At 45.7% G+C, this 282,826-nt stretch overlaps 12 protein-coding genes across 24 annotated transcripts in view; 8 read left to right on the forward strand and 4 right to left on the reverse strand.

Annotated features, from left to right (window-relative positions):
• Positions 1 to 225: 225 nt before the first annotated feature.
• Positions 226 to 34,013, forward strand: TRPV3 (transient receptor potential cation channel subfamily V member 3). 3 transcript variants are annotated; one of them, XM_082328253.1, is made up of 21 exons: positions 226 to 354; positions 4,144 to 4,229; positions 5,683 to 5,832; positions 11,379 to 11,487; positions 15,666 to 15,788; positions 19,069 to 19,173; positions 20,809 to 20,895; positions 21,896 to 22,053; positions 22,747 to 22,923; positions 23,130 to 23,270; positions 23,722 to 24,002; positions 24,745 to 24,921; positions 25,713 to 25,871; positions 26,332 to 26,433; positions 26,990 to 27,063; positions 28,034 to 28,199; positions 28,721 to 28,787; positions 29,166 to 29,437; positions 30,267 to 30,379; positions 31,021 to 31,091; positions 32,001 to 34,013. In XM_082328253.1, exons 5-21 carry the CDS (start codon positions 15,670 to 15,672, stop codon positions 32,093 to 32,095), a joined length of 2,364 nt encoding a protein of 787 aa, XP_082184379.1. In that variant the 5' UTR covers positions 226 to 354; positions 4,144 to 4,229; positions 5,683 to 5,832; positions 11,379 to 11,487; positions 15,666 to 15,669; the 3' UTR covers positions 32,096 to 34,013. The 3 variants fall into 3 exon arrangements, with proteins under 3 accessions (XP_082184379.1, XP_082184380.1, XP_082184381.1); XM_082328254.1 differs by lacking the exon at positions 11,379 to 11,487; XM_082328255.1 differs by lacking the exons at positions 11,379 to 11,487; positions 15,666 to 15,788.
• A 1,518-nt stretch (positions 34,014 to 35,531) lies between these two features.
• Positions 35,532 to 44,196, reverse strand: ASPA (aspartoacylase; the record flags this gene model as incomplete). Its single annotated transcript, XM_082328677.1, has 7 exons — positions 35,532 to 35,744; positions 36,307 to 36,416; positions 37,361 to 37,468; positions 38,242 to 38,335; positions 39,528 to 39,723; positions 42,173 to 42,435; positions 44,134 to 44,196. 7 exons carry the CDS (start codon positions 44,194 to 44,196, stop codon positions 35,532 to 35,534), a joined length of 1,047 nt encoding a protein of 348 aa, XP_082184803.1.
• Positions 44,197 to 46,519: 2,323 nt separating this feature from the next.
• On the forward strand, positions 46,520 to 51,542 carry SPATA22 (spermatogenesis associated 22; the record flags this gene model as incomplete). Its single annotated transcript, XM_082328051.1, has 8 exons — positions 46,520 to 46,562; positions 46,984 to 47,112; positions 47,841 to 47,899; positions 48,046 to 48,125; positions 49,176 to 49,530; positions 49,863 to 49,992; positions 50,869 to 50,966; positions 51,351 to 51,542. 8 exons carry the CDS (start codon positions 46,520 to 46,522, stop codon positions 51,540 to 51,542), a joined length of 1,086 nt encoding a protein of 361 aa, XP_082184177.1.
• Positions 51,543 to 55,692: 4,150 nt separating this feature from the next.
• On the reverse strand, positions 55,693 to 119,875 carry LHFPL7 (LHFPL tetraspan subfamily member 7; the record flags this gene model as incomplete). Its single annotated transcript, XM_082328601.1, has 3 exons — positions 55,693 to 55,919; positions 106,815 to 106,953; positions 119,588 to 119,875. 3 exons carry the CDS (start codon positions 119,873 to 119,875, stop codon positions 55,693 to 55,695), a joined length of 654 nt encoding a protein of 217 aa, XP_082184727.1.
• Positions 119,876 to 126,445: 6,570 nt separating this feature from the next.
• On the forward strand, positions 126,446 to 146,995 carry AKAP10 (A-kinase anchoring protein 10). Of its 8 annotated transcripts, none has more exons than XM_082328244.1 (15): positions 126,446 to 126,655; positions 130,815 to 130,862; positions 133,137 to 133,319; positions 133,640 to 134,194; positions 135,657 to 135,755; positions 136,206 to 136,290; positions 136,656 to 136,779; positions 137,644 to 137,780; positions 138,877 to 139,021; positions 139,758 to 139,931; positions 142,083 to 142,192; positions 143,070 to 143,152; positions 143,650 to 143,702; positions 144,344 to 144,439; positions 145,545 to 146,995. In XM_082328244.1, the coding sequence occupies exons 1-15, from the start codon at positions 126,634 to 126,636 to the stop codon at positions 145,548 to 145,550; spliced, it is 1,920 nt and encodes a 639-aa protein (XP_082184370.1). In that variant the 5' UTR covers positions 126,446 to 126,633; the 3' UTR covers positions 145,551 to 146,995. The 8 variants fall into 8 exon arrangements, 4 of the variants coding, with proteins under 4 accessions (XP_082184370.1, XP_082184368.1, XP_082184367.1 ...); XM_082328241.1 differs by having other exon boundaries at positions 126,525 to 126,811; XM_082328242.1 differs by lacking the exon at positions 130,815 to 130,862 and having other exon boundaries at positions 126,523 to 126,811.
• A 1,364-nt stretch (positions 146,996 to 148,359) lies between these two features.
• Positions 148,360 to 156,104, forward strand: NLE1 (notchless homolog 1). 3 transcript variants are annotated; one of them, XM_082327938.1, is made up of 13 exons: positions 148,360 to 148,382; positions 148,702 to 148,845; positions 148,920 to 149,137; positions 149,227 to 149,306; positions 149,607 to 149,683; positions 151,070 to 151,167; positions 152,650 to 152,842; positions 153,317 to 153,452; positions 153,820 to 153,866; positions 154,020 to 154,222; positions 155,139 to 155,298; positions 155,394 to 155,464; positions 155,960 to 156,104. In XM_082327938.1, exons 1-13 carry the CDS (start codon positions 148,374 to 148,376, stop codon positions 155,970 to 155,972), a joined length of 1,449 nt encoding a protein of 482 aa, XP_082184064.1. In that variant the 5' UTR covers positions 148,360 to 148,373; the 3' UTR covers positions 155,973 to 156,104. The 3 variants fall into 3 exon arrangements, 2 of the variants coding, with proteins under 2 accessions (XP_082184064.1, XP_082184065.1); XR_014229886.1 differs by lacking the exon at positions 155,960 to 156,104 and having other exon boundaries at positions 155,114 to 155,298; XM_082327939.1 differs by lacking the exons at positions 155,139 to 155,298; positions 155,394 to 155,464; positions 155,960 to 156,104 and adding an exon at positions 155,044 to 155,107.
• A 6,789-nt stretch (positions 156,105 to 162,893) lies between these two features.
• ULK2 (unc-51 like autophagy activating kinase 2) lies at positions 162,894 to 203,975 on the forward strand. Its single transcript, XM_082328193.1, has 28 exons — positions 162,894 to 163,606; positions 164,915 to 165,007; positions 166,276 to 166,317; positions 175,679 to 175,711; positions 176,068 to 176,104; positions 177,652 to 177,825; positions 178,954 to 179,027; positions 180,072 to 180,173; positions 180,522 to 180,580; positions 180,892 to 180,974; positions 184,482 to 184,532; positions 184,907 to 184,995; positions 185,687 to 185,858; positions 186,802 to 186,862; positions 187,112 to 187,204; positions 190,359 to 190,496; positions 191,543 to 191,688; positions 191,924 to 192,004; positions 194,854 to 195,140; positions 195,273 to 195,466; positions 195,983 to 196,092; positions 196,927 to 197,079; positions 197,820 to 198,028; positions 199,328 to 199,506; positions 200,424 to 200,542; positions 200,903 to 201,060; positions 201,938 to 202,073; positions 202,179 to 203,975. The coding sequence occupies exons 1-28, from the start codon at positions 163,514 to 163,516 to the stop codon at positions 202,244 to 202,246; spliced, it is 3,234 nt and encodes a 1,077-aa protein (XP_082184319.1). The 5' UTR covers positions 162,894 to 163,513; the 3' UTR covers positions 202,247 to 203,975.
• Positions 203,976 to 209,289: 5,314 nt separating this feature from the next.
• ALDH3A2 (aldehyde dehydrogenase 3 family member A2) lies at positions 209,290 to 219,780 on the forward strand. Of its 2 annotated transcripts, XM_082328219.1 has the most exons (11): positions 209,290 to 209,354; positions 209,840 to 210,013; positions 210,224 to 210,455; positions 210,554 to 210,639; positions 212,917 to 213,125; positions 213,258 to 213,375; positions 213,494 to 213,635; positions 213,824 to 213,990; positions 214,511 to 214,610; positions 215,488 to 215,723; positions 217,186 to 219,780. In XM_082328219.1, the coding sequence occupies exons 2-11, from the start codon at positions 209,852 to 209,854 to the stop codon at positions 217,198 to 217,200; spliced, it is 1,467 nt and encodes a 488-aa protein (XP_082184345.1). In that variant the 5' UTR covers positions 209,290 to 209,354; positions 209,840 to 209,851; the 3' UTR covers positions 217,201 to 219,780. The 2 variants fall into 2 exon arrangements, with proteins under 2 accessions (XP_082184345.1, XP_082184344.1); XM_082328218.1 differs by lacking the exon at positions 209,290 to 209,354 and having other exon boundaries at positions 209,420 to 210,013.
• Positions 219,781 to 221,041: 1,261 nt separating this feature from the next.
• Positions 221,042 to 222,343, forward strand: LOC309598087 (aldehyde dehydrogenase family 3 member A2-like). The gene is made up of 3 exons (XM_082328220.1): positions 221,042 to 221,098; positions 221,627 to 221,868; positions 222,016 to 222,343. The coding sequence occupies exons 2-3, from the start codon at positions 221,638 to 221,640 to the stop codon at positions 222,040 to 222,042; spliced, it is 258 nt and encodes an 85-aa protein (XP_082184346.1). The 5' UTR covers positions 221,042 to 221,098; positions 221,627 to 221,637; the 3' UTR covers positions 222,043 to 222,343.
• A 1,073-nt stretch (positions 222,344 to 223,416) lies between these two features.
• LOC309598033 (multidrug and toxin extrusion protein 1-like) lies at positions 223,417 to 229,624 on the reverse strand (the record flags this gene model as incomplete). The annotated part of the gene is made up of 17 exons (XM_082328120.1): positions 223,417 to 223,637; positions 224,047 to 224,194; positions 224,671 to 224,765; positions 225,117 to 225,249; positions 225,585 to 225,654; positions 225,733 to 225,808; positions 225,988 to 226,096; positions 226,359 to 226,426; positions 226,541 to 226,654; positions 227,184 to 227,281; positions 227,478 to 227,575; positions 227,963 to 228,007; positions 228,138 to 228,180; positions 228,306 to 228,454; positions 228,726 to 228,794; positions 228,986 to 229,087; positions 229,454 to 229,624. 17 exons carry the CDS (start codon positions 229,622 to 229,624, stop codon positions 223,417 to 223,419), a joined length of 1,809 nt encoding a protein of 602 aa, XP_082184246.1.
• A 1,722-nt stretch (positions 229,625 to 231,346) lies between these two features.
• Positions 231,347 to 240,777, reverse strand: LOC309598229 (multidrug and toxin extrusion protein 2-like; the record flags this gene model as incomplete). Its single annotated transcript, XM_082328593.1, has 17 exons — positions 231,347 to 231,865; positions 232,276 to 232,357; positions 232,602 to 232,696; positions 233,111 to 233,243; positions 233,901 to 233,970; positions 234,304 to 234,379; positions 234,466 to 234,574; positions 234,848 to 234,915; positions 235,155 to 235,268; positions 235,597 to 235,694; positions 235,936 to 236,033; positions 236,442 to 236,486; positions 237,214 to 237,256; positions 237,416 to 237,564; positions 237,920 to 237,988; positions 238,538 to 238,639; positions 240,667 to 240,777. 17 exons carry the CDS (start codon positions 240,775 to 240,777, stop codon positions 231,630 to 231,632), a joined length of 1,698 nt encoding a protein of 565 aa, XP_082184719.1. The 3' UTR covers positions 231,347 to 231,629.
• A 7,920-nt stretch (positions 240,778 to 248,697) lies between these two features.
• Positions 248,698 to 282,826, forward strand: part of NXN (nucleoredoxin) — a gene marked incomplete at its 5' end in the record, with an annotated part of 55,279 nt that continues 21,150 nt past the window's right edge. Inside the window, one exon of the mRNA XM_082328710.1 lies at positions 248,698 to 249,015. Coding sequence (XP_082184836.1) covers positions 248,698 to 249,015 — 318 coding nt within the window. The remainder of the gene's footprint in view (positions 249,016 to 282,826) is intronic.

Below are 282,826 nucleotides of genomic sequence, written 5' to 3' on the forward strand. Positions count from 1 at the left end.
TAGAGAATATATGTTTCAAAGGTCAGATGTATAATAATGTATAACAATAATAATCTTGAAATCAGAAAGTTTTTGTTCTTGACTTTGACAGCAACAAGAAGAGGAAAGAAATCTGGTGCTGCAAATCCATCTGGCTGGATTTACAAAGAGAATCAGGAAAAATATCTAAGAGAGAAAATAGGCAGATGTTCCTAAACTACAGATAGGAGCCCTGGAAAGAGAGGAAAGAATAGGAGGAACTTTGGCAATCTCTTGAAAAGTGGCTGGACAGAAAAGAACTAAGGATAAGAAAATTTGTCTTATAGACAGCTGGCCCAAGTGCTGGACCTGTGCAGCTCTGTTGGGCAAGAAAAGGTAAATTGTTTTACCTTCTTTCCTTGTTATGTATCACTAAAGCACTTGGACTTAACAGCCTTTAATGCACAAGTACAGCATGCATATACAAGTATCCTTAAGCTAACAAGGTTTTTAACCATGGGTCTCAGTTTGAGCATGTGCACTGTTTCTGTGGTTGCATTTGAAGTACAGTTGTGCTAAAGTGCTTCTGTGAAATTGGGCCAGAGTGCGCAGCCTTAGCCAGGGAAAGCCTGTCATGCTTGGCCTGTGACGCATCCAAAAGCTGCGGTCAGAGAACATTCATATGAGTCACTGAAGTTGAAAAGTGGTACGCTGGAGGGGTCAGTTGCAAATTATTAGGAAAATTGGAAATCAAAGACGTAGAAAATTGAGCCAGCCTTTGAAAGATAATTTTCATCACTACCTATAATTTTTCTGCATTTAGTAAGATACTGAAACATTCACTATTGTTAAAGAGAAGCAATTAATTTATTTACATACAGACTGCCCTTCACTGCTAACACTGTTAGATGAAGTTTGGGGTTGTTTGACGTCAGTTCTTTTACTGGGGTCAGGATTTCTCACAGTGCTCCTTTCTCATAGAGTACTACAGCAATATATTTCAACAAAATTTTCAAGCATCCAGCTGCTTTATTTGAAATAGTAGCACCATCTAGAGGACTAGTAATTCTTGTTTCTTTTGTTAACATCATTCAGGAAAGACGTGATTTTATTTTCATAGAGTTTGTAGGGTATAACCAGAGAAACTTGCCAAAGGATTTGAAAGAAGTGCTTGAAAAAAATTGGAATTTAAACCCAACAAGCTTTGTCTCTGGTGGACAGAGAAACCACAAAAGATGTTTAAAGTAGGCACGCTCAATTTCATACCATTACAAAGGTGTATCTCTAAACACTTGGTAGCAGTCTCTATAGGTTCCACTCAAGACTTCATTATGCTCCAGGCTGAACATGGCAAGAGACAGTCCACATGTAAAACAAGTACAGCTAAGTAGACAAGACAGGCTGAGACAGTGAAATAATTTATTATTAAAACTATTAAGAATAAATGTACAAAGGGGCTGACCAGAAAAACATAGTTGATTGTCTCCATGCCTTTGTGTGCCAGGGCAAATTTATGCTTGAAAGCATACCAAGAACATGATGTAGCTGGAAAGCATTCATGAAATTTCTGTATTCCCTGTGAGGGATCCATTTCTCATAATTATCATCCTGGGTAGAGACCTAATCCATTGCTTAAATTCCACCTTCATTTACATCAAGTGCCTATCTAGAAGGATTGATCAGCTGCCCTGGGTAACCTGAACAGAATAGAGACCTCTGCCTTCCTGTCTCTTTCTGCTCCAACAGATTACAAAGACTGCGAGGGACTTCTTAACAAAAACCTGAAATGCTAGAATTCAGAGTGAAAATATACATCAGTATAATGCTGTGGTTAAAAATGTAAATGCCATATATTTGTGGGATAGGGTGGTGCTGGTGGGTTTTTTGGTTGCATTTTTTAAATCCTTTCGACTTCTCTGGGAAGCAAACAAAATTACCCCACTTTTCTAGAGTTATGACTAACCTCTCAGAATTCCCAGATATATCGTCACTCAGTTACTGCAATGGTCAGAAATTTGCTTCCCATAGATGGGGAGGTACAGCTTGGCAGTGACTCCAACCCAGTGTCACACACATTTATTCAGACTCAGCTGGCCAGGGCTCTGTTTGCCACAGTTTACTTCCTTCATCTTCATTCCACCTAAGCGCCTAGAATTGCTTTTGGAAATCAAGGTGCGTCTCTGTTCAGGCAGACTGGGTGGGATGCCTACAGGGGACATTGTTCCGAAGGGACAGAGAGCACAGAGACTCACTCTCACAGTGGAGGGCTGCAACTAACCCCCAGGGAAGAGAGGTGGCTTGTCGGGAAGTACGTGAGCTTTAAGTATAGCTTTTCTAGGACCAGCACCTTTCTATGCCTACTGCCAGACACCTCCACTGGCTGAGGAGGAGCACAGCTTTGCAATAAATTGTCTTGTCTTGGGTTGTTTTGTGGAGGTTCTGCTCACCTTGGCAGACATATTTTTGCATGGTCTTGCAGAATCCATGTCTTGAGCACTTGGGGAGTTTTTTCGTTTGAAGTTTGCATAATTATTTCACACCGAACATGGTTAGAAACAGCTCATGGTTCCCATGCTATTTCTTGAGGCTTGCAGGTGGTAAAAATCTGTCCTCTCACAGTTATTAGTCACATGAATTTGTGTTCACACTAAGTGGTTAATATGAGATGATCAGGTTCGACAACTGTGTATACCCATCAGCTCCCAGTAACCACACAGGCACAAAAGTAAAAGAAATGAAGGGTGTCGATGTGCTCACCTCCTGTCTGTGGGTGACGACTGTAATTATCAATGACTGCAAATGTGCGTGGGATGGGAGATAACAAGAAGAGGTGAGCTGGATGAAGGTGAGTTGGGCTACGCTTCACTGGGAGTTGAAAATGGGCTGATGAACATGTGGAAAAGCAAAAACGCGATCTTAGTATTTTACAGCATTGCTATACTTGAGATGCAACTTGTTTAGTCAGCCACGTAAACTGAACTGTTGTGTCTTTCAAACTCCAATGATTTCTGAATTTGTTGAGAAAAATATACATCCTACCTGAAAAACTTGGAGCCACACAGCCTGTTGTTTGTGTGCGCTCATTGTGCCCTCTGCAACAGCTGGCGTCAGAGTCTGAATAGCCCTTGTCCTAACGAAACATTAATGTTAATCCCTTCTCAGGCTGCACATTGGTGGTTTTCAGTGGGTTCCACGGAAGACACCAGGGCCCACAAGAGGGCCCCCAAGCCATGTGTGGGGATGCTGCCTAGTCCCTCTGGGGTACCCCACAACTGCTTGCCCCAGGAGAGCCCCTCTCCCTCTGACGCCACTGTCTTGCTTTGCTGCCTCTGATCAAATTCATTATGCAGAATCATATTTATCTTTGCCAAATGCCAGCTAATCCTGTCACTCTTCCGTGGCATCTGTATCACACTAGCACATCGCTCAGTCATGCATCTTTGCTGGAGTCCTCAGTACTCAAAAATCCACAAGGTGTGTGCCCAGCAAGTGCTATAAAACATGGGGGATCCTGCCAACCCCATAGTCTTAAGGGATAAAGCCAGTGGACTCAGGTTCTGATGCCTGAAGTTTTCAGAACCCCATCAATAGGAATTTTATACAGTGTTTTTGAACAAATTGTTGTGGTAAATCTTCCAAACTCAAAAAAATCCACGTACATTAAGAATCCCAGATACGCTGATGTTCAGAGCAACCCACTGTCAGCCAGCATCTTGGATATTTTAACACCAGCTTGCATGTTTTGGTGCTTTAGAGAGAATCCTCTTGCAGTGAAGGATACTTCTTACAAGTCTTTCTCGCTCCATTAGGCAACAGGCATGGATTTACTAGGGCCTGGGAGGAAGAGGTCTTAATTGACACTGCCAGATGCAGCATAGACATCCTGGGTCGTCTTGATGTGGTTATAAGGCTCTGAAGTGCTTTCCATCACCCACACCATGAAGACTGGGATTACTTCTGACTCTGGAATAGTTTCCATAGAGAAAATCTGGACCCAATTTCCCCTATATCAGATGTTAAACTGTACAAAGCACTTCAAAATACATGGTGGAGAGTACCCCATTTCTCTGGGAAGGAGGGGAAATCAACCAAATGACCTCACTGGACTTCCCTCTTTCTGGTGTGTTTGTGATGCTGTGGCAGAGCTACATCACTATTAGTAACGCTTCCTGTTTCAATACGCAGGCAATGAGTGGACACGAGGAGACGTGAACATTTACAGAATCACCGAGGTTCTCAGACTTCATCATCATCCAGAACAGTACTTCTTGGTCAGTGTTATAATCAGCCTTTAAAATCAACATTTTAGTCACCCAAATGTTGTTATGAAAACTGATGTCACCTGGAATTGCCGTGTCAGCTGGCTGCTCCACAGCCAGCGACAGCAACTCCCAATTACAGGAACTGGAAGGAAGCGTCCGACTCACTCGGCCAGTAAGAGCAGTTTTAAGCCATGTCGCTAAGTCAAAGTCATTTGTTTCCAAGCTGACATAGTAGGCTTAGCCCAGACAGTTCCTCTTATTCCAAAGGAGAATGCGGATAATGAACCGCCTAGAGAAAAGGGATCGTGTCCTCAGTTCCTGTTAGTCAGAGGGGGAAAGCCAAGAGTGTTTAATTGGCATAGAGGAAGACACGAGGAAGACAATGTCCCTCATTACCAGAAAGATACAGAAAAGTGGAGTTTAGGGCTGGAAATAGGTAGAGGGTTCTCAAGAGACTGATTTGCAAGGACAAATCGAAACAGTTATATCTTAGCTAAAACAGAAAATTGAAGTATTGACAAAGAGAGGAGATGATTTGCATAATAAAAGGGGTTTTAATCAGAATAATGGGTTGAAATTGAGACAGGGAAAAGGTATCCTGAAAAGATGGTCTTTCTGTGAGGCACATATGATGTGCCCAAAGAACTGCCTTTGGAAACACTGGAAGATTCATTTATCTCACATAAGTAGATATATCCAGTGCCATCCTGACTGCAGCAACATGGAACCTGCAGGTTTTAGCTCTCTAATTTTGGGGAACCCAAGTATCTGAAGGTTTATTTCAACTGGTAGATGTTCAATTCTGCTTCACTTATTTTTCAGAAAGAGCTTGACCAAAAGTGAATTTTTATTCCCCTCATATTTTTTACAGATCTAACCAGATCTTTGGAGGAGGAAGGGGAAAGAACTATTCCCTGGATTTAATGGATGAGACAGATTAAAATCTTTTCCTTTTAAAAAGGGAGGTTTGATGTTCTTAAAATCAAATGACAACTATCAGTTCAACCTGAAATTATTATAACATTAAGGTTCCTCACCAGTTTTGGTGATCGCCCTCCAAAGACTACTTGCGTCAAACAGTGACAGTACAGACTTGAGCAAAAAAATGTAGCATATAGGTGGGGCATGCTTTCTTCACGGTGTATTCCTTGAGGCATTTTCATATTGCTTAATTCCCCTGAGCTGCTAAGCATTACCAGAAACTATGCACCACAACTGAAGATTTACCGAGGGTACAAACTCATGCTGAAATAGTTGGAGAACAACCCTGACCTAGTAGGGACTGTGAGGCTCAGAACAGCCAAGCCAAGTCTGTGCTTTGAGAGATCTCAATGACGTGTTACATGTTGTTTCATGCAGGAAAAATGGCACCCTCCTGGGTGACTGTGAAGTGAGAACCAATGAAAGTAAAAAGTGGCTGTCTCATGGTCTTAAAACTGGTTTTATTTTTTTCCTCAAATAGAAGCCTCAGAAGGTTGCATACCCATGTAAGCCTTCCCCACTGACCATGTGTAGCCTGTGACCTACAGCACCAGCAGACGGCACATGCACGCAGGACAGGGACAAGAAGTGCCCGACACCGCACACATCGATGGAGTGATGACTGGCAAAGGTCTCTGTAGGTTTGCACTGTTACTTTTTGCCTTGAGAGTGGCAGGGGACACTAACAGCACAGATACAGGAAAAGAGTGACAGAGTCCTTCTTCCCACCTCTTATTATTAAAGATAATAAGCTTATGTAGTCGCCTGTAACTTTGCCAAGAGAAGAGATAACGGTGACCTGAAGTCAGATACTGATGCCACTTACATTAAGTTGATTTTTACTGCACTGATTTCAACTCTTCATGACTGAGCCCACCCCTGCATAGGGAAGGGGCCACAGGTGCAGGAATTAGAGAGATTCAGGTGGAAGTGAGCATGCTATCAGGTGGTGAAAGAGTATAATAAGGGAGGAAGAGAGGTTGCTTTGTTTCTTTGGCAAGGGGGCAGTAGGGTAGAATCTAAGACATAGGATCAGGCTCATCTTGGTTCTTTTGTTCTCTTAGAGTAGCCTCTGTGAGCTCTAGCCATGGTTCAGCAGGGCACTGCTATGCTAGGCGCTACTCAAATGCGGAATATAAACGTTTGTGTTCCCAAGCTTAGCTATAGAAAGAGAGACAACAGCAGAGACAGACTGAGGAGTGTCATGAGCAGTGTTGCTCACTGTGATAGGCAGGAGTCTCAGGGCATTGGCGCTGCAGCTGGAGAAAGCTGCTTGAATTGGGTCCATAAAATGTATTTTGGGGGAACAGGAAATAATTACAGTGCCTGGCTGTTGGGTAATTTTGACAGTCCCAACAATAATGCTGTTCCTTCAGTGCACCAGGCTCATCTCTCTTCATTTTCTTTTGCCTGAGCGAAAGAATAAGCTGCATAGTGACATAGTTGCAGGGAATATGCTTGTGATGGAAGCTCCAGTAACTCATCTCTATCCTTTTGTGAATGGGGCAGGAATCTCTGGGGAATAAAATCTCCAGGCATGTATGTTATGCAAGCGTGCATAACAATATAGCTAAAGAGGCTGGCTTGTCCCTGCAGTCTGGCCTGTACCAGCTGGTAAGTGATATCCCAGTATTTTCCTGGAATGATTTTCTACAAGGCTGTGTCCTGCTAGGCAATAGTAAAACACTTACAGGCTAATTAATTTCTCTGTTCCTCAGCTGCACAAAACAATCTCTTATCTCACAGTTTATGAGCATAATATTTAAATATTTGCAAGTGCTATTTAGTTGTCTGGAGTGGTGTGAAAAGCTCTTCATACATGTGTGTAGCAGCACACAGATATGATCCTAGAACAAGTTTAACTTTGAGTGGAGGAACGAGGAGAGCATTGTATCAGAGATAATGTTGCTGAAGCTATGTACCTAAAGAGCAGTCAAGAGTATGCTATTTTAATTTTGCAAGCTGCAGTCTCTGAATCTATAAATGGATGTTACTTGGGATATAGCACAGTGTGCATGACAAAAAGTGTTAGCATGATAAAAACAAACTCAATAAAGACTTTTGCTGATCTTCAAAGTCCCTTATTTTTCACCTTTCAGAGTAAGAATAGCTAAATTAGTAGTGAGAAATAGAAAATGTTGTTCCAACATAATCTATAAAACAAGGAATGATTTGGTGAGAAGTATAATTATTAAAAAAGCCTAAATTATTTACAGAACTGACTAAATATACTAATATCTCTAAAATGGGGAAGTTCTGACATGCGTATTAAAAGAAGATTTTTCATCTGGGATGATACTTGTATTGAAGTATTGTGAAAGCAGAAAAGCAACCTTTAAAAAGCAACGTGCATCTCTGAATTCAGATAGAATTCTATGTGATTACAGACTTCCATTCTTTTGTAGGGGAGAATGAGAGACAGTGACTCTGATCTATTAAGCAATAGTTGTTGCATTATTTTTCCCTTATAAAGTTTGTAAAATGCCCTGTGAAGGCAAGTGCCTTCACAAGAAGATCAAGGACAATCTGTCAGTTTAAGATGGGATGACATATATCTTTTTTTCTGATACAGTATTTTCTGGGGACATAAAAAGATCTGTTGCAAGGGAGACAATTGACTGCTTATCATAACTGACTGAAGAGAAATCAATAACACAAAACCTCTCAATGCTGGGGACTGCATGTGTACCAAGAAAATCTGACCCCTAAAATCAAGAGTTCAGTATTAGCAAGCAAGCCAGTAAGATCAGGAGAGCTTTGCCTTGCTACAGCATCACCCCCTGTGGAACGGCTGCAGCACTTACACTCTCTCAAAGCACAAGATTGGCAGCAAAGCACCCTTTCTGGGCTCTAGTTGGGGTAGCACTGCAACTATATTGTTGTGACTTCTCTATTCTCTCCTACTTCCTTTCTTCTCTCTGTCTGGCTAAAAGTTAGCTGGAAAAACTATGGGAAAATGATAGTATCTTATCCATCTTATCTTACATTACAGAAGTACATCTTCATGTGGTTTTTCAACATAAACTATACTAGCATTAAATGCATACATATTCTTTTAAAACCCTAGTCTCTATGGGATATCTTGTGGATTCTTCCCACAACGGATCAACAACTCTGAATCCTTTTCCACAGAAACAAAGAACTTAAATGCACTTTTTTTCCACAGTGAAAAATCATGAAAGACACTTATGAATCAATTAAACACTATGCTCGGGGGAATTGTGCTGCTACTGGTAGTTGGCACGCACTGTGTTTTAATACTTAAGCTGTGGATTCTTTGTGAGGAGCTTGGGGAATGGAGCGCTGACAATAAGTAATTTATAATTATCCTCGCTCTTACCTGTTAATGTTAAAAATGCTTTTTAGACAATGGCTTTTCCCCTTAGTGACTCCCTGTTGGGGTACTGAAAATCATAGAATTAAATATAAAATCTGAATAACTTTCAATGCAAGTTTGACTGGGATCATGTCATGTATCAGCAGAACAGAAAATGCAGCTCTGACTCGCTGATGTCAGATGGTAGATCTCCAAATGCTCAATCCCTCCCATCTGGGGTTTCCTTTATCTTGTTCATTTTCATTTCTAGTGAGTCTAGCACTTGCTAGAAAAAACAAAATAATGAATGCCTAATAGGGCTTCTGCTCCTTATTCATACTGTGCAGACTACGCAAAGCTAATGTTTTAAAGTAATTTTTCATAGGAGATGCATGCCTGGTTATTAATGTTCTTGACCTTTATGGCATCTCTGTTAGTAACTGAAGCAGCTGGTAACTGTCGTAAAACTCTATAAAATGGTCTGCACAGCCATGATACAGCCTATTGCAAAACCCTTCGTGGCTTCTGAAAAATGCTAGCCTTGTCAGAAATCTTAGGGTGGAGCAGGTCTGGGAACATAAAGGTTAAGCAGGTTAATGATTAAAACTATAAGAAAATGTTTGCACAGATGTGACTTACTGTAGTTCTGCCTCTCATTTCCTGACTCTTAAGTCTGCCCTTAAAAATAGCTCAGTTCAGGCTCACAACACCTATGTGTAGCACATGATGTTCTTATCTGTTTTCAGGAAGATTAGCTAGAAACAGCCTGGGCTCATGTTTCCTAAATCTGACAGTTGCACAGAGAAGGCCACACTTGGGTTTAGCGAGCCAAGGCTGTCCTCATAATGGAACGAGAAGCTGTTAACACAGAACAGGCAAGATGAAGTGTAATTCTCGTGCATGTGAACTGTTACAGCTTGTACAATCTTCTACACCTTTTCATAGGCAGGTCTGAAACAGGGCTCTGACTCTCTTGCTGTAGCTTGTCCCAGTTTTTCTTTTTGGATAACTGCCACTACATTATAAATAGACCACACTGCTAGGTCCTATATTCTGCTAAACCACACAGGTCTGGGTGCTTTCAGATATAGCTGCTTTCCGAGTTCAGAGTACTGCTTGCTGCCAAACTCATTTTCGTTCCTTAGCAAAAGACTTTCTTAAGCAGTCTTTTACTGTGGTTTATATGAGAGTTAAAGCAAGAGTCCTCAAATGCACCTTCACCCAGATTTAATCTAACTTTGCATATTTTCACATTTCCATCCTCAGAGTGACTTCAATTAAACAGTCTGTCATAGTTTGTGTTGAGAACTAAGCTGATGTTCTCCCAGGCAAGATTAAATGCCAGTACTCAGTCCTTATTCCAGGTAATTAGACCAGCAGCTAAGAGACCATCAAAGCAGCTGACTCTAGATTGTAGCATATTAGCTTAGGCGCAGTCATTTGACAAGGTGTGAACAACCTTTCCTGGTACAGAGTTTGGAATATATCATTATAAATTTGTGTCGGGCAGAGCTGAATGTGTGCTCAGCACATCCAACCAAAGGTCTCCTAATGCCAAATCAAACTGGCCTAGGCATGGCCTGTCTCACCACGCTGCTCATGGGAAGCCGTGATTCATTATCAAAACCAGTGTAGCGCTCCTGGTATTTCACACAGTAGATCTGAGGCAAATGTAATACGCAGCAGTCCTGTTTTTAGATATCTACTTGATGAACAGGAGGAGTTTACCTGCAGTTTGTAGATATATTTTAAAGCCATATTCTTCAGATTAAAATGTCTGGTTCTAGATCTTAGTATCCTAAGCTATTTTATGTTTTTATTTCCTAATTTTTTATCTACTTCCTACAAAAAAAACCCCAAACTTGACTCTTTCTTCCCTTGTCTACAGCTGGAGAAAGATTCCCGTTTTGCTGGCCTGCATAGTTCCCCTTAAACTCCCATCTATTAATCAAGTATAGGAAAGACCAGCAGCTCTACGTATGTCTCTTAGGCCTCACTGCAAAGACATACATATTTTAAACATACTATTTCTGGTGATAATAGAAAGACTCTATAAAGAGAGCAGAAGAACTTATGGTCACTCTTCTGGCATGTCCCAGAACAGAAGTCTGCATTAACCATTGCTCAACAGCTCAAAACTAGCAAAGCTGAAAAATGCCGTTCCCTGTAGTTGGCACAGCAAGAAGTAGCACCAGTCCTGTTCATGCAAAACACGCCTGTTTGTATTCTCAGAGACCCTAAGGGTATGCATTCATCAAAACTATTATAGATAGGGAAAGATCTAAACACGCCCACCATGTTTTCACTGACATTATCACTGTGAAGGTATAAGATTTTCTGAAGCCATTTCTACTTTTTCAAAGTAATAGCAAAAATTTTTGCTTTCTGGAGCACTTAGCATGATTGTTTTCTCATTTTCCTTTGTGCTTTCTGAATAGTTCCATAATATATAATAAACTAAGCATGACATAAAAGGATGTAATTTACAACCCAAATGCATGTGCATAACCATTTTCTTTTGAAAACAGTATGTAAACTGCAGAGCAGCGATTGTTTTAGATATTCTACTGCTGCCATTAAGTCATCCGTGAGCGACTCGGCTTTAGTAATATTTCAGTATATAATTATTGCGTGTGTGTGTGTCATCCCACTTTGGTAGCTATGAAGTAAGGAGGTTGTTGTCTAGCAAGTTTCTCTCTGCTCCCTAATTTCAGATGCAGCAAACCCTGTAAGGCTGCAGTACTCTGGCACTGTACTTACCTGTGCTGTACAACAGCTGGGCAAACCGGATGACTGAAGAAGGGTGGTTTTGCGTTTTCAGGATAGTTTTGAGCTTGAATATAGTTTTACTCATTTGGCAGATTAGCTGCTTTGGATGTTGTCGCAGCATCGGCGGGCCCCTACTTTGAATTTCATTCGTACAATTCTGAGGTGCCTTGTCTATGCCGGAATGCGAGTTTCATAAGCAGGGTAAGTTCTCTGGGAGCTTCTGTGGGTGTTTGGTGTAGGTGTGATGCTTTTGTGGAGAGTGAAATCTTCAAGAGACAAAGACTAAACCTATTTTTTAACTGGAGAATGCTTTTCTGTTGTGCTTGTTTCTGTTTTTCTAATTTATAAATCTTTCTTCTGAGTCATGGCACGCTGACTCCTTGGGCATTCAGAAGTGAAGAAAGATAGACCTAATTTCATTCATATTTGTCAGCCTGATGCATTGTTACACTTCCTAATTTCTGTGCTAAGGGGATCCAAAATATACTATCATACAAGCTAAATTTAAATAATATTTTCATCTTCCACTGAAAGTTTCAGTTACTGTAGTGACTGCAAAAGTAAAATACCTAGCCTAGTAGAATAGTTTTTATTTCAACTCAGTAAAATTTCTTTTTATTTAATTCGGAGATAGGCAGGTAAATAATTTTAAAGTATTTTCCTCAGGGAAAAACACTGCATTTCAGAGTCTTTTAAAATTTCTGTTAGGAAAAACCTTCATAGGAAAGAACAAATTTCTCACTAAGAAGAAAATGACTTTTTGATAGCACCTGATGTCTACAGATGTCCCTCAAAGGTTTGAAAATCTTACAGAAAGATTAAACTATACCAAGTATAACTTTCGGCTGATAGGATTCATACACCATAAATAATGCACAAAAGGCAAAAATGAAGTTTTATCATCTTTCCCATCGGGGAGGGGATTTCTTTTTTATGAGCTAGTAAGAATTAGGTTGTAGGTGCTGGAAAGCACTGTGGCTGCGCTGTGGATGTTTGAAGGAACCTATGAATGAAACAGCTATTGGTAGTCACTTCCACTCCTCTGCCCCTAAGGAAGAAAAGACTTTTGACCCGTGATATCACAGCTGAGTGTTTCTTTTTATTTGTAGGATTCTCTCTTTAGCAACTTTGTTTATACTGTTATTGAGCTATAGAGATATAGATATTTCTGATTTTTCTTTTGCTCAGGTAGAGGTAAGTCTGAGATAGTGTGAAGTGCCACTTACTGTAGGATTTGCAGAGTCCCAATCACCATTACAGATAAATGCCCTTTTCTTATCCCCAGCACACTGGAGGTGAGATACTAAGAACTCAGTGTCCTCAAAATTCCCTTCAAAGTAATTCTTAATACTATAAATCAATGCAGTCTTTTTGTCTCACTGCCCACTTCAAATAAGCCACTTCTCTGGTGGCCTCTAAGTAACAATTAACTAGATAATGGGAGTAGAAAATAGTTACAACAAAAGAAGGCGCTCCATATCAGGTTACGTAAGCTACGCTACTTAGGATTTGACGTTCTTCAGGCTGTTGCACTATTTTTCTCTATATGTCATAGGTTACAAAAAATGATAGTGCACAGGTAGATGATGATGAAAGCAGCTGGTCATTAAACTAACAAGACAGTGTAAGGAAAGAAGCTGATAAGCATAAAAAGGCTCCATAACTCCCATGGGATTTCCATGGATATAGTTAAAACAAGAAGTGAGCTCTGTAGGCCATACTGTCAAAAGCCCTACCTTAGTTTTCATCCAAGCATGCAATTAATCGTGATTAAAAATGAGGAACAGACGCTACCTCAGCACTGTAGCAAGGTCTTTATACCATTGTGCCTGCAGTTATTTACTTGTGCGGACTGAGATCTCATTTAAAATAGTCTTTGTAGCTGAGACTACACATTCAAATCTTCTACGTGCTTTTTAAAGCTGTAGTCCATGTATACAAAAGTAAATCTTTCCTCTTTTTCCTTCCCAAATTGTTTCCTTAAATCACTGATGGATCAATAGTCCTTCTGCATCCAATACAACTTCAGTGCTATCTTTGACTATTTTCACCTCTCCTAAACGATGTAGCTGGCTCTCAGGTCACTGCTGAAATCTCTGCAGTGAAAACTGGCTGCAGATGGGGCTTTGACTTGCTCCTGCTACAGATGGCCCATGTAGAAATGTGGTGCCGTATCTGAGCAGCTCCAGCATTGCTTAGAAATGAAAGGCTCTTCCCTGTGTCCGGTGCGTGCTTTAGAGATTTTAACCTTGGTCTTTATTTTCACTTGCTCTTCCTACCACTCTCTCTGACCCCTCCAACTTCGCACGCCTACCAGCTGTGCCCCTCTCAACTTGGCAACTCCTTTTGCGGACACACTTTTTGATCTATTAGTCTGTTTCCAACCATTCTCTTCCTTTAAAGTAATTTCTTTTGTGAAGCTATTTAATGCCCATCTCCATCTTAATCTAGTCCCCTTATATTTATGTCAAGTATCACATTTGCCTCTTCCTCGGGATGGGAAATGTCTGCTCATAAACTGCTGTGTATTCTTAAAGTACTTGGTAAGAAGTAAATAGAATTATTTATGAATGAAGCAAGACAACAGTCATTTGTTTTAGCTGTGTTAAGATTAAATGTTTATCAGTGTATTCACTGATACAAAATGTGTCTGAAGACTACATGAATTGCATTTTCAAAGGCATAGACCAAACCCTTTTTCCTAGCTCGAATATGTAATATTCAAGTTCAGTTCTTTTGTGCACTTACTGCAGTGAAAGCTACGGTGTACTTGTATGCAAGTGGACTAAGTAAATCATATTTGCCTTTTATAAATTATTTCTATGAAAGTTGTGGTATGAATCCCTAGGAAATGCATCCAAACTATGCATATTTCTGAGTTGCACCAGTGTAAACATGTCTACCAATGCTAGAAAACACAATAAAAATTTATTTTCATGCCTGTTTTTTATGCCAAACTTTTCAAGGTAAGGAGTACTTTCCACTATTTCAGATTTCTTCTCTATTTCATTTAGCGACAAGAAATTAGTGTCTCTGCACTTACATGTGTTTGGGCCTTGTAAATTCTCAGTTGTCTGTACTTGGGATTGAAAATTTCCCATACTTAAACATTTGCCATTTCTGCATTAACAGATTTTCATTCAAATATCAATGTATTTGATATGCCTGTCTCCTCTCTCATACCAGGTGTCATGTCTTTTCAAACACGCTTCACAATCTGCTTTCTATATCTTGATATTCCTATAATGAAGAAATTCTAGTGCTCAGGCACATTGACAACACTGTGACAGGAGTAGCGAGTTTGTGTGTACATTTGTCACATTAAGGAGAAAGTGGAGGTAGAAGAGGAAAAATGTGTAGTTCATTTTGTTCAGACTTGCAGGCAAGTGATTTTTTATCATTTATCCTTGGGTGTGGAGGTGTGCACTCCCCTCATTTCCTTGGGAATGGTCCATGACCTCGTAAAACTTACTATTTTTACATTCAGTGAATTTTAAAGTGTCCTAAATTCACCTTCTCGCTTTCAAATTATCCTTGGTGATTTAAAATGATGCCCTTGAGTATTATATTGAGAAACAGGAAGATAGTTATTCATTATTACTTACAGAATCCATGTTGTGGGTGTTTATAAGCAGATGACATGCATTAAGATCCTTTTGTGTCATGTGGCGGTGATCATTCCCATCCAGTAGAGGCATGATTTTTTTCTTTTTCCCTGAAGAAATCTTGAGAAGTGTCACAAGGACACAAAAGTCCTTGATGTTATCCATGTGACTGATTGTTTAGCTGAGCTCAGCCTGGGCGTAGTAGTCAAGAGTCCGTCTGTTGCTTCTGCTGTTCTAATGCAGTGAAATGTTTCAGGGCTTTTCCTGTGTTCACTGCCCTTCACGTCTGAAACCTTCCTTCACACATTGTCTCTGTTGCACAGATCTTCCTGGAATTTACTGTTTTTCTGAAGTTATCTTGGATAAGAGCAGACTACTTAGATTAACTGTAAATATGCACAAACTTTAGGGCTACTTAGAAAAGTCATTGGGCTGCTCTTGTTTCTCTAAATAACATATACTGTCATTGTGATTGACAGTCTCCCTTCAGTTTAATTTAGGCACATGCTTGAATTTATGGTTCTCCTGGATTTATGGTATCGCCTTTAATGGCACTTTTCTTAGAATGTAATTTAATCATGAATATAAACCTCCAGCCTTGACACATAAAATGGCATGTATGTGCTTAATAACTGAAAAATTAAAAACTGGGGGGGGGAGGAAAAAATCAAGATTTGTATGCTTACATGTGAAGGGACTGTAAATAGGCAATTTGGTCACTATACTTTCTTCAAATGAACAGGAGTTAAGTAACTGTCAATCTATCTACTGCAGAAACATGATTAAAGATAACAACGAAATTATTCCACTAATGGGCAAGAAAACAAATCCGTCTGGTATTCCCCCTTCAAACCAGCAAGAGAAAAAGCCGACTGAAAGCACTCCCACAAAGAAAAGGTAGGACTCTAGCTCAGTCTAAAACACTAAAACTCCCTGTTTTATCTCCTTTAGTAGATATTTACACTGAAATATCACTAACATCTTTATTCACACTGCATATATGAATGAGAGAGACCTGATGAACACAAGGTGCCTTCAAAAAAACATATGCTGTTTAGAAGTGGAAGAGTATCCTAGTTAGGTAGACATATGACGTGTTTACCCTAATGGGACAAATATTTAACCTCTATCCTAGAGACATCAGACTCAAGCACCAGTCTTTTGTGTCTCATATCAGCTGGACTTTCTGCATCCACTGTATATACCTGTATAAGCTTACAAGCGTGTGGTCTAATGATGGTCAGTGTTTCAACAGGAGAAGGTAGAGTGATCTTTTTAGAGATCACGTGGCAGGATACACCAGGTTTTGTGCAAGAGATGCTGGCCTGAGAAAAGGGCGCATTTCAAGTTTAGCCTCACATGGGAATGTGACAGAGGAGGCAAGAGGTGAATTAAAAAATGAAGGCTGGGAGAGCAGGAGGTTTGAAAAATCCCATCACAAACAGAAACATGAATTCATTCTATTTTTCATTATTCTGATTAACAAGACTTCTTCACTATTTTATAAAATAAAATATTCACTTTCATTCATAATTTATGCCAGAGAATTAATACAAGGATTAAGGGTTTGTATTTAATATGATGGGGGAAATATAAGCAGTAATTAATCCCTGATACTATGCTATTGAAGTCAACTAAGTTACTGTAGGGTAAGAATGAATTTTCATTCATAAAGTTTTCACTCTGTGGCTAATTACTAGCTATTATGGCAATTTTTGAAACTCTGAAGGCCTAGGCAATTGCAGCTGTTCTGACATTTATAATTCTTAATAATCAGAGGAATCACTTTCCACTGAAATGGTGTTATTAGTTATTTGAGACCCACTGCCTGGGTGGCCTGATTTGTCCTTCTGTCATTAAACTCAAAAAGAGGAGCTCTTTGGTTGCATAAGGGGGAGATGAGATGTCTGAACAGCTCACAATACACCTAGTGCTTCAAAAAGGGGCAATTCCATGGAAGATTGAGTAGTTATAATAAATGCTGGCAAACACTACCCCTCAATTACTTAAGCTCAGATCTCACATTCAGTTTTGTGGCATCAGTAACAGTAGCCTTGGGGTTTTTCCCACCTCTCAACCAAGAGCTCGGGGTGTGGCTGACAACATTCCTGTAATATAAGGAAGGAAGATCATGTGACTTTTAATGCAGAGGTTTAATGTGTTCTATTAATTACATGTGTCTATGCTGCTGTACTCCTGTTGCTTCAAAATGCTTCCTTCTCCTGTGCCACTAAGCAGCTAGTGCACCTCATTGGGTGGCATTTCTCACTTGACAAAATGTATTGGCAATACGCACTTTCTGAAAAGACAATGACTTCCCCTTCTTGAAGGTCCTGGTATTTGGGTGGACTAACAGTATATAATTAAGTACAGGAAAACCGACAGGCAGGCTGGGAGGAGTGCTGCCAGCGTTGTCAGAGTCTGATTATGCTTGTCGGCAGTGTTCCTGAGAGTGTGCACCATGGCCACGTAAGCACTTGGGTATTTGTAGGCAATTGTGCACCTGCCTTGCATGGTGGCTTTTAGTTGGTTTGGTTTGTTTTGGTGGTTTGTTTGTTTTTGGTTTTTTTGTTTTTTTTTTTAACCCACATGCCAGGATAGGTTAGGTATGTCCAAAAGAGGGCTGGACATCTCTTGGGTGCCAAAATCTTCAGCATGAACACACTTGCTGAGCCAAGGGCAGGTGATTCGGTCCAGCAAAACCTAGAGTGTGGCACTTCTGGCTTTCTGGAGGTTCACTGTGACCTCCCAACAGCTGTATGCCTGTTGGGACAGCTCCTGCACATCATGCTGCAAAAAAGCAGCATGAACCCATGTTTTTCGCACTCCTTAGTCTCTCTGCCAAGTCCAGACCCCAGTGAAACAACAGTGATTTACAGCAGCTGTGAATCTGGCAAGTGTGGCAGAAATGATGGCAATGGTCCTCTTTCTGTCTAGGTTTTTCCTGTACTCTGAAAAGCACCCCTTGCCTAAGTAATTTCAGGGACACTGTCCTGCTAACCAGGAGTGGCATTTTACTTGCCTGCTTAGAATACGTTCACAGGCACATCTCAAATGTTAAAAGGTCATATATGTTTAAACAACCACATACAGGGAAATAACACTTGGATCACCAAGCCTTTGGAAAATGAGTTGAACTAGGGCCATTAGATCATGCTATTTTTAGCAGATATCAACAGGTTGTTCAGTAGTGTCCTAATAATATACTGCATTTTTAGCATCAGTATGTGTACTTTAATTCAACAGGATTCTTTGGGGAGATGCTGTCAAAAGAAAGAATAAATATCCTATGGACTAAATGATAAATATTAGGTGAATTGGAATCATTTTCCAGGCGACTACTGGATCATTTTAGAAGTATAAGACAGTTTCTGAACAATAGGCCATGTGGGAGTCGCTACATCCACCACTGAAACTCCTCTGTCTTTGGTGAAATGTAGCAATGTTTTAATGAGATTAGTAATACCAAGCCATTGATTTTGCCTCTCAACTCTGCAGGATTTTAAAGGGCGAAATGTTCCTATTCTTCTCATGTTCTCTTTTCTGTGTTGTTTCAAATTTCATTTCTTTTCCCTATAAACAGGGAAAAGAAATAGTTAAATGCCATGCACTGACTGGCAAGATTACACATTCAGTCCTGGGTGGTGGAAATGCCTGATGTCATTTAACATGTGGCCTTCCAAACTTTCTGACTTACTGATTATCACTGCTGATGGGTTTGAAATGATCCATCCTGATGGCTCCTGGATGGACAAATAGGGACTAGAATGCAGTAGATTAAAAAGTATATGCGTGTATGTGCGTGTGCATACATGTATGGCTGTTCAATAAACGTCTGGTGTTGCATTTAGCTATTTGCACAGAAGCTGGATGCAAGACTGTTTTTAGGCTGCTGGCGTAGCTGCTTAGACATGTCAGGATCTGATGCCATGTGTCCTAAAAATATCTCAGGATCTTTTGCCCATCCGCCAGCATGAAAGTGCTGGGCACAGTGTTGGAGGTTGGGATCACCCCAGGGGAAAGTAGATAAGATTCTGTTCCAGCGTCCTATTAGGTATAATGCCAGAAAATATAAATTGTCAAACTTGTCCTAGGCATGTACGTGTAGTGCTTTCCTTATTTTATGGTTAAGCTTGCTTTTTTTACTAATATTTTTTAAATGCACTGTGTTCAACAGTTCACACTTTTTTCTGGAGATTGATGGTTTTGAAAGCAACGCAACTCCAAATAATACGTCTCCCCCTGTGTTTTCAAAACCAATGGATTCAAATATTCGTCCATGGTAAGTTATAGATGCATATGCAATAGTTATACTGCAAATATATCTCTTTTCTTTTCAGCAGCTACTCCTTATTTCTCCTTAGACTTCACAGCTAAAATCTCACATGGCTTTTCTTAGCTTTTGGTCACTTCAAAGACAGAACTCCATTGGAGGTCAGTTGTCGCTAGAGGACTTATCTTTGAGTTTATCTATTGCTGTCATTTACACTGAATAAATCAGGCCTTAGATTTGAATAAATTTAAAATCAGTACTGTCTTTGGTTTTTTATCTTAGTTTCTTATTTATGATACATTAGGACAAACTCCATGCACCCATTTGAGTATTTTCTACTGCATGAAGACCACAGCTTAATTTAGCAAACCCTATTCCCAGCTGTGTGCTGACATACTCCCTCTATTGCTCATTAACAATCAAACAACATGAAGATGCTGAATCTGAAATATTTAAAGGCAGCCGTTTATGCTGAATGAATAGAGAAAATTTATAACTGAGAAGAATGCACTTAATTTTTAAAAATGTGTGGGATACTAACAGCCAATATTTATGAATAAGGGAAATATGCATCAAATCTAGCATAAGCCCGGAATGGCCAAATGTTTTTGTGTCTGATGGATGTCTGGTCAGCTTTTTGGAATTAGCTGACAGTCTTATTTTGGTTTCAGAGGAGAGGTATCCAAATTTCTCCCTCTTGTTCAGGGACAGACCTGCACAAGACACACATACACTTTGTCACCAGATTCCTCACGGTTTTCTGCAGAGAAGTGATGGACTGAATAAGAATGGACTCTGAGCTACCAGCTTTATTTCAAAGGGAAGGGAATATCTGCAGAGCAATGCTGAATCCTTGCATTACTGTCCATACATCCATTTTGTCAGTAACTAATAGTTAAGTTATTAACCTCAGGTAGTTCATCAAATTTGAACCTTATAGAAAACAAAAATACAAGTAAGAAAAATTATTAAAAAATTAATTTTTAAGTCAGATCTGCTTTTAGGAATGTCTGGAAATGATGTACAGCAATTACAAAATACCAATGCCATTAAATCCTTTAAATTGATTACCTAAATACGTATTTAGGGCCCAGTCCTCAATTTCTTTTAGCTGAAGCTTCCATTCAAGTCAGCCGCAAAATGCTCTTGAGTTGCCTACAGCGTACCATGTAGTAAATCTTTAGGTAAATCACTTTCATTGTGTGCTTGCAACCCATGTACAGTTACTGATTTAGCATTTGTTTTGTGGCAGATGACAAATCAAGCATGTGCAAAGGAAGGATGTAAGTTTCGAGCATTCAGGATGATGCATAAAAAGCAGTGAACATTAAAAAAAAGGAAAAAAAAACTTCCCACAGTTTCAGGATCTGTACTGAAATAACATAGTAAAACACAAACCAGGTTGCTTTACTAATGATTTTTTAAATATAATAAAATCCTGTGGGTCTCTTCATTTTTACCACTCACTTTAAAATTCACGGGGGAGATGAAATGACAGAATTAAAAAGCACAATGTCAAATTAGACTAACTTCAGCTCTACTGCAGATACTGCTTCCTAGTATTGACTGATTCTTCATGCAATCTGCTAAAATGTGTTCCAGTATCTTCCTGACTTAGCACTTTTGCTTTTCTGTTTTCTATAGTGCATCTGGAAATGGGGAAGATATGGATTCCCCACAGTCTCTTCAGGATGATGCGACTGAATATAGCCCTAACATAGACAGTTGTTGGTGAGTGGAGACATGAAGTATCTCTTAGACTTAAACCATTGGAAACGTACTAGGGTAGATATTACCTATTTTGCCTGCCATGTTTTAGAAATAAGGTCATGTGTGTGCATGCATTTCTGGTTCTTCAATAATTAAATTTTGAAATAAACAACTCTAACCTTTGCTTTTCTCAAATCTCACTTTTAATGTGAGGAGTCTTCATATATAATGTCTGTTTCCTAGATGACAACAAAGGACCTAAACACCATGCACAACTAGACATGAGCAAATTCTTAAAAATCAATATTGTTTAGCAACAGTACAATGCATTCTTCCTTCAAAAGCAAACTCTTGTAAGCTAGAAAATATTTGTTTTAGAGGTGAAGTATTTCCCTCTATTTCAATCAGTATTAAGAAATATCTGTTAGCTTGATGGAATCAACAAAACATACTTGCTTAACATTTCTGAGGACCAGTAATCCTGGTAGCTGATTTTGCTGGGAAGAGAGACAGCTAATGTATGAAGGAGAGGCTTCCAAAGGAAATCAGCTAGGAGTATTTCTGACTAGGGCGGAAATATTAAACCATTATTATTCCAGAATAACATGTGATCAGGAAAGTTGAGTAAGAAGATAATTTTTAACGTCTTTAATTTTTATCTTCTGCTGTGAGTGGGATGAATGCAGCATTAGGGAACTTCAGGCATTGTGGACAGATCAGAGAAGGAGAAAAGTATTTCTTAGCCTTTGTTTCTGAAGAATGGATAAACTGGAAAAAAATGCAATACAAAATACTTGAAAAATGTACATTTTTATTATAAAAACTCTCTCAATAGCCACTTATCTGCAAATAAGCAACCTGCAGAAACATTTAGAGAGATCCATGCCAAGATATATATGGAAGCAGGGCAAGTGTATGTAGTCTGGGGCAAGTAATTCTATTTCTTTTTCCTCTTACGTAGAAAATAAAATAAAACACATAAATTGAATCAGCAATTTCATTATTATTTCTTATAATTCAGTGCTAATATTTCACAAGGACCTGAGCAGACCAGTGCCCGGAAGAAGTTGAAAAGATACATATTTCGGGCAGTATCTGAGGGGAATATAGAAGAATTGCAATGTCTGCTTGCAGAGCTGAAGGAACGATCAAATGCATGTACAAACATGACTGTGCCAGGTAAGCTGTGGAGTTACCTGAAGGAAGATTGTTAGCTCTTTTGGCAGCATATGTGTAGTCTAAAACTGGGAAATATCTCTGTGCAACAGCTACTTGCCTGTGAATTTGCAGTCACCTGTTTGCAATGTAACATACGTCACATTTCCTATTTCTAAATGAAAGCTCAAGGTATTCAATCACCCACCTCCTTGCTGCCTCCGAGACAACACCGGAGAGTATTTGTCTCCTACTTATGACACACGGAGGGTCTATCTGCACTGTGTTCCCGTAGCCGTACCTAAGCTAGCCTTTTGCAGCACGAGACTCCAAGCTGATGTCTCTCTTCAAACTGCAGTCAAACTGCAGTCAAATTGCAGTATAGACAGGGTTTGTGATGTGTGCAGCGTGGTAGAACAGGCAGAGAAGTTAGGAAAGGGTTCTGGGTCTGTCTGGAGTTACCATGGCAGTAGGATATCTGAAAGAGAAAGCAAGTGTATTGGCTACCGTATTAATTAGTACGACGTGTCTGAATACATTGTCTCACCAGGTATACATAGCTCAAATACAAAATGAATAGGATGGAGTAATTGTTTAGCAAATAATTTATGTTCATATATTCCCTCAGGTTCCACCCCTAATAAACAAAAGATTAGAATTCTTTTCCATCCACTTTAATAAATAATGATGATCTAATCTCAAAATTCACTCTTGTAGATTATCTGATGAAAAAATTCACAGCTTCAGATACTGGCAAAACTTGTCTGATGAAAGCTCTGCTGAACATCAACCAAAACACAAATGAGATAGTGAATACACTACTATCCTTTGCAGAAGAAAATGGTATTTTGGAGAGGTTTATCAATGCAGCATACACAGAAGAGGCGTATAAAGGTATTGCCATCTGGTACCAATTTCAGGTATATGGTTAAATATACCATCCATAAAAGTAATGTTTTCTTCAAACATTCTAATGATGGTTTAAATTCCTGAAACAACTTTTATTCATTATCATTGGTGCTATCCATTGTGAGACATCATTAATGTTTCATAATGTGCTTAAGAGATTCAATGCTAAATACCTGTGTCTGTTGTTTCAGGCCAGACAGCTCTAAATATTGCCATTGAAAGAAGACAATATGAAATAACTCAGAGCCTTATAGAAAAAGGAGCTGATGTCAATGCTCAGGCCAAGGGTATTTTCTTTAATCCCAAACATAAGCATGAAGGCTTTTATTTTGGTAAGTGGAAATGCGATCTCTCTGGAAAAGTTAGGAAGGAATACCCAAACAATTAAGACAGTGTGGAAGACAGGCAAGTGAGAATCATTACTGTAGCTAAACCTAGATTAGGAAACTTGCATCACAAGATATAAAAATGGCATAGTACCTTTTGTAAAAGTAACTTGCCAGAGTGCAATGTATTATAAACACTCAGAAATAATTGTAAAACATCTAAAAAAAAATTATAAATTATGAATGGCAAATAAAATGTAACAAATTTGATTTTGAAGATTTTCTCCAAATGTTTTCATGCAAATTAAGCTTTTCTAAAACAAGAGCTAAATTCAATACAATCAATATGTAAATGTGCTTTCATATATTAAGATGCTTAACACAGTTACTCTTTTATAATATGACTTGAATGCTTGTAATAAAACATGAACACATGTTACATTTTATAATTTTGTAGGTGAAACTGCACTGGCATTAGCCGCATGTACCAATCAACCAGACATAATTCAACTGTTAATGGACAATACCAGAACTAATATTACTTCTCAGGATTCCAGAGGAAACAACATCCTCCATGCATTAGTTACTGTGGCAGAGGACTTTAAAACCCAGAATGACTTTGTAATCAGAATGTATGATATGATTTTGTTGAAAAGTAAAGACAGAAATTTGGAAACAACAAAGAATAAAGAGGGTTTGACACCACTACAATTAGCTGCAAAAACTGGGAAATTAGAGGTGGGTATTATTTCAGTAGCATCTAAGAGAAATTAAGTATGGAGAAAGTCAAGGCCAACTATGTACTCAGACGTTGGTGCTCTGACACGTAGTTTTCTATGCTGGTTATGTTGTACTATGTATCAGTATTTGGTGAGCTAATTTTGTTCAAAATGCAAGCAAATATTTCTATTGCAATGTTGCTTCTATCCTTCAAGGCTTCCCTCTAACGATGCCTCTCTGTACAAAATACACATGCTGTTTAAAAACAGCCTTGCAAACCCTTCTGTTGTACAGAAACTCAGAAATTCTGCATTTATTACAATACTACACTTACTTACACAATATACATTTTTTTAATAATTTCAGAAAAATCACTAGAACTGCATGTTATGCTGCTTTAGAATTTGGCTCTCATAAATCAACTGTATTGTGGTAAAGAATTGACAATGGGATAATTTAGAAAGTAATTGATTAAGTTAAAGGATGATATAAATGTGAACGCATGGAAAATTGTGCTCTCATCCTTTAGAAACATGTCTCTGACAGAAAATCTGGAGGCATTAAAAATACTGTATTATTTCCTAGAGGTCTGTCATCTCTAGCACTGCTTACTGAATAACAGAATTGCAAATACATTGAATTGCACTACTGTAGAAAATGTGATAGTTAAAAGGTAGGGGTTTTGGCAAGTACGTAAATGTGCTTTCTCCTTTCCCATGAAGAACACATCTGCTTACAAATGATTCTCTTAATGTTTTAGATTCTGAAATATATCCTGAGCAGAGAGATAAGAGATAAGCCTAACAGGAGCCTGTCAAGAAAATTCACAGACTGGGCTTATGGTCCTGTTCAATCTTCTCTTTACGATCTGACAGAACTAGATACCACCGCAGACAATTCAGTATTGGAAATTATTGTCTATAATACAAATATTGGTGTAAGTTACTTATTTCTAAATTATATATATATTTTCTAGCAGTACACTAATTTCAGATGTGTTAGCCTATACATTTGACTGAATTACTTGCAAAACAGTAATTTTTGGTTCTCAGTTTTGTATCAGGAGCAAGATGAATTTTATACCTCGGTAGATTGTCAACTGTCAGTGAATATATGTTCAGCTCCTGAAACACTGGCTAGGCATTTTGGGACTGTTTTTTCTACATTTTAAGTGTTAATTTGCTTTGCATAGGAACATAAATATGGCCCAGCTGGTCAGACCAAAGCTCGTTAGTGTCTTGTCTCCATGGAGTGGCCATTAGCAGCTGCCTAAGATAGTGCATGAGAATAAGGCAAGCAAACAGAAATACTTTATGAGAATACTCTGCCTAAAGTTATAAACTTTACTTAGCAGGTATGTATTTTGGGCATTTAGGAAGGACCTTATCACAGAATGTTAGCTTTTCAAAGCCAGAATTTTACATTTACTAACTTCAAATACTGCCATAAAATTTCTGTAGGAAGCAAGACCAGAAGTTCACATTACAGTTTTAGCTCAATCATAATCTACCGGAGTATGGCAGGTTATCCCAGCACGAGTCAGAGTTGTCCCCTTGTATCTTGTCAGGCTAGGGTCTGACACATACGATGTGTTGGAGTCTGAGCATAGATGTGTTTCTAGATCAGCAAGGACAGATACTGAATGAAATACAGAAAATGCACGCCTGAAATGATCTCAGTTTCCTTACAGGTGGCAAGTTCAAATCGTAATTGTTTTTTTTCCTGCAGAATCGTCATGAAATGCTGACTTTGGAGCCTCTGAATTCACTCCTGCGAATGAAATGGAAGAAGTTTGCAAGACACATGTTTTTTATGTCATGTTGTTTTTATTTCCTATACAATATAACACTAACGTTAGTTTCCTACCACAGGCCTAATGAAAATGAAGTGAGTACAGCAACTTAATCTCAGCAAATTTTACTGCTTTAAAATGCAATAGTATTTCCTGAATTGTCTTTAAAATGCTAAACCAAAAGCAGATAGAGTATCTGGCTGTAGTGAGACCAGGTTCTCCCACATCAGGTCTTTGTATCTGGAAAGAAGAGAGTAGCAGTAACAGAGGAGATTTGCATTTTGTGAAAGTGTCTGAAAATACAAATACGTAATACAAAGACAGGTAGTTAAATTTCTAGAAGTGTGGGGAGGGTTTTTCTTTTAAGAACGAACCTTCTGGCATTTCAAATATACATGTTAGGGGGTCAATTCTGTAAATCCACCGTGAAGAAAACTCTCAGTGAAAGGGAAGAAACTGGGTACCCAGAGAGCTACATACTTGAGGCTTGCTGTTACTTTCCCTTTTACCCTTCAGGTATGGAACTCAGTCTTTCATTTTGGACCTGTCTTACAGGCTCCACCTTATCCACTAGCTCTAACGCGTGGTGTGGGATGGCTGCAGTTATCGGGACAGGTGATGGTTATGTTAGGAGCAATATTTTTAGCCATAAAAGAGGTAAGACCTTTTAATAACAAATACATAACAAAATAGGTAAAGAACTTCTCTAGCTTTATGAATATACTGATGATGATCTTGGAAATATGTTTGGAATATCTTTATATGTGTAATGCCTAAAGGTCCTTGGCACAATACATCACTTATTCAGAATTACCAGGAATATGTATTTGAATATAACTGTATTGCTCTGGGAAGCAAATATGAGGGTTTTTTCCTTTTAAATTCTCAAGACAGAGATTTTAGATTTGTGTAACATCAATGTTGTCAAATTACTGGCTTTAAGGACACTTTTGAATTAGAACTTGTAACGGGGAAAAAAAACGGGGGATAATTTTTACCATATACTATAAGTAATTAAAACCAGTAACTAACTGTTACATTATGCCAGAGATGACAGAAATTTAAACTTTAAAGTCTTTGAAGTTTTTTAATTCTAGAAGTTTTATCAGTAGACTGTTTTTTAGAAGATCAACTTCAATTGTTTTGAAAAATCAGTTTTGAGGCCTGCTTTCTCTTACTACCATTTCTGTATTTTATATATCTGTCTACATAGAGTGTAGCCATCTTTCTGCTCAGGCCCTCAGACCTGCAATCAATTCTCTCTGATGCGTGGTTCCACTTTGCATTGTAAGTCTGTTGTGCATATATTTTATACTATATATAAAATGCTTATCTATCTCATGGTTGCAGAGAACGTATTCCTGTAGGAGATGCTCACTTTTTCTCTAGATTTTCAGTTTTTAGAGTGATGGACGTAGTCTTACATGCGGCTTTTCTGTAACACACACTAATGGTTGCACAGGTCGGTAACAATACTGGGAGTTGATGTGTATGGACTGGATTTTTTCCAAAGTACAGTACTGTCTTTAGATTCTTGTGATGTTGTATCTCTTTACAGCTGTATATAGAGAAATGTGTTTAAGAAACCTGGTTAATAAACCAGATATAGTTTCACACTCCTCTCTATTCCTTCAGGAAGGAAAAATAGCATAAAGCTGGTTCAGCTGGCTGATGGGAGTATCCCATCAGCTGGCCTAGGTAAAGCACAGATGATTCCCTCTCATTTCTAGCATATGATTGTAGGATCAATAAAAAGAGAGGTGCCTTAACTCTACCTTTCTTCCTCCTGCTGCAGCCACACTGATATCAGTCTTGTGCTGCTGAGAATCTGGTCTACATCTTATCACAGCACATCACACCTTCTACTAGTGTCTTCCTTGTTGATGGAAAATCTGTAATGATTCTAACAATTCATTAAGCTAAAGCTTGAATTAAATGGCTTCAAAGATACTATTAAGAATTTTTATTGTCTTTGTCAGCAAAATCTGCATTGACCAGCTACTTTGGGGAGAATAGTTCACTTAAAGTAAGCTTTAATAAATATAATCCCAATATGTTAATATACTTATACTACCTGTACTCATCTATTTTATTGTTAAACTATAATGGTAATATTCATAGGAGAGAATAGAATGCAGTATGGAATTAGATTTGAAGCATGAGAAGCAAAGAAGTCTTGTTTTCATATTTTTCCATTATGTTGTTAGTTTTGTGCTAGTAATTTCCCTTTTACATACATGTGTTTGTTTTTTAACAGTTTTATACAAGCTTTGCTTGTGATCTTCTCTGTCTTTTTGTACTTGTTTTCCTACAAAGAACACCTCGTGTGTCTTGTTTTGGCAATGGCCCTAGGATGGGCTAATATGCTCTATTTCACCAGAGGTTTCCAGTCCATGGGCATTTACAGTGTTATGATTCAAAAGGCAAGTTTGTTTTGTTTCATTTTACCTGCCTTGTTATGATGCTTGCTTATTATGATACAATCCTAATCAAGCATATTCAGCAATTTAGATGTATTTTATAGTTCATATTGAAATTTCTTATTTTCAGTTTATACGTACTATTTCAGCAGAATAAACTATATAACTTCAATGGCAGAAGCTAGTTTATATCTTAAAATTAACATTTTATTATATTAAATATGTAAGTTACTTGTGTTTTTTCAGCTAATGTAGTTCTGCTATTTAATTGCATCATATGCTATAATGCCTATATTGTACAGAGTTAGTCACCCTTGGAAGTACACAAAACACTAGGCTCTCAGTCATGAGATAAAATATCAGACCTAAATCTTCTCTGGGTTTCTCACTGAGACTACAACCAGTTTGTGTAATGAAAGCGATCTGACACTTAGTGTGTACCATACCTGTATCCCTGCAGAATTCATAAGCATAAAATTAGTTCTCAATTTTCATTTCTGATAAATATTTAATTTGATTTTTAGGTCATCCTGCAAGATGTGATAAAATTTTTAGTTGTCTATATCGTGTTTTTGCTGGGATTTGGCGTAGGTAAATATTACTGGAGAAAAGCACTGATGCTCTGTGTGAGTAAAAATTTTAGTGTTCCTATGAATAAGAACCCTATTGTCATGATGAGAGTTCATGTTGGGGTTTCTCCTGGGTATTAAAAAGCCAAGTTTAGAGATTTAAACTGTCTGGAGACTATCTGAACCGATACGTAATTTGGCTCTTGTTCAATTGCCTGCAACTTCATTTGGAGGTGGGCTCTTTCTGCTTCGTGGTAATCTGTCATCTAGCTGCTGCTTTGTAAGTTGCTGGGCAGCTCCAGCTCTTCATGAAGCAGGGCATTTTGGATTCTTTAGGATAAAATGCCACGTACACATAAAGCATTATTGTGATTAAAATTTTCTCGTGCTTTCTTCTTAGCTCTTGCTGCACTGATTGAAACTTGCCAAGAAGGCAGTGAATGCCATTCCAACAGCAGTCTGGGCCCTGTTCTGATGGATCTTTTTAAGCTCACCCTAGGACTGGGTGATCTGGAGATCCAGCAAAACTCAAAGTATCCTGTGCTGTTTCTTCTGCTCCTCATAACTTTTGTTGTGTTGACTTTTGTTCTTCTCTTGAACATGCTGATTGCATTAATGGGAGAAACAGTGGAAGATATTTCTAAAGAGAGTGAGCACATCTGGAAACTCCAGGTTCGTTTGTGAGTTAGTTTGCTTAGTGAAATGTAGATGCATTGGCTAAAATCTTTTGAGCTGTACCTATGGTAACTTATCATGCTGACAGGAGGGGTTAGGTATGAACAATGATAATCCCCATTTCTATGTGTGTACAAATAATGGAAATAAGTGATTTTAGTATTAGATAACTTCAGAATTAACAACTGTCCTAAAGGTAATCTTATGGCTCAGATTTTCAACCTCATGTGCTTTAATACCTTTGACTTTCATTTCCCTTGATATGTCAGGAGGAAGGTGTGTTTCATTATTTGCCCAGAAATCTGTAACACAGCGTGCTCTGCTATTCCATCCCTTGATTTTGAGCAATGCATGAGTTCATTCCAATTTCTCATACCTTATCTGAGCCTGGTCTTTTACCAAGGCTAGACAGCTCTGAGTCCCAGGCTGTCATCGAGAACACAGCCATAATTAGGACGGGAGTTGCTTTCTGTGGTGGGCAGCACCCCACTACAGGTTAGATATATCCCTGTGGCAGGGTGTTGCATGAAGGTGTGTTAGCATTAAACCCTAAGCGCTGAGTCTAGAATGAGATTTCTAGATTCTTCTCAGAGTATGCCTTCTGTGGCGGGGCTAACTAGCGAAAGCTGTGGACTCCCTATTTGCACATGCCAAATAAGTGGCGTGCCGTATTAGTTACTGTTCTTGGAATCAGTGTTGGTTATGGATGCTGGATGGAGGCATGACATGTTTTAATGAAACATGGAGCCTGCAAACTGTATATGCATGAAATCAGACAATTTTGAATGTGGTTAACCATACTCGTGTTACTATTTATTGTTAATAGAGAGCCAGAACTATTTTGGAGTTTGAAAAATTCTTACCAAAATGTTTAAGGAAAAAATTCCAACTGGGAGAACGGTGTAAAGTGGCCGAAAATGACACCAGGGTGTGTTTAAGGTAAAGCAAAACTAGAATACTGTGCTATCAATTCTGCTCTGTATGTTTCTTCAAGGTTATTTCTCCTCAAAAGCCTCTTTAAAATATTTCTACATCTGTACAAATTATGTAAGGTGTACAAAAATCCAATTTGGTTTTTTTAATTGTAACCATTTGTTTAAAAAACAGGAAAATATATAGGGTTTTTTATTTAGACAATTTTTTGGTAAGAAAACAGATTTTCAACTTCATGTGTTTTTAATGTACAAGTATCAAGTTTGCTTGCAGTGAATGTACTTTGTCATAATCTCCTTTGAATGTTAGCTTAAAAGTAATTATATTTAAATTGATTGCCCTTTCATGATTACCATATTAAAGAAAATATTACTCTGCTGTTTTATGAAAAATACATAAATATTTAAGGTGAGTTTCAAGACTGTACTCATCATGTGTGAAATTATAAAGTAGTCTTAGCATTATTCTCATCTTCATATAGTACATACCACTGCAAAAGACATTCAGCCTCTTAGTACTAGTAAAGCAGGTGTTGATGGTAAAGTATGACAATCGCAAGAAGGAATAAAGAAATAAAAGGGGAAGTGCAGCTACGTAGCTGGGAGATAATGCATGCTAATAATATAACTTGTATACAACACGAACAGGATTAATGAAGTGAAATGGACCGAGTGGAAAACACATGTTTCATTTATTAATGAAGATCCAGGGCCAACAGGTACTACAAAATTTTACACCACCATATTTATGAAATTGTTTTTTTCTTAGAAATGCTTTGATATATAGTTTTATACCTTTAAAAATATAATCTCTCATAATCTAGATATTCAACCACATTTTACTGCTAGGGAAACTCATGGCTAATATGGTGGGGGTGCTAAATTACTTTTAAAGATTTGGGGAGAGAGTTGGTTACAAACTCTCATTATTTACATCTTGGCACCAAAACATGGTGGGTTTACCTTTTCTTTATTTTTCTCTAAGCAGTTATGCTTGATCTAAGTTTTACATTCTCTTATGGCATTTGAATGGTATAAGGCCAGAGAACTTTTTAATAGACAGAAAACATTATTTTGAAAAAGTTGTCATAAAGTACATTTAGTCCTTAAATAGTTACATATAGGATTGCAAAATCTGGCAAGAAATCGGACTGATTCTACCTGACAGTACTATAGTCTGTTGGTTTTAACCCTAGAACATTCATGTTTGTTTTGCAATATATATTCGGATGACAAACTGCCCCTCGTGAATGTTGACCAGGAAATTCAAGACACTCATCTGCTGAGAGTGCTGGAAGTGTAATAGAGAAATGACCTAACTTTGCGGTGTCAGATGTCCTTCTGGCAGCAGGCGTCAGAGTTTACGATAGGGGCATATGAGGATCCGGGAGGCTTGTTCTGAAGTTTGTTCTTGAGTCAATTAGCATTTATATTGCTTAGTAGAATGATCTCAGTAATAACGAAAACAGGCTGACAGAAAAATTTCTCTATAAGATATGGTAGAAAACTGACAACTTGCTGTTTAAATAAATGCATGTTTTTTTAACAAAAATAGATGTGCAAAAATTTGATCTTGCATGTACAGTTTCTACCATATCCTGTTTTGTTTATAATGCATTTTTTTGCAGATCCAAGCAAAGTTCAAGATAATTCAAGAACTAATAGCAAAACCACCCTGAATACATTTGAAGAAATGGATGATTTGCCTGAAACTTCTGTTTAGTTGTGCTGTATTTGATATGTGGTCATTCTGAAGGTTAAAAGCATCAGCAGTGGATGCTGAAAGCTTTGTTGATATTTTGGACAGCTGGAACACAAACTTTCAGTGACACGGTCTGATGACTTTAACCCATTTAATCAGGGCAGCTAAGCTAAAATAAAATGGACTATTTCACTGGTTCAATTTTGAGCCTCTTGAACACTCTGACTGTCCAAGTTTGCATGACGCTACTCAAACTTGACTCTAGACTTTTTACTGGATAAAAGAGGTCAAATGTGAGATATTTCTTCCTTTTGTGGAAAATTAAGATCATTGGGGTCACAATCTGCTGTCTTTTGGAATCTCTAACTCATGAGAACCATTTTGTACACTGCAAAAAGTTAAGTTCATGTTGCAGAGAAAAGAAAGGCATTTCAGTTCTGAAGACTACTAAATGAAGTATGTTATTTTGAAATAACAATGTTCTGGATACATTTGAAGCTTTTGTATTGACTGTCAGTGTTATTGCAGGCTTGATCCTGCAAGTTGGAGAAAGCCTCTTCAGGTCTCATTAGCTTTGCTTGATCTGTTTTCCTGTATGTAATCCCTAGGGTATGATGTGGTGTTTACTGCTTTTTATTTATTACTATGTATATATGCCTTCCCATAAAATAATAGGGCAGAAACATAATTCATGATGGAGAATATTTCCGAGTTTGTTCCAGCCACAAGGTCTTCACTCTTCCTACTCAGCTTTCCCATGCTGTTACATCTTGCTGCATAAACAAGTTATCACATCAGAAGTTCATTGAGTTTAAAAGTAAATTAATTTTTATATTCAGCCACTTCAGGAAAATAAGAAGTCAGTATTTCTGCCCAAAATTAACAAAATAAGTTAAATGCAATGCAATTGCAGACTTCTAAAGCTTCTTTTTTTTTATTCAGAGGATTACATAATGCATTTCTGTAGCACTTTTTATTTCACTACCTGAGATGACCCAGTACTATGAATTATATTTTTAGTTTTCTATTTTATGTATGCATGTATAAGAAGAAATACTTGTTCTATGTACTTTTAAATTTCAATTAATACACTATGTGTCTCCAGTGTCATGGGTTTTCATCCTATATATTCATTTGGTGCCTGTTTTAAAGGTGCTGTTTAGGAAAGACTCAGGTGAATTCTGTTCTGTGTTTGGATGATAATATGAATTGCATTGGCTTCTTACAGCTAAGCCTGCTGTGGGCAAAATGATCCAAAAGACTTTCTTAACGCAGAAGAGAGCATGAGTGAACTCTCCAGCGGAAAGGATAGTGCAAAGCTATTTGCAGGGATGGTGAACACGGTTCTTGCTACCCAACCGGTCTTCTATAGATGCCGTATCCTGTGTTTCCTACCGTGTATGGCCTGGATGGATGGGATCAAATTGAAATCTTCAATTCAGTTATGTTTTTACAGGGCATAGGAATTTGAGGGGAGGGACATTGATGTGTAGCAATAGACCAGTGTAATTATCTGAGCATTGTTTGGCCTTCTTAGGATATGTGAGTATGAGAAAAAAAAAAAATCCTATGGTCTTGGAATCTTTCATCTTTGCTAGTTAATTTTGCATTGAAACTGCCAACAAAGAATATTGCCCTGGGACTATGCAGTTCTGTTTGGATTCTTTTGAGTGCCAGTTTTTGTACAAAAAAAATACCTCTTCACATGTACTCAGGAACCAGAATAAACTAGTCTGCGCTGTACTCCATGTTGCTATGGGTAGACTTGTCACTGAAAACAAGTTCAGAAGTCTCTGCGCTGTACTGAGGTGACTCTGTAAGTGTAGCCCTAAAACAGGGGAGGCACAGAAAAACCTTAAGGAATGTGCCGTGCCAATGTCCAGGTACAAAGCTGTGTGATAAAACCGAGGAAAAAGGGTTGTTTCTGAAAGTTCTTGGTTGAGAAAATACCCTCCTTTTGTGGCCACAGAGCCCTGCCAGATCACACATACTGTCTCCTATCTCAAGGCTCTTATTGAGAACACTATGAATAATGACTACAGCAGATAATTCTGTACTTTTTATACAATGTTTATTTAAATAAAACTTGTAATTCAATAAACGTTCTGTCCTGTGTTTTTTATTTTATTGCCATAGGAGTTACACAAAGCAAGAAAAAAAGTATTTTGGCTTAGTAGTAAATAAGGAAGACATCACTTTTCAAAAGATATAATTTGGGGGTTATATAGATAATTAAGCTTTTAGTAAATAGCTAATTACTATATCCTTATGCAAAGTTCTTAATGTTTTCTCTATCCCCAATTTTTGTCAAACATATTAAAACCAACTTTAGAAAATTAATTACATCCCCATTTTCTTCTCTTTTTCAGCTACTATGACAGGCTTTCTCTCTACAAATACAGAACAAGTCAGTCTCAAAATTCTGAGAAGTCTCCCCATATGGAATTCTTCTTAATTTCCATTCTGAAATACTCAGGTACGGTTTGTGCATTGCTCTTCATCAAAACCTGAGTAATTACCTAATAATGCCTTCTTCATTGAAAACTTTTGGGGTATAACAGTTGATTAAAATTTTATTTGGAAAATGTTACAAGCAGTAGGTAGATACACCTAGAAAGTTATAAAGCTATCAACTACTCATCTCACATATAGCACATTTTTCCTGAATTTGAATATTGCTCCAGAATGTTTCTGATGACTACTGTCTAAATTCAAACTTTGTCTTTAAATTAATGTTAAATCAGAAACAGCTTGAATTAATCTTGTAATACTTTAAATATAAAAGCTTTACATTTCATTTTAGTGTATTTTTCTCAGAAATCATATGGGTTTAGCTTATTTTATATCTTCATAAGTATAAAAATAAAAATAAAACAAACCCTAAGGCTTCCACTTCAGCGCAGTAGGGGTTAGTCACAAATGCAGATAACACAAAAGAATTTTAATATACATACCCTCACTCTGTTTCTCTCTCCCTAGCTTTTCCTTCGTCTCATATTTTGTATGTTTATCCGAGGAATTCGTTTCAACGATTACCTCATTTTAAAAAGTGTTGGTTATTGGAGGTTTGGGGTTGTAAAGTAGAAATGCTGTAATTTTGTTTGTATAATGTAGTTTTGTGGATGAGCATCTTTCTATATGATGCTGGATATAAGTTTTATAGCCACTACCCCATATGTGGTACATTGTTTGACCATTTTATACAGTGTGAACTAACAAACTTCATAAAAATAGTATTTATTCTTTGCATCTATGGTAATGTATTAGAACAAGTAAACAATCATACCTAGAATTATGATAGTATGTTTCATCTTAAAAGTGCTCAGCAATGTTAATTAAATTACAATTTAAAATTAGATTTGGCATTTATTTATTTATTCCATGAATTACTACTGAATGACACTGGATTTCACAGAGAAGAAATCCACTTTTTGTACTGAAAATCTGTAATAAGCTTTTAAGAAGTGTTCTGGTCTAAGACTGCGGATCTGATGTGTTTCGCAGTGAGTTTCATTTTTACTGTTTTTACAAAAGCTTGTTTCTTTTCATAATATGCAGCTTCGTTAATAAATGTTGGATAGACTGTAGAGTCCCCTTTATATGCAATTACTTCTCCATCAAGAGTCAAAAATAGAGGATCACCATTGTTCAGTGGCTGCCAGTCTTGATCCTTAGAGAAAGAAAATAAATAGAACGTATTTACTTTCAAGGTTTTGTATATTTCACGTCGTTTCTAAGCTTATGGTCAATAGTTATATTCTCTGCAGTTTATGGCTCAAGCTTTTAAAAGAATTCCTTTTAATCTTCAGTATGCAATTTCAGGTTTCTGGCCCTTGTTTTCAGGCTTGTGAAGGTAAACTGGTAAAGTTGAACTGGTCAAGGTGGACTAAAAGGAAACTGCATATGCTCACAACTGACTGACAACTGACAGACCCTCATTTTAGAATTCAAAGCTAGATTTATATTTTAGAATATAAGCTATCCTATTGCCTCTTTCTTTTCAGTTTTAGTTTCAAAAGTGATATTAGATTCAGTGATTCCCAAGGCAGTTACTTGAAATACCGTAAGACTTTAGTGACAGAACTTACTATAGGGAAGGTCTAAAGTATTTAATAGACCCATTGGCAATATTGTCATTTTAAATATTTACTAGTAAGATATACTACAATGTAGCAGAAGCAACACAGGAATACTTATAAAATGTCACAAATGGAAACTATTTTAGAATTTACCTGCAGTTTAGGGTGAATAATAGCAATAACTTCATCATTCTTATTCCTGGGATAATCTACTTTCTCCATTATTTTAAAAACCTCAATTGTACATGGTGGAAATTCCTTTCCTAGAAAGAATAAATGTAATTTAATGTCAGAATGAACAACTGCCTGTTAAAAAGAACAATGCATTATTTATTCTCTTTAGAATGGCTTAAATCATTAGGTTGTACCTCATCAAAGTTTACACACTAGAGATTAGCTCATATATCATAAAAACATCTATGTCCAGATTTTTTTGTCCTCTCGAAGCCAAGTTGCAGAAAGATTGTCCAGTCATGTACTGTAGCATATGAAGGCTGGATCTAAATTTGGTGCCGAAATGTGACTTTTTCACTGTGTACTTAAAAAGATATATTTTGTAGATGCAATCAATGAAAGGCCTGTGTGTGATATTGCTGCACAACACAGACCAGTATCAGTGCTATTTAATCTTTACGACTCCAGCACAATAATGGAGACTGACATGCACAACTATATTCTTTTCCTTCTACTTCAAAAAAAAAAAAAAAAAAGCCCACTGACAAAATGTACTCTAAAAGAATTTGAAACACCTATTTTTGTCAGTATGTATTTTAGATAGTACACAGGTGTAACAAAATCTTACAAAATTTATTGACTTTAATTTTAGATAATAGGGCACAGAAGGCATGTAAATTAAACGCTTCTTTCTTAGTATTACTTCTTGTATGTTCTCCATGTACATACTACTATACAAATATTGTTAACTAGTATTTCGATTCTCAAAGCAACTGTAAGATTAAGATCACTTATACTTATTGAATCTTCAGAAAGAGGAAATATCCTAAAAGCTACCCAAAGGAGCTATACAGGAATTCTGACTTTCTGATGCCTCTCGTAGGTGGCCTAGAGAACAATCCTCCCCCCGCCTCCTTTTACCTGTTTAACTGTAAAATGTTGTAGCCCAACCTATTTTTTTAAAAGATATTCTCCTGAAATAGTCCACTGATATGACTCAGGAGGCTATATATTCTCACATTACTTACTCTACCTTCATTGAAAAGCTGCACAAAATCAAGGCCATGTTTGACAATCTTCCTCATTTTGTCCAAAGTATCAGCTCTCACAACACCGTGGGGCTGGGGACCCACCTCCACACCTGTTTGCAGACGAGGGAGATTATTAATATAGCCATAATATATCGCATGCTTAGATTACACAGCAAAAATAGATAACTGATTGGGTCTGCGTTTTATGTTTAAGAGGAATTATAAAGTACAGAGTTATGTGATTTTTAAGGCAAGCAGAAAATTTAGCTCACCAGTCAGGATCAGTTTAAAGAACCATATGTACATTTTTGACTGTGCTACTAGGGTAAGAGAAAGGGTCACTGTATATATTCGTTTCCCTTATTCTTTCCTCATCCTGTCTTTCCTTGCTGCATTTTAGAGAACTCATTGTTTAACATTAAAAGCAAACTAATGTTTTTTTCCTATGGTTATGGTTTTGATTCCATAAATGAAAAAGTTAACCACTTCCATGCAGAACATCCTTTCCCCCTTCATCACATCCTCCCTTTTCCTCTTCTTGGCTAACCACCAGTGTTTCAGCCAAGGCTTATTTAGAGGACATAAACATTTCTTTTCCAAAGCCGTTACTTCTTCCTTATCCTCATAGATTATAAACATTTTCTGCAAACAGTGGGTTAACTGAGTTTAAGAATTTCCATCTGGCTTCTGTATTTTGTAAGCCAAGTATAAATCAGAAGAAGAGATAATCACATACATTTGATTTGGTAAATATATTGTCAAACAAATAGCTACTGGTGATCAGAGCACTCTGTATAAAGTAAGGAAATGAACAGATCTGGAAACAGGCACATATTTAAATAATTTATGGTGGGTTAAAATAGTCTTTATTTTTCATATTTACCAACAGGATGTTTTGCTACAGATCGAGTTGTTGCATATTTCAAGCTAGGATGTTCAATCAGCAGAACAGGACAGCGTTCTGGAGCCAAAGCGTTCTGTGGAGATTGTTTAAAAATGTCTTTGTTATGCAAATATTTTATAATGTTGTGCCACAAAAGATTACTGATGCAGAAGTGATTTACACAATGTCTTCAATATGTTGCCTTTATTTCATGGCCCTCAAAGAAGTAGGACATCTTTAGAAAACGTACAAAGCTGTATTTGTTGGTCTCCTTTCCATTAACTCATGCCAGGCATGCTCCACTGAACTTTGCTGTCTCCTAATATAACTGAACACAGTTCTAGTCTTAAATTGCTAACAGGAAGAAAAATCTACCCATCAGTGTTCCAAAACTTAGAATCAAAATACCGTAAAGCAGATTTCAAGTATTTTTTGTGTTAGACTTAAGAGTCTCTTATGGGCACATAGATTGTGAATTAAGCCTTACTTTAACCTTTTTTTGACATAGAAACCTATTTCAGGCCTCTTTCCTGATGACTGCCTACCATTGCTCTTCATATCATTTTAGTCATAAGCTTTCTATATCTTCAAATATTTTATAAATATTTAAATGGGATGCATGTAATAAGAAAAAAAAATCAAATGTTAAAATATACCTTGTTTCTAAGGAAAAAAAAAAATTTAAATTCCATACTGTTGGCCTAAGCTCGATTTCATCAGTCATTGTCTGGGTCACTAGTACTTCAACCAGATTACGCTTAAGCCAGCACTTTTGCAAACCTCACTCTACCAGTACTTATCTTCAGGAACAGCAGAATCAAACAGCTTCCAAAGACATATCACTATTCCTATAAATACTGATGAAGGGAACATTTGTCATTACCTAGTTCCATTATTTTTTCCATGTCTTTATTTCATAAAATTAATGTTTAACTATTTAGCATGTGTGACCCAAATTTATCCAAGTTCCTGACAGGTCAGAGTGAAGGATTAAATTACATTCATTTTCATAGATGTTATTCTAAGTATTCCTCTTTGCCCATCAGTCTTACTAATGCTCATTTTAATACATGAAGATTATGATGAGTTCAAATCTGAATTACCTGATATTATAATCAAATTATTAATTATCTCTGATTAAAAACCCCATCCTATGAGTGATTAAATATTTTAAACAGTTTTGCATAATAAAAAATAGTATATTTAAAGAAACTACAAAATAATATATAGTAATACAACATTACAACTAATAATCTATTTTAATAGTTCATTTAAATTAGTTTTACCTTGATATAATGAAACATTTGAATTGTAAAGTCATCCCTGGAGTTTTCAAGAATAAGGGTACCACCCATGTTAGAAGTGGTGTTGTGAAGGTCAAAAATAAGGTCATACGCATCATCACTACCTTTTGGACCAAATATATGATTGATTTCCTGAGCCCTTCTCACTTCATATGGAATATCTTCCACCACTGTCCTGCTGTTAATATCAGTACAAAGAAATTAGTAAACTCATTCCATGGCTTTACAGTCAACAAAATACGTATACCCTTTTCTTTTTACTTTAATTCCATAACTGACTGGAGTTGAAACCACCTATTTAATTACCAACCTGTTGAAACTTGATTAATTTGTGCTTGAAAAAAGCAAGTATGATTGTTAAATAGGTCTTACTATTATGTATCTTGTGCAGAAGGGTAGTAAGAATTTTTCGATCTGATTTTAGCTGGAGACTATTTATTTCGCTCTTATTTCTTTACATCCCAAAATTTTCCCCTGTGCAGAAAACTAACTCAAAATTTATCAACAGTTTCAACCACTTCCAAGACTGGATCCACCTCCTGCTGAAGACGGTATTCAGGTATCGGTCCATGCCCTTTTACCTTGGGCATCAGTCACAAGGTCTTTTGTAACTTGCTTTATTTCTTGTCTTCTCATATTCCGATCAGACCTTTACAGTCTATTGTTCTGAGCCCTCCTGACCCTCAAAGCTCATAGAAGATTTTGCTACCTCAAATCTATTCCTCCAGAGTTTTAATACTTGTAATCTCAGGTGACTATGTCTGTTCTACACTTTAAAAAAATGGTCTTAGCCTAAGGAAAGGTCTGAGATCTGCTTCCTTTCCGTATCAGGGCTCTACAGGAAACTGATGTAAGAAGACACAAAGACATCTATCTTACACGTTCACAGTGTACAAAGCTGCTGTAGGTTCCGACTTGTGCTGCACAGACAGCAAATGTGGTTTTGATGACAGGCTTGGGATCCTACCCAAGTACAATATAGACACCCCTGATCTTTTGTGATAAATTCAGTTTCCTTTCCCAATACAGCTCAAGCTTTGTAATATTTTAGTTTTGTAAGAAATACTGGTATTAAGCTGCATAAACAAAGTTTTGTTAAATACTAACAAAGCACCTTACTAACTGCATGGATATTTTAGCATCAGAAGAGGTTGCTGAGGAAACCTATGGGATCACCACTGCTGGAGTATTAGAAATAGCAAGACATAATCTATTAGGAATGTCTACATGCAGTTGATCTACTGGTGGGACGTGAGGTGGATGAGAATTTTTGCGTGAGCCCCTCAAGCTCCTTTTTCTATTTTTATGATTCTGTATATCACATAATCTACCTTTGTATTCTTTAGTTCTGCCTTTGAAATTCAAGGTTTCTTCACATAAGGCTGTTAAAGTAATACTGCTTATCGAAGCCAATGGGACTTCCACCATTACTTTCAGTAGTATCAGAATTTCACTCTCTTTTTTCTTATTTAGTAAAATCATTTATAATCTTGAAGGGTCTACACTTAAAGGGATCAGGGGAAGGTATTCCAAACAGTCAGTAGTGTTGAGCTGGGCAACTTAATAGGATTTAATGAGGAATATTAGTTAAAAAATGAAGACAACCTGCAGGTGTCTTAATCTGCTATTTTTTCAAGTGTTCTATGTTCAAAGCAGCTGAAAACAAACAAAACCATTTTTTTTTTCATATGTTTGTCCTAATTAAGCAATTAAAAGAATGCCCTCAACACTTATGTGTTAAAAAGTCTGATTATCTTATATATAATAATCAACAACAAAATTCTAAGATGAAAAGCCAGATGAAAAGAAGTGCAGGGTAAGAACAACCATGCTTACAAAATATATGTGATACATATTTCTTTTAGTGATATTCACCTTTACCATTAAGACCTTTCTGAAACATAGTTACCTGTTTAGCATGCAACTATACCAAGCATAAGAATGTTTATGCAGCAAAGTACACCTCTGGAATAGATGTCTCAAAAGCAGAAAAACATAAAATCCCCTTAAAAAATGTAAAATTAATTACTATTTTACAGTAATTATAGATTGTATTTCTTCTAAAATAATGAGTCAGTTAAATTATTGAGACTTTTTGGCTACCGTTTTGCCATAGAATACATTATTTCTAACTTCGCTAATTTCAAGTTTTCATCTTTTGCGGTATATAGCTGAACCTAAATACACTTCCCTGATTTGTATGCCATTCTTTCAGATACTCAGACGTCTACCTTTAAATTGCTTTTATCTGCTATCTTCCTGCAAATATAATTGTATTCAGAAGAGCTCCAAAGTTGAATGCACAAGAAGGCATGTGAGAAATAATGGCTTTGCAACTCAGAACAACAATACTTAAGTTTACACAAATACAGCTAATCTAATTTAAAATGCTGTGTTTAAGATTATGTGTTGGTTTGAGACTCATTCTACTAGCAATAGTTTTAAAATGAATCTGTTAACACTCATGCACTTTGTTCTTTTTGGGTTAAAGGTCAGTAATTTCAGTTATGTGACTGCACAGTTAAAATAGTAGTGGAACTTGTGTTAACATTTTAATCTGGAAAGGAAATTCCTTACAATTTATAAAAACAGAAAAGTAAAACAACAGAAAGTACAACTATTCTTACCCAAGATTATCAGCGTCAAAAACACGGTTCAGATCACAGTCAATGTATCTAGTACACTTCTTCACAGCTCTTGGGTTGGTAAGAAATGGTTTCACTTCCATTCCTGTTCTTTGAATCTCAGCTCCATTCTCTTGCCAGTGCTTGACCAAAAATACCCCTGATAACTCATTGCCATGAGTTCCCCCGAAGATAGCAACCCGTCTTACCGGAGGTTTATCAACAACAGAAGCGGAAGTCATGCTTTTCAGCAGCTCTAAGAATTGCTGAAAGCAAAACAGAAAATAATGATAAAGTAAAACTTTTGCCTAAAAAAAAAGTTCTTTTTACTCTTTTAAATAGTAGGTTCTTTAAGCCAGTTTAGGTCGGATGTGAATGAAAGTGAATTAACATTTCTCTAACAGTTTTAGACTCCCGTTGCGAGGCGGGGAGTTGCTAACCTGACACTCCTCCCTCCCGAGGAGCCCTCCCCTTCATTTCCCATATTTAGCAATATCTCCAAGTCTGCTAATGTACTGTTACACAGTTCAAAAGTTAACTTCTCCAGGCACTCTCTATTAATAGATAATACAGAGGTAAGTCTTGTACTAATGACAGTATGAAAAGACTTTTTTAATGTAAACTTTAATAATGCACTTAAATATCCCTGACGTTTTTGCATTGCAAACTAGGTGTAACAAGTATACTCATGTATGTTTGAAGTTACATAAACGTTACAGTATACAAGGGCAGAATGATTTAAAGTGAGCAAAACCAGTAAGATATGAATCATATCTTGGCTCAAGATCAACACATAATGCTGAAACATCAAGTACTTTCATCTAAAAAAACAAGAACAGCTGAGTTCCTCAAACGTTGTTGCTTGTATGACCTTTTTTGTTTTATAATATCTGAAGAACAGTGATTAGAAGGAACACTAACTGAAATTAAAGTGCAATTTATCCACGGCTTGCTTACCTAGTATTCCTGGCTCTAGCTTTGTCTGAGGATCTGCTAACACAGACCTCTAACACATTGCAATAACTTTGCCAGGGACGACCCTTCCAACTTCTGCAATCTCTTATTAAAGAGGAAACGGATATAGACCACAATGGGACAACAGTTGTGTTCTCCCCCCCAAAAAACCTTAGTCAACAACTTGACTTCTTCCATTTCCAAAAGCATTCAGATAGGCTTCTGAAACTTAAGCCAAAGAGCAGCCCTAACTTCCATCATGAGGATCAAAACATTTAGAATAAAAGGTCTTAATAACAGAAAGTAAGTTTTACTGCTGTAAATGACAGAAGTATTTGCAATTAGTATCTGACACACAATATAAATATAAAAAATGTTACATTGCAAGGGAATAAAGAATGTTTACTGAACAATTCCTTTTTATTAAGATTATACTCCAGTGACAGAGAGTATTTGGTGCCTGGGAGAGGCTTTATAACCCAGGCTGATAGACTGTAGGTTGACAAAAAGAAAGCTCAACGTAGGACTTATCTAGACAAGTTCTGCCAGGAATATATTTCCTACAAAAGTCGCTCTCTATGTTTCAGCTTATGCATACAGATTTGCTGAGTCTTATGGAGAGTTAATACAGAGAGACTGTTTACTGAAACACTCAACTGTATTACTCCTGTACTTAGAAGCTGTCGGATATTTAATCATAGTAAGTAATTTATTAAACAAAGCAGTAAAGTTGTATTTTACAGCACTGGACAGTCTGTACTGTCCTTTGACCCCAGTCTCGTTAGCGGCGGTGCCAAAACAGCTATTTACACGCTGCCTGAAAAAATGACTCACGCTCTGAATCTTGGTTTGCTGAATTTAAACACCACAGCAGTTCGAAGAGTAAACAGCAAAAATGCAAACACGCAGTGCTAGTACATATAGTTTATCTTTTATTGCTGGCGGTACTGTAATAGTTATAATTCCTTGCAAAACGCTGAATGAAATACAGCGGTCGTTTGTGCACTTACCTCATTGAACATGCAAGAAGTTTGTCTCCTAAGAGGAGCTTTCTTAGGACAGATACAGTGCATTTCCAAACATGAGTTTAGGAACTAAAGCCATGGAGGCTTCTTTTATACCCTTAGAGCACGTTAACTTCCAAACAGCTTTTAACTCCTGGTCTCCCAGGACATTACCAGCACCCGCAAATTTGTGGCATAAATGCAGACACTTGAAAAGCCTTCACTATTCTGAATTAAACACGAGGACCGATCCCTTATTCCTGTGCTTTTCCAATACTTACACTTTGAAAAATTATGTAGCGCCATGTGTAGTTTATTAAGAGTTCAGATTGTTTTTATGTACAACATACAAATATCTAGTAGTGCATTTGAAAGCTTAGAATGTGTGCCATGAGCTGAAAAACATATGCAATAATACACCGTAAATGAAATGAAGTCTAGCTATCAAAGCCGTGAAGGTGTGCATATATATAAGAAGCGTAATGTGCTCATAAAGCCTTCCAAGGCACTGGCTGATGCAAAAATGGGGATTACAAAAAAAGGACAGGCTCCAACCCTGCCGAGTGCTAAGATTTTACACAGGAACCAGCCAGAAGTTACGCGGTTGAAAACAGCCGTGTGTAAAACCCTGACTAGCGGTTGAAGAGAAAAACAGCGTGAAGAATGCAGATAGTTTTATTTATATCCACGATTTGTGTTCACACATTTGTGGGTATTCAGCTCCTGCCCCGGGTTCTTTAAGTGCTGAACGTGACACCAGGTGGGCCGGTTCCCCGGGTACGGAGATAATTAATTAAATCCTACAGAAGACCGATTTAATCGCTCCTCCTCTCCGCAGCTTGGGACGGGCAGCTCCCAACCGGGCCGGGGCCGCCCAGCGCCCCCTCACTGGCGGCCGCCCGCGGCCAAGGGCGCCTGCGCCGGCCCGAGCGGGCGCTGCGCTGCCGCCTTTGAACGGCGAGGGCGGTCAGCGCCTTCCCGCCCTTTTCTCGGGCGCGAGAGCGTGGCCGTTTGGTCCGTTATTTTTGGCGGGCTTCGCCTCAGCCCTCTCCCTCAGACTCCTTTAGCCTGCGATTGGTGCTGCTGCTGCGTGAAGTACTGCGGAGGCTTACCCTGGTATCTCCTCTTCTCCATCCTTAGCTTGCTTTTTCCTACAGCTTTAGCTCTGGGTTTTGGTTGCTCATCTTCAAGAGAGGACAAAAAGCAAAACAATACAGTTTAAAATTCTATGCAACACCTAAATTGGCTTCATAAACTGAAATGTCAAGTTTATGGGGTTTTATTTTACAAGTATGTCACTTACTGATGGCCATTAGGCTTCATAGTACTAGCAATACAGTTTAAATTGCTTAACAGAAATTAACTAGAATGCTCTAGTGTTGTCACACATGTAACTAACCGATGTATCTCACAGACATAAGGAGTGAATTGATCTATTTGTCTAGCTGTGGTAGATACTCATGCTTCATTCTTACCAACATCTTTAATAGCTGCATATGGTTAACTGCCAGATCAAAATAAATGTAGAGCTAATGTCTTACATTATTTATACACGCAAGTATGTGGTATTATTCATATGCCACTAAAGGCGATATGCACCAGTAGCTAACTTTGATAGAATAGCAACTAATGCTACACAACAGTCTGTGTAGTATCCTTGATGTACACAGTAATACATAGGCATTTGCTGTAGATTAATCAGAAAACGAGTATGGCAAACTACCTGTACCTAATATGCTAATACATACTTTTTCTGTTTATAATATTTGGCTGATAATAATGGGGTTTTTTGACCTCAGAAGTATTTTATATCTGAGGAAATTGGCTAAAGGTTTTAGGTCTGTAACATAAAGTATAGAAAAGAAGTTTATTTTTTGAAGTGTGACACTATTTTTTCACAGAATAGTTAAATCAGTTTTTTTATTCAAAGCCATGTACCTTGCCATCACACTCTGCAGCAATGTATAAGTATTCATTTTATATTAGTATTCTATTTTCAGGAATTAAAAAATATTCCTTGTATTTGAATGTATATGTACTTTTAAATTCAGAAGTGAATTCCGTATTTTTACAGCACTTTAAAAAAGTAGAGAATACACCTTTTACTTCAGAAATGTAATCATTTGGGCCTTTAACCTGCAAAGAGCAATTGCATGTGACTTGTGTATCCGTGGACCTTCTAAATTCAGTGCAACAGCTTGCACGTTTTAGGCTTGTGTCTGAAGTGATGCGTGACACTGGGTATACAGAGTTAAGAGAAACTGCCATAAAATCACATAAAATTTGGATGTGTTTACAACATGAATTAGTTTACTTTGTCTGCTTATCTATCTTCCATACAGCAAATTTGGAGTAATCAATACATTGTTGCTTATTCAGATACAGCAAAGAAATGAAAAGGAGCCTAGCTGACACTTCAACTCGCAGACCAGCAGGTAGCACCCATTCTTTTGTGCTTTACCATTCATACCTCATTATGCTTATACATATGAATATATATACACAAATACACGCATGCAGTATTCATACAGGATATACAGTATTCAGTCCTGGACCCCCATTTCCTGAGTGGGCTTGCATGGGTTATCTGTTTTATTGCAGCACAGGGTAAGATTTTGAATGGAGTCAGGGGACTGGTCACTGGGGGAAATGTTTCATTTATGGGATTATGTGCAGGGCAGAGGGCTGGGAATATAAATTCTGTGATGCAATGGCTTTTCTGGTATGTGTTTATGAAATGTAATTCCTATGAGTGATGTAAAATAATTGTTAAGTAATTTTATTTACATATTTTAAGTGTAGATTGTGTATCCTTTTGCTATTGGTATAGTATTAGTATTTGAATTTTAATTTTAGGTTGTCTGCCTGTACCTCTGTTCAATCAGAAAAAAAGAAATAGACAGCCCCTCACTTCAAATCCACTCAAAAATGAGCCAGGTACCAGTTCTGGGACTCGTACTTATGACTTTTCTCCCACATCATTCGGTAAATAAGATATATTTTATTTTTTTAATGGCTCTAAATCCAAATAAACCTTAACTTTATGATCATATTTTATTAAATTGGACATCGCCTTTATCAAGAACTATATGCACCCTTTATGTTTATTTCTGAAAAGTTCATTATGTAAAAAATGTCCTCCAGGAAATTTCTTTCTCCTCTATACAATTGAGCTTTTTATACTTTGTGCCTAGAGGGAGTTTGACTCTTTGTGTGTTAGAGAATGAAGTAGCACTGGCATTTAAATAGAGTCTCTTGAAACTCTGACCTTTTGTTTTCAGTTGATTTCAATCAACATTCAAGTCCTGTGTTACAAGAAGAAACATTTATAAGATGTCTTTCTTGTAATTCAGAAGAGAACTTCTGTTCTTCAAATTCTGCTTGGAAAGAATGATGCAGAATTCTGCCTTTAGTACTCTCTTTATGTTTTACTTATAATAAAGTGAAAAAGTTTACTTATAATAAAGTAAAAGTCTCTGTGCTAATAAGTCTAATGTCTGTAACTTAACCATTGTCTAGAGAAGCAGCCTACTTGTTAGAAGTTGCCTTATAATTACAGATATCAAAGGATCCCATTCCCTTTTCTTTTTTTCCCTTCTCCTTCCTGTGTGAGACTATTTGTGGAACATTAAGCAGATAAAGAGTAGGAGCCCTAAGTAGACCTATTACCTTTCAATCTTTTCAGTTTGTATCCTTTGTCTTTTGAGAATTAGGCTGGGGAACTGCAAACCCAGAAGTGGCTGAACTACAGAAAGCAGCGAACAATGGGTATGTAAAAGCAGGTTATTTGTTGCTTATTGTTTTTTATTTGGGTACTAATTGTTTCACAAACTATGATCCATGTGTCGTCTTACAATAAAGCTGCTAGTGTGTCACCGATACTTTAAACTTATCTTTGAAAGCCCAACAGAACATCAGATGGCTCCTTCCCTTATGAAACCACCAAATGCATCCATGTCTAATTTAGCAAATGCTGGAAGAAACTTGTATGCCTGCAGGTTGGTGAAGTCTTTAATTTTTATTATCCTTCCTTAACCAAAATTGTTCTCATGTGAAAATATATCTTAAATTTTCCATATTCTTGTAGCATTCAGAGAGACCCTTTTAATTCTCAGATCATCACTGATCATAATTCCATTGTGCTTATGAGCCAAAACCCACTGAAATGAAGTATCTTTCCAGTGCACCTAGTGAGGCCTATTAATTAGACCTAATATCTAGGCATGTTATCAGGCGTAAAATTCAGTCTTACCGTAAATGTTGGTTGAGTTTTGCTGGTCTTAGATGTAATTTTTTGAGATTCCCCTTTACTTGAAGTTTTGCCCACTTTCAACCCAAATTTATCAATAGACTCCAATAAGTTTCTATCAGTGTACATTAGGGCAATTGTATATCAAAGCGTTTAATCAAAACTGAATATAATTGCGAACTCTGTGCTTTTATAAACCAAGGAAAAGCTTACAGATGCAGATGCCTAGAGCTGGCAGGAAAACTTCCAGCAATGTTGTCCTTTTTGGCTCTTCCCTTCCTCCTATTCCTTTCGACTGGCAAAAAGAGAGTGAATGTTTCAGACAAGTGCCTTCAAAGGCAAAACGGAGTGGAGGCGGAAGGAATTTCTGAGCTGCCTTTATAAAATGCAGAGTGTTAGAAATAATAAGGTCAGAACTAGAGTTTGTTGCAAAATTATTTCTTCGGTGATGGTGGTAGAAGAATTCAGAAATACCACTCAGAAGAAACTGCATGTTTTATTTTAGAATTATGGAAAAGGTGTGACTCTTAGGAAGGATCCCTTAAACAGGGCAGGACAATAATTAAGCAAGCTTCTAAGGCCTAATGAATTCAACTGGATTTAAGCACAGGTGTGATCACTGCCCTGTGTACATGGATAAATTTAAGTGTATACTCAAGTGCTTTGAGTCTGAATATTTAACAGATGCTTTTAAAGCTAAACCAACAACACATAGATTGCTTTTATATACTTTAATTACATATCTGAGTATGCAGAATAGATATTGCGATACTGAACTATGTCTAACGTTGTACTGCAGGGCAGAAGAGAAGGCTCCAAGTACTAAAGTCTGGAACAGAAATGAGTATACTCATTTAAGTAACACAACAGATTCAAGATCTGATAGTGGAATTATTCGAAAGTTTGAGAGCCTTTCAAATAGCTTGAAAACTGTTCAGCAACAAAAAATCCCTGATAACCGTAATTCATCGCAGCATATCAAAACAACAGAAACCAGCCAAACATATACATCTAAAGGACAATGGCCAGTGAAACCTAACACTCTTTCAAGAAGTCTGCAGGATCATGGTCTGGCATACAAGTTTAACCACAATATTCAGCAAAATAACATGAATGAAAAACAATTTGATTGTGTTCCAGAAGGCAAAAGTCAGGTAAACTTATGGAGAGAGTTAATAGAAAGATCCAATGAAGAAAACAGTAAAGAAAAAATAAAATTGTGGAGAGATGAGGCTTTCATCAGTCCTAGCTGCCTTAGTGTAAACCCTTAAGTTTCTGAAAATTTAGAACTGTGATTTTCATACTATAATAACATACAATCCTCAGCATGATCATATAAATCGGCAGGGAGTTGTTTGTATAGTCTGAACAAATACTCTAATTTTAACGTAAATATTGGGTATTTAACATAATATATAAAGTCTATGTGCCTTTTAAAATTGTATGAGTGTTATCTCTAACTTGAGTTTTCATCTTCCTCTGAAAGGAAGTTTCATCATCTCAATTAAAAATTAAAGAAAAAAAGAATACTTTGCGAATCATATCTGCAGTCATTGAAAGTATGAGGCACTGGAGTCAATATGCTTATAAAACTCCACTATTATTTGAAGTTTTAGGTAAGCATGATATATTGTGATGCAGCGGATAATAATGGTAGGACAACAGCCAAGAGAAAATGTTATTTACTGTAGGAACAATAGCTGAAATACTTAAAAACACAAAATAGCGGCATGAGCACCATCTAATTTTCTTGCTGGGAGATCCATGCAGCTATCAAAGGTGACTAAAATAGGTACAAAATTAATAATACAGTAATGCTCCAACATTTCAGCTCTTTCTATCCCATTTCTTTTCTTTCCTTGTTTTTAGAATGTGTTACAATGCATTTTTCCTGTTAAAAAGGAACCTTCTGTAGGGAGGTTCAGTTTTACAGTAATTTTTAATGCAATTAATCTGGGAATAAATTCAAGTCTGGAGTATTTCTAAACATAGATGACCTTTAGTGTGTTTCACTTTGCGTTTTAATTGACATTATCTGAGAAATGAACATGACAAAAGACTGAAATGACTAAACTTTAAATCAAGGTGAATAAGAATATACAATGTAATGGCATCTCAGAAAGCTATTATTTCGGCAAGGTTGCAAATATTTAAAGTTGACTTGCATATGAAGATCAATAAAACTTTGGGCATTGTGTTGCGCTCTGCTTAACAAGGAAACAACCTGTTTACAGTGATGGTTATGAAAACCACATTTGGTCACTCGGTTTAGAGAGACATCATATCCAAGTTTCCTATTCAAAGACTATGCAAAGCCCGTACTTTGTATTGGAACATCCAGTGCTGTCAGCGCAAGTTCTGCCAGAAAGCTGATGCTGACTTGATATATCTTAGTGCTTTTGTGTAGTAAATGTTGTCATGGTATCTTTGTGTATCACACTTAGTGCTGCTCTGATGTTTACATTGTGATTTATTTTTGCTAAATGGTATAGGCACGCTTGATTCTGCGGTCACACCTGGAGCATATGGGGCAAAGAATTTTCTTTTGAGAGATGGAAAGGAGAGTCTGCCTTGTGTATTTTACGAAATTGTAAGTATTCTGTGTCCATACATAACAGAGACACCACTAGCTATAATCCCTTTTATGAAGATAATAATACATTGTTCTGATAAAACAGAAAATTACTGTGTAAAAGGAAAGCTGGGTGCTTACACCATGTTGTTCCCAAACTGGTCTAGAGCAATAATCCAGTCACTATTTAGCCATCCTCAGACTTCCTGTTTCAGCAAAAGAGGTGGGACTTTCAGTTCGGCTTCTAAGTAGCTGATAACAGCAAAAAAGCTGATGTAAATTCCTTCTGCGTTTGAGGTGGTCTTCAGAAATCTACTAATATCTAACAAACAGACATTTTGAAATCTTCTGTGTTAGAAAGGTGTATAATTTTTTTATTTGTTTATTATGCTTTTGATGAAGGACCGGGAGCTTCCAAGACTAATTAGAGGTCGAGTGCACAGGTGCATGGGAAACTATGACGCAAAAAGGAACATTTTCAAGTGCGTCTCTGTAAGACCAGCAACTATTCAAGAACAAAACACTTTCCAAGAATTTGTTAAAATTGCAGATGCTGAGATGACAGCATATGTAAAAACAATGAATGAAATTTAAAAGTCAAAATGGTTGTCCAAAACCGTTTTTCACTAATCATTGCCCATAAAGGCTGGACATCCTAAAGCATTTACCAAAACTAATACTGAAAATCTGATTAAATAATTGAAAATATCACTATGCTATGTTATCCAACACATGTTCGTAACAATGTTTTGTTCCCATTATTACTTTTCATAGCTTATCTTTCCCAGTTAAATATGCAATAACAGGGTTTTGTTACATAGTAGATGAGATTTTACTGGAGAAGTTCTGAATTAAAATGTTTAAGTTTTGCAGTAGTGCAAGTATCCTAGAAAAAGATCATCAATACGAATTCATATTGCCATTGCTTTTCATGATCTTCAATTTTTAGCAATTCCTTCAATACCTAGTTCAATATGTTGACTATATACTTCTTTTGAGGAGTATTTGTGACATTTGTTAGCTATTAAACTTCAACCAAAGTTCTCTTTGGCTCTGCATATTGCATTAAAACTGCTCTTTGGTAGAAAGTAAGGAGTTATTCTTTATTCCACTTCAACTCCAACTAACAGGTTCCCTTTCCTTCACTGGGTTACAAGAACATGTGTAAAAGCTCTTCTAGAAATGAATATAATAGATACTACAGAAAGATTTCACAGGATGCAGCTGTGTATATTAGGTATTCATATGGCTCCCATTGATATGTTATCTGATTCATGTTTTTTAAAACAATAAATAATCAGTATAACACCTGTATAAAATAGCAACAGACCCTGAAGCTGTAGGAGGATTGCTCAACGACACAGAGGAAGTTGGAGAGAAATAATTATTTGAACACAGAACTTCCTTGCCTTTGCCATAGAAACATCTTTCATAAGGGATGGACTGTGTACGTGTTTATGCGTCTTTGCCTTCAAACATTAACTTTCATAGATTATTCCTGCTGTTTCTATTTCCTTTTCCCCTTCGCTGGTTCCCCTACTTCAAAAGCTTTGTGCCAGATCTGGTGGGAACTGTAAAACAGAAGAGTTGTCAAGAAAATAGTGAACAGTGTGATTTTTTTTTTTTTTTTTTTTTTATTATACAGTGTTGGCAATTGGAAACTTCACATTTAAAATAATTGAAATATTGTATCCAACAAGTCAAATACAGAAAACAGTTAATATTCTAAAAAGGAGCCAGCTAGTCAATGCAGAAACACATTAATGGAAAATACAGCTTTTAGTTACACTTAAAAAATTATATATTTAGAATAAAACTTGAACCTGGTCCAGTAAATCATTTGACTTGTAACAGGAAAACGCTTTTACACAGTTTAACGCGGAGACAGTTTTTATTTAAAAAAGTGATCTGTCAGTGTTAGCACATGTATTGTTAGCAACACCCCCCTTAATGTTCCAGTTGAGGATCTAAGGTATATGCTTTACCAACTGTTATAAGAATCACTTGCATGATCATCTCTACCTTCTGTGCTAAGCTGGTTCTGAGCGTGGATGTTTCGAGGAGAGTTTCGTCTACCCGGTTGTAGAGGTCACACACATATATTTGATTTCCTTTATATATTATAAAATATTAAAGAAAGTTCCAAATGGAAGCCTTAGCTTAACTCATAAAAGGTGCAGAATATTACAGGACATAGAGCTTGGCAATGTTCACAACAGAAGAAGTTGAGTTTTAAGAAGTAAAGGATCTGGGACAGCGGTGTTGTAGATTGTAAGACTCCTTTGTAACAGTAAGTTAAAACTACAAAGGAAGCTTGAACTATGGGACCAGACCTGCAAGCATCTGTGCGTGGCATCAACATCACACAAATGTTGTAGTCCTACTGATTTCAGCTGAATGATTGACGGTTCCAGTTCTGCAAATGTGAAAGTTACGTTAATAAGTAATGACAGGAATAGGTCATTTGTGTCTACTAGGTATGTTATGGCTGTTAATAAAAATCTAAAATAATTTTGCTTTCAGTCAGTGTTTAGATCTTTGCAAAAAAACTTCTCTACTTTACACTAACAAATCACTTTTTGTACTGAAACATTAAGTGAACAGTCGTAAACGTTACACAAAACAGAAAAAAACCCTACGTAATACAGTTTATACACATTACTCAACATTTTTCAGTTGTTGCTTGGTTTGTTGGTTTTTTTTAACCACATCGATCCTGTCTTGTGTAATGGTTCTAGTGTAAAGGCACAGGTTGGTTAGGAAAGAAAAGCCTGCATCTCTGTCTCTCTACTTCGTGGTGATGATTTTCTTTTTACATGTTGTTTGTTATTCCTCACTTTTCTGACTCTTATATGAAAATTATCAATTTCAGCCATTCATTTAAAAAAACGTAAGACATTACTGAAAAGTACATTACTATACAGAAGTGACTGAAATTTATTCTTCTTACTTTAGAGGCGTTCCTTTGACCTATTTTGTTAAATATTTGGAAGATTTAATTCCTTAGTCACTGTGAGCAAAAACGCATAGCACGGGCTCTCTCTCTCTCTCTTTCTCAGTGTACGTAATTCTACATCGAAATCTGTATTTTCAAAGATTAGTAATGGAACTTGCTAAGTTTATGTGCAGAATTTGCTTTTAGAATCCATGAAAATGTAACAACAGACAATTATTTTGGAAAACAATGCAATGTTCCATTGAAGTTTAGAAGGGTGAGGAATGTAAACAAGGCTGCAGAAGTCTTTGACATTAAAATAACACAGTGATTGTTCTATCTGTTTGCATTTTCTTATACATCCTCAACATTTCTCTGTCTGTCCCTTCATGAGCACTTTCCATTAAAAAAAAAAAAAAAAGAAATTCAGGAATCAGTTGGACTCAGCTAAGTGAAGAATAATAAATTTGATCACTTGGTTTGTGCCAAAATACAAAACTAAGACATACAGCTCTGAATTAAATATAATTATGTGATTATTTCTTTTTAAATAAATAATAGAAAATAAAAGATCAGAATAGAATTAGAATTCAATTTTTATTTTAAATGAAAAACGTAACAGCGGGGTGAGATTACAACCCAATGTTTCTTTTGCTTAAGGCAATCAAGTGCACTTATTTCAATGCTTGATAGTAATGAATTCAGTGCTATTTTGGAAATCAGGCTTCACAAATTTCACACACAAACCCATGAAATATGGCCATTTGCTAGTTCTGACACGGCATCAGATTATTCTTATTCGTCATGTCCAGTAGCATTTCACTTCACTTTTTTTTTCTTTTTTTTTTTTTTGTTTTTTTTACAATAATGGGCTCTTAATAGGAATGGAAATACTAGAATCTAGTTCATTCTGGCTTGGATTATCACTACATACAAGGACCATCGGGCACATACCTTTTTGTAAACAGAGATTTTTCTTTTCGGCCTTAAAAAACAAACAACAAAATCCAAAATCTAAAGTTGTAATAGTTCAAATAATTTTGTAAAAGTCCACCTAAAATTATAATTTAAGAAATACCAAAACCAAATTCTTAGCTTTTTTTTTTTCCTGTTGTTAAACTATTGAATCATCATGAAGCCTTTGGAAGTAGTTGGATCTCTCTCTCTCTGAAAAAAAGTAATCTAAATTTTATGCAAGTCTTCATGAAGATGACTGTAAATCTTGAAGATTAGATCCGTATTAAAAAGTGTGCCTAGAACTTACAATATGCAGGTACTACAAATACATCTAGATTAAAAAGAAACTTCTTTCTTGTATACAATTCTTTTTAGATATCGAGCTTAATTTTAGGCCGTGGCTACTAGTAGGCGCTTTTTCACTACTCAAAATAATTGTAACAAAATATCATTATTGATTTTTAAATTATTGGGTTCATAAAAGTTTTGACATCTAATAATATATAAAAAGTGAATTGAAGCTTTTAAAAGACTTAGATTTTGAGACTCAAAAGAAACTGGGAGGTAGACAGATGTTTTGAGGATAAACAGATTTTTTTTGTCTAAGGCATTATGCCACTATATGTTTAGAGCAGTATAAAGGCTGCTGATTAATCTTATTTCAATTCCAGAGTGTTCGCTGCTCATACTTACGGAAGACTATCAATGCACTTTTGGTCTTTGTGAGTCTGACCTTCTCTTCCCCATCTCCTTTTTTCTCTCTTTAGCAATGCAGCTAAACGGAAGTGCTATAATAATTTCTGCCCGTTGCCCGTAGACAGGAATGTTCTGTTCTTAAACAGTAATAAAATACTATAAAATAGTAGGTATTGGAGTTGGAGATATGTGCTCTTTTGGTGCATATTTTGCAAAGAATGGTAAAAAGACAGACAACATGACCCCGACAATTGCCAGCATATACCCCCATCCAATCTGGCAGTCTCCTGCATAGTAGATGTCTGAATTCTCACAGAATCTCTTCACAGTAGCAGAGTTGAAACCAAAAGGGTAAACCAAAAGCCCAGAAGCCATTATGAACACTAGAGAGGAGAAAAAAAACACACCAATTATTATCAAACACTTAATTCCTTTGGAAAAAAATCCTTTTTTTAGAAAGGCAAATATATTAAAATCAATGGGAAAACCCTTGTGATTGGCAGATTATCTTCCTTTTCATAATTACCTCTTATGGACAGCAGTGTCACAACATAGTAGCAAGTTGGCATTGGGATTTTTTTCATGAGAACTCTTGCCCATTACATAACTTCAGAAACGTTGTAATCCAAATTATGTAGCCATTTAAAAAGTACGATGATTCAGATATAATGGAATCCAGAGGAGAAGAATTCCTAAGTTTGCAGATTCCAAACCAGCTTGATTTCCTTCTCAATAGCATTTTTGTAGTTGAGACAAACAATTACTTTGTTCTGGCAAATAAAAACTTCCAATGAAAGAGTTTAGATGTAGTTTTGCAGATTCTGCTGATTAGGTTCTGATAATGTAAACACCTTTTCATTATTCTCATTATTACAAACTCAAGTTGTTTAAAAAATTCCTGCATTTGACCCCAAGATTGTGAGATGAAAACCAATACAATCTGTCTCCTTTTTACTTAGCTTTTAGCATTGGAGTCTTTCAGAGTATTTTTTGAATTTTCTCTGTAAACTTAAGGATTAGAAAAAGTTTCGACCTAAGGTTGAGACCTAAAGTATTAAGACCTAAAGTTCCTATATTACCTAATTTTGACAGCTTGGGCTCTAAAAACACACAATAAATATAACAGGACATTCTGTAGCAATCTAAAGGTTCAGTACATAAAGGCACAGAGTTAAAGTAGCAGGAAATCTCTCCCAGTGAGTCGTCTTTTACTCCTTCTAGTCAAATATACCAGCAGATTAATCCAGTGCATAATGAAGAACTACCTCTAAAATACAAACACAGCTTAAGCCACCTCTTGACGTTGGAAAGCCAGAATTGCCTCCTGCAATTACACCGTCTGTATTATCTGTTAGCTTTTAATAGAACTTCACACATTTCACAGTATTTAATGAATACACATTATATTTAAATATCATGGCTCATGCAATTAAGCTAATGAACAGCAGAACTACTTTTCCAATTTTGAAAATAAGACTGCCCAAAGTATAAATCATGACTGTGATAAAGATGCATTAAAGTACTGCAGGTGCAGTTCTCAGAGCCTGTTTCTGCCCGCCTTGGAAGTCAAGAGGGGCTGAGCGAGGCTGATGCGAGGGGTTATGCCATCCCAGCCATTGTGTGTACCCCTTGTTTGAGAGAACACTGAGAAACCATTTTTTCTTTTCTAGCCTTTCTGCTAATGAATAACCACAGCATTTAAAATCTATAGTCTACTTTAAAAGGCTTTATTTTGTGTACCAAAAAGGTACCACAAAGCAGTCCCTTTTCTTACCTTCCCATTCTTCCAGGATAGTGTTTTGTTGAAATTCAGGGTAGATTGTTAGTGATTCAAGAATAGCGGTAATCAGAATTAACTGTTACGTTTGAGCTGATAGATAATTCATAACCAGCAAACATCTAATGAAACATTAAGATTATAAAACAAACAGTACATGCTATTCTCTGTGTTTGTAATTGCCTTTCAGGTAGGGCATGTGCATATTACTCCAATTATAATATTGGAGAGGCTTAATCTTAAAAGTATCCACTAACAAAGGGCAATCACGCATTAATCTTTTTTAATTACAAAAAAAACTTTAATAAGCTTGAGGGCTAGACTAACACACTCAGCCTGTTAAGTCCCTGAATAATTTGAATTAAACCTTTCCTTCTAGTCTAAATAGAACTGCTGAGTTAATGCCTTGTAAAAAACAATAAGACCAAGAAAATGGAAATTAAAAGGAGAGAAACTGGAACAAAGGCAAACTTGCAAGTCTGTTTCCCCCTAGGGTAACTCATGTATGGGTACAAAGAGAAACTGCCTGCCAGTAAGCGGAGCTCTCTGAGAGCAAGGTGCTTTTACCTGCCCTTGCTCCCACAACCACTCTCTTTTCCTGTAAGCCTTTACGAACGATAACTTTTCAGGGGTTCCCAAGGAAGGGACACTGTGGCCTTCCCCTCCTTGCAGGCTCAAGGTGCGTGAAGGTGATGCTGCAGGAGCCGGTTAAGGGAAAGGTCCTCCCCAGCGCAGGCAAGGTCTTGAGCACATCTCACGCTCCCTGATACTCAACCAGCTGCACCTGCTGTGGGTGCCCAGGGCAGGAGGGAGCTCACAAAGCTCAGCGCCGAATTCTTAGCAGCTGCGCTTGTGCATTAAGACTCTACCATTAAACAAGCATACAGAAGCTGAAGCAAATTACAAAGTAAGTTGTGTTACACAGATCTCCCTTAACTACACACATATGACACCACTAAAAACAATACAAAATGAAAATACAGTAAAAATGAAGCTAAACTAGACACACACACACAAACAACTCATCTAGCAAAGGTCACTGAGCTTTCCCAAAAGAAGAAAAAGAGCTAAGGGCCAGCACACTTCTTTTCTTCAGTAGCACAGCCTGAAAGTTGTGCGACACTCTTGCATGCCCAAGAAAATTCCCCGAGTGCCACCTCTGTAGGCAGAAACATAGGAAGCAACCTTGGAGAACAACCAGAAAAAAGGGAGACTTTTCCTACTGCTATTGTAAAGTTTGAGAGTGTTAAACCGGTAAGCTGAGCAACAAACTAAACCATGTTAATCCATAGGCCTATGTAGGTTGTAGCATTCGCTCATGGGCTAATACAGCTAGGAAGCAGAAGAGAATGTGATGTGAAGTGGATACACAGCATAGGCCCACTCAAAACCCGGGCTGCTTGACTGCATGAAGAATCTTGAAATAGCCCCACGGTGCAAAACCTTCCGTAAAATGTTGGGCCCATTTGCAAAGGAAAGAGAGCCAGTTTTAAGAGAAGCAGCAACTGCTCTAAGCAAGAAGCAGGTCTAAAATTAAAATTTCATTTCTTTCATCTTTTCAAAGCCAAAATAGTCCGTGCATCTCATTCGGCAAAAGAAAACATTATGCAGAATTGGAAGCAATCTTTTTATCATAAAATCCTTTTAAACTTTGCTAACCTTTAAAATTTGCTGGTTTTCTGACACTATCTCAACCCCTTGCTCTACTTCACGTATCTGTCCATATATATGTTTTCTTTTTGATTGGGTTACACACAGAATTATTTTGAAGGTTGTGCTTTACAGTGACACCAGTGTTTTGATTACCACTTGGTGCTGATGTTGTATGGTGTGATTTAATGGAAGAAGCTTTTTTTTTTGAAGGCTAGAAATCTGTCACAGTCGAATGTAATGTGTTCACATATCAAACGGGCTAAAAAGTTACCCATGGTTTCATATCCTCAGGCATGTCATAGAATGACCTCATTATTCTCATTTAGGTGCCCTCTTCCTTATGAAGGCTGAAATTATTGAATAGCCTGTTATTATCAGCAGAAGCCAAGCTTTCAGGCATGGTGCTAATGACTGCTTAATAGTGCTGTCTGTCAGCAGTGCAGTTAGCTGGGAGAGCACACAAAGAAACAGTGGGGCTCCATTTAGGCTCCTCGTATAACACTTATGCCTCTGCACGGTTTTCCAACAACAAACATCACTTTAAAAGGTGTCAGAGTACAGTAGCGAGTGCATCTTACCATTATGTGTAGTGTAATCCTGCTGTCAGACAAGATGATGAGAAGGCTAGACAACATATTTGGGTCTGTTCTATAGCATATGGAGTGTAGAGGGGACTTGCTGGTAAAATGGGTAGTTGGAGTTCTTTTTTTAACATGGCTTGACTGATCATTTGGTTCATTTCCCATCAGCTATTGGGTCTTGTTAAAAACATGCATTTTTTTGTTTTAATATCTGACAGGTGGTGTTTGTTATTGCTAGGTCCTTATCACCTGAGTTCTCACCAGTAAGTCACAGCCACTACTGACTGCAAGGCGGTTTAAAGTCAAGTCCACGTGCATTGGTCCAACTGTAAGTCACTTTTTATTTCTACTTTCTAATCTTCTGCCCTCCCAAACAGTTACAGTCTCACCCTCATCCTCTCACATCCCGTTTACTTCACTGGTGTCCTACAGCCAGACAGTAATGGCAGTTTCTCCTCTGAAGGGTTTGTTAGCCAAGGCAGGACCTCTGCACTCTGCTCTTGCTCCCTGTGCAGACCCAAAGCTTAAAAAATATGGTTTACCTTTTTTTTTTTTAATTACATTCCTGAATTTGTCGATTTCTAAATAAAATAAGTTTAATTAACAGGTATAAGATATTATTAGAAAGGAGGACACTTCTTTTTAGGGAAAACAGGGCCCTTTTTGTAGAAAAAGTTGTAAATTGTTGGTGGTAACACAGAATCGATGACACTTCTACTCAGGGAAAATAGCATTTTCTGCTATTTTAAAATCTGGTAAATGATAACTCTCTGTCATTGCAATGGTTCGTTCATTTCATTAAGCTCCTGAAATAATGTTTAATTATTTAAATCTGTCATGTACCATTTTCAAGTTTATTTGAAACCAGACAAACCAAAGTAATGCAGTTCTGTAGAGTGTGTGTAGAGGGCACCAATGTACAACTCTCTCAAATACCATGCACAAAAAACGGCTATTTCCATTTCCACTTCTTTTGGCAAGACTGATGGAGTTTTCAACGTATGAAACACAATAATTGAATAGTTTTCTGTATTGTGAAGCAGGAATGTGAAAACTTGGCTAAGCTTATGTGTATCCTTCCATACTAATGTTGAAATGGATGGAAATCCAGAGATGGACCGCAACTATTATGGAGATCAGAAAAAGCTATTTTATTTTATTGTATTTTTACTATGTTTAGATGATGTGTAGTAGCAGTACTGATCACCGCTAGTAAAATATGCTGTGTGCATGAATTATCTTCCTGAAATTACCTGCCGTAAGAAGATTAGTTTGTCTTAGAAATATAATTTGCTTATTTTAGGAGTATATTATATTCCTGATACTTGTGACAATGACAGATTAATTGCAAGATTGTGGGACATATCAGACAATCATTAGAATTAGGGCTGAGTCGCAGGCCAGCAAGAGTATTATTCCAACCCTATTACAGATTATCACAGTCTTATCTCTTCTTGGAACATTTTTATTGACAGAGCTTAATCTACCAAAGCAGTTTTCACTCATCTCATCAAGAAGTTTCCTCTCGCATAAAATCCATTACCTCCCTTCTTAAATCTGGCCGTTCTTATGCACAATCAGTTGACTTTGAATAACATGTTTCCTCTCAGGTTTATACATTTTATTAATCTAATAATTTTATTAGTTCCTCTTAAGCTTTTCTTTATGTTTATGTGATTTTACTTACCTCCTTTTAAATGAGAAAGCAGGTGCTGATGCAAAGCCACAGACACCCTAACACAAAGCCAGAAATACAGCTAATATCTGAGCAGCAATGAGAAAACCTTTCAACCAGTAACACAGCCAGACATCTTCAAAAACATCACCTCGTGTCCTACTGCATTGGCTAGCCTACACTCAATACTTCCAGCACTCTGCCCACGCAAATATTTTCATAGCACGCCTAAAGGGTCACCACACTTAGGATATTTTGGACGTAGGTGGTGCAAGTTCCCTTGTACAAAAAGGAGATACCTGTATGTTGCTTCCAACAATTGGAAACCTAAAGATAATACTAAATAAGATCCAAGGTCACACTTGTTGTTCTCCATGGTAATATCTGCGCATGAGTGTACAAACAGAAACAAGATGGAATTTTGGGCTATCCACAAATTAGGAATTTCCTTTTGGCTACTTCATAAAAGGAGGAATTACCTAGAGTAATTTTGGTGAGGGCTGAAATACATCTAAAATCAGCAGGCATCATTTTAAATGCCAATTAAGTGTAAATAAAATGAACAGGAAACTGACCTGTCAAAGACAAAACAAACCAGACAAAATCCTACCATTACAGGAGCAAAACTGAGAGGCGAGGCAAAAGGGACCACTGTTCAATGCCATTCTACTCTGCTCAACTCCTGGCAGGTGCATGTCAGGTACCTATAGTCCAAACTCCTGAAAGCAGCCCTAGCAATTATTCCCTCCAAGGAAAGCAAAATGGAGAGCAGGGAAAAGGGATAATAACACCCATATACTTGGTATCAAAATGTAGCTATCTTCCTTTGTAACTGAACAAAGAGCTGGAACTCGTAATAACGACACAGCCACTTCTAACATATTACAGTTTAGCTCTTCTCCTTTGTAAAGAATTATTCCATTGGCTTCATTTCAGTCAAACATGTTGTGATTTGAAGAGCATGTATCAGTGCTGGACTGTTGCCAAATAAGGAGATTATACCAGTTCCTTTTATAAATGGTGCAACTCACAAGTTAGCACTTAGCAGCTGTAATATAAATGTGGTTATAACGAAAGCTGTGTAGCTTGTCAAACACCCATTTGTTAGCTAACAAAGGAAATGTATTAGTTTGTACAGTATCTCCAAACTCTATGTTTAAATAAATGCTAAGTACGTGACTACAGCTCACAAGCTAAGGAACTGCATCAGATATAGTAACTTGTATTTTTATATATGTATATATACGCAAAACTACTGGGAAATATATGTATATAAAAAGCTGGACAATGTTTTCCATTTCAGTTTATTTGGATTTAGCTGAGGTGGAATAGGAACAGGTTATTTTAAATAAAGCTAGCACTGAAATAAGAGTGCCCATGCACCTTTTTTGCACGCATCTTTCTAGTACCACTTAAATACCCCATTCAAGTTCTGTTGGCACAACTTCCTCATTCAGATGGGCCCTTATTGCACAAACAGCCTGTTTCAGAAATGTCTGACAATTATACGAATAGCTGAATCTACCTCACTTTTTAACTGAAGGGAGTGGAATCTAACTATCCAGACTTTGGAAAAGAAATTCTCTGAAGCCAACAGAGAGGTAATTGGGCTTGGTAATTGCTGCATTAGCTGCAAGTTTATTAAGGGCCACAAAAGGCAATGCCATCCCAGTGACCTTTGAGGTTGCTTTTCACAGCATGTTTTCTACATGAGAACAAATGATGAAACTTCACTATTTCTGCCAAGTGAGTGGTAGCTATGGTGAAGACTTATAGATGTAATCTGGTAATCTATGGGCCTAATCATGCAGTTATAGAGTTGCGTGTCATTTACTCAAAAAGGCTGAAATGATCTAGCACTGTGTGGACTATGGCGAAGAAGTGCATTTTGTCATCTGCAAGGTTAGAAGATATACAGCCTGTTTAGCAGACTGTAAAAGGGAGAGACAAGAGCTAATGTTTCTCAAAATAGCAGACCGTTACACAAAATTTTACAAGACTCAGAGAGCTAAGAAATGGGGACTGTCAGATGCACTCTAATTTGGAAGCCATTATGATTTTCCTTTTCCATATTGCTTCAATAATTACATAGATTTTCTATTTAATTTTTTTGAAATTATGTAAGTCATGCTCACTTCATCTCTTTCAGAACCACAAACACAGAAGCAGACTAATAATATAATATTGACATATTTAAGTGTTGGATTCTTTAGATGAGAGCAGCACGTTCAGAATGTATTGTGCCTGTAACGTGCCTGTATTCCCTTATCTCTGTGTTACATTTTATTCAACGGTTAAGAAGTGCTAATAAAAAGTGCATATTTCAGTTGTTCTATTTTAGGTAAACATAAGATGGCACACATTTTCTAAGCAATGCACATTGGTTAACTGCTCAACTCCATTTCTGCAAATAGAAATAAAGGTGGCAAACACTTTCATTCTCTTCCTAGTTAACTTATCCATGCCAGAACCAGTGTGTTCTCCAGCACAGGCAGGGAATGAAATTGATGACTGAAAATTTAAATTAATGCTGCTTCTTGTGATCTTTTAGCTAAGAACAAGTGCAGCTTCAGCTCACCATCTGATGCATTCCCTAGCAAGGAACAGCATCAGCCTGTGGGTCCACATGCAGCTGGACATAGTGAGGGAGTGGACACGTTTCCTTGCAGCATATTGTCTCTCCTTTGGAGCCAGCTCGCCTGGGAAGGGGAGATGCTGCCCAGCCTACAGCAGGTCTTGGCTCCTGCTCTGGCTGTCAATTCCAAGTTCTTAAATAGCTATTTAGAGCAGGGGCTGAGGTCCAAAAGATGAGCAGTGATGTGTAGATCACCTGAAATGTCATGATTCGACATGACACGTTTGCTCCTTTCTCTTCCCCACCTGCTCACCTCACAGGTCTGTTTTAAATCAATCTTTTCACCTCTCCCAAGGCTCACAATTTAAGCAGAGCAGACGCTCATGAAAACAGATTTACAATGAAGCTGGTGGCCATTAAATACTAGCCTTACATCAGAGGTGACCTCATTGTAACGCGTTGTACGGTGAATTTATTTTCACTTTGCACATTCTGTGCCTTGTCTCCCACATCGCGGAGACGCACGATGTGGCAGCCGAGTCAGTGGCGGCGGGAGGCCTGATGCCTGAGAATAATGCCCACGTCTCACTTCGTTACAGTTGCACTTCACATCCCAGCAGTCTTCAAGCCTCAGGGATATCGCATTCATTACCTCTTTCAGAGACATGTATTTTACATAAATGGCTGAAAGGTGATTAGAATCCCTGACAGAACAGCATTTTATCTGGAATGCAACCATGAAAAATATGTGCCTAAAACAAAAAAGGCAGCCTACATCCTTCTCCTAATTGATTTAAGCTACAAAGACCAGCTTTGGTTTTCTCAGGGCACAGGAACTACCAGGAAGACACAAATTGCATGTTTTCATATCTCCTAATAAAAACTCCTTGACAGGGGGTTGAAACCAGAGTTTTCTATTTCTCAGATGTCCTAGTCCTGTGAATGTCATCATTCAGCAGAAGCACACATACTGCCACCTGATCATAAAAAACAGTTCTGTAACAACCCTCATTTCACGGTGCTGATTCCAGCCTACCATAAATCAGCAACACCACAAGTAATGTTGGAAATAATTGTCTGTTCCTGAGCTCCCCTCTTTTTACGGCCCAGGTGCCACACAGCTGTAGCCATATGGTAGAGTACGTCCTACTGAAGTGGGTTATAGCAGCACCTCCAACAGCAAATACTACCTGAGTACGTGGAAGCTTTTTAATGCTGCGAACTGGAAAAGTGCAGCTTGTACTCATGCAGTGGTTTTCCTAACCTTTAAAAACTTGGTAAAAGGAATCAGCTCGGGCTTAAACCAGATGCTCTGCAGATAGGAAATGGGATAGCAACTGCTAATTCTCTGAAAGCTGCATGGTAATGCTGCAGGTGATCCCAGGGCTGTTCCTCAGACAAGTCCGCTGGCGTGCTGCACCCTGACCCATCCTCCCTCAGTCAGTGCACTCTCTTTCTACCATCCACCTATTTTTTTTCCTGAGCAGAGGTTGCTCATACTGATTCCTGGCTGTGCAGATGAATTAGTGCAGCACAGCTAACATTTTGATTTCAGCCATGTTTGACCCCTGTGTTCCTTAGCGAAGTCTTACCCAGCAACTTTCAGGAACGTGTCCTGTTAAAGCACATGGTGAAAACAGTACCAAGCTGGGTCGTGCTGGTCAACCCACACACTCAATTAGCAACAGACAGGTCTACTTTTAGGAGCCACCAGCCACGTCTCACACAAGAGGCTGATTTAGTCCAAGGCTGCTGGAAGAAAAGAGCCAAAACTCACCTGGCATCTTATTACTGAGCACACCATCAGCCTGCCAGCAGGAAGGACCAGGTGTGCTCCTCACCTCCCACTGCGGACACCATTTCTAGGTACCTGAGCAAGTCATTGCTTGCAACGGCCCCTGTCAACTGCAAGTTTGCCATTCTAGTGCACTTCAAAAGGCAGGCTTTGGCTCATGTCCCTTCTCTGCTGCATGGGGCAAGAAACTCATCATTGACTGATGTGTGCTTCAGCTCCCAACTTGTAAACATACAAATGTAACTTCAGGCTATCGTAAAACAAAAGAAGTAATTGAGTTCTGAGGCAGAGCTACTTAGGTTAGAAAAATAATGTAGAAATACAGAGTAGTGATAGAAATGCCCAAAATTACTAGCTAAATAAAAGTGATTTGGGATATCTGATCATTTTTATCAGGTTGGCCCAGCTGCACAATTTCCCATCTCCAATTATATCAAAAGGCCCCCACTTCCTCCTTCATTAATGCATTTGAAGGATTTAATGAGTTACTTCATCAGGTTAATAAATCCCTTCAATAACTTTATTACACTTTGATACAATTATTCAAGTGGTGCAGCTAACAAATGATCATCATTTATATTTCTTGACAGAATAACTTAGTTAATATATTTGGACCGTGAAATACAAAATCCATAAATAAACTATTGGGGACAATTGAATGTCTTTGTGGGGGAGGGTTTTTTTCTATCTCAAGTTAAGGTAGCATGGAAATCCTCTGTCTCTTGTGCAGGTAACTTCAGGCAAGTGCTAAGGAGAACTGCAGGAGGTTGGTGCCTCCTAGCAATGTTCTGCTTCCCACCGAGCGCTTAGGAAGGAGGCGAGCTGCTGCAGGACGTACCACTGCCCATAGGGAGATGTCTTAAAATGCATCAGAAGGGACATAACCCATATTTATTTGTTCCAGCACTTTATCAGGTTTAAAATCCAGCTTCATAAAGGCTGTTCCATTTCTTCAGGTTGAGATCTTTGGCTAATTTTGACAAGGTGCAGTGACACCATCAGAAAATAACATTATATTCTAAAGTTATTTTAAAACTAAATTAAATTGGTTGCCATGCCATTTGTTTTTCCTGTGGCATCATAGTAAATGACATCATCAACAGAGTAACCTTAGGGGCAAGGGTGTTTTCAGAATCTTAACCTTCGAATGGCCAGCAGTATTACAGCTTCCTATTACCAGAGTAATAATATTTATGGTAGGTAGACTGCAAGAATGGAACCGTACCATTTATTTACTTATACTTGATAGCCACCTCTGGCAAGAACAAATTTCCCATTAATCACCATCTTATCTCTGTAAGAAACAGTTACTCTCAAGGACATCTGTATTATTCCCTTTGTTTTATTAATACAGAGAATAGCACTGCTATGGATCTTTTGACACTGAACTTCATTTATTTTCTAGATTATTTTTTTAAGGGGAGCTGAAATGCTTAAATAAAATGAACATTGATCTTTCTTAATAAACAAACTACTTAAGACCCCAACCATAGCGAGGGACATGTGCATTGGAAATCTCTCTGAATATATTTTTATGTAAAGAAACTGCAAATCAGTCTCTCTTTCTTCTCTTTTTTATCTGCTGAAACTCCAGTTGTGAATTCTGAGTTTCTCCTGGGAGCGCAGATGACCTTGTTAACATGTGAGAGTGCCAGAAAAGCAGTGCCCTCCAGCCCAGGGGGTCAGGGAAGTAAAGCCAGTTTCTAAGCTCAGACCTTATAATAAAAAATGCATATTTCTCTTCCCTTTCACATAGTCTTTAGCTAGCATTTTAAAGATTACAAATTATATTGAGCTCCAGGCTGATTTGTTTTTCTAATTTTTCAAGAGCACTGCATCATATATTTTCATCTTTTAAAAATAAATCAATATAGGCCCAGCAGGGGACAATATCAGACAACCAAATTCTCTTTCATGTGAGAAAAGCATTAGTGGAAAGACTTCTACAAGCTGAAATTTGTGGAAGTTTCTCCCAGTCAGTGGGTTTGGTTCTGTTCAGTTTCCTAAACCAAAAGACAGTCACAGCTACGCACAGGTCTCAGGTCAGCTCGGAAGGACCAGGGCTCTTCCCGCTAGCAGCAGACTAACTTCTGTGCAATCTGCTTTGAAATAATGGAGCCGCAGTTGCCCATTTCCTTTCATTTTGGCTCCAATCGCCATGCAGAGCTCAGGGCGGCACGGCCACCCGAGCCCTGTGACTGCAGAGGAGATGCAAGCAGCTTTAATGGCTGCTTTCCCATCTCAGCTCTGTCTCCGTGAGCGATATCTGTTGGCAGCAGGATCTGGTGATGCTCATGTGTTTTAGACAGAGCAAAGCAAAAGGTTCTGCCACCAGCCAGCCCTGTGCCCCCTCTCTCTCCATCTGTCTCAGCCCAGGACGCAGAAGACAGCCTCCACATTGCCTGTCCTGATCAGCGCCTGCTGAAATGCTCCTGTCCACCCTGCAGGCCTGAGTGTCCTTTCCATGGAATCCACAGCCTGAAGATGGAGGAAAGGAAAGAAAGAAGAGAACCAGTCCACACCCTCTATGGCACGATGGCCCCTCTTCAGCAGTGGCCAAGTGCTTGGCAGGAAGGAGATAGGCCCTGTTGCCCGAAAGCAAATAATTTGTCTTGCAATAGCACAAGCCTTGTGCAGTAACAGAATTAGGTGGTTATGCTAGTGGAAGGGGGACCTATTCATTGTCGTTTGCTGTTTAATTAGGTGTCCAATACCACACAATGGTGAGACGCTTGCTTGGATGGGAAGAGGCACCTAATTGTCAGGTGAACATGCAGTCACGCCTGCCTCTTAAACTCAAGCGCTGCTCACACAGCAATTACTCTGGAGTCTGTCAAATGTGATTTAACCAGTAATTTGCTTACAAAGTGAAAGCTGCGCTTTCAAATACAGTAAAGGACTCTATCCTCTGCCCTGCCCCTGTGCCACTGCTGGGTCCAAGCTATGCTAGTCCTGCCAAGGACGCTGCCCAGCACAACCCTCCTGTGTGAGATGTCAGATGTGGGTAGGGTTGGCTGAGCCAAGAGAGCAGAGGGAGCCCGGCAAACCCTCCAGTGAATCTGCTGGTTTGGCAGGTTACGGTGACCCAGTGGATCAGTGTGTGTCAGTGGGGGTGTAAGGATGCTGTTGGGAGGAACGCCAGCCACGCAGCTGGGTTTCTCTGACTCCAGCGGGTGAGCAGAGCCCAGCCTCAGGCACTCCTGCTCAGCTGTGCCTGCCCAGCTCCCCGCCACCCTGCTGAGAGCTGGGACCCCCCCTTTGCCGGCAGGCACCGGCATGGAGACTGCCCACCCCACAACACAGCAGCGAGAAACGCCCCAGGCAGGCGCTGTGTTAGGGCTGGCTAGTCCATGACAGGGGCTTCCTTCAGGGATGACAAAAATAACCCCACAGCATTTCCATCTTCCTGCATTTAAATGTTTGAGTTAATAACATTTATGGGGCAGCACAGAAAAATGAACTTAAATACATCGTGTCACCTCAGGATACTGAATTACACCGTTACTGAAAGAGATATAGAGAAATGTGTCTAATAAACATAGTATATTTTGCACACTTTACTTTTCATTTTCCATATCCTGCAACAAGCACAGGATGGCAAGGCTTCTTAATGATCATAATATATGTGCAGAAAGAGCAGTTCCCTGAGGATGACTGATTAATCAGGGAAATACTCATTTGTTCTGGCAGAAGTGATGTGCATCTAGGCAGGGCAAATGATGAACCCTAAGTGCATACAGCAGCCATCAGGGGCCAAAAGTTTCCATTCATTTAACTAATTTTCCTTCTAAGAAAAGAACACGTTTCAGCACAGCACCAGGACATAACAGCACTTGTTGTCTGTCCTAATTCCTTTAGGGTTTTGTCTGACAAAGGCATAAAGAGGCTCATTTTAGAGACTATAAATGCATAAGAGTCAGCTTCCAAACTAAGACATCCCTGCTGCTTGCTTAGCTACACTGTTCAGGGGAGGACAGAAGGTCTCAGCTGCAGTATCTGATTACTGTGCAAGGGACTTGGGAACAAGTCAGAAGATTTAAAGGATTTTTTTATCAGCTGATCCAAATCCCTGCCTGTGTTTTTAGTACCTGAGAAACACTGCATGCCCACTGACTGCAGTCCTTCCTACACTCTGTCATAGTCATATTAATTTTGTGGTTTGGCACAGTTATTGCCACCTAGAAGTTTGCAACCTGGTGTTTGCTACTAACAATGTGCAACCCCTGTGCTGTACACGTATTTCTGTAGTGTTCATTTTCAAATTAGCCACAGAAAGGACAAACTAAAAGCAGATGTGTCATATTTTCTCTGTATATTTGGAACCTCAGTCATGGAAATATCTGTGTCAGATAAATGAATTCCAGGTCACTGGGATAAATAGATGCAATAAAATACTTCTATGTAGAAGAAACCCATACAAAAATGTGATCCAACAACTCTTCAAGGAAATTGCCGTGTAAGGAGATCCAACTTTGAGGCTTACCTCAGGCTTTTGCATAACATGATAGTTAGTACTTTAAATCGGAGAAAATGTGATGGGATCCTTCAATTTTTTTCCACTTGCTTTTTCAATTTCATGGGATCAGCAGAAAGTGAAGGCAACCAAAGATGAATTAATGCTGCGCTTTTGACACCACCACTGCCTGAACACATCACAGGGATCATTTGGTAGAGAAAGGACGTGTCACCCCTCTTATGGGCATCCCAAAATTGCCAGAAAATGTGGACTTTTGAGCTGTTTTCAACATAGCATGAGAAAGAGGAAAAACAGAAATAAATGGGAAGGCTGAAACATAATCGGAAAACAGTAGTTATTTAGTTTGGCTACAGATTTATTAATGCATTATAGTTATGCACTCAGGAATAAACCCTCACTTAAAAATGTTCTTCAGCTCTAGCAGGGATTATTTACAGGAAATAAAAACAGTTAAAGAATTAGAACGAAATCCTGCCCATACTGAGTCAACAGAAATATTGCCACTGACCTCATTAGGCCAGGTTTTGCCCCAACATATCTACAAAGAACCACAATTCTCTTCCAGTATGACTAGCAGATTAATATTTGACAACACCAGTTTATCTTTCCCTACAGCATCCTTCATTTTTATGCAACTGGCCTAAAAACTTCACAAGTTTGTGTTTCAGTGCAAGACAGACACTGCCCCATGCTCCGTTTTAGCCTGTTTGCCCAACATGGCCACGCCTGCTTGGCTTAAGCACCTTCTGAAATTATTATTTTGCCTCCGTGTTCCTTATAAGAATTTTTTTCCTCTGAGGTATCTTCTTTCTCAAGAGCAACTTTAAGGTATTTCAGGCTACTGAAGAACTATAAAATTAACACTGTGCTCATATATATCATAAAGAACATGGTCCTTTAACCCTGTCCCTCAAAAACCCATAAGCATTTGCTGTACTTCAGAAGTTTGCCATATGCTTTTGCGAAGGAACATTTTGCACCTGCCACCACAATACAGGAAAAATGCCAGCTTTGCAGGAGAAAACATTAACTAATTTACACAAAGCCTTAGGTGGTCTATTAGCCCCGCATAAAAACAAGAACATGTAATTACTGGATCCACAGACAGAATTAAATTTGATTGACTACAAAGAAGTAATGAGTGGAGCAATTAACAACAAAGCCCAAGTAAACTCTTCTGATCAGGAACCAATGGCCCGGCTGAATGATGCTGACAGCACAGTATCTACTGTCCGGAGAGATGTGTCCACACCAAAACTTTAACTCAACGCAAACAGTTAACCTTCTGTCAACAACACTGTTCAGCTATCTATCTGCTGAACTACTGCGGATTGTGTAAGATACAAACCAATAACCATATACCCAATTTAGCACAGTACTACTCTGTTAGCATCATCGATTTTGTCAAATCATTCGTTCTCCTGTGTTTCTGGACATGGATAGCAGCCACCCGAGGTGGTTGCTCCTCTGTGGCAGATGCCATTTTGGGAGGATACAGCGTCACTCGCTGGAACATCGCATGGCCAACGGGGCAGCGCAGCAGATGCTGTCCTGCAAGCATGATGCACTTTTAAGTCACTCCATAGGCTTAAGTTCATTAAGATAATTGCGACTGGTCAGAGACACAAGCCCACAGTTAAACTTGGGATGGCAAAACCCATCCAAAAGAAAAGCATCTCCACTTTCCAGCTCCCCAGCCACACGGGTTAATTGCAAGTATTTTGCCAGTGCCTGCGGTAAGGCAGGAAGCTGGGGTGTTTCTGTCGCAGCTTCCGTCCATGATTTGATTTAATGCCCTCTATGAGCAATTGCATCTCAGTGCCTGTAATAAGAAAATGTCATAAAGGTACCTGCTGCCTGGTCCAACATCTTTTGGCTTTGACAGTTCAAATTTACAGCTTTAATTCAGGAGTCTGGAAGCCTGGTATTCTGTACACACTTAGTGAAGGGCTGAAGGAACAATATTTTATAAAATGTTCACCTGTGTTCAGTGACCCATGGAGGATATAACCCCTCAGACCTTGTGGAATGACTTGCAGACAAATTCATAGTCCAGATTGTCCAGTGGCAAATTACAAAACTCTAGTTAAACCCCTGCGTGCCTGGATGTACTGACTTGAACGTTTTGCCTCCATACAATAAAGAGTTGAACTTTCAGCAGCTTAATTGAACAAGTGCTCAACTGGGTTCTCTCAGCCTTTTGTAAGATCAAGCTTGATTTCTCGATCATGTATACAACAAGCTGCATTTCAAAATTGCCTCCTGTTCTTACATTTCTACAACTTTTTTCCTAGCAGAATTATTTTACTGAGGAATGGAGTAGCTGAAATACACGAACAATTATCAATGAATTCACCATCAGCACCTGAGCTGCTCTTGCTGCTTTTGGACAACTTGAGAGCAGGATGATGGAGCACACAAACCACTGAGGCTCTTCCATGGCCACAAGATGTGGGTGGTGCAGAGGGCAGCTGCATCTGTGCCATGTGCTTGGATGCCATGGGCTGAGGGTCTGCCACAGCCCCAGGCGTGTGTGGCATCCTCATTAAAGCCTCAACCTGCCACTGACTCAGAAAAATTAGCTTCCTCTCTCCAGGCTAAAATCAGTAGGATTTAGGGGATTTAGGGGTTTAAATTCTGACCTCTGTTGCCTGTCCCTTGCAACGTTTCCCTTATCAGCATTGCCACAAGCCCTTTTTCCAGGGGGTTCTGCCTATTTCAGTGAGCCAGAATATGGGCAGCTCTGGGGCCAGGGTCAGGACAGCGTGCATGCTGAGAGCAGGTCAGATTTGGTATGCAAGAAAGACAGTTTCTGTAGCAATGGTGATTTGATTTTCCAGGTATTTGTTTGTGTTCTCCAAAATAGTTTATAAAATACTGTGGAGGTGTTACTGCACTGAGCACTAATAGATGTATAAGGCTTGTACAGTAAGCCTAAAACAGCCCTGGATTTCTAAAGACTGAAAGAGACTGTCAAGGAGAAATGTATATATAATAATTTCACCAATTTCAGAAAATATCAGATCCCTTCTCTCAATTCTACAAAGTCTCAGGACATAACATTTAGAGAGTAGCATCAATCAAGACATGATGTGCCCCAAATTTGTTGGCACAAGACTGGCTCAGAGCATGGAGCAAGCCAGAGAGGTCACAGCCCAGCCCACACACCTCGACCAGTGAGAAAGATGGTGGGACATGCCCTGAGCATCCACTGCAGGAGGAGGAAAGTGCCCTTCAGAGCATGTGTGATCCTTCTAGTCCTGATAACCTGGTGAACCAGGCAGTTCATTACACGGACACAGTGAAAGCAGACACAGAGTGCATCTTTGCAGGCAGGGACTGTGGCTTGCTTTCTGCAGGAGTCACAATATATTTCACAAAAACAGCACAACTGAAACACAGAGCTAAGTGTGCCCGCATGAGAGGCACTGACACACACACACCACTTGGGAGACTCTGGACAAAACAGCTACGGGATTTCCTTTAGGAAAAGACAAGCTGTGCACGTGGCTGTCGTGCACAGGACAATGTCACCCTGCTGAGCACAGCGGGTCAGCAGGAACTGAGTAACGAAGCATTGAGCAGAGGTGAAGGGAGACAGCACCCCAGCCATTGCCCAGTCTGCTCCCCCATCACAGGAGGAGGCTGACTTTGACACTCCTGCTCCTTTTGCAATCCAATTTAAGTCCCACGTCTCCATTACCACTATGTTCCCAGGGGTCACGTTTGGGGCTGTTATAAAATGCAGGCACGCTAGCATAGCAAACGTCCCCAATCTGTGCCGTATATGCAGCTGTTTAATGAGGCCTGCTGTCATTACAGCAAAATGACTCAAGGACTTTCTTAAAAAAGCCTCTTATTTATAGTATCATAGATTACCTTAATGTCTTTTTACTGGGAGGTGCTTTGAAATACTGCGCAAACATTACAAGATGGTCCTGAAATAATGTGAATTTAAACAGAATCTAACAAGGAAAACATAAATACCGGATGGAAGAGGAAGCATTTGTTGAAATTTGCTGAAATCTTCAGCAAAGGAGTATTTTTGTGAAAAGTATGCGCTTCTGAGCTGGAGTTTTACAGTGTATCTTGCACATGGGAGTCAGTGCAAGTGTGTAATCTGGCACAAATTCCTGATGGAGAGATCTATGTGTGAAGTGTAAAGATGAGTAATAATTTTCTCCTACCAGAAAAACTACCTGAAAAACAGCATCACAAAGCAATGTTATTATTCACCCATAATATTCAGAAAGCAAGAGTTACTTTTCCAGGCAGCGTCTCAGTTTTCGAAGATAATGTAAAAAACATGTATTGATATCTAGTCCTCTTCAAAGCTTTACATAACCCTGTCTATAATTTAATCATTTACCTATGCCATCTCACGCTGAAGTTTTCCTTCTCACTGAGTTTCTTGTGTTTTCTCTCTGCTCTCAGTTTTATACCTGCTGCTATCCCACAACTTACCCAGAATTATCTCTGATTTCTACTGGCACATCAAACTCCTTCCATCCTTTCCATCACATTTCAATGACATCCTTGCCTTTTTGTAAAATATAGACTAAACTTTTGTATTGTGTCTGTTTTTTATTTTATGGCATTAGTTTTAGTTTGTGCTTTAATCTGTAGGGGAGAGATGGAAAATTTTATTTGTACCAACCTCTATGTGCATCAGTGCAGGCTTTCTCTTGCCAGATAAACATAGCCTAGATGAACCCTTCATGAACTATAGCTATGCATCCCTGTTTGAACAAGAAAAATATTTGAAGTACCTATCTGGTAAATAAAGGAGACATCCGGTGCATGCTGATTTAAACCTGGCCAGGTCCTCATGTTCCTACAGTGGATAATTACAGGTGGAATCTTAAACGGAAATGTATTAATCAGAGTAGGATCTGCTGCCAGTGCCCTTCCTGTCAAAACTCAAACAGCAGCAAGGAAATGAAGCGGTAATGACAGGGCTTCCATTTAGCCTCTACATCTTTTTTTCTTAGGTATCCATATTTTAATGAAATTTATATGCTTTTTAATGTAGGAGACATTCTGATGATATTAAATGCAGCCTCTAATTAAACATTCTGTAATTAAACTTCTCCGTTTGTCTATGTAAAATGCTGAGGAATTAGAGCAAGCCTTATTCCTGCAGGTTAAGCCCTACTTGAACCCAAAGACATGCAAGGAAGACAGTGCCTAACACCAGGTTTTATAAAGCAGTCATGGGAGCAGAAGGATGTCCCTATACCAGAGAGCCCCTGTGGAGCAGAGCAAAGGAAAGCCCGCGCCATTTGTGCCGTGTCGAGGCTGATGGGCTGGATCTGCTCCCAGCCCAGCAGCCCATGCGCCTCTTGGCCTGGCTCGGTTGGGAACTCTTGCCTCTCTTGAATATTTACTCATTTACTTTTTCCCCAACCTTTGATGAGATTCCCATATGGGATGTGGCATTTGTGAGCCATAAATTACTTTAATCCGAAAAGAACGTTTTGGAAAACATGCAGAAGACACAAGTATACTGGGTTTTGAATGTCTTAATTCTCACATGCCAATGTATAACATTGCATCCCAGAAAAATACATTTTAAATAATAATTTTAATTAATTTGTGGAGGGTCTGGCTCCTATCTTACAGACAGATCTATGCCACACTCGCCTTTGTTTGCTATATCTGTGAAACATCCATTATTTTTCTATGGTGTAAATGATCTCATTTCTGTTGCTTTCCCTGCAACACAGTGCCATGTTCATTCCTCCTTTGAAAATTTCAGAAAGAGAAGCAATTTGTAAGAATGACAAGAAAATGGCTTCTCATTTGTGTACACCACAGCAATCTGACACAGAAAGAGGCTCTGGTGAGATTCACAAATCCTAATTCTCACTGAGTTTCAAGCAGTCCAGATTAAAAAAAAAAATCACATCATTGACCAATTCGATCATAAAGATTTTAATTCAGCACAGGTTAATTGAGAAGTCAGATTTCCTGCTATCACTTCTGGAGAGGAGGGAGATAAGCGAACACAATGACTCTTTATCAACAATGTGGGGACTTCATTTAAAGAGAGAGCATTAGGTTACAGGCTAGAAGATTAGTAGCAATCAGACCGCTCTCAGAAAAGAAAATGCACTGGGTAATAAAGATAGAAGGCATGAAGCTGGATGCATAGAAATGAGGTTTGATGCCAAATATTACAGGTCAAATCTGAGCTATCTGTCAAGTTGGCACTGATCATTGCCGATGCACAATTATTATTATTCACCTGTGATCAGGTCATTTACCACTATCAAGTCAATGACTCCTCCCACCCATTCCATTTGTTAATGGCATTTTAATTAAAAAAAAAAAAGTCCATCTATTACCTCTTTGAGATCACTAACCATTGTATTATAGTACATAGTATATGAAATACATTTACTTTTTTCTGATCACCCATAAAAAGATATCAGCTGTTATTCTGTTCCTTAGCCACAACCCCATAAATCTGAGTGCAGTTCTGCATTTAAAGGTGGCAGGCTTATTTTTCCTTTTTTGTTTGTGTGCCATGTGTTTTCCATACCAAGAAGTGCCTGTTTTGTCACAAGTGACAGAAGGAGAATTTAAAGGGATGCTAGAGGATCATAAAGACTCCCCTCTACCCAATCCAAAGCATGCATTCGCCTTATTGTTCTGCTGACTAAAGAATTAGAAACTATTAATATTGTCTCTGCTGGCAGGTCAGAAAAATACTTATTCTGTAGTCGAGTAGATTAATCCGAAGGGGGAAATAACCCTGCAAAGCCCTGCAAAAGCTGGCTGTCTAACCAATCCATTTTCTAAACCCAGATGTTTTCAATCTGTTAAGTGTTAATCTCACAATACTTCTTTTTATGCCTAGTGAAATTATTTCAGCATGTATTGAGCTATTAGAGAATTCATATAATTAGTGCAGTTATTATTCTTTATGAAGGAGCCTTTTGAACGAAACCCTATCTATGAGTTTGTCAGTCATACGCTCACATATTAATTATCGAGGCATGCTAGGACCTCTTGCCATTAGCTTTTTTGATGGGCTCTGGATACCACCCACTTTGGCTACTCTTTTCAAAGAAATATATAGTGAAATCAGAGGCAGTATAATACTAGGTAAGTAAGTTATAAATTCAATGCTGGCATTCTTCTGTGATGAGAATAAACTGAGATTTAGGCTTCAAAGAAGATGACTGAAGGGTTTGGCCTAGGGAACACACGGAGCACTTGTCCCCTCTGCACAAGGGCAGGGAATTCCTGATGCTCCGCACCCTCCCTTGAGAGGTGATCTGAGTGAAATGGTTAAACTACAAAGCAGTTATCACAACATTACACCCGATGACTAATTGAGGTTCCTGGGCAGACCAGGAGTGGGCAGAGGTTGAGGTCAGAGGTACCGTTTCGCAGAGCCTGTGATGAGTATGTAGAATAGGTTTGCAAATGAAGGCACTGAATCTCGTCTTTTAGATTTACTCCAGCAAAAACTGGGTAACTCTGTGAAATGTAGCTATAGTTAGCTGTTTTTCCTGAAAACTGGAGAGGTTTTTTCCTTCTTACACACACCCCTCTTATGTCTTTTCTTGGCATGACTTTGGTCTCCTCTGATAAAGAGCTGGTTTGAAATATGACAGCTAGACTGTGAGTTTTAGGCCGAGACCTCTTCTGTGACAGGTGCTGATGGGCTCTGCTATCTGGGCGCACTGTGTGAAGAATAATGGCTTGTGAAAGGAAGGTTACAAATAAGGTCATGAAGCAGCTCAGGAAGCCTTGTGTTTCATGTCAAGGATCTTAAAGGTTATAGGAGGGCTGCAAAAACTTTCCTCTGGGGCTGCTGACTGACAGATCAGTGTCATGATTATAACCTGATTTTGATAAATCATGTTGATCTACCACTTGCAAAAGGCTTTAACAGTGCTGTTGGTGAGTCATGCGTTCCAGGGAAATACTAGATCAAATCCTTACCAAAAAAAACCAGCTTATGCCTTCCTATATGTCCTGCTGGCATACATACTGCATGGTAGCTGGCCTGTGCCATCAGAGAGCAGGACCTGCCCCTGGGGAGCTGCCCAACCTTGAAGTGCAGCACTCAGGGGAGCCTCTTCCAGTTTTGTGAATCTCCATAGACATCCTAGATGCCCTAAGGCCATTTAGCCCCTGAATCCTTAAGCTAAGTCCCTTCAAGTAACAAGCAGTCATTAGATTTTGTCTGTGGGAACTGGCTGGCAGAGAATACGTGCAGTTGCAGACGGCTGTGCTTACCCACACAGAGCAAGGGGTTTATCGTGGGGCTTAAGGATGCTTCTTTTATAAGTTTGATATGAGATGAGGGAGAGGAATCAGTTTAAAATTAAAATGAGGATTTTTCAGCTCGTCCTTAATATTTATAAGGCTCTTTTTGCCTTACAGACAAATCCTCAAAGAGAAGATGGAAAGCTGCTCATCCTTATTTCTTGTGCCTTTAGTTCAGCTTCTCATTGTTTATACTACTCTAAGCAAAATAGCTGTTCTGGAAATGCAGTCATTTACAAAATCCAGCCCACTAAGCCTTAAACAGCAGAGACATGTCCTGCTATGTTTGTTCCTTTGTTGTTGCTATGGCATTACCACACATTTTTCCATGTAGGAAAGGAAATCCCATGGAGACCAGATAATAAAGGCTTGAATTTCCAGGGCACAATGTCCGTCTCGCCTCTTGACCTGTTTGACACCCTCTTTCACCAAACCTGCATTCACTGAATCCAAATAAACAGCCAGCCATCAAAGGAAATATTTTGAAAGGATTGCTCGTGGTTAGCCTTGATGAAATATACATTGGAAAACCTCCATTTTAATCACGTTTGGAGTTCTGCATTTCTAAAATGGTTTTGTTTAACTACATCAGACCTGTCATTCAGGGAAGTTTCCTTCCGTAGGATGCCTGCATTTAAAAGTCAAGTTAACCAAACCCAAACAAATTTCCCAGGAGGCTGTAACAAACCAGACAAGCGTCTCACACGCTCCATGTCTGACCTCTGCGCTGCACCAGGTGTATCTGCCTGCTATCTGCAAGAGTCCGAGATGCTGCATGTTTATACGACATCACCAATTCACAACAGGGTGTCATGAGGTTTCATCAAAATATCATCACTCCACATTGCTTGTTGGGACAACCTTGGCTTAGACTCTCCACTTGGCTTGACACTAATTTACAAAGATTAATGCTGTGTCCCAGCCAGTCTGCTCTGCCTACAGCCCCTGATCATTCTGGGTTGCACAGAATCATTGTGCCTTGTTTTATCTTAGAAATAGCTATTTCATAGTGTTACCTGAAATTATCCTTTGCATATATGTTAAAATTGATGTGTTAATACAAGTTTGTAAAATGCTCTGGGACGTTAATCCTATGTGATTTTTCATTCAGGCCAATATACAAGGTAGTTGTCATACTCAGTACCATTGATCTTCAACTTCCACTTATTTTAATTTATACCTAGTTATAATTTAAGTAAGTGTCACCTGTTGATGTAGTTATTAGGGAAGAATATACAGTTCACACTGACTAAACAGCAAATGTCTCAGACTCAGAATTGTTCTGATGCAAAATGGCATTGTGTATTTTAGGCCAAACTTCTTGGGCTTCATTTGTTGTCTGTCTTCCGCTGCTGTCATTTTTGTGTAACATAATTCAAAGGCACTGGCCTAGCCATCCAGGCATATTAAAAGTGCCTTGTACCCTCTCATCTTTCAAAACCACATATCCTTATTGCATATAGGATATTGCAGCCAGAAGACATAGCCAGCCAGCACAGGATAATCTGCCACAGGCAACATACAGCTTGTGGCCTTCCAAATTCTTCAGACAACACAGGAAAACAAACAACAGCCTTGCAGACTTAATGGATTTTTAATGGATTTGATGGATTCTGCATCAGCAGTTTCTAATGGAACATCTAAAAAGGAAAAATTTCCTTCCCATAGAGATTCCTAGGAGAACATGAACTGACAGCGCAAAGGCTCCTATTTGCAATGCTTTGATGCTGTGCAAGAGAACTCAATGGCAAGACTCAAAGTCTTCATCTCTTCTGAAAAGTCATTGAGTTTTCAGGGGCTAGTAACTAACTGAGCTGTGTCCGTGCCATAGGCTTGTCACGCACCACAGCAGTTAATAGTGGCAAAAGGCACCGTGAAGTCTGTGACCTCCTGGATTGGGGCCATTTAATTCAACTCCCCAGAGCTGGTGAAGAGGAGGTGCAGAAACTGGGGCTAGAAGTCTGCTCCCATGCCCAGAAGGAGGCTGTGGTTTTAGATGGGGAGTTGTTCTGCAGTTATCAAAAAGAAGACAAAGCCTAAAATTCCTTTGTTGAATCCAGATAGGCAGCAGTGGTAATACATCCCTCCTAGTCACATATCCTTGACTTTGTTATTTTTGCATAATCTTTTAACTTCAACTATTGATAAATAAATTGGTTTACAAACCAGAGAGTAAATCACCATTCACTGCTGAGCTACTATTGTGCCTCTCATTTGTAAGGCAGCTTTCAAGCTTGTTTTTTAATCAGTTTGGCTTGACATTTTGTTTTTCTACCATTATTTATGAGCTGTATCTTATGAATGGATTATGTAAAATAGTTTAATTCCAGTTGTTGCAATTTCTCAGATGCCATCACACAAAAGCTTGCTTCGAGTAGAACACTCAGGTCCAGATTTTGTTCTCAGTTGTGCTGATACAAATTAGACCATCATCCACTGAGATCAAAAGGGCTTTCCTCAGATTTACAATCATTATGAGCATTTAGGAAAAAATCTGAGCAATGCTCTTCTCAGAGTAAGCAAAGGCACATCACTACCTCCTAGCAGCACATTTTGCAGATGGGGTTAACCCACTTATCCAGTGTCTTCAGTAACTGAGCCTGGTGATCCTTGTTGTAAGGAATTATCAGCTCTTTCAGCTGCCACTTGACTGCTTTTGTTAGACTATGTCAGAAACATCGATAGGTAGATTTTAGAACATTTGCTTTCTAAGATTTTTGGATGCACGCAGTCACATTCAAGCAACTGTGGTGGATATACTAAAACCTTGGTGGCTAATTAAACCAATCACATTAGTCCCCTTTTGATGGCAGGTGTTAGCTCTTTTCTGTGGGAGAGCAGGCTACTACTGAAACAAACCAGCAGCTCTTAAGCTTTTGCTTGCAAAAACTATCTTCAGATGCCAAAAATCTTGCCAATTATTACCTTCCATTTCACAGGTTTCTCTGATCTCTCAGCATCTGACTTCACACCTGAGTGTGGAACAGAGAACATGTGAAAACAAGAGCTTTGTTGCTAAGGAGCATTTGGTATGTATTTTTGCTATGTATTTCCTTACACTACATGATAGTTCATTTCTCAGGATGAAGCATGCGATGTGGCCTGCAGCAGTTGTAGATAAGGTGCAGTATCAGGCAAAAGAGAGAGAAAGAACAGTAACTCAAATTTCTGCTTCACATTGGCTTGCTCAGGTTATTGCTCCGTGGTTGCCTGGACTCAGGTCACTCGGTCAAGTGCCCAGTTTCTGCACTTGCCCAGTGTTTTGTCAGAGCCCAGCCTGCTGTCAGAGCGGCAGCTGGCCTGTGGGAAGCCTCACAAGGTGGCAGCCTGTGCTCTGCCACTTACAAGCCAAACTGGTTGCATTTTTCATCTCAACACATGGAAATAGGTATGGTTAATTTGTATGACATCGTTGTGACAACACAGAGCTGTGAAGATGATGGATGTCACAAAAGCCATTACAGGGCAGTTTTTCAAAGATGACTACAAACACAGTGCAAGGGAAAAGGCACACAGTTTTGTACGTGTAAATGAGGCAATTACAACCAGAGGCATGCAGACTCCACGTTTGCAAAAGCACAGCTCCCTTGTTTGACGAAGTGCTGCTCAGCTGAGTTCACATGGCTTTCCAGGCTTGCCTGGCTTTGCATTTGGGCAAGGAGAGCAGGTGGGACTTGCATGGCCCAAACTGATGCCCGAGGCCTTGCGCTGCATGGCCAACAAGTTTTGCTGGTGCTATGCTGGGCCCAGCACAACTCCTCCCTGTTTGAACTACAAAGGTCCCCGAAGACCAGCCTTTCCTGGGAGCGGGGAGTAATCCTGCACAAGGCCTTCAAGAGTAATTTATCCTTATTTAGAAAGGCATGTTATTCTAATGGCATACCACTGCTAGGCATGATACAGTTTACATGTTCTTCACTGGTTACAAATGTGACCTTCATTAACTCCTCTTTGTGCGCCTAGATCTACAGGAACAGCTCATTGCATTTTCAATTTAATTTAATTTGCATGATAATTTAAAAGTTGTTTGATGCAAATGCGACCATCTGCATCCTTGCAGCTGACACAGTTTTTCAAGATGAGTTTGTCGGCAGGGGTGGGGGGAGCTTGATGGAGAATAAGAGCCAGGGGCTTTGCAAGGTGGTTTCCTGTAGGGTGTGGAGCACCCTAGAAGCAACCTGTGAGTGCTTGGGGGCTAAGTGGGGAAGAGGAGAGGAGCCAAGCCAAGCAACTGCTTGTTATCAAAGAAGTTGTATACGACTGTTTAAGTATGGTGAGGTGATCACAAGTCATCAAGCCATCCCAGCTCACCATGCTGCTTGTCGTCTGAGCCACGGTAACTGCCCTATGCATGTACTAGCCAGACCTGCTGTGACACAAAATGTGTGGGAACTTAAACTGCCAGGAGGGGCTGAGCTAGGTTCTCTGCTGCCTCACGTATGGCATGCCAGTGCCTAGCAAAGACACTGGCTGTGGCTCTTGTTACGGTGTTAATTACTGTCAGTAATGACACCATCCTCAAACTAAGCTCATGGTGACTTTGATGGGGGGTGGGGGTGGAGATGCAGAAAAACTCTCTTGTTTTGCTATGACTAAATTTAAGCTGTAGCTTTCTGGGAGCAAGTACCTGCCTATTCCTCCTCTCTGCTGTGCACCACACAGTCCTAGACACTCAAAGGCAGTAAATAATAACAGTGCTAATGGCTGTTCATAGTCACTACTTGGCTGCCAAACTTGGAATAATTTGATAAAATTGGAACCCTGAAATGTTGCATTGACTTTTCTAGAACTTGGTCTGGATTGACTGCTGGCTTCCTCCTAAAGTAATATGATAAAATGGACTCTGTGTCCAATTCAAGCTCTTGAAAAGGAGCCAGAGGAACCATTTTGCCCCTAACGCTTCCCTGCTGGCAGCCTTGGTCAGGTAGGATGGAAGGGGAGCTCCTTGCCGAGCCCTCACACTGCAGCAACAGTGCTTCTACCCCACACCCCAGGGAGTCATGCTTGGAGACTAGCATCCCATGTGGCTCTGACAAAACCTATGTGAGCTCTACTGGAAGGGCTAGCAAAGGGAAGGGAGCTGGGGAACGAATTAAAGCAAATCACTTTCTGTCCTGTACCCTGAAAATCTTCTGTATTTCAAATAATGCTTTTTTTGGCACCTCTGTGCAGCAGCCATTGCACTGGTGCTCATGGGAATGGGGTTGAAAGCTTTTAGCTAAATTTGCAAGCATCATCTCCCTTGCCATTGCGAATCTGGATGAGGCAAATGAGAAAAATGACCCTTTCTAATAAGGAGGATTGGTTGGGATAGCATTGTCTGTGGCTCAGGAGACCTGGTTTTAATTCTTAGTACAACCCTATGTTCCTGAGAGGCTGCATTCTCTCTTCTGATTTCTAGTGAAACTCAAGCATTGCCACTCCCACAAGAGCAGACCAAACCCATCTCTGCTCTATTTTGGGGGTAGCACTGTGTGCTGCTGTCTTCTCAACAGCAAAAAATAAGCATGTGCTACTTCAGCACAGTGGAGTTTTAAGTGTGGTCTATGCCAAAGCACTACTGAGGAAGACAGATCCCTTATTAAAATGAGCATGCACGTTATGAACTGTAGGGTTTATTGTCTTAAACCTAGGAACTGGATGAAATATTGTTGGAAAAACACCACAGCAGCTTACTGTTGCAGATACTTAACTACTGATGCGTTTATCTAACTTTTTTCTTGCCCTTCATTTAAAACCATGTTTTCTGCTATTTCTTTTGTGCTTCCTAAATTGGGACATGAGAGATCACAACATCTCTGACAGCAAGAGCAATTGCCTAGAACTCCCCATACGGCTCAGTTGTCTTATTGCGTTGTGTTTCAGGTGCCTCTGAGAGCTGCGTTAGCGGTCACTCAGGAATACCAAAGCTTGGAGACACTTGTATGGCTGCATTTTAGGTAGAAAGATGTACAAATGACTCTGTTAATACTTGGTAACGTTTGAAGTTCACCTTACAAACAGTCTGTCAGCATCCCTGGCTCTCTATCTGACAGTAGAAAACTAAATGTAGCAACCTGATTTCTAATGGATGGCTCTTACTCTGCAAATTATATTTTAACTCTATTTATGGGCATTAAAAAATGTTATTTAAGTCAGCTTTTGGAAACAAGCAAGAGACGTCCTTGGTTTTCTTATGAGAGATCAGACTGAGTCAATAAGGTGAACAGAGAAGCTGAGAAGGTGCTTGGGAACAGAAGCTTTAAACTGCAACTGTAAGGCTGATTTCTGGTCCTTCTGCTATGTGTCAGTACTGCTTCTCACCAAACCCATTAGAGAAACACTTAACAGAAAAAGGCAACCCCCCCCCCCCGGGAGAGCCTTCCACCTCGTGTAGAGATTTGGAAGAAAGCTCACATCTACCCATTAGAAAAAAGTACTTTTAGCTTTTTAAGTTCAAATTATGGATCCAAACAACATATGCTGGAACTGAACACAGTCTTGCTAGGAGGGGATTTGCCAAATCTAAGGCTGCTCTAGCAATAAATAATAAACCGAATTAGCCTCTTCCCTCTGGAGCACCCAATTTTGTGACAGTGATACAACAGGGCATCAGAGCCTCTCTTCTTAATAGATATTCAGAACAGCGTTGAAGTGTTAAAAAAAAAAACAAAACAAAACCAACACTTTTCTTGAGAACAGTCAGTTATAGACAGTCACATTATTTGTGGTTGTATTCTCCTACCACTGTACATCAGCTGCTTCTGACAAAAATAAAGAAAGAATCAAAAAATTAAACAGCAGCTCGTCTGACTACTGTGCATTGCTATGCAAGACAGGGAAAGCAGCTATTTTATAGGAATACTGATTGCAATGTGAGAAAACTATGGACGCTCTTTATTTTTCTCGCAATACTTGGTTTCCTGGTATCAAACATCTCTTTGATAGAAACCTTACAGTTTGGCTTTCAAGAGGCAAAATCACTTCAACTGGTGTGTTAGAAGGACTGCAGATTTCATCTGTCACTGAAAATCCTTCTGTGCTTCCTCTACAAACACACAAACATCAAATGATGGAGCTCTTCCAAGGCTGTCAGCTCAAATACCCTTTTCTGGCCTGGAAGATGCTTAAAATGGGAAGTTTTAGAAACAGAGATGAGAGGACTCATGTTTCACCTTCTTCATGCTTGCTGCAAAAACTCCCACTATGTGCGTTGCCCCTTGCTGGTAGTTCAGCTACAAGGCTGGGAACTGATCTACTTTTTCCCTCTGTATCTCTAAGCTTTGGCTCTTCCCTCTGTATAAACCTTGAAACCAGTCAGAGGAAATGAACGGTGCTTTTCCACCCACAGTTCTGCCAAGCCCAGTTGGCTGACATGCCATTTAGTCCCGTGAACAGCCAGCAATACTGGTGCAAGGGGGGCTGTTAGTGCCTTTGTTGTAGGAGGATAATTTTTGCACTGCTGGGGTAGGAACCCCCCAACAGCTTGGTAGCTGAGCCCTTTCCCCCTTGTGTCCTCATAAATTAAACATAACGGCTGCCGCCCGCTCCTGCAGACAGCCGTATTCTAATAAATCATGTAAATAGAGTCTTGGAGATTCACTGCCCTTTATTTCACTTGAGTCCCGTAACTCAGCTGTTAATTGGATCCGAGATAAAAATCTATTTTACCGCATGTTCACTAAGCAGGATTTTGGAAAGTCCTCTCCAGAATAATAGCCTATAGCATTGCCCTCTTTCTTTTGCTCCTCTCCTACACTATAGAGGAGTGCGGTAAGGCAGCACAGCCAAGCTCAAGAGAAATTTCCTTCCTCGTGGCTCTCCCAGGCTGCTCCTGTTTGGCCGCCGGTGGCCTGCGGAAGATTCACGCTGTTTTTTGCAATGGCAGCACAGCTGCCAACTCAGGGCTGCTTCTGCCTCCGGTCCCAAAGCAGTGGTTTCCAAGGGGCCTGGCAAAGTGTAACCCCTTTGGAGCAATTATACGAGGCTGTTCTAACCAGCAAATATTTTATCCTAACAGTAAGCTTGTTTTTCAGAAAGATCTTAGAAAGTTCTGGTGGTTTAATTGGTGTAATGCACCTTTTCAGCTGGGAATTTCATTGATGAAACAGACATGGGATGTATGGCCAAAAAGGTGTTTGGCGTTTTGGGGTGTGTTTTCCTTGGGGAAGGGGAACCCCAAATCTTCTGTTTGCTTCTTGAGTTCTACTGACTGCAACACAGAAGAAATTTCAGGCCTTTTCAGGATTTAAAGGGGTTAATAAAACTTGCACCTATGGAACTCAGGAAAGGCAAGGTTTTTTCAGTATTTTCTCTCAAAAATGAAATCCTAAAAATTTTAGCAAGATTTGCTGTGAGGTCTCTTGTCTTGAAATTGTCACCTCCCTGGTCCTGTCCTGTCCTGTGCTGAGTGGGCGGCACAGGCCCGGGATGTAGCCCCTGCTCTCTGCAAAGCACCTGGCCTGTGCCTTGTGTACAGAAAGCATCGAGAGCGGGAAGATGCCTTCAGCCGGCACCGTACAGAGCCGCAGCCTTGCACAGGTCACATCAGCTCAGCAACAGCAGTTTGGCTACTGTTTTTATTGTTTATAGACCTAACCTGAACCAGTATCTAGGAGCAACAGCAACATAATTAGCTTTGGCAATTAACACTGCTTAACTGAAGCTGCTGCAGGACCAAAGGCACTTTTTTAGACTGCAGAAGCAGCAATTAGCGTTTCATTAAAGTAACAAGCCTAGCTAGACTTCTGAGCCTGCCCGAGTCTGCTGATCTAATTTTGGGATCCATCAATAAACCCTAGGGGCATTAAAGTGAGATGCATTGAGTCTTTCACCACCACGTTTGAAAAGCCTGACTGGAAAGTGACAGGAAGATTTTGTCTTTTCTTGGTTAGTTAATGGTCATCTCAGTGGACGTGCGAGGTATCACTGGGCAGCACCAACTGCAAAAAAAGCAGATGGGTGCAATTGGGTCTGTACACCCCAAAGATCGAAACTGGGGCCTCACGGGACCCTGGGAGGCAGAGGTGGTTCAGGGAGGCTCTTCCACCTCCATCTTTCAGGTTCTACCTCCAGTCTAGTAGTAAAGAAAGTAGAAATAATTTCTTGTCTTATCTGTACCCTCAAGCGAACATCCTTTTTGTTAGTTTTCTGAAGGAGAATGTATTTCTGTGCCAGTTTTACATTCAGTTCTTTGGCTGGTTTCTGTTTGAAAAATATCGGATGTGTTGGGAAACATACTGGTTTTTGTTTATTTTTTTAAGTCTCGCCTGCAGCTGTGGCTTGGTGGATCGTTCACCTTAAATCTGAGGTCAGTTGTGCCTTGAGGGGAAGGGGCTGACACCATGCAGCCAGGTGCTAGCACTCAGGGTCAGAGGGACCAGGTTTAGTCACTGCTGTACCACTGCTGGGCATCAGGGAGTTAGGATGGTAGAGATGCATTACATGCACAAACAGCTTTCAAGCGCCAGGTTTCAAAAACCATTCGCTAGAACACAGTGCACATCCCTCCCTGCCATCATTCGTGCATATTAAACTCCAGCTAACATACCAAACAGTATTTAGTGGTTTTGCTAGGAAATACCACTATAGAATCAGCAGAACATACCTTTTTTTTGACTGTTCTTTGGCATAACACAGGGGAAAAAAAATCCTGTTATGAAGCTTTCTGATATCCTAAAGGTTATTAGCCAATGCAGCAGCTGTTAATATAGCCTCTTTTCCTTACAACCTGCTTTGCTGTTTTCTGTGCTTTACTATAAGCAGTAATTTCCAGTAACCTGGAAGCTTGCTCAAAAAGTAGGCACAGAGCTGTACTTCTGCGAAAGAGACAGATATGATAAAGTTAGGAACTTTCTAAATAGCATTTTTATTGGAAAGCATTTCTGTTGCAGCCAGCAACAAGGAGGGCTTTGGTGTCTCTCTTCTGAATCAATGCTGTTGGGGTTTGAAGAAACACTCCTCTGGGATATGCACTTTTGCGTTTCCTTAAGGACTTTCTCAAAAGAGCCTATTTCTGGATATGCCAGAAAAATAGGAATGCTTTCCTGTTTCCTGAAGGCGAAAACTTATTAAGGAGGAGAAAGTGTGTTCCCCCATTCACTGTTCACTTTGATTACATGAGAAGTTTTTAGTTATGGCTGTTTTATTGTTTATAGACCTAACCTGAACCAGTATCTAGCTTGGGATTTTTGAAGGGGAAGAATAAGACAAAAGTCTCTAATCTGGTTTCCATGAAGTTTCTGCCACTGAGCTGCGTGGAGGGGAAGGAGCTTGGCAATGGGACACCCATTCACAAGCTGGGGACAGGCTCCCTCCCCGTGCCGTTGGTGTTCAACGCCCACTAAAACTCTTTGACCCCAGCGCTGGTCACCATCGGCAGCATTTGTCACAGCTCATTACACAGCAGGAATGTGGAAGCCCAGTGACCTTTCCCAGAGGGACAGGCAGAAAAGCAACCACACAAAAGAGGGAAGAAAACGTTGTACACTTCAGAAGAGAAATAATTGAATGTTATTGTGATGGAAAACACTGGGCTGACAAGAGGCAGGGACAAAGATTTTCCTTTTAGGGTGTTGGTTGTGGGACATGTGGGATTTGGGCATCTATTCGTTCAGCTGGGTTCAGCTTCCCTTCCTGCCCCCCTTGGCTATCAGGGAATTTTGGCAGGCTGGGGAACGGCTCTCAAGTTCCAGTGACACTGGGGCATGGGGGACCTTGGCACTTCAGTGATGCACTGGAGCAAGGATCAGAGGTGGGAGAGCTGGGGCTGCCTTGTGCGGCCTCCTTCAGCCAGGCAAGGGAAGCAAGAGGCCTAAACGTGACATTTCTAAACCTATTAAAGAAGTCCAGGCAAACTTTCAGCCTTTCTCCCCAAAGCTCCCCAGCTTCTGTAGTGGGGGACCAGAGCCCCAGGAACTCCTCCCAGCTGTGACTCCAGAGTTTCTCCTTCAAATAGGTCCAGGTTTCCAACCACCTTGTTCCCCCCTTCGTTTCACTTCCAGTTTTTATTTAATCTGACTTCTCTAGTCTCCTGTGACAAACTGATTAATTATTTTCCCCTTCGTAGTCCCCTGAGTCCCTTGTTCAATCTTTCCCGCCTCAGTGAGATCTTAATAAATGCTGCCTGTGGCTGGAAGTGGGACTGGGTCTCAGAACTGTAATTAATTCTTTACTTCCTCCATTGCTTCAATATGCTATTTACAGCCGTCAGCCCATGCAGAAGCAGAGGTTTGCAGACTGCCTCTAACTTTTGCCTCAGATTAATGTATTGTATCCACCTTTCTTTCTCCTTGCTTTCTTGCATTTCTTGGTTTGCCTTGTATCCAGTTTACTGTTGACATATGAAAACACTGATGGACTTCCAGTTAAAATTGTAATCCCAGAGACAACAATTGCCAGGCTTTTCTCTTTGCTCCTGCTCTGTTATTTGAAAGCCTCTTAGTCTGGGCTGGCTGCTCGTGACAGGACATCCAGACCCATTGCAGCAGCATGACCATGGTCTCTCTGTCTAACTACCTTCTGTAGTCTCCTTTCCAGTAGCAGCTTGCGGGATTTTAACTCCAGCACACTGACTGTCAGCCCAGGGAGGCACTGCACAGGAGGAGGAGGAGGATGTAAGCAACTTGGAGGGAGGTGGGTGAGACATAGCAGAAACGACTAGGAGAATCAGAAGGTCTGAATGAGAAAAAGCTATTTAAAGAGTTTGCGGTTGTTGGCAGGTCAGTAGAGGGGAGGACAGTGAATGCTTGAAGCCTGCAAACCCTACAGAATTATGTAGGGTGATACCATGGAATATAAATAGGAGTGGATTAAAATTCATCTAGGGATAATTGGGCTGAGTGGGGGAGCTGCTCCTTGCTGGCCATGGGAGCCTCCTCCGGCAGGGATGGCTTCCCCCAGCGCTGGCCCGGTTTTATGCTGAGGGAAGTGCCTCAGCCTTCTGCCTGGGACCCACTTGGGGTTTCAGCAGTGAACTGGAAAGCTGCATTCAATATGCCAGCGAGGGAGCGAATGCAAATTTCCTCCTTCTCTCTCTTTTGGGTGAGATTTATGCCACCTCCACATGCACAGCCTCCTGGCAGGAATAAATCACGAAGGGGGAGGGAATGCTGCAAGGAAACAGTTACCCTGCAGTTTCTGTGTGAGGGGCAGGGAGATGGGAGGTGTGGGGATCAGCCAGCCGCTCCCATGCACGTAGCCCGAGCATCGCGAACCTGATCCAGCACACACTCCCACTTCTTCCCACCGTTACACCAGAGACCGCCCCCCAGGGCCTGGGGAAACAGAGACAGGATTTGCTTTTTAGTCATCCACCTTCCCTTCCCTCCCGTGCAAGTGCTGCGTGTGTGCCCAGGTACTGGAGGCTGGGATGGAGCCGTCAACCTCATCTCGGCAGACATGTTTATTATAGAGATCAGCACTTTGCCTGCTCTGTGCCAAAGTCCTCCCCAGCGTGTGGTGAGCTGGGCGTCCCCCAGCCCCCCAGGCTGCATCGCAGACCTACAGCTAGCACATCAGCAGTTGCCTCACCCAGTGGGACCCCTTGAAAATACATGTGGGATGGGTGGCCTGGTTCAGCCTGAATCATGGCAGAGCATAGCTCTGCCAGCAACTGGTACGGGTGGGAAGCACTCCGCTTTGCCCCCTGGCAATCAGCATTAGCTCTGCTCACCCTGCAGGTCCGGCACAGCCTCCCTGACCCCTCTGTCATCTGACAGCAGTGTCTGGGTTCAGCCCAGGGAAAGCAGAAGAGCCACAAGGAGCAGCAGGGGCATGAAGCAAAATAAGCAAATGTGCCCCAAGAGTCTCTCTCATTTGGGGACTGGAGAAGCTCCAGGAGACCCCTCTCCTTGGGCACTGTCAGTATTGCTGTCAGGTGTCTTCACCTCTGCACTGCAAAGCAGAAATGGAGGCAGGGCAAGGCCACGGGCAGGCACTGCAGGAAAGCTCTCGGTACCCGTACCAACCCCGTGAGGCACCAGCTCAGTGCTCAGCTCCATTTCACGACTCGCTGGCAAAAATGCCCAGCTGATCTCTCATAAAACCTTTTTGTCTTTGCCTGGTAGCCTCGACCACCTCCTAGCCTTACCTTGCAGCCCCCCTGCTCCTGGGACTCTGGCTGGGCAGCTGTCAGGACTGGAGACACAAGAGATGCTGAGTCCCTTTCACGCTGGCCACACGCACCAAGCACAAGAAGATACAACAGGGACAAGTTCCCTCCAGTGTGTCATGCCAAGCCCGACACACTCTGCTCCCCACCACCCCTGCAGCTTGGCAGGGCTCGGCCGGCGGAATGAGCCCTGCTCCAGGGGATCTGGGTTCAACCTCTGGGAAAGGCACTTGGCTGCTGCCAGTGAGCACCTGACTGCAGTTTAATCCATTTTCAGTGCAGAGTCCTGACAAGCCCTCAGCAGAACTAGGAGAGCTAAAAATACTCAGTGCACAAGAAAGTAGTATTTTGGGTAGGACTGAACTGAAGTGATTTATCTCAAATCAAAAGGTTCAAGAGGTGCAAAACATGGTCTCATCAGGTCAAGCATCAGAAAAGGAGCAAAGATGTGAACCAGTCACAGGGCTTAAGAAAAGCAGCAAAATCCAAAGATTCACAGCAAGAGCAGCAGAGCCTGTACCAGCAACGCAGGGAGGTGCCTACTGATTTCCCCACCATATGCTGACTTTACCTTTACTGTCAGTCTAAATTCTGCCAATTATTAAATTATCCAACTTGCAGCAGGAACGCAGTTAGATGTGATCCAAATGGTGTCACTACAATTATGGTAATTATCTGAAAACAAGCCAATTACTTCCCTCCTCTTCATGCCAGTTGGTACCAAGATAGCAGCTGTTCGAGGCAAATTTGTTATCACGTTACTGTACATTTGTTAAAGGTTGAGGTTATAGATTCTAGCCTTTTAAATATTAAAAATGCTATAAAGTCATGGAGTGTATAACTTATTAGGATTTTTTTTAAATGTCAGGAAGGGAGAAATTTCTTTTATATGCCAAGAGAACCGGTGGGAAAGTGATTTACTAATGATTGCTGGCTGGAAATGTGTACTTTGCAATCAGCATACAACTAAGCTATAAATTAACCTGTGTCAGCTTGTTACCTTTACCCATGTAAAATAAACTGAGAGCAGAAGTTTTCTGGGGATTTTTTACATTTCTCCTTCTTCACTTTTGGCATTCAGGATGCTTAACACATCAGGAGGCATCTTGCAGGATTGGCCCCTCCACTGGATTGACTTTCAGCAGCTCGTTCAGTTTGTCAAGTGCTTTGGCTCATTTAATCGTGTGAGAAGCAGCAACACTCGCTTATGGAGAGTGAATGCAAAGGATGGCTCAGTTTTGCCTGCAACCCCGTGAGCGCTGCCCCAGGCAAAGCAAGTTGGGCCAACACTGGGCAGAGCCATGGGAACCTTCGCCCACATGAAGAGGGTCCTGAAAAGTCACGTTATCAAGGCATCTTTTACTTTTAAACCTGTTCATATTAAGGACAGCCTTGCTTAAATTGCTTAAGGTGTCACAACATAACAAAGCTCAACTCTTGCAGCTAGTGTCAGAGGTGCAAATGAAGTGCCCTTGGACCACAGGTCAGTGTGACTTCTTGATTTGCACAGACCTTCCTTGTAGAAACTAGAGTCTTTCATCTCATGTTTGCTACCATATCCTCCTTTGGACTGACCTTACATTTTTTTCATGTGATGTTTTGAAATCTTTGGCTTTGATGTGCGTAAAACACTTCTTTCAATAAATGTCAAGAGCAGATTAAAGAAAATTAAACAGTGGAAAGAAGAGATACTACCTTTTGGCTTGAACAGCATTTTCATGACAACTGAATGAATCAGCTATGAAAAATGTGTGTTTCCTTCTCTGTGCTCAAGGTACATGCCAGTAGGATCTGTTTATATCTGTGGGCTTAACACACACCCCCGTGCATCCGTAATTCCCTGCAGCTTGTGTGCAGCTACACAGCCGAGGCACAGGGCAGAGCTCAGTTCCCGGGAGCAGGTTAGTGGCATTAGCCTGCTGTTTTGCTTGAAATAATTAGCCTTGCCCACAGATGACCTTCACAGCAAGCCCTAAAGGCTGACAGATTTGGGTTATATTGGAGCAACAGAGAGAAGCACATTTCAGAGTGCTCCTCCTGGAGAAATCCCTGCTGCTCACTCCACCGTCAGCCCCCAGGAACTGGAGCTGGTCATTGTGGTGCCCACGCACCCGCAGCAAGGGGGTTTCTCACTCCCGCAGACCATGGGGGGTGGATGCAGCCACTGGGCTCCACCACCTCCCTGGACATCCCTGGTACCTTCCTGCTATTCTTAACTGATACCATCTGCTTTCCATTTTCCTTTCCCAGAAAGTCCCCATTGCTGTGACAGCGACATGCCAGGCCTCTCTCCTTTCTGCATTTGGGGTTGCATCCAGTTCCTACTTGCTTGGCAATATGTGAAATACCACCTCGCACAGGAAAGTGTAGGTACACTATTCATTACTGATCGCTGCTCAGTTCTTCCTTATTATCATTTAAGATTTACTTATTAACTTTATCCTTTTGCTTCACATTAAGTTATTTTCACATTTGTTACCCATTAAAACTGCCCAGTTCAGATTTCTCTCTGTTAAGCAGCAATAAGACGTTCAGCCACAAGGATTACATTCGATAGCAGGGGAAAAAAAAAAAAAAATCCAGGCAGTCCCCTGCCCAATTGTAGCATTAGATATGAGTGAGTGTGTAAACAGGTTTCTGCTTATCAGTCCTGCTGCTATCTGCTGCACACAAACTGCTCAGCCCTGCTAAATCCAATTTCCAAGAGGTTAGAGGAGGGAACTGTTTGCAGAAACACAGCAATACAAATCTCCAAAGCCACAGCCCTCATTATGCTGGCGTTGAAGAGAGAAATGCTGCTTGACTCCTTCTGGCACCCAAAGGTGACATTTACTTTTGTGACTTTGATTAGAATCAGCCCAGCTTTGCCATGGGATTGTTTCCTCCTATTTTCCCCTGCTTGAGTGGTGGGTCAGCAAAAGTGGCTGAGCCCCCGCTGCAGCCAGTGTGCCTCGAGCAGGTGCTGGGCATGGGGGTCTGGAGTGCACCATGGCCCTACAGCACAACCATCACCTTCTGTTTTCCCCAAAACAGCTTGGAAACTCGTCTTGGAAACACCAGTCACACACTGGCAGGAGAGAGAGGAATATACAGCCTGCTGCCTCCCGTGGAGTGCCCTGCACTAGGCATGGAGCAAGAGGGCAAGGTCCTGTGTTCAAGGCTACGCTGTTTTGAGCTTTTGCCCAAGGCCTGTGTGTGGACAGATGCTGCAGCTCCATCCTGGAGGAGCTGAGCCCTCCAAGTGCCCTCTAGCACTGGGGAAGAAGGAACACAGCACCCGGGATGCCATGGGCTAGACCCTCTGACCCGGCTGCTGTAGGTGACAGCAGGAAGGATACAGCAGCATCCAGTGGCAGCAGGGCTGTGAGGTGCAAAAGGCAAATGTGCCTCAGCCCCTGACACAGGCACGAGCTCTTTGTTTATTCCCAGATAGAGCGATCAGGCAGCAGGCAGCCCACCTCTGCTCCCGATACCTCCTGTAATGCGCTGCTGCCCAGAAGTTCACTGCATCGGTAAAAATGCAAACTGTAAGCTGATTAGATATGCATAGATACTCTCTCTTGATTAGCTCACCATTAATATTTCAATGTCAGAACTGGATGCACACTGCCTCCCTGCTCTCTTCCTTCCTGCTTAATTAATTTTGACCATCACGAACAAGTCTCCGACAGATAGCAGAAATTAAAGTGGGCTGTTCCGTGACTTTGCTTGCTGTAAACAGCTATTTGCAATTCCTTTTCATACATCAACCACCCGCAACAAAGAGATCATGGTAGCAGAAAATGAGTCTGCCTCGTAAGGACTTCAGCACTCCAAAAGAACATTTGCTTATTTGATAGAAATAATCAAAAAAGACAATGCAGTAGGCACAACTCAGCAACAAGATTTGTGTCTCACCTAGTAGTCAGCTGGCTGTTATGCCATTAAAAAAAAAGAAAGGGAGACACTTGTTAATTTATCTTTAAAAAGAAAGGGCCTTTGATTTAGGGCAGCTCATAAAAGCCATAGTATCACCCAGCTGTGAGGGGATGTGATAATCGCTGCAACCCCAGCAGTTGTATGAGCAGCTCACTTCATAAAATGCAGGCTGCATGGCTGCCTAATGCACAGCACACACATCCACGGCTGATAACATGACATGCTGCTAATAGTCTGTTTGATTTTATTGACATGCTCAAGATATATGGGGGCAGGAGGAGCAGTGAGGCAGAAATTACATGGCGGCGTTCATTCCACCGCAGCCCAGGGGACTATCTGCCTTTGTCCGTCCTCCTCCTGGGCCCAGAGGGATGGGGAGTTCTCCTGCGTGACAGGAGGGCAGTTTGCCACCTCCCAGGTCCACGGGGTCCTGACCCAACACACACTGGGCTTGCTATCACAATGTGCCTACCTGGGACCAAAGCGGCACCAGGTTTGCAGAAATGAAATTTTTGCTTTTCTTTGCTGCCACCTGAGCTGCATGCTGCTGCTGCAAAACAAGCTCTCTGCTACTGGACACGCTTTGCATCTCCATCCATTGCTGCAAACCATCCTGCCCCATCCTCCAGCCTCTGCTTTCCCAGGGAATACACCATGATGGTGGTCCAAGGCAAGCAGAAAGGCAGGAGCGGCACGTTGCAGCCTCGCTCGGCTCCATCCCGGCCACGCAGTAACTCAGGCTGTTAAACGCCTGGCCAGAGCTCACCATCTGCTTCCAGTCTTCTAGGAATACCGCTGTGTAATTCAATCAAAAAGGAGAAGATCCTTGTTTCACTGAATCGTAAGTCACTCTTCAAGTAATTATATTTTTATACCCCTATCAGGAGCAACAGGGGCTGTTCATTTTATGGGCTTTAGCAGCCAGAGCCGTGCTTCTGCCAAGGTTACAGCTGGGAGGGGAACACAATTTAACATTTCCTCAGCCACCCAAGGCTTATCCATGTTTTTAGCTTTTTGGTTAGGCAAGTGAATAAAGCCCTGCAGGACCAGGGCCTTTGTCCAGGAGTGCTTTTATTGTGGAGCATAGAAAATGGTCTGTCTTGGACCAGAAGAGCTGACCAAACCATCAGCATGAAGCTGACTCCCAGTGGCGTGAACATGCCAGATCTGCCCTTCCAGGGCAATGCACAGAACAGCTTCTGCAGCACAGCGATTGCTGCCTAACCAGGGAGCAAAATCCTGCTTATCCCAGCAGCTGGAGGAGACACAGGGCTGGATCCCTCGCGTGCTGCCTTAGAAAGGTCAGATGAGATTAGTTCAGGGGAAAAGCATACCAACTTGCTCCATCTGAAGTGCTTGGGATGCAAATCACAGGACCCAAAAAATAAAGGAGTCTTTAAAAGATCCAAAAAGGTAACCTTGCTGGAGCCTTCTGCTGCTCTTTGGGGTAATTTCCCCACTTTAGACACTTTGACTATCCTACTCCTTAGCACCACTGTCCTTCCGTGGGTTAGTTCTCCACCTGCTCTTTCACTGCCCCAGATGTTCAGTCTTTTAAACAGATTTATTCCCTTGACTTTGAAAAGGGCTTCACCATGTTTCCATCTGTGTTTACACTCAGTGCGGGGTAAATTTCTCCTCCTAGCAGATCTGTTCCTTACCAGCAAAGAAATACAACTCAGCATAGATTCAGACAGGAAGGCAGAGCAAAACATTTCCGAACCAGCACTCACTTGGGAGCTGTGCTACGTGCCCACACAAGGATGGAGACCTCCGCCAGACTACCTGCATTATCAGACTGTGCAAAAAGGAAGCGGGATCTGGCCCAGAGCCACTGCTCACATGTCCGCTCTCAGGGCTGGCTCCACAGCTCACCCAGCAGCCCAGATCACACAGCACCGCCTGCCAGTTATTCAGGATGCTGACACCAAACGCTCATCTAGAGCAAGCAAAGCAGGACTGAAACGCCCTGCATCCCACCAAAGGGTCTGACCCAGGCAGCCGGCACCCTACTGGTCAGCCGGGGCTGTAGGTGTTGGAAAGACCCATTCTGTCAGACCTTCATAGCTCCTTTCTCAGGGAAACCCTATCTCCGTGCATGCCTTCTCTTAAAGCAGGACCGGCTGATGCATGAACACAGCCGTTTGTAACTGCCTGGGCAATTTGCGACACAAAGGACAGTGAGCAGCTGCAGCCCAGATTTATCACCTTGCTTACCAAGGCTAGGCCAACACATCTTCACTGTAGAACAGCAGCAAGGCCCTGTAATGACTTCCCAGGCAGATCTACAGATAGCGTGAGCTTCATCTAATCTCACGAAAACAGATTTTGAGGCATTTGGGGGCTCACTGCTTCACCCAAAACTGACATCAACCTTCAGGTTTCAGGGCAGCGTGTTGCTGCTGGCAGATGTGTGTACGTGCTGCTCTCATCAGCATGTACTGTCCCGCTCTGTGTCCTGAAAAATCCTCGTCCCCATGTTCAGATGCCTGTTAAATTACAGCCAGGATCCAACCAGCCCAGCAAACATTTATGTCTGACACCAAGGCCAGAGACTGTCTTCTGTGGGGCTAATATTGCTTTAGCACATCATAACAGGCCAAAAACTTCCGACATTGACAGAAAGAGAGGGCTGGACACTGGGGGTTGACCAAAGCTCCCTGAAGTGCATGGATCCTCCTCTTGAGCAGACCAAACTGCAAACTGCCCATGACAGTCCCGAGCTCCCTGTTACTGTTCCAGAGGATGGGGAAGTTTTTTTCCTCTCTGTGTTACACACTACACACTCAGTCCAGATGGATGAGTCAGTAAAGATGATGTGACCTCTACACAATTCAGGATGCATGAAATTCAGCTAGGAGCTCTGTTCCCTACAGCAAGGGAGGATATTCAGGTGGCCCTGGAGGGGGTTTGCAGGGTCTGCCTCCATCTTCCCAGCAACAGCAGATACAAACATGAGCCAAGCCAGGGTGAAAAAAGGGAGAAGTCAGATTTTTTATGAAGAGAAACATCAGCTGACGCACATAATCACATAGCAAGGACATAAGGAGACATGCTTCTTCCCAGCATTGTGAGCACGCAACAAGCAGGCTGGGCAGCCACTAATGACAGCTATTAAATGATAGATGCTCTGAAGCTTTGCGAGATCAAGTATATGATGTCCTGGCTGTGCTACCAGCAACCTGAACTTGCAAGGGAAGAAGGACCCTCACATGCAGTGGTTCTCTCCTGCGACAACCAACAAGCATGGTTAAGCTCCATGAAAGGTGAACCATAATCAAAGCCATCCCTCCCCAAAATCTCATGTGAGGGAGCCTGCTTGGAATGGTATGGCTTGAAGAGCCCTCCGATAACACCCCTGCGCTCCACGCTGGTACCTTGAAAATGTCAGAATGACAGTAAACATCCTGTGTCATAGAAGAAGGAACAACTGCCTGCAAACTGAACGGAGAGTCACAGGCAAAGGAAAACAAATTCCCTCTGAAACTGAAGTACGGGTTTTCCCATCTGAAACACATGGCTCTGGCACGGTGTTGGGGTCCTTGGGGCTGGCTGGTATTTCCTCAGAGGCAGCAGCTTTGGAGCCCCAGTGGCACGTGTTAGTTGTTGTTCCCATTTATTACAAAGCACTGTTATTATTTACAAAATATACTTTTTATGGACTGTTACTGCATCCAAGTGCAATAACTGGCCTAAACTCAAATCCCTAGGAGAACTGTTGAAAGAGAAGCAATTCAGCCACATATTAATACGACAAGGATTTCCCCAGGTTTAAGGGAACAGAAAATATGTTTTGTACAAGTGAACTAGTTCTTTCTTGCAGCATAAAACTGCTCTTTTCCAATGACAGCAATGAAAGGATATTGCTTCTGTCACCGATGCAACTGGAAATGTATTGCCCCTCTCCAAGAAACCAATGAAAGGACATGGCTGGTTTATTCTCTAAATGAGGCTACTGAGAAATATGCTGCTCCCAGCATTAGCCCAGGCACGCTGCTACTGCCGTGTCCCCGGTCTGAAGGGAGGGCAAAGGCACCAAGTCAGCAGGTTTGGGCCAAATGGCAAAACTGTACCTGAAGAAAATCAAACCATAGTTTGAGAACTAAGCAGAAGAAAGAAAACTGTCCAAATGTGAGACGGAAATGAATCCCTAGCTTCCCTTGCCGAGGCTAAAGCGTGGCTCAGCTGCTGTACAGCGCAGCCAGGATCTGGCCCCTTTTCCTTCAGCAGCTCTGCACCTTGTATGAAATGAGCTTAAACCCTGCAGAAGGCTAATTTACATTTAACCTGTGGCAGGGAGCCTGCCCGTAAGGAAAGCCGCTAGCCCCCTCCCTTTTACTGTGAAGTTTAATGGTCTGGCTCTCTGCTGAAGATTTTAGGTTTTGAAAGTAAAATCACTAAATGCCTCTCAAACCAAGATGATCTGTCACCCAAATGCATGCACCGAAGTGAGCACAGAGAAATTACTGTTTCAGCAGAAGTAAAAATTTCATCTGGTGAAAAGCTGAAGTTGAGTCGATGTTTGTGGTTCCAGTTTCATGCCCATCGCTCAGCGGATCGGGCAAGTTCATTTTGCTCCCCTGCAACATCCTCCCAGGTGACACCTCCCAGTTGGAAGGTAGACAGAAAAAAACTCAGTTGTTGGTTTTAATATGGGAGTTCATCAAATTCTTAAACATGCAGAGACTGGTGGAATATCATCATCTGGGCTTTGCCGCTGGTGCCCAGCATCTCCGCAGGGTTCAGAGCAGTCCCTGCTCCAGGACACATCGGCCCAAGGCCCAGGATGGTGACAGCTTTTACTGAGCTGAACTCTGGAGCAAATTGGCAAAAAATGCAGCAAAAGAGGATTTGCATCAGCGCGAGTGAAAAAAATGAGAGCACATGTAAATCAGGCGTAAGCAATATTGGCACTGGAGCGAAGCACCTCTTGGGCTGGGCTGTGACAGAGCCCCCTCTCCAGTGCCTCGGCAGCAGGCTCCTACCTTTGGATATTTATTAGTTGTGTCAGGAATTACTGAGAGTTCACTGACTGGATAATAATGTGCCAAAGGCAGTTTTTCTACTTTGCTAATGTAATTAAAGAAAGCAGGGGGAAAAGCCTTGCACCGGGGAAGGAACCAGGGTTTCCAACATTGTTGGTTGCTGTCTCTATTGCAAGGATGAGATGTGAAATGTGGAGGGGAGTGAGTTAAGATGACAATGAGGACCTGAGCAGTGATGAGGACCATGCAATTACTCCCAGCTCCGATGGGAGCGTTGCTCTTTCCAAAGAAAGACAAGGGGAAAACAGAAGAGCTGCCCTTGCAACTCCGGAGCTGGACTCATCTCCGGGATCAGGTTTTATGCTGCTGTTTTTTACTTTCATGCCCAAGCACCTTGCATCAAGGCTGGACTTTGCTTTATTTTTGGCACTTCACCTCTTGCTTAGCCAAATCTTGCAGTTTTGGGGGACCTTTTGTTAGTGGCTGGAAAGAGCTTTACGGCAACATTTTTTTAATGCTGCTCTGGTGATCAAACACAGCCAGCAATGTCACTGCATCAGGCCTGAGCACATTTTTCAAGCCCCACAAGAAGAGGGACCACATGGGCTCTGTGATAAAAGCCAAGATGTTATTTTTAAAACAGGGATAGGAGAAGCTTTGGGTGATTTTAAATCAAATCAATGCCTGGACAACAGGGCACTGCTCCTCCCCTCCCTCCACTACCAAGTTCCTCTTCCAAATCCCAGGGCTGTCTTCTGACGAACAACCCTCAGCGTCAACAGGATGGGGCTCCCAGGCTCCGCAGCCATGAGAACGCCCATCAGGAAACCGGCTGCAGGTCGGCCCCCAGCCCGGGCTGTGTGGGAGGGGGTGGGAGAGGCTGCACGCTCTGGGACTGGCTCAGACCCTTGTCTCCTCGGCTGGCCCTGAACACTCTTAGTGTCAGTCACAGTGTTGGCCACCCAACCCCAAACTGTCCCCTGCCTTGGGCAGATGTCTGCTGCATTTATGTCTCCTCAAAGAGGTGCTGCGGGGGCCGTGCTGTGACGCTGCCTGCACACTGGGAGCAGTGGGTATGTCCCCACTGTCTGGTGGCCCCTGCAACATCCTCAGACATTGCTCTCCAGCATCCCCAACAGCTGCTGGTGCCACAAGTCCTTTAGAGCATTGGAAGGTGATATTTGGCAGAGTGCCTTCCCCAGGCCATTATTTCAATCGTGATTTCTTGGTGAGGGGCAGGACAGGACAGATCCGAGATCTTGCAGGCAACTGCTGCGGGTGCAGATTGACCATGAACACTGACATATGTGAAGCTCTGTCAGCTCACACCATCTTTTGGCCCTAGAAATGCAGCATCCGAGCTACAGAGCAAAACACAGGGACAAAACAGGAGCTGCTTTTTCCTGAGTCATGGCAACAGCTCCACTGGCACCCGGTCATCAGAGACCCCGTCAGGCAGCACTCCAAAACAGCCTCGCATGGTAGCGATGGCAGCAGGGAAGGGTGGACTTTCACAGTGTTTTCAATAGCAGGTCAGCAATTACCAGGCAGCCACGACCCTTTTATTTGCTGCCACCATGGAGATGCTAGCAAAGGTCAGAGTACCCAGGCAGCTTGGTTGTACACCCTCTTGGTGCTATTTTCATCCAAGTTACTAATTACACATTACCTATATGTCACCAGGCTGATCGATACTAGTCCGAGGAATCAATACGGACACAGATGATGGTGCTGTTTGCCATTCAGAGCCTGCACAAGCTGGGAAAAACAGGGCGCCGTCGATCCCAAAGGTAGGCTAAGATGCAGGGCGGGATGGGAGGCACAATGCAGGCAGTGACCACACGCTGCCTTCCTAAATAACACTGTGACACAGTCACTGGGACAGCCTCCTGGCCAGGGACCTGCCATCTCCATGCTGCCCCCAGCATCTGCCTGCAACCCAAGGCTGGGGCAAACCTCCCACCTGTCCCGCAGCACGCTCAGGGGAACGACACAGCCCATTTTAACCTAGGTTGCTTTTCAGTCCTTGGGACGTGGTGCCTCTAAAAGATTCACACTGATCTGAAAATGAACGATTCTCCCTCTTTATGTGTTCTTACCTGATGATCAGTGTCTTAAGTAATCACAGGCTACTTCAAAAAGCACAAGGTCTCCTGTATTTTGCTTTGCCGCTTAACTAAGCAAAAGCTGAGGCCATCTCTGCAATGCCACCATGCTTCTGGCAGCAAGAGGGATCTTGGCTGCAGAATGTAATAAAATTTTGCAGGAAGAAGGTCTTGGGACTACCATGAAACTTGGGATTAAAGTGTGACTAAGTAAGGGAATTGCGTAACTGAGGGTTTCTGCCTGTCTTGCTGGAGTCTTATGACTGTTCTGATTCTGTCATAGCGATGCTGGGAAATTGCTCTTTGAAACCAAAAGAGCCTTAGAAAGGCACAGGCAGGTCAGGATCATTTGCCCTCAGCACTGGATTTGTCTTCAGCAGTGAGTTGATGGTGGGAGGATTAGACAGGGAGCAGCGTAGGGTGAAAGCAAACCTCTCCCTGAAGGCTCCCCTCACACTCGACTGTGCCTGTGCCCTCGCCAACGTGCAAAGCTCTGCAGCCTCCTCCTGCCAGGCCGTTTCGCAGGCACGTCTCAGAGACCAGGGAAAGGATCAGCAGCCGTGGGGCGGCTGGGGCTGCATCCAGTTACTAACCACTGATGGATTGCCCACACTCGCCTGCAAAGCAAGAGCCCTTTGCCTCAAAAGCACATGGTGAAAAGCTTCCAAAAAGCAACACAGTCCTTGGTTTTTATTGAGGTTTTTAGGGTACCAAAGGGAGCTGTGGAGGGAGGCTGCTAGTCCCTGCTGCCCGCCTATGAAGACTTGCTCTTCCTAAGCAGCAGATGCAATCCACTTTGGTGCCAGAGCATGGTCACCAGCAACTTAATCCACAGCAGACCCACAATCCTTCCCTTAGTCCCACAAGCCCCAAAAGCAGAAAGCTGCCTGGATTTGCTGTTTGATGGGGTTTACTCGGGCTCTACTCAAAGCTCGGTTTCCACCGGTAGCCAGTCTCACTCCCCTGGAAAGGCCATTCCCATGGGAGCGCAGATGTTCCTGCGCCAGGGAGCAGACACGGTCCATGCTGGAAACCTGGCAGAGGGTACTTTGGTTCTCGGCACCCCCAGCTTTCAGGACACTCCCCTAATGTGGTGGCACTGCTGGGGACTGTGTGGGCTCCAACAGCTTGGAGCAGGACCTCAGAGCTCCCTGGGGCATCACCAATGGGTGCCCGTGGGTGAAGTCGATGCCTGAGTCAGCGTGATGGTCCTGTGCTCTTTCCAGCAGCTTCGCCACTGGCAGTTGCTTGAAAACTGGTCTGAGAGCTTTGCAGAGATAAACTGTAATGTCCAGCTATAAACCCCAGCCCCCTGGCACAGCACCTGGAAGCCACTGGAGAAGTTGTACAGGCACAGCCAGCCCAGCAGAACACCCCTGCCCTTCCCTTGCAGCCCCATATGGCAGGCGACATTTCTCCCTGGCATTAACTCCTATTTTTAAAATGCCAGCAAAGAGACTTTTGCTGAAAAATGACTGTGGCAGGATTTCAGCTGTGCCCCCATTTGCATTCCCTGTCCCTAGAGTTAGCCCCAGGGCCTCTCTCCATCAGCAGTGATGGGCTACAGCTGGGGGTTGGGGCCCGCCCTGCTGACCCACACATAAATGGGGCCAGCTTGGCTACCACAACCTTTTTGGTGGTGCTGCTATGCAGGCTTGGGAGGAGGTATCATAGCAGAAATTGTATTTTAGTGAGCTGGCACCATGCTTAGGGAGTGAGCCTCATCTCTAATCTCTCTGGGGCAGCTTTGACTTTGCTTGTAGGGTGTGAGAGCTGAGCAAATGTCCTGTCTTTTATCCTTCTGCCTTTCCCTGTTGCTCTGCTGCTCATTTACTCTTTCATTAGGGATCATCCTCTTGTCATTTGTGTGGATATGTTGGTTTTTTTGTGTTTTTGTTTTTTTTTCTAAGGGGTGGATGCCAGGCATCAGGAATCATGTGTTCAACGTATGGTGGCAATTAGCCCAGCTCTGAACCCTGATGGCATGTCTGTGTCTGCAATTAATGCTCTGCTCTATCTGCATGAGGTTTCTGTCTTCCTTCTTTCTGGGGCTAGAAAAGACACAGCTTGGATCTCTAAAAGTTAGCAGCAAAGTGTTAAAGACGCAGCTTGAGCCTGACTGCCCTTTGCTGTGGGGCTGCTCTCAGGATTGGGTCTTGTTTGGTTCAGCTTGGCCTCTGCACCTGGATTTAGGTGAGTGTGACTCGGGGCATCTGTCTGATACAGCACAGAGCCTGTGGGGACTGATTCTCGCTCTGCCGGTGCCTCTGCTCCTGCACTTTATGGCATGTTTCATGCTCCTGGCTGAATGCACCTGGCCCTTTATTGGGAAATTAGATTGCCTGAATCAATGTTTTATAGTATTAAGCTTATTTACTTGTGCCTTTGGTGCTCTGCAAAATATCTCAAGTTGTTTTTGTGGGATGGGAAAATGCCAGGACAGGCAGAGGGAAGGTGCTTGTGGGACCTGCTGCACTTCAGGGAAACCTGTGGTTTGGGAGAAACATGGCCCCCTCTTCCTCCCCACTGCTCTGCCAGCATCTTGTGGTGGCTTTATAGGGGTCCTCCCAGTAGAGCCGACACCACAGCGGGGACAGAGCTGGCCCCCCATCACAAAGCTGCTCTACCAAACCTCATGGGCTTGCTCTCCTTTCCTTCTCTGCCACATAAATTCATGTCCCCTAAAACCCCTGCTTTTCTCTGAGATAATGTGATTTTTGGGGAGGAGTTTTGCTGTCACCCAGCTGCTTGCTGGGCTGCAGCTGATTTCTAATGAAGAGCTTCCTCCTTGGGGCGGGAACAGGGAGAAAAATTATGGGGGGCAGCATTTCTGAATACAAATACATTAAGCCATTTAATTCTGTTGACTCAGGGCTGCCTTGCTCTGAATGGGAATTAATCCTCAGTGAACCAAAATTAAAAAGCGCAATACAAAATGCTTAGCAAGGCATGGCCAGGGTTTAAAGCAACCCATTAGCTTGCTCGAACATATCCAGTAAATTTTCATTTGTCAATAACGCTTAGAGCCTACAGTTTATTTACAGCCTGTTCAATATTACCAAAAACGGCTCGGAGCACCTCATTTGTATTTATCTGCCACAGCCCGTTTCCTTTCCAGGGACTCTTCCTAATCCCTTGCTTTGCACCTGCAGAGCCAGACGTGGTGGGGATGTGCCACCCCCTTGAGCAAAGGTAACGCAGGGTTACCCCTTTCCATCCCACTTCTCTCCTGCCTGGGAGGCCACCCTGAGCCGCCTCCAGGCTGGGGCTCTTCCAGCCGCTGTTCTGCACCCTGGGGACCCGTTGGCCACAGCCACCATCCAACACAGTGGGGTGATGGGAATGTCCGAATCATGGCCTCCGAGGGATGCACTGGTCACTAGCGATGGGACACAAGCAGCTGCCTGTGCCCACCCACATCCCAGCTGAGCTGGAGCAGCTGTGGCTAATGGACCAGGCCCCTCCATCTGTTCCCAAATCGGCTCCTGTGGGATGAGCCCTGGTGAGGAAAGCATGTAACAGGATTTCCCCCAAAAGCTGCTTGAACGCTGCTGGGCAGATAACGAAGCCTGGCTGGCCCTAAGGATTTCTCCAAGGAAAGGAGTTTATTCTCGGGCACAGACATGAACAGGCGGTTTAATCTCCTGTTGTGGCTCTTGTCCAGTTGGGGTTGTTTAGTCCAACACTTCAGCTCCTGGAGATGTGGCTCCCCACAGTGGAGATTGGTCTTGGGTGGGGTTTGTCCCTCCACAGGGAGCACAGGACGGGGACAGACCTTCCCCAGCTGCCTGCCTCCTCCCCTCTGCATTAGCGCTTCTCAAAGGCAGAAGTATAAGCAATTGCAATGGAAATATAAGCAAATACAGCATCAAGCAGGGTGCCCAGGGAGGCTGGGGGGAGATGTGGAATGGGGTGGGCAACAGCCTGTCTCAGGTGTAAAGCTCAGCAAGGAAATCCCTCCAGAGGCTTAACTGCAAAGATGGCCCAAATGGGACCGCAAATTTCACAGGAGGCATCTACTAGACCCCAGGAGGTGCAGCAGCCCCCTGCCAGCAGGCAGCCTGGTCTCCACTGCTTGCCACGGCCCCCTGCCCTACACGAGCCTGAGCAGGCAGCAGCGAGCGGGACCTGCAGCCCAGGCTCTCTGCCACAGACCTGCGTATTTGGGCAGAGGGGATTTTTAATAGATTTTTATACACATGGATACAGGAGGCAATTGCTAAAGCAAAGGTCTGCTCTCTTTTCTCCCAGCATTGTTTGCAAGCACCTCTTGTTGCTGAGATCCAGGATGCCGCGAATGGCCAGGCAGCACCCTGGGGAAACCCCATCTTTCCACCCCAAAGAGCAAAGTCCCCGTCACTTGCCTGCTGCTGTCTGCATGTAGCCAGCCAGGGTGCAGACTCTCCTCTCACAGGCTCCACCGGGCAGCAGGACAGCGACGATGGCCAGCAGCGAGCTGAGGGCCAGCAGGGCACAGCCGCCTGCACACAGCACAGCACTCGTCTGAAAGGACACACAGGGCTGTCAGCAAGGTAGTCCCCCATCACTGTCCCTATGATACCTCCCCACAAATTCCCTCTCTTGAAGTGAGAAGTGGGGCCCTGTCATGGGTGGCTTCTCCCACCCTTTCCCTTCTACCTTCTGCTGCTTAAATTCACTGTTGTCTTGAGCCCATGGTTCACCCGTCACCTGGTCCCAGGGGTTATTCGTATTCAGGCTATGGTGATAATAGCAAATGTATTACATGCATGAAGGGCTACATCACTAATACAAGTGCCATTAGATGCCTGCAGTGCATGTCAGTGCCTCCACTGAGAGCTGAAATGTATCTCGTGATGGTGCCCGCCCCTGCAAGCCTGGCAATTAGAAGGTATTCTGCCAATGATGCTCCACAGCGGGTAACCTGCTGCTGCAAAGGTTGCATTGCAGCCAGCTTCTGCTGGCAGGGCAGGCTGCTCCAACCCGCTAGCCCAGCTCGCCTCCAGCAGCCCCACTGGCTTTTCCCTGCAGCAGCCACGTCTTTGGTTTAGCCTCTTTTGCAACAAAACTGGGTCATTTGGGGCTGTTACTCAAACCCAGCTCACGCTGTGGGATGATGTTTTAGGGTGCCAGAGGCTATAGGAGTCCCTGGTGAGCAGCATTTTCCCCAGGGGCTGGCACAGTGTGGAGGGGCAGTGAAAGGGGAGGCCAGCACAGCAGTCTGTCCCCTTGCCATCACCTGGCCAGGGTGGAAGCGGTTTTGCTATTTAATATTCTGGCCATAAGATGCAAGCTGCATCAGCATCTAAAACTGGGAAAAGCGCTAATTTATGGCAAAACAGCTTGTCCTTGGGTGTGGGCACCCAATTCTTAGAATCACAGAATTGTGTAGGTTGGAAAAGACCTTTAAGAGCATCGAGTCCAACTGTTAGCCTAGCACTACCAAGTCCACCACTAAACCATGTCCCTAAGCACCACATCTACCCATCTTTTAAATACCTCCAGGGATGGGGACTCCACCACTTCCCTGGGCAGCCTGCTCCAGTGCTAACCCTTTCAGTAAAGAAATTTTTCCTAATATCCAATCTAAACCTCCCCTGGTGCAACCTGAGGCTGTTCCCTCTTGTCCTATCGCTTGTTATTTGGCAGAAGAGACTGATCCCCACCTTGCTACAACCTCCTGTCAGGTAGTTGTAGAGAGCAATAAGGTCTCCCCTCAGCCTCCTTTTCTCCAGGCTAAACAGCCTCAGCTCCCTCAGATGCTCCTCACCAGCCTTGTGCTCCAGACCCTTCACCAGCTTGGTTGCCCTTCTCTGGACACGCTCCAGCACCTTGATGTCCTTCCGAAAACTGAACATGGTATTTGAGGTGCCGCCTCACGAGTGCTGAGTACAGGGGGACAATCACTTCCCTAGTCCTGCTGGCCACACTATTTCTGATACAAGCCAGGTTACCATTGGCCTTCTTGGCCACCTGAGCACACTGCTGGCTCATATTCAGCCGGCTGTCGACCAACACCCCCAGGTCCTTTTCTGCCGGGCAGCTCTCCAGCCACTCTTCCCCAAGCCTGCAGCATTGCATGGGGTTGTTGTGACCCAAGTGCAGGACCCGGCACTGAGCCTTGTTGACCCTCACCCACTGGCCTGGGCCCATCGATCCAGCCTGTCCAGGTCCCTCTGCAGGGCCTTCCTGCCCTCCAGCAGATCAACACTCCCACCCAACTTGGTGTCATCTGCAAACTTACTGAGGGTGTACTCCATCCTCTCATCCAGATCATTGATAAAGATACTAAACAGAACTGGCCCCAGTACTGAGCCCTGGGGAACACCACTTGTGACCGGCCGCCAACTGGATTTAACTCCATTCACCACAACTCTTTGGGCCCAGCCAGCCAGACAGTTTTTTACCCAGAGAAGAGGACACCCGTCCAAGCCATGAGCATCCAGTTTCTCCAGGAGAATGTGGTGGCGGACAGTGTCAAAGGCTTTACTAAAGTCCAGGTAGACAACATCCACAGCCTTTCCCTCATCTACTAAGCGGGTCACCTTGTCATAGAAGGAGATCGGGTTAGTCAAGTAGGATCTGCCTTTCATAAACCCATGCTGACTGGGCCTGATCCCCTGGAAACTGCTGCACTGTTGCTGTTTCTGTCCTCATTGCAGGTGGCATTTCCAGCTCTGCCAGTGGGATGGCACTGGCAGCGAGGTGGTCCCTGTACCGGCAGGGACATGTACCAGCCCAGCCAGGGGCACGGTGTGGCCAGGGGCGGTGAGGGGACCCATGACGGGTGCCTCCTCCTCCAGCACCCAGCTCGTGGCAGCCTTCAAACAGCACGAGGGCACCTCAGTCCTGGCATTGCAGCAGCCACGTCAAGTCCTGTCATTTCACAACATTTCATGGCAAATTCTGCAAAATGCTCCTGGCTTTGGTGAGTCACCCTGCAGTAACATCAGCGTCTTGGCTCCCTAAAGCAGTACAGCTGTAAGACAGGTCTCAGCCCCATTTTCCTAATAACCTGTGCGGGAGCTGCCATAAGGAGTGCAGGTCCCACCTCCACCCGCCCTTGTCCAGCCCTCTCGCCCTGCTGAGATGTTCTGGTTAGGAATGCACAATTCTTCTTTTTTACTTTTTCCCCTACATTTGAGCTTCTGGGCAACCAAGGTTACTATAGGAACAAACCAAATACATGTTTCCGTTTGCTCCCCCTCACCAAAGAGGTTACAAATCAGGAGTAAATAATCTGCTAAATGCAAGTTATGCTGCAGGAACCACAGGCAGGCTGAGCGGGGGAAGAGGAATTGGGTTTACCCTGTGATGGCTACGGGGGAGTCCAAGCAGCTAAAAAAACCCTCCCGACCCTCCAGTGCTAGCGGTGCTGCCCCGTGGTGTGGCACTGACTTACATCTACCTGCGTTATTTACTGCTGAGCTGTTTTTTAGCAGCTGGACTGGCTGGTGCCTGCAGGGTCCTGCCGGGGAGCTGCTGCCACTCCAAAAAGGGACACGCTGGTGCTGGCAAGGGACGGGCCAGGGGAGCACGGGCACTGCCCCGACACCCTGGTGTGAGCGCTTCCCCCAGTGCTGTGCAGTGATTAGAAATCAGCATCTTATTTATAGCCTATTTATATACTGCACAAGCAATGCAAACACTGTCCCAGCAATAAATTAATTTCTGACATGCAATGTAAAAGGCATGGCCATGCAAACAGCTACCAAGAGAAATGGAGAGGCTGTTTCAGCAGGGACTGTGGCAGCAGGGGTATCTGCTCCTGTCTGGTGCCTTCCAAGCCACCGAGACCCAAAGAGCCAAGTGCTGCTTCCGGGCAAAAGAGACGAGGTTGGGACACCCCCAGCAGGGACCAGCCCCTGGCCCCATTCACACCCTGGGAGGGACCCACAGGGTTTGGGGTGGGATGGGTGACCCCATCGCGCAGACACCCTCCCAGCGCAGGGCCCCGCAGGGAGAGCAGCTGCAGCCCTTGCTCTGCACCGCTCCCAGGGCAGCAGTGCAGTGAGGAAATACGGACTCACAAAAAAAAAAGAAGGATTACTCTGCCCAGCATCTGAATTTCACCTTCCACCCGGCAACATGGAAAACCATCCTCCTTTGCGAGGACCATTAATTATTTAGAGCAATGAATTTTTCAGCAGAAAGGGGTCTTGTGAAGCAGGCTTGTTCCTCTCTCATGTGAAGCATATTATTTTTAACGATCTAGGTTCTTAATTATGGTAGCTCAAATCCCCTAAAAACTCGCAGCTCCTGCTGGAAACAACCTATGAGCCGCTCAGATTGCTAATCCCCACAGAAAGGTGCAAAGATGTTTTTCAAGACATAGCACCAAGAAAAAAGGCACAAACAGGATGGGTGCAGGTGAGTGTTACACTGAAAGAAGAGCTGGGTCTGGTTTGGGTCCTGCCATCAGGGTCCATACAGGCAGCAGCAAGACTGCAGGGTCCTGGGGCCAGCAGCACCCTGATGTGCACAGTGGCGGCCAACAAACGACCAAATCCAACCAGGCCTTGGCAAAGGGAACTAAGGTCGCATTTTGAATAAATGTGTTCAAATTCATGTGGGCAAAAGGCGTAGGTAAATGGTGATGTTTGTTTTCTGCCATGTGGGCCAGGGATGCTGAGCCACCGAACAGCCGCTGGGCAGCTCTGGGGGCAGAAGGGATAATGCAGCTGAGCAGTTTTGCTGGGGGGCACAAGGGATGGCAGTGGCGCAGCTGCCCCAAAATAGGTGGCAATAGGAAAAGGCATGAGGCATTTCAGGGCAGATTGCAAGAGACCCTGCTGCAAGCCGGTGGTCTTAGTCTGGCTCCTACTGTATCCTGGTATGCAATGGCCAGAGCTGCTTAAACACAAGGTGCAAACTTTTTTCCCTAACATGTTGTCATTACCGGCCAAAACACTGGATAAGCTCTTGTAAAACAAATTTTGCTTTTGTCATAACCTTTCCAGGGCCTTGGCTGGGAATTATCCCAAGTGCTTCTGCCCTATATTAGAATTGCACCTGCAGATCAAACAGCCACTTCTGAAGAAAAATAATAAGGCTTAAGTTTGAAGAAGTCCATGGAGCAAAGGTACCAAACAGTAGCAGCTAAAACCCCTCTCTGTCCAACTGTGTGGCACCTCCGTCTCTCCTCCCTGTTTGTGCCTGTTGCATCTTGAGCGGAAAGGAGAGGATGCAGGAAACAGGATGCAAAGGCTGAAACCCAAAAATAGATGGGGGTGGGAAATAAACGGGATGCATCGAGGCCGTCTGTGAGAGCCCAGCTCAGGCACGGGCAGGAAAAAGCTCATTCATCACAGCAGAGAGCACAGCTCCCAGTGCAAAACCGGCCAGGGAGAAGCAGGACCTCGCTGCCCAGTGGGCTGCCTCTCCCCAGGCGTCGCAGACCCACGTCCGCACCAGGGGAGACCCCCTCCGGGGAGCCTGGCAGCCCGGGGCTGTGAGCTATCCTGCCTCTGCCGTGCTGGGAAAAGACATAAAACCATATCAGATTTTCTGCTCCCACTCTCAGGGAGATTAATTGTTTATCCCCAAACAAATTAATAGTCCCCTGGTGGGACTGTAAATATGCCTTTATGTAGCGTAATAAATTCTGATTAACAACAATCCCCTACCCATTATTTTAATGTTTTACAGGTCTGACACGTGCCATGGCTATGCCATTCACTAAGCAATAAATCTGCTGAAGATGCTGTTTCATTCACCAAAAAAAATCAAAATTAAAATATCACACAAGGACCATCCTGGGAAGAATAACTTAATATCCCTAATGAAAGTTTTTAAAAAGTTATCCCATCTTTTGAAGCCAGCATCCATGATCTTTACAGTTTAAAGTGAAAATGGCAAAGAGAGAAAAAACTGTCCGCTCCAATGAGTTAGTGCTGAGAAAGAGTACCTGGTGTTTGGCTTGGTGGAGATAAACCAAGCTGGCAAAGCTCCTGCCATCACGTCCTGTGCGCTGGGTCACACCCCAATGCACATTAGTTTATTAATGCAATTTATTAACTGGAACTTGACAACCCCTGAGAGCTGCCATCCCGAATGGGCCCTGTGGTACCCGGAGCAGTAGGCTGAAGGCAAGGTTAGAGACTGCTTGGGTATTTCAGCCCTGCTCAAGTGCTTAAGCATCTTTGCAAATTGGGGCAGAAAATAAATACCCTAAACAACTAGGAAATAAAGCCACGGGCTGAGAGTGAAGGTCACAGAGTGTCTGGCTTTCTGGGGGTGTCTGTTGAGGTAGAAAAGGTCTCCGAAACCTCAAACGAGCTGGGGAAAAACTGGCTGTAAAAGCAACTGCAAGAGAAGAGGGGGCAAAATTAATCAAACCATTTTCTCTTTTTACATGCGGTCCCCTCCCATCAGAGCTCTGTGTGATTAAATATTCATTCAGGGAAGATGTTTTGGGGTTAAACTGGATAGTGTTATACCTGGAGAGGCAGAAACTGAATGGACACCAGGGTTTTTAACCTTGTTAAAGAAATAAATCAGTGCTGGACGGAGGTGCTGAGTGGGGACCTGAGATCTGGGATTTGCAGCAGTGCTGGCAAGGACTCGGGAGGCCACACCAGGGGCTGATGCTGGGAAGTGGATGCAGATGTTGGCAGCTGGGTCTGGCTCTGCTGCGTGGCTTGAGATGCCCCTGGCCAAGCTCCTGATAGAGAAGGAGTGGTCGCCACCACCTGTTGGAGGGCAAATAAAGAGGGCTGGAAAGGATCAGTACAAATACTCAGACTGGTATCTATCTGCAGGGCAACAGCGGCGCTGGAGCAGCAATGCTGCCTCCTCTCCATCCCGGTGCCCAATGGGGTCTCTGCATGTCCCTGCACCCCACGAGTCGCTGCCACTGGCACCACGTGGCCACCAGGTCCTTCACTCCTCCCAAACTTTCTGGTGAGTTTTGCACTGGACCCTAAAACCCCTGCTTTCATCCACACCACACTGGCGAGACTGCCCTGCACCCAAAACAGCAGTGCCATCTCCTTGGGCAAAGTCGCAAGAGGAGATCTTGGTAAAAACCAGGAATATCCACCTGGGCACAACAGAGAGGCGCCTGCCTCTGCAGGAGACGCTGCGTGCGCAGGGGTGGGTGGATCGAGCCTCGCAGCTTGTTCATATTTCCCCCACACAAGTCACAGAAACAAACATCCGCCATCTGGTCGGCATTAAAGCGACGGCCAGGAAGAGGATCCCACACGTCCTCATCTTCTCCTCCCTGGCAATTACCTTCCTTTCGGCGCCATCTGAGAGCTTTCTCCTTCCTATTTGATCTTCCCTCTCCATCCTGTTCCCATGCAGATGCTATCCCCTGCCCAGCAGCGCTAGGAAGTGCCCGATGTCATCTGATGGGAACAGTGGGAGCAGGTCCAACCTCCCCAAACCAGCCCGGCAGTAACGCAGAGCCCCAGGCATGATGCTGCCAGGGAGGTGGCTGATGTCTAAGGGTCCCCTGAGACAGAGTGGGCTGGGGCACAGGGATGCAGAGGAGGCAACAAGGCTCCAGTCCCCATTTCTTCTCCTTCAAATGAAGGATTTGGATGATGGGGACCTGCCTGTGCTGCAGCACACATGGCGGGTATTTCTCCCCAGCCCAGATTTAGCTGCTCACACACAAAATTCAGCAAACCCCTCCCCCAGACGCAGCTCGGCCAGTCCTGGCCTTCCAGGTAACTTTCCCACTTTCAAGTTAATCAAGGGCATTCAACACAAACACCAGAGGGGTTAATGCCCAAACTGATTCAAGAAAAAAAAATGCATTTTTTTAATTAGGGAGAAAATAAGAGACAGATAATATGTCTGATGAATTACAGCTGTCTTTCTTCCAGTGTCATTGCATCTGGGGATGCTGGAAAGCAGTTCTTAATGGCACTGCTTTATCTAAAAGGATGATGGATAGTGGTGAAAGACAAAAAAAAGGGAAAAAGTAAGACATTAGCACATCAATGGTGTGCCTGTGACCTCCATCAAGGGATGCGAACCAACTTAATGAAATTTTAATTAGGCAGCAAGCAGTGCACTGTCGCTGGGTACCAGATCAGACCTTCTTACCCGCACTCTCTTATTATCCTTCCTTGGGATAAGCCCTTTCCCGGTGCTGGCAGCAAAGCTGGGCTCATCATCTTGGGCCAGGGAACAGCCTGCAGGTCACAAAGCTCTCCCATCTGGCTTTTCCTTACACAGCCAATGGAGAGGAGCCTGAAGGAAGTGGGACTTGCAGCCTCGAGCGGATGGAGGGAATGTCCTGCCATCAAAATGTCCCTGCTGTGTCCCCACCCCCCTGAGCCAGGCTCTGCTCCGGGCCCTACAAAGGGGAAATGCAACGTTCAGCCCAAAATGTCTCTGATGCGCCCAGGCACAGGGTTCAGGACGCCCTGTTTGTCCAGCAGGTTTGTGGGCAGGCGACCCAGCGTGAACAAGTCATCACTGCCATGAGCGGCCACATCTCAGCTAAGCCCAAGCAGTGATGCTGCAGCTAATACCCACCTCCCCACGCCTCTGTTTAAGCAAAGCAGCTTCCGTCTCCCGTTGAGAGCGGAGTTCATAGAATTAATCCCGAGAGCAGCCTGTCCGTATTTTCAATCAACTTGACCTTCCACAGCCCACCCATAAGCTGGCCCTGTCTCAGCACCCCTTTCAGCCCAGCTTAGTGATGAGCGTTCACTGGTCAGTGAGTCCTGGTTATGGTTTGCTCCTCGGGCACTGAAGCATGGGGCCAGAGCCCAGGAATTACAGGTTTCCCCAACACCGGGTATTTTCTCTTCTATTAATGTAGGTCAAAAAACTCTGGGTGGTTAATGAAAGGAGATAAAGTCTACTGCAAAGTAATATGCATAAACGGTGACTTCAAGAATTGCTGAGCACTTACACCTCTTGCCAAGGTTGTGTAAGTGCAATTAAAAATCAAACTGACTGGTAGACAGAGTAAGCCTGGAAGGATCTGCTCTCTTGGGAAGTTCTTAGGATGAGGAGCTAAAAGCTGATTTGCCAATAATCCCAAATTAACACACTGGCCTGATACACGGCCCCTGGAGGCAGAGCAGACTCTGCCCAAGAGCCAGTCTCGCATGTGGCTCCCTGCTTGGGTCATGTCGCAAGCTGAGAGCTCCCAAAACACCGAGCTTTCCCTTGTGCCAGAGCCTGTGCTAGAAGAGGAGCAATGGATTTTCCAAATATCTTCCCATCTCCACGAGCACCCCACGTGCATTTTCACTGGGAATGGGGCTGTGTAGCTCTGCAAATCTGATCCCAGTGGGCAAGCCTCAGATTACATCAGGAGCCCAGTGCTGAACTGACAGGCTGAGAAACTGGCAATGAAGGTTTATGAAACCTTTCAGTGTTTTCTGATAAAAGGGTAAGCAGGTTTACTGTGCATTTTCACTACGCTGAATCATTTCAAGTCCTGTTATGGGCAACAACCCAGGACAGACCCACTCAGGGAACTCCTGGGGCCGTGTAAAGCCTTCCCTCCTATCCTGAGTGGGTTATTGTGTGCTCCAGCAGGGCATCACTGGCTTCATAGGCGAATGGTCCATGTGGTTTTAACCTGAATACCATGGGCTGATCAGCTTCTTTGTTATTTTAGATTACATGCTTGGCAAAGCCTGAAAATAACTGGAGACTATCTGGAAAAATAAAAATAGAAATTTGAAATGAAGCAGCACTGGCTTCCGAAGTGCAGCATTGAGACAGGAACCCATGAGCCAAATGCTCCCACTGAAAGAGAAAATAAATTAGCTCAGGATAAAGCACTATTTTGCACGCACACAGGGATCTGGCACAAAAAAAAGAAAAGTAGTGAGATGCAATGAAGCAGCTCAGAGCTCAAAAGCTCACCTGTTTTTCCCAGCTCTACCAGTTGGCCTCCCAAGAGCAATCCCCTCTCCCCATGGCACCTACACCCCTTGGGATGCCCCTCTCCAGCCCTCACAGCTCCAAGTCCTCCCACAACAGATCCTCCTTGGATGGTCAGTGTAAGGGCCCCACTCATAAATTGGCTGTGGCCATCCCCATCATCCTCCTCTCTCCTCACCTGGCTCCAGCCAGACCCTCTCCAGTTTCCATCAGCTCCTGCAAGGTTTCCGCCTGCACAAGACAGCCTGGCCACAACATCTCCAGGTGTCACGGATATTTTATTGTATTCCACCCCATCAAATCACCATCATGATGCTGAGCACGGTGCAAAGCCCCAGCAGCCTGAGCTCTGACAGGGTTAAATTAAAGGTACCCATGATATTAGAGAGCTGCAAAGTAATTATGAAAGGAAGCAGAAAAAAGCCAGCAACTCTAAGCAGACATGAAGGCCCTCTTAAGAGAAGAAAGGCATGTTAATTAACCTCTAGACATGATTCAAGGCATCATTTGTAGCATGATTAACATAATCCCCCAAGTACAAACACACAACTGGCATTAACGATCATTTGCAGGGCTGAACGCTCCCCCACCCCTTCATCAAATCGGCACATTTGAACAGGGAAACCTTCAAACCGTGGTAAGTGTGCACGTTTCAGGAAACAAAAAGAACAACATTCCTCGGGGATGGACATCCCGGCTGTGGGCTGCTCCCACCCCCTGTGCGCTGCAGGTGGGCATCCTCCCCAGGTGTGCTGTCAGCATCCCCCCCAGATGTGCTCTCAGCATCCCCCCAGGTGTGCCATCAGCATCCCCCCCAGATGTGCTCTCAGCATCCCCCCAGGTGTGCCATCAGCATCCCCCCCAGATGTGCTCTCAGCATCCCCCCAGGTGTGCCGTCAGCATCCTCCCCAGATGTGCTCTCAGCATCCCCCCCAGATGTGCCACCAGCTTCACGCTAGAAGAGCTCCTGATCCCCACATCGGCTTTTGCTTCCTTTGCTCCCCATAGCCACCGCTTCACACCCTTCTCGCCAGCCTCCACCACTTCAGCAAAAAGCTGGTGGCTGTTTTCAAAAGCTCCTAGATTCCCATCCACGTTAAGCTTTTGGCTTTCATTTAAAGAAGGAGCTTCCCACAAGATTGCTTGAAAGATTGGAAATGAATGTCACAAGTTCTGAAAGCAAAGAAAAAAGAGTCACGATTTCCCCTTCACTCCAAAAAGGAAAACCTCCTGCTTGAACTTGCAGATGGAGTTCACAGAACTCAGCTCCCCCTGTCCTGAGCACTGAGGCGTGCAGGTTCGGAGGGCTGCTCATGCAGGAAAGTCAAAGCTGTTGCCTGCCTTAGCAAAGCTGTCAGGGATATTTTGTCCTATTCCATCCCATCAAATAACCATCACAACAGGTATTCTCATCCTCATCATGGCAGAAAGCTGGTAGGGGAGCACTTTCCCCTGAAAAAGACTGCACTCCTTGTTGTTCATGAATTATTTGGATGGCATTAATAAAGGTGACAAGGATGTGTCAACAAAATCCCCTGTAAACTCCACTCAGTACCCTGATATTATTCATCCCTACCACAGCCCAAGCGCAGGAGCTCAGAGGCTTTGTGTTATGTTATATTCTGGATCTAAAGGCTTTTCAGAGGCTATGGGATGGCTGAGGCTGTGTGTAGCCAAAGCTTGTTCAAATGAGTCACTGCTGAGCTTCATTCTTATCTTCAAAGTTTGTTATTACTCGGAAGTGTTTATCTGAATTATGTTTGCAAAAACATCTGAACAAAGGCCAACTAATGGAAATTACAGCATTTTTGCACGTTTTTATATAAATAGGAAGGATTGTATGCAGCCTGTTCTTTTCTTTGCAATTCACAATATTTGTCTTTAATGACAATTCTAAGGACCATGACGGGATTTAAGCAACCGCAGCGCAGACCTGGCATCCTGGGAGAGATAACAGCACAGCTTCACAGCAGGCTGAGAAATTCAACTACTGACACCCATTGTGCTGGGCACAGCCACGACCTCTCGGGATTCAGCCCTCGTATTGGGATTTCTGCAATAGAGCGACCCGGAGCAAATCAAAGCTCATGTGTTTTGAGCGGCAGTAGTGAAATCACACTCACGACCTCAGGGTAAGAAGCTCAGAATAAAAGGGAAGGGAAGGGAAGGAAAGGGAAGGAAAGGAAAGGAGAGGAGGAAGAAAGGGCAGGGGCAAGCGGGCGGCGGGATGCTGGGACCAGGCTTTGTGTGGTCCCCGCGCACACCCAGCGGGGACAGGCAGCTGTTTGTCACAGCAGGACACCACAGCAACCCCAGGCCCCACGGGGCAAGCGGGGAAGCCTTGGCCTCCTTCCTCCCAAAACCTGGCAAGGGCATCACCCTGGGCTGGACAGGCAGGGGAACGGCCGCAGTCCCCCACGTCCAGGCTTGATTTCTGGATCCTCGTGTCCCAGGGGCAGCAGTTTTAGCCACCCCTCTGCTCCTCTCCCGCTTAGCAAACTCAGCCGGCAAGCGATGCTCAATGCCCTGCTGGGGAGCACCAACCCTCTCCTGCTTCTCTCCCGACTCCCTCCCGCACGCCCACGCAGGAGCTTGCCCGGGCGGGTCGGAGGGATTTGAGGCCCTGGCAGTGAGGCACGGCCAGGAGCCCCGGCGGGTCAGGGTGCCCAGGTCAGACCTGCGGCACTGCCGGGGCCACGGCACTGCCGGGGCCATGGCCAGGACGTGCACTGCGGCCACGCTCAGGCTGCACTGACCACCACACCAGCACGAAGACGCCCGGGAGGTTTCTGTGCAGCATCCCAAGTGCAGCCAAGCATCCCAAAAAGGGATGCGGCCCCACGGGGACCATGGGGCACCCAGGGGGTGCTGAGGGGCAGGACACGGGGGATGCAGGGGATGAAAGGGGTGCTTGAGAGCAGCACGGGGGGATGCAGAGGATGCTCGGGAGCTGCATGGGGGATGGAGGGGATGCCTGGGATGCTCAGGGCAGGACAGGGATGCTGGGGCAGGTCTGGGGGACAGGACAAGGGGATGCTGGGGAGCCTGGGTCAGAATGGGGGATGCTGGGGTGATGACAGGGGGACCTCGGGGAGGCGAGGAGGACAGAGAGATGCTGGAGAGCCTGGGGCAGGTCTGGGGGGATGCCGGGAGGTGACGGGGGGACGGCGGGGAGCCCGAGGCAGGCAGGGGGGTGCCGGGGAGGCGATGGGGGACGCCGGGGAGCTCGGGGCATGTCGAGGGGACGCCGGGGAGCCCGGGGGAGGCGCGGGGGGCGCGGCGGGGGGGAGGCGCTCACCTGCCAGGAACCGGAGGGGATGTCTCCGAAGCCGCCGGGGCCGGCGGAGCCGTGGCAGCCGCGGGGCGGCCCGGCGCAGCGCCAAAGCAAACCGAAGCCGGCGGCGGCTCGGCCGGGCGGCAGCAGCCAGGCCGGGGAGAGGAAAGCGGCGGCGCAGGCGGTCAGGAGACCGGCGGAGAGCAGCGCCCAGAAGCAGCCGACGCCGCTGCACATGGTGGGCCGGCGGGGCAGGGAGCCCGCGCCCCGCACCGCCCCCGCGCCCGCCACCGGCACCGGCACCGACAGCATCGGCGGCGCCGCAGCGCGGCCGCGCAGCCGCCGCGGCGCGGAGCGGCCGGCGGGGCCGGGCGCGGGGCCGGCAGCGCTGCCCGCGCCCCCTGCGCGCTGCCTGCGCGCTGCCTGCGCGCCGCCCCCCCCACGCCCCCCCCCCCGCGGGGCGCGGCTGAGGCCGGGCGCGGTTGCGACACCCGCGGCGGGCGGGGGAGTCCTCGCCCCCCCCCCCCCCCCGCGCACACGTTTTGGGGTGTTTTACGCCGTTTTCCCTGCCCCGCTGCAGGCTGCGGAGCCCCTAAAGAGTCGTTTTATTCCTGGCGTTATCCCTGATGTCGTTACCCCCCCCAGCGCCCGCAGACGGGGATGCTGCGGCTGCAGCCTTCCCGGACAGGGACACGCGTGGGGGCCGCGGCTTGGCGGGGAATTTCTCGCAGCGCGGGTGTCACCGTGGGGGGCTTTAAAACGCACGCACAGCCCAGGGATCCACCGCCCCTCCCTGGGAGATTTCTCACTCGGGGTCTGCTCGCTCGAGGAATACTAACATTAATTTTATCCTTTAATCTCGTAGCTTTCTCCAAAGAGTCTTAGAGGCAGAACGGCTGCCCGGAATTCGGGCTTACTTTAGGTATAAAAGCTGCGCCTCCCAGCGCAGATGAATTTTTTTTTTTTTTTTGTAACAGGCTTCTGAAACTTCATGGATCAGCCAAGGTTTATTCCTCTTAAACCTCCCGGTCGCTTTGCAGCATGAATTGATATCTTGTGCTCCTGCCTCGCAGATCTCACGGGGTTTTCTCGATCTCCAGAAGCCCAGCTGTCCCCCCGAGCGGTACCCACGTCCGCCAGCCGCAAGCCAAAGAGGCTGACCCTTTTTTAAATATAGCAAAAAGAAAAAAAAAAAAAGATTTATCCTGCCCTAATGTCCTCAGGCGGCTTTCAGGCACTTACTGCCGATACTGCTGCGACAGAGCTAAAGGTATTGGGCAGCTTTTGGTCAAAAAAAAAAAGAGCTTTCCCTTCCGATCGGGGCTGGGTTGGCTGGCGCTTTAACCGCAGCCCTTGCGGGGGGTGGCCCCGCGGCTGCCGGAGCGGGGCTTCGCCGCTGAAACCCCTGCAGAGGCCGGAGCGCCGAAGCCGGGGGCTTGGCACCCTCTCCTGGTGTGCGCCCAGACTGCGGGGTCCCCGCCGCGGCCCCAGCAGCGGGAAAGCGATGGGCAGAGGATTTGCACTTTACAGCTGAATTCACGGGGTTTACAGCTGAATTCCCTGCGGTTGTGGCTGGGGGCAGTTTGAGCTCCGGCCGGGGGGGAGTGTCTTTTTCGTGCATGTAAAAATGTGCGTGCTTGTTAGCCTGTGACTTCCAGGAAAGTTTTGAAGGGACAAAATCACACTCAGCCTTGTCTTTTCCCGATATCCCTGGTTTGCAGAAATACCCGACTGCTGTCATGTGCTGCATCACTTCTCGTACTCTTGGAGGCATTTAGAAAAACAAAAGGGAGAAAAAGCGTAAATGGAGAAACACAGAAAATGGTTTTAAACTAGATTTTTTTTTTTTTTTACACTTGGTTTTATTCAAGTATTTATGACACCATAAATGACCAAGAATTTGGGAAAAACACTGTGAATTGGAGAAAGGTCATCTGAGGTGAGTCCCTCACAACGCTGGCAATGCCACCTGGACAGACCGGAGGTAGGAACGATCCGGTTTGTTTTCAGTAAATCAGAATAATTCCAGGGTGGCACGGAAGCCCTGCAGGAAGGGCTGTGAGGAGCAGCCTGCAGCAGGGCCAGGGCTGGCGAAAAGCTGCAGAAACTGCTGCGAGGGCTCTTCTGTTTGCCATGGCCGTGCTCCTGCTCAGTGCTCCTTCCCCAGAGCTCAGATGCCCAGGGATCGTCAGCTGCAGGTCACCGACGCAGCTCTTTCTGCCGCGATTGAGGCTTTTTCCCCCCCCATTTTGTTCTGTATTACACTTCGAGGTTCAGGTTTTTACACACCCACTCACCCACTGAGAGTCAGAGAGAAACCCCTCGCCCCTTACCCGTGCCCATCCACCAGGCACAGAGGGACAAACCTTCCTCCTTGGGCATGTGCTCAGTGGAAGGAGACAAGGAGGGGTTGCAATGTTTTAATAAAATCAGTTAATTTTTTTTGCCAGGCTGGGACGTGGGATAATTCCCTTCTTTGAAACGCTCAGCACAGTTGAGAAGCCAGTGCCAACCCTCCCGTTCCCATTAAGGCTAATGGACTGAGGTCAGCCACAACCAAATTTGCAATGAATTTTACGTGTGCATGCAGCCACTTGTTTTCCCATTAAAAAAAGAGAAAAATACAAGTCTGGAACTGAAGCTGCTGCGATTGCAGTTTTGGAGCACCCCTACTGTAATGGTATCAGTTACGTCTTCTCAATTTTACAGCTCCCCAGCACCCCGTTGTGCACCGTTGTAGGTATGGCTGCATCTTTCCCACTCTCCCCCACCGTTAATTCTTGGATTCTTAGTGATTAGTATTTGTGTTGCTTATTTTGCAAATTCCTCTAAGATGTCTAATTATTTGTTTGCAATATTATTCTATATTTTTTTAACAGTGCTAATGGAAATGTTTAGAAGATATGATTTTTTAAGCTTGTAGTGTGTTTCTGTACAACGGCATCTTTGACTCCTTACGTATTTTGGACATTATTATTGATTCCAGAGTAAGACCTAGGCTGTTAAAGCCTACAGTCATATAGTTTTTATTATTTGTATTCCCAAAGTAGGGAGAAGTCTACACATGAGATAGAATCCCAACATCATGTAAATACACGTAAATAAATGGACTGTCCCAAAGATGTGAGAAATGGCAATAGCCTGTAACACGGTTTGTTACATTTGTATTTTTCTGAATGCTGTAACTGAGCAGAGCAGCTCCCTGTGATTAATTATCTGAGTCAAAGATGCCAAGCTATCAACAAAGTCTTGTTCTGCTTTATTAATTCTGTCTAAACAAGAGCATCCCATTTAGGTCTGTTCAAATGTTAAAGTTTGTTTATTTTTCTATCTATGGAGAGGGAAAAATCACCAGGCAGTGAGGCATTTTTTTTTTTCTTTGAATATTTTAATTTAGGGAGGTGTTCCCCAGCTTCTCTGATGTTGGCTAACCTATGTCCTGAAGTCATATTTCAACTGATTGCTCAGTTAATTAAACTGTCACGTTCTGTTAAAAACTCCAGAACCTGATGTCATTCGTGCTTCCAGTTCAGCTCTCCAGGGTCCACGGCTGAGTGACTAACCGTGGATTGGAGCTTCAGCCCTTCTGCACGTTCTCAAAAGGGGGAGAAAATTTCAGTCCAGGAAAGGTAATTCATGCCAAACATACTTGTAGCTTGAGGTTTCAGCAATTATCTAGAATCTGATGCAAAGATAATTGAATTATCCCAAAGACTTTGACAGGTTCAATGAGGTTTTTGGTAAAGGAGCTGCTCTTTGAAAACTAATTGCAACATAGAAGGTCTTCCTCATCGAGCGTGATGGGGGATGCCTACAATTTACCCACCCCAAAATCAGGTTGCCAGCCGGCCAGGTTTCTGACAGCCTCACCTTACTGATGGTACAAATTGTCACTTTGCAGCTGGTAGTGCAGTCTCGGGAGACTGCGTGTCCCAGCATGAAAGCGTCCACTCTGCTTAAAGCAGATATGCGTGGCTAAATAAACCTGCTAGAAAGCATGCCTGCTTCAACCATGGCTCAGCCAGAGGAGCAACTTCAGTCGGGATCTATGGGCTTGGCAGTAGAAAAAAGATCAGTGTGTAAGGCCAGAAAGAGGGTCCAGAATACAGACTCCCTTGGGAACTTTACCACAAATTGAACTGAGACAGCCTGGCAGACCAGGACCCTGTAATACATTGCATCCTGCTTCAACCCCAACATATAAATTGAAACCTAAAGCTTGATCTGCGGAACAGACCCTTCAGCCACACACTGTTACACGGAAATACAGAGAAATCTGTGTGCAGTGTACTGGAGAATCAGTATACTGGTTGATCAGGATACTGGAGGATCAATATACTGGTTGCATTAGCGCTCTCTTTATACTGACAGTTTTTATGCATGTTTGTAAAGGACTGGGTGCAAACTTTTTTGACAGAGGGTGTTAATTTAGTGCTCCCTAAATGATTCATCCCATTCTTCCACATTTGCTCACCTTCTGAATATTTTAGTCTATTAGCAGCCTCTTAGGTTATGTGCCAATTAAATAATTCAGTTCATTATGCAAAAACCATATAATAATTCCGTTCATTATCCTCCAGCCAGCCTGTGGGCACATGTACAAAAATGTATCAAAGAGCATCAGTTAACAAAAATAGTATCAAAAAAGAAAATGCAGTTGCTATAGGGTGTCGATGAGCTGCAACATCCCGCCCAAGAGACGGCTTCATCTGAGCCCCGAAGAGATCCCCATATACCTTTTATGCAATTTACAATTTATGAGTCTTAATTAGTGTTTGTAAAGACCTTTGGAACACTTGGATGAAAGATGCTGCAGAAATCTACGTAATGATTATTAATTACATAATTTTCTCATGGCTCAAGCACCGCCGGCAGGACAGTTACATCACAGAGGGATGACACCGCATCGATCCGTCATGACGTGGGGGTGTAAGAGGAAGAACTGCAGCTGCCTCCTGCGGGGTTTGTTTCAGGACCCTCGTGGTATCTTGCTCACTGAGCCCCACGGGACAAGCTCCTTGGGATCAAACCCAGAAATGTCGTGGCATAAACGAGCTTGAAGAGGAATTGGGCGGAGAGTTACGCATTTGGAAAGCTAATTCCTGTCCACTGGGATGGAGTGCCAAAGCCCACAGGAAAGTGGACATGGTTTGTGTTTCTTCCATGCTGTGCTGGTTTGGGCTGGGGTAGAGTTAATTCTCTCATAGCGGGGCTATGGTTTGGATTGGTGCTGGAAACAGTGCTGATAACACAGGGATGTTTTCGTTACTGCTGAGCAGGGCTTGCACAGGGTCAGGGCCTTTTCTGCCTCTCACCCACCCCACCAGCGAGGAGGCTGGGGGTGCACAAGGAGCGGGGAGGGGACACGGCTGGGACAGCTGACCCCAACTGACCAAAGGGATATCCCACACCGTATGATGTCATGCTCAGCATATAAAGCTGGGGAAGAAGAAGGAAGCGGGGGACATTCGGAGTGATGGCGTTTGTCTTCCCAAGTAACCATGACGCGTGATGGAGCCCTGCTGTCCTGGAGATGGCTGAGCGCCTGCCTGCCGATGGGAAGTAGAGAATTAATTCCTTGGTTTGCTTTGCTTGCGTTAGCGGCTCTTGCTTTACCTGTTAGGCTGTCCTTATTTCAACCCATGAGTTTTCTCACTTTTCCCCTTCCGATTCTCTCCCCCATCCCACCGGGGGTGTGAGCGAGCGGCTGGGTGGGGCTTGGTTGCCAGCTGGGGTTAAACCACGGCAGATGCTTGCCCTCGCTGGACTTCATTGCTCTCAGCTGGTTCTCCAGCATTCAGGGCAATTTCAAAGGCATAAGGTTGTATGGTTTGCTGCACGTATCAGGTGTAGCTGTGTGATTTGGGGAGAGCTGCTTTCTGGTGCTGTGCCTCACTTTTCCTCATGCATAAACTAGAATTTATAATAATAGTCTTTATAAAGTGTTTGTAAAGCATTCGTATCATATCCTTCAGAGATCAATGTATGTGTTATAACTACAAACGTCCTTTATAGCTGAGAAAAGAGAAGATTTGCCTCGGGCGGATAATTAAGAGGATTTTTGTGGCAGGATTCGGGATGCAGACGGAACTGACTTATCAGACGCTCTGCTTTCCAGCACCCGTGCAGCGTCCCCACATCCTGACCGGCGTTATGCCGCCTGGCAGGCTTTTCTGGTAACGCTGCACCGATAACCAGCTCGTTCGTGACGGAATGACAGAGCTGCGGGAAGCCCTGCCACATTTCTGGCACCACACGAACGCGCCGACCGGTGCCACCGCGCACCTCGCACGGCAGGGATGGCCTTTCGCCTTTAGGGACCTGGGCCTTGCTCGGACAGGGACCCGCGGCTTGTGGCTGCCTCCATTGGAACTGCGAAGTCCCCACGCCAGTGCTCAGCCCGAGGCGGGGTCTGCCGGGCCGCCACTCCTCTGCCCCAGCCCCGGGGCCAAAGGGGCCATCTTGGGGCCCGGTCTTAGAGGTCTCCAGGGCGCTTCGTACGGCACCTCGGCTCTCGCCAGCCCTGCCATGCCGCTCCCTCCTGTCCCTTGCTCGCTGTCGCCCGCGCTCAGGGCAGGCTGTCACCCTTCGCCCACGGCACCTGCCCAAATTGCCGGAGCGTCCCCAAAACGCCTCCTCAGGGCCATCCTGCCCTCATCCAAGATGGCCGACCGCGCCTCACTCCGCCCGGCGCCCCCGGCCCTGATCAAAGATGGCCGCCCTCCGTGGACACCCACCCCCGTGATCTTCTTGCCCTTATCCAAGATGGCCGCCCCGGCTGGCGGATTGGCTGGTCTGCCCGACGCCGGGGCGGCCATGTTGAGTGAGGCGGGGGCCGCGGCCGCATCCCGTCATGCTCGGCGGGCCGCCGGCTGCCCGGAAGAGGGAGCGGGGCGGTTGTTGACAACATGGCGGCCGCTGGCGCCTCCGCGGGAGGAAGAGGCGGAGGGAGAGGAGGCGGCGGGCGGAGGAAGGAGTCTCATTCATAGGGAGCCCGGCTCGCTGCCCTCGCCCCCTCCCTCCCCTTCTTCCCCCCTCCCCAGCGGCCGCCTCGCCCCCTCCCCGGCACCATGTCCTTCTTCAGGCGGAAAGGTAGGGGGGCGGCGGGCGGGAGGCCCGGGGCTGAGGGGCGGCTGCCGGCTTCGTCCCCCGCACGGCTCCTGGGCCCCGGCCCTGCCCCTCCGGGGACGGCGACCGGGCCCCGAGAGGAAGCTCGGCCTCTGAGGAGCGGGCTCCCCGCAAACGACGGTCAGTCCCGGCCCCTCCCGGCCGCGGGGCCCTTTTCCTCCCTCAGGGTTCGGGGAGGCGGGCGGGGGGGCCGGGGCTGCGCGGCGGTGTCGGCTGCGGCCTGCCTGCCTGCCGGGGCTCTCGCAGTGACCTCGGGCAGCCACGGCTGAGCGCCGGGCTGCAGCCTCCCTCCTGCCCGGGGCGGCCCCGGGAGCCGCTCCGGCTGCAGCGCTCGCACGGCTTGCCCCCGTCTGCAGGGGGGATGCAGCCTAGCGATTCGGGAGCGGGTCACTTGGGCAGTTAGGTGGGCTGGTGTGCAGTGTCTCGTACCTCGTGCAATTTTTGAGCCTCTTTAACTCTTTACAGAGGTTTTGTTTGTTTTGTTTGTTTTTTTTTTAAGTCCCCATCCCTGGAGGTTAAATACCAATAAAGCCAGGTAGACGTGGTGCTTAGGGACATGGTTTAGTGGTGGACTTGGCAGTGCTGGGTTAACAGTTAGACTTTATGATCTTAAAGGTCTTTTCCAGCCTAAACGATTCTATGATAGACATGATTTCCTAAAAATGTAATAGGCTAAGTATGTTAGCGGTAGCAAAAAACCCGAATTGAAAAAGGGACCTCATCGCACAGAGTTCTTCATAAAAGCCAAAGAAGTCACTGACAATTTATTTTGTAATATGTTTGTTGGTGTTACGGAGCACAAGCTAAGATTTGAAATTTAGCACTCCTGAAATATTTATAATAATTCTGTAGCACAAATGGATACAGTTTAAATGTTCTTTGAGAGTGAAATGTTTTGAAGGCGCTTGTGCTACAGCTTGTGATGAAATGTGGTGTGGTGCGCTCTCAATCTGCACGATATGTGGTTTGAGTGGTTTTTGTTGAAAGCAGCACCTTTTAGGAAGGGCCTCTTGGGAAAGTAGTTCTGTTATCTCATAATGTTGTAGTTCAAGCAATACGACCAGTGCTTTTCCAGCAGCGGCTGATACAACGCTCTCCTAAAGCATTTCTCAGTTACTAAAGCCCAAAATGTACATCTCGGGAGGCAAGACTGCGAGTTAGGAGGAAAGAACATATTATCTGAGACGATGTTTTTGCTCGACTGGCGCGTCCTTTTGTAAGCTTGCTCAGCCAAAGTAGCAGCATCAAAAATGTCATTCTTTGTGGAGGTTAGTGCAGTAATCCTGGAAGAAATTAGTTTAAAATTCTCTTCATATTAATAGTTCTGAAGATTCCTGAAGTCCACTGCAGGTTTTGCAAGTGCCATAATCCTTTTTGGGGTGTTTACATACTAGTGTTGAGCTGCAGAGTAAAACTTCCATACTGCTTATAAAGTGCTCAAAAATAGCTTCTGCTGCTTCGTTGATGAAGAGAATTGTGGAGCTGATGTTCTGTCCTGATGCGTGATCGTAGGAACAATGCAAGCTTTGGCGAAAACTTTCTCAGGGAGAAAGTAATGAAATGGCTGGTTGAGTATCTGTTTGTGTTACTTTGATTAAAGGATCTTTGGTCAGAGGAGCCCAGTCAGAACTAAATGCCCAAGAGGGGTGCTGTTAAGGAGAAGCGAGAAGTAACCTTTCATCTGGGTTGTACATAAAACAATATTGTTTTGTGTTTCTCCATTTTAGATACTGGCTTTTAGAGATGATCTTAAACTGCAGCTGGGAGAAAAGCAACAAATTAAGGCTTATGGTAAAACGCTGTAGAGTAGACGCATGCAGTCCAAAACCATATAAAAGCATCAGTGTCTTTGAAGTGTTGTTGTGGAGTAAAAATAAAAAACTTTTTTTTAGGTGAAAACGTGTAGAAAAGGCTCAAAAATAGTGAAATAGTTTTTATATGTGCCTTAACATAAAGGTCTAGAAAACTGAGGGTGGATAATAGGTTGAGAAATTAAACTATATCAGTTGGACCAGCAGCTGGGGGGCTTGAGGACGGATCATGAAATTGTTATTGGTGAAAACAGCCGGACTACATGCCGATTCACTGGGGGTATCTTGGAAATAACGTACGCGGTCCGACCAGCTGGCTGACCTCTGAAGTTATATATTGCTTTTTGTATATGTACACGTGTGAACAGTTTAGGTTTGTTCGTTCTTCTGTATTTCAAGATGTGAAATAAAATTCTCAAATCTCACGCGGTTGGCTTGCGTCGGTTTGATGCGTTACTGCTTTGTGAATGAGGTTTGCTACTGGAAATTCTCACAAACTTGTAGTCCTCGGTCATTGTATGCTGCAGTTACCTCTCTGGCTTCACACAGACACCAAGTGACATCTGTGTTTTGAAGAAAGTGAAAGTAAATTCCTTTAGTGAAACTTCACTCTCTAAAATTTGTTCTTGTCACATATAGGAGTTTTCTTTTGTCCTTTGCTGTTACTTCTTCATTTTATTGAAGCTGATGGGGACAAAAGAAGCCTGTGTATAAAGAGGTTGGGAACATGAACCAGGAGTTTGTATTACCAGTAATAAGGAGGTAATTAGACAGAGAGGAACTGCGTGCTTGGTAAGAAGGAACAGATGTGTTTAAACTGAAAATAGCTTATGGAGGACTCTTCTGTTGAAACTTGGGCACCATTGCTGACAGTTAGGAATCGGTTTGATGCCTCAACTATTAGAATAATTTTGGAAAAATAAAGGCTTGTAATACTGTTTAGAGGTTGCTTCGTCCCCGTTGTACCTCAGTGTTACTTCAGACACGCAGATTTTTTTTCAGTGATTTTTCTCCTGCATGTCAGCACGCCCCCAGTTATGTAAAAGCTGGTTATTCTCACTGTTCACAGCTGCATCTGGCTGCTAGAGCTCAGTTTTAAAAGAATCCAGCTCTTTTAACGGGTGCTTAAACCTCTCTGTCAGAGAGAGAATGTGCTAGCTGCTAGCTTAAGTCTTAAATGCTGAGTTGCCAATTCGCAGACCTGCAATGTTTTTACTTCTCGCAGCGAAGGCTGGCAGCACGGCACTGCTGCAGCCACCACCGTGCAGGACAATTATGTAACCAGAGATTGAATATTGTTAAAATATTTAAAATACTTAGATCAGAATAGAAAGGTGTTTGTTTTTTTTTAATCTGCTTGTGTTTTGTGATGTAAATGTTTGATTGTGCTGGGTTAAGATTTGTGGTTACGTTTGGAAGGACTCCACAATCGGTGTTCAAAGATGACCTATTTGTAGTAATAATCCCAGCCTGGAGCAGCCGGAGAAGGTTTCAGTAGTAGATCATGTTCTTCAATATCACCACTTAATTTGTTTCTCCTGCCATCCTGTTTATGTACTCCTTCGGTGTCTTTATTTTTGTTTTAAATGCATCTCCTCGTTCACTTCCTTTAGGAGCTTCCTTTAAAAAAATAATTTAAAAGAAATTGCTTTTCCATCACAACTTTTCGTTAACTATTGTCTTCCCGTCAGTTGCTTGCCATAGGCTGGATGGTAGTTAAGCAGAATTATTTGTGAGAGAATTAACTATTTGCAGTGTACTTCCGGAACATTTCTGTGGTACGCATCATGGCTGAGGAGTCGTGGGCTGGCCCTGGCTTCGTGGGGCTGGTTCCGTGTACATCTCTCTGGCTGTGTGTGTTGTACTGCTTGTCTTGTAAGACGAGGGAGATGTTGGGTTTAGCTATATGATTTCTAGTTCATGGAGAGCATCTGCCAGTGCCCTGCTCTTAAAACACATCTATCCCATTCTTTCCAGTTAATACTATTTATTAAAGTAACCTTGAATGTGGCCTTGCTTTAATCACATAGACAGCAAGCATCTTTCTCCATGTTCGTTTTAACATACTGTATGTCATTAAACTTAATTCACAGATCATAAGGTTTTTGCTTTTGAAAATAAACCAGCACAAAAGCTTTGAAAGCCTCTGTCAGTTACTAGATGTGCAGATTTAAATACGAAAGAATAGTTTTAACAAAATGATAGCTTACATCTGCCTTTGATACTTGCTGAAGGTGGGAATTATGTCCATTCCCTGGTAAATGCCATTAGTCACCCAAAATAGCATTAATGTTTTCCTTTGTATTTTACAGTGAAAGGCAAAGAACAAGAAAAGACCACAGATGTGAAAGCAATTAAAAGTAAGATCAATATTTATTTTGTCTATAGATTCAGATATCTAATATTATTTGCCATTTTTATTTTAACCAGTGGAATAATTTCCTTATGACTGAGCACAGATGTGACCTATGCATTAAAAACAAAACAAACTCAAAACTTAATTCTGTTTTTGAGTATTTATAGTAACTAATCTTTCCTAGTCATCTTGCTGAATCTGTAAGTACAGAAGGTTATTAAATTATGTCAGACATGAGCTTTAATTCAAAGTGATCATGCAATTCAGTCACCTTGCAAATAGTGGTTATTCCTTATCTACAACAAATTGCTTCTGAAGTTTCTTGCTTACATGTAGCATACTTTGCAGTTTTGAAAATGCAGCTTAACTTTGTCCAATTTGCAAAAGAGGCTGCCAGTGTCTGGTTTAACTTTGACTGATGCGGCTTGTGAGACTGAAGATCTGAATCTTGGTCAGAATGAGTAGCTGTTCTAATGCTGCTCCACGTGATACAGAAATCTTGCTGCTGAATCTGTTGGGAGAGAAAGAAATTCTTAATGGGAAGGAAGTTTATAAACTGTGGGAAAACAAAGATTATTTATCCTGTCAGTTTTTATCGCAATACTAAAAGGAGATGAGGTAATTTGTGTGACTCTGATCTGTTACTTTTATATCCTCAGACAAAATCCTGTTTCTGTACTTGTTAATGTGTTATCTGGATATCAAGAGAAAATTAAAGGCTTTTTTCACCTTGGTGGTCTGTCTTTCAAATCAAATATAGGAAACAGTACGTTGCATCCATTTAATAGCACACCCCATGATTTCAGTGCAACTACAACCTCCGATGACTAGCTGAAAGAGGTTACATTACCTGTAAATAAAAACAAGTTTGAAAATTTATTGTATTACACATCGTGAGCTGCTGCAAACAGAGCATCTTTCCAGTTTGGCAAGCAGCTACTCTGCAATCTGTATGATTTAGGTTAGCGATGTAGTGCTATCTGGAGGTTTTGGAACAGGTGTTTGATCTTTAGATTAAGTAGAACCATTTTTCCTCAAATGTTCATAATATAAAATTAAATTTGAATCTAATTCACAAAAGCCTAAACCGTTATGAGGAATGTGGCTCTGGTTCTACACGAGTAGCCTCCAGCAAGTTTTCCCCAGTTACTGTCATCAGCCAAGCAACTGGCTGCCATCCATTGGCCTGGGAAAAAATGCGTTTTCTCCATTATCGCTGATATTAAATACCAAAGGCTTTGTAAGAGGCAGCAAGTGGTGTCTTGGTACCAAACACTGCAACTGGAGAAACACTTTGCCATAGCTTAAACATTTTAACTCTCCTATACCGTTGCTCCTAAGGTATCCGTTACCATGACGTGCAAGTGTGAAATTGTCAGCTTCTGTCACCATGTGTCATGAAATTGTGCATAAAAATAAAGTTATGCGCCATGAAAGTCATCAAAATCAAGTTGCTTGACACCTTGATGAAACACGTTGTTAGGAAGTAGTGTGCTGAGATAGTGTCATCTGACTGCTTTAGGAGTCAGAGGTGTAAGATGTCCCTGCATGACATCGTAATCAAATGCAATTTCCTGAGAGCTTTTGTAACCGCTGTGAGCGTGTTTTGTTTTTTCAGCTTTGTCATCAATTAACAATTAGTTGATGCTTTTTCACTGTTAGAGTCTTGTGTGAGGAAGTTCTTCTTTGTTCTCTTTGGGCTCAAATAGCCAGCTGTGTTCTAAAACAGCTAGAGGAGGTTAAGGCTTATAACCTGGGTTTCATCAGAGATATTTCCTTATTGCTTTTTTCTCTTAAAACCTCAAATCTCAAATAGAGGCAAAGAAGATACTTTTGAAAAACATTCTTGTTAAAACTCACAGGTAGCTTTGTAGTTCAGGATTTTGTAACACATTTTAGCCTTCAAAAAGGTATGGAAATGGATTGGCAAGAACATCGCAACTGAACTAAATTGTTGACAAAGTATTAAGCTGTTATGACAGTGGTTATCAAGGAAGCAGGAAGACTCGGGGATAATATTTCATGTGTAAACTTAGACTTGGCATCTTCTGATTAGGTACTGAATAAGGCAGATACAGGTGGGTGGGCACCACTGATCTATCGGAAGTGAGTTTATTCTTGATATAATAAAACTTGCTTATTTCTGTGGTACAATGAGGTTTTTAATAAGATTGACTCTTGCAAACTCTCTGGCATATCTTGGGATGCTTAGCATTGGATCCTGCTTAGAAGAGGTCCTGGGATCCTTGTCTTTTAATTGTTCCTCTCTTGATTCCAGCTCCAATACCAGTACATTCCCCTCAAAGAAGCACTAGAAATCATGCCTTGCTGGAGGCTGCAGGACCAAGCCATGTGGCAATTAATGCCATCTCTGCCAACATGGACTCTGTTTCTAGTAGTCGGACAGCTGCCCTTAAGAAGCAGCCAAGTCACATGGAAGCTGCTCATTTTGGAGACTTAGGTAAGGCTTCATCAGCTCTATAATAATGTCAACGTTTCTTTTTATTCTATGTATATTACTGGTATGCTCACCATCCTTTGGTTTTGAGGCAAGTAGATTAGGTAATTAAAAAAATTGTCTGCTGTTACAATAGCATCTGTGTTACCCTAGGAGGGTTTTGAATGGGGACAGTCCATTTGCTTGTTAAGAGGTTCCTTTACTTTGCGTACCACCATTATGTTGGAATCGTCTCCTCACCAGTTGCATTGCGGGACATTTTTGTATCAAATACCCATGTCTGTAGTACAATATGGAGTCATTCCCTTGATATTTTTCTTTAGGCAGATCGTGTCTGAATTATCAGGCTCAAGAGACCAAATCAAGCCTTTCAAAGACCCTGGAACAAGTTCTGCAGGACAATGTAGCCCTCCCTTATTTTATCCAGTTTATGGAACTACGCAGAATGGAACACTTGGTTAAGTTTTGGTTAGAGGCTGAAAGCTTCCACTCCACAACATGGTCCCGTATAAGAGCACATAGCCTGAACACAGTTAAGCAGAGTTCGTTGGCAGAGCCAGTGTCACCCTCGAAACAGCAGGAAATTGCATCATCTTCTCCAACTGGATTGCTTGAGGAGAGACTGGAGGATTCTAGCACAGTCTGTCTGCTCAGGACCAAGCCAGTGGCTTCGGACAAGAACGACAGAACTAGCAACAGCCAGAACCACGTGCTCTCGGGTCAGGAGAGTGACAATACCAGTGTTCTTTGTCTAAGAAAATCTGAGACAGGGACCCATTCTGTTCCAGCTGATCAGCAAGAATCTTCCAAGCTTACAGTATCAAATAGAAACAGCCCCTCCTCTGCACTAAAAGACTTGTCAGGAAAACTAATGAAAAGTAAGTGCCATGTGTTCCCTTTCTTTAAAAAAGTGGGGAGATGGGGAATCTCCTAGCTGCTGCTTGCGTTGTGAGCTGCCTCAGTTCACACGTCTGCTTAGCAAGCATGATATGATGTTGCAAGGAGGAAAATAATTTTGTATATCAGTAATGTTAATTGCTGTATAAGCTAATGGTCAATTTGAGCTATGTATTGTTTGACTGTCTGATGTTTAGAAATAAATGTGCTGCTGAAGAGACTTCAAAACCATTACGTACCCTAATAAGCTTAGGTTACTTCTGTTCATCTTCATTTCTTAATATTACACATGTAGGAACATTGCAATGTCCCGTTCTTCCCTCACCCATCCCACCCCCAACTTAAAAGAATTGCAGAAAATATGGATGATAGGGCTGAGAATTGATAATTAACTTTCCACAGAAGGTAAATATCCTGTATCGCATAAAGTGACATAAGTAATGGTTACAAGAGACTTGTAGAGATTTTTGCGTGGAACGTACTGTTTTTGTTCTTGGATTTATTTGATAGAGTTCCTCCCCTTGTAACTGATTTGCTCTCATTTGGAATCCACCTCTTCAGAGGCTGCTGGAAGTAAGGATGAAATTCAAATATTTACTTTTGGTAGTAAGCTACATGCGCAGTAACCTGTTTCTCTACTTTGCATCTGCTCAGTTCTCCCTCATTTGTGCAAGTCTACAGACAAAAAGGAAACGCTCCTTTCTTCATATTGGTTCCTTTTGTTTACCCAACTGTTTCCTTATGTTGCATCCCTTTCTCTTGCTGTTTGTCTTTCTCATATAGTTACTTACCACGTACCTCCACAATACGTAACCTCAGCCACAAAGTATCTTAAACAAAAGGTACTTTAGTCATGAAAAGCACCTCTGCTTTCTGACTTCTAAAAAGAATTTGAAAGGACGAGGTCCTTCTTGAGAAATGTGAAAAGTCTGGAGTATAATTTTTTTTTCTCTCTTCCAGAGCAATGTCCCAGCTCTCCCTTGATGACATGTAAAGCATATGTCTTGTTCTGAGGCATCCCATTTTAAGATTTTCTTTTCCTTTTAATTCCTTTATAATGCAAGTGTTTTATATTCTCTATAATGAGAGCTAGAAATTGGGAACTTGACTGCAGTTCTTGCCGCAAAGGCATTACTTCTGGGACTAAGGTGTGCAGCTGAGTAGGAGGGTGCTAGCTTGTCTGGTGGTAGGGAATTCAGAGCTGCCTTGCTTTATTCCCTCTCACTGGTCAGTCCGTGCTGGGCTTATTGTGACCTGCCTGGAGATAAGCCTGTAGCTTGTCAGTAGCACGGTATCGAGTACTGGACTGAAAGCTTCATGGGAAGGAAATTTGTCGCTGACAATTAGATACTTGCTTTTCTGAAGAGCAGACAATTTATTCACTCCTTGTTTTAGACCTATGGCAAGGAATTCAAAGTTTGATTCTGTATTTCTTCCTTGTAGGTATAGAACGGGATGCAGTTAGTACTTTTACCAAATATATTTCTCCAGATGCTGCTAAACCAATACCTATTACAGAAGCAATGAGAAATGACATAGTTGGTAAGAATGTATACTGCCTACTCATTTCAGAGCTTCCTCGTTCCCCATAAAAATGTATCTTTAATACCACACACTCGTATTTCTTTTTATTTTTATGAATTTTAAAGTCAGTTGTAAAAAGATAGTAAATCACATTATAAGTATCAGTGGATCTGACCTTTCAGTAGTGCTGTGCAATATCCCCAGAAGAATTTTCAGAGACTTTGCTTAAATTAGTAAAAGAATTCCTGGTGGTTATGGAGGAAATCCAGATTTGATTCTCAAGCAAATATTTTAGCCATAATATTATCATTCAGCTATCTGCAGTACTTTAAAAGCTCTTTTTGCACAGTCAGAACCAGCTGATTCTATGGGATTGGAACTGCAATTTTTCATTAACTAGTCATCACTCATGTCTTTGAGGTTGGTCAGCCAAATGCATGTTAAAATTAACCCGGTCTTTCTTTACAGCAAAGATTTGTGGGGAAGATGGACAAGTGGATCCTAACTGTTTTGTTACGGCACAGTCGATAGTGTTTAATGCAATGGAACAAGAGTAAGTTGCTTGAATGGTTTGGCTTCTTGTGTCTGTTGTCCTTTTACAAAAGGTGGTTCTGTTAAAAATGTTTATGGAGGTACAGCCATCTAATCACTTTTTTTTGTGCAGTCTTCTGTACTAGAAACTGCTCAGGTCTCTTCCTCCAAATCCATTCTTGTAATCACTCACTGAAATTATACGTGCATGCTGTTATTACATGCTTTATACCTTTCTTGTCATTTGTAAACCTGCACTGTTTCTTGCTTGTTTTGCTTTTATCCAACTAAAAGTGTAAGACTTCTGGGGCAAGAACTGATTGATTCATAAGGTGCCTTGAATGCTGTTGACTCTTAATAACTAATTGTTATTCTGTCTGTGTGCAGGCACTTTAGTGAATTTTTGCGAAGTCATCATTTCTGTAAATATCAGATTGAGGTGCTGACTAGCGGGACTGTTTATCTGGCTGACATACTTTTCTGTGAATCAGCCCTGTTCTATTTCTCTGAGGTGAGTGTTAGGTTTTGGGTTTGCTTTTTTTATTCCTTTCTATGAAATGGAAAAAAAAATATTCATCCCCAATGGCTCTAATAAAGACACCTCAAATATAATAAAAAAAGATGTGTGTCTTTTTCTGGGAGAAAATACATTAAACGGTTTCCTGCCCATGTGTAGAACTATTTCAGATGTTCAAACCTGTACGCTGTATTGTAGAATGAGTGTTCGTGCATATCTTCTCCAGTTAGTGAGAGCTTCTAAGTGTCTCTTTGCTTTGTAGAAGCTTTGACATAGTCATCTTAATCTTGCCAAATGCAGTAGTGACTCTGAAAGCCTTAAGCATTCTCACAGTAACAAATAATTCACTAGCTTTACATAGAGAGGATACCGGGTTGGAATGTGGTGGGTTAGATGTATGATTTTGCAGTAGTGGGGTCCTATACCTTTAGGGAATCATCTGTTAGTAGTAAAATACTTGTCCTGATACTCTGACAAGCCAATGTTGTTTGAAACAGCAAGCTGGGAAGCTGAGACAATATGCTGAGTTCAATGGAAACTAAGCGTAGCATGAAAATAGTGTTTCCTCTCTTTAGTATGATACAAATAAATAGTTGCTTGGAAACTAAATGTGGAAATCGGTACAGAACAGAAATGTCACAAGTTGTTTTTTTTTTTTTAAAAACAAACTAAATCTGTCTGCAACACTGTATCTGAAAATTCAGAATATTTATATGCCCTGGTGACAATTTTGCATCATTAATATATGGACTATGTTTCTTGTTTTTAAATGGGAAGGAGCAGGTTTGTCTATGCTTATTAAAACTTTCTTGCTAAAACTTCTTTAATTTCTCCTCTTTTTCTTAATTTGCCTTCTAGTACATGGAGAAGGAAGATGCAGTTAACGTATTGCAGTTCTGGTTGGCAGCAGATAACTTCCAGTCTCAACTTGCTGCCAAAAAAGGCCAGTACGATGGGCAAGAAGCACAGAATGATGCCATGATTTTATATGACAAGTGAGGGAGTTCAACAATTATTTGTTTCTGAAGCTCTAATCTCGTGCTTGTAGTTTTGTGTTGCGCTGTGCAAAAGAAATTTTTCATTTCCAAACCATAAGTGTGCAGCCTTGCGCTGTTATGCTGAAACGCCTTTTATGAAGGTGGCCTTCGATGTCTATGCACACAAGAACTTTTAAAAGTTGTCTTTATACATGAGGAAAAAATCCTTATGACTCCATTCTTAAACACAATTCAGAATTTTCAGGACTTGATTGCTTGAGTTAATGTTTGGTCGTGAAATATCAAAGCCAATTGTTGCCATTTGAAAACATAAAGGATTTAAACCTAATAGCAGATGCATCGCTGTAGAGAAACGTTAAGGTTCAGATACTGTTATCCACTTAAAGCAGGCTGTAGGAGCTGTTATCACACATAGTAAAAGCCAAACAGTGCGTGTTCTTAGTATTTCAAAATACTTTCCTTTTTTAAGGAAGCAACCAGATACCTTTTAATATCAGACTTTCCTCTCACTCTCAGAAGTGCACCTTCTTTCCTTTATTTTGTGTTTCACCTTAGCAGTAATGCAACTGGAAGACAGACATCAAAACTGCTTCCAGAAGAAGTTTGTTCTTAAGCTTAAGTGTGAGACTCACTGCCCACAAGCTTGTTGATTTACTGCCCTTGTAGGAAATACGAATTGGAGAGGAAGCAAACAATTCACTCTGACTTTTGTCAGTTATCCCCCCACTTCATCCACAAGCTCAGTTTTCAGTGATGCAATTAGTAGAGCAAATGCTGCTTCAGAGTTCTGGGTGATTCCTGCTTCCCTCCTACAAAGCTGTGTGTGTAAGATCCTGCTCGCCAGTCGTCACATAGTGCTCGGTTTCTTTTATCTGTGTCTTTAGGGCAAGGCTTTATCAGAAATACTTCTGTGAATTGGGGATTTTTTTTTTTTCCCCTGTACTTAGTGAGGATGAGTTTTATGGACGTTTTTGAAGCCAGCACCATCTAGTGGCTGCGGATTAATGGTCTTAGTGGAAAGGGTGGGTACTACCCACCTGCAAAGTTTTGCAAATCTTCTTGTGTTGTCTTCTTCCCCTGTCCGGTGCTGCAGGTACTTCTCCCTTCAAGCCACGCATCCTCTTGGGTTTGATGACTCGGTGAGGTTAGAGATTGAATCCAACATCTGCAGGGAAGGTGGTCCTCTCCCTAACTGTTTCACTACTCCCTTACGGCAGGCGTGGACTACCATGGAGACGGTGAGATACCTTCTTCAGAACGGTTTTGACAGTTCGTAAAGATGATGTGGAAATTCTGCAGTGTCAAGTGCCTCCTTCAGTATCTCTGATTTGTGTTGTTTTTCTGACTTCCTGTTTACCTGGGTAATAGAACAGCTTTAGTAAAATTCGCTAGACTCTTTTCCCCAGCCTGATTTGAAAAGATACCACCCACTGGCTTCTGTTAATTCTCTGGGAAATGTTTGTCTTGGGTGATTATTTCATTTTAATGGAAGTAACAGAATTTCCTCCCATGTGAATTGCTATCAACAGTTTATTATATATCTTTAGAAAATTTTCCTTCCTGCTGGTAGCAGTTGTTTGCAAGTCTAATACCAGTGGTGTGGCTAGTAGAGATACCTGCATACTAGAGATCAGTGATTTGATTCTGGAGCTGCAGGTGATTTTTGAACAGCATAGCAGAATAACTGTAAGCCTGTTGGGTTGTCAGGCTTTTCTAGAGAGGGGGAAAAAAAATCTGAACTTCAGTTCCAGTTACTGGAGGGTTTGGTTAATACGCAGTTCATTTTGCAGTAGGATTCAAACTTAAAGCAATGCAATCGCTGATCCGGAATAATTCCATGTTGTGGACACTTCTGCTTGTGTACCATCTACCCAAGGACCGAGATGTTTGTGTGTCCCTTCTGTTCTCCAAATGATCTACAGTTATTGTGCAGACCAGCCTTGATTAAAGAGGACTCTTCCTTCTGTCTCTCAGGTTTTTTTACCTGGTTTCTTGTCCAGCAACCTTTACTACAAATACTTGAATGATCTCATCCATTCAGTACGAGGAGATGAATTTCCAGGAGGGAATATTGCACTGAGTATTCATGGCCCCGGTAGCTCTCCCGATAGCGATTCTATAGGGGGCCCGGATGGCTCTGCCTCCCAGGTATGAGGTTCTTGGTTTGACTCTGTTACAGGAAATGCTGCAATCACTTTCCTCTCTCAATATCAAAGTTCCTGTAAGGAAACATCTTGTCATTTGAAGCTTCCCATTCCACTTTAATATTAAAGCCTGTGTTATATTAAGATGTGTGTAGTCTACCTGCTGCTAAGTTCAAGCAAACAGTATTGGCATGGAAGGTCAGCTGTAGTATTTGTTGTACTCAGTCTTGTACTGCTTTTAGCTCTTTGCGTCAAAGTTACTTTTTTATTAAGCTGTTAATGTTCACTGCAGATTGTTTCATGGTGCTGTAACAGTTAAGAATGCTTTTTACTAGAAATAACATTAAACTTTAGGAAAATACTGACACTTGTGAATATGCTATAGAATAATGCAAGTTTTGTGTGCTCAGTTCTGTTAAAGTGCCAGATCTTCTGTCCTGAAGAGTCCGCTGAGTTCTAGGGTTTAAGGCATCTATCCACTCACGCACAGAGCAATGACAGCTCACATCTGACCAGGTGGTGGTCGCTAGTTTGTCTCAGCAGACTTTTCCCTGCTATCGTCCTCAAGCTAGCTAGTGCTGCTGGTCTTGATAGAAAATGGCCAGGCTCCCAACCTTTCCAAAACAGAGCTCTGACACTGTGTTACCACCGAGATGCTCTGAGCTGGGGGTGATACCTGCATTTTGTTTGCATGTATGTAGTTTGATGTAAAGCTGTGCATAAAAAAAGTCCATTTCTAGGTAAGGCGTTCTAATTGTTTGTTAAGCATGATTAGAGCTATGTGGCTGCTTCTTCGCTGCACTGTGTAGAAACGAGAATGTGACTGGGCTCCTTCGGCTCTGTTACCCTTCCAGAGTCACTGAGAAATGTCCACTGTGTGTTTGCTTTGCACGGTGCCCTGGTTGCGGGCCAGCATCTTTCTTTTTTATTGCCTTTTGTGGTGCCGCTTGGAGAGCTGTGTTCCTGTGTGGGCCTAGCCTCAGAAATGAGCGTGGAGCTCGTTACGCTCTGAAACCATCCCAATAACATCAGAGATGTGTTTTTAACCAAGAGTTGTCTATTCCAAAAATTCTAGCTTTGCTTAATTCAGATGTGAAAGAAGAGAGGATAAGCAGATTCTAGCTTATCTGTAACCAGGTCAGCTTGCAAACTGCAAGCCCAGCTGAGAACAAAAACTAAGCTGGAACTGCTTTTGCTGAATTGCTTTTATTGAATGCTGCAGTGCTACCATGGGTTTTAAATCCAGTATCTAGACCAGCATCGTTGATGTACTGTGTTTCAAGCAACTTGGAAGCTGCACTACCTGCTTGTAATATTTTTAAACCTCCTAGTTTGCAAGGAGGGAGTATTCCTGCCTGGTTGCAAAGTGGGGAATAAAATCTGTGTTCTGACCGTTTTGAAATATCCTGCTGCCTGATAGCCTGAGCAGGAGAAACTGCTGGTAATTGGCTTGCTTGGACAATTTGGGAATGAAGTGCTGCATTTTGTGGTGTGCATTCCTACTTATCTGAAGAGGAGAATCTCTGGGTCTCTGCATATTTTTGCATAAAGAACAGCCTTTACGCAGAGCAGCAGGAAAGGAGTTTGCAAGGCAGCTGCCATAAACGTTTGTTCTGTGTTAAGGTGCTAATAGATTGCTGTGCATTTGTGCTCTCCCTGCCATTGCTCTAATGTTTCCTTGGCTTTTTTCATAATCTTATATAAATACTCCAGGCCAAAAAGATAAACATTTGTTCTGTGTGTATGGGGGAAGCACAGTGTGTTTGGGAATTGCTTACAAAGTGCATGAGAGGGATGAGTGAAGCTGCTGCAGCTTTTGAGATAGTTCAGTGTTATGTACTCACAAACAATAATTTGCATGTGCACACAGATCTGTTCAGTTGATAATGCTTAGGCAGCAGTCCTTACACATACGTATGCTGACCTGTACATTGTGTCTTTGGCTCTCTTCATGTAACTTTATCATCCTCTGTTTAAAAATGATGTCATACCGAGTTAGGAGTTTATCACTGTGTAGGTGCTCTCTAATTCTTTTATGCTTGCTTAGAGACTTTATGGAGGTTTATCTAAGTGTAAAAGCACCAAAACTGCAGTTTTGTTAAGAAGCTATTAGTTGTCTGCATTGGGCACTAATACTTAGAATTTTTATTTGTAGTCCAATGTCAAAAAGGCTAATGTTAAAATCCTGAAAAATTTTGATGAAGCAATAATTGTAGATGCTGCAAGTCTGGATCCAGAATCTTTGTATCAACGAGCGTATGCAGGGTAAGGTTCATTCAGTGTATCTCATTCTTTCTAGTTATGTGTTCCACCTCTGTTTCACTTTTGCTGTGTCCTCCTGCATGGAGAGTATGCATAAATGCAAGATGTTGCGATCTTAGTACATGTCTTAATGCTTGGAAGTAAATTTATTTCAATAGTGTGATTTAACACCAATGTCGTTGTGAATGTTTCTGTGACCAGAATGGCAGCCAGAAAAATATTTCCAATTGGTTTTTCTCTTTCTCCTAGTTATTATTCCACTTTGACTCCAAAAGACAAGTATTTGGGGTTGGAACGGAAGAGAATAAGCTCAGGCGCCTTTGATATTGTAATGTGCAACTTCAGTTTCTCCCTCCCGCCATGGGAGAGAAGGGCTTATACTTCATTTCTTCAGCAGATTGCACAGCTATTCTTCTGTTTCTTAAGTTGCTCTTTGTTATAAAGCTCTTCTGCTCTGTGGATCTCATACAGAAATTCTTTGTTTCTATAGCTACCTTGCTTTTCTATTGCATACCAGTCTTCTGTCCTTTTAGGTACTGTAAACTGTTTTCTCCCTAATGACATGTTTTTATGATAGCGTAGAGCACTTGCTAGCGCTGCCTGTTGCTATTACATGATTGAGTCATTGAAGCATTTGCCTGCTTCTAGTTTCTAGAAGAATTTTTAAGATACACTTTGAATTCAGGTGCATGAGAAGAGCAAGAGATTTTTTCCCAATGTACCAGTTTTAGGTGGAAGAGGTGGTAGTGGGTAAAATGCCAGTCTTCCAACACTAGAGTCTTTATTGTGGTGGCTTTTTTGTTTTCCTGACTGGTAGCTTTCTATAATGCCGAAGTTCTCTTGGTAACCTGTGTGGTTCTTTTGCTCCTTCTTTCTTCAGGAGGATGACGTTTGGGCGAGTCAGTGACCTGGGACAGTTTATCAGAGAATCTGAACCAGAGCCTGATGTCAAAAAATCAAAAGGTTTGCTTTCCTCTTTCTCTCCATTTCTGTAAACATCTGCAGAACTGCTCTTTTCCTTACTGCAGTCAAGATAAGCAAGATTCTTGACGCTTTCCAGATCTGTTTTAAGCCGAATAGAGACGCTTAGGGGAGCGTGAGCAGCCTGTGGGAGTTGGAGCTGTCGATGGAACCTGGCAGGGATGAAAGCCTCTAGCAGCTGAGCTGATGATCAAACCTCAAAGATTTGGTCTCGAGATGAAAAAGAACTTCAGCTCTCCACATGCTTCCCACCCAGTTTAGGATCTGCTGTTTTTCAGCTCTGGTAAAGAGGAATGGTTTGGGCTCAGTGTCCAGTGAACCCCGCCTCCACGTAATCCCGTGTCGTTCATGCCACTCATCTGTGTTCTCTAATGCCAGCAGTGCAAACCCTTCAGAAGGATGGAAGGAATTGAGCTTTGAGAGAGGTGTGCCACAGAGTTTGCTAATGTACCTTGCTTGCTGTTTTTTATCTCAACTAGGGTCCATGTTTTCACAAGCAATGAAGAAATGGGTTCAAGGAAACACAGATGAGGTGTGTCCTCTTTTATGTTGCTCTTGTGACATACTTTACGGTGTAGATTAGGGAAATGAAGTATTTTAGTTCTTAATCCTGGCTATTTCTCCGAGTATCTTTCTGAGGCACCAACAAGAACCGTCAGACTCTGTGTGCTGCATATAATTTGATTGTGTGCGTGTGTGAAACTAGTTTGATTTTTGCCACTGCTTGCTGGTTTAACTAATATAATGGTTAATTCTGTGCTTGCAGTTGAGGTTTTTCTTATTATGGTGTTAGAAGATATATCCACTATTAGGAGTGGAGATGCTGCTGTTCTTTGTTTTTTTTACTGTGAAGTGACCACTGTACATGGATTATAGGCTGCGTTTTTCCCCCTCGGAGGGGCTTGGACAAGTTCCCAACAGATAGGTCTAAAAACTTGACTAACTCTCTTGGAAATGGCATGAAGCCATAAATATTCCTGATAATTGAAATTAATGCTGTACTTGGAAACCAGGTGCATTTCCATCAAGGGAGGATACGTTTACTACAAGTCGCTGAGTTCTGAAGGTTAACTGTGTCTCCAAGGTTGAGCATGTGAATTGTGCTGAGAGGACTGTACTTTTATTTTAAGAACTTGAAGCTATCTGTATTTTGGGATGTTTTTTCTACGGCAGGCTCAAGAAGAGATGGCTTGGAGGATAGCAAAGATGATAGTCAATGATGTCATGCAGCAGGCGCAGTGTGAACAGCCTTTGGAGAAGGTTACGAAGGTAAGGGGGTGGGAAGGCTGCCTGTCTTTATCGGACTTACGCCAGCCTACGGGAGGAGCAGAGCTCTTGCTTGCCTTCCTAGTGCATCTGAAACCCGCGCTGGTAAATGTTCAAACTGGCATAGCACGATGTGAAGAAACAAAGGTTGGAAGTGTTTCCGCCTATGTATGATGATGTAGGAATTTCTTAACAGACACCTGTAGTGGTTCCCTGTGCAAGTGTTCAAATTGTCTTTGTTCATTTTGAGTCTTTACAAACTGCCTTATTAGTTAAAAGGGTGATCTGTGTTGCAGGATCAATACTGTAATTCCTTATTTGAGTTCACACTTGCTGTTTCACGTTAATGAATACTGGTATATTTGCCTAAAGTGCCAGTAAAACTCAACAGCTGGAAAGTTGTCGTTGGGTGGCTGATTCACACAGCGCCGTGCCTACGCAAAAAAGACACACAGCCCTGTCCGTAGGCTGGTGGTTTAGTGTTGTATATTGTTGTTTAGCGACTTTGTTGTTGTACAAGTCCACATGTTCTCTGCTAAAAACAAAACAAACCACCACCAAAAAAACAGTTCTGATGCAACAGTTAGATTTTTGTGAAATAATGATGACAGCAGTTTACCAAGTTACTATCTGGTACTTCTGGCTTTCAGGCGTCTGGCTGTTTTAAAATTAACTTGCACTTTTTTTAATTATTGGAGGTAAACATTTGCCAAAGCCCAGTTACTAGACGCAAATGGATGGATCCATAGTTTCGCTATGTGACTGTTTTCTTTTTAATAGAGCAGTTATAGTTAAATTACTCGTATAATGATTTCACTTAATAGCATGACTGCAAATGATATAATTCCAGTCTGGCTAGACGAAAAGGTCTCTCAGCACAGTATTTAGAAATATCAAGTGGCTGCAGATGTTCTTGACTCAATTAAGCAAATATGGTTACAGTAATCGGAAGGTTGAGTGTGTTGTCGGATTAGTTTGGGTTTTTTTCTCCCAAACTCATAAGCGTACCTGGCTTCCACATTTTTAAACACAAAATGTCTTTCCATTGAGCAATTGCCTTGTATGTTTTAGGGTAAAATGAACTCTAACCCTGTTCTTCCTCTTCCAGCTATGATTTTAGAAACGCCGGAATGGGAAATCTGGTTTTCTGCTTCGGGAATGAGTGAACTTTCCCTTTTGGTGGATTCTTTAACACAGCCAATAAAAACAAAGCACTGTTACTCCAACCGCCGAAATCTCCCTCATTTATAAGGAAGAATTAAAAAGAAGCAATCCTGTACCTCCACTGTAGAGCGTGAAGAAACACTTTTTCCTGTTGTATGTGGCATTCACAATAATGATGGTTTTTAAAGAGATGAAGACGCAGTTTACGAATGTGTCACTGAGAAACTATGATCAACTTCACAACTACTTGACCCTGTCTCAAAAAGACTTTTAAGCAAAATATCTGGAATGGGACACAAGCCACAACAAAGAGGGGAAGGTTTTGCTGTAGTTTCTAGTTCTACTACTTGTAATTTTTAAACGCATAATTGGAAAGGCCATGGGTGCGTCCCCGACATTGGCCATTGGAGAAGCGAACCTGAAATGGTGAATTCATTGGCAGTGAATGACCTAAAAAGTTCTAAGTTTCATTTTTCCTTACTTGAAATAGATGCGTATTCAACTGTAAGATAAATGTATTTTACTTCATAACTACGTTAACTTTGAAGGCAGCATAGAATGATCAGGAGCAAAGCCTGGACAGTGTAACTCTTCCTTGTCGAGCTCTGACACCTGCATACACAAACAATCCCCTGCTTCCAACCCAGAGCAGACTTGAAAGCCAGTCTTGCACTTGTGCAACCCTCTGCTCCCGAGCCACGGCTCCGAATGCAGCCCACGTTTTGAGGAGATTGTACCCTGTAGACTGCTCCGTTTTCTTTCCTCTCCGCCCCACGAGCAAGGAAAAAAGTAATTGCTGCCATTCTCCATAGCTTGTTGTCCTCCAGCCACCACAGTATCTAATTCCAGATGTTCAGTTTACAAAGAAAAACAATTTTTAATGACCTCTGGCCTTCTCCCTGATGTTGTCAACACTTGCAAATTGCAAAACCTTTAGTTTAAGTAAAAAGGCCACCATGTTGCACAGCACCTCTTTTTTTTTTTTTTTCCAGGGAATTGATTTTGCAGGGTATCGAAAGTACTCAGTGTCTCACCGTTATGTTATTGCTGCATTTTTAGTATAAAACACTTCTATTTTGGGTTTTTTGTTTTACTCTTATGATTGCTTTTTTCCTCAAACTTGTGCAAAAAAAATCACTTTGTGAAGAACTCAAATCATCTCCAATGTTCAGAATATCTTGATTGACTAGCAAGTGTTATTCTGTTGCAATATTCGATTGTATAGAGACACACTGTATTGTCTTTAAAAAAGCAAAAAAGGCTGTGTATAGGTTTTTGGTACTATGTACCACCTCTTATTTCTCTCATGCCCAAGTATTCATGTACTTAAAACATACTATATTTAATTGTGTTTTGATTTAAAATATATAAATATTAAAATTTGTGTCAATTTTCTGTTTTGATGGGATTTGACTTTACATGTTTGGGTGTTTTTTTTTTTTTTAAATGGGAGTCTTAGGGGTTTATAAAAGGAACAAACCCCTGAACAGTTTGTCCTTGGTACATTTACACATGCTTATTAATATTTAATGGATGATGTTAATGGTAGTGTGGTGAAATAAGTATAATTTCTATTTAAATACTGAATAAGAAGGTGTTTTAATCGCAGGACACATCAGAGGTTGGGCTAGGAAACAGGGAGAAGGGGCAGGGCTTGGTCCTGCAGCGCGGTATCGAACTACGCACGCACGCTTGAGTCCTCTTGCGTGTGGGAAAGCTTAAACCCTCGCCCCTTCTGCCTGCACCACTTACTCATTTTTCCACCTTGGCAGGATCCAAACTAACCAGCCAAGCGGGTTTGGGGCTCACAGGCCCCAGGTTCGGGTATAAATACTGCTCAGGGCTGCGTTTCCTTCAGCTGCCGCGCTGCCGGGGGTGGCTGTGGCCAGACCCAGTCCGAGAGGCTCCGCTTACCTTGAGTTGGCTCAGCAGCAAACGCGCGTAGTGCTGCGGCTCCTGGAAAATATCCAGAAAAAAAAAAAAAAAAGTTAGAAATCGCTGCCAGGGCTCTAACATCGTTCGTGGGCCCTTTCCCGGTGCTTTGGGGGGAGGCGGGGTGCGGGGGCCGCTGTGGGCCCGCCAGGCACCCGCTCGGGGCAATCCTCAAAGCTGCTTCGCTTCATCGCTGGCCAGCAGGTAAAGCAAGGCTTGGCTGGTGATTCGGACCCGCCTGCCGGTTTTTCCTCTTCTCTCCATGAGCGGTGCTTAGATTTGATGGAGCGTTGATCTCCAGGGTTATGGATGTCTGATGTTCGCCGTGGTCGTTACTGGTTTGTGCTGTTGAATTTCTTGCCGTGTTACAGGTTTGCGTGGCAGATTTGAGTCTCTCAGTGCAGGATCTCCCTCCCTCCTGTCCAGCCCGACGAGCCAGTGTTTATACGGTGAACAAACCACGCCTGATGGCAGCCCCAGCCCTTCTCGCCTTTACCCCGAAGGGTTTACGCACGCTGCAGGCTGCGGCGTGGGCTTTGGCTTTTATTGGAATGGGATATTTGGGATGATTTTTCCTGGTTTTGCTGCTTTTTATTTTAGAAACGCAATAAAAAGCACCTGTGTGGTCACCACGGAAAACGCTCGGGAGCGGCCCCGACCTCCTCGCCCCCCGGGGCCGGCGGCCGCTGCTCCCCCGGGGCGGAACTCGCCCACTGCGGCCTCGAACCCGCGGCCCCCGAGGCGCGGCGCTGCCCTCACCGCCGGCCGCCAGGGGGCAGCAGCGCCCAGCGCCTCCCGCCGCGGAGTTGCTGCTTCCGGCCCACGTGGGCCGCGCAGGCACATGGCCGCGGTGAGCGGGGCCGGGGCGGGCGGACGGAGGGGGAGCGGGGCCGGGGCCGGACGTAGACGCTGGAGGGGTTGGGGGTGTTGGGGCGCTCCGGGGCCTCCTGCCCCCCCCGGGGCTCCGCTATGGGGCTCCTCCCGCACCCCCCCGCGCGGGGTCCCGCTCCCCGTAGGGTGTTTCTCCCCCCCGCCCACGGGGTCCACGCCGGGCTCCCCCGTAGCGGCTCCTGCTCCCCCGGGCGGGTGTCGCTGCCCGGGCTGGGGTGCCGCGGGGCTGTCCCCCCTCACCCGGGGGGACCCCCGCCCCTGAGCCCGCTCTCCCGCAGAGCATGTCGCCGGACGAGGACGCGCAGCGGCTCCTGATCCAGTTCCGGGACGAGGCGGGGGAGTCCCTGGGCTCCCCCTTCGACGTCCCGGTCACCATCACCCCGGAGAAGCTGCAGCTGGTCTGCAATGCCCTCCTGCAGAAGGTGAGACCCCCCCAGGCTCCCCCAGCACCCCCCGAGCCCGCCCCTCGCTACCCCTCCTGCCTTTTCTCCCCCAGGACGAGCCGGTGCCTCTGGCCTTCTTCGTCCACGATGCCGAGATCGTGGCGTCGCTGGAGAAGACCCTGGCGGGGCAGACGGTGGAGACGGAGAAGGTCCTGGACATCATCTACCAGCCGCAGGCGGTGTTCAGGGTGCGGGCGGTGACCCGCTGCACCAGCTCCCTGGAGGGGCACACCGAGGCCGTCATCTCCGTGGCCTTCAGCCCCACGGGAAAGTACGAGGGTCTGGCTGCGGGTGGGGGGCTCGGCTGCTGTCCCCCCTCCGAGGGCATCGCGCTGAGCCCGGCTCTTCCTCCTCTCCCAGGTACCTGGCGAGCGGCTCTGGAGACACCACCGTCCGCTTCTGGGACCTCAGCACAGAGACGCCGCAGTTCACGGCCAAAGGTGGGTGCGGGGGTGTCCCGGGAGGGCAGCTCCTGAGCCCCCTCCCTCAGGGACCCCCTGCCTGCTCAAGGGGACAAACAGAGCAGAGCTCAGGCTCTGCCGGAGCCGCACAGGACGGGGCCGTGGCTCAGGGAGGGAGTAGCTCTCTTTCACCAAAGAAGCGGAGGAAGAGGGTCTGGGCGGGAGGAACATGGAGGGTTCTCCCACCTCCAGCCCTGCCTCGGAGCGGCTGCGTCCCAGGACGCTGGGGACAGACAGTCACAGCTCTCCACTCACGCCTGCTCGTGCTCTCTCTGCCAGGTCACCGGCACTGGGTGCTCAGCATCGCCTGGTCGCCTGACGGCAAGAAGTTGGCCTCGGGCTGCAAGAACAGCCAGGTACGCGTTGGCTCCCTGCTCCCTTGGCGCAGGGCCGGGAGCCCCAACAGCCGCGCCGGTGGGTCTGTGGGAGCGCGGAGGCCCTCTGCGGCCCTGTTCTGAACTGAAATGAAACCTGGTCAAGGGGCTGTGGGGGATTAGGAACAAAGACTTGCTTTTTCTGGGGCGTGGAGGGTGTATCCGGTTGTTCTGAGCAGGGTTCCCGTTCCCTAGAGGCGCTTTGCATGTGCATGCATCACGGCAGTTGTGAGTAGCGTCTCTGAACTGTGCCGGGCAGCGCTCTGGCTTTGTTGCCTTTGTAGACCTCTTGCCGCTGAGCCCTGCTGTCTTGTGGCAGACGCTTTTCCCTCAGCGCAGGAAAGAGTCCAGGCTTTGGACGTGGTCCTTGGCAGACGGCTCCATCACAAGGGAGGCGTCTGGAGTGAGAAGGGGTATCGCCTGGCTAAGCCAGGGCTGCTCTTTGCGTGACCCAGACGTGCAGCGGCAGCCTGTTTTGCAGTGCTCCCACTCAGACACAGCCAAATTCCCTCTTACAGGAATGTGAAAGGGGCCCTGCCCCGGCTCTGGGGCAAAATGTGTGCACTTAAGGTGCATGCAGAAATGCCTGGGGAAGCGGGAGCACTTGTGGGCAATTAAAAGTGAGTGAGCAGCTTGCTGAGCTGCAGAGGGGCAGCGGCTCGCTCTGACCTTCGAACGGTCTGGGAGCAGCAAGAGCGGCCACGGAGCTGCCGAGTGCTGCCGTCCCGCGCTCGATTTCTGAGCGGCCACTCCGCCAGGCCACTGTGATACCAGCCCCAAGGAAACGGGCCAGGCTGGGGTGGCTCTGCCCTGGTTTGGTGCTGTTCTGGCTTTAATCTAACCCAGGGAGCCGCTTGTCCTCCGTTTCCCTGTTTCTCCCAGGTTCTTAAGTAGGGGATGACTAATGCCTTGGCTCTTTGGATGAACATTTATGTAGAGAGAAAAAACAGGAGAAAACCAGCATGTGTTCCACCCACAGAATCCGATAATAAGTAGCATTTAGCGCGCTCTGGCTTTCATCGCGCTCTGCAAACATTCACTAACTCGCTGGCACAGAATGTCAAAGGCTTGGGCTGGCTTTTTGGTGACCTGGATCAGTTTTGAGTTGAGGCAGATATTTTTGTAGCAGCAGCGTTTTAGGCGGAGAGGAGGGCGATCGGGTCTCATTCTCTGAGGTGTCAGCTGATTGCTGCAGTGATCTGGAAAGGCATCCAGCCCTCCTGCCCCCCTCCCTTTCTGCTCCTTGCCTCTGCCAATGTAAATGCAACCCCAAGGACACCTATCCTTTCTAAATGGAGCCCAAACGTCCCTGGGATTCACATGATGTGTGTGGCCTGACGCGACCTTCTTGCTTCCTCTCTTGGACAGATATTTCTCTGGGACCCAGCCACTGGCAATCAGATCGGCCGGGTGCTCACCGGCCACTCCAAATGGATCACGTGTCTGTGCTGGGAACCGCTCCACATGTAAGTGAAGGGCCAGCCCAGCCCTTCCCCTTTACTCATAGGGAAAAGAGCAGCCTGACCTGAAGAGCACCGCTGCCGTTCGCTGTTCTCCCGTTACGGTGCGCGGAGGGGGTGCGTGCAGGAGAACGGCCCCCCGGGGTAGGCTGGGAAAAATGCATCTAGCTCAGAGCCAGGAGTCCCAGCCGCTGCCCACAGTCCCTGTAAGGGTGCTGGGGAAGTCACTGCCAGGCTGTGCCTCTGTTTTCCCCTGTATAAAAGAGATACTTGCCTATGAAAAATGCTTAATGTTTTCACGGTGCTGGACAAACATTTGATATGCTCCTCCCCAGCGTGCTGAGCTGGGAGAAGGAAAGCCTGCCCACGTGGTGCCTGAGCTCAGGCTCTGCAGAGCACTCCCTTTCTGCTCTCCTGCATCCCAGTTGCCTCTGTCATCCGATTTATTTATCATGAGGGCTGATTAACTGTGCAGTCCCCTTATCCCTCCGATCAGCTAAAGCTCTGTCTGGGAAAGATGGGTAGAGAGGGGCAGTTGTGGCCAATAATCCAAGACGTGATAGAAATAAATAACAAGAAACAGGGCCCCTTCAGAGCAGAGCCCTGCAAATTGAATTTGCCAGTAGGAAACCCCAGCTATTTGCAAACAATTATAACTGGATTAGCAAAAACTGATTATAAAGGAGAATGAGGAAATGGAGAGGAGGGAGGCGATCCTGCCAGGCTCCACTTCTCTGTCTTCAGCCAGCTGCGCTCCCTGCTCTGTTCCTGTGCAACAGGAGAGGCCGTGCTCTTCCTCACTGCTGCTGGTGCCAGGGACCACTGTCTTTGATGTTAAAACCGTGTTGAGTGATGTTGTGCAAAGGACAGAGGGCTGTGGCTCCCCTGTCCTTGCTGGGTTGTGGCCAGCTGCTTCCAGATGTGTAAATTTGCCCCCTTGAGCCGCTTGGATGGATGTTGCTGCTTTCAGCCCTGCCAGCACAGTGGCACTCTGTGTCCGCAGGCCGGCACGTTTCCTGCCAGGGGCGAAGCATGGCACAGGCAGGGGAGCGTTCACCGCATGCTGCCGGTCTGCTGCTGGTAAGGCAGGCTGATCCCCCTGCCCAGGGCTCTCCCCAGCCAGTGCCCGGGGAAGGTGCCAGTTTGTGGTCCCCTCGTTAGCCAGCGGGTTAAAGCTGCCTCCTGTGAAAACAAGGTCATTGCCACGGGCTCAGGTGCCAGGTTTACCCTGGATTGATGCCTCCAGCGTGCAGCCCAGGAGTTGGTTTGGAGGGAAGCATCTGTCTGCCTCTCCCCCGACTTGTGGGATCTTGTTCTCTGTAGGTCAGCGCTCTGCTTCTGCACGGCCTCTCTCTGATCTTAGGCCAAAAGAGAAAGTTGTCTTTTATTGACTTCTGGACCCTTGAATCCTCTGGGGCTGATAGGGGGAGAGCTTGGTGGAGGAGCTGTGTGCGGTGTGCAAATGGATTTGATCTTCTTTTTGCCCAGAAACCCAGAATGCCGCTACCTGGCAAGTGCCTCCAAGGATGGCAGCATCCGCATCTGGGACACGCTGATGGGCAGGTGTGACAAAATCCTGACGAGCCACACGCAGTCGGTGACGTGTGTGAAGTGGGGGGGCGATGGTTTGCTCTACTCCTCCTCCCAGGACAGGACCATCAAAGTCTGGAGGAGCCAGGACGTAAGTGAGGCAGGCAGCCCTGGGGCTGCTGGCGAAGGGGGCTGGACATGCTGTGTTGTAGCTTTGTCTGCTCTTCCTGGCACAGCTTGTGCCCTGGAAAAAAAAAGGGGAGGTGCAGAGTGGGTCGTGTGTCCTCTTGACCTGTCAGAGCCTGTTGCTTGACACCATTTGGAAGGAGTAGCTGTTGTGCAATGTTTTCATCCCTAAAAGTGCAAAATGTGGCTAAAAGCTGGAAACAGTCCTGGAGTGACCTGTGCTGGTGGGTTCCTTGCAAGGCCCTGCGGGAAACTGGTTCCTGAAGCTCAACGGTGTTGTTTCTTCCCTGCTAAGCCTGGCTACAGTCCTGCCTGCAGCTTGGTCAAGAGGGTTTGGAAAGTTTAGGGTTGGTCCTCGCAGCCCAATGGGTCTGGTAGGTCCTGCGCAGTCTGGCTCTGTCCTGCCCGTCCCTCTCTAAGCAGGTGGGTTTGTTTCCAGGGGGTCCTCTGCCGCACCTTGCAGGGCCATGCTCACTGGGTGAACACCATGGCCCTTAGCACCGACTACGTTCTCCGCACCGGTGCCTTCGAACCTGCTGAAGCCACCATCAACCCACAGGATGTAAGCGGCTCCTGTAAGTGCAGCACCCGTGTTGTAGGCTGGGGGAGGTGGTGGGGAGGGGATAGCGAGGAGACCTGATGTCTCCTCTTCATGCTGCCATGAGCCAAAGCAATCTTGAGAGCACTGGTCCTGTGCCGGTGTCAGTCGTGCTGGCAGCCATGATCTTCCTTGCCCATGCACAGGGTCGAGCAGTTTGGGGGATGGGAAAGGCCACTCTGTTTTCAAGGGCTTTTGCTCCCGGTATTGCCCTCGGCAAAGAGAGAGGGGGTGAGCAGTCACAAATGCGTCTGCTTGGCCCATGGATTGGAATTGACATCGCAGGGTTATAAAGTTTCCTTTCACCTAAGGATTGCAAATCTCTCTCTCTTGCCCCCGTTCAGTGGCAGAACTGAAGGACAAGGCACAGCAGAGGTATGACCAAGTCAGGGTAAGTCCCTTATGTCCCTACTGTCATTTCTAACACTGTTACTGGTGGAAGCAGTGAACGTGCACAGTTGGCTGTTGAGCCCAACACCGGCGTGCTTCCGAGCTCTGCATGCCTGGCTTCTACAAGACCTGGGCTCTTTCATCCCTTTCTCAGGGCCAGGAACCAGAAAGGCTCGTCTCGGGGTCAGATGATTTCACACTGTTTCTTTGGAGACCAGCAGAAGACAAGAAGCCACTGGAGAGAATGACGGGCCACCAGGCGTTGATTAACCAAGTCCTCTTCTCACCAGATACCCGGATAATAGCCAGTGCTTCCTTTGACAAGTCCATAAAGCTCTGGGATGGTAGGACAGGAAAGTGAGTTGGTTTGTTCTGTTGCAGAGGTGGTGCTCGTGTGGAGTGTGTGTGTAATGCACAGGTTACGCAGAGATGGGCCCCAGCGTCATTGGCAGCAACTCCCTGGTCTGTTCAGCATCTCTGTAGCCTGAACTCATGCAAAGTGATTCTGCTGCCTCTGTCTGTCTCTGCCCTTGGGAAGTCCCTTGTCCAGCTCTTCTTGTGTTACGGGGTCTGTGCTTGGCCGGGTGTGTGCAACCCCGCTGTCACCCAGCCACAGCAGTGCTTGGCACCCGTGTGGCACATGCTGCCTGCTGCAGGGTCGGTTCTCTGGGCAGGCGCAGCTGCTGTGGGATGGGATGTTCCACTCGGCTGATCTCCTGAAGACATGGGCGTTGCACGCTGTAGACTGACCCAGTTTAAACGGTTTGTGTGCCAGAGAACAGCTTGTTCTGGACGATGCAGATTGTTGTAGTTGCAAGTGGTGCTGTTGGTGTTTGGATGCTCTTGTAGTCCAGCTTTTAACCTTCTGCAGGAGTATTGGTGAGCTCTTGGGGGCAGCAGTCCTTCCTTTGTTCTGCCTTTATACTGATGAGCTTGGGTTTCATGTCAGCAATTTTAACAGTCCTCCTAAATCCAGGCTGCTCAGCCAGAGAGGAAGGGCACATCTGTACAGTAAGGCTATAGTGGTACCTGCTCGTTAAGGGTTTCTTGGCAGGGGAGCTGAGATGAGGAGCCGTCCTCTAGAAGGTTCTGAGCCCATCTGGGTTTTTAGACAGACTGAACCACCTATGGACTCTGTATAGTAATTGACTGCCTTGTGTGTGCTGGCTTGCTCACAGGTAGAGAAGAAACATGAAGACTGGGCAAGGGCAGGTTTGGAACAAACTCAGCTGCCTGCTCCTCTAACAGCTGCTTCATGCCTCCTCCGCGCCAGGTACCTGACATCGCTGAGGGGGCACGTCTCGGCTGTGTATCAGATCGCCTGGTCAGCCGACAGCCGCTTGCTGGTGAGCGGGAGCAGTGACAGCACACTGAAGGTCTGGGATGCCAAGATGAAGAAACTGGCTATCGATCTTCCTGGCCATGCGGACGAGGTGAGGTGTTTGGTCAAGCTGAGGTGTTTGAGAGAGGCAGGAATGACTCCTCCTCCCATGACAGCAGAAATAACGGGGTCTTTCCCTAATACTAGGTGTATGCAACGGATTGGAGCCCAGACGGACAGAGGGTAGCAAGCGGAGGGAAGGATAAGTGTTTGCGGATGTAAGTGACCTGTTGTGTGTCCACAGAGGTTGTCATAGCCATTCCATGTGTTCTTCAGAGCTGCAGTCTCCTTGCAGAGACCTGCACGGTTAGGGCATCATCTCTGCTTGCAGAGAGCATGGCGCTGGGCCACATTCCAGCCCAGAGACCTGACCTTCCTCGGGGCAGGAACCGTTGCTGTCCCCTGGGAGATGACTAGAAAGCAGAGTCCCTCCAACTGAGCAGTCAGTGCTGAAATTTGACTCGGATGTTTTGGCTCCTGGAGAGGGGAAAGAACAGTTGCACCAGTCAGTCAGACCCTTCCTTTCTCACCTTTCTCCATCTCCCAGTTATGCAGACAGAGAAATTCCTGTGAGCTGGTTGCCATTTGACCACGGCTGATGAAGGAACTTGGTCCTGAGGCCTCCACTATGCTGCTCTTGTATGGTACCTGCTGGGCCATGTGGCAGCGCTGCTGCTGGACCACAGGGACGCAGCAGCTCTTTCCGTTTGCAGATGGCGTCGATAGGAGCAGCAACACGAAGCCGCCGATCCCGTCCTAAGCTGGCCTGCCCTCGGCGTAATCTGCCTGGGAGAGCTGCGAGGTTGTGGACAATGGAGGCTGACCTGAGCATGACTCCCCGTTCCTGTTGGCTGCTCTCCCTCATGAACTGTTTCCTTATATTTATTTAAGGAAATTTTAATTCCAGTTCTTATTAAGAGCTGTACTTTGCAGGATGATTTCCTCTGAACATTACAGGAGGGATACCTCATCTGCCTCCATCTCAACTGGCTTTTTTTTTTTTTTTTTTTGAAATTTCAGCCTTATAGTAGCCTGCCCCCTTGAAGGGGACAAGCGAAGGGTGGGGACAGCTCATGCCCTTTCTTGCCGTGTGAAGTATCCTGCAGGGAAGAAGCTTTTAGTGGGAACAGAAAGAGTTGTCCTTGTGTGACCTTCAGAGAGGAAGGGGAAAATTCAGCACATCATTACATTGCAGAATTGTGCTCGGCTGCATGCCTGGGACAAAGATCTGCTGAGAATAAGGTCTCGCGGCTTGTCGTTATTCTAGTAAGGTTTTGCGTTTCCACTCAGCCCATTTCCCTGTGGGCTGTGCTGAGCATTATCTGGTAGCGATCCTCCGCATCCACAGCAGATAACTCCTTCACTCATCCATTCAGGGTGCAACAGGCATGGACTTCAAACGACTGCTAGAGCTGTGCTGAGTTTTCAGGCCTCGATGGCTCTTGGAAATGGGGAAATGAGGCCTCTGAACAGGGGAGAGAGCACCCGTTTCCCACCCACTGCCGGCTTCGGGGGGAGGAAGGAAGGGGAAGAATGGAGCCGGCGTTTTGGGTGGTGTTTGTCCCTTGCCCTGGATACCTGCTGACAGCAGGGCTGGGACTGTCACAGTAAATGGCAAAACTTCCATTGCACAGAGTTGGCTCCTTCTGGAATTTCTCAAGTGCATTTACTTGCCCAGTGGGTGAGAGGGATTCACACTGAGTCAGATATTTGTAAACTTGCTTATGAGCCTTTTTATAAGTCAGTTCAGGCTTCCAACAATCATGAGGCAAATAGACCTGGATTTAGTGTTTATTTCTAGGATGGTTACACAACAGTGAAAATCAAGGTGTGATTAATAAGGAATAGAGATTATATTGTCAGATTTAGTTGCAGCAAGCCAGTGTGAAGGCCAAAACATTTTCCATAGCCCTCATACTGCAGTTGCTACACAATGATTACTACAACTCAGAACAGGAGTTTGGGTCTCAGATGCTTCCCAGCTGCAGAAGATGCATTTTAGGACTTCATTCCTGCTGGCAGGATTGCTTTGGAGAATTAAGAGGGGATGGTGCAGTAATGGCCATTTGCTTGTCTGCAAGTGTTGAGGGGAGCAAAAGACTGGAACAAAGGGTTAAATCTTTAATATGACTGAGAACAAGTTGCGGTTCCTGTTGTGAGTATCTCTTTCTGCCAGCCAAGTCGGCAGGCTCTATCTTCATAGGATCTTTTGGGAAGAACTCAATATCCTGTACCTGCTCTTTCATTAACGTGCTTCCTCCAGCTGGTTCTTGCTGCCGGTGAAGGCCATGTTGTGTCCATCTGCATAAACAAAACCTTTTGTAATTCACTAAGGTAAATGTGGGCCAGGGTGATTTAAAAGTGTAGCTGATAATTCTGCCTCTCCAGACTGCCATGCCCTTGGGAAGGAGAGGAGTACATGTGCAGCTGACGGATCTCTGGTAACAGCCAAGAAGCCTGCCCATTTTGCAGGTTTTTTGGGCTGCCTGTGCTAAAGGAAACAGTCCACCCTCGGGAGTTCAGCTCTGTCCGTGTCCCCGGGTTCGACTCGCCGAAAGCGGCAGCTTCTGCAGCTCCTGGTATTACGTGGCTCTTTCTGAGGGAAGAAGCATCATTCTCTGCTTCCTCTCCCAAAGTGCTGCACAGGGTCTCTGTGCCCCGTTAATCCACGGTGCGTTTTGTGTTAGAAGTGGGGATGTATCAGAGCCGGGGGGAGCAATCCTGCCTGCGGGGACCGACTTGGCCATGCGTGTGTGTACGTGTACCTAAAGGCCACTTCCTTGTCCACTGATTTCCCAACCAAAGCAATCGCCGTGCTTTCTGGCCGTGCTCCTAACCTAGGCTAGCTCCTGCCACCCCTTCAGACTCTGCTTCTGCACCGAACAGAGCCTGATTAAAACCCACCTTCCTAATGCTGGAGCAGAAAGCTTTTCCAAAGCAAGGAGAGACCTCCTGAAGAAAGAGAGGGCCTTGCGACTAAGTTTACACCAAAAGAAGCTATCTCAGCCTTAATCTTTCTGTGACCTGATAGAGGATAGATTTTGAACCACACTATGTGATGGGTTTGCACGGATACCAAATCATATTTTCCTATCTAAGCAGCTGCTACTATTTTTATCATTCATACAGTACCAGCCTTCATGCATACTAAGTGCTGGCCCCATTCCAGCTGTATTCCTAAGCAATCCCGTAACACTCCCAGCTTTATTTGAATGCGGCATTTCCCAGGCCTCGCTCTGCAGTCTCCTGCTCTCATGCGCTGGGGAAGAGCTGCTGCCCTTCGCTTCGGGGCTGGCTCCTTTTTGGCAGGAGGCAAAGCAAGCGTGCGACCTCCTTCGCTCTCCTGGTGATGGTGATGTGAGCTTTAATTAGCTAATCTTTAGAATTGCAGTTGCAGATTTGGGTCGATGGTGTTATTAATGGGGAAGACATTACTTTTTGCTAAAGGACAAATCTAGAAGGTAGGCTGGAGCTTGCTGATTAGTTTTCCAGGAACCGCATCGCTAACCTTACAAGAAATCTACTGAAACACGTGAACTTTTCCAAAGCTGTGTGATGGGAATCTCAGTATCTGCTGTATCAATCAGTATCAATCCAGTTTCACCCGAGTTGCTCGTTAAGCATACCACACAGGTATGCCTACCACAAGGGCATTATTTTTCACGGGTAATATAAGAATAATTTTAAGCATATCTGGAAACTATTTGTCCCATGGAGCCCTCTGACACTTTCTCCTTTAAAAGCTGTGATAGTTCAGCTGATGCCACCATTAATTTTGTTACAAATCCCCAATGGGAGGACAGTGATTATAAGGACTGGGAAGCGTGGCAGTCCTCCGAGAAAGGTTTACCTGTCTCATAAATTCCTGGGCATGCTGGAGGGAGGGAAGGAAGGAGAGAAGAAACCGATGAGCGCACCTAGGGTGAAGTGGGCTGTCTGGGATAGTGCTGGGATGAGCCGGACAGTGCCAGACTTCTGCCTTGGGGGGCTGATTTAGTTAAGTGAGGCCTTAGCATCCTTATCAAACCTGTTCTCAGGGCTGTGCGTTCTGCTTATCCACGCAGGAGGGCTGGGCAAGTAGCATATGTGCTGTGCTCCCCAGGTCCTTGGTCCTTAGAGCCACACATTCATGTTCTGCTTGACTCAGCTGATCTCTTGATTATTTTCCCAGATCAGTAATTTAACTTCTATGTGCATGTTTATAGCCTGGGGGGAGATACAAGAAAAATCTTTTAATGAACAGGAAGAAAATCAGCATCTTCATTTATCGTTCTGCATGAACATTAGGAAAAGCAGTCTTCGCTCTGCTTTTTTTTGGGTCAACCCCGACACCATTCAGGTGATGTTTCTACCTTAGAAAGGGCTGCATTTTGGTGGTATGGCAGAAAAAGGCTTACTGTGAAGACCATTAGCACTTTTGAGGATGAAAGGTGTTACGGAAACTCGGAACAGTGATGCCTGTATTCTGAGGAGCTGCTGCCAGATGAAAGTGTACTTCTCTTGTGTACTCGGACAAGCATCCTGAAAGGTGCTAATTCCTTCCCAGATCTGTTGCTCTTGTGATCCTGAGTCCTGGCTCACATTTGAGGGATTAATTTGGCTGAACCAATGTAGTGCAGCTGGGAGAGAGCCACAAATCCATCTCCAGTGCTGTTATTCTGTGTTTTCTTGACTCTGACCCTGTAAATCAGTGGTCCTTGCTGAGCTGCAAGTCGCTGGTGGTCTCTGTCAGAGGGCTGCAGCTCTTGCACAGTACGATGTTAAAAATAAACTCAGCAGACAGCACTCTGTGCTTTTGAAGGATCACTGTGGTTGGTTAGATGTGGTATTGGTGCCCGCTGCCCGGACGTGCTTTTTGAGCGCACTTTTATTGTCCTGCCGCGTGGCCTGGCAGAGCAGAGCAGTGCATCCCTCCCAGGGCTGCAGGGCTGCCGCCGCCTGCCAGCGCTAAATGACGAATATCTGTGTGTGCTCCTTGGGCGCGAGGAGCAGCACGAGCCCCGCAGGGCTATCGTGCATCGCTCTCCCAGTCTCTCTAGTAACGAGGCTCCCTTTGGGAAAGGCGGACAAATACAGTCCGCTTCGTCTCCGACCTCTCTCAGCAGCGGAAGCAAGTGAAGGTGCTGTTTGTAAATAGGTTTATTGTAGTCCACTGGTGCTGGAAATATTGACACCTAGAAACTCTCCCAGAGGCTAAACAAGAACCCAGCTCAAATGAGTGACTTGCATACAAATCCCGCAGCCCTTCGTCGAGCGGTTTTTCAGACCTCGGCCCTTCAGATCCTGTTCAAATCCCAGTGCGACGGCAGCATGTTTAGTTATTCTGGTCAAACCTCCCCTCTGCTCCTGGATGTTTTGTCCTTGCTGTGCTGAAACAAACCTGCTCGAGGGCTCCAGCCCCATTACGGGGACAAAAGGACATCAGATGTGCTGCTACCAAAGGGAAATGCATCTGGTTTTTTGAAGTGTAATGCCGAACGGGTGGCTTAGAAATTCCTGAAGTGGCTTTCTCCTTCAAAAGGGGTCTTTCTGGATTTTTTTTTTTTTTTTTTAGCTTCCCTAAAATGTAGCTTGTGACATTGACTTTGGGGTGAGGAGACACACTGATGCTGAGAGGATTAATACTGAATGTGAGAATCGGTGGATGGCAATAAACAGTGAATTCTCAGGGAAATTATTTTCTGAATCAGAATATTTAACACATTGAGACTTGTGGGCTTTTTCCTGGTTTTAAAGGGGCACTGTGAATGCGTACTAGAAAGCGTCTGTGTTACTACCAACACTTTAATTTATGATTAACTTGGAATATTTTTACATCTCATTTATTCCTTCCATGGGGGTGTTCTGAGCTGCTGAAATGACTTGGTCAGCTTTGCTTTCTCTGTTTTGTTTGTTAGATTAGTGCCACGAACAGATTTTAGACGGGAGCTGAGAAGTTCAGAAAATAAAGGGAGTTTGGTCTTGAGGGGTTTTAAAGCCCTTTGGTTCTCTTTGGCACAGAACAGATGTCTTAGGATTCCTCTGATGTCTCATATGATGTCTAGAGCTTAAAATGTCTGTCATAAAGCTGTCAATATTCCCTTAAGAATCTCTTGCAGATTTTTTTTTTTAATCTAAGTATGTTGTCTTTGGAGAAGACTAGCAGTGGAGGTTTTGACATGGCACACAGCTCCAGTAGTGCTTGGGTTTGAGTGCCAGAAAGCAAAGGGAGATAAGTGAAGAATAAGGAGAGGACCAACAGCGTAACTCTCTGCTCCGTCTCTATTTTGATCTAGTGGCGCTGAAAGCAGACCCTGTATCCCATCTGAGAGAAGGTGCAGCACAGCTTTGTGGGGTCAGAGCTCTGCCCTGCGTGATCCCGACACGCACCTTGTGTCGACTGTAACTTCAATGGAGGGTTAATCCCTGCTGCTGTGGTGTCAGAGCGCCAAGGGGGCCTGGGGCAGATGGGGATATCGGGGAGGCCTGAAACAGCTCTGGGATGCGGAGGTGGCGTGATGGAGAATGCGGACAGAGAGGAAGGGCAAGAGAACGGTGAGGAATGGAAAGCAAAGGAAAGGAGCGTAATTACGTAGATATGGAGGTGAAGGTCAAAGTCTCCATGTGACTGCTGTGTGGTGGCTGGTGTTTTCTTTTTCTTAATGTTTGTATGTGTTGTTGTAAACAGCCCCAGGCTGATCTGAAAGTGCTGAGGGGCAGAGGCTGTAAATGAAAGAGGTTGTTCCCCTGATAAAGAGAGCGAGCAACTTGAAGTGTCTTTGGCTTACGGCATTTTGCATGCTTGTTCCTCCATTGCTTCTCCATTGAGTTAAGTTCCTTGTATTAGGTCTGATGTAGAGTCTTGCTTACTAACGGAGCAGGGACAGCACTGAGAGTGCCGAGCCCTGGAGGCACTGGGTATCGCCGCCATCGAATACCTGCCTTCCCGCCGCTGGCTGCTGTGCGACCGTCCCGGCCGTCACCCTGCCTCGCTCCGTGCTGAGGGCAGCTGGTTCGCGGGGCACCTCCGGCTCCCCGCTCCTCATGGCCCCTCAGCCAGGGTGAAAATAGTGAAATACCAGCAAGTGTTAAAAGTGATAGCCAGGCGTGGGGCGCTTAACTCGAGTTTGGCTGGGGGGGTGATGGGGTGGCCCTGGGGGCCCCCAGGGCCCGGGTTACCGTTCTCCCTGAGGGGGCCGACCCCCAGAGCCAGGGCAGGGCGGGGCCCGGGCTCAGCGGCGGGCCCCGGGGCAGGGCCGTGCGGGGCCGGGGTCCCGGGGCTCAGCGGCGGGCCCCGGGGCAGGGCCGTGCGGGGCCGGGGTCCCGGGGCTCAGCGGCGGGCCCCGGGGCAGGGCCGTGCGGGGCCGGGGTCCCGGGGCTCAGCGGCGGGCCCCGGGGCAGGGCCGTGCGGGGCCGGGGTCCCGGGGCTCAGCGGCGGGCCCCGGGGCAGGGCCGTGCGGGGCCGGGGTCCCGGGGCTCAGCGGCGGGCCCCGGGCCAGGCCGCGCCCCTGAGGAGATGGCGGCGGAGTGACCCCGCCTCGCGCTCCCGCCGGGTTAAACGGGGTGAGGCACTCTTTGGCCGCCGGCGGAAGCAGCCGAGCGCTGGGGCCTGCGCGATGCGGCCTATAAAATAGGTGGGGTGGCGCGGAGGCCCAGGCAGTCGGAGCCGAGGCGAGCGGTGTGTGGGTCGTACGGGAGGCCCTAGTGGAGCGGCGGGAGCCCCAGGAGGCGGTGGCGGCCTGAGAGACCCCCGTCTGCACCCTTGCTCCTTCCCCCTCTCTCGTGGGGGGGAACAGCGACAGCCACCCCCGGAGCCGCGGGCCGCGCCTCCGCCCGCCCTGCTGGATGCTCTGGAGCTCGGTCCCTGAGGGGGGCCGCGGCGCCGGCAGCCCCCGCTGTGACGGGGCCATGGGGGCGGGCAGCGGCAGGGCGCGGAGCCCCCTCCCACGCTGAGAAGGCCCCTAGTCTCGGCGCCGATGCCGCGCTGTCCCCTCACACCCGGCCCCTGAGATCCTCCTTCCCCCTTCCCCGCCTTGCCCTCCTCATGCCAGACGGAGCCCCTCGCCTCGGAGACGCCCTGCAGCAGCCCCGCCGGCCCGGGGGTCTGCGGCTGCCCCCGCGGTATGAGAGGAGCTGCCCCCGCCGCCGGGGGCAGCCAGGAGAGGGGCAGGCTCCCACCCCGCCGCCGGCTGCCGTGAGGCGGCTGTAACTGCCTCGGCTGGAGGAAGAGCCCCTTTGTTTTCCCTCCCTCCTTCCTTCCTTCCCGGGGCTTCATGCCCCCCTGAGGGATGATGGAGGTGGTGGGGGACTTTGAGTACAGCAAGAAGGACCTGATAGGACACGGAGCCTTTGCTGTGGTCTTCAAAGGTCGCCACCGCAAGGTAAACAGCGACGGGCTTCGCCCGCAGCCGGAGCGGGGCTGGTTACACAAGCCCCGGCCGGGGCAAGGGGCCGGGGTCGCTCGGCGGGGCTGCAGCCCTCAGGAGCCGCTCCTGGTGGGTGACAGCTGGGGCGGGGGCCGCTGGGGAGTTTTGTCGTGATTTGGGTGTTTGGGGAGAAAAAAAGAAAGAAAGAAAAGGTGCGGGGTGGGCTGAGGTACCGGGGCGGGGGCGGCGGGGCGCGGGGCTGGGCCTGCGCTCGGGGCAGCCCCGGCGGCCGGCCTGCAGCTTCGGCGGCCCCGGAGCCCGGCAGCCGGCTCCCGGCCTCCATACCCCCACCCCGGTTTTTTTTTTTCTTTATTTTCTTCCCCCTTCCCTACAAAAACAGCAACCTGGCTGGTTCCCACCTCTCCTCTCTGCTGTTTGGTAGCTCCCTAACATAACGGCGAGTGGAGAGTTGCAGCTGTATGGGAGGCTGAGCCCTTTGTTTGTCAGGAGGGTCATGTTTATCTCGCTGGATAACGAGGGACCTAATGGAAAATTGTCTCCATTGGGATTGGCTGAAGATTTCTTAAATTCAGAGGTGTCTGGTTTCCTGGAGTGGCTTGCTAATCACCACGGATATTCATAGTTACGTTATGGTTTCTTGATGCTGTGAGAGTTTATTCTGGTGTTGGTGCCTGAAGTGCTCTGCTTTCCAGAAAACAACTCTTCAGATTTATCCTTTTGGATCATTAGGGTAGTACTCACAACTTGGGAGAGGCCCAGTGCAGTGATTTTTGGGTTTAAAAAAGAAGGGGGAAAGGAAAACAGAGACTTTAAAGGCCAATGGAGGTGCTTCCACCTTACAAATAAATAGGCAGTTTATTTTTAGCTAATATATAAATAGACAATATAGAAGTTTACTTAAAAAAAATCAGATGTTTTCTTCTGCAATTTTCAGCTGCAGAGCATAAGAAGGCTGAAAATGGGAAGTCGTTAAAGTAACTTGATCATTGAGAGAGGACTGAGAAGCAGATGCATAGCACCGCTACCAAGAAATAAATGGGATATGATTACTTACTTTTTCTTTTAAAATGCTTTTGAATCCGTGAAAATGCAGTGTAGCTGCAGCTGGATTTTAATAGCTGTCTGAGCTATTGTGGAATGAAATAGTTCTTGATGGTGTCATGTGATGTAGTAATCACTGGTGGGTAGAGTAGGGGTGATCTCGCAACTTTTTCTCCAGTGCTTCACTAGCTAGTTGTTAGTGGATAAAGTTAAAAACAAAACAAAACAAAAACCTCACAATACTTTTTTGTTTGTTTCCAGAAAACTGATTGGGAAGTAGCCATAAAGAGTATTAACAAAAAGAACTTGTCAAAGTCACAAATCCTACTTGGAAAAGAAATAAAAATCTTAAAGGTATGTTAATTTGTGGTGATTTTTAAAGCTGCTTTACTTGAAAAGGAAAAGAGACTTTTGACCTAGTTCATTCTGGGTCATGGGTAGTATCACAGTAATTGCTATTCTGCCTTTTGTTTCTTTGTTAGTTCCAGGAGAAATCCAGAACTAAAAAGACCAAGAAAAGAAAAAAGGAAAAGATACTTTTTTAGTTCTGGAAATGGTCTCAGAACAGGTTATGGGGATGCTTTTGTAGTTAAAAGTGGAAAATGGTTGTAGAACCAGTCTCCATGCTTTGCTTATTGCACATGTAGAAAACTTTGTCCTTCAGGATGGCGAGTGCGGCACCTTTCCCAAGCAGTGCATACAACAAAAGTCGTAGCTGAGGGTAAAACATCAGTCTTTGATCTTTTTTCATCTTCTTTGCTCAAAGATGCCTTGAAAGCTAAAATTGGCAGGCTGAATTGGATTCCTGAAACAGTCTTCCTACTTCTAAGTTGTGTTAATTGGCTTAAAATGTGTAATGTGGCTCTAATGAAGGAAATAAAACAGAGCATCATTTAGTTTTTCAGTGCTGTTTTGCGGAAATGTCACCTTGGATGGTCTCTTAGCATTCTCCGCTCTCTGAACTTTACTGCACCTCATTTTACATAGCTTTGCAGTAATAATTAGTGATGCTTTCTTTCCATGTTTCCGAGCTTCTTGAGATACATCACTATTTTATATACTAATATATACGTATTATAATCTAGTATAGTTATTATATACCAGAAATTGTAGTGTTGGGTATGTTAATGTGCTGCAAGTACTTAGCAAAGACAGATGCTTTTTTTGAGCAGTTAAAAATGATTGCATGAGCTGTCCTGTGAGTTTTATTTGGTGTTACTTTGTTTGATTTCCATTTTATTGTAAAATGGTAAGGTTGACTTGAAAATAGTGTAGTTGGTTACTCCACCGAGCAAGAAATTGTGTGAGACTATAAAACTAAATTTAGTCAGTTTTCAGTACTCATTAAGGGATCTTGTGCTGTAGTACTTTCTGTAACAAGACATAAAAAATGAATTCTGGAACCAAATGTTTTTATGACCTCTGAAGATATTGCCTAATTTCCTATTCCTGTAAATATTGTCTAAATAGCTGGGATTTCCTCCAAATTCCATCAGATGGTCTAAAAAAGATACTACCTTTCTTTGTAAAATTTTATTCTCTTTGATTACCACCTGGCATGTTAAATTTAAAATAACAACAACATCAGGCTATTTCCGTAATACAAATATTTTGTTTTACAGGAACTTCAGCATGAGAACATTGTCGCTCTCTATGATGTCCAGGTAAAATATATTTTGATGCCTTTTTTTTTTCATTAAAATTTATTTATTAAAATATAATGCATATATATGTATACTTAGTAGAAAATTTTGAATGGCCATATATTTTGTTGCTATAATCAGTTTGGTGTTTAGAAAAAGAGATCCAGTTCCCTAGCGGTGGCGGGGGAGGTCTCTCATCGTCAACACACTATGCACTTATTTTGTATTGCCTCTTATTAATAAACAGGATGCACAGTTGGGATAGAAAGCTGTGAGGAATATGGTTTACTTCCAGGCAGTAGGGGAAAGTGGCAGCCTGAGAACCTCTGCAGAGGCTGTTTGTGTAGTCTGGTCCTGTCTCCAGAGAAAAAGCATCAGCTGGCTGGGCTGGGAGCTCTGGCAGTGGCAGTAACTATTCTCCTGAATTAGCCTTGTTTCCTGGCCCTATAATTTAATTGGAAAGTGGGTGTTTGTGGATAACGGCTGAATACACCTGACGGAAAATGTACTAGTAGGAGTTGATCTGAATGGATGGAGCAAGTGACATTCAGAAGTCAACGTAACTTAAAATACTCTGTTGCAGAAAAGGAGCAGCATCTTTGAGATCTCTGTAACAAAGAAATGTATTGTATAGCCCTGTGTCACGGTGAGGAAGAACTGAAGGAGGTAGAAGATCATGATCACACATGTATATATTGCTGTTGCCTGTGTTCAAAAGGATAGAATAAAGTATAAAAGCCAAGCAGACATTTGGGTCTTTTCAAGTTGCAGAAATAAGTATTAAATTGCTTCAAATTATCTTCCTCTTTTTGTTCCCAGGATTCTGCCTGATAAGGCAAAGGAGTTAGTTAGTTTTCTAGCCTATCTAGAGTAATGTATTCTACTTGGTAGGAAGTACATTTTTTGTATCCGAAGGCCTGCAAGTGTTGAGTAAAGCTAAATATAATGTGATGTAGGTTATGCAGCCATTTGTTCTGCTTGAATAAGAACTATACATTTATCTCCTGGGCTCAATTCTCATCTTAAATACAGAGTTACATTTATGAAAAATTATTAAGAACCACCCTTGGGGCATTGCATAGTTAAAACAATGCAAAATAGACATTTTGACATTCTTCAACATATTCTGTCTTTACACGTTTGTATCCTAAAAGGTTTTTAGCTTACATGTAGATGTGTATCTGTGTAGCTATGGAAATCCATGTTCATAGGATATACATTAGGCAGGCTCGGGTTTTATTGTGTGTAGTGCTATAGGACATGTACTAACTTCTCTTGACTTCTGGTACAAAGCGATAGCGTTCATGTAGTAACAGATGATGCATCACAACTTCCCATTTGGATGTATAGCCTCTTTTCACTTCTGGGTCTTGGCTTCAGAACTCTGCATTTTGAATGATACTAGCTGCTCTGAGAGGGAAAGTATAGTCTCTTGTGCTTCTTGAAGAGACCAGGCTTTCCTGAGTATTACTAAGTGGAAATAATCTCTCAGCATCCTAAATTTAGTATATCCAGACATCTTAAAAGAAACTGGAATTGTTGACTGAGGGCGTTGGTGTGTGAGTAAGCAGCTGAATTTCAGATTTATCATTTACAGTTGTTTATATGTGAAGATTACTTACTAAGCATTGCAGCTCAACCTGAGGGTAGTTGACTAGATAGGTATTTTGATGATTTAACATTGTGTATCTTCTAAGCCTTGGAGAGGCTCTTGCTTCTTTTGATTTATGCGCAGAACATCCACAAGGGAAGAGAGGACAGAGCCGTACACTTGTCTATGGTTTCTTTACCTAAAGGTTATTTAAAAACGTAATTTTTCTGCTTTTCTGTTCTGCCACAGGAAGGGGTGCCCTTAGAGTGACAGGACTTCTTGAATGATCAGTCCCGTCTTCTCCATTTGAGAAGGGGGTGTTACTGCTTGTCTCTGACTATTGCATTTAGATACTATGATCTGTTAAAGCAAAGAGAAGGGAAAACCTGCGTCTCATACCTTGGATATATTTCAAATACATTCATGGCAACCATAAAGCTTGGCAGTATGATGTTACTTGTATAGAAGAAATTGCTTTACAAAATATGGTCTAAAGAATGTAACACTTGCACAAATAAGCTTTTCCCTTTCTGCACAGAGCTATGTTTGTGAAATATTATACATCTTTAACTTGTATGATTACATTAATTTATAACCCAGCAAGAATGAACACTATGCAAGGCATTCACATGTCTAGTAGGCTGTTACACCTACTAATTTTCTTTAGCATTTCATGTTCTAGCATGTACTGGCCTTTTTGTTTGCTATAGTATTGTGAACATAGTGATACGGTACAGCAGATAAGACATTAGGATTTCAAGCAATTTTTAAGTTACAGAAGCTATTTTTTTTTTCCTCAGTGCTGGAGCCAGTGGAGTCTGTCACAGTAGGAAGTTCTCAGTGTGACTGGGAGTCTGTTTTATTTTTATAGTTCTGTTGGTCTGAAGTTTTTCTTAACCTTAGACAGTTTGAAATAAGAAAATGCTCATGTTTCAGATGCAGTGTTTGGCAGACCATTTAGCTGAATAATCCAAGAACTGATTGTTGTGCCGAGTTTTCAGATAGAAAAGATGGTGTGCAATGTAAGTGGCAAAACTAAGTGAAAAAAGTGTAAATTAATTGCAATGAAGAATAAATATTTTTACATCTCATAATATTAAATGAAATTATTTGTACTTAATGGCAGTACTTTGAGATTAAAACTGTATCCCTGCATAGCAATTTGGAATATATCATTTAAGTTTGAGAATGAAAGGGTGGTTATTATTTTACATATTGCAAAAGGCTTCCTTGGGAATTGTTTTCACAGGAGGGAGGTAGAGTCTCTCTTTCATCTCTGTTCATTTATGGTTGTGTTCCTGTTGCATGATCTGTGACCAGTCCCACAAGTCAGTGTAATAAAGATACATACACCATTAAGGTTTTAATTAGATCCAAGGAGAACTTGTGACCCATTCTGCTCATTTTAAAACCTTCCACGCTGCTGTTGCTTCAGGTCCTATGAACACCATTTTGATACGTTACTTAGTATGTGTAGAGTCCACTGAGTTAAATTACTAGAAATGCCCATTCATCTGGAGACATACCCGAATGAATTGGTGTGCCGTTAATGTTGTATGTGCATTGGTCGGCATAAAAATCTTTTGTTCTGGTGCCAGCACGATAATTGCCCTTGATTTCCGTAAGGTGGTTACATGCAACACTGGCAGGTTTGATCTGCAGTTAAGCATTTTATGTAAGCAGAGCATACCGTTGTTGTTTGTGCCATCTCAGAGGGCCAGGGGTTCTGCACACAGCAGGGTGTGGAGACCAGCGGATCTAAGACCAAAGGCATTTGTGGAGATACTTAAATATGAACTCTCCATCTGTGAGAGGCAAATGTTTTGCAGTAGCAGGGCTCTGAAAAATAAGCGTATGCAGCTCACATCTAAATGTGAAATTAATTTTTCATGAGGTGAAATGCTTAATAAAACCCTGAGAAGATAATAGATGTATAGCAAGACATAACCTGCTGAGACATTTTTTACTTATGTTCTTGGGCAAGAGTTTGGTATTCTTTCTTTCAAGAATAAAAAAAACCCTCTTGAATCTCTAAAATGGTATAAGAATGCAACTCTTTTCTCATGGTGTTGCTATGGGATGTCATTCATCCTGCAAAAGATCAGTCTTGGATCATGTTAATTGGGGAAATGGAGCCCACTGTTTCTCAAAAGCAAAAAGAGTCTAAAATAACCTCTAACTCACCAGCATGAAGTACATTGAGGTCCTTGGATAAAGTATTATACTAAAGTATGAAGGTATCAGTAAGTTATTTGGAATGTGCTATATTTAGGACATGAATTTACAGTTTTGTGCAGTTCATGATCCCAAGTGTGTGCTGAGTAGAACTAATCTCTTACAGAGTGCCAGACAGTGCCTGTTTTAGCAAATAATTTAATTCAAAACCTCTTTAGAATGTCAGCCGTCAGAATGAAAACCTGTAATGTATCTTTGAGATAGCGTTTTAGAAGAATGAATTAATGTCTTCGCTGTATGGAGTCTGAAGTTTGCTATTTGAACAGTAGTTTAGGGAGAACTAATTTCTAGCGTGTTATTGGAGAAACAGTATCTGAACAGAAATTGTTTCTTGTCTTAGCTTGTTGGTACATAGCAGACAAAATAACTGCAGCTGCTTCTGCTGTCCTTGAAAGCAGTGAAAGCTAGTGGGAACAAAGCCAGTGGTCCTTCTGGCACCTACACCTCAGCCTTTACTTATACGCAAGTGCCCATGAGGTCTTACTAGGGAGGCTTATGGAAGGAACCATGTTTATCTGTACCTGTTGTTTTACCAGTGGGAATTAAATATTGCTGTTTGGTTTACCCAAGGACTCCAGTTGGTCTGGTAGCATTGCATATGTTTCTTGAGGTGGTTGCTTCAAGCATTCTGGTGTGTGCTCTTAATCTTCGTGTTTCACAGCTTTGATTGCCTCCATGCTCTCATCATAGCTGTTTCTGACCTGTTGTCAGTTGAATGAGGATGTCTCAATATTTTTATTTTTTTCCCCTCAGCTCCTTGATTAAGGCCTCTGTGTTTGTCAGTTTCCATCCTCACTGTGTGTGGAAATAGTCATATGAAAACATGCTGTCCAGAGAAGTTTTCAGATAAAAAGAAAAATCCTGCCCTGTAGAAATTGTAAAGGTTTTGAAATACTACCTGGCAGCTGATGCTAACTGGAAGGTCGGTTACGACAATATTGGACTGCAAGGAATGACGCCAGTGTAGGCGTTGAAGGCTAAGGACAACCAGTTAGAATTTGTTTTGGCCCACAGAACCAAACAGTTGGAATTACTACATAGTCCTTAGCTTACCTGCTGTGCCTAGATGCTATAATTTGTATTTCAAAACTGTTTCAGAAGATCCTCAAGTATGCGAGCGTGTCAGATGTTTGGTGTGCTGTGAATAGTTTTGCCTTTCCTTTGTGTTGTGCAGCAGGCCGGTCTCTTTCACTACCTCCCATATATATTAGTTAAGTACAGCATTTCACATAACAGAAAATGAGTGATACGCCTATTGTGGTACATTTCTTCATGGCTGATTGCTCTTTTATGTGAATAATTGGCAGCATGCACGCTATTTGAATCCTACAGGCACATGTCAACTGACATTTAGGCTGAGACTTAACATTTAGTCAGAACTAACAAAATGTTCAGTCCTTTAGACATGATAGGAACTGAACATGTTAGAAACTGCTGCTGTGGTGTGCTGGCAAAACAAAACAAGAGTATCTGTAATACAGTAAGAAACAACCTTAAAAAGATCTGGACCAGTCCTTTTACATTAAATCATTAGAACTTTTGCCAAATGTATTTAATGCTCAGAAAAAATGAGGAGTATATTCCTGGCCAAAAAATTAAAGCAAATATAGCACAAATTAACATATCAGAAAATCAATCAGATAATAGCAGTGCACAAGCCATCAGGTTAAACCTAATGCTCTTGGCAGTCCAATCATAAACTGCAGCTAAACAGAATCTATAAACTTGGAGCAAAAACGTAGTAACTGTTTCTTTGCCACAATTTCTGCTTTGGCAGCTCATTAAGAGCTCCTTGCAGACTTTCAGCTTGTTCTAAAGGAGGACTTCCTAACCAAAAAGAAAGCTAGGGTATGTTTCTGCCAATACGTTAGAGTTCTAGCAACAGCTGTCAGAAGTAACCATGGATGTTTTGACTTCTTTTTCAATTAATGTCTTTTAAATGGAACTACTGCGCTGAGCCTGTGATTTGGGTTGGAGCTTCACCTCCCCTGGGACAACCGTTGGAAGTCTGGGATTAAAACACAGCAAGTTTTGGCAAATATGTTGCCTCTTAATCTCTCTCTAGTAGGTTTATCTGTTAGCTTTCAGAATTGTGAAATGGTTTCCTATTAACCTTTGCTATCTTTTGCTTCAACTTGCAAGTAAAACCTAGATTCAGAATAAGAAGGAGCAAAAGTAGTTTTTTGTCAAGGAAACTTTAAGCAACAAAGCAAGGCATGCTGGGCAAAACTGTTCCATAATTGTTGCAACACAACATACATTTGTTTTGCTTGATTATTTTTCTAGGTAGATGTGTAGGCCAGAACAACTCCAGCTGCAGTAATTTTATGATCTGTATGTCAATGTAAATTTTTCAAAGCTTTGTTCTCTGTTTCGAGAAGCAGTTTAAAATAGCTTGCTAGGTCAGCTTTATTCTTGAATGTTAGATCTGAAACATGCTGGTTTACTAATGTTTTCCTTTTTGAGCACTTTGCTCTGCTTAGCAAGTCAACAGAAATCACAAGTCTAGAGAGTGATCGTAGAGATGGCTTTATTTTTCATCAAAATAATTTAAAAGGGAAAAAGGCGTCTACAGAATTGACTTGTGTTTTCTGAATGTATTCCCAAAATGGAGATCACATTCCCAGTCAGGCTGGCCAAGAACTGTAATGCCAAATGTGAGCACCTGTGAAGGGATGAACAACTTCAGCTGTTCTGAACTAAAGCTTGCATTGGTGGGATATTGAAAAGGGTTTGCTTGTGAGTTAAAGTCGGGATGAGATGCAGCTGGGGAGACTGGTACCAGTACTGGGCAAAATACTACTTCTGCAATATGAATTAGGTATGACTTCTGACCAGTCTGGGAAAACTCTTTGTGAAACCTCTAATCTACTGCGCTGATTTAATTAAAAAAGGATTATCCAGGCTACAATAAGGAAACACACTCTACTTCTTACTATGACTAACCCAGTGACTTTTTTGATTATTATTAATCAAGAATATCAGTGAAAAAAAGATGAGTAATGCTATTTGAGGGAAATCTAGTGTAGTCCATAGGAATGACTTTCTTTAAACAGGTGAGGGCTAGTACAACAGGACAAATCATCAGCTCGGTGTTTCTGAAGGGAGCAGTTTCATTGGAAAGGACTTTGTTTCCAAGGGAATCCAGAAAACACATTCTCTTAGTTCTGCGGTGAATAAATGTCTGTCATGAGCTGAGCATTACATACTGCCATAAGCTGCTGTTTTTGTGCAGTGTGTTGTGTAGTGGAGGCACTGACGCTGCGGAACATCTATTTCTGATTCATGGGATTGCTATGTTCGGGTGGAAATCCAGTAGCTGAGCTTCTTTCTTGTCACTGGAGAACGGACGGTTTCCATGCTTCTTAGCTGTGTTATTCTTTTACACATCACAGTTGTCCTTTAAGTGAAGTGATCCTCAGTTGGCAGAATTTTCAGTTTGATAAATTGGGATCTCAGAGTTGCTGTTTGGCATCCTTGGGGTTCCTGAAAGAAAGTGCGTTTCTGTCTTGGAAGATGTTGTTGCAAAGGAACAACGTAGAAAAACAACATTTATCACTATGTATTTTCAGTAATTTACAGAACAAGTAATTACTTATCTTTTTTTGCTTTAATGTATGCACTTAGGTTTTGAGGCATTTATAGGATTGCAAATTACGGTTCATGTTGGCCACAGCTGTTACAGAAACATTGAACAATTGTGAGTTCCTGAAATGTGATCTACTGCTGCTTTAATATTCTATATTGGTTGGAGTTTGCCTTTCATTCCCAACAGATTTGACTAATGTTCCTAGAAACTTGCTTTCTTTGAAGCTAATTTCCAAATGTAAACAAATCTGTAATGTGCCTGATGTTCTGAGCTGGAAAGAACCTCAAATGCATTTCTGTAACACAGACGAGGGTGGCTAAACTAAATGCTTCCAGAAAGCGAAGCAGCCTAATACAGTCTTGAATTAACCTTAAAACATCCAGTTCATCTTGAACTGTACTTACTACAGTTATCTGTAGTGGATATCTGTACCTGTGGTGGATTGGTAGAAATGGGCTTTAATGGGTTGCGCCATCCTGGTGCTCTGTGCTGTGTTTGATATTCAGGGTAGCCGGTTTCCCTAGCCTGGGCCCATGGGCCCATTTTTACTTTATTATTCTTTTTAAAGCTTCCTAGCCTGACCTGTTAGCGAGCCCTTGAAAATGGCACCCTTGTGGTAGTTCTTGCCGGTGTGGTCAAACTGAACACGCGCTGAAGTTTTAATACGAGCACTGAGAAAGGTGGCTAAGTTGACAGCTTTTGTTTTGCCATGCAATGTCCCTTTTAAAGTGAAAGGGCGGTACCATGCTATGTAACTAAAAACATCATCCTGTTTATTGTATACTTGCCTTATGTTTCCTTCTAGTTCTCTTTGTGTTCTGTCATTCTTAGTCAGTCAGCTCAGAGGCTTTTACTTTATAAAAGATCTCTGAGTGCCTTCAACTTTGTAGGCAAAACAAAACTATTTTATGCAGGAGACTTTGTGGAAAACAATGTTGATTATTGGCACAGACAGGTAGGCTCTTTCTTTCCTCACAACAAAATAAATATTTGTAAAAAAGATGAATGTTCTTGTTACAGTTGGGTTTAAGCACAGACATTTTTGCTGCATTTTTGTGGAGTGTGTAGATAATTTACAGTAGAAGTTAGCTAATCTGTCTTTCAGTAACTCTTGCCCAGTTACAAGAGAGGGAATTCAGGTTGCAAATAGGTCAAAGGAGGTCAGTGCTTTGGAAAACCTCAGTACTGCCATACCAAAAAATCTCAAGGACTGCCATACCGAATCACACCTTTGCTCTAAGGCATTTAGGTCCGTGGCAGAGACATACTTCTGCCAGTGACTCACTGAGGGAGATACTTCACAGAAGTATGCATGATTTCTGAATTAATTATCCTACAAAATCGTGTTTGGGAATCAGTTTATTCCAGACAGTTAACTGCTCTGTGATTTCTGACGGACCTCCGGCTTGTCAGATGGCAGAACCAAAGCTTGTTTTACCCAGAAGCGGGAAACATAACTTTGGAATTCCTCCTTAGAAAACTCGTTGTCATAGCCAGATTGTCTTGCTTACAGTTTGTAATTCTGTCTAGTATATTTGTGACTAAATATTACTGTCCCATTAGTGACTGATTTCAGTGACGGCTGATAGCAAACATTTATTTATTTGTAAGGGCTCTTAATATAGAGGTGGTGTCGATAGAGCAGTCCAAGGCAGTCGAAAGCTAAGGGAGCAACATACAGTGGAAACTGATGTTACTTACGGTATGATGCTCTTTCAAATTATAGCTTTAGTCTTCAGGATATTGCCTGGTGATATTTTTTTTTTTTTTTTTACATATACTAATGCTTTTGAAAATGTGAAGTATTTAATTATGGGGAATGTACATATTTGCTACCCTCTAAAACAGTGACTGTAATGTAAGGTGTCTGTTGATTGAAAAATCTCATGTTACACTTGGTTAATGCAGGTACCAAAGGCTTTGTCTTGTCGCATTCTTAAATGGGATTTGTTCTCCTTCTCTTTTAGGAAATGCCCAATTCTGTCTTTTTGGTAATGGAGGTATGTGTTAACATACATGTTTCTTTCTGGCTTTAGACAAACTCATTTGCATAGCTGCAAAATAACCATGACTTGTTAAAGCAGGCAATTCTGAAAACTAGATTATTAATTTCCTATGCACTACTAAATTTATCAACAGTGTTTGTTCCATAAATTATTCAGTTTCATTTTATGATACCGCAAGTATTGATGAAGTGTTACACCTCAAATTATTAATTACAAATAATTGATAAAACAATTTTAACGTGAACAGCTGGAAAGTATCTTCTCATTTTCGTGAAAAGATTACAAAGTAAAAATTACATAGCGAGTGTTTCAGTGCTTGTGTTTTGAATAAAAACCTTTCTTTTTAACAGTACTGCAATGGTGGGGATTTGGCAGATTACTTACAAGGTAATTGATTACTATATTTCCTTATCAAGAAGCTATTGCATTACATGTTTATATTCTGTATTCCTGTAATCCATTGGTGTTTCTCTGAGATTTTTTTGCTTGTGGTGTAAATATTTTTCTATTCATGGAGCGTCTGTAATTCCACAATGCATGTTCGCCCTGGTGTGATTTTAGAGTACCCTCTTTATAAGAGTAATTGAATTCACCAGGAATCTGTTTAGTGTTGTATTCTGTCTCCAGTCAGGGTCAGCAGCAGAGTGCTGTTTGTTGTGTGTTTGTACACCACCCTGGAACCTTGAAAACTAAATTTTGAAGCTGCAGGAAGACATAAGGTTTTGCATTTGTTTAAAAACATTTCCCAGGGTTTTTAAATGCCACTCATAATAGAAGATAAAATAAAACAAAGTAGCAATGAAGGTGAATAAAATAATGCACAGACAGAAAATGCTTTTGCCACTGCTTTCAAAACAGTTGAATGTAACATTCCCTTATTTGTAAATGAGGGAGAAGATGTAGGTAACCATAAGTAGCATGCTGAAAAATGTGTGGTTTTCTGTTTCTAAAGTCGCATTTTGGGGGCTGCTCCCAGTGTTTTGATTCCACCTGCTTTCTTTTCCAAGATGTGAACTTAAAAATACTGAATAACTTGTATAATAATGCTTTCTACAAAGCGGCAGTTCTAGCTTAGGAGAGATTTTACCCTTCAGCATGGCTCTGCCCAAAGTGAAGACAGAAGTTACAGAATCATGACAAGTGGATTGTTATTACAAACAAAATTTTGAGCAGACATGTTCATGTTTTTCTTGCTGCAAATATTCTTCTACTTGCCTTTGTGTTTCAGCATGTTGAAGGAATCTTTTTGTGAACAGCTATTGTTATGGTAACTGTGTATATTAAAAGCCTAATTCACTTCCCATTAAAATCCTTGGAAGGACTCATACAGTATAATCTAGCCCCGGTGTTCAGTACTTTTTCAGACTGCGGAATGAGATAATACCTTCCGAAGAGACTTTCAAAAGTAAATCTTATTTTTTCCCTTCAAAATAAATTTCATCGTGGATGAAATTTTTGAGCAGAGCGGTTATCTGCATCCCCATAATAATTTGTTATGAACAATTAACATCCCCAAATAATTTGTTATGAACCTGTTAAGAACAGGTTTTACGGCTTCAGGTTGTAATATGACTGTAGATACATTTAATGTTCTAAACTGTGAAGTTTTTATTTTCTTGGCTCCTTTGCCTTTTTAGCGAGTTTAGGATTTAATGATGATTGAGAAGTTTTACAATTATTATGCTACCAAGTTAAATAAACTACTGTAAAAGCAGATAATTCAGAGTACTCTAGCTAATGTAAAACTGTGAGATGTGTATGTTGTTGAGTATATACATTTGTAGAAAAATACTGGAGATTGGATTGTTCTGAATGTAATTCACTATGATTTGATGGTCTTCATTGTTTTCACAGTTGATCACTGTGAAGTTTATTGCTTTTTTGCCCAAAATGATACTTATTTTCTCATCTGCTAACGTGTATGTTGTTTCCAGCTAAAGGAACTCTTAGTGAAGACACCATCCGAGTGTTCCTCCAGCAGATTGCAGCAGCTATGCGTATTCTGCACAGTAAAGGAATCATTCATAGGGATCTTAAACCACAGAATATTTTGTTGTCTTATGCCAGTCGTAGGAAGTCAAGTGTCAGTGGCATACGCATCAAAATAGGTAAATATGCTTTTCTCTGATCTAAAGGTGAATCATCACTGTTGGATAGTTTCCCTACTCAAAAGTGTCTTAGTAGTTAAAGCACAAAGGGTGCACTGGATATGGTGTGTATTAAATTGATGCAAATCAGACAGTAAGTTTAGAATAATGGGTTTTATGCTGTAATGCAGATTCTCAGTATAAAAAAGCTTGAGTCATAAAGACCTTTTTGATTAAATCTGCAGGAAAAAGAAACCTATTTAGCTGATGTTTCTAGTATTAAACTATTTTAATTAGACATAAATCTGTAACCTTTGAAACTTTGAGTAGCCATTAGCCTGTTTCAAAACTGTGAGCATGCGAGACTCCAGTCACAGTTCCAGCTGGGTTCTTTTGTGGTAGACCCTCCTAAGGGTTATTTGAGAAGTTTAGAAATGTAGGTTATGACCTATTTTTGGCAGAAAGAGGTTTGGCATTGTAACTGGGGAGAGATGTCAACTGTTCGGGATACTACCAAACTCCTCTTCAGAGGACACTTCAGGTGTTTTAATCTCTCGTTGTTGTCTGTTAAGTGTCCATTTAAAAATACCTTGTTTTTAAGAAGATCCTTTTCCATGCTTTTGCTCAACTAAAATCTGAGATCTGTTCCAACTCACTACATCCTCTGAACAACACAGAGGAGACAAAACTTCTTCTTTTGCTGTCCTTACTTGATAGTTTCAGATGCTTTTGCTTACGTGGAAAATTTGGGCATCTGAAACTTGATTTCTCAAACTTCTACCTGATGTGATTTCACTGAAGCAGATTGTATATTCATCACTCTTAATGAACCATTTATATTTAGCCACTGACTTTAATCCTTTCCTGCTGACGCCAGACAGCATGCTCTGCAGCTGGGGAGATGGCTGAGCAGCAGTTTGTGCAAATGACGCCGCTGCTGTTTCTTGGCTTGCTATTTGGAAGATAATACATTATTCTTTCAGTGTAACATAGATTTTACTATTCCGTGTAGTTGGCTATATATTATACCTGTCTTTTTCTCTCTAACTGGTAATTGTAGCAGATTTCAATAAGAGACAGATCATTTCTAGACTTTAAAAACTTGAAAATTATCTTTCATTTCATTGACAAATGTGTTTCTTTACATAGCTGACTTTGGTTTTGCTCGTTATCTGCATAGCAACATGATGGCTGCAACTCTGTGTGGTTCCCCTATGTACATGGTAAGTGACAGTATATTTCAGATTATGCTGCTTATCTCAAACATTGTCCTACCAGAACAAAATCATTCACTGCTTGCAGATTGGCAAATGCCTAATGTTGCTTCAGAAGTATTAGGGGCAGCATGCAGATCACCTTTCCATAGTTCTACTAGCTCCTTTTTTTTTCTTGTCATTTGGAGATCATGACTGTTAAATTCAGAGAGACACTGAAAATTTTTTAGTGCTGCAGGGAGGAAAAATCTTAGAGAATTAAAAAGCAATACATCTTAGCATTAATTTTTTGGGAAAAGTAGTTTCATTCCCACTTACATACTTCCCCCCACCCCACCCCTCCCCCCGAAATAAGGCATTATCTCCTTCCCAGTTTCTAAGAAAATAAAAAGTGATCAAATACAGGCTAGAAGAGCTTTACACTAGTAGTTAAAAAAACCTACTTGATGTTTTCATTCTAGTTATTTAATGTATTCTCTCACATGTGGGGTTTGCTTTATTTGTTTGGGTTTTTTTTTTTTGTTTTGTTTTTTGTTTTTTTGTTGTTGTTGTTTTTTTAATAAAAAACAATTTGGAGTTAATAGCTGTTAAGTTTTACTAAGTAGTGTGGTAGTCAATTGAGCATCGAACTGTCTGACTTTGGCACTACCACTACCATGCTGTATGGTCATGGAAAATAATTTTGCTTTCCCTTGTATTGTTTTTGTATATATAAAATGGTGATAATGGTATTCCTTATGAAATGCTTGGTTATTTATCCAAAACGAGGACTGCCTAAACCAAGTAAATAATGCTTACCTCTTATTCCCATACATGCTGATTGCTAGCTGCTTTCTTTACAACATCAACATTTCTAGTTTTCTGTGTTTTTGAAATGTAGCTTTCTTTCAAGTCATGTGATGCAGATTAAAATGTTAATTTTGTCTTAAAATATTTACTCTTTACAATAAAGTGGTCTCTGTTAGTACTGCTCTGACAGAAGAACTGTAGAATTTGTATTGCTGTGGCTTTGCTTTTTTGTTTTCCCTTCTGAGATTTTCCTGTTCTTTCCAGGCCCCTGAAGTGATTATGTCTCAACACTATGATGCTAAAGCAGACCTGTGGAGCATAGGAACTGTGATTTATCAGTGTCTTGTTGGAAAACCACCTTTTCAGGTAATGCTTTATTTCCTTTTCCCTCTTTTTAGTCTCATGGAAATTCCTAGGGCTTTTACTTCCAGTCATGAAAACAGAAGTAAGTAGTGATGTCCGAGTGTAGTGTCGGTGCTTCAAAGGCCAGATCGCTTGAGGATACCAAGGGAGAAGTTGCTCGTACTTAGATCAGTGTGTTCAATCCAGAGGAAATATATAAGGATACTCCATACTGAAGTCACTGCTGTGCCTGGGGTTTTCTCCTTTAATGCCCATATGCAAAGGCGTCTCTCTTGTGTATGTGTGCATAGGTATGAAAGCTATTTTCTCTATTAAACTGAGCTTTAATTAATGTACGTTTTTATTTGACAGGCCAATAGTCCTCAAGATTTGAGAATGTTTTATGAAAAGAACAGGAATTTGATTCCTAGGTATGTCACCATGGCTTTTCCTGTCACTTTTATTTGTTCATTGAACACTTTTTCATCTTTGGGAGTGCCTGGGATTCATAAAAAATATTTGATGTTGCTATCTTGACAAGGACATAGTACGATACCAGTGGCTCATGCTGTATCTTGCCTTCATTGTACCGTGCTGAGCTGAAAGCGTCCTGTACTAAGGCCGTAGAGCATGTATAGTGAAGACTTATGGCAGAATGCTGACTTCCTGAAATTTAATGTGTTATGCATTGTTTAATGCATGCATGAAATTTAATGCATGTTTTACTTCCTCTTGTGTGCAGTATTCCTAGGGAAACGTCAGCTTATCTGGCTGACCTGCTGCTGGGCTTGCTTCAGAGAAACCAAAAAGATAGAATGGACTTTGGTATGTAACTTTTCCTTTTGCTCTCTTGACTTTCCTTGTTGGTCGTATTCATGTGACCAGAGTAATAGTCTTGACCTTTTGTCTACAGCCAATTACATGAATGTGAAGTATTTTTTTCTTCTCGGTTATCATAAAGGAGGCAGAGTAGCCAAAAGAAATAATTAGGTACCTACTGTCAGTCAGTATTAAATGATGCACATAAATTATGACTTTGTTGTTGAGTAGTGAAATATAAATTAGTTCAGTTCTTTCAATTGTGACCTTTTTTTCCCCTCCACAGTGGTAACTGATATACCTTAAATTTCATGTCACAATCTTATTTCTTTTACTTTAACTGGTGTTTTGGCTTCAGCCTCGGGGCTGACATCTCTGATCTCCATGTGGTGTTGGTTGCAGAAACGTAGCAAAGTACTGGAAGAACCCACTTTGGCAGCAAAGTTGCTTTAAATGGTTTCCTCCCTGTTGATTTCTCTTGCAGACTGCAAATATCATAACAGTATTAATGGGGGTACAAACTGTGCACATTTGATTTGACCTTGAGGTCAATAGCTGAGGGCAATGAGAGATGTGATGTTACATCAAAATTGTTTATATTTGCAAAGATGAGTTCCTAGTATTGCACTTAGATATTGCTAGCTGTAGAGACTTCTTTATTTTAGTGAAATATTTTCACTGGTTTATTTTAAGCCCAGAAGTAGTAGAAACAACAGTTGTATCTTGTATTTTGTTAAGTCCTAAAATCTTAAAATTTTTAAATTGTTCATTCACTGAAGTTGGCATACTGTTAGATTACTGCAACGTCTGTTCAGGACTGCATTTTGGATTAGTTGGGAAGTTAAACCTAGTACAAACTAGATGGATACCCCCTTAACAAAAGTGAACTTGTTTGGCTCCAGTTTACTGCTGTGTTTGGCTTTTTCCTCTTTAGCTGGAGATCTTTGGTTGCAGAACATTGTTCTAACTTCTTAGGATTTCAAGGCCTCAGATCAGTGCTATTGAATCATTCCGAATGGCTACAACTGTTGCCTCTTCAAAACTAGTCAGGAGTAGAGTTTAGATTTGTGTGTGCTTTGTACTGGCTGGATTGTCTGATACTCACTTCAGTCTCAAAAAGCTTTTCTATTGCTGGCTTTTTGGTTACCTGTTACTGCCAAAGCAGTAATGCTTTTTTTTCTTTTTTTTTAAAAATGCAAACTCAGGCAGCATTTTTAAAAGACGACCACTGAAAAGTTAAATCTTGATTAGTTCTTCTTAGCTGCATCTTGTATGTTGCGTTATTCATGCTGGTTGTTTAAATTTTATAGCACTATTTGTTATTGCAGTTTTATCATAGCTCCCAGGAAATGTTACTCTTAAACTTTTAGTTACTTAAAGCTAACTTAGCTAAATACAATTACCTTTTTCATTATTATTATTTTATATCCATAGCAGTGTGCTTTATACTGGGATTTGATTTAGCAACAAGATAGGTGACCCATGAAGTTTAATCTATGGAATGGTGGGAAAGAGCCTAAACCTTATAGTCTCTTCAGGCTCTTTGTAGATAAGACCCGTAAGCTTTCCTTACCATAAGCTATTAGCTCTTGTGATGCTGAGATCCTAGGGTGAATTGCAACCAAAAGTCAGATGTGCTCAGGTTTTTTTTCTGTTTACGAAACTCCACCCTTGCTTTTTAGTTATGCATGCAACCTTGGTTTTGATGCAGTACTGAAATACACAAATTGACTCATTCATCACATGTGGTCCTTGTGTATTTGTGATAAGAAGACTATATCTGTTAGGCTGTGGAGAGAGGAGGATTCAAAAGGCGTTTTAGTTCCTTACTTGACGCTCGAGACTCTCCTAGCTACTTTTTTTTCCTTTTCAGTTCCTGCTATGTTTTGCTCCAAGAAATATCAAACTTTCTTTTTTTTAATAATTTGGAATTGAAAACATCCATCAGTACTGGCATAATTAAGGTGTTGCTCTTCTGAGAACTAGGCATCGATTTTTGTGTGTAGACGTGACTGAAATAACTTGATTTGCTTGTTGTACGTAAAAGCTTAAGTAGAAGTCAGATACAGAAAAAAATCATGATAATTGCGTAAGATGTCCCAGATGATAGCGACAGTATTCAAAGGTTACTTATAAATCTGTATGTGTAGAAGAATTAATACATCACAAACATGGACTTGGAGTAATTGATTCCACTTTGCACTTTTTGGGTGTGCTGATCCCTACAGTTTCTTCAAACACGGGAAATTCACTGTGTCATTTGTGGTAGTGGGAGAACGCATTTGTGCTTAGAAAGAAAAATAGAAAGCAGAATGGTAGTGATGAAAGTCATGTTTTCCTTGGCTGAGCCACTTAAAGGGCCTCAAAGGGGCTGCTCTGGAATGTGCTTAGCAAAGGGAGTGAAAGGGAGAGTGTATAACTGAGACCAGTTGCCTGTTGTTAAAGTAAAAATAGCATTGGAAATCTTGTTGATCTTCCAGAAATATAAAGTAGAACAGCAGGTGTTGTACAAAAGCTCAAGAACACCTGATCCTCGTGTTAAAGTTAATCATTACACTGTTCTTGCGTTATAGCTAGCCTTCCTTCCTTATCGGGCCGTGGAAGAAAGCGTTGTTGAAGGAAGAGGAGATACTGCAGGCCTCAGATTCTTTCTTTTATTTTTTTTTTCCTTGTTATTTGCTTAGGTCTGAGGAACAGCATTGTTTTTCCTCAACTGTTAGAACATTAAAGTTCACAAAGCTCAGCAGCTAGCTTCTACTGACCCTCAATTTCCCCTAACTAGCTGAAGGTCACTTCTTGTAGAATAAAACTTTCCCTGTAAACTGCTAGCCAACTGGTTATGCTCAGTCAATTAAATGCATCTCAGCATATCCATTTACAACAAAAGCAAAATGTTTCTATTGTACCAGTAACAAGTTAACTGAGGAAATTGTTAAAGAAATTGTGTTTAACTCTGCTTTAAACTGTGAACTGGCTGAACAGGTCATGTTCCGCTGTTGGGAAGCGGGAAGGAGAATGGTGGCTGCTCTGTTGTGATTTTTGGCCACTTAAGGAGTTGCATTAGTGGGTTCAAAAATAAGCATCAGTCCTTGGGAAAGGCAGAAGTGAAAATACTTGCAGTGTTTGATGTGAGAGAGATGCTTATCATTTTGAAGAGCAAATTAAAACTGAATTAGTACCATATTGAACATAGAGAACATAATTTCATGAGGGTATAGGAAGGCTTCTTGTGTACACGATCCTTAAGTACAGTCATAAAATGTTCTCCAGTAATTCAGTCTGATTGGGCTTGCTGGCTGTTGTTTGAAGTTTTTCAATTGATTTCTGTTTCCTTTCCAAATGCTGTAGCAACATATAACATAGAGGGCTTTAATCTTTTATAAGCTCTTCACCCTCTGGCTCTGAAATACTGATTCTGGGAAGGCAACCATTTATCACCGTCTGCAATATAGTCTGTAAATTCTATGTCATTTGTACATTTACTCACCATAGTTCTTGTTTCTTATTCTATAGAAGCATTTTTCAACCACCCTTTCCTGGATCAGATTTCAACAGTCAAAAAGTGTAAGTAGTTTTGTTTTTCCACTTATTTGTGTAAATGATGAATGTTGGGGGCTGAAACGGAGAAGGATCTGCCAAATATCACGCTAAGTGTTTATGAGGCATTTTCCTGAGTCTGACTTGTTGTTGTGCTCTATTGTGAGGCTAAGTGTTGAATCCTTTTTTGTGTTACGCTAGACTGAAATGTGATAGTTATTTACTAGTTCCTTTGACATTTCAACTGAACTGAAATACCCTTGTGTGTTTAGGGATGTGCTGTGCTTATAAGTTGTATAAGAGTTTATGAATGAAAAGCAGTGAGGAAATGAGTTTGTTTGAAATTCAGCCTTTCAAAATTTTAGTCCCATTTTTTTTTTCCCTGGGTTTTCCTCTTCTAGCTTGTCCTGTACCAGTGCCCACATATGCAGGCTCAGTCTCTGGCAGTTCCTGTGGTAGCTCTCCTTCATGCCGTTTTGCTTCTCCTCCAGTAAGTTTTCTGTTTTACAGAACAAACTCCAGAAAATATTTTCTGTAATGTTTAGCCAAGAGTTACTGAATTTTAGATCTTTCCATTCTTGAACAGTGTAAACTGTCGCGTTAAGAGCACAGAGGAAGGAATACTCCTGTCTTTTGCTAGAAGAATGGCATTAACATTTTGGTTCTCTCTTGCTCCTTGTGTTGTACTTTGTGGGTTTTTTGTTAAAGAAAAAAATACATATACACATCAAATGCTAGAATAGCAAATCTTTAGATATGCTAATATGGTTTGCAATGTAATGGATGTTACAGGTAATTTTTGAATTGGCCTTTTTGGCTAAGGCCCCTTATACTGATACGAACTAGTGACTTGAATTTTATGTGGTATTTGGAAGAGGTGCATCTGTATCATCAGGAATGATTGAATGAATTGTGATTGTCTAAATTCACAGCCTATTTAATATAGAACTGTCTAAATTGACACTACAGGGTTATCCAGTATTCAAAATTTCCAAATTCAAATACATTTTATATTTCTAAATACTTAAGAAACAAAAAAAGGCCCAAGATTTATCTCTCTCTTGTCAAAGCTAGTGATGATTCTTATTTTAGAAGCTCCCTAGTTAAAAGACCAATTGTATGTTCTGAATCACTGGATTTACAGTGGTTTTTTTACTTTATTTTTTCTACCCCGCTTCCAGTCTCTGCCAGACATGCAGCATATTCAAGAAGAAAATTTGTCTTCCCCTCCATTGGGTCCTCCTAACTATCTTCAAGTCTCTAAAGACTCTGCCAGTACCAGTAGCAAGAACTCCTCTTGTGACACAGATGACTTTGTTCTTGTCCCACACAACATCTCTTCAGACCACTCATGTAAGAACCTTCCTTATTTTTACATTTTAAAACAATTGCCACTTGTAACATACCTTTATGTCCTGTTATTCTTTGGCTCTCTTTTCTCTAAATGTGTCTCAGTTCACACTGGAACTCATTTCTTTAGTTTGAAGGGACACTGTTTGGTATACCTGCGTGTCCATCTGGGACATTTTCACTTTCAGTTGAGTAGCCAGATATGCTAAAGGTACCAAGGTGATTTAAAGTCATGGAAAATATTGGGGTTTGGCAGTAGAAGAGGAGAGTCAGTTGTAAACAACTGCTGATAAGAAGCCCAAGGATTCTTTCGGCAGTCAGGCATGTTGTTACCTCTAGACTAACTGAACATTTATAGTCCATGCTGTAGAGCTTTAGACAATAAACAAGTGCAGGTAAAAACATAAAAAAATACTTAACATGAAAAGTAAGGCAACAGACTGAGCTTATAGAGTAGAAAGACTTGGATGTAGCATGTTGCCGTTTAACGACCTCTTCCAAACCTGAATTGCCACTGGGAAGCTAGTCAGCTGGTTTCTATACAATGCCACCAACTCGTGTTAAATATTTGACTAAATTAGTGCCTTGATCTCTGAAGGGTTTCTGTCACTCAGTATTATAAATCTCCCAATGCTGATACCTTGTACTCTTAAACAATTTTATTTCAAAATTATTATAATTAGTATAGGAAAAAAAAACAACAACAAAACAAAACAGAAAAACAAACAACAAAAAAACTTGTTAAAGAACTGCCTTCCCCAGTTACATTTTTGTTATAGGTCACATTTAAGGTATTTTCATACACAAAGCAGTTTGTGGAAGACTTTTATATGTTCACAGAAGTTTGTCAGAAGTGGTTATTTCTACAACAGTAATATTGAAGATTTTTTTTTTAAGATTCTGCTTCATGACGTGGGTTTTCAATGTGTTCTTCTGCTTACTGTAGATGATATGCCATTGGGAGCAGCTGGCAGGCGGGCTTCAAGCGAGTTCTTGATGTGTGGAGGGTAGGTGTGCTGAGCTTTATCCAAAAGAAGTCTCATGTTCTAAAATTGACACTGCAGCTGTAGAAGGGGTTGCTGGGTTCTTGGCAGTGATGGGTTTGCATAGCTGTGTGTGGACTTTCTTAAAGATTAATATACCAAGTTGAATTTAATATGAATATGTAAACAGCCTGAATTCAGAGTTTTGCTGCAGAGTAGATAGTTTCTCTGATATGGAGACCTGTCTCTTGACAGTGGTTTTTGTTTTCACAGACAGTCACCATTAACTATTTCTGGAAGCTCAGGAACTGTACAGAAACCGTCTTCAGCGTCTTCTCGAAGTACTGCTTCTGGTACAGCTAACAGGTGTGTGATGTAGGCTTAGTATTTCCTCTCTTTTAAAATGGTTCTCTGCTACTATATGGTGTGGGTTTTTTTAATTGTGTATGGCTACTGGAAACTGAATTGAAATAGAAGCTAGGCCTGTTTTTTCCAGGCTCTTAATGCATTCTAATGGCTGATGGTTGCATAGCTGACTTCTGGCTCTGATGCATCGCCAAAAGATTTCCATAAGGAAAGATAGCATTCTTTTGCATGTTTATATTTTGAACGGGTTGAAAGCAGAAACTTCAGAGACATAACTGACTTATCCTTTTTGGTGTTATGAAGCACAGTACAGTCTTCATTTAGTGAGTCAAGATGTTGAATGCAGCATACATTTTAAGAAGTAGTCGTGAGAGAAGAGGAACTTACAAAACCCAGATTGCTATGGATTTGTGTCTCGTGGCTGGATTGTCTTGTGTCTGGTAACTGGGTGTGACTTCTGTGGAAGCAATTACTGTGAATTTCACATTTGTGTCTCACAAGATACCAAAGAAGCCACATGAAAGAGCTGAACATGTATCGTAGCTTTTCCAGTAGCAGGCCTGTTAGTAAGTCCTCTTTCTTCCACATGGTTGTAGACAAAGTTTCTGCTAGTTTGAAATAGAACTGATATTCACCAGTGGTGCCTGAAATCTTTCCTGTATTATACTGGAAAATGTAAAGCTTAATCATGCTGTTCAACTACTCATGTAATATCTAAACAGAAGATACTGTCATTTGACCAAGTAATGAATTTCATAATGTTTTCAGTACAAATAGAAAGAGGATGAGTGGCTAAATGGGGAATAAAGCTATTATGTTGGGTGTATTTTTGGCTTATGCTAGTGCTACAGGGCTGCAAGTCAGCATTATTTGTTTAAAAATGCTTGTCACAAGAAAAGTTTGCTACTTTGTGCTGATCTTTGTGCAGTTTGTGAAATCTGCTGATGTGGGCTATCAATACAGCTTTAGTCTTACCTTTTATGTTTAAGGGCAGATAATGGAGATGGTTTGTCTGTAAAGATCCATTTGCTCTGGATTGGCCATGTACAATGTATTTATAATATATTTATATGTACACATATATATGTGTATATATATAATATATATACATATAATTTCCTATTTTAAATTGTGTCATGTGTCAGTTTTTAGAGTTAAAGGTTTTATGAAAATATGCCAGTTATCTGTGCAGTACTAAGTTAAGAGCTAAACAGTCATGTGACCAGAAACAGGTGCCTACTGTTCACACTTTCAGTGTTTGTACTCTAACAGTTTGATTTAATTATTGGTTGAGTAAACTCAGTAACTAACTGGCTGCTTGGGGCGTGGTCTGAAGGAAGCAAAGTGTGTGTCTGATACTCTGCAAGATGCTGCTTTTGGTCTTTGGGTTTGGTTTTTTTATTTCCTGAGAAATGTTCTTTCATAGTGTGTGGTTTTTTTTAAACAAAAGGTTATGCCCTATGAAACAGTGAATTTTTATGATTAGCTGATCAAACTGAATGAATTGTACCCGTAGTTATGCTGCTTTATGTCAAGTAGAAGAAGCTGTAACACTTTTCAGGCATCAGCCAGAATGGGCAGAATAGGTAGAGGCAGTTCACTCTCCTGTGGTTAGTTGCTGATTTTATTCTCTGGATCTCACGGAAACAAGATTTGCATGCAACTCTGCATACATCTGTATTGCATTTTCTGTAACCTGTGACAAACCACATCTGACTCGAGGATGCCTAACCAGAGCTTAGCTTTGGTCCTGAGCTGGGGAGCCTGATGGAAGGCCAAGTACTGTACCATGCCTCTCCGCCACGCTAACACAGCATTGCTGCCTCTAGTTAGCTCACGGCTCGCAGAGCTTGCTTGAATCTACCTGCAAGGCTGTGTGAGAGCAGGGGAAGGCATTTTCCATGCTGAGTGCTTTAAAAGTTGAAGTGCCTTCATGGCCTCCTCGGTGTCACTGCCACGGTTTAAATAACATAACATCTGCTTCCCTTCTCCCAGAGGTCGGGCCTAGGGAGCCTCCCCGTGCTACCTCAGCGTGTTGCGTTAGTCGTAGCAGGCTGCCCGCTGCCTTTGTGTGGTTTCCACTTGTGAGACCTTCTGCTTGCGTGGAAGCTTTCAGGCCTTCCACCAACTGCGTGCTCACAGCTGATGCTCAAATTGCTCGCTAGTATCTAGAAACTAGGTGGCAATAAAAAGACAAGCTGCTTTTCTTTTGCCAAGGAAGCTCTATGCATATTAGGAAGTAGTATTTCATTCTCAGAGGTAGCAAAGAGAACAGGACAAATGCAGTCAGAAACCCAGATTTCTGTTCAGCTGTAGCTGTGCAGTGAGTCCTGTAACTGCTTGTTTTCTAGAGCTCATGGTAGAACATTTTTCACATTTCCTCTAAGAATTTCTAACCTTTCTCTGAAGAGGTGGTCAATAAAGGACCAGATAATAAACTGATTACCTTCCAAAAAGCCCATTCATTTGAAATTCTTTCCATTGAATTCTGTCTTCCTTTAAAAATGTTGGTAACTGATTACGTTGCAGCGGTTTGATTCCCTTATCAGATAGTACACTGAGGTAAGCCAGGTCACTGACACTTCGGTTCAACTTGGGTAATGCTAATCTGCAGTTTTGAGTCTGTGGATTAATGTTCAGGTGTGTGGTTTTGGTCATTTTGTCAGCGGCTGGTTACATAACATGTTTTCCTTTTGCAAGTTCACCGTGTCTCTTGGGATATCTCTGACTGTGCTTCAGTGGCTTTTGTACACATTCCAGCCCTGCTGCTGAACTTCCTGTTCTTAGCGCAGTGGGTTTTCCTAGAACGCTATTTTGAAGCGTGGTAAACAGAGCGGGCCGATTGGCAGGAAGTCGGAGGGATCTGTAGATCGCTGTGATGCGTGACGAAGTGCTTCAGCTAGGACTGCGCTCTCGGCTCGATCTGATACTAGCCAGTATAAGAAAGGTAGCTGGTAATGAACAGTTCTTTATCTTCCTCTGTGACGTGTTAGAGCTAGATTAGGACAAGCTAAGATCATACTGCATGCAGGGAGTGCAGAAGCAGCTTATTTGCTGGTTTCCTAGATTTTCTTGACATTTCAACAATGGTACAATTCAGAGAGAGACCTGTCTGCCTATATTCATCTCCTGTCTCCACACCTTCCAACTTCAGGCATTGTCAGCCTTCGGTATCTCCCCGCAGCGAAACGGCACCTATCCCAGTTCCCACTCAGCTACGGAATTACCAGCGCATAGAACAGAACCTCTCCTCTACTGCCAGCCCTGTGTCAAACCCCCATGGATCACCAAGGTGAGGTTTTTTTAACTCCTTTTTCTTGGTTCTAGTTTGTGTTTGTACCATGACAGATATCCGTGCTTTCTTGCTGATGTAATCTTCTTCTGCACAAGAACATGCTAAAGAGACATTTTAATGATAACAAATAATAGTCCTTTACAATCTCAAGATTGTTGGATGGCCACTTGAAATTTTTCACGAAAACAAAATGAGCTTGTTCTTTCACTCAGATGCAACCCAAGAAGGTAAAAAGATGAAGTCTTGCTTTTTTTATTCCTCTTTGTGTATTATATGGCATTACATCATAAACTAGAAAGTCAGTAATAAGTTATGTTTTGTTTTCACACATGTAGTGATGAGATGAATGCATTGTTCTGTAGAATATCAAGGAAACCATTTTTGGCATGCTAGTTAACCAGCTTGTCTTGTTACAAAGCTTTAGTGTGCCAGACTTACTCTCTGCCTTGTGATCTGCAGGATCAGGATGGTGAAGGTCAAAGACTCAGAAACAGACTACTCTGGAGATCTTTACAAAAACAAACCCCATGGTTACTTGCATTTTTTTTTCAGGATCTCTGACTTTGTAATAGTTGCTGCAGTTGGAGAAGTGCCTTTCCCTTAAATAATCTGTTTCCAGTTATCTGACCTGTATACCAGACCCAATATGAAAACTTTGTTGTAATCTTTGTTGACATAAAAATGGGCGTTTGCAGCAATACATTTCACTTGATTGTAAAATTCAAAATTTGATAACCAAGTTGTTTGAAGTTTAGGAATCCATGTATTAAGGGATATCTGTTTTAATTTTCTCCAGTTAACAGACTGTTATGGCACTGAAAAGTTGAAAAGTCAGTGTGAACAAAGGGAATTAAATCTTGCTTGTTTTCAGTATGCAAAGCTTAGCTTTAGTTATTGGCTTAATACGCATCAATGTCATAGCTTTCTCTTTAAGTATCGGTATTTTCTTTAACTAATCATTATACTCCTTAGGGTGTTCTGAAGCTTATCTCAAGGAACCACAGTTACTGTAGTGTGCGTAACCATTCTTTTCACCTTGTTAGAGCTGGAGTTGTGAGACGCTCAAATACTAGCCCAATGGGCTTCATGAAGATGGGCTCCTGTTCTCCAGTACCAGCTGACACTGCACAGGGTGTTGGGCGCAGGTTATCCACAGGATCTTCTAGACCGTATTCACCTTCACCACTAGGTAAGCCTATAAATTCTTAGCCATTAGTGAAGGTTTATCTGGAACAGTAAATTCAGAACACTAATTCTTGCTTGAAATTATCTTAAACCAAAATCTGCCCAACTAGGTCACATTTGCAGAAATAATTTCTGTTAAATGACTCACGGAAGTAAACTAAGTAGGTTTTATTTTGCTTTACCTTCATTTGTAGGTGAAGTATAAAGTGTAAATTCACATTTTGATTTTGTTTGCATAGTTGGAACCATACCTGAGCAGCTTGGACACTGTTGTTGCGGACAGCTTCAAGGACATGAATCAAGGAGTAGAAACTTCTCAGGTGAGTGACTTTGGACAATGCAACCAGTGCTATTTTGATAGAGCTTCTACAGCATTTTGTGAAGGGGGAGGAGAGTCAACACTACGTTAGTATGGGTTAATAGGAGACACTGGGTAAGTGATGTGCTGAGTTTCTGTAGAAACTTAGCCCAGTTGTGGTTGTATCAAGACACCTTTCCCCGTAACTAATTCCCTACACAATAAGAGAGCAACTGAACATTTTTTCTCGAGATGAAAAAGCAACTCTGATAAAGCCCGTCTTTAAACAGGGATGGAAGTGAATGCATTATAATGAATGGTAGTAACATGCTTCCCAGAATCTGGTTTTGATAACCAGCTCTGTCATGCCAGTCCTCAGAAAAAGGAGGAAGAACTGCCAGTGTACAGCGTGCAGCACGTTTTCGTCATTCCCTTAGGAAGTTGTCTGGGATCTGATGTTAGTGTTGCTAAGCATTCAGTAAGCTTTGCAAGTCATAAATTATTATGGCATGCCAGCAGAAAAAAAAAAAAAGATCAGGGAGAAATAGGACTTGAAGATGTTGTGAGACTGTTAAAGATGGAGTTGCACTGTAATGCTAGAAGGATTGGCCATAAGAATATGCAATTCAGCAACGCGTTCTTTTGCTCTATGCACATTTTGGGTGTCATTTCTTCTTATCTAAAACACTAGTTATACTCTTTATTTTGACTTTCTAAGAGGTGGTGCTGAAACTGCATTGTGGGTTTTTTCCCTTATTTAAACACTTTCCAAAATCATCTGGAGATGATAGAGCCTTCATTTCTTGGAGTAGCCATATTTCAAATATCTGGGAGTGGTTTCATCCATATGAAATAAGTTCTATGACGTGTCTCAAAAATTGCCTTCATAATTGCTATGCCATTGGCAGTCTCAACAAAAGACACGGAATGAGTGAATCCTCAGATTTGAAATAGTCTCTTCTCTTAAAAAAAAAAAAAAGGTATGCGTGAAGAGAATACAAAGCAGTGTGTATGCTTTTCTTGTTGCATCTTTTCTTTGGATAGAATTTTGTAGGGCTGTTGGTTTAGTGCCTTTTGCCAGTATTAAACTGACTTGTAATTGTAACATACCACAGCACTGTTTTTATGGCTGTAAGGGTTTTTAATGTTTCATTTCTTCATCTGTTTCCTGCATTCTTTTCCTACTTGACTTTGTTTCTTAATTTCAAATGACTGCAGTGGTATTTCTGTTTGTAAAATACCACAAATTGCAGCAAGTCTGTTTCTCGGCATTTAAATGGGCATGGGAAGCTGTTTTTTGCTTCTGGGTGAAGTGAGGTCATCTGTACTGAGATTTTCTAAGGACTGAAGATGTCTGTCGTAATGTAGCTTCTGAACTAATTGAGCTGCTCTTGCTGCCAGTGGCAGCAGAGGACAAACTTCTAATTCAGAAGCCTTCCCTGCGGTGGCAATAACATTAGAACAGTAACCAGTGAGATTTCAGACTGGTTTCTGAAACAACAGGTGAGGACTTTCAATGCTATGAGACAGAGGAGCAGAGGGATTTCAAACAAGCAAATTCTTGGCTGGTAAGTTAATGAGAAATAGACTTGATCCCTGTCCTGGAGCTGCAGGCAGAAAGGCTGTTCTAAAACATACTGTTTAATGGAGTGGAATGAAATCAAGATGAAGTAGTTCATATTCAAAATCTAACTAGCAAAAGCATAGGCTTAAGAAGGTTGAAAGATGTGTGTTAACAGCTGGGCACTTTACTGAGCAAGCTGCAAGAAGTTTGTGATTTTTTTTTTTTTGAGCATACATTTATGAAATGGAGCCTATTTCAGAAGATTATCTTGGCCAGCTCTTAAAGATCTTATCTAGTTAGTATTGTCCGTTTTCAGTTTTGCCTCCCCCCCCCCCTTTTTCTTCTAAATGTGAGTGAAATTGTCACTTCAGTGTCAGCTCTTTGAGGTTACAAAGATAGGCATTTTATCTGGGAAGCTGTGGCCATAAAATTGAACTCTTATGTACTGTTCGTAACTTTGCGCAGTTCCTCAACATAAGGCATAAAAATATCACAAGGAGGAGACCACTTAATCAAATTTCAGGTTCCTTATTTTGAAAGAGGAAGGGCACCTTTGAGTAGGTGAGATGTTTGTAAGAGATATCTCCCCAAAGCCCTCTGTTTAAATGGCTGCTTATAGCTCTTCCATTTCCATTTGCTTTAGGAGAAACTTTGCACTTAAGTGTGGACTTCCTTTGTACATAGTAAGCTTTTGAAAAAGATTCAGTCTGACAGACTAAAAAGTAAATGGCTGCCCAAAGTAATGATCCCAAACTGTTTCATCGGAATAACTTGGTTCTTTTTAGTACCTAGTTTTCTTGCAGGAACCATGAGATGAGCTGCCTTTCGTGTCTGCAAATGAAGTCATTAGGTACAAAACAAGTAATTAACATGCAGTGTTGCATTCACGCACTTGTTTGCAACAATATAATTCCAGTACTTCAGAACCTCTATTCAACCTAGAGTCTTGGTGGCTGCACTTAAAATTTCAGTACTGGTTATGCCATTCCTGCTGAATCCAACCACTTTATTTGTCTTGATGCAGGTTGCCAGAGGTACTGCAGCTGCCAGTACAGCTGTCACCCTGAAATCTTGCCTATTTGGCAGCTTGAACGTCTCATCAGTGTAATGTAGCCTTAGTCCAAGTAGCCAACAGGCTAAATCCATTCTTCTTGCCATCTAGTGAGCTGATGATCAAACATAACTCACGATATTTGCAGTCCCATCTCCTTTCAGTTTAATGTTGATCTCTGGCATTTTGGGCATCATTGACACATTTTCCAAGCACTGTAAGTAGAATTTTACTTCAATGTTTTTCATCCCCACAGGTTCTCCGATACCACCATCTCAGTCTCCACAGTCACTTTTGATGGGAGCGAGGTTGCAGAGTGCTCCTACTCTCACAGATATTTACCAAAACAAGCAGAAGCTCAGAAAGCAGCATTCAGACCCAGTATGCCCATCTTATGCTGGGTATGGATACAGCCATTCTCCGCAACCAAGTAGGCCAGGTAGCTTGGGAACATCACCTACCAAACATATGGGATCGTCACCTAGGAGTTCAGACTGGCTGTTCAAAACTCCATTGCCAACGATCATTGGCTCTCCTACTAAGGTTTGTTAAGTTTGCCACTGTCAGTAAAATGTGAAGTGGTAACAAAGTGGTGACAAAGCCTGAAACAATTCCCAAGAATATTTTGAGGATCTGACCTTGGTTCTTTCATGTTCTTTGTCTTGATTCTTAAAGGCAACGGCTCCTTTCAAAATACCTAAAACTCAAGCGTCCTCAAACTTGCTGGCCCTGGCTAATCGCCAGGGCTTGGTAGATACCCCGTTGCAGCCTAAAGACATCACTGACCCAAGGGATTTCACGCACTTCCACTCGACGCAAGGAGGTGAAAAGCAGGCAGGAGAACAGCACAGTAAAACTACATTCGGCAGGTAGGCATTGTAGTATTTATAACCTGTAAAGTTGGGTAGGTAACTTGGCAGAAGAATGTACGTTGCACACAGCAGCTTGGAGGGGAAGAGCATGCAAAAAGTGAGCTGTGAGGAGATGCTGAGGTTTGGTCTATACAACAGAAACGTTTTGTACTGTGTGTAAATATAGCATGGACTTCCTGGAGTGCTTTGTGTTGCTGTCTAGTTCCCTTTTGTTTTGATTATCTGAATATGGAATTTCATTGCCTCTGCAAAGCCTGTTCAGTTTCTGCTTGAAAACCTATATGACAAAATTTGCAATATAAATGTTTAAGAGAAAAAGGTCTCTTTATTTTTATGGTTAGGTCTATTTCAGTTGGTCCATGATGAACAGCGAGATTTCAAGATTTTCTGTATTTTTGTTGAAGAATTCTCTATAATAAATACCAGGAATCTGAAAGTCAGCCTTAGTTGCAAGTTAAATAGGAAGATCTTACTGAAGAATTTTGTTGTGAATTCATACGTTTTTCTGTCTAGATCTGTTAGTACTGGGAAGCTATCAGATCAACAGGTAAAGACAACCCTTGGTGGCCAGTTATATCAAGGCAGTACAGACAGCCTCAATACAGAACGACCGATGGACACGGGTAAGGAACAGATTGAAATATCCAAGCTGCCCTTATGTGCTGGGTTTTTTATGGAGTGCCAACTAGATACAGTTCTGTTTCCAGCTTCAATAATCGGTTCTGACAATTTTTAGCCTCAGTACAGAAGGCTTTTTTTAATCTTTGAAGGGGATATGTTCCATTTCTTTAGCATAGCTTTAAAAATAACTGAGACATGAAAATATCTATTTCTGTGCTAAACACAGAAATATATCAACTGCCTATACTGGCTAGAGGGGTTTGGGGTTTTTTGGTTTGGTTTTATTTTTAATACAACATTTGTGGCTGTTTCATTTCCTAATTCCACCTTGTTTTCGTATGAAAGCCAGTTTATGTAATTCTGGCTCATTTTTCTCCTCCTCCCTCCCCCAGCTTGTCCCTTGCCACAAGTGGCCACCAGGAGTTCTCGACTTGTTTTTGAGCAGATGGAAGGAGTTCTGCAGACAGGGCTGGTCTGTTAGCCTCCAGACCTGTCATGGTCTGCCTCTAGAATTTTTCTGTTGTATCTTTTGCTGCAGGACTGGGGTTGTCCTCAGGCTCTCAGAGAGAGCCTCTGTTGCTCTTTTCTAGGCGAGGATAGAGCAGAGAGAGATTGAAAGTAAAAAGATATATGAAGACTGCATCTTGACTCTTTTTGTGTATCGCCAAGGCTGTCCACTCAGCTTGTTTTATTTGCTGTCAGAACTTCTAAGTAGTCCAAGTCTTGGATCTACATCAAAGCGTGTTGTCTTGCAGTGCTCCAGTTTGCTGCATATAACTACTTATTGGTATGATTATATGCAAGAGGGACTAACTTGCTGAATTTTTTTCTTCCAGCTCCAGCAGGAGCCTGTGGAATTGCAATGGCACCTCCTTCCATGGGAAGCGGGGCAAGTTCTCGGGCTGTCATGTTTACTGTTGGGTCCCCTCCAAGCAGTGCCACCCCTCCTACCTGCACCCATATGGTCCTCAGAACAAGAACCACCTCAGGTAAGACTTGCCTGACAACTGTGGACTGTCCTCGAACACAGTATTTAGGCTTGCCCACTTCTTGGGCTAGTAACCTGCTACTGCCTTGCGCAGTAGGTCCTCTAGGCCATACAGTAAAAGTGCTTTGTAAAGTAGAGATTAGTATCAGGCGACTTCTGCCTTTTCTCTCCTAAAGAGAGGGCCAGAGGCATGGATTTACAATACAGCGGTGTATAAACTTCTGTGTGCACAGCTTTACTCCACCACAGGGAGTATAACAGATCTCTATGACAAAGGTGGAGAGGAACAGTTAGATTTCTGGTTCTGCATTTTTGCCTGCTGCTGTGCACTGTACCAGAAGCAACACACAAGGGGTGTGAGCTGACTGCATTTCAGTATGTGTTGGCTATGCTGCCAAATACCAAAGATCTCAAGGTAAAGGCCTTCATCTGCTCAGGATAAGCAGGAGTCTGCAGCAGTGTGCTTTTGTGAACTATAGCACAACCTTTGGTCTGTACTGTTGGACTCTCTGCCTTGGAATCCTTGTCAGCCATTTCCCAGAATCTGTGTTACGAATCGTCACTGTTCATTACGGCGTAGCCTTTGCATTCTCTACAGAGTGATGCAAGGAACGATGAGGAGAGCCTCCCAAGAGTGAATCTGTGATGACTACTGATTTGTCATTTGCTATCATCTGCAGCCCCAGCGCTGCGAGATGGAACAACCTATTAGACTGAATGTGTGTGTTATTTTTCTTGTAGTTGGATCAAACAGTTCTGGAGGGTCTCTCTGCTCTACTAGTGGCCGTGTATATATGGGCTCTCCTCCTGGTATTTATATGGGTTCTTCTCCTCCGGGAGCCGAGGCAGCTCCGAGTCTGAAGTACATGCCTTATGGTACTTCGCCTCCCAGCTTAGAGGGCTTTATCACTTTTGAAGCTCCCGAATTGCCTGAGGAAACTTTAATGGAGGTATAGAAAAAATAATTTAATGTTTTATAATGTATAATGCTGCTAAAACAGAGACATGGTAAAAATGGGACTGCGCAGTGCACTTCGTGGTTTCCTCTTCACTATCTCACATATTCCTTTTGAAGATCTTGAAAATACTCCTGTGTCAAATGTGGCCGGTTTCTCTTTGGTAGTTACTCCTGGCATTTCATGTATTTGAATAGGTAACCAAAGGAACATGACTGCTTTTGTTCACCAGAGCCTTCCAAAGAGGCCTCTGTTTTAATGCCAAGTCTCTGGACGTGGGTGCTGACAGTAGCAATGTCCCTCTGGGCGTTGTTTTTAACTGCTTCTTCACAGTCGGTGGATGACATTAAATCCTACTTGTGGGAAGAGTGTCCTGTATTTTTTAAAATGTGCGGAGGAGTGACACTTTAAAAACACAAATTGGGGTGGTCTTTCACCAGAATGCTATCCTTGGACGATAAATTTCTCAAGGCAGATTGCTGTTCTGTTTTCTCATTCACATCTTGCTGGAAGGTGTTTGGATCCCTATTGAATCTGTATGTTATAACAGAAATGTTTGACAGTACACTGTACTCTTCCCACAGATAGAGTTTAAAATGTGTTTAGACCTGCATTACCAATGAAAAAATTATAAATATTGCTAAGATATGTTCGATTAGTTTTGAAGGCTAATTTTTTTTAGCAGAGACTATGCATGTAGTATCTTTTAGTCACCAAGCAGCAGTGAGTTGGTAGCTCCAATTGAAATTTTTTAGTTTAAATTGTAAACTTCGGCAACAGCCACTTTTTAACACAATAGAATTCCAGACCTAAGTGTAAACTAGAGTGAAGCAGATAAGTATGAAGCTTTAGATCAGTTCTCTTGTAGGTATCAAGTCTGTTATATAATAAAAGCCAAATGTTCCTCCTGGCTTCTAATACAAGTGCCGAGCATACTTTTGGGTTGCTGATAATACAATAACAAGTAATATGTCCCACTTGTGATTCCTTTAGTTGCTCAGGTTTCAGCAAACATAGAACTCCATGTCCCAATTCCTTCGGCTTTGTTGAAAGACTCTTAAGTATAAGCTACAGTATCTTGAAATCATTAACAAAGAGAGAACAAGTTAATATCTGTTGATCTGTTTGGACCCGTCTGGTTCTGTAGTCCCTAGCACTGGCTCTACTACAATGTGATTTCTGCATAGAACTGACATACCAAGAAATCCTCAAATTATTAACGAGAGTTTTAAGTGTACTTGGTTGCCTTATGGCTTATAATGGTTAAATTGTTGTCGTCTTTCCCTCTGACAGAGAGAACATACAGATACACTGCGTCATCTAAACATGATGCTGACATTTACAGAGTGTGTTCTGGATCTGACAGCAGTACGAGGAGGAAACCCAGACCTGTGTACTTCTGCAGTGTCGCTGTACCAAATCCAAGAGAGCATAGTTGTTGATCAGATCAGCCAGCTAAGCAAAGAATGGGGGTAAGTATGCGGTCAAATAGTATCAAGAGAATTAGTGACTATTGAACACATAAAAAATGTATTCAAACTATGCCCTTTTTGTTGGGAGTGATTGTTTTACTGTATAAAATCTTTTATAGGAGTACATTTTTAACAACTGAGGACAGATCAGAAACAGCAAAGGGTAGAGACACATTTGCTAGCAGACAAAAGGACAGCATTTACTGGCCTGCCGCATAAGTTGGGGAAAGTGGTGAGGAGTTCAGGCTTGAGGTGCCGTATAGCATTTCTAAGCCTGGAAATTTATGTACCAGCTTCTGTCAGATCTGAGCCCTCTTCTGTTCTTGTTGGCCAGGCTGAAGCAGTAGTACTGAGGTGAAGGTTGGGAAGGGGGGAAGGAGTGTCCAAATTTGACTTTTTTTTCAGTGGAACAAATCAGCCCTAATACAAAATCAGAAGCAAGGAGAAATAAGAGAAATTTGGAGTGGTGGGAAAGGGCAGTTCCACTTCCTGCCTTCTTCCTGAAAAAAAACCAACAAAAAAAAAACCCTGCAAAGTGTTTGCTTTTCACAACTGAGAATTCCAGGGGCATAGGAAATGACGCTGCGAGAAAAGTACGCCCAGTCGCTTGTGGTAAGACGTTGACCTCGGGCAGTCAGTCCCCACAAATAAGTGTTCCTTTTTAAAATGTCTACATTAAAGCAGTTTGTATTTGCTGCTGCAGCTACTAGATGAGCAGATGTACTCTCAACCCCGTGACAGTGTGTTTGTGAAGGGAAGGGAGGGGTGGAGTTGCATTTTAAACATCTGTCTTCCTTTTCTGCTGCTGCCGGGTCCTGTGTAGGGTTGTGATTAAAAAGTGGTGTCTGCCCATGGCTTGAATGTGTTCAAGAAAGGTGTTTTGATACGTAATTACTTTTTTTCCCCCCTCTCCCTAGACAAGTAGAGCAGCTGGTGTTGTATATGAAAGCTGCCCAGTTACTAGCATCTTCTCTGCATCTTGCCAAAGCACAGGTCAAGTCGGGGAAACTGAACCCATCCACTGCTGTTAAGCAAGGTAGATGCAACATAATCTAATTTACTTTGCTTGTAAATTTTCTTTGCTGATGCATATACTCGGAAAGCTTAAGTTGCAACGTTTGTTTGTTTTCTTCTGTACAAGAGAATTGTAGGTATGTGCAATTGCACAATTTGATAGTAAACAAAGATACAGCTAGAAACTGGTAAGAAATATTAACTTGAAATGGAAATTATTTGATATATACTTAACTCATAGAAGTGGCAGAGTAAATAAACATTAAAAGCACAAGTTTAAACAGATTGACTTTGCTAGTGCTGGGAAAAGCTGAACTTAGGCTATGTTGTTTTTTGGCTGTGTTTTGTTATTTTCTTTAATTTCTTCTTACCTTTCTTCCAGTTGTGAAAAGCCTCAATGAAAGATACAAATTCTGTATCGGCATGTGCAAGAAATTAACGGAAAAGTTGAATCGTTTCTTTTCGGACAAGCAAAGGTTCATTGATGAAATCAACAGTGTAACTGCAGAGAAACTCATCTACAGCTGCGCCGTAGAAATGGTAAGTGACTCCTTTTACCTAAATGATAGGACATTGAGATTGTTTCCTTCTCTCACATACCTCTTCTACATAACCAGAAAATAGAATGTATGTTTCCAGAATTCTGTTCATGGTAATTTTTGTTAGTCTTTCACTCTCTTTCCTGCCCTGCCTTAACTGTGGCTAAAGTTCCTGGCAGACACTGTTCCTCAGGGACATTTCCCCTACATCAGCACATTTGGTACATAAACACTAGGAAATGAACTCCTAAGCCACACAGCCCTGTGTGCTGAAGTCTCATCCAGTAAGGCTTACTAAAGCATAGAAGCAACAGAAGTAGCCTCATCAATCTGCCAGATCAATTTGAAGAACGCCAGCCTGTCCATACAAAGCAAAAACGGTAGCAAATGTGGAAGCTTTTTCATTTAATTGATAAACTTTCTATCTGCCATGGAGCAGATGCAGTAACCATACAGGAAATTTAACTGGTTTTTGATGAGAGGGAAGTCTTTTTAACATAGGTGTCACACAAAAGATACTGGCAAATATTGTGCTTAACCCTGATAATGGTGTAGTCCCGCACAAGTAGTCTTCTTTACAAAAGAATACAGGTATAAGAACAAGCATATTTATTCATATGTTGTTGTAACACATGTAAACACAGAAGATCAGAAAGTGCTTTTATGGCTTATATGTGCCGCTTATCCTTAGTTAATACAGCACAGGCACTACATTCTCTCAAACTTTGTTTTGTTGCTTACCGTTATAAAAACAGATCAGCTGAATTAAGGCTCAAACATAGTTTCTTAATGACACTTTTATATCATTCATTTTGAATTTTTCATTTCATTACTTGCCTAACGCAGTTTATGTAATTGAATCTCCTGAATGATTCCAGGTTCAGTCGGCAGCTCTGGATGAGATGTTTCAGCAAACTGAAGATATTACATATCGATACCACAAAGCAGCCTTGCTGCTGGAAGGACTGACTAAAATACTGCAAGACCCTGCAGATATAGAAAATGTACACAAGTGTAAGTTTATGTTGAATAATGAACATATTGAAAATTACATTAAATTCATGCATTGTAAAATAACACTGAAGTCATCACCTATTTTTTACCTCTCTCCGTTCGCAGATAAATCTAGCATCGAGCGAAGGCTTTCCGCACTTTGCTATAGCACAGTGGCTGTATATGAGCAGTAGGAATATCCCGAGGACCAGATGGTGTGAACATAAGGGACCACATCAGTGATACTGCACTTTTTTCACTACAGCTTAATTGTTGTCCTTGTTCTGCCCCACGTGGAAGATGATTCTTACATTTCTGTGGTGACTACCAAAGAAACAGCAGCATATTCAAAGAGGAGAAATTCCAAAAGTACACTTGCCTTACTGATCCAGCAGCTCCTTTTTCTTCCTAGCAACAGAATTTAAAAGAATCTCTCTTCACATTTCAAACTGATCCTTGTACGTCTCCTTTGAACTTGAATGATCGGGGTTTTTTTTTCCCTCATGAGGTTTATAGAGAGCGGATCCTTCTGCATCAGGTACAAAAAGACATTTCCCTCAGAAGATTCCCTCAAAAGTCTGTGAAAAATATCTTTGTCAGTAAAATGTGGCGGAGTGAATTTGGGAAACCCTAACCATGTGCAAGTGCTGTTTGAAGCTTTCAGGGCTAAGCTGGCTTGTATTGGAGCTCACATGTTGTAAACATGGCTCAGCTTGTCATGTGAAGGGATGGTGAGAAAGCGCTCTTACACGGGGGAAAGATGGTAATGGAAGAAAATGCGCTCCATCTGTGCAAAACGCCCAGTGGGTTTTCAGCTGATGTGGATACAATTTGATGATCTTCTTCCAAAATATTTTGTTTTGCACTAATTTACTAAAGCAACTGTATATTCATTTTTGAAGAACTATATTAAAAAAATTAGAGAAAGAAGGCACAATGGACTTGGCTGAATTTCATTTCAGTGTACATAAAATTCTTTTCAGAATTTCAAATGTAGCTTCTAGAAGACTTTCAAACAAACTGTAAAAACTTGTATTCATGTGAACCTTTCCATTTTATACCTATTTGTCTAATACTTGAGTAACTACTGCTCTGGACTTTCTCAGTAATAGCAATGTTGAGTTGCTGGTTGTTTGCTTTTTATATAGATTTGGTTGCATCTTTTGTTGTGCATGCGATATGTGCATTAATGCCTGCAGTCTCTAGGGGTGTAATGACAGTTCTCTGTAGTTTGTTTCTTGGGCAGTATTACAATAAATACTGTAAACTGAAAGGTTCTGCAAGGAACCATGCAAAACCAGAAAATATTGTTGGGGTTTGAGATGCTGATAAATTGATGTGGAATATCTACATACAGTGTGTGAAAAATCAGGATTATTTTGTGTGCATTTTGGGGGAGAGGTGGGAAGCTTCATTTAGCCTTATAGGCATTATCATTTCAAGCATCTCATGAGATCATCAGGACAGCGATTTGCGAAGTATTTAGGCAGATCAGCTTCTCTGGAAATGGTTCCTATACTTTATTTTTGGGATTTTTTTTTTTTTGTTACTCAACTGCTTGAATACTTGAATAAACCATTCTCCAGGACAAAATCATTTTAATCCTCTTAAACACAGTGGTCTGAACTATTTGACAAAGTTGTACAGGGCTTACACATCAAAATATTGTTTCAGTGTTCGGATAACCATGTGTTTCCTTTACTTTGACAGAGTAATGTACTTTTTACCTTATTTATCTGTATGAAATTCCAACAGTTAATTTGAAAGTGTTTGTTTATATAATGTTTGTATTTTTAGGTCTTTAATACGGTGTTTCTACCTCTCCTTTGTAATTGCATGCATTATTCTTGAAACTAGGTAATAACTCACTGAACTGTTGCGTAATAGCCTTTTTATTATGGCCTGTATAAATGTATATTAAGGTAAAATAAATACTGACACTAGAAGTGTTTCTATGGTAAAACCGAGTTTCTGTGTCTGTGTAACCAAAGGCCAACGGTGTTAACTTGAAAAAAACGGTCGGTACTTGGCTGGTTAAACCAGGCGCTGAATGTTCCCTGCTTGGGTCAAGGGATGCTCGCCTCAGCAGCTGGCCGTGCCGATGGGGCAACTTGCTTCAGTTCGTTATCTCTCCATAGCCCCGGCACAAAGTGTCCCTGAGTTTGTTTTCACTTGCGTTCGGAAAACAATTTGCCCTGCTTTTTTTTTTGTTGTTTGTTTTTTTTTAGCTTGGATTTGAAAACAAACATGATAAGCAGGTTCCTGGGTAACAGCTGTATGTCTTTCCACAAGGTGCCTCTAGCAAAGAGGAGCTGTCTGAGCTGCCAGAACAGCATGTACAGAGCTCATCGACAAAAACTGGCGCTAAGTTACAATTTCTATCCAAACTTGACGAAAAACAGGCTTTGTCCACCTTGTAGCTAATATCCTCTCCCCAGCTGAGGTGTGCTGCGGTAGCTGGTATGTGGCTGTTGTTTTTCTTAGTTGTATTATCAAATTTTTCCCAATTTATTATTTAAAAAAACCCTACGCTTGTGACTGGCACATAATGATAAAAGAGGATGAGGAAGGAGTGAGCAGGGAATGCTAATGAAATGTCTGAACATGCATCTAGGAACAAGGCAACAGCCTTAATGCGCAAGTCTAGGAGATAGGCTGCTTTTCCCAGGAACTCACTGGTTTTTTGTTGGTTTTCTTTTTTTTCCTCAGGATTCAAGCTCGTTCTCCTTCCACTCTTTGCCAGCAAGACTACAGCTGCACAAACAGGAGGGGAAGAAAAGGGCTATTCTTGTTTGCTGCTCTCAGGAGGAGGAGACCAATGTCCATGGCCTGTCTTTCTGCATAAGCTCATTCCACAAAGATCCTGAAGCTGTCCTCTGTCTTCAGCTCTCCGCGCTGAACAGCAGGTGCTTGTTTCTACCAAACACTTTTTTTTTAAGCCTTTTGAAAGATAGAACTTGAAAGGAGGTATTTGATGTGCTGCTTTTCTAGTCCAGCTCTCTAGCACTTACTCAAGAGCACCATGTTTCATACTTGTTCCACTCTCTCCATAGTGTATAATGTCAACTGAGGAATGTAAAACACGTTTTGATTCTGACACTTGCTGATTTTTATAAGCAAGAAGTGGAATTCTCAGCCTTTCCTCTGATACAGAGAATGAAATCTTGTTAATTCAACTTGCACCTAAGATACTACGAATTATTCTGAGAGACATTTTTCAGTTGAGAGGTGTAAGTTGTTCCTGGGACTCGCTAGGTTCTGCATAGTTCTTGCTGCTTTCTCGTACAGCAACGTCAAGGCATTACCACTGTCGCCTCTGGGTTCAGAGGCAGTAACTGCTGTGATCCACTGGTGTCACAGCACTGTGCAGTGCACAGCCCAGCTGCACCAAAAAGGGAAGCTTGCTTTTTCGTCTAGAGCAAGTAAAGCTGGATGCTGCTGCTTTCAAAGCTTGTTGAGGCTTTGAAATTCAGATAGGCTGGCTTGTGACCTGACTTGTGACCCGCCTCCTTTTTGACTCCTGCTTCCTCTCCTATTTTTTATGTGGGCTTTTTTTTTAATTTTGATTCTTTGACTTTTTTGTCTGCTCAGATCTCTGCTTGCCACTATTTTTTGACTGTCCAGGATGCCTTTTAAGTCGTTCAGGAAATCTCCTTTTATCCTGAACTTCCCTGCCCAACCCGAGCCATAGCCCTGGCTGTGGCTTTTTAGTAAGTGCCCACATAGCTCCTCCGTTCTGTAGATCAGTGCCATATAGCTCAGTAACCCCTCTCTTGAGGTCTTCAAGTCAGCTGGAGCCCAGTCTAACTAAGTCTTGGCACTGCTTCTTCAGACAAACACCTTTTCAATAGGCTTTTGTGTGTGGCAGGCTCCCCCCTCCTCTTGGGCTGAAAGCAAACTAAATGCCAGTGGTGCTGTTGAGTCTTGTTGCAGTCTTTGTGCCAATCATTTTCATTGTTTCTTTGTGTCGCTTTCACATTTTCCATGGCCCCAGCTATGTCTACAATGCAGCCCACAGACCATGGCTCTGTACTACACAGTATCTTGTTCTTGCAAATGTGAGATCAGCCACAGCTTTCAAAACAAGTGATGCCATAAATGAACTGAGCGGCATTTATTCCTCTAGGTTCCTTAAAACCTCTCCCTGTTGTTAATCTTCTGTACCCGCTTTTATGATTGAGTGCTGTTTGTGCTTCTGTATCTGCCCATCTTCTTGTGCCACTGGCTGGATTGTGTGACTTTTAGAAAACACTTGGAGCAGGTAAACCAGGTAAACATTTAAGCAGAAATTGAGGATCGTCAGCCTAGCTAAAAACTTGAAATTCTGTGACTGTGGTGTGTGAGCTTAAAAAAAAACCTTTATTGATTAGCTGGGTTATTTGGTGGACTCTTGAAAGCAAATACTGCACAGCTTATCTTCTAAACCAAAGTCCTCCTTCCCTAGGCTCTGCTGGATGCTTTTGGGAGCAGGGCAAGGAACAGGACAAAGGCAGGGCAGGGCAGGAGCCTGTCTCACCACGGTGCCTCGCTATGATTGACTCCAAGCGGGGAGCGAGAGCAAGGGGCTGCGAGGAATGGCGGGGAGAGGGGAGCCTGCTCAGTAAAACCTCTCCTGCTGCTGCAAGTATAGCCCTGGGGATTAGAGCACCCCCAGCACTGCTTACCTCCTGATTCCTCTGGAGTTCAATTACTTTCCCATAAATAGTTCCCTTCTTTATTGTTTCTTAGTGACTGAATAAAAATAGAAAATACTGTCAGCTCCTAGGCGTGGGGAGCACGCTGCAGACCGTGCGTTTCATCGGGTGCCGTCTGGGGTATTCTTCCATCTCAGTCGAGATCCCACACTTCCCCGAAATCCACGTGTCTTGCCCAGCTGCTCCAAGGAGACTCAACTGATATTTTGCAATACTTAAAAGGCCCTCAGCCTTGCTTTCTGTCCATAATTGGCTAAAAGATGTCCCTGACAAGGACCAAAAGGGCCCGTCTCCCAGGATGCAGCCACGCTGCTGCTGTCTCATTTCTGCGAAAACCAAGGAGCCTTAAGACCAGGTTTTCTGCGAAAGTGTGGCACAGTACCAGCCTGCTGGCCACTGGGATGAACTGGGAGCTGGGATGTTTGCCTCCTGTGTGTGACACCAAGCACAAGCAGCACTGCTCTGGCATGAAAACCCTTGGGCTGAAGGGTGAGAATTTTACAGACTCTGGAGAACGGCCACTCTGGAAAACGTAGGTAAATAACCATCTCCCTGCTCCTGCAGACATCCCTTGGTGGGCGCGCTGCCTGCAGAGGATGCACTGAGCACTGTTTGCTCAGGCACAACGTCATACTCCACGCTGAGAGCTCAAAGACTTTTACTCTGATTGCAGTAGCATTAACTCCTTATCTAATTTTCCTTGGACTTCCAGACAGCGTGGTGCCTGGACAGAGCTCGAACCGGCCCTGCCTGCAAGGATGCTAACAGGATCAAGGGGAGCGTGTTTGCATCAGGTAATGCTCCTGCGAGGAAAGTTCCCACTTCTCCTTCCTGCGTCGTCTTTAAGGCAAACCCAGCTCCTTTTCATATTCCACAGTGTAAAGGGCCCTGTCAAGCCCGGCCTGTTTTTCTTTCACGTTGCCTCCTGCATGCAAGCATTGGCAGTTGCTCTTGTCATTCTTTTCTGTTTACTGCCGAGATTTGTGCAATAGCTTGTGAAATGTTCACGTGCTGGCTGAGCCGCAGCCCATGAGTTGTTAGCAAAGCCAACTGACTTCACGAAAGCCAAGCTTTTGTGTTTGGTGGGGGGGAGAGCCATGCTGATCCGGGAAAATGCCATGAAACTTTTGGGGGGGAGCGTGTGCCGTCGCTAGCCCCATCTCCCAGGCACGAGCACCCAGCTGCCGGCCCTGTGTGTCGCAGAGGTGCGTGGTGGGCAGGGATTTAATTGGGCAGAGTCCCAGCTGAGGAGCATTAGCAATAAATGGCCTGTGTAAGAGCGTGTCAACAACACAGGAGTAATTTTCAAATAATCCCCTTGTGTTTCTTAGAACAAGTTGGGGCAAGACTATTTTTAACTGGAATGAGCCCAGCCTTGTCTCAGCTCCTTTCCCTGCTTTTTTTTGGCTTGTTTGCCATGCGAGTGCTGCATCAAGGTTAATTCCACTGTCCTGGCCAGGTTATTCCTGTTGATTGCTTTGACTCCTACAAAACACCACCTGCGTTTTCAGCACTTGCTGGCCAGTTTTCCTTGACCGACTTGTCTCTCCCTCCCACCTGAGCAGGAGCTTGCCAGAAGGGCACCATGAGCCCTTCACCAGCGCTTGGGCTCAGAAATGTCACCCAGAGAGGAGCGCTCAGTGAGTTCACGCGGCATTTGCTCTGCAGGGGAAAACCGATGGGTAAAGCTGTCCGGTGGCATTTACCCTCCTTAGATAAGGAACCCTGAGCAGGACTTTGCCCCCCCGTCCCCGAGTTCTCATGCAATGTGTTTCTCTGCCCCATGCCTGTCAACATTTCACAACCTGCTGGGCCCCGGTCTGTGCTACACCCAGTCTCGCCCCCAGCTCGGCAGAGCTCCCGGGGGAGCCCACGGGCAGCCAGCACTCCTGCAACGCAGCCCACGGAAGCGGAGGCACTGGGACGAGGGAAGGAGCATCCCTAACGGTGGGAATCAAGGTACTGGCGGTGCAGCCGCTGCCTGTTCCTGGGGGCCCTGCCTGGCTACCGCAGCCAGGGGTGCTCGGTTCAGGTTCTTCACCCCGGTCGAGTCTTTTCCTCTTTCCTCTCAACTTACGCTCATGCCAAACTAGCTGATCTCTTCTGCTCTCTAAGCTCACGCCTGCGGCTCAAGGACGCTGCTCTGGATCCTGCTTGCTGCTGCTGCCTCCGCAGCAAGCGATACGGCTTGCAACGCCACGGCTGCAACCCCCCTGCCCGCCGGCGGGAGGGCTCAGCAGCCCGGCAAAGCCGCTTCCACCCCCCGCCGCGGGGCCGCTCGGCCCTCGCACCGCGCTCTCCTCCCCCGGGGCCGACTGTTCACCTGCGGCCAGAAAACCGGTGCCCGGGGGAGGGGGTTTGGGGGCCGCTGCACCGCTCCTCCTGCGGCTGCTGCTGCTGCTGCACCGCCCCGGGCCGCGCGCGCCCCCCCAGCCCCGGGGCACGCGCCGCGCCCCGCCCCGCGCCGGCCGCTTCCATTCTGCGCCCACCCGGGGGGGGGTGGGGGGGGTGCGGTGGCTCCGCGGCCCCTCCCATTCCACCTCCGGGGGTGCGCGGCGCCGTCACGTGAGCGGAAGGCGGAAGCGGCGGAGGCGAGCGGAGGCCCCGGGTGGGCGGCGGGGCCCCGGGGCTGCGGGCCCTTCCCGCGGAGGGGGGGGGGAGGAGGAACCACGGTCGAGGTTTTCGCCTCAGCCCGGTTGGCGCTCGGGGGTCGCTGGGGTTCCCCGCAGGGGCCGCCTGCCCCCAGCCTGCCCGGGCGCCGTGGCGCTGGGAAAGGCTGCCTGCCCTGGCCTCCGCCCCTGCCAGGGGCTGCCCTGCGGCTGCCTGAGTGACACCCTTGTTATTGAACCGACGTTTGCTCTCCGTATTCCTTTACAAACTTCTCTAAATCACAAACTGCAGCAAATTATTTAAGGTTTCAGAAGGATACAGTAGAAGTAGGACTGAGTGATAGCAGATACTGGCCCTCAAGCTGGGGAGGTGGGATTGCAGCTGGTGGTTGAGAGTGTGTGCAGTGCTTGTGGGAAAGGTCCGTTTCCATCTGTAGGAGGAAGGCCCCGTGGTGAGCTGGGTTTTGCTGCTCTCTCCCCGCAGCACTGAGCAGCCATGGAGAGGATGCAGCAGGTCGTTGGGCGGGCGAGAGCTGCCTTCAACTCGGGCCGGTGCCGCTCACTGGAGTTCAGGATGCAGCAGCTGAAGGCCCTGCAGCGGATGGTGCAGGAGAAGGAGGAGGAGATCCTGGCAGCCATCAAGGCAGATCTGCACAAGGTCAGGGCTGGTGGGGGGTTTCTCCCTTCTGCTGTGCACAGACAGTGGTCAGCCCTCAGGAAAGCATCAACCCCGAGGGCTGCCTTTGCCATGCCCGATGGCTTCTGCTGATGTCCCCCGTGGTCCCAGGGGAGCTTGCTCTGCCTCCCCGGGCTGCCACGGGAGGTGGGTGCCTTTGCCGTCCCCTCCCCAAGCTGCCTGTCGTTGCAGAGCGCGTCCAACGCGTACAGCCATGAGATCCTGGGCGTGCTGGGGGAGCTGGCGCTGGCCATGGACAAGCTGCCGTCCTGGGCAGCCCCTCAGCCTGTGAAGAAGAACCTGCTGACGATGCGGGACGAGGCCTACATCTGCCCCGAGCCGCTGGGGGTGGTGCTGATCATCGGGGCCTGGAACTACCCCTTCGTCCTGGTCATGCAGCCTTTGATCGGGGCCATCGCAGCAGGTGGGGACCCGCCAGAGCCCCCGTCCTTCGTGGGGCCGTGGGTGGGAGGCGGGAGAGGAGCGCGAGGGCTGAGGGGCCGCGCTGGGTTTGTCTTGTAGGCAACGCTGTGGTGGTGAAGCCGTCAGAGATGAGCGAGAACACGGCTCGGCTGGTGGCTGCTATCCTTCCCCAGTACCTCGACCGGGTGAGTGTGGCCCCGTGCCCGACGGGATTGTCTTGAGGAAATCTCTGTTGTGCTTTTGAAGGGCTCCTGCAGATTAGACTCAAATGAGTTGCCCACTCCCTCCAAAGGAGCATAAGCAGGGACAGCTGAATTACTCGTGGAGTAGAGAGGCCTGTTGACATATTCTTCCCATGTTTGCGTAACCTAATGTACCTACATAAAGTTGCTGCAACGTGAAAGGCTTTTTAACATTCACGACCGCGTAAAGAGGTGTGTGTCTACTTCTCACTGCAATAATTGTCGTCTTGGACACTGTGCTGGGGTTGCCTCTAGGTAAGCACAAGCTTGCGCTGGATGCTGGCCAGGCCTGGCTCTTCCTGAAGTGTTTTTACACAAATGCACGCAGCCGGAAGAGCAAGCAAGAGGAGCTAGATGCCTTGGCCCAGTGCCAGAGATACGATGTCATAGGCATAAGCGAAACCTGGTGGGATGAGTCCTGTGACTGGTGTGTCATGAGGGATGGTTACAGGCTCTTCAGGAGGGATAGGCAGGGCAGGCGAGGCAGGGAGGTGGCATTATATGTAGTGGAGGGGCTGGAACGCATGGAGCTAGCAGTTGGCGATGGCACAGTTGAGAGCCTCTGGGTAAGGATTAAGGGACAGACAAATAAAGCGGATGTCGTCGTGGGAGTCTACTATAGGCCACCCAGCCCGGATGATGACACAGATGAGGAGTTATTAAGGAATTAAGGAATGCTTCCAAGTTATCTGCCCTTGTCCTTATGGGGGACTTCAACTTGCCAGATGTCAACTGGGAATACCACACAGCCGGTACAAGGAGGTCCAGAAGATTCTTAAAGCATCTGAATGATACCTTCTTGATACAAGTTCTAAGAGAACTGACCGGGAAAGGTGCCTTCCTCGACCTGCTGCTTACTAACAGAGAGGGTCTCGTGGGTGAAGTGCCGATTGGTGGCTCCTTTGGCCACAGCGACGACGAAGCAGTCAAGTTTAAAATCTATGGTTACAGGAGGAAAACCGCCAGCAGGACCTCAGCTCTGGATATGAAGAGAGCTGACTTGAGGCTGCTCAGGGAACTACTTAGTAAGGTTCCGTGGCGAAAAAGCTTTTGAAGGTGTTGGGGTCCATCAGTGCTGGTCACTTTTTAAGTACTGCCTCCTAAGAGCACAGGAGCAGGCAATTCCAAAATGTTGGAAGTCAAGCAGGCGAGGTAGAAGGCCGGCTTGGCTGAGTAGGGATCTTATGCTAGAACTAAGACAAAAAAAGAAAATGTATGACCAGTGGAAGCAAGGTCAGGCGACACGGGAGGACTGCAGAGATGCTGTTCGCCACTGTAGGGAGGAAATACACGTGGCCAAAGCTCAACTAGGGCTGAAGCTGGCCAGTACTGTGAAGGACAATAAAAAGGGCTTTTTTAAATATATAAATAGCAAAAGGCAGGTGAGAAATAATATTGGCCTATTACTTGACGAGCATGGTTACCTCACAAACAGGGACATAGACAAAGCAGAGATGTTTAATGGACATTAGGAAAAGGTTCTTCACCCAAAGGGTGGTAGAGCACTGGAACAAGCTCCCCCAGGAGGTAGTCACGGCACCAAGCCTGACAACGTTCAGGAAGCATTTGGGCAGTGCCCTCAGACATATGGTGTGATTTTTGGGGTTGTCCTACGCAGGGGCAGGAGTTGGACTCAATGATCCTTGTGGGTTCCTTCCAACTCAGGATGTTCTATGATTCCTGAGAATTGGGCGCCATTGGCTCAGTGGCAGTACATCCCGGGTTTTCATGTCCTGCTGAACCACACTCATAGCGGGAGGTGGTGTTTCTCCTTCGCGTGTCTGTCAGTTCTGACGTCCGTTGCGCTGTGTCACTGAGGCTGTTGCTCTGACAGCAGGGCGCCGCTGTGCATTTTCCTGCAGCGAGTTGGTGCTTTCTGTAGGCAAGGGGCAAGAGCTGAGGAAGGAGACAGCCCTCAGGAGAGCCTGGTGGTCGTGTGTGCCCTTGGTCTGAATGTGTGGGAGCAGGTCCACGGCCTGGCTCAGCCCTGGCCTCAACCTCCATTTCTTTTAGTTCATGTGGCACAATATGGCAAGTGAAACTTCATTTCAGGGAAGGAGCAGAGCTTGTCTCTGTTAGCACTACCCTTTGTCCAGATCCTAATAGAGCTCACAAGTGAGTCTGCCCCCTGCAGAGCTGCTCCCTTGGTATTGAATATCAAATAAAATACTGAATTTGCTTCAAATCGAGGTCACTGTGAGGCTCTTGTTTGCCCTGCAGGAGCTGTACCCTGTGGTCACTGGAGGAGTACCTGAGACGACAGAGCTGCTGAAACAGAGATTCGATCACATCCTCTACACAGGCAACTCCGCAGTGGGTAAAATCGTGATGGCAGCGGCCGCCAAGCACCTGACGCCCGTCACCCTGGAGCTGGGCGGGAAGAGCCCCTGCTACATCGACAAGGACTGTGACCTGGCCGTCGCCTGCAGGTCAGGCTGTTGCAAGCCCTGGGTGGGCCACTGATTGTCCCCAGACAGCGGGTGTTGCTCAGGCGCTATCAGGCAGGCCGTGGGTGCTGGAAGGGACTGACCGTGGAGAAACCATCTCCTTTTCTCCCGTAGGCGGATAACGTGGGGGAAGTACATGAACTGTGGACAAACCTGCATCGCCCCAGACTACATCCTCTGCGACCCGTCCATCCAAAGCGAGGTGGTGGAGAAGATCAAGGCGACTCTGCAGGTGAGTGTGGAGTTCCTCATGCTGTGGGAGTTGTCCCCGTTAGAGCCCAGGTCTGAGTTTTGTAGCTGCAGGCCTGGAGCTGTGGAGTTTGTGAAGGTTCTGCTGTGCCCTTTGGCAGGAGTTCTATGGGGAAGACGTGAAGTCGTCTCCGGATTATGAACGGATCATCAACAAGCGTCACTTCAAGAGGATCCTGGGCCTGCTGGAAGGGCAGAAGGTCGCTTACGGGGGAGAGGTTGATGAAGCCTCCTGCTTCATAGGTGCTTCTGGCAGCTGTTGGGGCGGTGGAGGGTGGGACCTTCTGCTGGTAGTGGGTGTGTTTTGGGGGCTGTGTGTGTCTGTGGCTTGCTTGGTGTGTGTTGAATGCAGGCAGTGCCCAGGACGAGGTCCTGTGACTGACCATCTTCTGTCCTGCTCATGCCGTCTCGTGCCCTCCTGTTTGCCTCAGCACCGACTATCCTGACGGACGTTTCTCCGGAGTCAAAGGTGATGGAGGAGGAAATCTTTGGCCCGGTCCTTCCCATTCTGACCGTGAAGAGCGTGGACGAAGCCATTGAATTCATCAACCGTCGGGAGAAGCCCCTTGCCCTATATGTCTTCTCCAACAACAAGAAGGTGGGTCTGGGCTGTGCTCCCCCGCAGAGGCGTCTCTGCGCAGTCGCATCCTGAACGTGGCCAGTCCCAGGCACGGCTCCCCGCAGGGCCCGTGTCGGCTCCTCTTTGCTTGTGAATGGCAGCGTTTGCCTCACGGGGGACCGTGAGTGTCCCCAGAGTTGGTGGAAGCTCCCAGTCTCCTGCTGAAGTGCTTTGCGTTTGCATGACTTTGTGAAATACAAGGATAAAAGGCTGAATTTCCTCTTGGTTGCCGTGTGGTCTTTCTTGATTAATTGGCTTACTTTTAATATATTGCAAGGGAGGCAAGGTCCCAGATTGCCAGCTTTCACATCCCTCCTCTGAACTTCCCCCCTTTCTTTGAGTTAACATTGAACGGAGAGGGCTTGTCTGAGTCGTCAGTCAGAGGAAATTAACACGATGGCCTGTTGGCTCATAGCTCCCCTCGCTGTCCCGCTCGGTTACATGGTCTGGCCTCTTCTGGGCCTTTGTAACGTTCTGTTTGGTGTTTTTCTTTTGTCAGCTCATCAAAAGAGTCATCTCGGAAACCTCCAGTGGGGGTGTTACTGGAAACGATGTCATCATGCATTTCTTCCTCTCAACCTTACCCTTTGGTGGTGTCGGTAAGTAGCTGGAGCTCCTTAAGCGTTGTGGCTTGATGCGCGGTGTAACCCAGGGAACAGGAGCAGTTGGGTTGTGTCCAAGTACCCCTTGGTACAGCAGATCTCAATAATAAATTCGGGGGGTACCTTAAGAAAGGGGCCAAAAGAGAGAAACCTTTGGTTGTGTTTTTGGGAAGATTGAAGCGTTTAGTGCAGACTGATGTGAAAGGTGCGTTATAAACATTAGCTGTGCTCGGGGTGATTAGCGGTAATTGCAGGAGGAAGGGTAGGACTTCAGCTTGGGGAAAATTGGAAGAGGTTATGGAGGAGCCTACGGGAGCTTTGCAGAAGAGGGTTTGGGTGTTACAGTGCTCACAAGCTGACTGTGAACCAGCAGCGTTCTGCTGTGAACGGCACGTGGTGTCCTGGAATTGGAAAACGGAGGCGTACCCTGCAGGACTCCTCAGGAAAGCCTTCTCACACAGCGCTGGTCAGAGCTCAGGGCCTTGGCATGGTGCTTTGAGAGGGAGCTAAATCCAGGGAAGAGGTGGAGACGGCTCGGAGGCACAGGGAACAGCTCACACAGGGACACAACGAAGTACTGGCGAGCGTGTAGTGGAATCGGGGTGGGGAAGAAGAGGGCTGGAGTACAGCTGGATGTCTTAGAGACTGAGCAGTGCTGTAGAGAGGAAGGAACAGTTGTCCTCTCTGCAGGAATATAGAGGAGAAGTTGTGCTTTCAGGTGCAGCAAGGCAGATGCAGGGTTGGTACCGTGCAGTGCAGCTGGCAAGCAAGTGGAATTTTCCTGTGCTGCTTCTTGCCCTGCTGATGGCCTCAAGTGGCCAAAGGTTTGAGTGGCTGAGCCCGTGGTGTGACCTGCCTGGGTCGTGTCCCGCAGGTAACAGCGGGATGGGTGCCTACCACGGCAAGTACAGCTTTGAGACCTTCTCCCACCGCCGCGCCTGCTTGATCAAGGACCTGAAGATGGAGGGTACGAACAAACTCCGGTACCCACCTGGCAGCCAGGAGAAGGTGGATTGGGCCAAGTTCTTCCTCTTGAAGCGGTTTAACAAGGGCCGAGTGGGACTGGTCGTCTTGGCCCTGCTGGGGATTGTGGCAGCGGTGGTGATAAAGGTGAGCTTTGGCTCTTTGCCATCTACATGAGTGCATGTGCAATTCATCTGATCTTCTGCAAGTTCCCTCTTTGTAACTGCAGTCCTTTCTTAGAGCGCGGCCTGTTTTTTCTGTCTTGAGACTTATGATATCTGTCCCACCTGAAATTATCAAGATCTGCTTCTCACTCTTGCAAGTGCTATGTAGAATAGACACTTCCTCGGAGAAGTCTCCTAGGCTGCTGTGCTATTATTTGTTGCTCTGCCTTGGTGGGTGACACCTATGAGAAGCTCCCTCCAGAGGCAGAGGTTGGTACGTTTTGGACAGGTCTTTTCAAAGGGATTTTGCTTTGTTCAGCAGCATTGTGAGCTGCTCCACAGCTTAGCCCAGCGGGCTGCAGTTTTGTGCTGCAGGGCCCTGGGGAAGGGAGGCTGTGCCCAAAGCCTAGGGCTACCACGAGCTCTTTTTCCTTGCCCAGGTGTGGCCCCCATCTGACCTTAGCTCAATTACTTCCCTTTCCTCCCCTGTTGCTGGCTGGGTAGTGCGGAAGGGTGGGATGTCCTTCCCTGTCTGCGGGAGGCAGAAGCCTGCTGGTGCTGGCCGAAGGATTCGAGATGCCTCCTGAGGTGGGAGGATAAGATCTGAAACTCCAAGTGTGATCACTGGTGGTTCTCCGTGGCTGGCGGACCAGGCACTCTGTGAGCTTGCGCTGGCTGCTCCTTGCAAAGCTCAGCTGTGCATCCTGGGGGTTCAGGAGGCTTAAGGGGGCAGCCACTGAGGGGACAGGAGACAGCAGGGTGGATCAGGACTCTGCCCTTCAGTCTGTTCTGTGTTGTTCCCCCTGCAAGGAGACGTGCAGGAGCCCAGCAAACAGGGGGAAATACCCTGCCTGCATATCGGAGTCCAGGAGGAGGGGTAAGAGCCAACAACTGGCTCAGGCCTTGAAGCACCAGCCAGGGAGGCAGGCCCTGTCTAGGTGAATGCCCTCTCAGCGAAGAGGGGGAAACTCACAGCATCTTGAAATCATTTGGGTTTTCTCAGAATCACCAGTCTGTGCTGAAGAGAAAAGCTCTCTTGATTGTGCTGGCTGTTCAGAGGCTGGGCTGGCTCAGTGTGTGGTGAGGAGGAGCAGGTTTCAGAGCAGTGCTGTGGCTGTCACCGTGAGGTAGGAGCCTTTATTTTCTCCTGTGTTAGACCTGATTAGAGATCAGGCAAAGCCTCATTAGAGTAGTGAATGTGGGGCTTGCAGAAGGATCCCCCTGAAGCCAGAGAGCAATGCTTTCCCGGGCAGTGCTCGGAGCTCGTACAGCGTCCAAGAGAACCAGCAGTCAGTGCATGCCGAGGGGGCAGGAGGCAGGCGAGCTGGACCCTGGGGACGTCACCCTGAGTGAAGGGCCTTTGCTTCAGGCTGTTCCGGCAAGGGAGTTGGTTTTGTTTCAGCAAATCCTTCACAGGACTTTGGTGTTGTGTTTTGCTTTCACAGATGGTTTACTACTGAAGAGAGGAGAAGGCGCCATGTGCAAGTCATACTCTGAGTGCTCGCTTTGTGATTGTGTCCTCAAGCTGGGAAGTCATTTTTTTCTTTTGTACTGGGTTATTTCAGTGAGCTGTCAGGCACACAGAGTAGCCTTAGAGAAGCACTAACGAAGAGAAGGCTCGGACTCCTGTTTGCTAAAAAGCCATGCTGAAACAGAGGGACCAGTGGGTACAAGCTCTCAAAAGGAGGACTGCAGAGCAAGAAATACCAGTCCCCACCTCCACCCCATGCCACGCAGAGCGCCGCTTCCAGGGACGCGCACACTGTGTCTTGCACCAGACCACTTACCTTCCTTCAGTGACAAAGAGGAGCTTAAGTTTCAGCTGTGATTGGGTTGACAGTGTTTTCCCTGCAGCTTTCGGGATGGTCTGTCTTCTGTTGTGCTCCGAACAAGCAGCCTCTTGGTGACGAGCCTGAGACAGGCCGTGCTGGCTGATGTGTTTCACCAGCAGTGATGGTTATGAATAAATCTAGTGAGGTTGGCACTTTAATTGAGGGGAAATATTAATGGATCCCTATGAGCCAGAATTGTCCACAGCTGGTCAGGGGATGCAGGCTGACACCCTGTTTGGGGCTCTGGGTTTCACTGTGTGCCTGCAACAATTATTTGACAGTTAGAAAATTACCAAGATGATACCTGCACTGCCTGCGATTTGCTGATAAGAGTATCTTACGCTCATACAAAAGAACTTCCAAGCCTGTTTAGAGAAGTGGGAATCACAAAGTACCCTGTTGTGGGTTACCCCGGGGGGCACCCAAGCCCTATGCAGACGCTCGCTCGCTCACTCCTTGCAGTGGGATAAGGAAGAAAATCAGAAGGGTAAAAGTGAGAAAACCTGTAGGTTGAGATAAGGTTTAATAGGTAAAGTGAAAGCTGGGCGTGCAAGCAAGCAAATGAAGGAATTTGTTCACTACTTCCCCTCAGCAGGCAGATGTTCAGACATTGCCAGGAAAGCAGGGCTTCCTCACATGTAATGGTGACTTGGGAAGACAGACGCCATAACTCCCAGTGTCCCTCCCCTTCCTCTTCTTCCCCGCCCAGCTTTTCTCACTGAGCACAATGTTGTATGGTCTGGAATATCCCTTTGGTCAGTTGGGGTCAGCTCTCCCGGCCGTGTCCCTTCCCCACTTCTTGCTGACCTCCCCTACGTGCTGGCAGGGCAGTGTGAGAAACAGAGCCCTTGACGCTGTGCAAGCACCGTTCAGCAACAGCTAAACCACGGGTTTGTTACCAACACTGTTTTGGTCACAAATCCAAAATACAGCACCATCCTACTATGAAGAAATTTGGTGACTGTGATGAAAATTAACTCCATCCCAGCCAAAACCAGTACAAACACGTTCCTGGTCCAATTCCTCCAAGGGTAAACAATTACTGAAAGAGCGTGTACTCCTTGGTGTTTGAGCTTCTGGGTCTGCTATATTCTTGCACTGGGAGATAACATGGGGCTTGTTCTAGCTTGGGGAGAGGATGCTGGAGAAATGTAAGATGAAAGGACCTTAGAAATACTAATGTTTAAATAAGGAAAATTTAAACATTATTATTAAATGCAATTAATATAGGGCAGAAAATTATATTTACTGTGCAATAGGTGGGATTTCTTCATGTCTTGTGAAAATCCACGTGCTAAGCCTTTTTAATGATCTATTTTGCAAGTACTAAATAAACACTGAGAATTTAAATAATAAAGCCAGCGTGGTAAGTCCCTGCAGTCTCCTGGGGAACCCTGCCTGTCCTCTGCCGCTCCCGGCCCTGGCCACGGCTTGGCTGAATGTCACGCATGTGTGACGAGGTGCCTCTGCCCCGGCGCAGGAGCGCAGGTCCCCAGCGTGATGACCTCCCCACTCGTGGGGAAGGATCCCCCAGAGCTCTGGCAGGGGAGCGCGGGCAGGCTGCTGAAGAGGTGCCCAGAGGTAGGTAGGGTGTGGGGCAAGGCGGTGCTGGGAGCTGCGGAGGAGCTGGACTGTTTCTCCTCCTGTCCTGTGTGCAAATCCATCCCGATTGCCTCCCACCTGCAGGCGTTGTCCGTTGTGGGTAGGTTCAGATGTGGACAATAGTGCGGGCTGCGTTTGTTGGCTTCCGACGGCTGCTGCGTAATGTGAAAGCGCTCCCCTGGCCTTGTGCACCGAACGTGGGCAACGCTACGTGGTCTCTCGCAATCCCGCATGGGTGGCTGAGTCACTGTCACGGCTGAACGCAGTGATCCCGGGCTTGCGTATTCAAAGCGTGAGGATATATCTGGGTACAGGGCATTTTGTCTCTAGCGAGAGCCCTGTGCCCGAGCCATGCCCAGAGATACTGGGCTGCCATGAGAGGTGCCCTCCGTTTGTGGACCCTGCGCAGGTAGGATGGGAAATGGGAGGGTGGGAGCCCTGAGCAGTCACCTCGGGAGCAGGAGGCCACCCAAGGAAGAGAACATCTCCCAGCCTTATTGTAGGTGGGACATCTCTTGGTGGTGGCCCCATGTTGAGTGTCCCCAGGCCTGAGCAGCCCTTGATGTCCCCGTAGTGAGCTGGGTTTTGCTGCTCTCTCCCCGCAGCACTGAGCAGCCATGGAGAGGATGCAGCAGGTCGTTGGGCGGGCGAGAGCTGCCTTCAACGCGGGCCGGTGCCGCTCACTGGAGTTCAGGATGCAGCAGCTGAAGGCCCTGCAGCGGATGGTGCAGGAGAAGGAGGAGGAGATCCTGGCAGCCATCAAGGCAGATCTGCACAAGGTCAGGGTTGGTGGGGGGTTTCTCCCTTCTGCCATACACGGGCAGTGGTCAGCCCTCAGGAAAGCAGCAACCCCGAGGGCTGCCTTTGCCATGCCCGATGGCTTCTGCTGATGTCCCCCATGGTCCCAGGGGAGCTTGCTCTGCCTCCCCGGGCTGCCACGGGAGGTGGGTGCCTTTGCCGTCCCCTCCCCAAGCTGCCTGTCGTTGCAGAGCGCGTCCAACGCGTACAGCCATGAGATCCTGGGCGTGCTGGGGGAGCTGGCGCTGGCCATGGACAAGCTGCCGTCCTGGGCAGCCCCTCAGCCTGTGAAGAAGAACCTGCTGACGATGCGGGACGAGGCCTACATCTGCCCCGAGCCGCTGGGGGTGGTGCTGATCATCGGGGCCTGGAACTACCCCTTCGTCCTGGTCATGCAGCCTTTGATCGGGGCCATCGCAGCAGGTGGGGACCCGCCAGAGCCCCCGTCCTTCGTGGGGCCGTGGGTGGGAGGCGGGAGAGGAGCGCGAGGGCTGAGGGGCCGCGCTGGGTTTGTCTTGTAGGCAACGCTGTGGTGGTGAAGCCGTCAGAGATGAGCGAGAACACGGCTCGGCTGGTGGCTGCTATCCTTCCCCAGTACCTCGACCGGGTGAGTGTGGCCCCGTGCCCGACGGGATTGTCTTGAGGAAATCTCTGTTGTGCTTTTGAAGGGCTCCTGCAGATTAGACTCAAATGAGTTGCCCACTCCCTCCAAAGGAGCGTAAGCAGGAGCTACAGGGAGAGCTGAATTACTCGTGGAGTAGAGAGGCCTGTTGACATATTCTTCCCATGTTTGCGTAACCTAATGTACCTACATAAAGTTGCTGCAACGTGAAAGGCTTTTTAACATTCATGACCGCGTAAAGAGGTGTGTGTCTACTTCTCACTGCAATAATTGTCGTCTTGGACACTGTGCTGGGGTTGCCTCTAGGTAAGCACAAGCTTGCGCTGGATGCTGGCCAGGCCTGGCTCTTCCAGAGAATTGGGCGCCATTGGCTCAGTGGCAGTACGTCCCGGGTTTTCATGTCCTGCTGAACCACACTCCTAGCGGGAGGTGGTGTTTCTCCTCCGCGTGTCTGTCAGTCCGTTGCGCATTTCTTCCTCTCAACCTTACCCTTTGGTGGTGTCCGTAAGTGGCTGGAGCTCCTTAAGCGTTGTGACTTGATGCGCGGTGTAACCCAGGGAACAGGAGCAGTTGGGTTGTGTCCAAGTACCCCTTGGTACAGCAGATCTCACTAATAAATTCTGGGGGTATGCCATGGTGCTTGGCATGGTGCTTTGAGAGGGAGCTAAATCCAGGGAAGAGGTGGAGACGGCTCGGAGGCACAGGGAACAGCTCACACAGGGACACAACGAAGTACTGGCGAGCGTGTAGTGAAATCGGGGTGGGGAAGAAGAGGGCTGGAGTACAGCTGGACGTCTTAGAGACTGAGCAGTGCTGTAGAGAGGAAGGAACAGTTGTCCTCTCTGCAGGAATATAGAGGAGAGGTTGTGCTTTAAGGTGCAGCAAGGCAGATGCAGGGTCGTTACTGTGCAGTGCAGCTGGCAAGCAAGTGGAATTTTCCTGTGCTGCTTCTTGCCCTGCTGATGGCCTCAAGTGGCCAAAGGTTTGAGTGGCTGAGCCCGTGGTGTGACCTGCCTGGGTCGTGTCCCGCAGGTAACAGTGGGATGGGTGCCTACCACGGCAAGTACAGCTTTGAGACCTTCTCCCACCGCCGCGCCTGCTTGATCAAGGACCTGAAGATGGAGGGTACGAACAAACTCCGGTACCCACCTGGCAGCCAGGAGAAGGTGGATTGGGCCAAGTTCTTCCTCTTGAAGCGGTTTAACAAGGGCTGGGGCCGAGTGGGACTGGTCGTCTTGGCCCTGCTGGGGATTGTGGCAGTGGTAGTGGCAGTGGTGAGTTTTGGCGCTCTGTTGTCTGCGTGAGTGCGTGTCCCCAGCTCTGTCCCCTGAGCCCCTACCTGGTCTCAGCCTGCATCGCGCCATTGCCTCGGGCTCTGCTCCCTCCCTGTGGGACTCAGCCTTGTTTCTGTGCCTCTCCAGTTGGTGTTCCCTGGACAAGAGCGCTGATCAGCAGTCAGCAGCACGCTGGACCTGTAACCCACCACTCACTTCCTGCAGTCCTAGCGCTGAACGGTTTTTTGCTGCAATTTCTTTTCTTCTAAGACAGCCAGTGCACTGAAGAGGTAGAAGCAAATGAAACACGCCTAAAGCAGAGGAACTCCGAGCTGGAAGCTCCAGCTCCTTCTGAAACACAGGAATTGATTCAGACCTTCACTGTTGGTCCTGCCTCAGCAGTGAGTGGCAGCAGATGGAAGGAGGCAGCATCTGCCCTGCTTTGCAAACAGGAGCCCATCTGTAAGCTCTTGGGTACAGGGGAATTGTTTGTCACAAGGGTATTAAAACAAAGCTAGTTGTTACTGAGCCTGTTATCTATGTAACATCTCGCGCGATCCCCATAGAAAGCTGTCTCATACCACCAATAAGCCTAACAAAATGTGGGTTTAACTGATGGGGACAGTCCAGGCTGGTTGTCCCCAGCAGCCTGCCCAGAGCAGAGGGAAAGAGCCTCTAAGAACCTCCAGCACCCCATCCTGGAGAGGACTCACAACTGAACGGGTGATGTCTTGTTGCAGGGGAAACTATCTTTAGCCATTCCAGGTGTGCAAAGGCTACCTGAGGTGACAGCAAAGGCTTTCTGAGCTGTGGCCACACTCTGCCCCAAGGACTCGAAGAGCACCAGGGACCATCGCACTGCTGGTGCGCTGCATTTGGGGCTGCTGGGGGCAATAAGAGGGGCATTGCTGCGACCGGAGTCCCAGGTCGGGGGAAGTCCTTGGCCGGAGTGGCTGAGCAGCCAGCCATCCCACTTGTAATTGAATTTCAATTTTTTATTGGTTTACTGGTAGTCTTTTACCTCCAGACTTGTAACTGAAAGCTGACCTTGAGCCTTGCTGAATAAAACCTTTGTTTTACTGTGAAGGCTGCCTGAGGCAGGCAAGACCTACGTGCCCTGGGCTCCTGCACAGGCTGCGGCCCCCAGCAGCAGTCCCTCTGCTCTGGCCCGAGCCCTGCCCTCAGCCGCCACCCAAAGGAGCCAGCCCATGTCCAGCTGGGTTTATTCTTTATTTGGCATTTGTCACAGAGCAGCAGTGTGAGCCAGGCTGTGTTCGGCTCCAGTCGGCGGGTGATAGCCAGCAGCGCGGGCTGGAGGGGGTTACCCGCATGCTTGGTGCGTGTAGGGCAGCCCAGAGCAGCATTTTGGGTGTTGGAGCAGCCGCAGGGCCCGTTCCCAAGCGATGTCTGAGCAGATGCTGCCAAATGCTGACGGGGGCCCTTTGGCTCCCGTGGGACAGGCATGTGCTGGATTCTCTCACTGGCCGGTCCGTCCATCAGGAGGGGTTTCCACCCCCAAAGCAAAGTCCCCAGAGCCCCTGGTGCGAGTCAGTGTTTGCTGGTCATCAGCTTTATGACAATGCCGAGCGCAAGTACTGCGATGGCTGCGGCCACCGCCAGCCCGCGCCGGATGATCAGCTCCTTGGTGGCCATGGCGGTGGCTGGAGGGGACGTGGCAGGCGTGGCTTCCTGGGGCTCCAGCTGGTACGTCGGTCCCTCCATCCTGGTGATGCCCGTGAGCACGATGCAGTTCTGCACATCCACCCCCGCTGCAAGGAGAACAGGGCAGCGTCGCTGAGAGCTTTTTGAGGGGATTGAGGGGTTTCTTGGGAGGGTTTTGTCTGAGGTCTGAAAGCACGTTATGAGCAGCCGAGAGCATGGAGATCTCCAGCCCTCGACAGAGCTTCAGTGGGACCTGGTGTCTGCAAGGTGAGAACTGCCCAGGGTGCCCCATCCCTCCAGGTCCTCCCCCACCAGCCTCCATCACCCTCCCAAGCCTACCCTTGTACTTACTGTTTTCCCAGTAACTGAGGGCGTCACCAGCGCTACGCTGCAGCCCCATTTCGTGGGCTTGTTCCTGGCTTATGTGAATCCTTGGGTACCCTTCCTGGCCCCAAACCCACTGCTGCATGCAGTGCCCAGCTCCCCCATCCCACCGTGCCCAGCCCCTGGCCATACCTACGCACCCCCGTACCGCCATGGCAGGGGGGTAACGGTGGGGTGCTGGGGCTGGCCCCACACCAGAGGGAAGCGCCTTGCAGGAGGGTTCGGGGCCCTGGTTTGGCTCCTCCGGCAGTGGCTGGGTCACTCCTGCACGGCGCTGAGCCTGGGGGAGGGAACGCGCTGGGTTTAGCCAGCGGCACACGGCGCGGGAAATCCCCACCGTCGCCTCTCGCAGGGTTTGTCTGGCTGGAAATGGCACTGTGTAGCTGAAAGATGCCCGAAATGAGAGATGGTGGCTGGTGGAACCCCCGGAGCTGTTGGGGCACAAGGTGATGCTCAGGGCTGCAGGGTTAAGGTAGCCTCAGTCACCCCATCTGCTTTGTCCCCAACCAAGGGTGGCACAAGGTGCAGAGGGACACCTGGAGGCCGTTGAGTGCACGTGTGGGAGGGAGCTGAATACAAGGACGTGGCCATGGTCACAGGAGCACTGGGTTTTGCTGGGGACACTGGAGGACAGCACTGGGCAGCGCTGGCCCGTGGGATGAAGCCCGTGGTGCTGTCTCATCCCGCTGTGATCCCAGGGAAGGCACTGAGGACCCTCTCGCTGGCAGGGCGCGATGCTGTGGGCGCGCGGGTTACCTCCTCGGCCGCCTTCCTCCAGTCCGTGCGGGAGATGTAGGCAATGAAGCAGGTGCAGAGGATGGAGACGCAGACAAGCATGCTGAGCCACAGGCCTGCAGAGGGCATGCCGGCGTCAGCCGGGTGCCGCAGATGGAGCAAACCGACCAAGACGGCATCTCGGGACAGCGAGTCAAGAAAGGGGATGTCACCAAGGTCAGCAGGGACATGGGGATGGGGTGGCCTTGGGCACCTCCTGCAGCAGTTGCTTTTTCCCAGTACAATTAAAAGCTCTCAGAAGTTGTAGGGGCCATCCCAGTCCACCCCAGTGTGCCCAGTCCCCAGCCAGGGAGGAGGGCAGAGCCAGGTGGGAGGGTCATGGTGAGCCATCGGTGGAGCTGGGGGGAGGCGCAGCTACCCACGGGGGATTTGGGGGCACGCAGAACTGCATGCCCGGGGGTCGGTACCTATGACGCCAATCCTGGCCACGAAGAGCAGCACGGCTCCCAGGGGCAGGCCCACACCATAGTAGCTCACGGCGTTGAGGATGGCACCGAATTTCTGCTTGCCTATGCCTCTGAGCACCCCGCTGCAGGCGCCCTGCCGGGGAGAGGGAGAGGGGCTGAGGCCAGGGCCGGCAGCGCCGCCTTGGCAAATATGGGGCTCTGCTGCTGCCTGGGGGCTGGTGAACCAGCCTGGCGATGAAACAGCTCCGTGCCTCCGCCGTTATTTCTGCATCCCTGCTCAGTCTTGTGGGTCAGCATCTCTTTGTGCACTTGGTGTTTTCTAAGGGGTGACCCCAGGAGCTCTGCAGGGTGCCATGCGTGTGCCGGTGCCCGCCTGCAGCCTGAGGAACCCCCGACCAACCAACCTGCGATGCCGCTGCTCAGCACCAAGGTCCCCTACCAAAAGTAGCAGCATCCCCAGGGACTTACACACATGGCTTCAAACAAGTGGAAGACAACGTAGACAGGCATGACCCAGGCCACCAAGTCAACGATCTCCCTGGGGACAGAGAAGAGCCAACGATCACTTTTGGGAATGAACCTCTGGATGCTGGGGCCGGGAGCCGGGGGCACTCACTTGTCACGGGTGAAGATGTATCCCAGTATGTCCTTCGTGGCAGCTAAAATGGCCCCCACGGCTACGCAAAATCCACCTGAATAACAGAGCAAAGCGCTGAGCCTGGCCTGGCTGTGACGGGGAGCTTGGGAGCCGCCGAAGGGAGAGAGCAGGGGACACGGTGTGCACCACAGGCAGAGAACTGCCAACGTTCCCTGCTCCTGCTGTGCCTGAAGGAGCCCCGACAAAGGCTTCTCGGCACGCAGGCGGCCTGACCTGTGCAGAGCAGGCTGGTGGAGGAGGATCTCTTGGCCGTCTCGACGTCGCCGGCGCCCAGCGCATTCCCCACCTGCACGCTGGCAGCCGTGCCGAGCCCCAGGGGGATCTGTAACCACAGGGCTGAGGCTCGCATGTGCGTCCAGGTAATGGGGCCATCGCAGCGACAGTAGAATAACCACCCAGCAGAGAGGGAGACAGAGTTCAGGATTTAATTTAAAACACCTCCATAGGAGGGATAGGCAGGAGGAGGGAGAGGCTTAAGTGCAGAGGGGGAAGACAGAGATCTGCTGGAGCTGATTTTTGCTGTGTGTCTGTACTCGACTGTCCCTAGGGAGCCCTGGTTGGAAATAACGACCCCCAGCCCTTACCATGAAAGCGACAACGGACACCTCGTAGATGATGGACTGGGCGGAGAGCTCTATGACGCTCAGCAGGCCTGGGCGAGAGGAGAGGGTCAGCGCTGGGTTCAGGTGCCCAGTGGAGAACCACTTTCAGCCCCCATGACTGCCATGGACACTGCTCTGGGTCACAAGTGCCCCTCTCCACTGACCTATCAAGAAGCTCCCAATTTCGTAGGTCCACCACTCGATGCACATCATGAGCATGCTGGGGACAGCCAGGGAGATGAAGCTGTCCCACTCCTGCAGGCACTCGCTGGACCAGCCTGCAGAGAGGAGAAACCTCACCTGATGGATGACCAGACTGGCCACGTGTTACATCCTTGAGAGCACCTGAGGCAGCTGGAGGTGCCATTCCTGTTTGCAGAGCTACCAGGGCAATGCTCCTCAGCTCCTTAGACCTCCAGCAGTAGAGCGTGCACGTACGAGCTCTGCTGATGCCATCCTGTGGGCCGCAGAGCAGTGCAACCCTCAGCTCATCCCTCCCAGAGCAGAGCGTCTAAGGACAACTTCGTACCTACGTCTGCGCTCACCTGGCTTCGGGCCTGAACCCTACAAAGCCTCAGCAGAAAGTTTCATTTCTCCAGAATTAATGTTTACTGCCCATTGCAGTGCTCTGCCAATGCTCGCGCGTGACGTGCTGCCACCGAAGCAGCACCGCGTTGCTGGGGCGTGCTGGGCTGAGGTTAATATTTCACCGTCAGGACTAACAGAATTTACTTGATAGAAGTGGTGGAAGATTCATGAACACTCATGTAAAGCGGGACCCGGGGGGAGCTGGGGAGATGCCCTTACCTCCCCAGGTCTTTACGTGGAGTTTCTTGCCTATAATGTACAGGAACAAGAAAATGGCTTGTGAATACTGAGCAACGGTGTTGGCCCAGGCAGAGCCCCTGCAAAGGAAATGAGAAAGGTCGTCAGCATCCTCCTCACGCCTCCCCGGCTTGGGGTGCCAGAGCGTAACATCCCGCCATGCCCCCGCGAGTGCCAGATGCTTGTCTGCGCTTGGTGGTGCCGACGTCCCGGAAAAGTCCCTTGCCGTTGCCAGGTGTTGTGTTTTCCCCTCCGTGGGACACGGGCGCTACTCACACAATGCCCAAGTGGAGCACGTAGAGGAAGATGTAGTTTACGATCACGTTGACGACGTTGCCAACAATCCCGCTCAGCACCAGCGGCCACATGATCATCTGCAAAGAGGAGGAGATGAGGGCTATGGCACCTTCACAAAAGCTTTGGAAGAGAAGTGTGAAGGTCCCTGACCAGCCGATGCTCAGCAGCTTTCCCAGCCAAAAAATAAACTTCTGATGATGTTGCTTGCTTGGAAAATGAATGCATTGGAGGTAAATCCCTGACGTGGGGAAGCATGAAGGGAGGTCCATCAGGCAGATGGATACAGCTGGCTGTAGGATGAGGTGATCTCCAGGGTCAGAGCTGCTCCAGGGCACACAGGCAGTGGTGGGGATAAACGCTGCATTGCCACTGGGAACAGCGAGCACAAAACCCCTGGGTGCGTGGTCGAGGGGAGCCCTGAGCCGGGGCTGACCCTCCATAGGTGCGAGGGCTGCAGGACCCACCTGGTTCTGCAGGTATCTTGTCTCCAGGTTATACAGAAAAACCGCCTGAAAAGGAAATTGGTGGATGAGATGAGGCCAGCGCTGAGCAGGGGTTGTGCTGCTGCAGCGGGAAATAGGAGCAGGATGGCCGGTCCCCATGCATGGGCCAGCATCCAGGGTGCTCGCAGGGACTCACCGGAAGAGCAGGGACAAACGCCATCACGTAGCGCTGAGTTAACCTGGGGGACACGAGAGGTACGGTCAGCGAGGGGCCATGGCCACTGTCCCCCCACCGTCGGTCCGTCCCCCCCCCCATGCCAGGGAGGGAGGAGGCAGTGGTGTCTGGGCCATAGGACCACCCGACCTGGAGACCTCGGGATCCTGGCGGATGAGGAGCAGGAGCTGCTCAATGTTGATGAGGATGGCGCAGCAGGGGAAGCAGCAGAGCAGGAGGATGAGGGTGGCACGCTGCAGGATCACCCCCACGCGCAGCAGGTTCTTGCTGCCGTAGGTCTGCAAGGCGAGAGAAGGGTGAGCTCTGCTGCACTGGCAGCACGCTGGTCCTGGGAGGACGGGGACCCCACAGAGCATGGAGCAGCCCTGACCACCCCACAGACCACCCGAGAAGGATTTGGTATTTTAAGGGGAGCACGGAGCTCCCTGTTATGGGCGACAAGCTTTCAGGTTGCAGGTGCAGCTGGGGTGCAATGCAGTGCCTGGGCAGCATCAGCTGATGTCGGAAACCCCCGTGTCTCCAGGACAAGCACCAGCATCTCTTACCCACCTGTGATATCAAGGTGTCACACGCCGAAGACAAACCATAACCTACAGAGATGGCAGTAACATTTATAACCTGGAAACAGGAGATTGGAGGGGAAAAAAAAAAAAGCATATGAGCATTTAAGACTTCTAGGTAGGGAGAGGGTCTAAAAGGAAAAATAAGAATCTGAAATCTCCTCTGTTCTTGTCCGCCTCCGTTCCCGTATCCCGTCCCAGCGTCAGCGGGTGGGAGCTGGTGCCAGGGCAGCCCCCGGGAATGCTTACAGCAATGGCCAGCGTGACGGAGGCCAGCTCAACCTTGCCCAGGTGGCCGCAGAATATGGAGCTGACGAGGTGTATCAGGAAGATCAGCAGCTGGATCAGGATCTAAATGTGGGAAAGAGGAGAGGCGAAGGTCAGAGACGGAGGTGAGCAGGGGCATCCGTGCTGGGGGGAGACCTCTGGGCCAGAGCACAGGATGGGAGGGGAAGGCAGCTGTATGCGTCCAGCTGAGTGCATATAACCAGTCAAGAAACTCAATCCCCCCGACACATCAGGTGAAGCTGATCTGAGGTTTTGAGCCCTTTGCCAGGTGTTTAGCAGCACTCCGAGTCCGTCTTCTCTGGGAGCTGTTGGAGGCCTCATGTCGGCTGGGCTCCACTGGCCAAGGAACCCGCTCCCCAGGGTGCCCACGGCACCGGGCTGCTGTTGCAGCTGCCCCAACATCCCAGCACTCTCCTCCCGGGTCCTCACCAGCGGCCCTGCCAGCACCAGCAGCTTCTTTGCATCCTCCCAGAAGTTGTCCGGGACCAGGCGCTGAAGCCAGCGGCGTTTCTTCCCGCAGCTGCCGGGTGTGCGAGTGTGCTGACCGGCGGCCATCACCTCATTGAAGCCATTCTCCTCGGGGAGGTTCGCCTGCTTCATGCTGCCGCTCTGCCAGGGGAATGAAACAACCCTCTTCCTCTGCGCTCTGTTAAAACCACCCTGCCAGGGTGAGCAATGTGTAACCACAGTGGGGTGAACTTCAGCCGGGGCCGGGCGAGCCGACCGCGTGCTCCCTGCTGCCGGCAGCGGGGTTGGCAATGGGAAGTGCGGGCAATGGGTCAGGGCAGGGCACAGAGCTGGGTCCTGTGCACCGCTGCGGGCAGCGCTGATGAGCCCGGATGTGCGGCGCAAGGTGCTTGCTGCCTGCCCCGAGCCAGCATGGGGACTGAGTCTTCCCAAATCGCTCCTGTGAGCCCTCCTACCTCTCTCCTGCTTTGCTGCAGCTCTGCCAGCTGGTGGGCTGGAGGGTCGTCCTTCTCTTCTAGCAGCGACGGAGGATTCATGGGTCTGTGTGCGGTCTCCCGTGAGCTGCTGCCGGCAGTGGCGGGGCCGCTGCCTGTCTCGGCCCCTCTCATCACAGCGCGGTGGTGGCCAAGCCAAGCCGGCCCCGTTGGCTCCAGCTGTCAGCCTCGCACAGCGCGGCAGCGTCAGGTTTCACCGGCACCACTCTGCCAGGCCAAATATAGCGTCCTGCCTTGGCCCACCACAGGGCAGGGGAGGCGGAGGGGAGCCGCTGCTGCTGTGCAGACCCTTTCCTGCACAGAGCGGGAGGTGAGCTCCGGTGGGATGGGGTAGCCCACAGGGCAGAGCAAGGCAGGCTGCCTCCTCTCTCCAGCCTCCCATCCCAAAACTACCTGGACTCTGAGCAGGGCAGAGTCTGCCACATTCTCCCCACATCTGGGCAGAGGCTGCTGAGGTCAGGGTTGATGGCTGTTTCAAGCCCCTTTATGTCACATCTTTTCATTCCCAGCCCACAGGCAACCAGCACCAGGTGCCAGAAGAGTTGTGGGGTGGCAAGGAGGTGCTGTGCACCGGCTGTATGTGGCGCTCACCTCCAACGGCTGAGCACATGCCGTACCACAGAGGCAGTGGCCTCGCTGCTGTCACACAGCTGCAGGTAAGAGCCTGGGACAGGTCCTGAGGGCTGGGGCGGGCAGGCAGTGCTGGGGCATTTGCATTAAGACATATAGCAGTTCCTTGATGGCTCTGTAGGGTTGTGCACCACACCACGCTCTTCCATGCGGCTCAGCAACGGTGTGAGAGCAATCAAGATGCACAAACCCTGCTTGTACCTGCGGGAGCGGTGTGCTCTGTGAGCCCAGCTAAAACAAGCCCCTGGCTACCGCTGCACCCACTGCGAGCCCCATCTGCAGGGCCAGGAGGCTGAGGCTATGCCCTGTGCAAGCCCGCCACACTGCACAAACCAGGCACATGTTCCCCCTCTAACAGCTTAATCGTGCCAATGACCGGGGTCACGCTCGCACCACATTAACAGCCCAACATTTACACAGAAAACTTTATTGTATCAAAAATCCCACCTTACAAAAGTGCAAAGAAGAGTTGCTTTAGGCCCTATGCCTGCCACGCAGCAGGGAGAGCGGGGCCAGCAGCCAACACCCAACGCCCTGGCAGCAGTCAGAGGAGTCAGCCATCTTCCAACAAAGTCAGCCTTGCTCTGCGCTGCCGCAGCGGTAGCGAGTGGGCTCTGCCATGCCAGCACACGGACTGGTGTGTGAGGATACACGCTGTGGGCAGCAAGAGCCTCTGCAAACGGCGTGGACAAACGCCCCCAGGGAGTAGGAAGAAGGGCAGCAGCAAAGTCCCTGTCTCCTTCCCGGTGAGCCCCAGGATACAATCCTGCCTACAATGAGTGACAGCCCGGTGCAGTGCAGGAGAGGGACCAGCTCTCAAGCACTTTCTTCCCAGGTGCCACATCCTCACCCTCTTTAATAACTCTGTGTGTGGGATAAAACATTGTGAGCTAACTGGAAACTGAGCAGTGACTCTTTACAAGGAACTGAGGGGGAATTCCTTCCCCTGCACCATTCTCCTGGGACACTACGTGCCCTCCTGCTCTGTGCACAGCTCCCCAGTGCCGCTGGTTTTAGCCATTGCCAGTCAGGAGCCGGACCAGTATGCCCACCAGCAGGACAGCGATGGCAGCAGCAGCAGCCAGCACACGACGGATGATCAGGGCCCTCCATACCATGGTGGGAGGAGCAGGGACAACAGCAGGCTCCTCCTGTGTGATGAGCTGGTGGTCAGGTTGCCTCTCACCTCCCACGATGCTCTCAGGCAGGACCACAGTGTCCACGGTGTCCGTCTCAATGGAGATGTAATCTGTGTAACAGAAAGGTGAGTGCTGCAGGGAAGCTGAGCTGCAAAGCCAGGGGATCCCAGTCTGATGCTGCACAAGCGCTAGTGACAGTCCTGAGGGTCCTTTCCCAAGGCTCAGGGACACTGGGAGATGCTGCAGCAAAGTGGCAGATGTTCCCAGGTAAGGCAGATGCTGGCTGGCAGCCCAGGCTCTTCCCTGGAGCAGCCAGGGTGGTGACAGGGGTAACAGGGTTTCTTGTACCCCATTACTAACTACAGGAGAAGTGCCACTGTCCTGGGACCAGCAGCAGACAATGTGCTCTTTCCAGCCATCAGGGCCTGCAGGACAGACACGGCTGCCATGACTGTGAAGGAAAGGAAGGGTTGGGTGGAGAATTTGGGCTCCCTCCCTGTTGTCAGGCCCAGTTACGTACCCACAGCAGATGTTTTGTTAGCAGCTGTGCCATTGGAGTTCACATCTTCCAGTTGTTTTCTCAGTCCAGCTCGGACTTGAGCCTAAAAACACACGGAAGAGTTGCTCTTCTCAGAGCAAGGATGTCCTGCCCAACCAAGCAAACCTGAGCCTCCTCCCTCCACTCTCCCAAAGCAAGCATGCTCAGCACGAAATTGCTCCTTCGCTACAGGAGAGGGACAGATCCCATTTCACTTTTGCCTCCTCCCAGAGGGCTGTGGCATTGTACTGGGACAGGAACTCACCTAACACCTTTTAAGAGTTACTAGAGAGAAACACAAGTCTCACCTCTTCTGCAGCTTTCTTCCAATCCATGCGCATGACAAAAGCCAAGAAGGAAAGGGCTTGCAAAGAGATGCAAATGATCATCCCCACCCACAGACCTGCAGCAAAAAAGTTACTTCAGGGAGGGCCTGAGGAAAGCCTGCTTTTGCCAGCCACTGCCAAAGTGCCAAAGGACTTCAGTGGGGTCAGATTATTGCCCCATGTCTAACCCAGTCTCTATGGGAGAGCTGCCCTGAGGGGCGGTGAGAGGAAATGGCTCCTGGAGGGTCCTACAGTGGGAGCAAGCCTGGATTTACTGGGACATCTCAGCCCCCATTTGATGGAGGCTACTCAGAGCCTGCCTCAGATAAACACTTTGGTGCACAATCCAGCCCTGCCAAGGCAAAGGAGGATCTGAGCACCAATTCCAGGGCTGAACCTTTGCTCAAGCACAGGGTTTGGCCCAGCAGAAAAGCAGGGCTGGCAGCTCGTACACAGCCAGACTCCCAATGCCAAATGGAGGACACACATACCTAACACCCCCATCTTAGCCGCAAACATCAGTGAGATGCCAACGGGCAGGCCGATGGCATAATAGCCGATGGCGTTGGCGATAGCACCCATCTTCTGCTTCCCTGTGCCCCGCAGCACGCCGCCACAGGTCGCCTAAGGAAAGCAGGCAGAGAGATCAATACATGCGACAGTGCGTGCTATGGAAGGTACCACCACAGGAGCTCTGGGGTACGGCACGGCCCTGTGAACAGGGGAACCCACAGCACTGTCCCGCAGAGCCAAGAGGGACCAAAGCCACATCACAGAGCGCACGGTGCGGGGCTCCTCTCGTTCCAGCTGCCAACCCTGGCGCAGAACGTGGAGCTGTCTGCGGACACCCAGAGGCGCGCCAGCGGACCCCATAGTGCTTTCCACACTGCCTGGGTCCCTCTCCCAGGGACACGACAGGAGGAAACAGGCTGCAATCACTATCTAACAAGTGGTATGATGAACACTGCTGCTATGCTGTGAGCACCTGATGTCTCTGAAGATCCAGCTGCTAACTTGTGCTGCTCTGACAAGCTAGTAAAAAGCTGAAGCCTTGCCAGGGGGAAGAGGGAGAAAGAACTGGGTTGTTCTGCAGCAAAACCAATGGGCAACTACAAGTGCAGGGGACGCTGAGGTGCTATAGGTAATGCAGCAGCTGCTTTGACAGTTTATCAGTTTGTTTCTCTGTATCATTTTAACAGATCAAGAGCTAGAGGCAGCTTTGCACTCTCCATTGCACCCCAACCTGCGGAAAGGAATCGCTCCACATACTGGAATACTCACTGCTGCTGCATCAAGCAAGTGGAACGGAGAAAAGATGATCATCACTTTGGACACCAAGATAACGATCTCCCTGTTGGGAAGATGTACGTACTGGTCAGGGAAAGCAGCACGGCCTGCTCCCAAGGGACTCTGGTTCTGACATATCTCCCTTGGCCGGCTGCAAAGCCTGATCCCAGCCCATGAGACCTGAGGGGATGCTTGGGTACCACCATGGTAGCGTCCCAGTGTCAGCAGCACCCGTGCTGCCCAGTGACACCGGGCAGTGGGGAGGAACCTTTGGGGAACATGTTTGCCAGATGGAGGTTTATGAACTCTATCTGTCAGCAGCTTCTGAGCGGCTCCTGGGATATAAATCACACCCTCCAAGAAGGTAATAATGCTCAAAAGCAAGCTGTTAACCCACTTGTCATTGGTGAAGATGTATCCCACCACGTCCTTTAGGGTTCCCAGTAACGTTGCGACCACCACAGCAAAAACTTCTGAAAGAAAAAGAAATAGTCGAATTGCTTGCCTCAAGGGCAGCACGTCCTGCTCCTTTATTCCCCTCTGCAGGACCTGGGCTGACCTGTGCACAGCAGGGCAGTAATGCAGGAGGTCTTGGCTTGCATCACATCCCCCGATCCCAAGGCATTGCCCACTCTGACACTTGCAGCCACGCTGAAGCCCAGAGGCACCTGAGTAGCAGGAGACAAGGAGGAGGTGAGTGGTAATAGAGCATGCAGCAATTTTCTTCTTCCCCAACAGGGAATTTGGGGCAAATTGGCATTGCTGCAGTAAAGGGTTTTTTCCATCTGCAGCCCACCCCTGGATGTGCAGCTGCACAGCAGGCCTGAGATTCATCACCTGCCTGGTAGCAACTCCTGCTTCCCTCCCCAGCCTTGATCTGCAGGGCCATTGTTTGGGGGCTCCTCCCAGGCTGATTTTGGTTTAATACACCCAGCCCTTACCATGTATGCCGCAGAGGAGAGCTCATAGATGACAGACTGTGCGCCCAGCTCCACCACACTGAGCAGCCCTGGAAAAGATTCATCGCTTCCTTCATTAGGTCAGAATTAAACTGCTCCTTTGCTGACAAGGAGGCAGTGACTACAGGGTTCCCATCTAACAGACGCAGCATCCTGCAGAACCAACCCTGCAGGCGAGGAGGCTGCTGGCAGGAGGTGCTCTAGGGACACACTCAAGAGGCAGCCACCAGAGCAGGCGTGGCTGGAAGATGACCTGTTGAACCAGAGGAAAAAGAGGATTTGGACTCACCTGCCAAGAAGCTCCCGATCTCAAAGGTCCACCATTCAATACACATCATGAGCATGCCGGGCACCGCCAGCCTGATAAAGGAGCCCCAGTCCAGGAGGCAGTCCCTGGTCCAACCTGCGATGAGGAGGTGAAGCAAAATGAATGCATGTTCTCCCTCTCCTCCCCCAAAGGGGAGCCATATGCTTTTCTGGACACTTGCTGAGGACAATCACCATTGCAGCTCACAGGACATCAGCCTAGTCTTGCTGCTGTACCGTGCTGCATTCCTGAGACAGGATGATCAACAAGAATGGGCTTGGAGCTACAGTAAAGGCCTTGAGAACATGGCTACAGTATCTTCCTGCTGTGAGGGGATGGTAATCCCTTTCTCAGGTGCTGGTGACAGTGCCAAATCCCCAGGGCCAGACACTGGTATTTTGGAGGATTAAGCTATGAACAGTACCTCCCCAGGTCTCCACATGGATCTTCTTCCACCACACGTAAAGGAAGAGGAGAATGGCCTGGGTGTACTGAGAAACAGTGTTAGCCCAAGCAGAGCCCCTGGGGAGAGAGACAGGCAGATTAGAAATTACAGCCTCCCCAACCTCCTCAGCTACAGCACCCATGGTGGCACCCATACAAGCCTTGCTGCAGATATGAGGCAGATCCCTCCAGCCCTATCTCTGCAGGCCAGTTGGCTGGGGGCAGAGGGTGGCAGAACTGGGCACCCAGGACACCCCCCACAGCCCTGAGCAAACCCCTGCACCCAGGGAGAGGCTGCCACACCTCTGCTCACACTTACACCATGCCCAGCTTCAGCGCGTATAGGAAGAAGGCGTTCATGGCCACATTGAGGATGTTGGCTGCAATCCCCGTCAACACCTGAGGCAAAATGATCGCCTGGAAGCCAAGGAGAGACTTTGGAGTTTGCTTCCCCAGCACTGCCCAAGCCCCATCCAGAAAACACAGGGGAGACCTTCAGCAACACCCGAGGCGAAAGCCAAGAAGGCAGCTCCTGTTTCAGGTAAAGCTGGATCGTGTTAGGCATGCAGAAGGTAGCATGAGGGGCTCAAGAGCTGGCGCAATCAATAAAATGCAGAGTTGAGAGGTAGCAATGGGGAAATGGAGCAAACTAAGTGTGATTCCCAGGAGCTCTCCCTGCCCTGCAGGGCCGGCTGGGGGGCTGTGCATCACACATTCCTCAGCCCAGCTCTCCCCAGAACAGGATGAACTTAGCTCCCCAAGTTTATCCGTGTTCCTAGGAATACCTTTAATCTATGGCCCAGAACCTGGCTAGTTATACAATACCTGACTCAGTAAATATCTTGTCTGCAGCTGGTACAGAAACGCCGCCTGCAAAAGTCAGGATTCATTTCATCAGCACTGCCGCACTATGGTTCAGCAGCCAGCTACCATTCAACGCTCACAGGTAGGTCCTTCCCTCAGGTCCCCACACCGCCTTCTCAGGGTGCCCCAGCCAGGCACACTGCCCAACACCCTGCTCCTGTGGTCTGCTTGAAGCGTGGCATCTGCCAGCACTGGCTGCACCCAAAGCCAAGAGCAACAAAAGGCAACTCCCATTCCCACTGGGAAGAGAGATCAGTCTCCAAATGGGAAATCTCCTATGCTTCCTCGTTAGCACGAGAGAGCCTGGAAACCCTGGAAGAAAGGACTAACCTACAGACCCTTATTCCCCAGGGGTACTGCTCCCTGTCTTAGAGGAGCCGGAGTAACTGGCCAAGAGCCCAGCAGCTATGAGTGTGTGCAAACAGCAAGCTGCAGCCTTTATCTCAGAGCTAAGAGTGAGCCCCAGAGGCCCCGATTCCAATGTCCATTGCCAGTTATGCGTTGTGCAGAGACATGGCCTGCAGTAAAAGCCTTTGCACAGTAAGGTGAAAGAGTGCATGTTTGCTGGTCCAGCAGCTGCTGGCCAATGCACATGTTAAGGCCCAAGATCAAGGGGCACGTTGCAAAACCCTAAACCATGCTGTGCTGTGATGGACACAGCAAAGACCTGCCCTCCTTTCCCCTAATGTTACTGAGGGATACAGAGCTTCTAACAGCTTTAGCAGCAACTTACAGGAAGTGCTGGAATAAAGATCATCACGTAGACCTGAGTTAACCTGGAAAGAGAATTGTTTCCCCAGTTAGTGATACAGCGAAGCAAGAGCCAAGCCAAGCAGCGTTGCACTCAAGGTCCACAGAGCCTTGATTTCAACACTACATGGCAAGCTACCCACAGCCAAATGCCTGATCCAGAAGGGCTTGATCTCACCACCGACCTGGAGACCTCGGGGTCCTGTCGGATGAGCAGGAGGATCCGCTCGGTGTTGATGAAGAGCGCCCAGCAAGGGAAGCAGCACAGCAGCAGGATGAGGATCCCCCGCTGCAGGATGGTGCCCACCTGCTTCAGGTTCTTGCTGCCATACGTCTGAGTCAGGAGAGAGGACCAAGGTGGACGTTACAGGGAACCAAAGGGTCTGGGCAAATGCTCAGGATCCAGGGCAGCAACAGGCTGATTAAATGCATTTCCCACACCCTGCAGTGGCTAATGCCAGGCTGGTTGGCTCTCAGGTGGACTGCACATCCCTTTGCTGCCCAGGCACGACCCAGGGCTCCTTGGGGGAGCTGCAGGGAGGGAGCAGGCTCCAGTCAGTGCATCTGTAGCCCCAGGCTGGCTGGAAGGTGCCACCTCCCACCCTTTGTGCCCAGATCACACTGCACAGGAGGCAAGACACCACCAGTCGAACACTGTCAGGTACAAGAAAGGGGGAGCTGCTACTGACCTGGGACATCAGTGTGTCGCATGCTGAGGCTAAACCAGAACCGATGGAGATGCCCGTCACGTTGATAACCTGGAGGAGAGACAAGGGACTTGGGTTGCAAGGGAGGGTGACAGAGGACCTGGCCCAAAGCACTGTGTCCCTCCCACCTGGGTGGGGAGACAGTCCTGCTACGAGTTTTTGGGAAGTTTCCAGCCCTTCTCTATTTCTCAGAATAACATATTCTTGTTACCCAAATAGCCTCTTCTCCCCTCTGGTGCGGAAAAGGATCCTCTAGCAAGGGGTGAATATCTAAAGGACCACAAATAGCGCTGTCCCTAGCCACACACGCACACCTAGGCCTGGTGGTCCAGAAAGCTGGTCACAGGCTCCAGCTCCCTGCCCAGGTGCTGGCCTTGCACTGGCACAGTGACTGACCGCTCGGTTCCCATCTCCTGCCTGCGCTCAGGGCAAAAGAAAGAACAGTTTGGTGGATGCGATGTTTGCGTCGCATCAGGCTGTGCTTACACACAGGGTCCTCACATATACATTCCTACAGGTTTTGAGGGTTTTTTTCTTCTTTTCTTTGGTGACACATAATTTGTATGTTTTAAAACAGAGCAGAATCAGAGTAATACATACGGAGACGGCCAGCGTCACAGCATCCAGCTCAGCTTTCCCCAGGTGACCACAGAAGATGGAGCTGACCACGCTGATCAGGAACCCCAGCAGCTGGGCGACAAACTAGGACGGGAGGAGGAGATGGTGAGAGGAGGACTGATTAGGACTTGAGGAACACCAGCCCTCCCCCAGGCATCAGACGATGAACAGTCATGTTTGCTGGTCTCACCGCAGCACCTGGCCTCAAGGCCAGGGCTCTGCTGTCCTGGGAACCCGTCCCTGCTCACCAGCACTGCTGGCACAGAGGAGCCAGCTCCAGGGCTCGGGCAGGCTCTCGGTGGCTTTGTCTTTCAAAGCAGGCCTCTACCTGCCCTGTGGTATTTTGGTGTTATACAGCCAATCTGGCAGACAACCTTGTTTACATGGGGCTTAATGGCTTCACTAGAAATCCTCTTTTCCAGGATGAAAGATGCATAGAGAGGGAAAAATCAAAAATCCCAATGCTTTTCCACACCTCTGCGCATCTAGGGAAAACTCTTCTCCCAAACCACAATGTCCTTGCCTCCTGGAAAGACACCAAGTCCAGCCTGCTTGTTCCTTGCCAGGGGCTACAGCAAGGCTTAACGATGCTGTAGCAGAGACTGCACTCCAGACCTCATTTTCCCTTGGCAAGAGGGTGCCCTGTCTACAGGCCTCCGAGGCACGGAGTCATGGCACAGCTAGAACCAGATGGTAGGAGTTACAGACGTTTATACCCGCTGAGGGGTGGGCACAGCTGGGGACCGTGCCCAGGGTCCGCTCATGCTCCTTTCCACCCAGCAGGTCTTGGCAAGCCGAGACCCCAGCGCGCGGCTGGAGAACCAGCTCCTGTGGGGTCAGAGGAAGAACAGAACAAAACCTTCTCCTCTCCAGACCTCCCACCGCTGCCTGCAGATGCAGTCCTCTTGCCAGGCCTGGGCATGTTCGACCTGCTGTGAGTAATCCCCGCAGGAGGGGTCCATACCTCCATGATTGTTCTAGTGCAGGGTTTGACATGAAATGAGAATTAACTAATGACAACCTCAAAACCAAACCTCCAGCTATCTGTGCACGCAGGGAAGCGGGCTGTGCCGCAGGTGGAACCGTGGAGGGGACTGAGCTAGGGCTGATAAATTCAGCTACAGAAACCGAAACCCATCTATACTTCCTCTGCTGCCTGGTCACAGCAGGTTGGCACTTTGAGGTCAGGGAGGTCGCCTCTGAGAAGTTCATCAGTTGGTACTTATTTACCGGATAGAGCAGACAAAGCTTCACGCGCGATGGATTTAGACCGGGGCTGTGGTACACGCTCCCCTTTGCGGAAGCCTCTGCAAAACGTGCTCAGCGCTGCGCTGTCGGTCCCTGACTACCAGAGGATGCATCTCCTTCCAGACAAACGGCAGTCCAGGAAGGATGTCAGGACAGGGAGCCATAGGCTACCTTTGCACCCAGAGTCTGCTGGAAGGGCTGGCCAAGCAGCTGGCATCAAGCGAAGCGACTTGCTTGTCGCCCAAGGGGTACGTGGCCGAGCCGGGGACTGCAGGCTGGTTTCACAGAGCAATTTAAGAGCTTATCCCCCCCTCCCCAAATCCACTGTGCTTTTAAAGCCGCGCTGCCAGGCCCTGCTGGAGCCGGGCGCATGGATCAAGCTGGACAGCAGCAGGAATTCCTGCGGCAAAGAATAAGCACTTGGATGACAATCAAGGGATGAACGGTGGCGTTCTAACTCTAGCCGTGCCTTCAGCGGGCTAGCAGGCACGGACTGCGGGAGGGAGGGACCGGGCTGGCCCCGGTGGGGAGGGGACACCCGGGGACACCCGGGCTGCCGCGCCGTGCCCGGAGGCTGGAGGGAGGCGAGGCGGCGGCACGGCGGGGCAGGGCTCAGCCCGCTCCGGGGGCGCTGGCTCTGCCGGCCGGGGCCCCGGTCTCCTCCACAGCCCGGGGCGTGCGGGGCGCGCCGCCAGGCTCCGGGCCCCGCGGCGATCCCCGGCCCGGGGCGGCGGCCCCTCACCTCAGCGCCGCGGCCGTTACCCCCCGCGCGCCGGGGCTGGCCCCGCTCCGGCGGGAGAGCGCCGCGCCCCGGCCCCATCCCCGGTCCCGGTCCCGGCCCCATCCCCGGTCCCGGCTCTCACCACGGGCCCCGCCAGCCGGGCCAGCTCGCAGCTCTCCCGCCGGGTACCCGCGGGCAGGAGGCGCCGGGCACCCCGCAGGCACCGCGCTGCCGCGCCGCCCGCCGCCTCCATGGGCCGCGCCGCCGCTGCTACGGCCGCCGCCCGCCCGCCTTATGGGCAAGGCCGGGGCCGGCTCCCCGCCCCCGGGGCCGCGGGGCTGCCGGCTGTGGGCGGTGCGGGCCGGCACGGCACGGCACGGCACGGGCAGGGTCCCCTCCGTGCTCCGGCTTAGGGCTGGGGACCCTCCGCCGACCAAGGAGGGGGACCCCAGCCTCCGGCCGTGGGTCGGGGACCCCTCCGTGGGGAGGCAGGAGCTGGGGACGTTCCCTTCCACACACGTGTTGGCCAGGGCCAAAGCCCACCGTGGGTTTTTTGGGGGGTTGGGCACACCCCCATGTGAGAGCCGTGGGCTGGGGACCCCCCTAAGTGTGCTGGCGAGGGACTTGGGGCCCTGCTGTGTGGGGAGCAGAGGATCCCCCTATTTGTTAACCAATATCTAGAGCCCTCCTACATCTTGGCTATGGGATGGGGACCCCCTGGCGATCCCACACACATTGACCAGGGGTTCACCAGTGGTCCAGAGACCCCCACCCCCAGTGGTGGCTACAGACTGGGGACCTGCTTGTGGGGCGATGGCTTGGGACCCCCATGTGCTGGCTGTGGGCTGGGTCCCCCAACATAGGGCCCTGTCAAAGGCAGGGACACCTCAGCACATCCTCCAGGACCAGATGTCCCCTCTGCCATCAGCGTTACGATAACAGCGAGGGCAGCTGGCTCTAGGCAGCCTCCCCCTCCCCTCCATCCACCCACCGGCACCTTGCCAACAGGGTGACGTGGGGATCGCCCTGCGAGCCAGGGATTCCCACCCATGCTGCGGTGCAGCTAGCAGGGTGCGAAGCTTTAAAGGGGGTCTGCCAGACCCTGCGTTTGGCTGGGGTGCCCGTGGCTGTGTTTGTCCGGCACCTGGGAAGAAGAGGCCTTGGTTTGGGTGGGAGCTTGGGTTGTTACGGGAGTGAAATTCTACCTAAGTGCAGGAGCTCGTAACCAAGTAGCTGTAACCACATCTATTTCTAATGCACGGAAAATTACACTGGAAAGTGGGGCTTGATTTTACGGCTGTTTAAATGCTGCCTCAGTGGCTTATGGCTGTGGTATCACCACTCAGAAATGTAAAATTTCATTAACGTTTTACTTGCCCCCTTGCTCCTTCAGGTATAACACGTCATCATGAAAAATTGTGTAGTAGCAGTGGTGAGTCATAGCCACTCTGATTTTATGTGCCATGATGAATCAGGGTATTTCAGGACAGAAGAGTGCCTGATGCCGCTGTGATCAGGTCTTGAGTTCCTCCTGATTTTGGTTATAGTCAAGGGGGAAAGCGCAACTTGCAAAATTCACCTGAGGTTGTTTCTTCAAGAGCTGCATGTTTCAGTGTAGCCAGAGGATGTTGTTTGCAGATCACCAAAACCTTTTCACAAATGGAGAGAGAACAATGTAAAGTTCAATGTAAAGTTTGGGAGCATATTTTAACTTCGGAACAGTTTCTTCTTCCTTTGGTGGTGTTCACATCACCATGACCCACCCTGGGTGGCTCGGGCCAGCCTGATGTGCTTCGCAGTGGGCACAGGCTGAGCTCAGGTAAACGCTTTGCTCCTCTCCAATGGGGGAAAGGAGAGGAACAAACTGACATGCAGAATGAAAATGTCCTGGGCCAACGTGTTCAGACACAGACACTTCAAGTCAGATTCTTACATTAATGTTTCAGGGACTCGAGGCCTTTCTTGCCCTGGGTGCTGAGCGCGCTCACCATCCAGTGTGCTCAGCTGCAGATAGGACTGCTCAGCACCACTGAAAAGAGGCTAAATAGAGGTTGTTATGCTGATGTTAAGAGAGCCAGCGTGCAAACCTCTGCCACACCTTCTGAGGGTGGAAAATGGACTGAAGAAATGAAAGGGAAGGTGTCACTCCAGTCTCGTGCTAGGTAAAAGGCAGCAAGTTTTGCTGGCATTTGCTCCAAATGGCATGGCTTTGTGCAGGGCTTGGTGAGCTGGGGCTGCTCCTTCTCTCCGTGATCCTTCCCTCCCCTGTGGCTGATAGAGCAGCAGGCGGTTGGGTGCACGTGCCGGAGCCTGTGCTGCCTGTGGGACGGCACTGCAGCGGTAGCTATGAAGAAATAGAAGTAATTAGCAGCGAACGACATGCGTCCTGGCTGGTGGTGCGACTGCTGTCGCCAGCCGGGCTGTGAGATGGCCAGAGGGTTATCTCACATCTTACGTGGAGGCAGGAGGGGAAATGATAAGGCTCAGATGGTGCCATTCGTGGTCCTCAACAAGCAGCGCAAGTGTGAGTCCCTTTGAAGTTTACTTGCGACCCTGCTGAGATCAATACCCTGGGCTGGCAAAGGGGGGGGCAAAGAATCAGGCAGAAACCTGGGGGAAAGGACTTTGAAAAGAATAGGGGGAACTTTAAAAAGGCTTTGGGGAGAAATGTTACCTCCCAGGCCCAGGAGCCAGGTACAGGACTAGCCCCTAGAGAGCCCAACACGCATAGACAGGTTGTGATTGAAACCCTCTTCTTGTGTTTTGCTGCTGCTGTTTGAAATCAAATCTATTTGCTTTCAGAAGAGCTGTTTACTATTTTCGTGATTGCATGCAGATCCCAATCTTGCTGGGAAGCAGAACGGACACCCCAGGACCTGGTGTGGTGAGCGGGGGTGCCCTGAGGTCTCCCCCGTCACCAGCACGACAGACCTGGCTCTGCTTCAGCCTCCCTGCTCTCAGATTAGCCTGTGAGCTGCTGAGGGGGACGTGGGTCGGTGCAAACTTGCAGGCTGAGTCCTGCGCTGGCGCTGGATGCCGGCACATTTGCTCCTTCCCTTTCTGTGATGGGGGCAAGGACCTTGCCAGCTGCCCGGCGAGATTCGGTGGGGCTCATCTGCCGGAGCCCCCAGACAGATGGGGAGGGTCAAAGGTACCGCTAGCCTTGCACCAAGCTGCCCTCAGCAACCCGGATATTAACAGTATTGCAACACCAGTTAGAAGAATTTGAAGGGTCAAATTCCTTCGGAGTGGAACATCGTTGAACTCAGTTTAGTCCTCCAGTGAGTTTGGAGCAGCGTTTTGAAAGGCTGATACCTTAACGCAGACCTGTTTAAAGGAGTTAATGTGTGACCAGCTAGAAACCATCTGGGGCAGACAGATGGCCTGCCCTGTCCGAGCTGGTTTCGGCAGCTGGGACCCTGTGCAGTTCTCAGCGATGCTGATGTGAATCCAGAAGAAAGCAGCTGAGGGGAGAAGGATTGCAGTTGCTTGTATCAGCTGTAGAGCAGAATTAGGCCTTTTCCCTGCAGATTTCCAGCAGGATGACTACCCAGGGCTTTCTCTAGTTGTGTGTGTCCATATTCTGAAATGCAGCCAACATCCCGTTACTAAAATAAATCCCACAAATGTACCGTGTCTGGAACCATTGCGATTAAGAGCTACCAAATAAGAAAAATGTCAGAACACAATGGATTTATGTCAAATGCTCAACTGTTTGAAGGGTGTCCCTTTCTTTTAAGAGATCTTGCTGCTGGCTGATGGCCAGATGCCATGGAAAATCCACTCCTCTCCCTGCAATCTAGAGTTCAGAATACAGAATACAGCTAAATTAAAAACTAAAGAGCCTTTTGTAATCACATCAGTTTTTATTTAAGTACCACACCATAAGATCAGATGATCAGAGCCATCAGTTGATACATCACATGGATTTGGGGCTTGTCAACAGGGAGAACAAACCAGAATAGCTGTCTTCATCCTCGTGCGATAAGCTGACTGCAAAGTTACTATATTCTGGAGTAATAAATGCATTAGCAAAACGTGCTAATAATTTTAGACTATAGTGACCCTTACTGCAGGGTAGCCTCTCTGCTGGGTACATAGGGATGGTTTTTTGTTTAACCCCACGTAACTGTTCTCAGGTCCATCCTGCACATTGACGAGGCTTCCTTGGATCCAGGAGAACTGGTGTTCCACCGCTGCCTGCGTCTCCAAGGTATAATTAATGTTCAATAATGTCAAAAACCATAATGTCTAATAACGTATTAAATGGTGCTGGCTGGTGATGCAGCTGCTGCACTGATGCCGTTACAGGACCTGCAGTTACACAGCTGCCAGAAAGGTTGAACTCAGGAGTGAGCAGCTCTCAGCGGTCTCTAATCATCCTGGGTGTTCTCATTGCCTGTAACCACTATTTTTTGGCATGGACAGTCACATAAACAGGACTGTTCGCACCATTATTTGTCCCAGCTCGCTAGTGCAGACATGCCTCTGTAAGAAGCGTTATAGAGAAGCTCAAACCCAATGTTTACAGTGGATGGAATTTGTCCAAAAGGCATTTGCCTGCTTAAAAAAAAAAGGAAGGAGAAATCTAGCCTCTCACTGGCCTCTGTGCCTCTGCATTGCTGTGCATCCGCCGCTGTGTGCTGCTGCTTGCCCGTGCCCTGGCAGCGCTGTGTGTGCTGGAGCTAACCTGGGGCTCCTTTTGTGTCCTGGAAAGCTGCCTTCCCAAAGACTGAGACTAACCAGACTGTTTCTCTCTGCTGTTGGTAAATAGGAGTTTTCTTTGACGGCTTCTTTTACGCCATGGCTTTAGGGTGACTCAGCTACCGCTGTTTAAAAACCACCCTGAGCATACCTTTCTTTTCTTCTTCTTCTGCCACGGGTTTAATTTGCCCAGTCTGATGAGCTTACGTCCCCACAGCTTGGTATCGTCGGCTTTGGGCAGAAGCCACAAAGCCTGAGGAGCTTCCCCAGTTGAAACAGCAAGCGTCAACTCAACTTAATTTGCCATTTCTGCTCCCAACCCGTGGGGCGAGGACTGGGGGCTCGCCCGCCGGCCCGGCTCTGAGGGCGCCTGCACCCTGCTCCCTGCAGAGCCAGCACCAGCAGAGCGGGAGGCCGGGGGTGGGAACGGGACCCCTTTTCCAGCCGTTCTTGTCTTCCCTTGGGCTCAGCACTTTCACCCTGCCACATTTCGTCAATATTTGAGTGTTTTTGCCCACAAGACCCTAATAAACACTGGTTGTGGGGGAAACAAACCCAGGCAAACCCAAATATTTGGCAAATATTTGCCAAATACTTCGGCAAAATATTTGCTAAATACTTCAGTGAAAAATACAATATATACTAGTGAAAGGGGATGCAGTGTAAAAAACAGTACTTAGAAAAAATGCATAGGAGTTAGGGAAATGCAGATTGGCACTGTCTCTATATAGACAAGAAACTGCTTATTAAAAGCCCCATGATGTCGTCCTGCCTCTTTAATTCCAATGTTTCAAGTTGGTTCTCCAACGGCCATCCTGAATCCGTGATTCCGCTGCGGAGCCTGCACACGGGCAGACATCCACCCACAACCGGAGCCCTGCAAGCGTTTGCATGATTTAACCGCAGTTTAGTCACACCTCACATTGTGAAGTTGTTTGGTAAGAACAGCCGTTTCCTCATTTTATTTTATTGTTCTTTAAGAGAGAGAAATGCTTTTTACTTGTTCTGTATTTCAGAGCATCTTTCTTCCGCTTTGTTCACTAAAAATGGGGCCAGACAAATTAACTGCAGTCATAAATATTATTTTTACAAGAGAATATTTATGTTGCTACATGGGTTGGTCGAGTTCAGGGCTGCAGACTTAAAAAACAGCTTCCCTGCCCTGAAGAGCTCAAATACTTAATTAAGGCAGATAAGGCAGGACAAATGAAAACAAGACAAAACTCCTCTTCCTTTGAACCACCTCTAGGGAGCAGGTCTTGGCAAAAGAAAAGAGAGATTGTAAAGCTGTAATAATAATAATGATAATTAATTGTATTTATAAAGCATCCCCTAATGGCTCTGGATGCTATACAATGATTTTAAATACAATTGAAAGCAGCAACAATAAGAAGCCAAATAAGGAAGTGTTGTAAAAATAAAGGTGTCTTTTACAGTAGCTAGCAAGATTTAAGAGTGCTGGTTTGGGGCTCTTTCAAAAAGTAAAATGGAGAAGGCGTCCAACCCGTGCACACGCTTTGCTCCCCGTGTGTGTTTCGCAGTGCCCGTGCAGCTCTGCGTCCGTAGAGAACACGTGCGGATGCTCCAGACCCAAAGCCTCCCACTGCAGCCCCCCAAACCCGTCCTCTGGACTCGGCCTCGCGCACGCTTGCACGTTTATTGTGCTTTACCGCCGTGTGAGAGTGGAGGGTGCGTGTTCGCACGTGGAGGTGTTTGCCGGCGAGGGCAGGCGGGTCAGGATCTGCGGCGTGGACGCACGGATGTCAGTCTGAAGCGACTGAAGATCCCTGCAGCAGTGAATTCTGCGGGCTTGCAGATTACAGACTTTGATTACAAAGAGCAAATAAATTTTAAAGCCTGGTTTGCATGTCACTGTTTATGCTTTATTTCCTTTCTGTATTCCAGCCAGCCAGCCAGTGTAATTCAATGCAGCCAAATTTACTTGTGTTTACACTTCTGGATTGGCTTTCAGGTTTTTCCTCCCGCCATTGATAAGGGTAAACACATATTTACATTAGATTTTTAAAACAAAGACGGGAAACACTCTCGTTCTGCAGGCTTTGTGGAAGCTTGCTCTACCCTTACATGGGGCCAGCTGTAAGTTGCCCTTCTCTAGGCAGTGATTTAAAGGACGGGTGTCCCAGTCCCGAGGGTGTTTGCCTGTCCAAAGAAGGGCAATGAGGCTGGTGAAGGGTCTGGAGCACAAGTCTTACGAGGAGAGGCTGAGGGAGCTGGGGGTGTTCAGCCTGGAGAAGAGGAGGCTGAGGGGAGACCTTATCGCTCTCTACAACTGCCTGAAAGGAGGTTGTGGCGAGGTGGGGGTCGGTTTTTTCTCCCAAGTAACAAGCGATAGGACGAGAGGAAATGGCCTCAAGTTGTGCCAGGGGAGGTTTAGGTTGGATATTAGGAAAAAATTCCTCACGGAGAGAGTGGTCAGGCATTGGCACAGGCTGCCCAGGGAAGCGGTGCAATCACAGTCCCTGGAAGTACTCAAAGAAGGTGTGGATGTGGTGCTTAGGGACATGGTTTAGAGCTGGACCAGGCAGTTAGGGTAAGGGTTGGACTCGATGATCTCAGAGGTCCTTTCCAACCTCAACGATTCCATGATTCTACGCATTGGGAGCGGGGGTCCGGCAGGGTCGGCAGGGTGGGGGACTCGGGGCGAGCTAGCCGCTGATCCCCGGCAGCGGGACAGAGCGGGGAGGCGAGGCCAGCGGCGGCCACCGGCCACCGGCCACCCCTCCCTCCCTCTCCCCGGGGCAGCCGGGCCCTGGAGGGGCTGGGGCCTGGGGGGAGGCTCCCCGGGGCTTTATCCACGGCCTGGCCGCTGCCGAGCCCGGCACCCGCCCCACGCGTGGGGAGCTGGGGGCGGTGCGTGTCGGTGACCGCGGGGCCGCAGCGCCGGGGAGCGGAGGGGAGCGCGGGGGGCCGGGCCGTGCGGGGCGCAGGGGAGCGCGGGGGGCCGGGCCGGGCCGGCGGGGAGCGGGAGGCCGGGGGGGCCGGGCCGTGCGGGGCGCAGGGGAGCGGGGGGCCGGGGGGGCCGGGCCGGGCCGGGCCGTGCGGGGCGCAGGGGAGCGGGGGGCCGGGCCGGGCCGTGCGGGGCGCAGGAGAGCGGGGGGCCGGGCCGGGCCGGGCCGTGCGGGGCGCAGGGGAGCGGGGGAGCGGGGGGGCCGGGCCGTGCGGGGCGCGGGGGAGCGGGGGACCGGGGGGGCCGGGCCGTGCGGGGCGCGGGGGAGCGGGGGAGCGGGGGGCCGGGCCGGGCCGGGCCGTGCGGGGCGCAGGGGAGCGGGGGAGCGGGGGGGCCGGGCCGTGCGGGGCGCAGGGCGGTGCGGCCGGAGGCGGGGGCGGGCGCGGAGCCGCACGGCGCGGCAGCGCCCCCTGGCGGGGCGGGGCGGAGCTCGGCTCGGCCGGCGCGGGCTGCGGCGGCTGCGGGCGGAGCGGAGCGGGGAGCGCAGCGGAGCGGGGCGGGATGGCGGGCGCCCTGACGGAGGTGCTGGGCGAGGTGCTGGTGGCCGCGGACGGGGAGGAGGTGGCCGTGTCGGCGCTGGCCGCCCGCGGGGTCTCGTTGGTGGGGCTCTACTTCGGCTGCAGCCTCGGCGGCCCCTGCGCGCAGCTCGGCGCCAGCCTGGCCGCCTTCTACGGGCGCTTCAGGGGGGAGGCGGCGGCGGCCGGCGGGCAGCGCCTCGAGATCGTCTTCGTGTCGGCCGAGCAGGAGCAGCAGCAGTGGCAGGAGGCCGTGCGGGCCATGCCCTGGCTGGCGCTGCCCTTCGCCGACAAGCACCGCAAGGTGAGACCGCGGGGCCGGGGGGGGGGGGGGCGCGCCCCGGGCTTTGTCTGGGGGCGGCGGGGGCTCGGCCGGGCCCCTCCGCGCCGCCGGGGTGGGTCCCGCGTGGAGCGGCGTGGGCGCCTTCCAGAAAGTTCCCGGGGGGAACCGGGGGAAGGGGGGGTGTCGGCTGCCGTCCCGCGGGGCGACGCCGCCTCGCCCGGCTCCTCCGGTTCCCGGGGCCTGCGCGCCGCAGCGGGCGGGGAAAGCCCGCAGGCTCCGTCCCCATTTTCCGCGGGTGGGGGGCGAGGAGGGGGGGGGGGACCCCGGCCTGGGGGTCGCGGTTTCAGCGGGGCGGTCGGACGGGCGCCCGCTGGCCTCGACGGGTCCCTCAGAGGAGCGGGGCGGGTGAGGAGCCGCTTCTCCGAGCCAAAACCCCGGACCGCGGCTCCGCTCGGGCGGCCGCCGCTCGGCCGGAGGGAAACAGGCCTCGGCGCCGGCAGCCGGCGGGGTCCCGCTGGGCTCCTGCCCGGCTGCGGGCACAGACCGGGGCCCTGGCCCCCGCCGGCCGCGGGGAGGGCGTGTGGTGGCTGGGAGCGAGTGGAGCCCGGCTCGTCTGGGAGCTGCTGGCCAAGCTGCCGGGCGAGTCTGTCTGATGGTGCTCGTTATTCGTCTGCATTCAGCAGCTGCTGCGTTCGGTACTCTACAAGTTACAGCCCCTCATCCGTAGAGTTTAATCGGAAAGACAGATATCGGACAAAAAGCGCTCTGTAAGACCCAGACAGGGAAGGCTCTGAGGGACAGGAAGGCAAAGGCTGGGCTTCCAGATCCCAACGAGCTCGCAACGTTGGTAGCTTAAAAAAAAAACCCCAGCCTCTTTACAAATCTAATCTCTGGAAGCTATTGAGTAAGACTTAAAAAGATGGTGCCCCACAGTGCCATTTCTAAACATCTTTCCGGCGCGTGATTGCGGCTGCCGGTCTGAAAGCAGCGGGCAGGCGCTGGCTCGGCGCTCAGCGAGGCGCGTTCTCCGCCTCGGTGGGGATTGGGGTAACGCCGGTACCTGCGGGGCCGGGGGGCGGCTGAGCCCCCTCAGGCATCCCTCGCCTTTGGGCTCCGTGAGGCTGCGCCAGCACGAGGGACCGCTTCTTCCTGAAGGCATCTCTGAGCCCTCCTCTGCCGGCGCTTCGCGCTGTTCGTTAGGCAAAGGAGCAGTTTGAGGAAAAGTTGTCTGTCGTCCGGCTGCGCCGTGTGATGTCCCCTCTGCCGAGAAGAGGCGTAGCTGGTTTGAAGCCCGGATTCGGCTTTTTTCCTCCTTTGCTGCAGGTTTTTCTTGCTAAGCCCCCCGTTCTGCAAAAGCTCTCGTGTGTTTAACGCCGTGCACCTGGAGGATGCTGTAGAAGGCCCCCCCGTTTGCCCCATTGAAGTCCAGTCACTTCTAACTGGGAGCTTGCGTAAGTGGTCACAGGTTGGGATCTGAGATCAGTTTCATTATTAAGGGGAATTGTAACAGAAGCTTCATCCTTCAGAGAAATTACAGTTTAATTCCGGTTTCTTTAAAACCAAACCCTCTTCCTACAGGGACATGAAAAGATTGTGGTTCCAATTAGTAGCTGGCCATTTCCCTACAGAACATTTCAGATTGTTTAGGTGGTGGGACTTTTGCTTGCCGTATTTGCTTTAAAAATTCCACTGCAGCGTAGTTAAATTGTCGGGAAATCATAGAAGTAGAAGGTGGCATTAATTTTACATGCTGGCCAATACTTCCATCTATTAGATTGTGAGAAAACATGAAATAAAAAGATTATGGGGTCTTAAACTCTTATTCCAAGAAGCCCTGAGTTAAATTCAGGATTATTTTTGTGTGGAGTGTAAAGTAATTGAAGCTCATGCTGTATATTTTCAAAACTAAGCAGATGTGATGTGGCTTTGGAGGAAGCTTAATCTATGGATAACAGAGAACCTATTTGTAAGTTATAAGGGCAATTATGTCAGGGTATCAGATTTCTAAACAGGAGATTTATAACCTGTAGTTCAGGCAGTTAGAAGTTTCCTTGCATAATAGGCTGATTTTTAAATAGTCAGGTTAATGACCTGACTCTCCAGAAAAGCACAAACTTTCTATTTTTCAAAAACATGCCAGCAAGACCCGGGGATGTCTAGCATATGTTCAGTACCTCGCGGGCTTAATTTGTTTAAAAACAAAAGCATTAGAAAAATGTAGGCAGTCCTTTTGAGTTATGATTCCTTTGCACTAAAGGCTGTTCCTGAACCCGATGTGAGACAAGCCCGAGAGAATTATATAGATTTATGGGAAGAAAGGAATCTTAGGGATATAGAATAGGGATAATAGAGGTGGGAACATTGGGCTGGGAGCTGAACTCCGTCCCCGAGCTCTCAGCCTCTGGAGAGGCTGTGGAGCCTCTGTCCTTGGGGATTGCGGGGCTCGGCTGGGTGAAGCTGTGGCCGGCGGGGTCCCGTGTTGGTGCCTGCAGGGCCCAAAGACCTCCAGAGGTCCCTTCCAGCCAACGCTTCCCATTGTGTGTTGGTTAATTTATCTACTGAGGTCGTGAAAGCTTTGGGGAGAGATGAGTTCCTATCTCATATTGGCTGTAGCATTTCTTTTGTTGCTCAGAATTGAATAATAGGGCTATTATCGTCCTGGTTTCCTGCTGAAAGATTTATCAGCGTGTGCCTTGTCTTTTCTGGTGTACTCTGCATTTTTTTTATGTTTCTCCCTCTTCCAAACCCCGGGCACTGAATGTTGATAGGTGTGAAAGAACAGGCTCCTTTCTGGGCTTACAGAAAAATTCCCACAGTCCTGTAAGTAAAATACCATCTTGCTGTCATGGTTATTGGTGAAAGTAGTATGGGTTGTCAAAGAAAACAGCCACTCTTCGTCGAATGCCTCAGTAACTCAATAATGCCGGGGTGCAATTACCAAGGGCATAACAGTCTGTGCCTTTTGCAACAACCGGTTGAATTTGGGTAACTTTAGCATATAGCAATTTCTGTCTCCAAACCAGCAATAAAAGAAAGCAGTACAAGTCAGCAAACATCTGGACGTGGGGAAAGCCTTTGATTAATGAGGAGGATGGCATTATGCCTCTGTTTGAGACACAGCCAGCCGTATTATTGGGGTTTTTTTTTGAAGAACAAAACCATAACGTGCCAGATGAGATTGGAGGCCTTTAAGTCATGATACACATCCCTTAATTAAGCTGTTCAGCCCCGGATTCAGATAGCTATATGCAGCTGTTAATTGATTTGTCTTCCGATAATGCCCGGCGTTGCTGAGCAGAACATGGGGGCGAGATGTTGCTCCATGTCTTCGTTTCGTTTGGGGTTTTGGTTTAACATCACCCCGTTGTTATCTGTTTGCATGAACAGCTGCTCAAGTTCTGTAGGGTTGATTTAATAACAGCTTTAATTCCTGATTGCTACTGAGAACCTCGGTAATGTAAACAGACCCCATCTGTCTACGTGCCCTGATGTCTGCCGGCCCCCGCGACGGGGCAGCACCCTCCCCGCTGTTGGGAGGATCCCAGGCTTCTTCTGGTGAGCTCCAGCCCGCCTCTGCTGCAGAGTCCACCTACGCTCAGGGTGAATTTGGGTGCCCTTCAAGGGCTGACAGCATGCAGGCTTTTGGAGGACAGCAGGAGCATGCTGTCCTGCTGCACTGTGTTACTGTGGGACACCTTGGTCGTTTCTGCTAAAAAAAAAAAAAAAAAAAAAAAAAAAAGAATTGGCCACATTCTCCATCGAGTAGGTCCTGTCACACAGGTCCACGTAGGACTGGGAGAAAGGAGCGTCAGGGTGCTGGAGGAGGAAAGGCTGCAAGCGGGTCTGCGCTGGGAGAGAAGCGGTTTATCTTTTGCCGTTGTTTATTTGCCTTTGCTTTTGTTTTTACTTGTTACTTGCTTGGCCCAGTCATCTTCCTCATTCTTTTGAATCTTGACTTTTCTGATGACGCTTACTTAGTGCATCTACACAGCACCGCAGTGGCGTAGGGTCTGTGCTTTGCCTCTTGTTTTGTGTTTGCTTTCCGCTGTGTTTATGCATCTGGTTGAGTGTTGCTCAAATTCTTCTTGGGAAGGCAAACTCGTTTCCGCTGGAGCTGAAATATTCTGCTCTGGTTTTAAATAAATGCAAAACATGTCAATTATGTTCCTGTGATTATTCAGTCAAGTATCTGAAAACAGTTTGAGAATCTCTCTTTGCTCACACTGGTAAATAAACTTTATTTGGGACAAAATGGTTTTCTTGTATCTTAAAGTTGGATTCGTATACCCCACTCTATGTATCTTCTCCCACGTTTACATGAAATGTGTCTTTTGCTGAATTGTGTGGCAGAGGCACATGATCTTTCTCTGGGTGTGAAGAAGACGTCTGTTCTGTATCGCCCTAAGGAAGGGGAAAGGAGCAAGTTGGTAGTTTGGGATTTTCTTTTAGTGGCTTGACTACTATGGTAGGTGATCCGAGAGGGACATGGACAGAAGAACACCCCTTCTGTGCTGGGGGTACGTCTTCCTTAGCACTGCAAATAAAACAGTGGTCTTAAGATCGATGGGTAAAACGTGACAAACATCTTGCTTGTTCGCAGATATCTCTGTGAAGTCTTTTACAACAAATACCCACTCGTTCTTTTTTTTTTTATTTAATTATGTTTTCTTCCCCCCACCCACCTTGCCAAGAAAAGGGCTTTTTCTTTCCCTGTACTTAAAAGATTGTCTGCTCTAGGAGCCTCTCCTAATAAGATGCTAGGTACTAGTTTTGTAGGTAGAGTTTGTGCAAGAAATGTTGAGGAGGTAGAAATGTCATTAAATTAGACTGTACACAATTTTTTTTTTTAAAAACCTCAAACCCTTGATTATAGTTTAAGATACACTCTGATTTTCAGGGACTTGTAACTTTTCTGTTTGAAATTGCCATCTGCTGAGATCTGGGAGGCAAGTGGTCAGCACAGATGTGGGATTTGTCTAACAGAGAATTTTGTAGATCACTTGAAGCAGCTTTTGAGTTTCATAATACAAAAATATCTAGGTAATCACTTTCAGCTGTATTCCTGACTTTGTGTTTCTGGGGTGGGAATGTATATGAAATCTTTGGCTCACGGAGATGCAGATTTGAAAAATATGGTCTTTTCATGACATAAGGCTATTGAGTAAGAAGCAAGGCATTAGCAGCACCAACTGATTTTTTGTTTGCTTTGAAACTCGCTGGTTCTGAAACATAAGAATGGGAGATCTATGAAAGGAGCAGAGAAGCCTGTGTGCTGTTTTTCATTGTGGCATCTTAATCCAGATGTTGAAATGAAAACGTTCATTTAAAAATGCATGGTTGACAATTTCATTTGTTACTCTCAGGTTGCAGAACTAAGCAAAGCAACTTTACTTTTTAAAGTAATCAGTGCGCAGTTCTTTTCCAAAAATGCATTCTTTTAGGAGCTGAACATGTAACGGCTTTACAAAAGAAGGTACAAAATAACTGAGAGTTTTTCCGTGCGATTTTGGAGAAGTGCAACAGTGAACTTCAGTTATGACTGAGGAATAAGCTATTCAATATTTCCACATCGTGCGGATGACATCGAAGCCAAAACATTCTGTAATTCTCCTTGTTGTTGATGCCACTTTTCCAAATTGCTTCTGAGTACGTTTTATACAGCTTTACAGTGACCCTCCATACCATTAGCAGTCGTCTCTCGTGCCAAGACCCTGATCCTTCAGTGAAACCCCAGGAAGCGGTCACCAGTTTCAGTAGACGGCAAGTCTGAGGGCTGTGTATGGTCCTGCAATAGTTGCAAAAACATCACGAACATCCTTGGAGGTTGGATTTCCCCATGCATGCAGACTGTGGCCTGCCTGTGTGCTTTCCCCAGGAGAGAATTAGTATTTTAATTGTTTTGCTGATGTGTCATCTGCTATGTTATTTATTGCATCCTTCAGTCGGTCATTGCCCATGTTTGAGGGCCAGCTCTGAAAGTCCTTGGACATCTTTCCATCATCAAATCCTCCCGGCTCCACAGTGGGGAGAAGCCGTGGGAGCTTTTGCTGCTCATATATGGTTGGGTCTTGGGCTGGGCTCTGTAAGTCCTGTCCTAAAAACTGACATCAGGTTTGTGTCGCCTTTGGACAGTGGCTTCTTCAAGCAGTTTGATAACGTTTTAGTTTGAAATGCAGTAAGCTGCCTCCTTGTTTAATACTGGAAATGATCCTTTTGTACCATTGCCTATAGGTACTTCCTATAGGTATCTCTTAGTACTGACAAAGTTTGTGTGAAATTCATTGTGAGTTCATTGTTAGCAGGTACGGGTTTTGAGAGAGTCCGGGGGTTTTGAAGTTGGAGTTTTTTGATCCTTTCTCATGGACATACTTTTAGTGTTTCAAAGCGGCGTATGGTAGGGTTAGCTCATGCGGCTGGGGTAGGGTTTCACTTCTCCCGAGTTGCATCTGGGTAGAGCTCTCTGTTTTGCATTCCTGTTTTTTTCAGCAGCGCTCCCAGCATGGAAGTTGGGGTATGGTTTTAATCTAAGTCAAGTCAGAAGATATTGCACTTCTTGGTGATCGGACCAGAGGGATTCTTGCCCCAGCCCCATGCACCCTCCTCCCCAACAAGGCAGATTCAACGTAGCGATTGTCTGCTCCTCGTTGCTAGAGTTTTGGTGTGAAATGTAGGGATATAGGGAAACTGAGAGGGTAGGGGAGGCTGTGATGGAGCGGGCTGAACTCTGAATTCCAGAAAACAAGTTTGAGCAGCGCTTGCCTGAGCGTTTGCTTGGTGAGAAGCTCGTTGGTGTGTGCGGATTGCTGCCTCCTCCTCCTCCTTCTCCTTCCCCTCCCACTTTTTATCAGGGAAACAATTTCCAAGCAAAATATTCCAAAGTGATACTTAATTACTCTTTAAAATGCAACTATTTGTCTTATCAGCCATGTGGATTTCTGTTCGCTGCTTTGATTTGACAGTTAGTAGTTTGTCATTTTTAAAAAGCTTACACACGCCAGGAATCTGTGATTTTTATGCTTTTGAAAGTAGAGATGTTGAATTAACTGCAGCTTTGAACTATTCACGGATAATTTCAGGCCCCCTGCTTTCAGCAAATAACAAGCTGACTCCTGAGCTTTCAGGCTGGGTTGAATACTGAATTATCACGACTTTATAGCTGTGTGTCTTCTCTAAACCAGTTCCATGGCACATCACAGCGTAACGCACGATAGATTTGAAACATTTTTCTAGACAGATCACTTTGTGCTCATGCCATCTCCAGATAATAATGATTAGGAAAGGGGGGAGTAACACCAGTGTGGGGAGGGTGGTTGGATTCATTAGGACTTGGGCTTTGTGCGCATTAATTCCCCTCTGTTCCCGGGGCAGGAGCCCTGGCTGGGGGCCGTTCAGCTGGGGGAGAGGGCTTTCCCCTGGCGCTGTCTTCACGTTACCTCTGCAGGGCAGCTTCCTCTGTGCTGGCTGGGGCTGCTGCTTCTCTGCTGATGCTCTGCAGGCGAAAAACACAATTAGAGTTAAATCTGTAGGTCGTAAAGTAAAGACGTGGCCAGTGGAGAAACTGGGAGTGGGATGAGTTGACAAGTAAGCAAACAGACATATTAAATTCTCTCGTGGGAAAGTGAATTATGTAAGTATTTCAGATTGCAATGTGAGAGTCTTGTATGATAGCTGATCGCGTTTTCATCATCTCAGTTTTCCAAAGAAAATGTAGCGTCTTATTGATTTGGCTTAGAGTACACACAATTAATGGAAGGGTGGAACTAAAAAGATGCAGGAATGGTTTCTGCATACTCTCACGTCTGTCTTTCAACACCGCGAACAATTGCAACCAACAATTAATATGTAAAGAATTTGTGGTCTTTATTTAGTGCGAGTGACTGCTTCAGTTGCGTCAGGGCATTAGCTGAGCTTTTGCAATCTGATCGACCCCCTGCTTGGAGCCCAGCAAGCCCCTCTGGCCTCAAAATAAAGCGATGGGAGGCACGGGGGAGCGTGGGGGTGCTGGCTCCCTGCCCGAGCGGCGAGGTGAGTGCTGGGCACAGAGCCTAAACGCTGGGGAGGATCTGCTCCATAAAGGACACGCTTCAAATGATAGGTGCCATCGCAACTGCAGAGACCAGGAATGGTGCACGGGAGCGGGAGAGCGTCTTCAGCGGGGTCACAGGGCAGCAAAGTTGGGGCAGAGCAAACCTGAAAGCCAAAGGCCTGTAATGAGGAAGGCAGCGGGGCTACCCGGTGCTGCCGGGGGCAAGGCTCGACAGCCTCTTCAGGCACACAAAGCACTGCAGTAGCAGCATGGTGTGAGAGGTTGCTGTGTGTATTTTGCACCCGTGAAGATCTGCAGCAGTTGAAGCTGTCCTGCCCAGCCAAGGAGGGAAACTCCAGGGTCCTCAGGCAACATTTTGTTTGTCTTTGCAACTGCAGCTAAATCAAACCTGACTTTAAAATATTTTAATGGAGAAAAGGTGCAAAGGTCCCTATTAAAAATGAACTTGCCAAGAGTTAGCAGATTTTTATTTCATGTCTGAGGTATAAAAAATAGCTGGTAGCATCCTCAGATGCGAGCGGGAGCTCGGTGTGGCTGGCCCCCGGGGAGGGGGTGGCAGCCAGCGCAGGGGGTCAGGTCCCACCGGGAGGGATCTCTGTGAGGCTGGCCTTTGACAGCTGAGAAGGGAGCATTGTTTTATGTTTCAGTGCAAGGATTTAAGAATCTGGGTGAGAATTAGGTAATGTTTGCAGAAGAGAGTAGAAGGCAACTGAAATGAATTGCAACTGCATGAGTGAGACGGAGAGAGAAATTCTAGTTCTCCCTCATTCCCGAGAGATTCCCACTGGAGAGATGAAGTCATAGCCATTACTTCATTAGCGTTAACTCAGGATGCTGACAAATGAGCCCTCTTGATTCGTGCCGGGCTGGTTGAAGAGAATACTGCACCGACTCTCGCCCCGTGCCTCGGCAGTCGCTGCCCTTGCCGTGGTGTTGGCAGAAGCGCGCGCCAACTCCCCTGCCGTGCTGATTCAGCTCAGTGTTTTCTTTTGAACTGCCACCGCTTCGTCCCGCGTGCCAGCTCCGAGTTGGCTTTTATAAATCCTGCTGTGCAGAAGGCAGCCGCTGAGGGATGGGTGGGCAAGCGAGCGCGAGAAGCAGCCTTGTACTCGCCAGAACCTCTCCATCAACGCCCCAGCCCATGCCCAGCGCGGGGAGCGTTAATGGTACCCAGCGGTCTGAGCCCCGCTTCCAGAGCAAACAGACGGGTGTAGGATCTCACCCTCACAACTTGCAGCATTGCTGTGGGAGTCCCTTTTGGAAAAAGTGTGAAATTTATTGTAATATGTGCTGAGGACCTTATGGTGGATCTGAGCTGCTAAATCCTCTAAACCTGAGCCCGCAGCTTCATTGACAGGGCCTCTCACTTTGCTCTGCTCCAAGCTTATGGTTTCGCTGCTCCAATATTTTTCCATACATGGAAGCATTCCTGCCCCAGCCTGGGCTAATCCTGACATGCCACTGCATCTGGATGTTAGCTCATTTCTCGCAGCTGACACTGTGCAAAGGCAGATGTCTGAACTTACTTTTGTCTAAATAGATTTAATTCAACCAGCAGAAGTCTCACCCCATAGGTAAGCGGGGGCGGGGGGGAGAGGTTTTCCATTTTATTGACCTGCAGGGGTTGTTAGGTGGATTAATTGGTCCTCGGTAATGCCGTGCTTTGGAAATGCTTGGTATTTAAACTGCAAAGGGTACAAACCATGTTTTTGTGTCTTCAGCACAAGCCAAACCCATCTCCTTGCTGTGACTCGGCAGAGAAGAGCCCCTGCCTGCCCATCCCGTCCCAGCACTGTGCGCTCCCGGCCTCTCCCCTCTGTTCTGACGGCTCCTCAGAGGCTCCGTGCTGTTTGGGGTGTATTTAGTAGCTTGGTGAGGCTGGGACTGCCGCAGTGGGGCAATTGAGCCAAATGCCTTGGTTGTATGGGAGAAAGAGATTCTTGTGCTGGTGAGCTGCTGTTTTAGCCGGGACCTGTTCTTAATCCCTCCCTCGCTGGGGCGGGTTGAAAGTTTTAATTAAATGTCTGTAAGGTGCTTGGCGATCCGCTGCTGAAAGGCCCTGTTTAAGGGCAAAGCCTTTGTATAAAAGCTAGAGACCTTTCCTGCCCGTTGGGGAAGAGTTGGAGCTAAAACAGTGATACCCAAGCAGTTGAATCTGAGCAGATGTTGGTTCTCCCCATCTTTGATAGCTCAAAAGGATTATTCTGCCTCTCCCAAGAAAAGGAGGAGAAACACAGTGGTTTTATTAGCGTTGCCAGGGATCTCGGCTCCATGCCCTCCTGCTCGCTGCTAGTTAAAAGGTTGCACGCTGGGCTGGAGGTGTGCATGGGGAGTTTCGGTTGTGGGCTGCGCCGTTGCGTTTGCAGTTCAGCATCCGCTTACCCCGCGCCTTGCTGGGGGTCCCGGGCAAGGGGGCGAGTCCTGGTTTGTCCTCTCTTCGCTTGGCTGCTGCTGTTGTGTGCAGGAATAAGACGGCTTCAGCTCAACCAGGAGGAAGACAGCAAGGGTAAAACTGGTTTCAAATGAACCAAGCCACGTGATGGTGTGGGAAGGAGAAGACAATTTCCAGGTTTGCTGTTTGAGCTGTGAAGCAAATGAAACCTCCTTTGCGTGACTGTTTCAGCCCCTGAAAAGTGAGCGAGTGCAAGAGCCTGCAGGTGCCTCCAGCCCTGCTGAGGGACCCCCCCGCCCCTCCGTTCGCCCCTCCAAACACAGCCTGGGGCTTGGGCGACAGCAGCGCTGTGGTCCTTGCACACGTACTTGGGTCTGATGGGATTTTGGCATCGGACAGATCACCAGGGTGCTAGAAATGCTGTTTATTTTTTCCCCAAGTTTTTCTGGGTACTGTTCTGTCACTCTCAGAGCGAATCGAAGGTCACCAGGCTCCAGATTCTGCTTTGTGAGTACTGCCTGGGTGTTCAGCTTGCAGGAATGCACTTCTGTGAACTGATAGCTGGTGCTTTAAGAGGGCAGGGAGCTATGCTTATTTCCTCCTGTGAGGCTGATGACTCTACAAGGTTATTTTTTAGGGTGCTCCCTTTTAAATTCTGGTTTGTGGCTATAAGGCAGAGGTCGCATCGCTGTTACATTACAGGCTGCTTCTAATGAGCTCTTCCCTGTAATCTGTGTGCTCGGGAGCTTTGCAAATGGCTTCATGCATGCATTATAGGGAAGTCCTGCTGTCTTCGTCTGATGGGCAGGGAAACTGAGGCAAAGGCAGGTCTGGGGGCTGGATGAGTGACCAGAGCGGGGCTCTGCAGCTGACACTGCTGGGGTTTCCTGGTCCCAGCGCCCCAGTCCCCTGGGAGCAGCCCTGTTTCACCAGCCCCATGCAGCACGTGAACTTGAGCCCCGGGTTGTGTTCAGCTTCCGGGCCCACCACCGCGTCAGCCGCAGCCATTGCCCCCCGCTGCTGCCGCCGTCGTGCTGCACGCTTCCAAAATCGGTTCGTTCCAGGGTTAGAAAAGACCCATTTTTGTGTCCTAAGCGCTGGATTTCACAGATATAGAAGGGGAAAGGTCTCAATCCCTGCAGCTTGATCTTCTAATCTGAAAGCATGGGAAGTTTTTCATAGGAAGATTTGCTGCCCAGCTTTCTCAATGCAAATTTGCACAAATACATTTTATTCCTACAATGGGTCATAGCAGCTGGATGCCTCCCACCAAGACTACTGATATTTAGGTCTTTGATTTTGACAGAGACGCACAGTAATGAATTAAATGAGTAGGGGAGTTTCAGAGAGTAGTACAGATGGTGGGAAACTGAAGGCAGGGACTACTTTAGTGCTAACGTATGGCACAGCTTTGACTCCTTTCCTTTTTAAAAGAATGGAAAAGCTATGGGCTGCTGTACCAGTAATTTTGCATCCCCCTTGTCTTCAAAGACCTGCAGGCCGCCTCTGTTGCAGTGCTTTCTTGATGGTCAAGAAAGGAGCACGCTGTGTGTGCTGCTGCCCGCTGGCACAGTGATGCCCTCCCTGCCTTTCTGTCCTCTCGCGAGCCCAATCCTGGCTCGCTGCGCACTTGGGTGCTCTCTGTCTTCGATTTTCTGCTTTTCTGGCAAATGCTGGGAAAACCCGACTGTTAAATGAGATTTTTTGAATCTTTATAAGTCTTTCACTTTTTTGCTCATTAGATCTGACCCGGTTTAGGTTTTATTTAGCTGTGGAGATTTAAGTGGAACGATTTCATTCCCTTATCCACCTCCGTCTGCATTAATTCGCTGTGTCTCCTGATTGACGGTTTAATTATTGTGTGTGACAGGAGCATCCAGGGCCCCACTTGGCAGAAGGTGTTTATCACTTAGGTGGTGCACAAAGTAGATGTCTGCTGCACTCATTGCTCCCAGGACAGGTTTTTGCCTAGAGAGGCAGTTTTCAAGCCAGTTAATTGCCACCTTGTGAAGCAGAAGGGTAGGTGGCTGTCCCTGCCTTTCCCTGTGGGCATGTCCCTGCCGGCTGCGTGGGGCCGCTGGCTCTCGAGGTGGAAAGGGGATGACGTGGTAGCATGGGGAGAGCCTCCTGGGTTGGGAAGAGCCATCTCGCAGAGGGATGGTGAGCGTGGGAGGAGCAGGCAGAGGGATGGGGAGGGCGGGATGGATGGAGAGAGGCGCGAGGACCAGGCTGGAGCAGAGAGCGGTGCCTCGCCTGGAAAGTCACTGTACTCCAGACAGCCCAGCTTTGAATCACAGGAAGGCTTCAGATTTTACTCCATTTTAAAAATGAAACGCCCTGTGAGCCCTGCATGTTTTATGTTGCTTTTTGGCTCGGGCTGGCCGAGCGGCGGCCCTGTGTTGGGCCGCATCCAGCGTCCTGTTTTTGATGTTTCTCTCCATGAGGATTTGCTGCAGTCTTCACAGCTGAAAAAGTGGAGTCGTCTGCATAAAACCCAGTAACTCTCTAGGTTAAGAGGCCTCCAAATAACAACTCTGTCTGTGACCATCCCTCTAATTATTAAAATAATAACCCCAGGCGGAGCTTACAGCCCCACTGGCGGGGTGGTTGTGCTGGGCCCTGTTCAGACAACCGCATAAGAAAGAGACAGTCCTTACCCTACAGTTAGTTATCTAAGGAAACGTCCCCCTCGCGCCGTGGGGACAGGGTGGGTGCCTCGCGAGCAGTGACAAGCCAGGCTGGCAGAGGTGCCTCCCGCCTTGCGGGCACAGAGGTTTGGGATCTGGAAGGGGAAGGCAAGCGGAGACCTCCTCCACGGCTGTGCCCTATGTGAGGTGGCCGCAAGCTTGCAGAGCTCTTCCCTGCCAGTGGCTGGTCCTTAGTTTTGTCCTTGTGGCTGCTTCTGCCCGGTGGCTTGGCAAGAGCCCTGGCTGTACTTCGACTTCCCCGCAGCTGCCACAGTTGCCCATCTCTTCTCTGCAGCACCTGGAGGTCCATCCACGCAACTGTGAAGGTCTGCTGGCCTTCATGCCGAGATCTGGGAACGTCACCTCCTTTACGCAGAAGCATTTATTCTGGCCAAGCTTGTGCAGCTGGTATGTGCTAGGCTGCTCGGAGGAGAGAGGACCAAAGCAAATGGACAGAAGTTTGTCACTTGGATTTGGTCACTGTCCCAAACCGACTGACCGGTTTTGGTCAGTGGGTTAAACCAGCCTTAAAACATGCTGAAAGCGTGGGGATGGGTGTCTGCCTGCCCGGTTACAGGGATGCCCATTGCCCTGATGTCAGCGCACCGAGTTCATGCGCCTCCTTTCTGAGTTTGCGATGCTGCCTTTTCTTCTCGGGGCTTGAAACTGGAGATGCGATTTACACGTGGCATGTGGCTGGGGTAGAATAAGTTGTATAAAAGCCGGTTACCTGCGGTGGCTGCCATCTCTGGCTGAGTGCATCTCCGGCTGCTTCCTCCCCTCAGCTCTCGAGAGCCGGAGCAAGGATTATCCAGAACAAATCCTGTTACCCAGCTGCTTCTGTGACGGAGACCTGCTGGGCGCAGGGATAAACCCCTCCTCGCCCCAGCACCCCCAGCAGCAAAGGAGTCGCAGGACAGGAGTGCCCCACGGGACATAAATCACGTCGCTGCTTGCAGATGACATCACGGGTGAAGATCAGGGATTTTTTTAGGGTTTCTTTGCCAGAAGAAAGTGGCAGTGTTGATTGCCAGGCTTAGTAGTGAAGAATTTGAAGTTGTGATTCATCCCTCAATCCATGTCTTAAGTATGCAGTGGTAAAGCTAGGAAAATCTGTGTATGTGTAAAGTGTTTCCTCTTAGGCAGCTGAGAAACCCTTAGGTGCAGCAGTTATTATTTTACTTAATCGGGACTGAAATACCAAATGCTCAGAACATTGCCAGCTCATGTCTGTTATGGGGAAGACACAATTGCTCAATAGATATGTCTTTTCATCCTGCTACACTGAAGACAAAATAAGATCAAATCTATTGAAAAGAAAAATTCCTGACATTTTTTTTGTCATCTGCTCCGACGGTTGTTCAGGCTGGTGGAGGTGGCTCAGCACGGGCGGTTCTTGGTGAGGACATATATTTGAGAGGCAGCTCCTGAGAAGGAAAGTGGTTCTTTGGTGATGCTCAGGCTTCTGGTATTTAGTCTGATCTTTTACTTTTTAATTACTCCAGCAATTAGTGCAGTTACAGATTATGCCTTACCTTTGCTGTTCTCTATGTGCTTCTTGCATGGTGTTTGCTGGCCCTGAGGATAAACCAACCTTGTGCAAAAGCACATGCCAGCACTGAAAAGGCATTGATTGGTATGTGTGTGTGAATTGGCATCCGTTTGCTCCAAACCTCTGCAGCTGGTGAGATGGTGCCTGGCTCCGAGCGGCTCGTGCACAGGACGGTGCTTTGCCCATGCTGCCTGTGTCCACCTAAGCAACTTAGTGACATACAAACGAGGGGCAAAGGCAAGCTGTGCCTGCCGTTTTCCTCCACTTGTTAAATAATTATAATCAGCCTCACAGTAGCTGAAGACCGGACAGAGCCCACCGGTGACGCGTGGGGTGTTGGTGCAGTGGGCTCATTGCTAGAGGGGTGCTGAGAACGTGAACCCTGTAAACAAGAAGCAAAACTTACTCGGTAGCTGAGCAAATTAGACACCACGCCTCAAAAAAACCCTGCCTCACATGAGCTTGGGTGGTCACTTTTCTTGCAATCTTGTTTTTCTCTGCCGTTACTAGCGGCATTTGCTTCATTCAGAGCTTCAAGCTATATGAACCAGTGTGTAATTCCCATGGAGGGTACATCACGCTGACACAGAGCTGCCAGACACATTCTGATTTCAAAGCTGGGAACTGCCATTTGCTCACACGTTTTCAGCCTTTCTTGTTTCTGCTGGTGAAAGCACCTACTGACAGAGGAGTGGATATTGATGTGAGCAGTGCCTGCTGCGGCGCAGAGCCTGTTGTTCAGCTAATCAGGTGAATGAACAGTCTCACTCCAGCTTCCCTGTTAGGAGCCGCTGAAGAACGCCGCAGGGTTTTTCCCCCCTTGCTTAACTAAATGTTACTAAAGAAAATAAGTTTAATCAAGTCCAGACCTTTTTGCAGGAATTGCCATGCTCTTCTTCCCCCCGTGCTCTCCTTCCCCTCGCAGCGAGCAGAGGGCACTGCGCCGGCTCAGCCAACGCTCGCCTGTTGGGTTGGAAGAGCCTTGTTTGCTTGGTGGGGTTCAAAGATCCCGCAGCAGCCGTCCGAAGAAAAGAGCAAAATCCCAGTGGTCTGGCTGCCGTCCCTCCACTCTCCTGCCTGTCGCAGCCCGTCCGAGCCCGATTTCTACTCAGGTATGAGCTCTTTTCCATTCTATTTACACTCCACTTACCAAAAGAGGTTGGAGCCAGATGATTTTTCTGGAGACAATATAATTTCATTGGAGAGAAGCAGGAGTTTGTAAAACAGTCCATAGGATTAGTAGCACCTTGGTTCCTGCAGGATCTCCCCACCCCCTTCTTGAGTCTTATTTCTGTTCTTTGAAAGCTGAAATTTCCATTGCTGTTGATGCCCTGCCAGGCACTCTAGCAGGGTTACTTTCCCTTGGATGCAGTTCAAGAAACCATCATTCCTTTTCTCTATTGTTTGTCATCAAAGAGCTGGGAGCACCTTCCCTGCACTGCCCTGCTGCCTCCAGTGCTGGCAAGAGTAGATGGCTGTGGCTGCTCTTCAGACCCACCATGCTAGAAATGGGAATTAGAAAAGATTTTGGTGGCAAGGAAGCTGAAGCATTTATGTCCTCAAGAAAATATACTTCAACATTTAAAGAAGCCCAAATTAAAATCTGTTCAGGGTACCGGCAGAGGTCTTGGTTAAAGCCCTCATCCACCAAAGCAGCGATCTGAAAGTCAAAGGCTCATCTTTGTGATGTGCTTTAGATTTGTACATTTAGGCAGGAGTGGCCTAAGGACTTCTGAGAGACTCATAGCATGACATTTTTATTTTAGTAAAGACTGCTAACTCAGAGGTTTTAGGTAAAAAAATCTTGGGGCAAGAGCAGCTTCAAAATTGGGGTGGTTTGGGGTCTGCCCAGGCTGGAGCCCGCGGCAGGTCCTGCCTTCACCGGCCGTTTTGCTGTAACACAGGGTGCCGGTGCCAAGGGGGGCCAGGCGGGAGAGGAAACCCTCCCGCTTCCCGCAGCCGTGTCCTCTGCTCCGGCACAGTCTGATTCCTCTGGCACTGGGGATGTGTTCCAGTTCTATCCTATCTTCCTTGCTTTTAGGGTTCGGGCTAACTCTGTCACGTAATCATAGTGTATAGATTAAAAAAAAAATAGTTTGTTAGAACTAAAAAGACAAAAGCAGAAGAGAAATATGTTTAGGAAGGAAAAGAAAGCCTAAGCATAACTTTCTGCTGCTTGTAGGAGGTGCTGGCTACAGGACAGACTGTGTTCTGATGGCTCCTCCATGCATGTCAGTGTGATATCTTTAATCTTGGTGATGTGTAATCTTTAAGTAGACTGCGTTGGGTGAACTGGTGTGTGTTTGCTTCCAATACGTCCACCTGATTTACCTGACCTCTCCTTATCCTCTGCCTTGCCTTGTCATAATGAAACTACAACAGGTTTTAGGGTTGTTGGGGGAAAACCCATTTTCCTAGAGAGAATATAGAGGTTTGCTGGATTTTCAGAGAAAATGCATGAGCTTTACTGACAGGAGAACTGGCCGAGCAAGTTAGCGGTGGATTTGAGATGTTAGCTTTGTGGCTTTTGTCTACCAGAGCCTGAGCAGTATTTGATGTGCAGACATGTTTTCAGACATTTCTCATAGAGAAGGTGTTGGCAGGTCTGTTGTTAACACCCTTGCCTTTAGGCCAAACTATTGAAAATTCAAGTTCAGCTTGACTCTCATTTCAATGGCTTGGAAGGCTGCAATCTGATGGGCTGAAAAATCTCGTCCAACTCCAGCCCTTATTAGGAGCTTAATCTGAAGTGCAGCCAAAGCCAAATAAGGGGGAGGGCAAAAAACAAACAAAAAAAAGCAGTAAAATGGAACAAGAAATGTGCATCCAATTTACAGTATTCCTCTGCAACCTTAATGCAGTCCCCTGTGTGCGTTACGATGCAGTTTCTAATTACGAGATCACATATGTTTTTTTTCCATGGCACCCCTGCCCTCGCTGCTCAGGGAGGGCAGTCAAAGCAGCCCAGTGAAGGATGGGGTTGCGTGTGTAGGACCTCGGCCCTGCACGGTGCAGGATTTGGAGGGAAGAGAGTGAGGCAAGTCTTGGAAAAATAGCAAGGGTAAAGTGATGGTTAAGGAGACGGGATTCCTGCTCTGCTTCTGCCGCAGGGCTCGTGTATGGCGCCGGGTAAACTGCTTTTCATGCACAACAAGGGACTTGATTTCCTGGGTCCCCAGGCTGAGGGTTGAGTTGCAGAAGTGCCGAGTGCTCCTGCTGCAGATGATCTCATGGGAAGTTGTATGTCAAGCATTTAAAATGCTGCTTGGTGCTATTTATTTTTTAAAAAGGGAGCTGTAGGCTGATTCTGGAACTGGATGCCGAGAGCTTCTCTGTACCTCTTTTCTTTGGCTATAAACTGGAGGTGTTGTGAACATAGTTCTCTAGGATTTTATGAAAATAAATTCACGATCATTTGAGAAGTATCCCAGTCTGCAGTGGCAAGACGCCTTCATTTTTGCCTTGGAGCAGCCCATAAAAAGTGTGAAGTGAAGAGGACTGAGTGCCGTGCATGAACAACCAGTCAAAAACCAAAACGGAATAATTCCTCACTTGTTGAGCATCTTCTATTCTCAGTGCTAACTGCGTCAGGACTGTATGCACACGTGGTATGTGGCCATGCTGTAAAGACCCTACACAAGTGGACCAGATTAAAGCTACAGAAAAAACTAATTTCCAGCACATCCTAGCTTTTCAGGGCTTGGCAACTGTAATATTTTCTTACTGCAGCCCTTCAGATGCAATATGGTATAAATTACAGGACTGGGCGAGTAAGGATTTGTGTGCAGAGGGCACAGGCATCGCTCTGTAGCAAACCTTACAGGGAGGAGGTCAAATGGCTCTCTCCTGAAGGCGGTAATTCTTTTGCATTTCTGACCTGTAGCAGAAAGTGGGAGGTTTTTGGATCACCCAGGAAGGACTTTGTGCGTAGTTTAGGCTGCTAACGCCAGATGTCTGCTTTTGGCTTATCTGAACTTGGGTTTCGTTTGATCTTTACGTTGGACCAATGTTGTGTGTTGGAGCCTCACTTGCAAAATAGCTCCTGCGTCCATCAAAGAAAGAGGTTGAGGAAGTTATTTTTTCTGTGGTTTTATGGAACTCTATACCATCGTCTGTCTCTAAGGAAGATGTGACGCACGATGGCTTTGCAACTATGCAGCTTGATGGAGAGGCGCATAGCTGCGGATGCTGTCACAGGGATGCTCCAGCAAGAGGGGCAGCTAGTGTCCCTCTCCCTTGTCCAGTATCCTTTGGACTTTGTTCCAGCTTATCTCCTTCCCCTCAAAATGTGGACTGGGAGCTGCAAAGCTCTTTGCAGGAGGAGCAGCATGTTTTGTACCTGCCTGGCAAGAAGACATCAGCCGTGCTGTCAGGAGGAAGGGCTGAGCTCAGCCATGCTCCTCCAGGGCTCTGCAAGGTTTCGAACACAGCTCGCTTAAATCAGCAGATGTTGTCAGGCATGCACAGACAAAACCTTGCTCTAATTCACTAATTATAAAAATTCCTGGCAGGAGCTCCATGTGAGTCAGCTACAAAAAAATTACTTAGGAAAAAAATAAGTTTATGGTATAAGGATGACTTTAGCACACAAGAAGAAGGGAAGCTGGGGCTTTCTGTAAATCCAGTTGGTCACCCAGCTTTAGCCCACCGTGTCCTTGTCTGGAGGAAGCGGCGAGGGGAGAAGCAGAGCAGTGAAAGCCCAAGGGCTCATCCTGCTCTGCCCGTGGCTCTCTGAAGCTGGCGGCGTGGCAGGGGATGGATGGAGAGTTTCCTTTCCACCGCCACAGGAAAGCCGGTGCCCAGCCCGGGAGCTGGCGTGGCTCTGGCTTGTGAATCAGGGCAAGGCAGCCCCTTCCCTGCCAGCCCTGGGGATGGGAGGGGGCTGCTGCTGCCCATCAGGGTTCGTGTTTGCCTTTCACCTCGCGGCGCACACCGACCGGCACGGGGAGCCAAGGAAACCTTGGATGCAGAGAGGCCTTGAGTTATCTGCAAAGGGTGTTTGCAGCACTGTCTCCTAGGGAAGCTGCCTTTTTTTTTCTTTATAAACGTTGGATTTTATTTTATTTTTGTTACAAAACCCACATAACTAATTTGCCTTGGAATCTTTTGCAGGCGTCTGCTCTGAGTGTGTTTTGGCCTCGCTGCCCAGTGCTGGTTTTGAATCCCAGTCCCAGTAGTGGGAAGTTTTTAGAATTAATACCAGTTGTATTTTTTTTAATAGAATCAGTGTCCACCTGTGGGTTTTAAATATCCTTGGCTTTATGTTTTCATAGAATCATAGAATGTCCTGAGTTGGAAGGGACCCACAAGGATCATCGAGTCCAACTCCTGTCCCTGCATAGGACAACCCCAAAATTCACACCATATCATTTTATGACACCATACTTTTGCCTACAAGTAGCTAGTATCCAAAGGGTGTGTAGCCAACAACAGCGATTCAGCAAGGATGCAGCATTTCCCCTTTGTCAAAAATGACTCTCTAGTTCTTTTTGTAACCTAGCATGCACCTTCCCGACCCCACTGCTGTACCTAGCTGTTCTGATCCGCTGCGGCAGGCAGGATACGTGCCTTTGCGTGGGGCTGTGGCGCAGGCTCCCAAGGGAGGTGCGTGGAAGCCCCACCAGTGAGTAATTTAAAATTACATCTGGGGAATACGGAGTAGGAAACAATCCTGCCTGGTGCCTCTGGGAATGGATGCATCTTTACAGGGTTGACTTTTCAGCTGGGCAAAATGTATTTGCTTGCACTTAGCACGCACTTGCGCTGAATTTTCTGCCTTCCTCTGGCTCCCTTTCCGCTTTTGTACCTGGTTTTAATAGGTGGCTCCCGAAGCAGAAGATAATTTTTCAGGATGTAGCACTGTCCTTTCGAGCCCGACCTTCCCTTTATTTCCTTTCCAGGATGTCTTTTGTAATCCAGCCTCACTGTGCTTCCTCTGCTGCCGCTCTCCCTTGCCAACCTGCTGGCGCAGGTTTCTGGCAGTAAGGTGAGCATCTCTGCGCACTGCTCTGCCGCCGAGGCATGCCCCACGGACGCTGGCATCCCTCCCGTCGACAAAACACCGAGCGCAGCCTCTCCAGACTGCCCTGTCTTGCCCAGGAGCGGCTGGGATCCAGGACGGCTGTTTTCCCAGGAAAAAACGGCTTTGCTGGGGTGGGTGGCATGCTGTGGTCAGCCCCTCGCAGCCACACGTGCGTGTTACAGTGACTTTGTTGTTCAGGTGCTTCTCAGCGTTTCCAATATGAAAACTAGTTTTGGCAGCACTAAGTTGTCCGCAAAGTTGCTGTTGTTTGTTTGGGTTTGGTGGGTTTGGTTTTTTGTTTGGTTTGGTTTGGTTTTGTTTTTTTTGTTGTTTTTGTTTTGTTTTTTGTTTTTTAATACACCGTTCTCCAAGGAGCCTTTAAGAACACGCAACTCCCCGGTGTCTCCAGTGCCGACTGTAGTGCTCGTCAGCTGTGCTTTTTATAGTCCTTTTCCCTTTGGTCAGCAGTTTTTATACTTCTTTTCCCTTTGATGTTGGTCACTGTCAGCAAAGATGTTTGAAGCTGGTCTGATAGGTAATAGCTGATAAATAATATAAAGTATTAGTAAAGAAATGAAAAGTGAGCAGAAGACCGTGCGGTGGTGGTACCAGCTGGAAGCCCCAGTGAAAGCATTTGATTTTAGTGTTGAGGAAGGTCAGTATAAACGTGCCTTTCACCTGGGATGGGAGAGGGAGGCAGAAATCTTGAAAACAGGTTTGTGTCTGCATAAAGCTTCCATACCTGAAGAGCCATCTATATCCTAGAAGAGGCTTTTATTTATTCCTTGGAATCCAGAGTTTGGAGAGCACGTGTTGGCCATGCAAACTCTAGGCTTTGCCATAAATCTGTGTTTTGGCAGTGCTTGTCCAAATGCCATATTATCCAGATAGGAATAGATAGGGGATTAAAGCAGAATCCTTTGCTATTTATGGACTCCCTTGGGGAATAAGTTGTAGTATTCTTTTGAATCGACTAAAAGGTAACCACATCAACCCGATGCTGCATATGCTAAATCTTCCCTGTGGCCCTCCTGTAGACCTGCGGGAGGGGGAAGGGGGGATGCGGTGAGATATTTCAGCTTGCATATCTGAAATAGCGTTGTTCAGGCTTTAACGATCTGCTGCCTGCTGATTCGCTGGGATTCGGAACAGAATCTGGGACACGTGCTTTTTTTTTTGTTTTTTTACAATGGGCTGGGCTTGGAGCTTTACATCTCTCCTTTAGTGAGCAAGTGCAGACTTGGAAAGTATTAATTATTTTGTACTATCTGTAGCAGCATCTTTCTGTAGAAGCAGCTGAGTCCTTCCCTCCCGCTTCGTAACTGTCTTTACAAACTCCGGTCCTGCGTATCCGAGTGTCCCTGTTGGCGCGGGAGTGGAGGAGCGGGCTGGGTGCCAGCGTGCCAGACGGAGTCTGGAAGCGTTCAGTGGAGCTGCTGCCTCAGGCTGTCCTGACGCCCTTCAGCGAACTGAGCAGTGAGAACTTACCCAAGAAGGGCTTTTCTCCTCTTTCTGAAATCGTCAGTCATCCAAAGTGCTGCATATGTGCGCACAGAATTTAACCTTTCAGTCTCTAGCTTTGCCCAGTGGAGAGAGGAGGTCCTCGACCCTCCTAGAGAAAACACAGAAGATCCAGTCCAGCTCTGTTTGAGTTTTACACTGCTGTATATGGGGGCACTGTAGAAGGGTCTGTGCAGGTGGACCTCTTCCCTCAGCTGTGTCCTGGCAAGCAGTACCACCAAGGACCAGGCACCTGGACCCTCAGACACCCCTTCATTTGCCAACCACCTTGCAAAACCACGTGTGTAGTTTATAATGTGCAGAGCAAATACCATGAACTTCATAAATTGAAGAGAAGCAAAGTTTTTGTGTAGGGGTGCAGCTTTACAGAGTAGCTGGCTCTAGTTTGGTTTCTCCGGGTTTGGGAATTTCCTGGATTTGGGTTTTTATTCCGCTGCCCAGCCCCCAGCAGCCCGTGGGGCATGCATCTGCAAGGGGGCCAGGGCGTGCTCCTTGCCTGCTCTGTGGTGGGGGAGAGCAACGCAAAGGCTGTGAAATGCCGATTTCTCTTACAAAACTCTTTTGTTTTTTATTAAGGAGCAGCAGGTTTGTTCTTGGAGGGGGGAAGCACACCACGCTTCCCGCATCCCCTTCGTGCAGGCCTTAACGCAGCCCATTTTTGTATATGCTTGCTGAGAAACAGAAAAAATCAGGAGCAAGTGGATGGCCAGTGCTTTCCTTCTCCTTTACGTGCCTGTTTAATTGGGTTATATGCATGGCCTTGCCTTTTTGTTTACCTTAGGGTTTGTTATGACAAAGAAGATGGATTTTTCCTGGCTCTTGCGTGCACAGTATGTAAACCAACACGATGCAGGACACGGTCAACGCGTGAAGCCTGCTGTGACCTGGGAACTTGGGCTGTTCTTCACTGTGCCCCGTTGACGTTAACTGGTTGCTCAGTGTCTGCGTTGCGCCTCTGCGACTGGGAAGCACGTCTCTTCTCATGCTTGTAGCCACTTGTGCTGCTCACCGACACAGGGGCTCATTTCAGATTGCTTTTTCTGGAAATAGGGGCATTTGGGAGAAGAGGTACCTCTGAGGTGTCTCTATCTTCACCTCTGGACCTGGTGAATTCTTGGAAACCGTGGGGAGGGATTCTGTCTGCATCTTCAGCTGTTTTTGCTCTCCCCTTTTAGTACAAACAAATTGCCCCCTAATCTTGGGGTGATTTTTGTACAGAATTTTCCTTGAGTCCTGGGTTTCTGAGCCCTTATTTCCCACCTAGGGAATTTTTTTTTTTCCTCCGTGCATCCTAATTCCTGGGTGATTTCTGTAATTCATCAATGCTAGCTTGTCAGCAGAGACTTGGAATAAAAGGCTTTGTAGTGTGCTGCTTAGCTGGCTGTATAAACATGAAAGTACCAGGTTTTTAACTAGCTTGTTCACATGGCTTTCCTCTGCAAAGCTTTAGCCAAAACACTCCGCTAGATAAAAGGGATGCTGAGAAAGTCCAGGTCAGGCAGAGATTGTCTGAGAAGGGGTATAACATCGATCTTTGTTTTCGTTTTACTTTTCTTTCTTGTAACTTCTCAGTAAGAGCAGGGAATGGGGATAAATTGTTCTCATCTCTTGGTGGTCAAAGATTAAGATGGATGAGGCAGTGGGCTGCCTGGAGGAAGCTGTTAAGTAAGAGCCTGGCTGTGTGCCCCCTTTCTTGCATCTTGGATGAAGTTGGCTTCATGGCTCCCAGGCACCCTTCCCCATGCCCCTCCTTAAATATCTGAGCTGGTGAGTGATTGCGTTGAGTTTTCTGAGCTCTTTGAACTAAAATAAATGAGAAGGGCTCTGGGGATGAGGCTTCTCATCGGTCACTTGCCTTTCACCTCTGAGGACAGGGGTTTGCATCAGGTGTGGCATTAAATGCACAGGGTTTGGTGCCCCTTAGGTCATGTCCTGCTAAGCCTGCCTGAACTGCTGGGTGTTTGCCATAGCTGGAGGAGATCCTAAAAACCAGGAGTTTTAGATCTGAGCTTCATCCCATAGAGTTTAAGAATAAAGAAAGGCCAAAGGAGGCTTTGGGTAAGAGGCAGTGTGGTGTTTGGGTTCAGCCTCTGGGATTTCAGGGTCTTTGTTTGCCAGTCTTTGTGCAAGTTTTCACAGAACAGGAATATATCTCATCTGTATCCCAGATTCAAATCTGCAGGAAGAAGTTTCCAGGAAACTTTGGACAATATTCATCCCGTTTTGGGAGGGCACAGGAAGGGTGTGCTGCTGGGAAGTGGGATTTTCGGGCTGGTGTCTGTGGGAGCAAAGGCACTCTGCTCATGGTGGGGGTGTACCGCAGCATCATCGTGCTTTAGGTATTTGGTGAATTCTGTTTGTAAAAGTGGGGTCAGTTCATCACCAAAAGTGCCTGTGGGGTTGAAAATGCGAGACCCTCGGATAGGGGAAATGGTTGTGTAGGAGCCCCAGTATTTTGCCCTGTTTGTGGAAAAATAAAGCGCCCTGTTTGAGATAGGGTGGAAGGTGTTGCTGTTTGGCACCCACACACGGCGTAATTAGGACTCGCTTTCCACGGCAGATGTGAAGCTGCTGTGCTGGGGCTCAGTGGAGTGGGAGCGGGGCTGGCTCTGCTCTGCCCCACAGCAGCTCCGGTCCCTGTCCTGGAGCAGCCCCTCCGTGCAAGTCCTCCCTCTCCTGCCTCTTGGGTCAGCCTCTCATGGATGAGTGAGAGGCTCCTGGCACCCGTGTCCTTGCGCAATGCTCTCTTAACGTTGCCATTTTGTTAATGAGCGTCTGAAGAAGGTGCTGGCTGGATCTGGGTGCAGGCAGGGATTGCTGGTCTCTTGTGTTCTGCTCTGCACACTCGGGCACCGATGGCGAAGGAGCATCGGAGAAATGCTCAGCTTTGCACCCGACGAATGGGGCTCCCTGGGGTGCTGCAATAGCTGGACTTGAGTTCTGAAGCACCAAGAGAATTCCCTGCAGAAACACATCACTGCTGTTTGCTGCTGCTGCTGGAATAGCCCCTGGTTGGCTTCCTTCATAGTGTCACTAATAGGGGACCAAAGCTTGAAGAGGCCTTTTTACTCTCTCGGTTCTTTACCCCGAGCCAAAAGCTTCGGGGTGGGGAGGAGCTGGTGGGTGCAGGCAGGTTGGTCAGGACGCTGGGCACTGGCCCTCCGGTGCGTGGCGGGGCGACTGCCTTCCTGCCTTTCCTGCCCTTTGATGTGCTGCGGGGTATGTAATGAGCATCTGCCCTCTAAGAGAAAACAGATTTGAGTTTTAAAGTTGAAAAAAGAGGGAGCAATTTTGCTTAATCATTTTCACACAGATCCACAGGCGTTTCTGTAAGAGCGAGTGGCATCTGGTTCAAGGGCAGCCTTGGCTGCTTTGAGCTCTCCTGCAGCTTCTGCAGTCTCAGGCAGAGATTGATGTTCCAGATGCTGTTCCCAGCAGTCAGATCAATGACATGCTTATTCAGACTTTTCATTTTTTTAAAGAAAAAAAAAAAAAGGAGATTATACTTTTTAAGAAGTATCAAGGATCTGTGAGCCTTCTCCCCCCCCCCCCCAAGTAGGGCACTGCAAATTATTTCCCTGTTGATGAACAGCACTCAGCAAGCAGAAGGAAGTGAGCTGCCTGCCTTGGTACCTTGGTGTTCACCCATTCCCTCCCTCCAGCTTCTAGTCACTACAAGAAATACAGGATTTTTTTATTCCAAACACAAAGCATTCATTTCAAGGAGAAAGGACTTAAATGCAGTAATGCCCCTGTGCCCTGCAAGCTGCACAGGCTGTCCTGGTGTGCGCTTTCTGGGCATCTACAAACTTGTTTGTGTATGTGGGAAAATTACTGAGTGACAGGGAGAGTGCTGGAAAGCTTTGGGGATTTGATTTAAATCTGATGAAAATGCAAGGCTGCTGCCTGGTCGGCTTGACAGCTGCCGGCACCCATCGAGGCGGCTGCGAAAGTGGCTGCTGTGTGGTTGCCGCTGTGGTTTGCCGAAACCAGGCTGCTTGTTTACCCATTTCCATCTATAGGGGTGTGAATGCTGCCCGCCTCCGAGAGCCTTGTGGTGGTTGATGTGTTGTTTTGGAGGTGGAGAGGCCCTGGGAGAGACCGATGTCGCTTGCCAAGGTCCCTGGATTTGGCAGGAGCTCTCCCTGTGCTGCCACAGCAAGTCCCATGGGAATGAGAGTCCTTAACCACTGCACCAGCTCTCTTATCTGCTGCCTTGGCTGATGAGCTTTAATTACCAAGATCACAACTGCTGTGTTTTCCTTGGGATGGTACGGCTACGTTTGGCTCCTGGAATACCCTTCGGCTGTCCTGGAATGAGAGTTTCTGATGGCGATCTGTAAAAGCCGCTCGCCAAGAGAAGCAACAGCATCTTGTCCTTCTCAGGAAGAGTTTGGCTGGCTGCTGGGATGGACCCCGAAGCCCACGCTTGGCTTTCGGCAGCGTGAGCATGTGGCGTCCAAGCAGACCTGCGGTCTTGGCCAGGGTAGATGTCACAGGTTAATTTTTGCCCGTTCGGGGTCTGCACGCTGCATGAGATACAGAAAAAAGATTCCACAAAGCAAAGTGGAATTAAGCTGCAGGTTTTGTTCTCATTAGTGTAAAATCATAAAATCTGGTGTTTCTGATGTCTCTAAGGAGAGAAGGAGAATTAACTCCTGGAGAATGTAACCGGAGGATACTTAAAAGGCAAATTGTTCGCATACTTTCTTTAAAATTTGCATGAGTGTAGTAAAAGGTCATCGTAACTGCGGAGTCTCCTCCTCAGATCCTCGCCTGCCGGTGGCTGATTGCAAGAGCCTGTTGCTAAGTGTTCCTGGAAACGGAATAAAGATGAAGCAAGATAATTGAACAAGAAGGAGGTGGGGGGAAAGCTTGGAGCTCGCAGCCGAACCGCAGGGCTGCCAAACGGGATGAGTATGTTGGAGTTTGACTCAGTGGCTGCATTTAATCAGTTCTGACCCGGGGGTGAGGAAGGGGGGACCGAGCCTGAAACTTTGCGGCAGATCCTTGGAAAAAGCGTCTTGGACGCAAGCGGATGATTTGCTTGCGTTTCCCATGACTCGTCCAACTCCAAACACGTTGCTTCCTAGCATTGAGGCTGGAGTGGGGATGGGAAGGCAGACGCTGCTCCCTCGGCGCTTTGTACTCTTTTCCTGGATGAAATCTCTGTTCCTGCAGCGTGTATTTTGTTAGCCTGGGATCTTTTTCTGGATGGTCAGTAATGACGGAAAGCAACAGGATAAAACAAGGATGCATACAAACGAATCCAGAGCTTGACTAAGGCAGAAAGCCTTCAACTCCAGATGATTTGAGGGGTATCTTCTGCCCGTCTCAAGTCAGGCTCCCCTCTAAGGAAACAACTGATGGTTATTTCTTACGTTGCAGAATTGAATAAACCCCTGATGCAGCTCCTTCTTATTCCTGAAAAGACAAGGAAGCAAAACTTCCTCCTTAACTTTGGTCTTTCTCTAGTTGAAGCTCTCGTAAAAACACCAGACTTTCTCTGTCTCCATGGATCGGTTTCCTGGAAACAGTTTTAGTAGCTGTTTCTGGAGTGATTTTTATCATCCCAGAGCATTTTACAAACTCTGAATATAGTAACAGCCGAAATACAGCCACATCTGAGGAAGGTTGCTGCCAGTGCACAGCAGTCTTCAGCGTTTTATAAAAGAACACACGATTGGCTCTTCCTTTTGCACAAAATCTCCCTTATTCCCAACAAAAAGACAAGGTAGCACTCCTGCCGTCCAGCCCTCTGCGTCACCTCCTGGTTCGCCATTGACTCAAAGCCGCCGTGGCAGAGCAGATGCTGGGCATCCTCACCTCGCCAAAGCCTGCGATTTCTGAGCCTCCCCCTCCAGCTGGGGCTGGCTGTCAGCGGAGGGAATTAATACGCCGCGTCTTATCTGACATTTTGAACGCCCCCGTGGGATTCGCGTTGTCATCGGTTCCTGGCAGCAGTGTCTCGTTTCGCCGCGGCTGCCTTCGTGCCGTGCTCAGGGTGGCGGGAGGGACGCCATGCCCGAGGCTTGCTCGCACCAGGGGTCGGTCCTGCCTTCCCGGTGCCGTATTTCATCCGTGTGCTGACTCATGGGCTCTCACCCCTTTGAGAAACTATATATTTTGTGACTTCCGTCAGTCAAGTCAGGATGTAGCTGGAGCTTTTGACCTTGCTATTGATTTATCGCCATCCCTGTTCGTCTTTTTAATTGGTTTGGCAGTTGCAAGACATGCTGCCCAAGCCTTAAAGAAGAGGGAGCCCCAGCCTGCTGTCTCGTTCTTCCCCGGTCGATGGCTTTGGAGCCGGGGGCCTCCTGTGTCTCGGTGCTGGGTTTCGTGGGACGGATCGGGTTCCCTCGCTTGCCCTGCACCTGGCCCACCATGTGTGTGCGTCGTAAACCCTGCATCCCCTCGGTCCCGTCTGCCTGGCCCCCTCTGGGCTTGCCCGGCACTGATTATCCCTCCCCATCCCAGCAGCTGGAAATGGCTTTTGCAAGCATGTCTATGCCTGGCCCAAACCACATCTCTGCTGCTTCCCCCAGCCCTCCTGATTTCCCTGTCCCTCTGCCTTCTCCTTGCAGCTAATGCCACCAGCTTTGCTGGCTTGTGCTGCAGTTGAGATCTTAGCCCATCTGAACCATGGTCAGCTTTGTTCTGCTCCGGTTTTTAATGCATGCAGGTGATTACTGCAAATGCAGGACTCGCAGTAGCCTTCTCCTGCCTAGACGTCTGTGGCTCAGTGTCAGGCAGGTTTATGTTCTTAGCCTGCAGCCTTTCTGCAGAGGGGGTGAGTGTCGGTCTGGGGAGCAGAGGAACAGAAGTGCTTGGCAGGAGAGCATTTTCCAGGCAGCCTGACCTGTTACATCCATCCTGCCTGTGTCACGAGTCGGTCTGATGATGTTCCCCGCAGGGCACCCAGCGCTGGCTCAGGCCACCGCGGTTCCGGGGCTCAGCTGTGCTTGTGAAGTGTGTTAAGAGGACGCGGAGGCCCTGAGAGCGCGTCATCATCTCTGGTTTAGCCCAGAGCAGTTTCGGTGGTGGGATGTTTGCGCAGGATGGACTTAAATGGCTCCAGAGGAGAAATCTCCCAGCTGCGCTGGGTCGGTGTGGGCTGTGGGACCCCCTTCCACCCCAAGAGCCGAGGAGGAGCAGGATAACTCTGAGCTGTCGCTGGCAGGGATTGCTCTTTCCAGCTTGAAGCTTGAGAGCACCTGGGTCTGGTTAGTTCCTGGTGTATTTTGATCTGTGTGTGATTACGGAGTGAATCCCTTGAGCTGTGCCGCCCTTCTGAGCTGCAAGCGGAGCCCATTACCTGTCTTGCATGCAAAGCGCAGAGCTGCCCTGGCAGCGTGGGCTGCGAGCAGGCGCCGGGGCTGTGGTTATGGCCTTTCTAGCTCTGCAGCTGTGTAACCTTTGCATGAAAATCCTCCTTGGGTTGCAAACCAGGAGAGCTGCCAGACTGAGATTCAACGCCGTCGGCTCTGAGACGCCAAGATGGATGTGGTTGTAGTGAGGGCCAGATCAACCAGTGCACCCTCTCCCGAGATCAACTGGAGCAACTGGAGGAAAGTAGTTGCTTTTAAATAGTCTGAGTGTTTGCAGTGATGCAAGTGCTGTGTTGACCAGGGGTTTTTGTAATGCAGTGTCAGCAGTGATGCTATGGATGAGCTATTGCATTTCAAAAGACGCTGCGTAACAAGCAGGTTTCCCATCCAGTGGGTGCAGCAGCAGCAGTGGCCACAAGAGAGTATTGCAGGTGTCTTGGTAGTTTTACAAGGGTCTCCCATGTTGCCAGTCTGGGGGATGTCCCGGTGCTGCCGTGTCCCGGGGAGGTCACTGTGGCATCCTGAAGCCCTTGCTCCCCTGGGTGCGTTGCAGTGCTAACAAATACTCTGTTGTTTCCCAGCATTTTGTTGGTCTGATTGTGTAAGATTCCCTTTCGGATTAACCGCTGGAAACAAAACAGAAACCACACTAATACCTCATTGTGTGCATTAAACAAAAAAAAAAAATATCCCGATTTCCCTGCAGATTTAAAAGGCTTTTGTGTGTGGTGGGAACTCTGTGTAAACTCGGGGCTTTTCAGAAGTGTTTGTTTCTTAATGATCTGGGATTGCAAGGAGTCTGACCTCGAGATTACTACCAGCGCTCGATGCCGGCTGCCTTCGAGTGAACGGTAGCAGCAGAAGCAAAGGCGGTGGGTAGGAAACCCAGGCTGTAATGTACGGTGGTTCTGGCAGCCGTCCCACTTCCAATGACAGATGAGACTGGGGACCAAGAGAGACCCTGAACTTCGATTCAACGTCCCAGACTGCCACCCCACCCCTTGCCTTTCCTATAAACAGATGGAAAAATAATCCCTTCCCCATAGAGAGAGAGAAATTATTATTTTTTCTTATTACCTTTATGTTTACATAGCTGTTTCTTACTCAGTGCTAGTCATTTGGGGGCGTAATTTATAGGGGCCATGTATGATACACTTCCACATGTGTCTTAAATTTTTCCCACAAACACTTCAACTCCCTCTGTCCTTACTGCTTTTTATATGTTTGTCTTGCTGTCTTACCTACCTACCAGGAAAGTGCAAAAAAATGCTAGTGAAAACAGGTAGCAGAAGGCGGGTTCAAGGTGCAGGCAGACCCCCTGGGTTCTGCACCCATCTTTCTGCAAGCCCTGTGCCCCCATTCTCCTGGGGTAAAGGGAGAGTGCTTGGCCCAAAGCAGAACTGCAGGGAGAAAAATTGTCTATGAAATATCTTGAGATGCTCACATGCAAGCCTCCTTTTAAGAGGTAAAGCAAAGCATGCACATGGAGAAAAAAGAACATTTCTTGGAAATGCACAAAGGTGTATTTCCTAGTCCTGGTTACGATGCTGCATCCTTAAATCCTGCGTTGTCTTTGGGCTGTTGATTACAATTTGAGGAACACCTGGAAAAAAAGAGGTTTATGAAAGACATTCTCATAGCGTTGATAGACCAGCCTGTCTGTAGCATCCTCCCTGCATGATTTGCTGCCTGCATTGTTATCTGTATGTTCAGACAAATGCTACTTCGCCCTGATCCTGGGATCAAATCAAGCTGCCAGCCTAGCACCGCTTTGGAACTTCTGATCTGAATCTGACTTCTCTCTGTGCCAGGAGGCACACAAGGCGCAAACATCGTTCTTCCACTTCAATCGGTCTGCGGCTGCGTGCTCTGGAGTCCCAAGGGCCACAGCGCAGTCTTCTCTTGGTTTTTTCCTCAAGACATGACCAATCCAGTTCCATCTCCTCCTCCTCACTTCATTACTGATTTTCTTGATCTCCGAGTTGATGCTCGTCGTTTCTGCAACTTTTTTTTTTTTTTTTTTTCTTTTTTCTTTTCCCCAGGAGGAGGTAGTTGGCCTCCTGCCCCACCCCCATGACTTGGAGGGCCAGTGGTTTTTCTGTCAGGGTGGCCTTCCCTTAGGCTGCGTTGGTTCGCGGCACCTTCTTCAATTTTATCCAGTGCACCCTCCAGAGAGGGATCCCCTATCCACCACCCAGGGGACGCGCCTTCTAGCCGTGCAGCCCCAGCCAAAGGGCTTTGGAACTTGCACATATAAAACTACCAGGCCACCTCCCGTGTCGGCTCTGGGCCCTGGGGCTTTGCTCTCCATAGATCATGTTAACCGCTCTTCAGTTCTGCTCAAATTAAATGTTTTCCTATCAGATGTGGGCTGCGGAGGATCCAGCCTGTCAGCCTGCATGTGCGTCAGGAGGAGAGGAGGCAGCTTGTGCTCCGAGCCGGGCGCGCGCGCGCTGGCCATATGCTGCTTTGCCCTCAAATAAAATGCTCAGCTCGCAGTCAGTGGGACGGCTTAGCCCGGGAAATTGCAAAGAACAACGGTGCCGGCACTGGGCGACAAGAGGAAGACAACGGGAGGAAGCAAGGGCGCCGGGACGTGAAGTTGGGCTGGCCCAGGTCCCTCACCCCCGGGCTTTGGCTGCGGAGCTCCTCGGGGGAACAAAGAGCAGACCTCCGCTGGTGGCCACCTTGCCAGAAAACCCCGCGGAGAGGATTTCCTTCCGCTTCGGCTCCAAAGCTTTCGCTGTTGTGTTTAGTGGCTGGGAAGAACAAAAGCCCGGGGTTGCAAGCTGGCTCCTGCCAGGGTCTCCCCTGCCCCCCGCCAGCTGCGGGGCAATGCAGGCAGCTGCAAGCCAGACTGTGCTCTGCCCGTCTCCCACCATGGAGCCACAGCAAGGAGAGGATGGAGGTGACAAGCAGGACTTTTGATTTGTTTATTTTTTGCTTGCACCGAGTCATATTGGTGGAACGTGACTGGTAGGGGGAGCATCCACAGCAGGCGCTGCCAGGCCAAGTGCTAGGGAAACTGGTCCTAAGCTTGGTTTTAACTGGGCTTTCTCCCACTGTAGGCAGCGTGGGGGCAGAGGGGAATGATAACACAGTAGCCTGGCTGCCCACCGGTCCGTGTGTGCCAGCAGCCCCGGTGCCCTGCGCTGTCAGTCTCAGCCGTTCACATCAGTCTTGTTTATTGCAATTCCAAATCCTCCCTCCTCAGCTCATTAACGTTCTCGGAGCAGACGTCTCTCTCACCATTGTATTTTGTAATTAGATTTTGATTTGCTTTCAGAGAGAAACAGCAGCACAATAGACATTAATTTATCCCAAGCCTCGCTCGGTCTCCTCTGTGTCGCAAGGTCAGACCTTGGTGTGCACCATCTGTCCTCGACGCCTCCCCCGCTGTTCGGCTGCGTGGTGTTCCTGCACTGCATCCCCTTTCGTTTAAGGGGGCTCCCTTACGCACGAAGGGAAAGGAGTGGTGAGGGAGGGCTGGAAGAGGAGCCTTCGCTCGAGCTGAGCTTGAATCGCAGGGACAGGCGTGACCGGGATTTAAATGGACAGGGCGAGGGAGAAGCCTGTTCTGCAGCCCCGTGCCTGCTGTCTGCAGAGCCTGGGTGGCCCTTGGTGCTTGTAAACCCTTTAAGGCACGATGTAAAAGCCGCATTTTAACATTGCGAGTGAGCGAAGACAGAGAGGTCCCATGTAGCGCCGGACCAGAGCGGTGGGGACGGCTGTGGCTGTCTCACCAGCCTGGAGCCTGTCTGCGTAGCGGAGCTGGAGGCAGAGCTGGGAAATGGGCTCTGCCGGTCCCTGCGGCCCTGGACCAAGGGCGCTTTTCCACCTGAGCGCTGCTTGTGAGTTCCTCAGACAGACTTCATGTTTCAGCCTATGGCTCTGGAATGAGAGACCGGCAAGAGCCAAGCTCGTGTCTGTAATGGAAATGGAAACCCCACTGCGCTTTCGCATGGGCACTCATGGGGCTGCTGGAAAGTGGGGTCTTTCCAACGCCTCACCAGAGGAATTGCCCAGACCCCAGGGGTGTTGCCTCCAAGGGTGGATTTTTAGAAGAAAAGTAGCTTTGCACTTCATTTAGCAGAAAGCAGCAGCTGTCCACGTTGGGAACATGTTCATTATTGCTAAGGAATCTGCTCTTGAGTTTTTAAACCAGCTTTGGCTGTCGCTGGTCAGGGTGGAAGCATGGGTTGCAAGATGAGCAGAGGCAGTGTCTGCCCTGCTGCTGGCATGGGCAGGTGCCTCTGAAACCTCCGCATCTCCCGGGTGGAGGC

Source organism: Platalea leucorodia (assembly GCF_965183815.1).
Source record: "Platalea leucorodia genome assembly, chromosome: 16".
Taxonomy (NCBI): Eukaryota; Metazoa; Chordata; class Aves; order Pelecaniformes; family Threskiornithidae; genus Platalea; species Platalea leucorodia.

Excerpts from the sequence above, each read along its gene's own strand:
- AKAP10 (XM_082328241.1), top strand. The coding sequence starts at position 126,634 with ATGTCCTTCTTCAGGCGGAAAGGTAGGGGGGCGGCGGGCGGGAGGCCC. Across the intron at positions 126,812-130,814 it reads CGGGCTCCCCGCAAACGACG|TGAAAGGCAAAGAACAAGAA; the intron begins GTCAGTCCCGGC and ends TGTATTTTACAG. Across the intron at positions 137,781-138,876 it reads GCCATGATTTTATATGACAA|GTACTTCTCCCTTCAAGCCA; the intron begins GTGAGGGAGTTC and ends CCGGTGCTGCAG.
- TRPV3 (XM_082328253.1), top strand. The coding sequence starts at position 15,670 with ATGATTAAAGATAACAACGAAATTATTCCACTAATGGGCAAGAAAACA. Across the intron at positions 23,271-23,721 it reads GCATGAAGGCTTTTATTTTG|GTGAAACTGCACTGGCATTA; the intron begins GTAAGTGGAAAT and ends ATAATTTTGTAG. Across the intron at positions 27,064-28,033 it reads GCGTGGTTCCACTTTGCATT|TTTTATACAAGCTTTGCTTG; the intron begins GTAAGTCTGTTG and ends GTTTTTTAACAG.
- LOC309598087 (XM_082328220.1), top strand. The coding sequence starts at position 221,638 with ATGGGTGCCTACCACGGCAAGTACAGCTTTGAGACCTTCTCCCACCGC. Across the intron at positions 221,869-222,015 it reads TGGCAGTGGTAGTGGCAGTG|TTGGTGTTCCCTGGACAAGA; the intron begins GTGAGTTTTGGC and ends GTGCCTCTCCAG.
- ULK2 (XM_082328193.1), top strand. The coding sequence starts at position 163,514 with ATGATGGAGGTGGTGGGGGACTTTGAGTACAGCAAGAAGGACCTGATA. Across the intron at positions 186,863-187,111 it reads GAGTTCTTGATGTGTGGAGG|ACAGTCACCATTAACTATTT; the intron begins GTAGGTGTGCTG and ends TTGTTTTCACAG. Across the intron at positions 202,074-202,178 it reads TATAGAAAATGTACACAAGT|ATAAATCTAGCATCGAGCGA; the intron begins GTAAGTTTATGT and ends CTCCGTTCGCAG.
- ALDH3A2 (XM_082328219.1), top strand. The coding sequence starts at position 209,852 with ATGGAGAGGATGCAGCAGGTCGTTGGGCGGGCGAGAGCTGCCTTCAAC. Across the intron at positions 213,991-214,510 it reads TCTTCTCCAACAACAAGAAG|CTCATCAAAAGAGTCATCTC; the intron begins GTGGGTCTGGGC and ends TTCTTTTGTCAG. Across the intron at positions 214,611-215,487 it reads CTTACCCTTTGGTGGTGTCG|GTAACAGCGGGATGGGTGCC; the intron begins GTAAGTAGCTGG and ends CGTGTCCCGCAG.
- NLE1 (XM_082327938.1), top strand. Across the intron at positions 149,138-149,226 it reads GCCTTCAGCCCCACGGGAAA|GTACCTGGCGAGCGGCTCTG; the intron begins GTACGAGGGTCT and ends CTCCTCTCCCAG. Across the intron at positions 151,168-152,649 it reads TGCTGGGAACCGCTCCACAT|AAACCCAGAATGCCGCTACC; the intron begins GTAAGTGAAGGG and ends CTTTTTGCCCAG.